The sequence below is a fragment of the Dromiciops gliroides genome, chromosome 1 (assembly GCF_019393635.1).
Source record: "Dromiciops gliroides isolate mDroGli1 chromosome 1, mDroGli1.pri, whole genome shotgun sequence".
Classification (NCBI taxonomy): domain Eukaryota; kingdom Metazoa; phylum Chordata; class Mammalia; order Microbiotheria; family Microbiotheriidae; genus Dromiciops; species Dromiciops gliroides.
The window spans coordinates 545,246,069-545,528,617 of NC_057861.1; the positions used below are offsets into that span (position 1 = coordinate 545,246,069).

Here is a 282,549-nt window from a genome sequence, read left to right on the forward strand (position 1 = left end):
ATTTGTGAATGGACTGTGCCTTTTTGTTTTGTTTTGTTTTTGTTTTAATGAGGCAATTGGGGTTAAGTGACTTGCCCAGGGTCACACAGCTAGTAAGTGTTAAGTGTTTGAGGCCGGATTTGAACTCAGGTCCTCCTGACTCCAGGGCCGGTGCTCTATCCACTGCGCCACCTAGCCACCCCTACTGTGCCTTTTTGAAGAGTCCAAGGGGCAGTTTTGGTTTCTAAAAGGTGGGAGCTGCATGGAACAGGCTATAACATCAAGGCCCTAAGCAAGGGATCTGATCAGTCCCTGTAGTTATGAAATGCTGGATCTCTGTTGCCTAGGATCTTGTAGGTGACAGTGTCTCCTTCCGGGTATGATTACAAGGCTTGTAAAAACCTTCAGGTGATGGAGAGAGCACTGGCCCTGGATTCAGGAGGATCTGAGTTCAAATCCAGCCTTTAGACACGACACTTACTAGCAGTGAGATCTTGGGCAAGTCACTTAACCCTCACCGCCCTACAAAACAAACAAAAGAAACACCTTCAGGTGGCTTCTTGTTTTGTTTTGTCCAAGGTAAAAGCCACTATCTTCTTGCCAGTCCAAAAGCAATCCTTGTCTCAGTAAATAAATTAATAAATTAAGACCACTGCTAATGCTTAAGGGTGCAGAGGGGAGGAGGAAAGTGCCACCATATGAATCCTTTATTGAAAACCCAGAAAATTTTGAGCAAAGAGAGCTATAATATGAAAGTAGGGGGAGGAAACTGATTTAGAAAATCAGGAGACTTGGGTTCTAAATAGTCTTGGTTCTGATACAAACTATGTGGTCTAGGAAATGAGAGGCTCAGAAGTGTTAGAGATGGAAGGGGCCTTTCAGAGATAACTAGCTGGAAGAGTCATTTAATGAGAAGAGGTCAGAAAAGCAGTGATTTGCCCAAGTGCATATACTTATTAAAAGTGGCAAGTGGATGATTTGAACTTAGTTCTTCTGACTCCAAATACATTTTCTTTACCCTGCTTGGGCAAGTCTCTCCATAAGTGATGATAATAAATTGCTGAAATTTCTATAGCATTTTAGGTTTGCAAAGTAAATAAAATAAAAATAAAGTAAATAAAATTAAAAAAATAAAAGTACACTTACTTTTATTTGATCAGTTCCTCACAATCCTGTGAGAGGTAGGTACTATTATTCTCATTTTACAGATGATGAAATAGTCTCAGAGAGACTGAAGGACTTATCCATGGTCATGCAACTGAAGTGAAATTAAACCCAACTCTTCCTGACTATCAAACCCAGTGCTCTGCCCACTATGCCAGGTGGCCTCTTTAATCATCTGTAAAATAACATTGCTGCTTTGCAACTGTTCTGAGAGGGTATAAAAAAAAATCACTGCTGCCTTCTTGCTTTCTTTCTCCTGATGCTTCCTTTTTTTGTCCCAGGACCCAGTGTGCTGCTGTGCTCCAAAATTCTTGCTTCTCTTTTTGAGTCATCTTAACACCCAGGAATTGTGGGTAAGGAAGACAGGTTCCTTCCATTCCCCATTCCTTCTCAGAGTATCTCATCTTCCTCCTCTGGGGATTTTTTGGTTTTGTTTTGTTAGAAGAAATATAAGCATGACAGGAAATTTGTGGGAATGGAGAGGAAATAAAGGTACCATAATGGAAGGACTACAAAGGTTATTAAGGGTTATTCGTAACCTGACATACTAACTATCTCTTCTCCAATCCATCTTTAAAGAGAATCATCTGCTCTTGTTTCTCATTCCAATAGGCAGTCCTTGCTCCTGTCTGGTCCAACCCTTAAGATATGCACATCCCCTCCCATCTCTTATCTGGATTATTGCAATAGCTTCCTACATTCATTTTCCCCTCTTCTGGTCTATCCTATGTTGTAACCAAATATTTTCCACAGATCCGACCCTGACACCCCTAGTCGACCAACTTCCTCGCCCTGCTCTGTCCATTGCAAATGCCTGGAACGCACCCTCTCCATCCCTCCACCTCATAGTCACTCTCTTCTTTTTATACACCACCCAAGTACCCCCCCACACACACACACACCTACCTACATGGTGGTCTCTACCATTTGAATGTATCCCCAATACCTAGCACAGCTGCGTGGCCTGGTGGGTAGAGCGATTGGCCTGGAGTCAAGACCTGACTTCAGATCTGGCTTCAGATGCTTACTTAGCTGTATGGCCCAGGACACAATTTGTTTCCTCAAATCTAAAGTGAGATACCTTCTTTCCTGGGTTGTTGTGAGGATCAAATGAGGTAATAACTGTAAAGCGGCTGTTGCATAGTAAGTGATATACGTTAGCTATTATTATTATTATCATATAGTAGCTTAATAAATGGTCATGGAGTGGATAAACATTTGTGACTACTATGTGCAAGGCACTATAGTAAAAGATCATTTTATTCAATTTCCAATTAAGAGAATTAATAAAGTAGACAGTGATTTTTAAAAAAAATTGATGTAAACCTAAGAAATTTTTAGGATGAAGATTATCAGGTGTTAGATCAGAGCTCTTAACCTTATTTGGTCACTCACCTCTGAAATTTTGGTTAAACCCACAGAGCCCTTGTCAGAATGTTTTAAAATATATAAAATATACAAAGGATTACAAAGGAAACCAAAAGTTAGTGAAAATAAAAATGTATTTTTTTTCCATCCAAGTTCACAGATCCCTTTGAGGTCTGTGAATCCCCAGTTTTATAAAAACATCTATGTTAGATGGAGATACCTGCTAGTGAAGTGGAATAATGAAGCCCAAGTTCTACTGGAGACTGTAAATAGTCAGACAAAAGAAGGGATCTTAGGATTTCCCCCGTGTCTGGAGATTTTTATCACCAGATGGGGCTGAGGTTGGGCCGAGTTAGGAGAGAATTGCAAGAGCATTCACAGAGCACCATATGCCATGGATACCTTGGACCAGGCCACCATTTAATGCCTTCTTCTTCAAAAGGTTTATGTATCAAGTCTTTTGGATTTTTTTCCCCTTGGGATATATATATCCAATTTCATAACAGGATCTGCTATACAGAATCCTGCCTTATAGCCAACCGCCTCCCCCCAAATACATTTCTCTCACAAACTGAGAAATAACTGATATTAAAAGTATTTGCCTGCTTTCTGCCTGTGCTACCCATGTGCACGCAACTTGCAGTTGAATGCTGATAGATGTGCTTTTCTTCTTTTCCAATGTTGCTGAGGTGGCGCTATGGAATGGAACATGGTAGCAAGAAAGTTCTGGCTGATGACCCATTAAGGCACCTCTGGGGTGGCACTTTTCATATCATCATCATTTATTGATATTAGCCCCAGGCCAGGTGATGATCCATGAACACTGCAACAAACAAGAAAAATGGCAAGTCTGAGTCATAAGGAAGCCTGCTCTCCTCTTACAGCCAGACAGCTTACCAGAAAGCACCAGTAGGCTTTCAGTAGTCATGGCACTGATACTGAGGCCTTGTGGTATGAAGAGTGTAAACCTCTCCTGGTGAATGGAGGCAGAGAAGACAAATTGGTTGTTTGGGTTCTGGAAGACTAACAGCTAAAGAACTATTGTTTTGCACACAACAGATGCTCAAGAAATATTTTAAAAATCACATTCACGATGGAAAATATGAGAAAAACCTGCCAGGTGGAAAAAAGGGAGGGTTGAGAAAAGAACTTATTGTTCATCCAGAAGATGCAAAGTTTCTGAAAACCACTGTGCAGGGAGAGTACACAGGATCCCAGGGGATAAAAGGATCAAGGGTACCAGCTGGAACTACAAAGGTCAGTATCCAAAGCTAGTGCTCTCTGCCGGCAGAGTGGGTGGGGGATGATATTCCAGGTAGATCCAATTTCAGTTTTGTCTCTTCTGACCTATGTGTGATACCCACGGTCACTAGGAAAGCTCCCTCTGGGTGAATGCTGAGAATTGGGGCTTCTTAACAGTTTGGTTTGGAGGTTATGCTGGGTGGGGGCAAGGGGACTCTAATTAGCACCCAAGTGGAAAATTGAGACCAAGGGAAAAAGCAGTGTCATACTGAGGATTTTGCTTTCTAAAGCCAAAGGGAAATCTGGGCTATGAATAATCTGTATGCCCTGGGTTGTGGGTGGAAAAAGAGGAGCTGTTGCTGCTGACTAGAAGGGCAAACTCGGCGCTCTGCAAGGGTCATCACTATGCTGCTCAATCACCAGTAATCACTAAATGCTGACTCTGGACCAGCATGGTGGCAGAGACCTTTTAAGGCTTTCTATAGAAAGCAGGAAAATGATTTTAAAATTGTGATTATTGTGATGTGGTGGAATGTTATAAAAGTGTTTCCTCCAAGTCTGAAATGTAAAAAAAGTCAAACCAAACCAGGACACGGATCTACCGAAACTGACAAGCTAGTGGCTTAAGGCTGTCAAATCACTTTCCACTCTGGAAACCATTTATAAAATGGAAATAAGGTCCATCCAGCGCTAAGGTGCATGATTCAAACGTCCCTGGGAAACTAGAAAAGGCAGCTGAAGGCTGAAAATGGGGAGAAGGGGAATGCTTCCTTAGGCAAGTGGCTTCATTTTTATTTAGTCCCATAAGGTCACCTTAGCTGTGAGCTGTGTTTTATGTAATTTTTTGAAATTTTTTCTTAATACCATCTTTTCCTGTCCCTCCTTGATAGTTGTAGCTTATTTAAAGTAGAACATCAGTCGAATTTTTCAAAAAGCATCCTGTGTAACCCTTGGTCTTCCTGTATATGTGCAGCTCTACCAGTACTGTACAGTATATCTGAGCTCTGCCAGTCAAGCAGGGATCAGAGGTGTAGAGATTAATGGAACCTCAGAGGAAATGTAATCCAACCCCAACATTTTACATGAAGTTAAATGATTTCTCCAAGGTCACAGAGGTGGAACTTGAAGCCAAGTCCTTTGACTCTAAATAGTGTCTTTTTTTCTTGCACACAACAAAAATCTGAACCTTTGTGCCAACCAGGCCACAAAGAATGAAGTAATAGGGACTGAAAAGGTAAGGAATGCCTTAATTCTTCCTTTCCAAATCTGGGCTGAGTGACAGCTAGCTGATTCTGTGCACCAATCTAGCTAGAGCCACTCCAGACTGTAGGATATAGCAGTCCCATGCCCCTGCACAAAACGTGGCATACCGGAGAACTTGCAGATCTTTTGGGGATGGCCAATTGAATCCTAAGGCCTGACCCTTGGCAAATTTAGGGCTGGGAAAGAAAAATGTTGAAATGTGAATGAAGAGAAGGTTTGGGGGCTCTCAGGGCCTGAGTCAGGCTGAAAGGTGCTTTTAGAAAAGGGTGGGAAAGGGACCTGGATGCTGACAGACTACCAAGTGTGGTCTAGGGAGGGAGGACAGGAGGAAAACTTCCCTCCCTTTCCCACCTTTCCAGGGGAGAAAAAACACACAAAGACACACTCTGTCTTTCTCCCTCCCTCCTTTTCTCTTTCCTTCCCTCTTTCCTCTCTCATTCACTCACACAAAGCGTTCCTGATTTAGTGAGAAGACAGTGCTCTCTAGTGGCCAGAACAAAAGGACCCGTTCCATCTGCACCCTCACAAGTGCACAGGCTGACAGTTCATGAAGGAACCTCAGAGTCCAACCCTTCTAGAGTAGACTCGATAGGTGGTCATCTAGCCTCTGAAGACCTCCAGTGTGGGGAAGCCCACTACTTCCTGAGGCCTGGGGGGGAAAGAAGGTCTTCCCCCTCATCACCTTGAGGTATGTGAAGAACCTCTGCTTAGAGGTTTGAGATGCAGGGTCTGGACCTTTGTCTTTAAATTGGAAATAAGGGGGGGGGGGGGAGAAGAAAAGCCTCTCAGTGTGGGACTGGCTGTTCATGGTAACATGGCATGAGTTCTCTGTCTTGGGGTGGAGAAAACACCACCCTTAAATCTTCTCACATGAGAAGACTGTTGGAGAATGGCAGTCAGCTGCCCCAAAGAAAAAGGAATTGGCATTCGGCTAGGTTGAGGTTTGCTTATCATTGCAGCCCAGCCCCAGAGCCTGCCTTGCCTGTGCCCTGCCTCTCCCTCTCTCTCTGTGGCAATCCTGATGAAAATCCCCTTTGCTAGATCACCTTCTATAACATACTCCCCAACTGTGGGTATACCCTAAAGCTTTTCCCTGGGCTCTTTTCTCCCTTGGGGACCACATTCCCTCCCATGGATTTAATCACTATCTCTATGCAGATGACTCCCAGCCCATCTGTCTCCTGAGCACCAGTCCCGCGTCTCTACCTGCTTCCTGAATCTTTCACAGTCGATGTCCTGCAGTCATCAGACGTGTGCAAAGTTGACCTCATTCTCTCATGAGCTTCTATGTTTCTGACAAGGACACAACCATCTGCTCACCCGGGCTTGCCGCTTTGGCTTCATCCTCGACAGGCCACTCTCCCTCAGCCCACATACCCAGCCGATGGCTGGATCCTGGATTTATCTCCAAATACTTGTCACATCCTTCTCTTTATTACCATGGCCTTCACCCTAGGTGAGGTCCTCAGCATCTCTCACCTGGAGTTCTCCTACAACAGTCCCCTAATCAGTTTCTCTCCCTTTCTAAAGTCTCTCCTCTCTCCAACACATCCTCCACACACTTAACTGCCAGAGTGATTTTCCTAAAGTAAAAACCTGACTGTTGTCACCTCCCTATTTAATAAACTCCCTACTATCTCTAGGACAAAATACATGTCCCTTCAAAACCAGGGCCCACCCAGCTTTCCTCCACGTGGTCCTGCCTCATCAATGGCTTTCTTGCTATTCCCTCACACACAACACTCCAGGTCCCACCTCCTCAGCTTTGAACTGGCTGTGCCTCCTGCCTGGAACACTCTCCCTCCTACCTCAGCCCCACTTCTTAGAATGCCTCATTTCCTTCCAACTGCTGAAGTGCTTCCTTCCCCATGGAGCCTTTCCCGACTTCCCCATTAGTGCCACGCTATCTCCACCCAGACTGTCAGCTCCATGAACTCAGGGGCTGTTTCATTTCCCTGTCTTCACAGTGCCCAGTCCTGCCTGACTCCGGGAGATACTCAGTACATGAGGGACAGGAGGGGCAGTTGTACCTTGGTGGTTCATGCATTGCACAGGGTTCCCCAGGCCCAGCCTCCGCCCATTTACCTCTCTGTTCCTGGTAGGAGGACGATGCAGAGAGTGCTGGGCGGCAGTCGCCCATGGAGCTTCTTGACCCTCTCATCTAACCGACTCATGGCTATCTTCAGTTCTTCTCCCTGTGGCGACTGGGCAAACCCATAAGAAAGAGAGGTAAGTTCTGGGGCTTTGGGGGCCCTCATCTGGTTATTATGAAGTCTTTCTGCCAAACACTGTGTATGGACAGAAGAATAAGGGTCTCAGGCCTTTCTGAAGCTGAGAAGCTAAAACTAGAGCTAAGATCAAGAAGGTCTCTTCTTCTCCCATCTTGAGCCAGTTTAGGAACACTTCAGCCTGCACATATCACAGACAATGACCTTGGCAGAGAAGGGTGGGAGAGAAACTAGCAGAAATTTATTGTGCAATCTTTTTTTTTTTTTTAAGTGGGGCAATGAGGGTTAAGTGACTTGCCCTAGGGTCACACAGCTAATAAGTGTCAAATGTCTGAGCCCGGATTTGAACTCAGGTCCTCCTGAATCCAGAGTCAGGGCTCCATCCACTGCGCCACCTAGCTGCCCCCTGTGCATTCTTTATTGGTGAAGCCGAAAGCACTAAATAAAGCAAGAAGACTTAGGTCCTGGTCTTAGTTGTGAAACCCCTAGTCCATGAAACCCCTAAATCTCTCTACATCTCAATTTCCTCATCCATAAAATGGGGTGGACTCAGGGTCCTTTGGGCTCTATTACTTTTACTCTGCAAAGAGAAGCTTGTCATCTCTCTTCATTCTCACAAAGGCTGGGAGCAACAACAGAGGCACTGAAGTCATATGGGGGGTGAGAAGAAGACAATGGGGAAATTGGAAGCATTCAGTAGAGGGAGGCATAATGAGTGATGATAGGTGCAAAGATCTGAAAACAATGGAGGGGCCACTCTAGGATACAGAGTGGTTAAGAGTAACTGAGCAGGCTATCTGTAGCACTTGAATTTAGCTGGGTTACTACTGTGGCCTGCCCTGGAGAAGGCTTTCTAAACAACAGAACACTAGGGACATCAGTGACTGTATTTACCGAAGGAGAGTTTTCCTTTGAGGCTAGTGGGGCAATGTCAGGTCCTTGTGGGCTTCCTGGGTCAGGGCAGGAGTGACAGATCCACTCGTGGAGGTGGCTGGGGGTCAGGGCTCTCCTGCACACCAGCTTCCAGCTGAGGCCAGTTGGGCCCTGCAGAATTTTCAGGGCATTCTGGGCACCTTCAGAGCTTCTAAATTCTGGAAGTAAAAACATAATATATTAACAGTAGCCCAGAACACAGTAGCATTCAGGATGTCAAAGTTCATCAGGCCCAAAACACTGGCCCCTGTGGGTCAGGCTTCAGGACTGCTCTCTGCCTTCCATCTACTGTCCCCCTCTCCTCAATGAGATGCACCCCCTTCCTGATATCCCTGGCCCCCTCCAATGTCAAATGAAGTGACAGCGACTCACTCAAGAAGCAATACTTCTTGTGCTTTTTGCTTTGAGGATCCACAGGCAAGAAGACAGCTTCCAGACAGGGCAAGAGACTGAACTTCTGGTACATGTCCTCTTCAGTATAGCTCTCCTTCATGCCATTCACATAAATGGTACCTTCATTCTCTGGGTCTGTCTCCAGGGCGCTCACCAAGGTGTCGCAGTCCAGAGTGAGCTCCTGCACTGGCCTCAGCACCTGGAATGGAAAACAATGAAGACTGACAGATGAGTCTCACCTGTTCACCCATCAGCCTTAAGCAGCTTCCAAAGGCTGCCCATCTGATCCTGCTAGCTTCTGTTAGGTTAGATGGATAAAGGCGCTCATATTTGGTTCTTTCCCCCCAATCAGAAAGAGCCCTCAGAGCAAAGTGCCCAGGGCCCTAACAAGTAACAAGGAAGACAAGATGGGTATATATTCAACCTGGTAATTCGCGATAACAACAGCTGATATTTTCAAAGCATTCTCATTTGAGCCTCACAACCACTGAGGTTGATCTATAGCTAATATCTCCATTTTACAGATGAAGAAACAGGTTCAGGTTAAATGTCTTGCCCACAGTCCCAAAGCTGGTAAGTAACAATAAATAACAGGTACTTAATAAATGTATATGGAATTAAGTTAAACTAGATATTCCTGACTCCAAATCCAAAACACTACCCACCAGGACCATGGTAATGTAGAAATTTATTTTGATTTGGGGACCCTACCTTTAGGCTGAGATTAGAAAACCTTAGGCCCTCAGGGTCTCTTCTGTGTGGGAGGTGCTGGTGCCCCTCCCCCACTGCTTCAGCTGAGCCAAAAAGCCCCGTGGGCTGTACAAGATGCCAGGTCAGACAGCTGGGGGGGAAAAGCCCCCAGCTTCCTCCGCCCTGAGCGGAGGTATCTGAGAGATGCTGGGCTCTGGCGTAGCCTGTGCTGAGGCAAGTGATGCTCGAGCATGCCTGCAGCCCCAGCCACAGCCCTGGCTAGCGGATTAGCTTGGTGTGTGGGTGCAAGAAGCCCCGAGATTTGAGTGGAGAGAAGGAAAGGTATATACAGACCTGGGGGTTAGACTCAGGGGGGTGGAGAAGAGGTCAAGAGGCAGCTGACAAGATTAGAAAGGTTGGAACGTGACAGACTAGAGACGGAACTACAAGGATGCAGGAGAAGAGGGGAAGGACTAGGAGCAGGGACAAGAGAGGCAGAAGGGCAGCCTGATGGAGCAGAAAGACAGACAGAAGGTCGGTGAGAGAGAAACACAGGGGTTCAGCGGTGGCAGTAAGGAGAGGAAAGTTAGAAGCAGAGGGATTTACAAAGTGAAAGGGGCTCGGAGTTAGAATAAAGGACCTGAGTGCCCTAAGGCAAGAGGCGGCCAAGGCCCTTACTGTATTAAAGAAGTTCCAAGCGCAGCAGGTGGGAAAGAGATGCAGTGGAAAGAGACACACTGCAATGCAGTCAGGCTGTACATTTTATTTCCCTATATTCTTAATTTTAAATAGTATCTCATAAATAAACTCTGCTTTGATTATTTAGTTAAGAGGCTTCTTAATATTTTGCTTATCAATTTGGGAGTGGAGCAGTGTGGTGGAACTTGATAAACGGCCCACATTAAATTAATAGATAGCGAAATAGTCAACAGTCCCAGATTAAGTCCTCCAGTCAGATTAGTCCCCCCAAATTAAGCTAGTCATCAAAAATATTTCCACAGTAACTAATCAAGGTCTTCACTTTTGAAGAGCACTGCTAGTTTTCTTACTCTCCCGATACTTTTCTGCAGGAGGAATGGGCAAGCTACCTCACTCCCATGTATGTTCTGTGTCTTCACACTAGGGCTGGCCTCAGATAAATGAGCAGCACACTATGCTAGTAACGATGGCACCTGGGTTAGCAGTGTGCATTCCCCAAAACAGGCTCTTAAGAACTCCCTGAAGAATGCATGCAGCTAGGAGGTCTTGGTCCTGTTTTCATTCAGCAGTTCTCAAGTGCTCTCTACCTTGATCCGGGCACCTTGGACACAAGCACCACTCAAAGTCTCTATGGCCAGCTGGGCAGCTTCTAGTACTCCGTACTGGATGCAAAGATAGGGCTGCAAAGAGAGAAGCCAGACTTAGAATCAATCCTGCTTCTAGCTTTCACTTTTCACTGTAGGAACTAAAGAAAGCTTCTAGGTGAATCATGTCAGTCAAGAACACCAAGAGCAACTAAGTATAAGCCTGGTGATATTATGGGCAGAGCTTGCTGGTTTTTCTGGCCTGTTTTTTATGGGGTCATCATATTCCACATTCTGGGTCCTCAACTCTGGAAATCTGGGACCTGTATATTTCTATTCAGCCATGACTAGAATTGGGGAAACTAAGTCATATTAACTAAACTCGAATGAGACTAATTTATAATACAGAATGCAAGTCTGCTAATCCTCAATGGGAAATAAACCATGGTAGAACTCCCTTCCTGGAGGAAAGCCCGTATCAGAAGATTATCCATGGAGCAGAGAATGAAGGGGAAACAAACAGAAAAATAGCTACTGTCAAAAAGAAGTGATATAGCCCAATGCTGGCCTTTTCCCATCTCCTGTTACTTCTGTCAGCTTCTGGGCTCCCTTTCCCTCTGCACTAAAACACAACAATCCTATATTCTCCAACTGTCGTTTTTCAGTATTCCTTATTTAACTTCTGCCCTTAAAACATTACCTTGTGATGTTGCAATTTCAGATCCTTTTAAAAAAATCTGTTGCACACTGTCTGATGGACTAAATCCCTGTAACCAAGCACCAGCCTAGCTAAGATCAGAGATAGACATCCCCAGTGTGGCATGGCAGCAGGAGTGAAAACTGCTTACTAAGCTGTAGAGGGGCTAGGTTCTATGTTGATATAGGGCAGGTATTCACAGGCATGAAAGCAAATATAGTTTAGCTTGGCAGCTTCCCAAGGTGGTAAAGGAGGTTTTTAGGTTTTTTTCCTCTCTCTCCATGTATATATGTATTTGTGTATGTATATACACACACATACACGCTTGGACATAGTAAGTACTATATAAATGTTAGATATTATTATTATTGCTATTTTATTTATGAATCACTTCTGAGGGTGGATTATTTTTTTCAAGGATTTTCACAGATGGTCTATGATTTCATGGTATACATGAGTTCTTGTTATCCCCAATCCCAGCTTTGGGGTCTCAGTTCTTCTAACCTTTACCCTCTAAAGGGTGTGTGGCACAGGGGAAAGAACATTAGAAGTGGAATTGTAAAATGTAAATTTGAGTCCTGGCTCTGTCCTCTAGCAGATGTGGTTGCAACTTCACAGAAACTGTTTGCTCATCTGTAAAATGGGGATAATAATAGACATGACTTATTTCACGAGATCACTATAAAAACAGAAGAGATACTGTATCTCAAAAGGCCATGCAAATGTAAAAGTAATACAGACTTGCATACTACTCACAAAAATAATCAAAGGTCAGTGGTCCTGGCTAGCTATTGAAATCCCTTAGTCTTAGCTTTTTCTGCAGAACTAGAGTTGCTAAGGCTGCCTCAGAAACATTCCTGGCTTTCTAAATACCTCTTCTTGGCTGTATGGAGCCTTTCTACCTAAATCCCCAAATGTCACTGATTCTTTGTAATTATTCAAGCTGCTGTTTCTTCTTCCCATGACAAAGACAGTGGTAAGGTACAGAGAGAAGAGGCAGCTTAATGTCCTAGATTGTCACGGAGCTGGATATGACTGTCTGGAAGACATAGGTTCAAATCCTACCTCTGACTCATACTGGTTGTGAATATAGCATTAATCTCTCAGTGCCCCAGTCAACTATCTCAGACTATGTAAATTGCAGAATAAGTGACAATCTACATTGGCTGAGGAGTGTTTTTACGTCAATTAAAAAATCCAAGGAGATTAACACTTCTGTGTAGTTACCACCACGCTAAGTGTAATAAGTATACTCTGTTCTCACGGCAGGAAATATCTCACTCTGAAAGATATTTTCAAAACCTTTTTTCTTTTTTCATTTTCTCCATAATGAATTTACAGAACTATAGAAATAGAAGGGAACTCAGAGGTATCTAGTTCAACCTGCAACTAAAAAATCCCTATCTTATAAATGGTGATCCAGCCTGTGTTTAAATATTGCCCAGTGAAGGGGGTAGCACCTACGACCTCTTGAGACAGTCCATTCCATTTTTAGATAGCTCCAGTTGTGAGGAGGCAGTTCTACTCAACATTCCTGATGTGGTCTGACTTAATGTCATAATAAGACCTTTTTTCAAAACATGGAATAATCAGAAAAGTGGCAAAAACTCATCCCTTGTAGTTTTGCTACATTAAACCTGCATCCCTTCATCTTGGACATAAAGAAGAGAGAAGTGAAACCCAAAGTCACTTCCCACCAGGACCACTGCTTCTTATCTGTGAAAGGTACACAGGTCATCTCCATAAGAGGTTTCATTTTGTGGCTGTCATTCTGTCCCAGCAGGGGCTGAAGGGTGCTTCTCTTGGCTCTTTACCTCATCAGTTTCAAGAATGACTTCGAATGAACAGATGGGGCCAAAGCTTGCAAACAACTTCTTCAGGGGCTTGAGGCAGAAGTTCTCCCCAAATGGCCCTGCATAGACAGTTGACATCTCTGCCCATTTGACTTTCAACTATAGGAAAAACAAGACAAAAAAACCAAAGGGTCAAAGAGGGGAAGCATGAGTGCAGAGAGAACTAAAGCCCCCAAATTCACCCTCAGAAGATGCATCAGTTCATTCGATGAGACCTTGGTACCAAGAGAGTCTGGTTCAGTGGATAATACTGTTACCTTTTTATGCATCTCGACAGTGAGGCTGGGTGGAAGGGGATGTGGCCACTGTGAGAACTGGATGATGCTGAAGGATGACAGGGGGACCTCTGCTTGGGCCTGTTCTAGAACCTGTAAGAAGGAAAAGGCACTGAGAAGCAGGGAATGGGGGAGATAGGCCAAAGGACCCTAACCATTTTTTATCTGAGATGAAATGTCTGAGATTTTAAAAAGCAATAATACCGCACAGTACCAGAGTGGATCCTCTGGCTTATTTCCATTTCTCATCCCCCAGTGGAGAGCAATGTCTGCTTTTGTAGGGAGAATGACACGTGTTCTCATATTTTTTTTTTTTTTTGCTGAGGCAATTGGGGTTAAGTGACTTGCCCAGGATCACACAGTTAGTAAGTATCAAGTGTCTGAGGCCAGATTTGAAGTCAGGTCCTCCTGAATCCAGGGCTGGTACTTGATCCACTGCGCCACCTAGCTGCCCCTGGTGTTTTCATATTCAACAAGTTCTCCCCCCCCCTCCTCCCAGGGCAATGAGGGTTAAGTGACTTGCCCAGGGTCACACAGCTAGTAAGTGTCAAGTATCTGAGGCCAGATTTGAACTCGGGTCCTCCTGATTCCAGGACCAGTGCTTTATCCACTGTGCCACCTAGCTGCCCCCTCAACAAGTTCTTTTGACACACTTTCGGGGACAGCAGAGCTAAAAGAAATACACCAAAGACCTGGGTGTTGACATGAAATTTTCCTTCATGTCACCATAACCACCCTTCATAGCAACATCACTGCTGTTGTCACTGGTGGAGTCCAAAGCTGCCTCTCTGACTACATACATATATACATAGAGAGGAAGTGTGGGGGAGTGAATATAGCACTGGGCTTTGAGGCTGGAAGGGCTGTTTGAATCGTGTTGAGCATAAGCTGGGTGACCCTGGGCAAGACACCTATGTCTCTCATCTTCAGTTTCCTCATCTGTCAAACAGCAGCACACACCCTAGAGTGTTGTCATGAGGATCAAGTAACAGAATCTACTTAAGCACTTTGGGTGGTCTATCATCAGCCTCATTATAACATATGGGGTGTTCTGGGGGAGGGTCTCACTCTGGAAAGGCTACGTTTCTTATTTTATTTTATTTTTTTGGTGGGGCAATGAGGGTTAAGTGACTTGCCCAGGGTCACAGTAAGTCAGTAAGTGTCAAGTGTCTGAGGCTGGATTTGAATTCAGGCCCTCCTGAATCCAGGGCTGGTGCTTTATCCACTGCACCACCTAGTTGCCCCAAAGGCTGCGCTTCTAACAAGGAGTCCATGTCCCTTACCTCTTCATCAGAAGTACACAGAATACTTTGGCAGAATCTGGAAGACATAAAGGTGCTGCCACCTGCCTTCTGGGACAGGAAGAGGAGTTTCCGACCAGCTACATCCAAACACTCTAAAACACTAAGAGAGAAAGAGTGACAATGAGTACTGGAGGAGGAATGAAATATCCCTCTGAAGCCTCAATCAGTTCCCAGATATGCACACCTGCTATAGCCTGTGTCAAAATTCCTCCCAAAATATGAACATTTATTTGCAATCTAGCCAATGTGACCAGGGCTAAGGCAGGCCGATTACAAGGCAGTGAGGCTCCTGGGAAAAGAGCATTAAGCAGTCATGCTGCTAGATGGCCAGGTTGGGGTCTCACCAGTTTTTCTTCTGCCTTTATTCCATTTCATTTGAATGTGTAACTTTCTGAGTCAGACATAACTTGGGAACAATGGACAAAGTAGGTTAAAAAATACACTTATTTAACTAACATTTTTTTCTTTTTTTTGACAAAAGAAAAAGTTAAGCAAAAACTGACACAGTGATGGTGTCTGCCATTGTATGCAACATGACATCCCTATAAACCCCTACCTCTCTGATGAGAAGATGACAGAGGTATGTTTCAGGACCTGTTTCTCTGGGGCCAAACTGATGATTATAGTCGCTCAGAGTTTGGCTTTCTTTTAGAATTCTTTTCATTTACATTATTGTAGTCATTATGCCTTTGTTCTACTGTTTCTGCCCAAGTCAGGCTGAATGAATCTGGATGATCTTTTAAGAAACTATTTTCAGGAGGTAATGACATTATACATATGCTGCAATTAACTATGGGCATATGATTTAAAGCTGTGTATCATCTAGATCAAACCCCTTATTTTGCAGGTAAGAAAACTGAGGGCAACAAAGGTGCCCAAGGTCAGGATGTCTACTAATTCCTAATTCTGTGCTCTTTATTTTTTCAATTAATATATATCATCCCAGTTCTTTCCTTCTTCCTCCCACTTCTTCCACGAGGAGAGGAAAAAGAAAAATACTTGTAACAAATATGCATAGTCAGATAAAACAAATCACTGCACTGGCCATGTCCAATATCACCTCCCTTTCAGGAAGTAGACAGAAAGCTTTATTCATGGGTCCTTTGGAATCAGTGCCCTTTCCACTACAAAACCCTGCCTCTCAACACAGTAGGAAACTACATAGAGGAGAAGGCAATCTACCCCTCATTCTCCTCCCCATTTGCCTAAGGATCAAAAAAATTACCCTGCATTCTTCTGCCATGTTGCATCTTTTGAGGGTCTTGCTTCCTTATGAGGTCCACGGGGGCACAAAGGCAATGTGTTTCTCTGTTTTGGATTTGCCAACAATTGTTGGGAGTTAACTGCTGTATCCAGCTTCATCTCTGCAATCTTGAAGAAAGAAAAAGTGGGAAACCCACCAGTTTCTTGGGTGTTTATTACAGAATAGTTTCTAGCTAAACAGGCTTCATTTTTTTTAAGCAAAATAGAAAAAAGAAAAGGTGGTGGGGAAGTGGGGTGGGAGGGAAGGAAGGGTAAAACAAACCAGAAAGGTTCAACGGATGCCTCTCCTTTTTCAGATGCTGGCCTGACAACTCAACAGATGGTTTATAATTTGCCTAGCCAGAGATGCCAATCTGTCACAAGAAGCCCATGCTGTTACATATGTAAAGGAAATGCCAATGTAGGGCTCAGTGAAAAGGGATGCCAGTTTTGACTGGATCATTACTCTATAGTTAGTCACTTAAAATGTATTTTTGCATTGAATGTGCAACTGGGTCTCTGGGAGAGGAAATGGCTTCTTTTGGAAAACATAAAAAGATCCTTAGTAGACTCACTTTTATAGCTTCAGAAAGAAAAACATGTCTGATTTTGTTTAGTACTATAAATGCCAACCTGTCCATTTATAATATTTAAAATTTATCTCTTCTGGGTAGTTACTCTGGATGAAATACAAATTTGTGTGTAGCCTAAAAATCCTCTGGATGCCCAAATTCCCATTCTTAAAACTTTATTGGTGTCTTTCATTTTTATATCATCCTTTGCTTCTGAATATGTCTCCCCTCCATCTTCAGTGAGCCATCCCTTGAAATAAGGAAAAAAGAGGAAAAAAGCAGCTCGGAAGAACCCAATACATCAAGCAAGCCTGCCAGTGTAGGCAACATTCCACCTCTATAAAGAAAGGAAAGGTAAATTTTCTCATCCCTTCCTGGTCACTAAAATCCCATTTCATAGAGTTTGGCAAAAGCCCTATTCTAACTTGTTAGTTCTCCTCATGCTGTTGGTCTAATCATGTACTAAGGTACAGCTTGGTTTGACAAGAAGTGAGATGGGGCAGAAAGAAGGTAAACTCTACACAAAAGATGTTCCCATATGAGGGATGGAAAAAGACATAAGTGCCCAATTATGTGGCTTAGAAGCTCTTTCTCAAAAGTCAGCACTAAAACACATTCTAGCTCTGTGTAGATCCTGTCCAATGTGCTTATTTCTTGCATGGAGGGGAGCATCATTATAACCTGCAATGTTACTTTCCAAGTTGGTCGTCTCATAGGCTGCCCTATGCATCCCACCCTGCCATGGTAAGACTGCGTCATAGGGGAGAGAGGAAGGATCACCTTATTCTCCCTTAGGACCAAGCCTATGCGACACTTCCTCTCCACGCCGCTTCTCCTTCAGTCATTACCCTCAGCTTCCCACCACCACAACGACCCAGAACTTGGGCCCTGTGTCTCCTAGCTCTGATAGCTCAGAACCAGGCTTCTGTGCTACTTTCTGGCAATTCAACTCCATCCCCATCCACCTGCCCAGGCTTCCTTTAAGTCCCAACTAAAATTCAGTTTCTTCCTTTCACTAATTATCTCCTATTTTTCCATATATGGTTTGCTTTGCATATATTTGTTTGTATGTTGTTTCCCCTATTAGACTGTAAACTCCTTGAGGGCAGAGACTGTTTTTCGCTTCTTTTTATGAACACCACTGTTTAAAACAAATGGCTTTGGGGCAGCTAGGTGGCGCAGTGAATAAAGCACCGGCCTTGGATTCAGGAGTTCCTGAGTTCAAATCCGGCCTCAGACACTTGAAACGTACTAGCTGTGTGACCCTGGGCAAGTCACTTAACCCCCATTGCCCCGCAAAAAAAACAAAAAAAACAAATGGCTTTGAAAGACAACACAACAGCAGCCAAGATGATGATGAAGCATGCTCCCCATCTCCTGAGAGAGAGGGAATGGACTCAAGGGAGACAGACAGACTCTTATTTATTCATTCGGGGTGGGGGGGATACATGGCCAATATGGGAATTGATTTCACTTGACTATACTATTTGTTACAAGACTTTTGCTTTTTTTCAATGGGAAGACAGGTAGAGGGGAGAGAAAACATATTTTTGTTAAATAAAAAAAAGTATTTGTGCTAAATCCTGGGGTTTACAGAGACAAAAATGAAATACTCTCTGCCCTCAAGTATGTCCTATTGAGAAATGTAGAAAAGAGTTCAATAATTAAATAGCTCTGACTAGTTGGTCTGTCTTACATTAAATGCTACCCCCTAATATCAAGAGAATAATCCTGAGATTCCTGAGAAGTGCTTAAAGACAAATTTTGTGGTTATCATAAATCACCTTTTCAAAATTCTATCCTAGTTTAAAAAAGAAAGTTGATGAAACAGACATAGAGAACACAAGAGAGAAAACAATTTCAATTACATGAAATTGAAATATTTTAATGTTAAGATCAATGCTGGGGCAGCTAGGTAGCACAGTGGATAGAGCACCAGCCCTGGAGTAAGGAGGACCTGAGTTCAAATGTGGCCTCAGACACTTCACACTTACTAGTTGTGTGACCCTGGCCAAGTCACTTAACCCCAATTGCCTCACACAAAAAAAAAATCAATCCAACCAGGATAAGAGGAGTTGAATGGGAAAAACATTTTCATTAAATATCTGATAAGTCTGACATCCAAGATAGGAAATGACCTCTGCACACATGTATACACATACACTACACTACACATACACACACCCCACATATACAATACACATATGGAACAGAACAGGTGGAGTGATAGAGCTAGCCAGCTAAGAGGTGGGGGAGGTGGGGGTCACTTCCCTTTCCCCCAGGCCCTTAAGTTCTACCTTACTGTCCTTTCCTTTTTTTTCACTCCTTGCCAAACACTGACCTTCCATTCCACCCCATGCCAGAAGGAATCCAGAATCCCAGTTCCACTGTCCCTCAGATCCACTTCCCACTTCTCAATGAGGGCAGTCCCCTCCAAGATAGGACTTCTGGGACTTGTAGCTACATCCTTAGGCCCTCCCTGTCTTTCTTTCTTTTTTTTTTTTTTGAGGCAATTGGGGTTAAGTGACTTGCCCAGGGTCACACAGCTAGTAAGTGTTAAGTGTCTGAGGCCAGATTTGAACTCAGGTCCTCCTGACTTCAGGGCTGGTGCTCTATCCACTGTGGCACCTAGCTATACCCCCCACCCTTTTTTCCCCTCCCTGTCTTTCTAAGTATCTCACATTGAAAATTCCTTATGTGGGAACAGCTAGGTGGCACAATGGATAGAGCACAGGCCCTGGAGTCAGGAGGACCTGAGTTCAAATCCGGCCTCAGACACTTAACACTTACTAGCTGTGTGACCCTGGGCAAGTCACTTAACCCCAAATGCCCTGCCCAAAAAGAAAAGAAAAGAAAATTCCTTATGTGTTGTCTCTCTCAATTAGAATGTAAGCTCCTTGACTATCTTCTTTTGCTATTTGTATCCCCAGTACTTGGCGCATAAGTGCTTATCAAAAGCTTTTTTATTGAGTCCAAAGGACTCATGATAGAAAATGCTCTCCATACATAGAAAAAAGAACTGTGGAATCTGAATGCAGATTGAACCATACTGTTTCTACTTTTGGTTTTTTTTTTGAGGTTTTTCCCATTTGTTCTGATTCTTTCACAACATGACTAATGCAGATATCTGTTTAATGGGATTGTACATATATAACCTCTATCAGACTTTTCTTTCTTGGCGGGGGGTTGGGGGGGGTAAGGGAAGGGAGAAAAAAAATGTGGAGCTCAAAATCTTATAAAAATAAATGTTGAAAACCATCTTTATATGTAACTGGGGAATAATAAAATTTATGATAAAAAAGAAATGGGGGCAGCTAGGTGGCGCAGTGGATAAATCACTGGCTCTGGATTCAGGAATACCTGAGTTCAAATCCAGCTTCAGACACTTGACACTAGCTGCGTGACCCTGGGCAAGTCACTTAACCCCCATTGCCCCGCAAAAAAAAAAAAAAAGGAATGACAAGAGGTGTGGTTTCAGAAAATAAGATGGAAGATTTATATTAACTGATGCAAAATAAAGTGAGAAGAACTGGGAGATCATTGCACACAGTAACAGCAATGTTGTAATGATGATCAACTATGAAAGACTTGGCTACTCTGATCAATACAGTTACAAAGCAAATTCCAAGGGACTCATGGGGAAAAAATGCTATTGATATCGAGAGAAAGAAAGTGCAAGCTGATGAACTCTGATTGCAAGCCGAAGGATAATTTTTGTGCTTTATTATTTTTGCCATTTTTTGGTATTATGCTATTATAGAAATATGTTTTACATGATTTCATTTGTATAATTGGTATTTTTTTTAATAATTAGTATTCTAATAATGACTACCTTCTCAGTGAGTGGGGGAAGGGTAGGAAATAGTGAGAAAATTTGGGATTCAAAATTTAAAAAGAAAATGACATTAAAATATATATAATAAATGATTTTTAAAAAACGAATGATGCTCTGGGAGAGAAGAGAAGGGAGGGTATATATTGGGAAATTAAAATGACATAAAATCAAAACATGTACACACCAATTTTTTTTAAAAAGAGATAATGATTTACAATTTCACTCTAGTTTTAAAAAATCATGTAAAAATTAGTTAGGCTTACAATATTAAGTACTAACCTTCCTTGGGCCATGTTTAATAAAATACTGAGCCAGTTCAAGGGTTGCAACAGCATCTTCTGTGGAATCATGGCCAACCCTGTCAGGGCACTGTATTTCTCTCCTAAAGGAAGTAAAAGAGAGCTGATTAATTCAGAATCACAGGCTAACACTTGATATACAAGGTTTGTGTCTGCGAAGCTCTCTCTGGCTGATGTTTTTCCCTGGGTTTTCTGGCTGCATGTGGAATCTGTAGCTTCGGGGCTAACAATGGTGGGGTTTTGTCAGCTCTGATACTTTTCCCCATCCAACTCAATCACAGTTCAGTTCCTTATTGTCCACCCTACAGAGTTCCCAAGAGATGTGTATGGCGTTAAACACAAGTCACATAAAAGATAATAATACAGAATGAGAGCCATATGTTTCCAGTTCATTACAGGAAGCACACTGTACTGCTTAGGCAGTGTGGTACAATGGACAGAGCAATAGGAGTGGACAGTCAGCAAGACTTTGATTTAAATCCTGCCTCAGACACTTACTTGCTTTGTGATGTGGGTAAGTCACTTCACCTCTATATCCCTCAATTTCCTCTTGTGTAAGATGGAGATAAAATTAGGACAAGGATTAAATGATATGATATATGTAAAGCACTTTACAAACCTTAAAGAGCTCTAAATTTGAGCAACATTTATTATTGGAGATGGTCTGCCCTGTTTGAACATGTCATATAGGGAACTACTTTAGTGTAGAACAACTTAAACTGTAATAAACTTACCCTAAAACAGCTTTGGCTAAGAACTTGAGCTTAAACCGTCGTCCCAAATCTCTGACAAAAAGCAACGAAGTGTCAATAACATTGGGATGTATCATCTGTGGAGGGAAAATAAAGCCCTTTTTTAACCTTCTAAAGTAATGGGTAAATGCAGGGGTCAGAGAGGTGAGAAAGGTAGAGGACAAGGGATATAACAGAAAAATGAAGTCCCCAAACAGATACACACTTGTAAGGCCTGAAGGTCTGAATTTAAGGAATGGCCCACTAACACTGCATCTGGTGGGAGCAGCTTCTTTAACCTGGCCTGGACATCTCTGAGTTTGGTGGTCACAGGTTTAAGAATCTTCCGTGTGATGCCTGAGAACCTTTCCATAAAAGCAAAAAGATGGAGGTCGTGAGAGGAGCTGGATTCCACCCCCCCCCCCAACCCCAACCCTGAAATGTTTCCTGCAGGAAGCATTATTACCATAGATATTGTACTTATCAAGAAAAATGTTAACCCACTGCTGTCTAATTAAAAACAGCTAACAAGGCTGCTTCTGAAGTTTTGACTGTTGTCTACTATTACATATTGGATACTCTTTTTTGAAACACTTGGCTCCCATGTTTTCATGTCACAACGTGGTTTCCACCTTACCTCTCTAACTAATCATGTTTTCTTCACTGCCTCCTGTGTTTTTTCATCCCCTAAATGCAGGGATCTCTCAAGACTCAGTTCTTGGGCCTCTGCTGTTCTTTTTTATAATCTCATCCTTGGTGATCCTGCCCATTCTCACAAAAACATCTTCAATGGACAGAACAACAAAAATGTTTAATTGTCCACTTTCTTTTTGATAATGCTTCAGGAGTTCCAAAATCAAGCCCTTATGAGGCACATGCCTCAGAACATTAATTCAGAACCTTTGAACAGAAAGACACACATGTACTGATCCTGGATATTTGTGGTGAAAATTTGTCTTTTCTACCTGGTAGGCTATGCTTTAAGATCAACTGCTCAGGAATTGCATGCAATCAGATGAACTTCAAATTTCCAGAAAAGGAGTCTTGTTAGACAGTCCTGCCCCATTTAATGTGATCTAGAGCCAGAATGACTATGAGATTCCACAGCAAAGCAGCCAGCAGTTTTCTACTGGTCTAAGTTCACAAGACAATTACATGGAGAAAAGTGTAAGCATGTTACATATCTGAAAATGAGCCAAAGCACTTCTGGCACAGAAATATAATTGACGCGGCACAGTCCAAATTTCTTCCATATAGACCTTTATATACTAGCACATTAAATCATGTAACTCCACAGAAGCTCCAGGCCTTTCTAGAAAAGTTTCCATCAATTTTAGTCTGACCTGGGTTGTGAAAAGCTACAAGTCAGTTTGCAGGTCACCTGGTGAGGTAGTTCAGAATCCTGTTGTCAGGTTTTACAAGCTCGTCCATGACACAACGACCTTCTGCGTCAACCAACGAGACTCGTGTGAGCTCATTCCCATTCGGTGTAAGGCACTGAAAAAACCAAGGACACAGTCAGACTGCTGACCTGGTCAGACTGCTGACCTGGTCTACTTACTTTGTGGGTATCAAGGTGGGAAAAATCAAATCAGGGAGGGGTTTCTGAAAATCACATTCATCAAAACCAGCATGATACAACTTCATTGTAAAGACTGTGCCAGAGGAATAGACAAAAAAAAAAGAGATGATATCTCCCCGAATACCAGAGAAAGCGGCTGTCTGGTCTGCAATGGGAAGTGGGGACACCCAAGGCCATCAACAGAAGGCTCCAGGACTATTTTTGGCTCTTTATTCTGTAGATGTAAATGTGTCTTCTTGCAATAATAATAGGTACTTGAGGTAGGTTATAAAGCTCTTATTAAAAAAAAAAAAGCCTTTGTAGAAATAAATGAACTCTTCACGATTTGAACTCAGTTCTTCCTGACTCCAATGCCAGCACCCTATCCACTATACTGCCTCACTGACAATTGTGTCAAGACACCCTAAAACAGAAAGCGCTATCAACAGTATAAAAATAAATATTGCAGTTATACATAAATAATTCACATCATAGAAATGTTAGACAATGAATGTAACTTGTAGCCTAAAATCTGCTGGAAACCAGCATCAAGGTGGTTTGTTTTTATTTTTTAAGTATTAGCATTAGTAATAGCTTACATTAGTCTCATGAGGTAGGTAGCATAAATATTAATATTCTTATCTAAAAAATGGGGGAAATGAGGCTCTGAGACTTGCCCAGGGTCATATAACTAGTACGTGGTGGTGCCAGGACCTGAGTTCAGGTCCAGTGTTTTTTTTTGTTTTTTTTTAGTGAGGCAGTTGGGGTTAAGTGACTTGCCCAGGGTCATACAGCTAGTAAGTGTCAAATGTCTGAGGCTGGATTTGAACTCAGGTCCTTCTGAATCCAGGGCCGGTGCTTTATCCACTGCACCACCTAGCTGCCCCTTGGGTCCAGTGCTTTTTAACCATGCTGTGACCCTTGTGTTTCTGCTACCCAAACCCCATAAACACAGCTTTTGAAAACCCAATTCTTTGCATTAAACTTGAATGCATCAAAAAAGCTTTGCTTCATTCTACCATGAGTGATTTCCTGTCTTTTAGGATGGCAACATCTATTTCTGAGCACCCATCATAGTAAGGAGATCCATCTCATACCATTTCACAGTCCAGGCCAAAAAGGGGGCTGCTATCGCTTACTGGACCAGCACATTCAGTAGAAATGTAGTTTTTACAGTTAGTCAAACCTGGAGATAAACAAGCAAACAAAAATTATTTTTGTACAAAAAACTACAGAAATGATTACATTCAATTATCTAGAAGAGGCACATAGAATTTGGCCAGAAAAACTGGATCCTGTCTGCTGCAACTGGTGTTACCCTTAGTGCTCTGAAAGGTCAACTTATTCTTGTCCATTATGGTATTCTATCTGATTTCTCTCCAGCAACATTTTGGTCATGAAAGCATCATACAAATCATTTACCTCTGGAATAAAACAAACAGTGGCTTTTGGGGAAAGTCTGCCCATCTTTTAAAAACATCAACACAAGCATAAACATCCCTCCTTTAATATTGGCTAATCTGATCTCTCTGGCCCTTGTCATTTGTTACCACTGTGAATTTTTATGCTAGTATTCACAGAAAAGGAACGATCTATAAAAGCACTTCTCCCTAAAATAAAAAGGGGACTTAACATGGACAGAATCAGATTAAAACCAGGAGAAAAATGCTCAGAGTTTAACTTTGTTCCATGTCCCTATGGACTTAGCCTTCAAGTTCCATTAAAGCATCACTATTATTGATAAAAGAGAGTGAGTGGAGATGGGTTCTATAATCAGTAGTTAAGAATATCAAGCATCAGTGCTCTCTCTAGTTTTTTGTATTTTTTTTTTTGCAGGGCAATGAGGGTTAAGTGACTTGCCCAGGGTCACACAGCTAGTAAGTGTCAAGTGTCTGAGGCCAGATTTGAACCCAGGTCCTCCTGAATCCAGAGCAGGTGCTTTATCCACTGCGCCATCTAGCTGCCCCCAGTGCTCTAGTTTTAAAAGAACTTTCTCATTTTTATGTATTTCTGCTACCACACCAACTGTACTCTTAACCAACCTTGGAGTGGAAAGTCAAATTTTTTCATCTCTTCTTTGGTCAATAGGCATTTGACCAAACCTACTTTTTCATATCCATATTTCCGAATGATTGGATCATTTTGCAGATCTTTGATGGCTTGTGGATTGGCAAGTGAAGATGATGACACTGAAACAAGTAGGTTCAGAGTAGATGTGTTAAAACATGCTTTTAATAGACCCTTCCCAATGGCATATCTCGTTATATAGCCTATTGGAACACTTTGAAAATAATTTCTTTATTACTCATGTATTTAGTGAAGCATGTAAGGTATAGTATATAGGGATAAAGCTAGATCCATGACTTCTCTGGCATGGGAACATCCTAATGAGGAAAATCCCTCTACAGTTGCAAGTTGGCACCTTCTCTGTAACTGATAGTCTTGGAGCTATCCAGAGCACTGAGAAATTAAATTATATGCTCACAGCCTCAGAGCTGGTATGTGTAAGGCATAGGGCTAGGACCCAGCACTTCTTGGATCGGAGGCCAGCTCTCCATCTACTACATCAGTGGTATCTTATTGACATTTTGGGGGGGGGGGCAATTGGGGTTAAGTGACTTGCCCAGGGTCACACAGCTAGTAAGTGTTAAGTGTCTGAGGTCGGATTTGAACTCAGGTACTCCTGACTCCAGGGCTGGTGCTCTATCCACTGCGCCACCTAGCTGCCCCTATCAGTGGTATCAAACTCAAATAGAAATGGGGCCCTGTAGGCCCCATGTTGACTTAGAAAATCACAAATTAATATTATCTACATATAAAACATTATATAATATACACATATAGATGCATATAATAGATATAAATATATAACATTATACATATTAACTTTATGCTGTATCTTATTTGGTTAAAAACTTCCCAGTTTTACGTTTGAATCTGGTTCTGACAGCATTCAAGAGCTGTGTGCCTGCCTGGGCCATGTTACCATACCACACTGTATCCAAATGCTACATATGGATATACAACTAAGGCGAAGGTGTAGCCTTTTCTTTCACGGACCTAATAATCTAGATGTAGAGACATTGGTCTGTTTACTTGTTTATGTCTTAAGTGACAGAGATAAAAAGTGGTGTGATGTCAGAGGAAGGAAAGATCACTTCAGGGGTGTTAGGGAAGGTGTCTTGAGACTTAAGCTGGACCTTGAAGGACTGAGTGGAATTTATATGGGTGGGAAAGGAGGGACAGAGTATTCCAGATAAGGAAAACTGTGCGCCAAAGTGCAGAAGTGGGAATGCATTGGTGAATAGACCGATCTGATTAAAGCAGAACAGACTGGAAAAGAATGTTGGGATTAAATCATGGAGAGCCCTGAATGCCAGACTCGGGAGTCTGATCTTTATCATGGCGATAATGGGGAGCCATCTGAATTTCTGGAACACAGTAGTAACCTGATCAAAAGGGTTTTCTCAGAAGATGAATACAGCACCGGTATACAGGACTGGTTTTGGTTTGGTAAAAACAGAAGTACGGTGAATATTTAGGCCACTATAGTAGTACAAATACAAAATGTTGAGACCTGAACTAAGGCAAAGGCAGGAAAGGAAGAAGTATTGTAGAGACAGAGAGAAAAAATAGGACCAAGTTATTAATTAGGCATAGTGGTAAAGGAGGGGAGTGACTATAAGGTTCTGAAGCTCAGGCAACAGGAAGAAATACCATGGGTAAAAACAAGCAAGTAGAAGGGGAAAGAGGCTTGGACCATTGAGAACTAAAAAATAGATTATATGGGATTTAAAGAAATGAACAGTAAGTGGAGAAATGAACAAACCATTCATTTAAAACTGACAGTAAAATAAAGTAGAGAAATAGGACAGTAACAAGGGACAAACAAAAACAAGCAATTAAAATTACAAGGGAAACATTCAATTGGGAAAAAAAAATTCTGCATAAATGTTCTCTGAAAAAGACCTCAAATCCAAGATATATAAGGAACTTATTCAAACATATAGAAAAAGAACCATTCCTCAAGATATAGCTTGTCAAAAAATATGGACAGGCAATTCTCAAAGAAGAAATATCAACAATTATATGAAAAAATTCCCAATTACCAATAATTAGAGAAATGTAAGGGAAGGGATTAACATTAAAAATGACTGGGAAATTGGCTTCTTGCTGAAAATGGGACTTTAGGCAGAGATTTGAAGGAATCCAAGGAAGAGAAGAGGTGGAGATGAAGAGGGAAACGTGGCAAGGGGAGAGCCAGTGAAAATGAACAGGGTTGGAAGATAGGCCTGTTTTCTACAAGGGATTAGCAAGGATAACAGTTTAAGTGTTGAGAATAAAAAGAGACAAAAGACAGCCCCTGACCTCAAGGAGACAATAAGCAAACAGCTATGTACAAACAAGCTAGATATAGGATAAATAGGAAAGAATTAAGAGAGAGAAGGCACTAGAATTGAAAGATTTGGAAAGGCTTCTTGTAAAAGATGGGATTTTTCCTGGGAATAAAAGGAAGCCAGGGAAGCCTGGAGGGAACAGAAGAGATAAAGTATTCCAGCCATAGGGGGCAGATAGAGAAAATGCCTGGAGACAAGAGATGAAGAGTCTTGTTTGGGGAACAGCCAGGAGGCCACTGTCATTGGACTGAACAGTAGGCCAGGAAGACTGGAAATGTAGGAGGGGGCTGGGTTATGAAGGGTGTGGGTGCTGGAGGGAACAGGGAACCGCAAGAGTTTAGAGTAGGGCAGTGACATGGTTGGACATGGCTTTAGGAAAATCACTTCAAATGGCTGAATGAAGAATGGATTGGAATGGAAAGACGAGACAGGCAGACCAACCGACATGAGGTGACGAGAGTCTTCACTGTAGAGTTTATGGAGGTGAGTAAGGGGTAAGAAGACTGAAAAAGTAGGAGGGGCCAGGTTAGGAAGGGCTTTAAAAGTTGAGTGTTTTATATTTGATCCCTGTCATATCAGAGAGCCACTAAAGTTTATTGAGTAAGGGGGTCACATTTTAGAAAAATCACTTTGGCAGCTGAGTGGAGGGTGGACTAGAGTGGGGAGGCTCAAGACAGGGAAATCAATGAAGAGGCTACTACTGTGTTAGTCCTCATCACAGCACCTCAGGTGATGAGGGCCTGCACCGGAGTGCTGGCAGCCGCAGGAGAGAGAAGGGAGTTCATAGGAGAAATATTGGGAGGTAGAATTGACAGGACTTGGCAATAGATTAGATACTGGAGGCAAGAAAGAGAAGAGTTGAGATTGATACTTATGAGGACTTGTATGAACTGATCCAGAATAAAGAGAACCAAGAGAACAGTTTGAGATAACAACACTGTAAGGACAAACAACTTTGAAAGAAAGCCAATCAATGCAATGAGTGATCATATAATTGATAAGAGAATTGATGTTAAGGCATGCTACCCTTCTCCTGACCGAGAGGGAACCACATTGTAGAATGAGACATACATTTTCAGACACAGTCAATATGGGGATTTATTTTACTTAACTGTATTTGTTATAAAGATTTTGTTACTTTTTTCTCAATTTTTCTTGGGGAGGGGGGTGTGGGAGTGGGGGAGGAGGATGGAGATGGGGAAGCAGAAAGTAGGGAGAGAGAAGGAGCTAGGGAAAGGGCTCCAAAAAGGGAAAGAAAAAGAAAAGTGGATCATTGAAATTTTTTTTTAAATACACAAAAGGGGATAAAAGGAATCACAGACAAGCAGGAAAACTTTGAAAGTGACACTGAATTTATTATATACTTAAGGAAAAAAGCAAGCTATATTTAATAAAGATTCACAGTTTCAAGTACAATCCTCTCCATAGTACCGTGTATATGGAAGAGTTCACTTTAGTTGATATTCAGAATCTTTTTTAAATGGGGGAAAAACAAACTAAGAACAGGTCTCAAAGTTTAACATATAAATAAATAAACCAAAGTTGGATTACTAAAGTCAGTAGATAGAAAGGCCAACTGTATTGAGAAAAAAACACTTTCAAGAGTCACCTGCAAATGACTGTAGGCAGAAGGAAAGATGCCAATGGAGAGGTTATACAACAGAGAAAGGATAATGGAGGGAACCAAGTCCCAGAGACAGTGGGAGGTGATTATTAAGTAAAATGCCATTTAAAAATTGTTTGAGATGTTTTTAGTTCATGGAATTGTTATCTTCCTAATATGTTTCACACAAATATATCCATAACATCATTTTGAATGAGCAAACCATTGACAAGATTTCTCTCTCTACCTTTCACGGTACTGGGCGTAGGCAGGATTCTTTCTTCTTCTTTATTTCCATTAGGCTGTTGCCCAATAACATCTGCTAGAAAATTGGCTGATGGAGCTGGCAGACGGAATCTCTGTACAAATGATGGATGAACAAGAACAGATTTTCACAAACATCCCTGAAAAGGTAATGCATTAATACTACCCAAATAATGTGTTTGTTAAAATTAGGGAGCTTTTAAAAATCTCAATTCCTAGGCTCTCAATATTCATGCATTCTTCCTTTCTTCCTTGGATCTGACTTATTTGGGGGCAGTTCAGGCTAACTGAGCCAGGAGTTCTATGCTTAGCAACCTATGAGGATTTTGATAAGTGTCTATGAACCAGTTTTCTTAGTTTCAATTGAACAAACATTTATTAAGTATATAATCATGTGCCAGGCAGCATGTGAGGCACTGGGGAGACAAAGCCAAAATAAGATGTAGTCCTTGGCCTCAAGGACACTTACAATCAAAAGTGGGGTAAAGGAAGATATCCAAATAGATATGCTACTAGTCAAAGGAAAAGATTTAGAAAAAGTGTTTTTCTAAGAAAATTGGAGGAGAAAAAGATCACTTCCCTCTGGAGGAAAGCAGGGAAGACTGTGAAATAGGTGGCACTTAAACTGGTTCTAGAAAGAGAACATAAGTTGTCAACAAGTTGAAATGAAGGGGGAAATAAATGTCTGCATTCTAGGCCAATGGAGGGGCAGAAAACAAGAAGGGGAGACTGGGAAATAGCTAAAAACAGTGTGACCAGAATACTGAATGTATGAGAGGGTGGGGTAGCATGAAAATCAAAAAGGATTGAAAGAGATTATGGAGGGTCTTAAAAAGCTAGTTCTACATTTTCCATTCTACCCCTTAGGCAGCTGGGAGCCACTCAAGGTTTCTAAGCGGGGTCATGAGGGACATGTCGAGATACCCATGCATTAGGAAAACTATTTCACCATGCACTTGCATGATGGATGGGCAAGGGAAAAGACTACAGGCAGGAAGAACACTAAGAAGGTTATTACACAGTACAAAAGAGAAGTGAGGAGCACCTAAGCTGTGTTTTAATGGATTAACCAGGCTTTTCCATACTACTTTATCTCAAGTGTATCCTGGGTACACATATGAAGATGTGCAAAAATTCCTTCTCCTCAAGGGAATGCTTTGGTTTGGGATAGCAAGCCACAGATTAGTATGAACTAGGAGTGTGAACAATCACCATTTAATTACGTTCAGCCCTTTCACACTGTATTCCTACATAGTAGTCCCAAAGTACATTGACTTTATTTTTAAAAACCCAAACAATTTTGTATATTCTTTTTTTTTTTTGCAGGGCAATGGGGTTAAGTGACTTGCCCAGGGTCACACAGCTAGTAAATGTTAAGTGTCTGAGACCGGATTTGAACTCAGGTACTCCTGACTCCAGGGCCGGTGCTTTAACCACTGCGCCATCTAGCTGCCCCCGTATATTCTTTTTAATGCACTTAGCTGTGTATGTGTTGAAAATGTAAGTTCTTTTAGACCAGAGACTGGGTTTTGTTTTGTCTTTTGGTCCCCAAATCAATTTATATATAATGATGGGGGGGGCGGCTAGGTGGCACAGTGGATAAAGCACCGGCCCTGGATTCAGGAATTCCTGAGTTCAAATCCGGCCTCAGACACTTACTAGCTGTGTGACCTTGGGCAAGTCACTTAACCCCCACTGCCCCGCAAAAAAAAAAAAAAATTATTATATAATGATGGGAAAAGCTCAAGCAGTGTTTTCAAGGCATGCTACATGTGGAGACAGCCCTTTTACAGAGTTTAAACACCTAAAATGTCACATACAGAGTGACCCGTGCAGTCCCTGGAATAGTGGTCTCTAGTAGGATTCTCCACAGCCAGGTGTCTGACATAGAGAGGAAAGGGCAATATATGCATTTGCCTGTGGCTAGGCAAATGGTGCTGTCTTTTCTCTGGTAGTTTCCAAGTTCATCCATTATCATTCATTCATTCATTCATTCATTCACTCACTCAACAAGTTAATCCCCAGTGCCCTGGCCCATTCTAAGCACAAGGTTGTGTGCTATGAGGCACAGAAGGAGGCATGAGGCATTGCCCTCCTGGAGATTACTATGTTAAATAAAATGTCTGTTTCTTGATTGCCTGTTCCACACACCTTTTTTTCTTCTTTCTCACCTTTTAAATATTACTGACTCAAATTCCTTTCTCTTTATCAAGAATCCTTCAGCTTCCATTTGTCTTCAGGTAGTCCAATAAAGGATGAAGAAGCTGGGCCAGAGCACAGCCTCATAGGCTACTTTACATCTTTACAGGGCACTGCACTTTACATTCTATTATTTCATTTGATCCTCACCCTAGGTAAACTGAGCTAGTGGTAAGTATTTACAAGAAAGAAAATGGGGAAGCTAAATGAGAAAACAAGTCAGAGGTACGGTCCAGCCCTCCATCTCACTACCGCATACCAGAGCTATCCAGGCCTGGCTAGAGGAACAGTCTCTAAAGCAGAATGGATTCTAGGAAGAAAGGTACATACAATGTTTCAGAGACAAAGCAGGAAGGCCTGGTTTGGAAGGCTTTCTCAACTTACATATCTGAATGCCTTTCGGAGGTGTTTGAACTGCAAATAGAACTTGTAGAAGTGCAGCTGACTCACTCCCTGAAGAACAATAACCACCACGCCGTTCAGATGCTTTGGGTGAGAAAGATGGCACCAGCTGTTGAGAAATCAAAGTAACACACAGGCAACAGTGAGACCCTCAAGTTAGCTTCAAGTACACAGTGAAGAGGAGGAGGTGTGCAGAAAAGCAATTAGCAAGAGCTAACATATTCATGGGTGTCTTGCATGGGTGATGAGGCCAGCTGTTACCAAATAAACATCCCTCATTGTGCAGAATGGTCACAAGCCAAGCAATCTGGAAAAAGCGAAATTCTATGTATCAAATCCAATGTTCCTCTGGCTTGGCACTTTAAATGGGAACCCAGCCTTCCTTTTTAAATGGCTGTCTTTGGGAGAATGGGGTTTCCTCTTTGTAGGGAGTTGGCCCTCTCACTTCCCCTCTACTGATGTAGTCCTCCCTTAGGTGAGCTTTGAAGGACCACCTTTGCATGTCAATCAAAAAAACTGCTCCACTGTTATTTTGCACAAACCAATAGAAAGGGGTGTGTGTGTGTGTGTGTGTGTGTGTGTGTGTGTGTGTGTGTGTGTGTATACATACATACACATACACACACACAAGCAAGAGCTTTATAAACATAGGCAAAATATATGTTACAAGGCATCCAGTCATTTCTTTGGTCATTGAGTATAGCAGAATTCTCAACACTTGATATAAAGTAGCTTAGAGTTGGTGCCTACAGTGACCACAAACTCATTTTATACCTTGGCTTAGCTCAGGGGTTCTTAATCTTTTTTTCTATCATGGATCCCTCTGGCAATTGAGTGAAGCTTATGGACCCCTTCTCAGAATAACATTTTTAAATGCACGAAATAAAAAAAAAATAGAATAATAAAGGAAACCAATTATATTGCAATACAGTTATATATAATACACATATAAAACTCAAATTCACTCACCCCAGGTTAGGAACCCCTTGTTCAGTAGATTCATGCTGTTTCCCCAACGCCACAGACTTCAGCAGTTCACGTAGCTGGTCATGGCTTATTTCACAGTTTTTAACAAACAATTTGGTGGATAAGCGGGCTTTCTGTAAGGACAAAGGTGGGAAATAGCCACCCATAATCACTGATAAGTTTGCAAATGAAAAGCAAGGTAAACTATGTTTCTTTTTTCTTTTCTTTTTTTCCTGGCAGGGCAATGAGGGTTAAGTGTCTTGCCCAGGGTCACAGAGCTAGTAAATATCAGGTGTCTGAGGCTGGATTTAAACTCAGGTCCTCCCAAATCCAGGGCTTTATCCACTTCACCACCTAGCTGCCCCATAAAGTATGTTTCAAAAACAAAACAATAGTCTATGTTAGATCCTATCAATAGGTGTCCAAATACCTTTGTTTGGCTGAAAAGAGGCATCCAGGTGGCAGAATAGAGTGTTAGGCTTGGAATAAAGACCTGAGTTCAAATCCAGTTTCAGACACTTATTACCTGTGTGACGCTCAACAAGTCACTTTCATCTGACTGCTTCAGTTTCCTCAACCATAAAATGGGGATGATAATAGCACCTACCTCTCAGGATAATTGTGAGGATGAAATGAGATATTTACAAAATGCTTAGAACAATGCCTGGCTCATAGCAGGCACTTAATAAATCCTTTCCTTCCTTCCTATGGTGCCACACTGAAAGCTACATAAATGGCATGGCAGATAAAGTGCTGGATTTGGATTCAGGGCACTTGGGTTTGATTCTTGGCTCTGCAATTTAGTATATGCACGACAATGGGCAAGTCTTTTAAACTCAATTTCTCATATATATAATGAGGAGTTTGGATAAGATGGCCTCTACAGTCCCTTCCAGTTCTAAACCTCTGTATGACTCATGCCCATAAAGAACTTGTTTACTATATAGTAACATTGTAGACATGAACATTAAACCAATGTCTCCAGAGAGAGAGTCTCAAGCTATGCAAGAATATACCCACCAACCAAATGTTTCTTTCACTTGTCTCATGACATTGCAAGGCATGTTTTTCAGCTCATTTAGTAAAAGTATTTCTGGAAGTCAGGAGCAGGTTGAGAAGAGAACAGCGTACACACAGTAAGTGGCGAAGAGAAGAATAACGTACACACAGTGGGGGGAACTGTTTCTACACATAGTAGGTACTTAATATTTCCCATGTTGTCATTATTACTACATGGAGCCATCCCTTCCTACACTATATATAACATGTCTACTTCAATGGATTTATCCATCAAGTCGCCATTGCGAAGTTCATTTCCACACTACCGTGAGGTCGTGCAATAGGATTCTGTGGAACCTACTTATGATATAATCATTCAACTTTCAGCAACAAGCTCATAAATGTGATGGCCTCAAGATCATGGCTAGTAGCACTTACCTTCCACTGAGGCTGACTCTCTTCATCATCTGGATCCCCACTGGCTGTACCTTCCCCAGACCCTCTAACAAGCTCATTTTGTAGCTGCTTCCTCTTTTTGCTTTTCCCAACCAGGACCGCATCCATTCTTCAATGGTGATCTTTTTTCCCCTGGAAATAGATCATAACCCACATATGAACCCTTTGTGACACTTAAGACCCACATAGTATAAACCAATCCAGGTTCCTTCAGCAGTACTGCTAGGGCCCCCCACACCCACCCCAGGTGCAATGGCTGAGGGGGTAAAATGGGTTGGTCTTATTTTGAGGTTATGTGAGAGGCCCCTCAATGCATGAAAATATTGATCTCTTCATTTCTTCTGTATTCTTAAAGTAGGGATCTATATACCATAAAGCTTTCTCTGATCATCACTTGCTGGGTTCAGTTAGAGTGGGGTGCACCAGATGTTGATGAGGCTTCTTTTAACTCTAAAATTCCGTGATTCTGTGCTCTACACAGGCTTCTATACCACCGACAGAGAATGAAAAATTTCCCCACCTAACACTGGGAGAGAACCGGCTCGGCCTATCTCTTTTTCCCAACTTTATGTCCCATCATAATTTTCAACTAAAAACAATGCTAAGAAGATTGCAGTGGGGTTGGGATATGAGAGTGTAAGAGCAACCCTCTTCCTTCAATTTGCTTAGGTTCACAGATGTCAAGATGGATGAGACTGCAGAGGTCATCTAATCCAACTCTCTTATTTTTACAGATGAGAAAATCGAGAATCAGAGAGATTAAATGACTTGGCCCCAGCAGAGCTGGGATCTGGACCCAAGATCTCTAACTGCAAATCTAGCACTCTTCCCATGGTATGGTATCCTTGCCCACATTTCAGCTCAAGTGCCACTTCCTCTATGAAGTCTTCCCCAATTCTTTTCTACATATACACTTTGGCCCTAATGAATTCTTCTTCCCATCAGCTCCCAAAGCACATGTTCTTACTTTTTAATGTATTACGTTCTATTCCATATTCTATTTATCTGTTTCATCCTCTGAATTAGACTGTAAACTATAGGCTTAGAGTATAGCAAACCACTCTCCAGAAAAACACCCAATGTACACTGAAATGAAGAACTAGTCTACCACTAAAGTACTAGTGATATTTCACACAGGTGTGAAGGGTACTTTGTTTCTGAATTAAAAGTCCGTGGTTCTATACTTTACACCTGCTTGAGCAGAGACTTAGAGGAGCACAGCAGAGTGAGTGAAAACTTAAGCCACCTTGAGGACAAGTCCTACCAAGCTAGAAAAACTCTTGAGTAAGAACCTGATATGGGCTATGTGTTTGAGATCTAATTATATGAGTTTTGGGAGACTCCTCTCCAGAATTTTGATGTGGTAGAAACCTATTCCACATGAGTTAGGCTGGTTGGTCCCTAAAAAAAAAAACAAAAAACAACCTAATAAAATTATCCTTGAGACTTAAATGTTCCATGGACTGAGGTTCTAACTATTGACACAGCTACATAGTCACCTAAAACATACATTAAACAAGGACATGAGAAGTAAGAACTCCTCTGGCTCTATAGACTCCCAGTGGCCCTTTCAGTCAACATCTCCTGATGGGTCTTACCTCCCTCAAGAGAGGCACTATAGCCAACTGAATCATCAAGCTGAATATCTTTTTTTTTGGGGGGGGGGGGAGGGGGCGGGGCAATGAGGGTTAAGTGACTTGCCCAGAGTCACACAGCTAGTAAGTGTCAAGTGTCTGAGTCTGGATTTGAACTCAGGTCCTCTTGAATCCAGGGCTGGTGCTTTATCCACTTATGCCAACCAGCTACCCCCAAGCTGAATATCTTTTAAGTAAACTTGTTAACTGTTATGAGGTCTAAAAGTATGTATCTCGTTTTGTTCCAACCTTAAGTTTAAACCATCAGATGTACTCCAGTCTGGCATGGCCTAAAACAGCTGATGCCCATATGAGGAAGGATTTATTCGGTCATGGCAACTCACAAAACCATTTACTAATGTACAGCTGGACTCTGATCTGTTTTGGTGATTTGGAGCATACATATCAATAAAATTACAGATCCAATGAAATATGAATTGAAGGAAAAAACGTTCAGGTTCTCTAGGTGTTTGCTATACAATAGGGGCCACCAATGGCTGCATTTCAGAACTCTGTCAAATAGATTGTGTCTAACTGGGGGAAGGGCAAAAGAAGGTAAAAAGAGTCCTGAAGGGTGTATGGTCAATCACTCAAAAAACATTAAGAGCCTATTAACTGGTTTCCCTGCACCCCCTCTCCCTTATGCAACCCTTATTCTACCAAGCTACAACCATCAAAATAACCTAGCTAAAGCAAAGATCTGGCAATATTCCTTTGTTGTCCAACAAGATTCTGGGGTTCCCTTTGCTTATGGGATAAAAGGCATTCTCCCCGGAGCTGGCATTTAAAGCCATTCCCTGCCTGGTTCTAGCCTACCTTTCCAAGCTCATCTCACATACTGGCATATGTGCCATTTGCCCATTTCATTTCCAGTCTTTATTATTCCCTTGTAACGTGTCTACTATGCCAGAGTCACAAAATGGTGCCAGTGGAAAGAATCAGGATGCCTGGATGCTACCCTTAGGTCCACCATTTATTAGCTGTGTGACTTCAAGTCAGGTAAATCACTTAGCATTGAACCTAAAAGCCTTCCCCTCTAAGATATACCTTACTGTATAGAAGTTTTAGGTACTTAGTGTTATTTCCCTCATTAGAATGTAAGCTTATTTTGAGGTGGGACTGCTTCATTCTTTGTATTTGTATCCCCAGTGCCTATTAATCACATTGAAGCGATCAATAAATGCTTGTTGGGCTGCTCCCTATGCTTAGAATGCTTGCTGCCTTTTAAAATCCAAAGCTCCCTTACCTATTAGCTGGATGCCTTTGTAGGGAGCTGGCCCTCAGTCTCATGAGGAACTCCTTAGCTCTTAGTATTTTCTTCCTCCTTGATTATTCTTGCATTTCCTTATATTTACAAGTTGTAGCCCCATCCTGCCCTGCCCCCCCCCAAGTTTGATGTAATTAATTTCTTTTGAGGGTATTCCCCGGACCTAGTATTCAAAACAAAACAAAAAACACTGTGCTAGGCTACCGGGATACAAGTAGGGAGAATTCTCATTAGTGGATATTGTTAGACCTGAGTTAGAATCCTGCCTTAGTAGCTGTAGAACCCCAGGGGGAAGGGGCACTTAGCTCTTCTCTATCTCAGTTTCCTGATCTGTAAAATGGGGATAATAATAACAGGAAACTCACAGGGTAGTTGTGAGGCTCAAATGCCAGTACATTATCTAAAACTCTTTTCAAGCTTTTAAGTGCTATATAAATGCTCTCTATTACAACAACACTCTCGGCCTGTTTCCTCACATGCATAATGGGGGATAACAGCACCTAATGCACAAGATTGTTGTGAGGACCAAATAAGATGACAGATGTCAAGCCCACTGCAAACCTTAAAGAGCTGTAGGTGTCCCCAAAAGTCCTAGTGCAGTTTTAAGCTCTAACAACTTAAAAAGACCAAATAGTCAGTGGTGTATCTGTGTATTCCTGGACTCCAGTCAGAATGACCTCAGTTGGAATCCTGTCTCAGAAGCTTTCTTAGCTATGTGACTGGAAGCAGGTCTGCTCTCTCTTTCTCTCACTTTCTTTATCTGTAAAAGGTAGATAATCTTACCTACCTGACTGGGTGGATGTGAGGATCAAGTAAGACTAACATATATAAAGTACTGTAAACCTTACAGCTACATATTACTACCAACCTTCCTTCATCCACCTGTTAAATAGCTAGCATTTGTACAGCTGCAAAGTGCTTTATAAAGATGACATTTTGTCTTCACAACCCCCCCACCCCCAGATAGATGGCATTGTTAGCACCATTTTTCAGATGAGGAACTGAGTCAGAAAGCGCTAAAGTGATTGCTAAGGATCACACATCTACTTTGAACTGTAACTTTAAACTGCACTAAGACTTTTGGGACACCCCAAATATATAAATATCAAATAAAGAAATAGCATAGCAATTATTACAAATAGCTAGCATAATGAATAAATAGTAAAGAAACAGAGGCTAGTATAAATACTAGTTGCTGCTGCTGTTCTTATTATTGTTCTTATTAACTGGGTTCTGTAGTGGAGTGGCAGGACATGAGTCAGAAGACCTGAGTTCAAATCCAGCCTCGGATATTTACTAAGTTGTATGACCCTGGATAAGTCATTTAGCCATTCTCTGCTTCAGTTTTCTTATCTATAAAATGGCTATGACAATCACACCCACCTCCAAAGATGGTTGTGAGGGTAAAATAACAAAGCCCTCTGCAAACCTTAAGGCACTATACACGCATAAATGTGTATCTATGTATGTATATATACATATATCTCTCTCATTAAAATGACAACACCTATATTTATATGTGAATGTTATATAACATAAACATAATGATAGCACATATATTTTAGTATGATCATATATACATACCTACATACATGCTATCATTATTCTAATTCTAATAGGGCAAACAAGTCCCCATTTAGGCTGAGAGCTCCTTAGGGGCAAGAGCTGTCTTTTGCCTCTTTTTGCATTCCCAGAAGTTAGCACGATCTCTGGCACACAGTAAGCGACTAATAAATGCTTCCTGACTCCCCTAAAGTTGACAACATAAATATACTATAAACAAATATAACATAAAGTGAATCAATACAAATGGAAACAAAGTGGCGGAATACAAGGCCGTCTGGAGGAGGGGGATGGATGAGGACGAGCCAGGAGGCAGATGCGCGGAAGGGAGGAGGGGTCGGAGCCCCGGAGCCCCAGGGCCCCCACTCCTCCTTTCCCTCTTCACCCATCCTGACCCTCCAGGAGGGTCCCTTCCCCGACGAGGCCTCCCTTGGGTGCTGTCGGGTCCCCTCTGTACCCCTCCCGGCTCCAGGCTGCTCAGTCCCCGCTCCCACTTCCTCGCCCCTTGCCCAGGTTCCCGCCCGCTCACCTTCCGGGTGGGCTACCGGTCCACGAGCCAGGAAACAGCCAGCTACGAGCTCTCAGACTAAAACCTCAAAGGAATTTCCTAAGGTCTGGCCAATGGAGGAGCAGAGAACATCGATTCGTCTTGCTAAGGGGTGAGGGAGGAGAAAGGCCTGGCGGAAATGACGTCATCAGGGCCCGCGGGAAGTTCGAAAAGAGGGGAAGTCACTTTTTGTTGACTTCCGAGGTCGGCCGACTGGGAATGGAGAGCCGAAAAGACTGGGGAGACAATGGCCACCAAGCAGCTGGCCCGGTACATTTGTGTGCGTGTGTGTATGTGTGCGCGCGCCGACCTTGGACTGGAGGAAGGGCCTTGAGTACCCTGTTTCTGCGTTCGAGCGTGGGCGCATGCGCGTACCTGGGGGAGGGCGCCTTAGGGACCTCGGTCGGCCCCTCCTGGGTTCATTCCCTGAATCTCGGCAGGGCTTCGGGGCCTGGTCTCCGAAGGAAGGAGATTGTCGGTGCAACTGAAGGGTTGGGGCGAGGCTAGGCCATGTGTGTATTTCTGGACTCGGGAGTCAAGAAGGCCACGGTTCGAATTCTGTCTCTGAGGAAGGCTTACTAGGAGCGTGACTGACCCAGGACGGGTCATGGAACCTCTAGGCTTCAGTTTCCTCCTCTGTAAAACGGGGATAACCGCACCTACCTCATCATGTTGACGTGAGGATCAAGCAGGATAGAAAACGCTTTGTAAACCTCAAAAGTGATTATGTGATTAGCCCATTACTAGCATTTATATGGCGCTTTAATGTTTGCAAAGTGCTTTACAGGTACTGTCGTTTTATCCTTACAACCACCCTGGAGATAGATACAACTATGTCAAAAGAAGTAATAGACAGGATAAATTGGAGATAGTTAACATTGAAAAGGCACTAGAATTAAGGCTTCCTGTAGATGTAGATTTTAGTTAAGATTTGAAGGAGGCAGAGATGAGGAAGGAGCATTCCAGGCCTCAGGACAGCCAGTGAAAATGCTGGGGCCGTGCATTGTATCCCCTGCCCACCTTGAAATTCCTTTCCAGTTATCTTCAAACACTGCACTTATTCAAGCATTTATTAAATACCAAATCATGTGCCTGGCATAGTACTAAGCACTGGGGAATACAAAGGAAGGTCAAAAAAGAAAATAAAAGCAACCCCAACAGGTCTTGCCTTCAAGGAGCTCACAGTTAATGGGAGAGACAACATGCAAACAGCTTCTTTGTACAAATAAGATACATGCTGGATAATAGACACTGGCGTTAAGGAGGACCAGGAAAGACTTCATGCAGCTATGTCCAGATTCCGGGGAAGAGCCAGTGAAAATGAACATAATTGAATGCATTGTTGGTGGAGCTGTGAACTGATCCAACCATTCTGGAGAGCAATTTGGAATTATGCCCAAAGGGTTATAAAACTGGGCATAGCCTTTTACCCAGCAATACCACTATTGGGTCTTTTTTCCCCAAGAGATCATAAAAAAGGGAAAAGGACCCACCTGTACAAAAATATTTATAGCTGCTCTTTTTGTGGTGGCAAGGAATTGGAAATTGAGGGGCTGCCCATCAATTGGGGAATGGCTGAACAAGTTGTGGTATATGAATGTAATGGAATTCTATTGTGCTGTAAGACATGATGAGCAGGTAGATTTCAGAGAAACCTTGAAGGACTTGCATGAACTGATGATGAGTGACACAAGCAGAACCAGGAGAATGTAGTACACAGTATCAGCAACATTGTGTGTTGATCAACACTGATAGACTTGATTCTTCTCAGCAATACAAGATAGTTCCAAAGGACTCATGATGGAAAAGACTCTCCAAATCTAGGGAAAAAAAAGAACTGTGGAATATAGATGCAGATTGAACCATACTATTTCTTTTGTTTTTGGTGCTGTTGTTTTTCTTTTTTGAGGTTTTTCCCTTTTGCTCTGATTTTTCGCTTATAATATGACTAATGCAGAAATATATTTAATGTTATTGTACATATATAACCTATTTCAGATTTCTTGCTGTCTTGGTGGAGGGAGGGAGGGAGAAAAATTTGAAACTAGAAATCTTAAAAAAACAAATGTTGAAAACTATCTCTACATGTAACTGGAAAATAATAAAATACTTTTATAATTAAAAAACAAACAACAAAAAAGAAAATGAACGTAGTTGGGAAAAGGAGTGTCTTATGTGAAGAACAGCAAGGAGGCCAGTAGCATTGGATCATACAGTATATGGAGTGGAGTAAATTGTAAGAAGACTGGAAAAATAGGAAAGGCCAGGTTTTGAAGGGCTTTAAAAGCTGAAATTTTATATTTGTTCTTGAAGGTATTAGTGGGTCACTGGAGTTAACTGAAGGGGGTGGTGGCAGGAGTCACATATTCAGACCTGCGCATGAGGAAAACCACCTTGGTAGCTAAGTGACGCATGGACCAGAGTGGGAAGAGATTTGAGTAGGGCAGGCTATGGAAGTATTTCAAATATAAGGTGATCTGGGCCAGTATTAGGTTAATATCAAAAGTAGAATTGACAAGATTTGATAATAGATTGGATATGAAGGGGTGAAAGAGAATGAGGAGTTGTGTGTGCATGATGACTAAGTTTTGAACTGATAATGAGTTCAGTTTCAGATATGTTGATTTTAAGATCTCTATAGGATAGCAAGTTCAAGACATCCAATAGGCATCCCTCCCCTGTCATATTGTATCTATAATACCTTGTACTGGAAGGTATCTAACAAGTGTTTGTTAAATTTAATTCACGACAAGACTGAATCTTATACAACTTTTTGATTTCCATTAGAGCTTCGCTTTTTCTGTGGATGTTGGTTTCTAGGAATGTTCTCTGGGGAGAGGAATGAGACCTCTTAGGGAGAGGCATACCTGTGAGAGGAGACACAGGTAGTCAAAGATCAGAGGCAGAACTGAAAGCAAAGAAATGTATTAGCATTTGAAGCAAACTGCAGATAGCAGTTTCAGCTTCCTAGGATACAGATTTAGTTTTGATATTTTTCAGGCCCTCTTAGAGTACACAGACAATCAGCAGCTTTCTGCCAGAACTTAGGATAGATAAGTAACACCTTTTACAGGAGGAATAAGGTTAGAGAAAGGGGGAATCATTCAAAGTTGAGAAAAGGGGAACTTTAGGGAACCATTAGCTATGTAGATGCCAAGATTTGTTATCAGAATGAGAAAACATTCCCTTTTCAAGGACAGGGGACAAGGGGAGGTGACCAAATATTTTTACAGTGGTGAAAGAGGTCCTTGCATAATTTATTATGATTCTTCAATAGCATTTTGAAACTTTGTATTATTAGGCCACCAGATGGTTGGGGTCAGGGATACATATATTTGTTAATCCATCAAAATATTGAAAAGTGATTGTGGTTCATATCTCCTCCACACAACAGTCACCCAATACTTAACTGGATGAAATATTTGCATATAAAGGCAGGGATAATAGTGTACTTCTATACTGCTCATGTCTATGTTAAATTTATAGCACTCATCTATTTGTACTTTTATCTACATTTTCACAAAGATTTGTTTGTCTAATTTCTACTTATATTTTTTCTTTTTAATAGTATATTATTTTATTTTTTTCCAATTACATGTAAAGATAGTTTTCAACATTCATTTTTTTTTAGTTTTCAACATTTGTTTTTATAAGATTTCTAGTTTCAAATTTTTCTCCCTCCCTGCCCCCTGCCCAAGACAGCAAGCATTCTGATTGATATAGGTTATATATGTACAATCACATTAAATATATTTCTGCATTAGTCATGCTGTGAAAGAAGAATCAGAGTAAAAAGAAAAACAGCAACAAAAACAATAGAAACAGTATGCTTCAATCTGTATCTAGATTCCACAATTCTCTTTTTCTGGATTTGGAGAGCATTTTCCATCATGGGTCCTTTGGAACTTATCTTGGACCATTGTATTGCTGAGAAGAGTCAATGTTCATTTTTGAGATTTTGAGTTCCAAATTTTTCTCCTTCCCTCCCCACTCCTGAAGCCAGCAAGCAATCTGATATAGGTTATCCATTACAATCATGTTAAACATATTTCCACGTTAGTCATGTTGTGAGAGAAGAATCAAAACAAAAGGGAAAAACCACAAGAAAGAAGAAACAAAACAAAAAACAACTAAAAAAGTGAAAATAGTATGCTTCAATCTGCATTCAGACTCCATAGTTCTTTTTCTGAATATAGAGAGCATTTTCCATCATGAGTCTATTGGAATTGTCTTGGATCATTGTATTTCTGAGAAGAGCTAAGTATCACAGTTGATCATCATACAATGTTGCTGTTACTGTGCACAGTGTTCTCTTGGTTCTGCTCACTTCACTCTTTTCTGTTCCCTTTTCCATCCTACTTCTGTCCTGCCTTCTATCAGCCCCACCTCCTTTTTCTTTCCCCTTTCACTTTCTTTCTTTCTTGCAGGGCATTGAGGGTTAAGTGACTTGCCCAGGGTCACACAGCTAGTAAGTGTCAATTGTCTGAGGCCAGATTTGAACTCAGGTCCTCCTGAATCCAAGGCTGTGCTTTATCCACTGTGTCACCTAGCTGCCCCCCTCCCCCTTTCACTTTCTATACCCAACTGAATGTTTATGTTATTCCCTCTGAGGCAAATCAGTTGAGAGTAAGTTAAAACAATGGTTACCCCTCCATTCTTTCCCTCTATTGTAACAGGTCTTTTGTGGCTCTTTATATGATGCAGTTTTCCCCATTCTGCCTCTTCTTTCCTCCTCTCCAAGTACAATCCTTTTTTATTACCCCTTAAGTTTTTTTTAATATCATCACAACAAAATTAACTTATGCCCTTGTGCTATTAACTTATTATTATTATTAAAATTAATTTATGCCCTCCTTCTATTTGCTCTAATAGAGATATAGTTCTCAAGACTTACAAGTATCTTCTTCCTGTGTAGGGATGTAAACATTTTAACCTTATTGAATAACGTGTTGTTTTTTTCCCCTGTTGTACATTTTTATGCTTCCCTTGAGTCTTGTATTTGAAGACTGAATTTTCTGTTCAGTTCTGGACTTTTTATCAGGAAAATTTTAAAGCTCCCTATTTCATTGAATTTTCATCTTTTCCCTTGAAATATTATGCTAAATTTCCACTGGGTAAGTAGATTACTGATTGCAATCCAAGCTCTTTTGCCTTTTGGAATATCATATTCCAAGCCCTCCAATCCTTTAATGTTAAAGGTGCCAAGTCCTGTGTAATCCTGATTGTGGCTCTTTGACATTTAAATTGTTTCTTTGTAGCTGCTTGCAACATTTTCTCCTTCACCTGATAATTCTGGAATTTGGTTACAATATTCCTTGGAGTTTTCATTTTGGGGTCTCTTTCAGGAAGGAATTGGTGGATTCTTTCAGTGACTAATTTTTTCCTCTGGTTCTAAGACATTGGGACAGTTCTCCTTGATAATTTTGTTTTCTTCTATTTTTACATTTTTTTGATTCTGCCTTACTGCTTTCTAGTGTCTCATTGAGTCATTAGCTTCCATCTGCTCAGTTCTGATTCTTAAGGAATTATTTTCCCCAGTCAGCTTTTGTACCTCCTTTTCCATTTGGCCAATTGTATTTTTTAAGGAGTTGTTTTCCTTAGTCAATTTTTGTCCTTCTTTTCCCAAGCTATTGACTCTCTATTGCATAACTCTAATTTCCCAATTTTTCTTCTACCTCTCTTATTTGATTTATAAAATCCTTTTTTAGTTCTTCCATAGATCTTCCCCCTTGAGGCTTCACATGTAGGCATTTTGTGCCTTTTAAAGTTGAGCTTCTGCTTCTGGGGCTCAGGGGGCATGTCTCAAACTTCTTTTGCTGGGGGTCAGGGGCCTGATCACTGACTTTCTTCTCTGAAGCCTAAGCGGGTTGTGGCTTGCTCACCACACTGGGGTAGCCCAGCCTAGTTGTGGCTGTTGTGTACAGATACCCCACCTGGCAGATTGCCTTCTGCATTGAAGCTGGTGGCCTCACAACTGGCCTGCTGTGCCACTAGCCTGCTGAGCCAGGACCAAGGGGCCTCAGCTGCTGATTTGTGTTGTGGCTAAGAGCCTTCCCCTGGCTTACCCGGATACCCTCTACACTGTGCTGTGCTCCCCTTTTACCCAAGTGAGATAGACTGTTCCTGAAGTCCTTCTAGGTTATCTTAAGCCAGAAGATTATTTCACTCCATCTTTTCGTAGGTTGTATAGCTCCAAAATATGTTTAATTTAACATTGTTTCCAAGGGAAATTTGGGAGAGCTGAGGCAACTTTCTGGTGTTTCTCTGCCATCTTGATTCCACCTTCCTATTCTATACTTTTCAATATGCAAGATTATTGATATTAACAATAATAAGAGTTTACATTTATATAGTATTTTGCCTTAAGTGTTATAATGCACTTGATAAGAAATGATGAGCATGATGATTTCAGGAAGACCTGGAAAACTTACAGCAGAACCAGAACGTTGTACACAGTAACAGCAATATTGTAACTAGGAATGACTTAGCTATTGTCATCAATGCAGTGATCCAAGGCAGTCACAAAGGATTCATGATGAAAAATGCTATCCACCTCCAGAGAAAGAACTGGTGGCATCCAAATACAGACTGAAGCCTACTATTTTTCATTTTCTTCCTTTTTTAAAAAAGGTTTTTCCCCTTACAAAATGACTAATATGGAAATGTTTTAGATGATTGCACATGTATAACCTATATCAGATTGCTTATCATCTCAGGGAGGGAGAGAGAGAATTTGAAATTAAAAAAAATTTTTTTAAAGAAAAGAATGTTAAAAATTGTTTTTACATATAATTGGGGAAAAAATATTCTTGGGGGGAGGGGTTGATGAGGGTTAAGTGACTTTGCCAGGGTCACACAGCTAGTAAGTGTCAACTGTCTGAGACTAGATTTGAACTCAGGTCCTCCTGACTCCAGGGCTGGTGCTCTATCCACTGTGCCACCTAGCTGCCCCCAATATTATTAAAAAAAAAAAAAAAGATGTACAAAGCACTTCTGTATAATCTCATTTAAGTCCAATAACAACCCTGTAGTGTCAAGTCTTATGAAGTAGGTGAGGAAACTGAATCTCACAGAGTTTGACATCCTGTGGTAGGTACTAGGGATACAACAAGAAAAATGACAGTCTGATTTCAAAGTGTTTACATTCTGTTTGACATAACTGGGGAATATGTCATGTATATGGATACTTAAGTCACTTAACCCCAATTGCCTCACTTAAAAAAAAAAAAAGATAGGGTTAAAGAAGGGAAACAGAGAAAGTGCTCTATATCTGAGCAGGGTAGGGGGAGCAAGGAGAAGTTGGCTCCTGATCTGAGCCTTGAAGAAAATTAAGGATTCTTAAAGGCAGAGATGATGAGAAATTCCAAGCATGGGCCTAGCCTAGGTGGGTATATAGAGGTGGAAGATGGCATATCAAGTTTGAAGAAGAGCTTAATTGTCCAGTTTATATAGTCTGTGTTAAAGAAAATAATGTGAAATGATACTCTAGGTAAGTGAGGACCTGATTGTTGAGGACCTTACATACCAGGGTAAGAAATTTTGTGCAGGACTTCAGACTTTATGCCTTAGATAGATGATTTTGGCAATTTTCTGAAGCATGTATGATTCCAAGTCCAGTGCTCTCTCTGATACCATTTAAACGCTATTCACATTACTACAGCATTAGCCTCATTTTGTAGTTGAAGAAAATGAGACTTATAGAGAAGTCAAAAGAAGAATCTAGTCTCTTTTTTTTTTTTTTGCGGGGCAATGAGGGTTAAGTGACTTGCCCAGGGTCACACAGTTAGTAAGTGTCAAGTGTCTGAAGCTGTATTTGAACTCAGGTCCTCCTGATTTTCTTCTTCTTTCTTCTTTCTTCTTCTTCAAAAGTGAGGCAATTGGGGTTAAGTGACTTGCCCAGGGTCACACAGCTAGTAACTGTCAAATGTCTGAGGCTGGATTTGAACTCAGGTCTTCCTGAATCCAGGGCTGTTGCTCTATCCATTGTGTCACCTAGCTGCCCCCCTTCTCCTTACTTCTTAATCTTAATACCAGACCATATGAGATTTAATTTTGTCTTCTGTTCAATCCTGTTTTGATAAGGGTCACACAGCAATTTTGTGATAAAGGAGCCCCATAAATAGCTTTGGGGCACATGCTTATAGTTTTAGCCTGAACCTCTCCAAATGGGGCAATGCCCCGAATATCTATTGGCCTTTGTTTCATAGCTCCTCAATTTCAATAGCTATTTTCTTCTTTTTTAAAAAAGATTTAATTTCTTTTTTTTTGGTGACATTTTAAGTTTAAAACTGTTGCCTTCCCTCACCACCCTGCACTGGAGAAGGCCACCATTTGACATCGATGTAGACGGGTGGGTAGATAGATAGACAGACAGACAGACAGACAGACAGAGACAGACATTCATCTATAGCTGGATAGCTATCTATATGTAAAGCCATACTTTGCATACTTCCATTTATCACTTCTTTCTCTGGAGGTGGATAGGATAGCATCTTCCTTCATAGGTCCTTTGTAATTGATTTGAACATTTATAATACTCAGAATAACTTAATTTGGGCAGCTAGGTGGTGCAGTAGATAAAGCAACAGCCCTGGATTCAGGAGGACCTGAGTTCAGATCTGGCCTCAGACACTTTTACTAGCTGTGTAACCCTAGGCAAGTCACTTAACCCTCTTTGCCCCACGCCACCTCCCTAAAAAAAAGAAAATCAAAAAAACAGAACAACAACAAAAAAATAAAAAACCACCAGAATAACTTAATTGTTCACAGTTATTCTTTGAACAGAATTGCTGTTACTATATGCTCTATTCTCTTGGTTCTGCTCATTTCACTTTTCATTATTTCATGCAAGTCTTTCCATGTTTTTCTAAAATCAACCTGCTCATCATTTCTTATAGCACAGTAGTATTTCCTCTGCTGTTCATTTTCACAATGTGTAGCCAAAGAAAGATCCAGTATACTCCTTTAATGATTATCCTTGATCTACATTTTTAGGCAACTTGGATTAATTAGGAGGAAGTCTATCAGTCCAGCTAATAAGGATGATCTGGGTAGAATCAGGTCAAGTAAGTAGCATGCTTAATTTCATCTTATTTTATAGTGCATTGCATTTTAAGTACTGCTAACATAACCATAATTTGGTCTGTTGCAGAGCAATTATTCGACTACTTAATTATCATTGATTTTGAGTCAACATGCTGGAATGATGGGAAACACCATTATAGCCAGGAGATAAGTAAGTCTGAATGAAACAATATGTGAAAAGCTGGGTTTAATTAAGGTTGAAAACTAGATTAATTTGAATCTATATTTTGTAGAAGAAATAAAGGTTAATAAACATATACTAATTCCTAAATGTATTAACAAAGAAAAGTCTACACTTAAATGCCAATAACTTATATAAAATTCTGATATTCTGAAGGAGGAATCAGTTTCCTCCTCTGAAAATGAGGTGATTGGATTAGATGGCTTCCCAGGTCTGTTTTCACTCCAAATCTGTGAGCCTGTAAGCCTGTGGATGAATAAACATTCTCACCACATTTTCTGTCTTCATGCTTAGCTGTAGATGATTAGTATTGTCAAAATTTATTTTGATACAGATGATGTGTTTTTTTGTTTTGTTTTTGGTGGGGCAATGAGGGTTAAGTGACTTGCCCAGGGTCACGTAGCTAGTAAGTGTCTGAGGTCAGATTTGAACTCAGGTCCTCCCTGAATTCAGAGCCAGTGCTTTATCCACCATGCCACCTAGCTGCCCCCCCCCACCCCCCGACTTTATTTTGAAGAGAACAAATTATATGATCTTAGGACTTTTACCTGTGATAGAGCCAGTTATAGCTACTATATCATTGTGTACCATTCTTTCAATACTATCTTGCTTTAAGGGAAATACAATAATAGTATTGTGTTTTTAATTTTTAATTTGTGGTAGTTATAGTGCTAATTTATTAATTCTATTTTAACATGTGTATTGATCATTATTTTTTTTTAGTTGAGTTTCCAGCAGTCCTTCTAAATACATTAACTGGAGAGATTGAGTCTGAATTCCAGACCTATGTCCAGCCTGAAGAACATCCAATTCTTTCCAAATTTTGTGTTGAACTAACAGGCATAAAACAGGTATGGCATAAATATGAAAATTTAGAAACAGATTATAGTAAAGAAACAAACTAGAAAGTGAAGGCCTTTTAGTGTTAAATGTATTAAAGGCTAAGAAAAATTTTCTTTTTCCTAAATGTCTATTAGTGCATTCTATCTATTAGTGCAAAAATCTATTAGTATGCACACACACATTATCTGTGTATACATGTATGGATATATGTAGTTATTTATTCATATATGTGTATTAGAAAAGGAATAGGCTTGGAGAAATTAATATCAAATACTCTTATGGAAATTAAGCAACACATTTGTTTTCCATCTGAAAAATCTGGCGGAATTATTTTTGTTGTCATAGTCTTACAATATGATTTTAGTTTTATTCTTCCAAATTTATAATTTGTAATAATAAGGTCCAGTATGCTGGAAGGGACTGATTTTTTTACTTCCAAGGAGATGGTAGAAATCAGGACTGACTGCCTTCAAAATTAATTTTTTCATTTAAAAAATTAATGTGCCCATTTCTAAATGTATTAATATCTGAATTTTTTTGTATTGTATTATATTTAGGCTCAAGTTGATGAAGGAGTTCCTCTGAAGATTTGCTTATCACAGTTCTGCAAATGGATTCAAGTGATTCAGCAGCAGAAGAAGATAACTTTTGCTCCCGGTGTTACAAATAAATCTGCTTCAGAAGTAAAATTATGTGCATTTGTTACTTGGTCAGGTACAGAGAACTTTGGTTTGGAATCAGTGTTGAATTATTGTGAGGCCTGTTCTTGTTAAGGAAAATAGACTGGATTAAACTGCATAATAGGGGCTTATCAATCATAATGAAAAACACTATTTCTAGTTGCTTTTTTGTGCAGGAAGCTTGTGGTTACTCAGTAACCTTTGGATCAACTCCATCCTCCAAATAGAGTGCCTGGCATGTGTTAGTTCAGATAATTAAATTCATGTATGTCTAAATTTCGTCCTACTGAGACCTTTTTAGACCATTTGTCTTCATTCTGATAATTTGATAAAAAGTGGAAAACTTCTATATCCACAGACCTGAATGAGGAGAGGCCATGCTGCATGTTTGTGTTCTGAGACTCCCAAGGTAAAGCAGGCTCCTTTTACTGTGTAGCAGTGGTATGGCATAATCAGGTGTCTTCATTTGGCAATAATATTTGGATACTTTTCCTATATCATTCATCTTTTCAGTGTGCTTATTAAGCAGCTTCACTGTGCAAGGCATTATTCTGGGTTTAGTAGAGTTAATAATGACCCCAGCTCCCAAGGAATTTATAATCTAGCCCACACTGTTCCTGATTTCTGAAATTTACATCCCTGTTCTACCCTTTAAGGGACATCTTTCTGGTGTGGTTTATTTTGGTGGGGCAATGAGGGTTAAGTGACTTGCCCAGGGTCGCACAGATAGCAAGTGTCAAGTGTCTGAGGCCAGATTTAAACTCAGGTCTTCCGGTGCTTTATCCACTGTTCCACCTAGCTGCCCCCTTTCCTATCTTTTAAGGGCCACCTCATGTCCTACTTCCTTTATGAAGCCATCCTTGCTCTTTTTAGTTCTATAATGATTCTTTCCCTGGCCTCTAGTGTATCTAATGGATGTGGTTGTTTGCTAATCCTCATTTTGACCCAGCTGAACTCTTTGGGCCACGGATTCCTATTGTTGAGCTTTGCCTTGAAGAATGGCTAAGAATTTGAAAGGCAGCAGTGGGAGAAAGGGCACTTTAGAGTGAAGGAAAGGCACAGCGGCCAGAAAGAGTGGAATGTGTTAGGAGTGGTGTGTAGCTAGAGCACTGGGTACATGAAAGGGAACAGTGAAGTAGGACATTGCTAGATGTTGGAGCAAAATTATAGATGACCTTGACTACCCATCTATGGGATTTAGATTTCATTTGGTAGACAATGTAACTAGAGTGGAGATGCTTAGGTATGGGGGAGGGTATGATCAGAGCTGGGCTTTAGGAAGATCGGTCTCATTATCTTATTAGAAGATAAGTTTACAGAAAGGAGAGGAGAAACCAGGTAAGAGGGACTGCTGGCCAAAACCAAATGATTCATCTTTCACATTAAACTGGCCTCTCCTCCAGACTTTCCTGTTTCTGCAAACTGCACTGCCAATATCCCATTCATCCAGATTGAAAACCTTAGAGTTCTATTTGTTTCCTCTATCTCCTTTACTTCCTATACTCTCCATCTCTATATCTAATAATTTGTTTCATATTCCTCTCCAAGATCTGTCATAGCTATCACCTTTCCGTTTTCCCTGCTCCCTGCATTTTTCTGTCTTTATGTAATTCCCTGAGGTACACTTCCCTTCCTGGTAAGAGTAGGATGAAATACTGCTTATCCTTAAAAGTTTGGCTCTAATCTACTACTTCCACTCAGATTGCTCTGGTATGCCCAGGACAAAATTATCATTTCTCTTGATCTCCCATTACACTTCACATTTCTCCTACACAATTATCATAGAGTCATGGACTTTAAGAGTTGGGAGAGACCTGAGTGGTCATATTCCAAACTGTACCTGAACAGATATCCCCTCTTCATCAGTGGTTAGTCTAGTATGATCTGTTGCTAATGAAACCATGCTGACTCTTTGTGAGCTCTGCTTCCTTTTCTAAAAACTCACAAATCCAATGGCCAATCTTAATATTGGTCCTGGAGAAACTGATGATGAAACATACTTTCCTTTCATTTGATTCTATAGGGAACTGAATATGTGGAATGTGGAACTCACCATCAGACTGCCACTGGTAAAATGGTTTTCTTTGTTACAAGAGAAAGTTGAAGTGGGAGTTAGAGGAAAGGAACATTTATAGGGAAATGATATGACTGATATGGAAAAAAAATCTTATCAATTAAACTTGAAAATTTTCACAAATCAAATTCTACAACAAATGATTAAAGTCAAGATCACTGCCTTATAGTTTGCAGATTCAACTCACTTTTCTTTTTCAAAATTCAGGACATTTAGCCCTTTTGACTTCTTCCATTCTCCATAAGCTTTCAGCAATTGCATATTGACCAGTTCTTTCAGTACCCTGGGCATGGTGAATGAAATTCTTCCAGGGCAACTAGGGTGCTATCTTACTACCTCCTTCATTTATATTTGGTTTCAACTCCATGTTAAGCATTTTTGTTCTATTCTTCTCAGTTCAAAGATCCTTCTTGGCAGAGAAGATAGAAGTAGAATAAGATTGAGGAGTTTTGCATTCTTTCCCATTTTCATCTTGGGGTCATCTTTAGGAGCAATCATATCCTTTCTTCCATCTTTTTCTTGACTCCAGTATTGTTTAAAAATACTCAACCAAACAACAATCCTTGTTGTGAGTGTTCGGTAGACCAGCCTTGGCTCATTGTGAACTTAAGCAACTCCTGCTCTTTTTTTTAAGCAACTTCTCTTTCAATTGAGGTTTACTGGTGCATTCTTATACATTCACATCAGTCTCTTTTCTTTCTCATCGGAGTCAACTATATTCTATATCATGCTATAAGTACTTATACACATGCCATTTCCCATTGTGAGCTTGAGGGCAAGAGCCACATCTTCTTCATCTTTGTACTCCCCTAGCTTCATGCACTACAGCCCTTTGTTTCCTGCAGATACTTAACAGATATTTGTTGTGCTGAATTGATTTGGAGTCAGTCTGCTCAGTTTTGTGACTTTCTTTAATAACCTTGGTCAGTCTGTGAGCAGTAGAGCTGAAAATGAGACCAGCTCACTCAAGCTTTGACACTGGCAAAATGGCAGATATAGCCAAGGGAGAGAGATTCCAGAGTGTGAGTGAGAACATAACTGTAATGCCTGAGGATGAAGGTTAACAGGGATAGATTGAGGAATGCAGGAGCCAGAAGTCACAGTGAGGGCACAGAACAGAAATGGTGTAAAGAAGAAAGTGGGACAGGTAGTTGTGGTTAGAGAAGAGAACTTTTACAGTTTGTGGTTTGAGGGGGAAAGCAGTTTGAAGTCTATGATGTGTCTGTGCATGTGAATCGCTGAAACTGAATGGAGGTCAAGGTTTACAGTTTAAGAGACCAACAAATTGTGAGAAAAGAGTGTTGGAATACCACATTAACATTTGCCTCAGTGAGAGTTTATAATCTTTTTATATGTAGGGTTTTAGAATTTAAAACTTTTTCTCCCCTTCTGAAGCATTCAGTTAGTCTTGTTTGGTGCTTGAGAAATTCTATTACAACGGGCAAATTTCTTAATTAACTGTGAAATACAACAATTGTATTGTAAGGTGTTAAAAGAGCAGTAAATTCTTCGATCTTCTTGTAAAAAATAGGATCTTATTCACTAGCACTGACCAGGGAATTAAAATTTTATTATTATGCTTTATACTCCATCTTCCAATATTTATTTATGGAACGATAAATATAGCTGGTGAGAGTGAAAAAAACTGGTAACATTTTTGTTTTATTTTATGTATTTCTCATAGACTGGGACTTGGGAGTTTGCTTGGAGTATGAATGTAGACGGAAACAATTGCGAAAGCCTGTATTCTTGAATTCTTGGGTAGACCTCAGAGCAACTTATAAGGTGAGAAAATTATCAATAAGAATCAAAATATGGGCATATGTTCATATTCCTTAAAGATATTTATCTGAAATAATAATAGCTTACATCTATACAACTATTTAAGGTTTTCAAAGCACTTTGCATATTTTATATTATCTGATCCTTAATAATTCTGTGAGGCCAGAGATATTATTATCCATTTTTAAAGATGAGGAAACCTAGGCTCAAAAAGCTTTAAGTGACTTGCCCAGGATCACACAGCCAATAAGTGTCTGCAGTCAGATTTGAACCCAGATTTTCCTGACTCCTAGTCTACTACTCTATCTACTATACCATGCTACCTTTCTTGAAAAGTTCATATAATATTTCTAATCAATTTAGCAATATGTTAGATACAAATAAATAATAGAATTTTCAAAATATATAAAATTTCTAAAAACAATAAAAGATGATACATCTGTCAGATCAGAGCTAAAAATCAGAAAGAAACTGATCCATGGTCAAGTAAATAAGCATTTATTGGAGGTGGATCCAAGAAGATGGAATAGTGGGAAGAAGTAAATGGAATTCCCACAAACACTCCTCCAAACAGATCTAGAAAATGCACCAGACTGAATACTTATGAGGAAATCCAAGAAAAAGTCTAGCCCAGGATAGCATTGGGAGAGAAACACAGAGGGCTTTGGACACTGGGGACAGGGTCTGACCAGGAACATTCTGCATACAGTCCTCCAGCATAGGGAGTGGCTGGACACGAGGGCAAGAGGAGATTCCAGACCCATATCTTGGCACTCGGTCTCCTTCAGAATAGAAGGATGGGAACTGATACCAGGTGAAAGCTATTTGCTCACTGTCCAGAGCCTAGGGAGGCGGGGCCCTGGGACTAGGGGTGACATTATAGATTTGAGTTGTGCAACTGAGATTGGAGCAAGTTTAGAAGAAGCAGCAGCAATGCAGCTCAGAGGTTATGGAGGGTTTTAAAAACCAAAGCAGGTTTTCTGTTTGATCCTGGAGGTGATCTAGAGAGCCACTGGAGTTTATTGAATAGGGAGATGACACGGTCAGCCTGCACTTTGATCACTTTGACAGCTGAGTGAAGAATGGACTAAAGTGGAGACTTGAGCCAGGGAGGCCAACCAGAAAACTATTTCAGTACAGATTTGAGGTAATCAAGGCCTGTACCGGGATGATGGCAGTATCAGAAGGAAGCATATGTGAGAGATGTGACGAAGGAGAGTTGAAAGGGGAAAAATGAAGATTGGTTATGGGAGAAGGAGTGAGGGGCTGAAGACATCTAGGTTTTGACTGGGGGTGGGGAATTAATTGGGAGGATTGCATACCCTTGATAATAATAGGGTAATTAGGAAGGAGGGAGAGTATTAGGTGAAAGAATTATTCAGTTTTGAACATGCTGAATTTAAGAAGGCTATAGGCATCCATCTTAAGATGTCTTTTTGATCTTCATGGTATAAAGATTAGTAATTTGTATCATTGCAAATAACTATCCTGTATATTTAAATACATATCTTTTTATTTGATTAGCTTTTCTATAGGAGAAAGCCAAAAGGGCTAAGTGGTGCGTTGCAGGAACTGGGAATAGAATTCTCAGGACGAGAGCATTCTGGTGAGAACAATCTAAAAGCTGATTTATTTTTAGCTAAAATATAGTGTGTATTGTATTTGAGGGTTCTAATATGTATTTATTTACAATTTGGTTCTTTCCAATGCTGAAAAAGATTTTCATATGGGTAAGGAAAATGATAATGATGTCAATTACTTTAATGGTTCCATGTCCGTAAGTCATAGGAAGTAAATTGCTGCCATCTAGTGGCTATTTTTGTTTCCTACTGTGGGAATATTGCATTGGGAGTCTAATGTGAAGTAAAACATGTTCAGAGCATAATGTTTGAATGAAGAATTGGGCAAGGAAATTGGATTGGGTTACAAATAAATATCACTTCCAAAATTTTGATGAGTTTTTCTGGCCTGTTGACTAAATTACTTTTGACCCTTAATAAACATGGAAAAATCTCAGTTCTCAATAATACTTTAGTAATGTTGCACAAATACCAGTAAGTTTTTATGTTTAAAAAAATCAAGCCATTATACTATTAATATGCCTTTTTGCTTTCATTTTTGTATTTCTCTTGCATTTCTTTATAGTATCACAAAGCATAATATTTGGCTGTTTCCATAGGATTGGATGATTCTCGGAATACTGCCCATCTGGCTTGGCGCATGATCAGGGATGGTTGCATAATGAAAATTACTAAATCTTTGAATAAAGTAAGTGGTATCTTGCTTTCTTTCTTCTAGCAATTCAGATTATCTGGGCGGGGGGGGGGGATATAGATTCATTAAGTAAACAAACAATTCAAATATAGTTTTTTTAAGGCAATCAGTAATGTTTTTCTTATTTATCATGCAGTATAACATACTGTAGGAACTGTGATCACCTAGTTTCCAAAGCTCTTGGATTTGTCTGTGAAACTCATAGGTACCACATTCAGAGAAGAGTCCCAATTGTGTTGTCAGAGCTTTAAATCTGAATCAGACTGAAGATACTCCTGGACATAAAAATGGAATCCAGACTTCAACCATGGATGATCTTTGTGACGGTGAAATTAACATTGGTAAAAATAACACAAATTCTAATGGAAAAAGTCATCTAAAGTCAACTTCTATGAGTTCTTCTGTAAAGATACATCAAGATTACCTACCATTAGAGAGCACAAGAAATCTCAGTGAGGTTAAAAGTTGTATCTCAGTTAATGAATCTTCTCTTCCTCTTGGGAAATTGCAGCCTCCCAATTCTAATTCACCAAGGTACAACCAAAACAAAATAAAAGGTGAATGCCTTACCCATAATCCTAAATATAATTTTTCAGCACAGGGTTCAGGGTTAGTGCTTGTCTCTACCACCATTTCATCCATTAACAATGTCTCTGATACAGATACGAGTACTAGCCTTGACTGTTTGCCAATGCTGGCTGACTGGGAGGATGTAGCTTTACTGCCAGCTTCATGGCCCAAACAAAACACAGATTCTGCTCCTCCCACTAATGACTCAGACTCAGGCACTTCATTGGACCCTGAAGAAAAGTTAATGGTTTTGAAGGAACAAACAATGATAAATTGCACAGACTTGGGCAGTTTAGGAAAAGCACCACAAACCCCTAAGATGTCAGGGTCTGTTGTGTACAGAAGCCCTCATACTACTATTTATAATGTAAAGGAATCCCCAAACCAGTCTTCAAGTATCGATACTTTTAAGTTGCCTAACCTAAAAGCAAATTTATTGAGCAGATCTAAGACTGTCTTGTCTCCTCCCTCAACAGTAGGGGAACCACAGATTCCTTACTCCTTGGTCATTAAAAGAAAGTCTTCTAGTCCCCAGGTTTTCCCCCCATCAAGCTTGAACCTTGAACCCCCAGCAAAAAAGCTGTCTTTCACAATACATGAAGAAAAGCCTACATTATCTCATTGCTCCCTAGTGAAAAATTCATTTCAGAGGGTGACACCTTCTGTCTTAAAATCCACCATCAACCTGCAAGAACCCTGGAAGAGTGGAAAAATGACACCTCCTTTATGTAACTGTGGCCGAAGGTCTAAAAGACTCATTGTTTCTAACAATGGACCGAATCATGGCAAAGCCTTCTATAGTTGTCCTGTTGGGAAATACCAGAAGAATAGAAAGAGCTGTGGTTATTTTAAGTGGGAGCAAACACTTCAAAAAGAGAGAACCAATGGCATGGATTGCTCTCTTTCCACAGTAAAATCCAGATTTAGATCTCCTGGAACTTGTAGTTCCTCTAGAAATTTAACCTTTTCTCCTGAAACATGTCTGAAACTCAGGCCATCTATGAGAAGTTGAATATCAACTCTTTTTGTTTGCAGACCTTGCTTTAATTTAAATGGGTTTTTAATGCAAAATATAAAAGGCATTTAGTACTACAGATTATGAGGAAACTCATTAGGCATTCCTGAACCCCACAGACTAGAATGTATCTGCTTAAGTCCAAAGCATTAAAGGCGTAAATTTGTAGAGAAATTTGCTTGGAAAGTGCTTAGAAGGACCTAATAAGGTCTATAAATGTTTGGCATTGTAAATATTATTTTTTAAAAGAAAATTGAGTTTATAGTATATTATTCCAGATGGTCTAGACTTTAATCACCAATACTAACTGAACTTTAATTACCACCTTGCCCTGTGGTCATTAGTTCTTCAATAGTGTTCTATTTCTTCATCTACAAAATAAGATTTCTCAAATTTTAAAGCAGTATGATGTCTAAATACATGCTATTTTATTGCCTTTTTTTGAACCAACTCTTTGGGTAGGCATTATGTAATTGTCATGGGAAATCATAAATGAAATATTTTGTAAAATATCTTTGTAGGGTAAATATTTTTTTACAAATGCTGTGTTGAATTAGAGTTTGAAACAGTAATTTTTAAATTATTGAATAAAAATGGTCATTTTTACTTTGTTTTCATTCAATGATATTTTTACTTGTAAATCTGTTTATCTTATTTGAATTAAAGTTGCGTGCGTGCGTGTGTGTGTGTGTGTGTGTGTGTGTATGTGTTGAATTCTGACCTCAGAGCAACTTAAAAGGTGAGATTATTATCAGTAAGAATATTTTTCTTACCATTACCTAAACATTTGTGATGAGTGAAATCTGAAATAACTGAGGAAATAAAGCTTCAAGCTTCCAAGCATATTGATTTAGGACTCCTCAGCTTGGTACTGGACTCCAAATATAGGAGGAGACAGATTTTTATGCATCAAAAGAAAAGAAGTAACATGATATAAATCAGGATATAAGATTAAGTAATCTGGTTTCTAATGGGAAGAAAGATGATGTATTTTCCAAGTTGGGAAGAATGAGTTTTGGTTGAGTTGGGAAGGGGTGAATAAGTTTTGAGGTGTTTCCTTTCCCAGAATTAAGAGATGCTGATGAATTGCATCCACCTGCATTTTATACCATCTAAAGTATAGTATCTTATTATGGCTTATGCCATCTATTTTCCCATGAGTGATCTGCAGAAAAACAAGATGGAGGATAATACATGTGGCAGCACAAGATGGAGTCATTGTGAGATGGAATCCAATTGATTCTCTTAATTCTCACATCAAATCAAGTGCATTTCATAACGAACCTTTGCTCTATTTCTTCACATCACTATTTTCATGACTATTTATCTTCACTTTATTATAAGATCCTTAAGGATAGGAATCATGTCTCATATTTCTTTGCTTAAGCTGAAGCTGCACTTAGTGTGGTTCCTTACACATACTCAATACCGAATAGTTATTTTTAATACTTGAAGTTCCAAAATGGCTAACTACCAAGATACTAATGTGATAAAATAATGGGATTTGGCAGACACCAAGGGGCCCCACCTGAAGATTGATTTGGAATTGATTGAATTGGTGAGACTGAGAAACTGATTGAGAACCTACTTAAGACTGATAAAATCGAGACCATGCCTGGCCAACCCTGAGTGGGGTGTTGTTCTCAGAGGCTGTGGAGACCACCCTCAACCAATCAGCTTGAAGGACCTCCCCTTTGGGGGAGGGGGACAGGAAGTAGGAAGCTGAGGCTCCCTGGCTGGATTTCACTTTTTGTTCAGGAACTGGCCTTATGGCGGCAGGAGCAGAACAGAATAGAAAGATCTACTCCACATGTTGGCTATAGAAGCGTGGACAGCTAAATAAAGGTAGCTTTCTCAACTTCTCTATCTTCACTAACTTTTAATACACTCTAATAAACACTTAAAAGCCTAAACTCTTGCTGAATTTATCAGTAAATTTTAGCCAGTTTCCCCCAAAAAACTGGGGCGGGGGGATAGGTAAGGACCCACATTAGATTTCAGACATCACACTAATTTGCACTCCAAAAATAATGCTTTGCTTTACAAAAGGATTTATTATAGGCCTCCTTTTATGAAAATAGTGACATTAATATTATTTATCAGAATTAAATTTACACATTTTTAAGAGCATTTTTTGTTCCTTAAAATTGAACAAATTTTAAAATTAAAAAGTTTTTTAAAATTTAAATTTAAACAAAATTTTTATACAACTATAATCTTTCCAATAATATGACAACTGGGGCAGCTAGGTGGTGCAGTGGATAGAGCACCGTCCCTGGATTCAGGAGTCCTGAGTTCAAATCCGGCCTCAGACACTTGACACTTACTAGCTGTGTGACCCTGGGCAAGTCACTTAACCCCCCATTGCCCCGCAAAAAAAAACCCCAAAACAAAAAACCCAATAATATAGCAACTAGTGGAACTAGCCAGTTGTCCCATGGAAGTAGAGAATAACAATGGCACTTGCCAGGCCCCAGGTAACACACCTGTGGAGGCCACTGCCCTGACCCACCTCTACAACTTCCATAACTTTTTCAGGCTTGTTTTGGGGAAGGGATTGCCCACGGCATCACTACTTCCAACCTGTGGAACATGAGTCAGCTTTGGTCACAGGATTCTCAGCACAGTGTTTAGCACATAACTTTTTACAGATGCTTGTTGACACACCGACAAATCACCGAGCAATTAAAGAATATGTTATTTTACTTGAGAATTCTACTATATAACATTGCTACCACAAGATGTTTATAAAACCATGAATCTATGAGCATCTTATTTCATTATTTCATCTTCAGGGTTTAAGTTTCAGAAAATATCTGGGTTTTACAGGTGTTATGGTATTATGTAATCAAATAAAACTAGACTTTCCCCCATTCTTTCTTCCGCAATTCATTTCTTTTTATCTTCCCACTGATGGTCTTTGGCAACTCGTGGACAAACTCCACCTATTGGCATCAAAGCAGGAAAGTGTTATTTTAGTGTTTTACACCTATAACTAAAATTGTACTAAGTGACTTTTTTACAACTATCAAACACTAAGTAGATTTTCATACTTGGTTTGAAAGAAGGAATTTGAAGTACTTTTATTTGAATTTGGTCTTGTAGCCTGCTACAAGGCCAGTGGGCTAAGTAGTATGGCAAATTTAGGGTTGGGGAGTGGAGAAGGGTTAAACTATAAAATCATAAATGCTAATTCCAACTCCAAATTGTTGAAAATCAGTTGAGGACACTGCAAAACATCTGGGCCTTTGTTGCTCAGTAATGTAAAACTCTTTGTGACCCCATTTTGGATTTTCTTGGCAAAAATACTAGAGGGGTTTGGCATTTCCTTCTCCAGCTCATTTTACAGATGAGGAAACTGAAGCAAACAAGGTGAAATTACTTTCTCAAAGTCACACAGCTAGTGTTTTCAGTTGAATTTGAACTCAGGTCTTCCTGACTCCAGGTCCAGTGCTGTATCCACTGTGCCAATATTTGAGCATACAGAAACAAACTAAAAACAAGTCCTCTCTCCCCAAACCATGGGACAGGTCAAGTAGCCCTTCAATCTAATTCAAATACTTGCCTTTCTGGGATATTTGTAGGGTGCTGTAGTTCTTTTGACATGTTCCTGAAGCTCCTTTTTCATTTTTTCTGGATCACATGACTTATAATCAGGCTTGAGAACCACAAAGGCCTTTACTACCTTTAAAAAAAAAAAAAAGCAATTCTAAGAAACAGCAGATCTGTTAGGTACTTGTGAGTTTGCCCTGGGTTTGTCTTGTTTTCATTGTCTCTAACCAGAAAATGTATAGATTTTAAGTAGTTTGCAGTTTATGCAGATAAGTTGCATGTATACCAAGTGGTATACATGAGTACAGTGGTCTCTCTTGGGAGTAATCCTGCAAATCATTTACTATTCTGTGGGAATGAAAGAAAATGGACACTTAATAGATTCCAAAATCTGGCCCCCACCCCACTATATGATGCTTCATTGGGGGTAAGGGTGAAGAGAGGGCTGCAGGTCTGCCCTTGTTGTGAGTCCTATTTCTTTTTAAATGGAGAAAATTTGAAAAACTAGATCTTAAAACCCAATCTGCTTTCCAGCTGAATTGAATTTTTAGCAAATGAATCCCTTTAGTAAATTCTGCTTAAGGGCAGTTTTGAAAAGTGTGCTGTTTGCCAATTAGTCAAAGTTCCAAGGCTAAGGCGATGGTAATCTTTTACCTCTCCTCTGATCTGGTCTGGACTGCTGACCACTGCTGACTCCAGGACTGCTGGGTGCTCAACCAGAGCACTTTCTACTTCAAAAGGACCAATTCGATATCTGAGAAGTAAAGCATTTGGTAACACTTGATATACTATCTGGGGGAGTTGTAGATTTATTTCTGGATAATAATGTTCAGTCTAAATGGGATCTATACAGAGCAGAAAGGAAAGTTACCCAGAGGATAAGATAATATCATCTGCTCTTCCAATAAACCAGATATATCCATCTTCATCCATATACCCTCTGTCACCAGTAACGTAGAAATCCCCACGGAACGCAGATGCTGTTCTGAGAGGCTCATCCTGGCAAACGTTAAATAGTATTGTATTAACGTTACCGTGAATGTTACTGTTGGGTTTGGGTGGGTTTGAAAATACTCAAAAAGGTGTCAGGAAGACCTATCCCATTCGAGAAGTTTCTGGCAAGAAGATGCAAATGATTAGCAAGAGTTAGCTTTGTAAAACAGAAATGAACCACTGAATGTTGACTCCAACCCCACATTATTGAGAATGAAATGGAAAAGGGAGAAATAATGCAAAAAAATATAATGCAAGGATTTTTGATGTACATCTTCATTTTGAAGGATTTTTGTGGGGTAAACCATTGGGTTAATTAATGAGAGTCTGAGTTTTTGGGACAAGAGGTCAAATAAAGCCTTTGTTGGGAGAAATTTTAAAGGTTTTCACCCTGGTAGGGAAAGTCAAAATAGAGAAGTTTCTACCTTAAGAAGGAGGTGTTAAGGAAACAATAAGCAGCCAGAAATAGGATCAAATGGTAAGTGTTAATCGAGAAGCAATCCCACTCAAGGCAGGCCTATAGGAAGAATTTTACTTAAGCACAATTTGTTAGAGGAAAGTTGTAGCAAGGATGCTTGATTAGTAGTAGTTAGGTGTGTTTTGAATCTTATTCTATTCTGTCATGTAATAAACTAAGTAGAGATTAATCAAAATGTGCTTTAATGTAATGAACTTGGCTTTATTAGTTGAATGAATCATCTGCTATATTCCTACTTTTACCTACACATAAAAACCCAAGATCTGCCTAGTGCAATATTAACCAATTAATAGGAATCAGTTTAGAATTTATCTTGCAATTGTCCCACTTAAATGACACTGGATATCACATTTGCTATCCTTTGTAATAAGCAAAATGAAGTTCTTGGCCTAATATGCAATCAATCAGCCAACAATAATTTGTTAAATGTCTATTATGTGCCAGGCATTGTACTAGTTGCTGGATAGCAAAGAAGGAAGTTCTCTGTTATTTAGGCATATAAAAGTTTTCCAGGTTGGCAGCCTAGGTATTATCCATGACTCCTCAGTATCTCTCACCCTCTATATCCAGTTTGTCACCAAGGCTTGCCAACATCTCTCCAGTATGCCTCTTTCTCCAATACACCACTCTGTTGCAGGCTCTCATCAACTCATGACTGGCCTACTGCATTAGCCTTCTGGTGGGTTAGTTAGCCTGCCTCAAGTCTCTTCCCTACTCTAATCCATCCTCCAGCCAATCACTAAAGTGATTTTCCTTAAGTGTAAGTACAATTATGTAAACCTACACACACACACACACACACACACACACACACACACACACACACCTCACACCCACTCCTACTGCATAAAATCCTTTGCCTTCCTACCACTTCCACAATCAAATACAAAATCCTCTGTTTGGCATTCAAAACCCTTCATAACCTAAACCCTGCCCTCCCCCTTCCCAGATTCTTATACCTTTCTTGATGCCACAAACTCTGATTCGGTGACACTGGCCTCCTGGCTACTCCACAAACAAGACACTCCAGGCTCTCATCTCCCGCCATTTTCTCTGGCTGTCCCCTGTGCCTGGAATGCTCTCTCTTATCTCTATCTCCTCGCTTCCTTCAAGTCCCAACTAAAATCTGCTCTTCTAGGGAGCCTTTCCTAACCTTTCTTTCTTTTTTTTTTTTTAGTGAGGCAATTGGGGTTAAGTGACTTGCCCAGGGTCACACAGCTAGGAAGTGTTAAGTGTCTGAGGCTGGATTTGAACTCAGGTACTCCTGACTCCAAGGCCAGTGCTCTATCCACTGCACCATCTAGCTGCCCCTTTCCTAACCTTTCTTAATTCTAGTGCCACCTAATTATTTCCTAATTATCTTCCATATAGCTTATTTGTCCATATTTGTTTTCTTGTCTCATGTATTAGATTATGACCTTCTTGAGGGCAGAGACTATCTTTTGCCTTTTCATGTTATCTCCAGCATTTAGCACAGTGCCTGGTGCTTAATAATGCTTATTGACTGACTTATTGACCTAGAAGAGAATTATCAGTGATATTTATTCCAGAACCAATGTGAAATGTATCCTCTAAGGGCCTTTCTGTTTAAATTACTTTCAGACTGTGACAGCAGTGTGAAGGTTTTTAGCCACCTGCAATGTGATATATTGGAAAAGGCATGGGATTTGAGTCAGAAGACTTGAGTTCAAATAGTGGCACTGCCACTTACTACCCCAGTGGACATAGGCAAGTCACAATGCCTCTGTGCCTTAGTTTATTCAGACTGTGAAATGAGGTTGGACATGATGACTTTACATCTTATGTTCTGATGAGTCATGGCTGCTAAAATATACCCAATAACTCTCACCTATGGCATTAAGGGGCAGGAGTATCACAGCAAATTCTACCCATCCATCCTGTTATTAATCATAGCATTAGCCAATAAGAAAACAACTAATTTGTGTTTCCTCTAACATCTTCTTAAAAAGATGCTAGTAACCAGTGAAGTAGCCAAAAAACTTAGAGAAGAATGGGCTCAGATAATCATAGCAAGTTGAAGCTAAATTCCTTCATTTTATAGCTTGAGAAACTTTTTCCACTCAAAAAGGTGAAAAAACTTGCTCTAGTTAGTGGCAGAACCAGGGTCAGAACCCAGGACTATCAGATCCTAGGCCTGTGTTCTTCTCAACACCACAGCCTCCTTCATCCACAAAGCAGATCAGATACTCAGAATACTTGACTTGACCATGTGCTATTATCACGTTAGTTAAATCCAATTAATCGACAATATTCTCGACCCTCCAAATAACCTCTTAATTTTTAAACTTTTCCTACCTCGTATTCTTACTGCTTGTATCTAACCCCATAAAGATACTTGTGAGTTTAAATGAAAATGAAGTGCATCAATTACCCTCGGATTTAGCTAATTTCTAAATACTGCTAATTTCCACTGGAGGCAGAGAATGTTGTGAATAGCCGGGATGGAGAAATTGAGGGCAATTAAATGAAGATACAACTCCTTTAAGTACCATCGATATCAAAGCACATGCCAACATAATGTCACTACTTGAAGAGGATGTTAGAGATTGTCTATTCTAATCTTTTGAGTTTATAAAAGAGAAAGGCTCTAAGAGAAGCAATTTGCCCAAGGTCACAAAGCTAGTTAGTGGCACAGAACAGACTAGAACCCAGGTGTCCTGAATTCCAGGCGAGAATTCTTTCTGGCACACCAAGCTGCATATTACAAATAGTTGAGAATAATATATTTTACAAATGTCTCATTATTTTAGGCTCAAGTGTGAAATATATAAATATATCAATGCAAATAAAACATATCACTGTAGTTTGATATTTACATTGTTTTAAATAATTAGACTGAAAAATATTAAAATCATTGAATAAAGTATTCCTTACAACATAACCAGCAAATAAACCAAGTGGTCGGTTAGGTAGGACTCGGATGCCAATAGTTCCTTCTTGTTTAGGGGGTAGGATGCTGCCATTTTCATCTATAATCTTGAACAAAATAGAATTGTTTGTTAGCTGAATGCTTACATAAATTATCACATTTTAAGCCCCCTTTGCTTTGGAAATACTTAAACATTATGAATATTATGTGTTGGGGGACAGAATCCTTCAGAAGCCCAGAGTGTTCAACTGTGCTACAGGAAGGCTGGGATGGATGTGGTTCCCCCAAACCCTTTTTTCAGGTCCTGGCATTGTGAGAAAGGGAGTGTGCAGGGAACAGAAGGGAGAGGGATGTGTCTGCAGGAAGCATAAGGAAAAGCTGCAGTGGAAAGTGATCAGTAATCACAGTTGACCTGATGATGCTTTATCCCACATTCCTCCAAATTTCCCCAGGAGTTGGAGAGGGCTGATTCCTTTCCCTATGTTGAACACTACCTCCAATGGCATTTTTATCCCCTAGTTAAACTGACTGAGCTGAGAATCCATCCCATTCTTCATCATTTAATTCAGATGAGACAAGATTAGAATTATAAAATTAGAGGAAAAAATGGAAAAGTGGAGGGCATGTTCTGAGAAAACTCAGTAGTTAGGTTTGATCAGTAGGAATTAGAAACATAGGGCATGTACAGTAGAGTAACATACAACAGAACCTCAGATTTGGAAAGAAATTAAGTGACCGTCTTATACCTGAACAAGAATCCCCTCGAAAACATACCTGATACAGTGGTCAGCCAGCCTTTGTTTGAAAGCCTCCAATGAGGGGGAACCCAACATCTCCCAAGACATCTCATGCATTGACCTACTTAGGTGGGGTTGTAAAGGCAGGCTAGGCCCAAATGGTGAAGAAGCTTAAATGCCAGGCAAATGAGTTTGGACACTGTCTTTGTTCCTTCTGATCATACTGTTTGCTCCAAACTGTCACAATCTAAATCATACTATAAGACTTACATCCTCTTAACTAGGTGGTCAGACAACATTGACTGATTCAAGCCCCAAACATACATTCCACATTCTCACCCCCATGCCTTTGTATTCTTCCTCCTCCCCTCCACCAATCTGCTGATTCTTCAGAACTTCTTTGTAAGCCTCACAGAGGCAGTTATTGCTATTTGTTATACCTCCTCTTTTGGCCAAAACCAAAACAATCTGTTTTGATGACCCACCTTAATCACCATATTAGATAGACTGTGATACTTAGTAATGAGAATAATTACAAAAGAAGGGTTTGATTTGATTTCTACACTGCTTATTATACATTTTTCAATAAAGGATGTGCCCACCTTCACATCAAAAGCTGGAGAAGGCTTTCCCATGCAACCACTTTTAATCTTCATTCCTTTGAAAGTTCCACAGATTAGCACCTATATTTTAAAGAAAGGAAAAAAACAGGACAAACCCATATGTTGATTTAAAAATGATCTTTGCAGTGTTACTTGGTGCTCAATTTTTTGTGTCATGATACTTCCTCTCCACCTCCCTTTAAAAAATACATCCTTCTACCATTATGTGGGGTTTCTAGAAGGATGAACTCTTTATTTTTGTCTGGCTTATATTTGGGGAGTTATTTTGTTCATTTATTTATTTAGATTTTTTCCCACCTTACATGTAAAAACAAATTGTAACATCAATTTTTAAAACTTTGTGTTCCAAATCCTCATCCTTCTTTCCTATCCCCCACTTAAGAACTCAAGCAATTCTGTATAAGTTATACATGTGCAGTCATGCAAAACATAGCAGACAAAAAGAAAAACTTTAGAAAAAGGAACTAACAACAAAATGTACTTCCATCTGTATTCAGGTACCATCAGTTCTCTCTGTAGGTGGAATGCATAAGTCCTTCAGAGTTGTCTTGGATCCTTGCATTGCTGAAAATAACTGTCATTTGCAGCAGATCATCTTACAATATTGCTGTTATTTTGTATATAGTATATTTCACCTTGCATCAGCTCATGTAAATCTTTCCAGGTTTTTCTGATAGCATCCTGTTCATCTTTTTTCTTTTTTATAGTAAACTACATTTATATAGTACTTTAAAGGGAGATTTCCTTACAAAACACCCATGAGGTTGATTATTGCAACAATAATAGCTAACATTTATATAGTACCTTATACATGACAAAGAATTTTCTTCACAATAGCCCAGCAAAGTCCCATCATCAGCATCATCCTCATCTTACATTGCTCTTGCCTCTGCTTCAATTTTTCCCCAGTTACTATTGCTGTTTCCCTCCATCCTATTCACTCCCCATGATATTTACTCTATTTTCTATCTTCTTTTACCCTATCCCTCCTCAAAAGTGTTTTGCTTCTGACTGCCCCTCCCTAAATCTGCCCTCCCTTCCTTCACCCCTCCCCCTTTATCTACTACTCCTCCCACTTCCCTGAAGAGCAAGATATATTATACTATACCCACTTGAGTGTGTATGTTATTCCTTCTCTGAGCCAATTCTGATAAGAGTAAGGCTTATTCACTCCCCCACTCCTCCCCCAGCTTCTCCTCCACTCCATAAGCTTTTTCTTGTTTCTTTTACGTGCCATACTTTGCCCCATTCCACCTCTCTCTTTCCCTTTCTCCCAGTGCAATGCTCTCATTTCTTAATTTTATTTTAAAGATGTCATCATGGAGCAGCGGACAAAGCACTTGCCCTGTACCCAGAAGGACCTGAACCCAAATATGGCCTCAGACATAAGACAATGGGGAGATATTTCTAAAGCAAACTAGAAAAAAACAAGTAAGTTTCTCACATTTTAAATATACTTTTTTTCATTCAAAAAGTTTCTGCTGGGGCAGCTAGGTGGCGCAGTGGATGGAGCACCGGCCCTGGAGTCAGGAGTGCCTGGATTCAAATCTGGCCTCAGACACTTAACACTTACTAGCTGTGTGACCCTGGGCAAGTCACTTAACCCCAGTTGCCTCACCTAAAAAAAAAAAAAGTTTCTGCTTTTCCTTAGGCTTTTTTTTGGTGGGGGGGAGATATTTGTAGTACTTTATTAAAACTAGGTTTCCTTAGTTTGGGGAGCAATTTTTCTTCCCATCCTTTAAAAGATTTCATTGATAATTTAGATCTTATTTTTCCCTTGTGAGCTTACAATCTGGTAGAGTCTAAGTTCCATAAGGTAAAGACCTTGTGTTAGGGGGCTCAGTGGAGAAAGCAATTGGCCTCAAATCAGGAAGACCTAAATTTAAATCCAATCTCACTTACCAGCTGTGTAACCCTGGGCAAGCCACTTAACCTCAGTTTCCTTATCTGTAAAATGAAGATAATAATAGCACCTACCTCCCAGAGTTGTTGTGAGGATTATAAAAGCTCTTAGTACAGTGCCTGGCATATATTAAATGTTGGCACTTATTATATTTATTAAACTCCGTGTCTTCTCCAGAACTTGTACTGTATAACAAAAAAAGTTAAACTGTTGTGCAACCACCCCATATGTAAATCTATATACCGTTTCTGTCTGTCCATATCCTTCATAGATGTCCAGCCCTGTCTTGTTTTTCCACTGTTCAGACACTTCAGGGTTGATTGGCTCTCCTGCAGTCACACAATGCTTTAGATTTTTGAACTTATAACTTCAATTAAAAAAAAAAAAACACAGATGAGAAGTAGAGAGAAAAAAAGGGGAAAAATGGAATTAGGATTGTTTCTTTAGTATTTTCAAAACAAGGTATATCATCTCCCTCCCTCAAATAATAGTTTAAAAATATACCCACATGCCAAGTTGAATGTTTTTAGGGTTTTGACGTAAATAATAAATCATAATTAGTAGCAAAGAAATGGCATGATGTAAAAGAAAAAAAAATGGTGTTGTAAGTTCAGTACAAAACATTTACCAAACCACTCTGTCCAATGAAAGCTATAATAAAATAAATCCAAGCATTCAACATTTATTAGGTACCTACTATATTATACCAGCATTCTTGTCTATGTGATTGGGATCATTAGTTACTTTACCAAGTCAGCTAAAGTCAGTGCTAAGCCCCTTCTTATATATTTTGTGCCAGGGGCTATGGCATGAGTTGTATAAAATGCAGCATGCCCTCCCCTCCCCTATCTTGCTTTTAGGGGAAAAAGGGACCATTATTTCGGAAGCTTATTTATCAACCCATTTGATGGTGTAAGCCTTGTTAGGTATTTGGTCACCACTTACCTGGACTCCCATTTTAGCACAAGCATCCGATAGGCAGTTGGAGCTGAACAGAAGACTGTAATGGGAAAACTGGACAGGGTCTAAAATATAGAATTAAAAGAACCATTAACTTCAACTTTTATAAATTTTACTTAGTTGTTTTATGCTTGGTATGGGGCAGTTCAAAGGCATGTTTAATGGCAGATCCTAGTCTAATGTAATAATGGAAAGAAGAATCCAGGGAATTAGAAAGGAAATAAGCATTAATTAAGTGCCTACTATGTGCTCGGTACTGTGCTAAGCATTATACAAGTATTGTTTCTTTGATTCTTACAAACAGCCCTGTAGAATAGGTGCCATTATTATTTCCATTTTACAGCTGAGGAAACTGAGGCAGAAGGAAGTTAAGTGACTTTCCTGTGGTCACATAAATATTAAATAACTGAAGCCAGATATTAATTCAAGTCTTTCAGAAAATTTAAGTTTCAGTGCCAACTACTTCAAAAAAACCAACCAAACAAAAAAACCCCAACCACCACCAAAACCACCCAACCAAATTAAATAACCTTAGACAAGGCAAGTGGGCTTTTGCTTCTTCATCTGTAAAATGAGTGGTTTGGGTCTGATGATCCCTAAGGTTCCTTTTCAGGTTGGGAGCTTACTTAAGAGATAAGATGTGTTATATAAATACCAGCAGTAAGAGGGAAAACCCCCCAGAACTCTGAATATCCCTGGGGGCATTTCACTTCCTAGCTCTGAAATACCCTGCTCTGATAGAACAAGGTCAGGCATGTTGATCAGTCCTAGTGTTCTTTGAGTCTTTCTTTTTGTTAGCCTTACTTTTAAGATGGAGGCTGGATCAAAACGTGGCATGTAGCGTACAAACACACAAGCTCCTAAACTCCACGGAGAAAAAATACTACTCCAAGCCGATTTTGCCCAGCCTGTGTCTGATGTATTCCATATTATGTCGGAAGGTGTCAAATCTAGCCAGTACCTGAGAAAATAAAAAGAGCAGTTGTACTTTTAGTGGCAAGGAGGAAGGTGAGCTAAATGTTTCTACCACTTTTGTTGTTTTGACAATGCTCCAATTCAAAGAATGAGGTACCTTCCATTTATTGATAATCCTAAACCATAACTGCTGTGTGTATGCGCTGTCATTTTAGGAGAGCCAGTGGTGCCACTAGTAAAGTAGATGGTCATTGTTTCATCATGTCTGGTCTTCTCACAGATGTGGTCAGCACTTGCATGTCTGAAAAGAATAGTCAAAGTAAGTCTGTAGCTTCTGCTTGGGAAATCTTTTAGTTTAATCAAACTGAAACCCTTTCCCATCCTATTATTTTTAAGGTATCTTTTCTCATCTAACTGAATTGGGCTAGTATCTCAAGGGTTGAACTCCATAGCTTTGCATCATTCAAAGGGAATGTTTTTGCATGTGCTTGAAGCCTTAAATAGTAATTAAATAAAAATAAATAAAAATCAAATTAATTAATTACATTAATTAAATGAGATTAAACAAAGCCTTAAAAATTCTGTCCTTTTTTTTTTTTTTACTTCTTGAGTCTACTGCCATTTTTGACATCTTCTAACCACTATTTGACCCTGTAATAAATTGCTTATTTTGGGGGCAACTAATTGGCACACTGGATAAAGCACCAGCCCTGGATTCAGAAGGACCTGAGTTCAAATCCAACCTGTGTGACCCTGGGCAAGTCATTTAACCCTCATTGCCCCACCAAAAAAACCCAACAACAACAACAAAAATAATGAATTTCTTGTCTCTACCCCCATTGAGGAACTAGAATATGATGCTTTGTAGTGTAGACCTCCACAAAATCACACTTTAATATGCCATCATAACATGGAGGTGTCCCTGGATTCTTGAAGGCTACATCAGTAGAATGTAAATTCCTCTAAGTCCTAGGATGCTAAAAGGTTTTGAAAGGATATAGTGATAGAGAAGTTCTTATTACCGTGTTGTTTATTATTGTTCTTATTATTATTTTGAGACTTGGTCTCTCTATCTTACCCAGGCTGGAAGTTCAGGGGCCACTCATAGGCCTGATCTCACTAATGACGAGTGCAGTTTTGACCTGGTCTGGTCCTTCTCTTTTTAGGCAGCTGGTGACCCCAGCTCTTTGGGGCTCAATCATATTAATGCTGAATTTAGTGAAGACACCCAATCAGCTTATTCTACTGTAGCTCAGAACTCCTAAGATCAACAGACCCATAAGCTCTCTCCGGGAGCAGGGATTATAGGCATGTACTACCACACCTGTTTGCAGGTAGAAAAATTCTATGTTTTATCTTATCTTATTTTATTTTATTTTTTGTGGGGCAATGAGGGTTAAATGACTTGCCCAGGGTCACACAGCTAGTAAGTGTCAAGTGTCTGAGGTCGGATTTGAACTCAGGTCCTCCTGAATCCAAGGCCAGTGCTTTACCTAAGCACCACCTATCTGCCCCTAAAACTATATAATCTTATGCATTAAAAACATTCTGAAAAGAGGTCATAGGCTTCTCTGGAGTGCCAAAGGGCTCTAGGACACACCACAAAGTTAAAAACTCCTGGATTAGGCACAGGCAGCACATGCACATATTTCAGGGTTCAAATGTGGGAATGTCTTAACAGATCCTCCAGGGTTAGGGTCTTAACCTGAACTCTCTCACCTGACAAGAGTTATCAGACATCAACTCCACCCAACCATATAAAGGGAAGAAGAACAAAGAGGATGTAAGCAAGGCTGCACAAGGCCCAGCGCAAAGTAGGCCAAAACCTGAAAGAACTTCTGTACCTGAGAAAAGGGGTAAAGCCCGCTGGGACAGGTACTCCCATCCTCTCAAGAGTTTACTTTGGCAAAGAACGAGGCTGGGCCCTCAAGTTCCCTGACAAAGAGGCTAAGGGTGCCTAGCAGAGAAGGAAGAGCAGGGTGTCTCTGCATCAGTGGAGGGGAGAAGAGAGAAAACCAGAGAAAAGCGACTGGGAATAAAGAGTCTAAAGGGCAAAATCTTCCATGAATAAGTAAAGCCTGAATAAAAACCTAGCTCACAAGTAGAAAATATAGCTCTTTAAAAATGAAAGGAAGAACAAGTAAAAACTAAAAGACATCAAAGTACCAAAAACAAATATACTATAGAGGAAAATGAACCAAAATTCTCCAATGCAAAAATAAAAGTCCTATGGATTCTCCTTGAATCATAGAACAGCAGCAAGAAATTCCAGAATAGTTTAAAAGCACTTTAAATAGTTAAATAGCACTTTAAAAGATATTAAGTGGTAGATAAAGCACCAGCCATGGATTCAGGAGGACCTGAGTTCAAATCTGGCCTCAGACCCTTGACACTTACTAGCTGTATGACCCTGGGCAAGTCACTTAACCCTCATTGCCCTGCCCCCCCCAAAAAAAACCCCAGATAATTAAGAATGAAATCAGGTCAGAAATCAGTTCTTTCAACACAGAATTCAAAAACACAACCAGCAGGGAAGAAAAACAAAATTAAACCATTATGGATAATCTTTCCAAAGAAGCTGAAGAACTGAAAAAGAGAATGGCAATTTTGAAACAAATACAGAAGTAGAACATAATTTGTCAAAAGAAAAGCAAAAGACAATGACTTTAAAAGAACAAATGAATCTTATGTGGTAAAAATTATTTGTGGTAAAGATTAATAGCGGAAGTTTTAGCTGAATCATTTGAGAGATTGCGCATGCTACTGAAGTAGCTTTTGAAGGACCCCCCCCCCCTTTTGGGAGGAAAACGTGAGAACACGAGTTCTGGGACGCCAACTTAAAAGTGAGGGCGGGAATGGAAGTTCAAGCTCTCTGGCTGTTAAACTTAGCTGTGGCAGCGCTCTGGTGAGAGAAGTTCGGAAACACATGGTTGGTGTTCGGCCTTGGGTGTGCTGGTTCACGGCCTGTTGGGTAGTTTGGGATTCGGTGAGTTTTATAAAGGAAAATCCTAAATTCCTTTAAACCAGCTTAATCTCTGGGATCGAATAGACTAAGCTGAGATCTAAGACCATTCATCTGTATTTCTACTTCCCTATTTCCCTAATTGGTTTCACCTTTTGTTTTCTAATTAATTCCCAAGCAATAAAAACTAATCCCTCACAGATTAAAGCTCAGAGGCTCCTTTTTCTTATTGGTCTGGGAGAGATATATATAAAAGGGAAAAGTTAAAGGGGGAGATTAATGCTCCGTATATCCAATTTTGAATCTCACACTTATAAATGACAAATTTATTGTCTTTGAAAAAAGAATGTGTTTCGAGGGTCAGATGGATTTACAAGTGAATTCTACCAAACACTTAAAGAACACAATTCAAATACTATATGAACTATTTGGAAAAATAGGCAGTCCTACCAAATTCCTTTTATGACACAAATATGGTGCTGATACCTAAACCAGTAAGAGCAAAAACAAAAAGAAAATTACAGGCCAATTTCCCTAATGAATATTGATGCAAAATTTACAATAAAATATTAGCAAAAATATTGCAGCAATTTATCACAAAGATTATACTGTGACCAGTTGGGATTTATACCAGGAATGCAGGGCTAGTTCAATATTAGGAAAACTATCAACATAATTGACCACATCAATAACAAAACTAATAAAAATTATATGATTATCACAATACATGCAGAAAAAGCTTTTGACAAATTACAGCACTCATTCCTATTAAAAACACTAGAAAGCATATGAATAAATGGAGCTTTTCTTAAAATGATGATAAGCAATATCTTTCTAAAACCATCAGCAGGCATTATATGTAATGGGGATAAGTTAGAAGGGTTCCCAGTGTAACAATTGAAATGACGCCACCTGCTGGAGACTTACTGTAGAAATGAGGTGAACATCTCTGAGGGCAAGACCATGTGTCTTTTCTTTGCCGTCAGGAAGTGACGTTTGCTGGTGGGAGGAAAAAGGGGGAGCCGGGTGCTCTGACTGGGTCTCTTTCCTTTGGACTCTGGTGGAGAGCAGAGCTAGAAATGTGCTCTCCCTTTAATAGATAGATGAATGTAGGCCTTTCTCTCTCTCTTTACCAAATTCTTATTCTCCTTAATAAATGCTTAAAAGCCTAACTCTTGCTAAAACTTATAATTTATTGGTGACCACTCATTAGATATTTTAGATAGTTTTAGCTTTATCAGCAGTAAAATCAGGGGTGAAACAAGGATGTCCATTATCACCACTATAATTCAATATTGTACTAGAAATGTTAGTTTTAGCAATAAGAGAAGAAAAAGAAATTGAAGGAATTAGAATAGGCAAAGAGGAAACAAAAATATCACTCTTTGCAGATGATGATCCTAGAGAATCAACTAAAAATTTACCTGAAACAATTAACAACTTTAGCAAAGTTGCAGGATATAAAATAAAGCCACATAAATCATCAGCATTTCTGTATATCAACAACAAAGTCTAGCAGGAACAGAAAGAGAAATCCCATTTAAAATAACTGTAGTCAATATAAAGTTTTTGGGAGTCTACCTGCCAAGACAAACCTAGGAACTCTATTAACACAATTACAAAACGCTTTTCACACAAACTAAACAACTGGAAAAATATCATGGGTAGGCTGAGATAATATAATAAGAATGACAATTCTACCTAAATTAATTTACTTATTCAGTGCCATACCAAACTACCAAAAGTTATTTTACAGAGATAGAAAAATAACAGAATTCATCTGGAAGAACAAAAGGTCAGAATATCAAGAGAATTAATAGTGTGAGATTTAAAATTGGATATTAGATCATAAATCTCCCCTCTTTAACCTTTCTCTTAATTTATCTCCCAGACTAGTAAATGGAAGAAGCTTCTGGTTTTCCAGTTAGAGCTTTTATTGTATGGTAGTCACAAGGTGATGTTGATTAGAAGGATAGGAAAGTAGAAATACAATACAAATCGTCTTAAGTCTAAGCTTAGTCTATATTCCATATAAAACTCACCAAAAGCCCAAGGCCACCTTTGGGGAGAGAGAAAGACCGTGTCAAGTGCGTGCTGCTGCTAACCTCGAGCTGGGCCGAGTGGAACTCCCGTCAGCATCAGTCTGTGCAGCGCAGTCAGGAGACCAGCAGAGCAGGAAAAAGCCCCACTTCCGTTCTCTCCTTGCCTTTTAAGCTCGCACCCCAGAAGTCGAGTGCGTAGCAGGGAGTCTGACATGCGCAGCAGGCGGACTGGCGTGCGTAGCTCATGCCGTTGGTCTCCTCCCCGAAAGGGTAGACCTTAAAAAACTGGCGTCTTTCAGTTATCCTAACTGACTGTTAAAAAACTTTCATTTTTTTTTTTACCACAATAGAAAAAATGCAAATGAAGGCGGCCTAGCCATAACAGATCTAGAACTATATTATAAAGCAACACTCATCAAAACAATTTGGTACTGGCTAAAAAAATAGAGTGGTGGATCAGTGGAACAGGTTAGGCACACAAGACACAGTAGTAAATGACTATAGTAATCTACTGTTTGATAAGCCCAAAGATTCCAGATGAAGAAATTAAAGCTATCTGTAAGTCACATAAAAAACTGTTCTCAATCACTATTGATTAGAGAAATGTAAATTAAAACTACTACATCTCACACATATCAGCTTGGCTAATATGACAGAAAAGGAATATGATAAATGTTGGAGAAGATGTAGGAAAACTGGAACACTATACATTGTTGGTGGAGTTGTGAACTGATATTCTGGAAAGCAATTTGGAAATATGCCAAAAGGGCTATAAAACTGCGTATCCTTTGACCCAGCAATATCACTAGTAGGTTTGTATCCCAAAGAGACCATAAAAAAGGGAAAAGGACCCACAGGTACAAAAGTATCTATAGCAGCCCCCTTTGTGGTGGCAAATGATTAGAAATTGAGGGCATGCCCATCAATTGGGGAATGGCTGAACAAATTGTTGTATATTGTTGTATATTGTTGTCATGGAATACTATTATGCTATAAGAAATGATGAGCAGATGGATTTCAAAAAAACCAGTAAAGACTTACATGAACTTATGCTAAGTGAAGTGAGAAGAACCAGAAGAACATTGTACACAGTAACAGCAACATTATATGATGATCAACTGTGATAGACTTAGCTCTTCTCAGGAATACGATGATCCGATACAATTCCAAAGGACTCAGAATGGAAAATGCTATCCACACCCAGAGAATGAACTATGGAGTCTGAATGCAGACTGAAGCATGTTATTTTTATTTTATTTGTTATTTTTTGTTGTTTTTCCCTTTTATTCTGATTCTTCTTTCACAATATAACTACTGTGGAAATATGTCAACATGATTGTACATATATAACCTATATCAGATTATGTGCTATCTTGGTGGGGAAGGGAAGGGAGGAAGGGAGAGAAATTTGGAACTCAAAATCTTAGAAAAATGAATGTTGAAAACTATCTTTACACATAATTGGAAAAAAATAAAATACTACAAGTCATCTCTCCAGAACTTTTGAATAGAGTTAATAAAGTACTGATAGACTGATAGACACAGATTACCATCAAAGAAAAAACCCACACTTAAAATTCTAAGGCATGAAGTGGTTAAATTTCACAATTTAACAATAAAGAAACCAGGAGAAAGACCTTCAGCTATGAAGGATCACTAATTTTAAAAAAATACAACATGATCAACCTCATCATTTAAAAAGTTGGACTTTCAATAAAAAATAGCATTTCTGAAAACAAAAAACATAGTTGAACAGAATATTTAAATAATGATGATACTAAACAAGGGAAATGGAGTAAAGGTAAAAAAATTATCTAGAGAAGACTAAGTAGTGTAATTAATTATCTCTTATTTATAGGTTACTGTTAAAAGAAAAGCAGAAAAAAATTAACTGATGAATAAAGATGGGGTCAAGAAGGTTCTAAAGAACTAAAGATTAGAGGAGGGCTTAAAGCATCAGGAGAAAAGGAAGAGCTGAATTAATATTCTGTGGATGAAATCCCATCATCCCCATGTGAATTCATATCTTTATGGAGGTATGATGGGGCAAACTACAAAACGAGGTGAAGGGAGGTGAAACACAGCAGAGAGTTACTGATGCATTTTTAACCAGTCCAAAGAGAAGGGATAGGAAAGGAGGGGCTAGGATAAAGAGAGTATTGATACATAAGGGGAAAGGAAACATTCTTAAGAGGAGAGATATATGTCTATAGTAAAACATGCAAGTCTTAGAAAAGGTTTCATCTGGAGGCAATTTACACACTGGGAGGTCACCTGCTTCAATAAAAGATTATCTGCTGTAGGACTGTACCCTACCCCTGGAGAGGGAGGTGATCTGTATGTCACCTCTGGCAGCCAATCCACAGGGTACAGGTAAGAGGGGACGGTGGTGGTGATAGAATCAGAGATAGGTAACCTGGCCTTAGCAATAGTGAATGATAATGAGTACAGGGATAGGAGCAGGCCTCATGCCTCAGAACACAGGGTGACTCCCACTACATAACACTAATCCACTTGGCACTGCTATCTTCATGGAGTGATACTTCTAAGAGTATCACAGTAGGAAAAAAGGAGGAGGGATTAAATTCTACAAATGCAAAAACAAAGAAATAGGATAAAGGTGTTTAGATATGATACCCCGAAAAACTATATCCTCAAAAAGGACACCGAATTAAAAAGGAACAAGTGAGGGTGTAGCCTGTGATATGGATAATAAAGTTCAGAATATATAAGAAAGCAATAGAAATAAGAAGGAAAAATAAAAGGGACACTGAATAAAAAACCAACTGAACCAAACTAAAAGATTAGGGTAGAAAAGATTTTGAAAGCCATGCCTAGCTGAGAGGGAAAAGAGAAGAATCAAAAGAGGTAAAGAACATAAGCAAATAAAAGAGAAATTAATAATTAAAGTAATTTCAAGGAACTTGGGATAAAAAGTTACATAGGAGTCTGGGGATAATGAACCTGTGGGAATAGACTAGCATCGAAATAATGTGGGCAAAACTAATCACAGGGGCAAGGCATTGATTTAAAAGAGAAGGGGGATACAATAAATTCATTTCACTTTTTTTTAATTTCTAGGTTGTTTTTTTTTTTGAGGCAATTGGGGTTAAGTGACTTGCCCAGGGTCATACAGCTAGTAAGTGTTAAGTGTCTGAGGCCGGATTTGAACTCAGGTCCTTCTGAATCCAGGGCCATTACTCTATCCACTGCACCACCTAGCTGCCCCGGGATACAATAAATTCAAAAGAAATAAATGGAGGAAAACACAAGTCTATTATAACCTTAAATGTGAATAGCTTAATCCAAATAAACAAAAGGGACTGGTAGGATGGATAAGAAAGAAAATAAGCCCTCCAAATTTGGTATGTACAAGAAATACATATGAAAAATAAATATACATGCACAATGAAAATAAGACTGAAATAAAATTTACTATGTAGCAGGTGATTCCAAAAAAGAAGCTGCCTTCATGCTATTAGGAGAAGCAAAAATAAAAATCTACTTCAAGAGAGGTAAATAAGAAATTGCATTGTGCTCAAAGGTATCATAATTAATGAAGTGATATCAATACTAAACATACTGCTGGGTCCAGATTAGAGTGAATCATGTGAAGTGGTTGCATGTATTAAAATTTCTGTTTTTTTAATCAGAATTATGTAAAATATGGTCATTAATTCCAACCCAATGGAAACATGCAGTACAATCTTGAATAATGTGACTACTACACAGGATTCATTATTTACACTAGTCAAGACCTAGCTGTATGCACTAAGGAGCATAGCATCTAAATGCATAAAAGAAAATTAGAGTAAGCTCTCAGAACTCACGACAAGAGACATATAAGACAATAACTGTAGGAGACTTTAATATTTCTAAGAACTAGATAATTTTATAGACAAAAAGGAAAATATAGAATTAAAGAAACTGTTGGAGAAGTTAGATCTAAAAGACTTGTGGCTTCTTTTGTATAGAATATTAAGGAAAATACATATTTCTCAGCACCATTTTACAGGAGCAAACCACGTACAAGGGCAGAGAGAAATTACACATAAGTAAAACAAGTCATATAGAGTATACAAACAAAACAGATCTAAATGGATACAATTATGAGTTGGTCAAAGAAAAAAATCATAGAAAATGTATAAACACGTAAAAGAAAAATGAGACAACGTACCAAAACTTAAAGAGCAACTAATTCCTATGCTATGCAAATTATTCTCAAAAATACATTCTATTAAACTTTTGAAAGACAAGTATTATGTCCTAAAACTTGAACCAGGGAGCAACAAATAAGAAAAAGAGAATTACTGGCCAGTATCACTAATGAATACTAATATAAATTTTTTAAAAGAGTAGCAGGAATGCTACAAAAGTATACACAAAAGAATTATTCCTTACTAGTTGAATTTATATCAGGGATGTAAGGATGCATCACAATTAAGTCACAACACAAGGATGAGTCACAATTAGGAAAACCATTAACATAATTAATCATATTAATAAATAAAAGACCCTCAAAAGTAAATGTCAATAGATTCAGAAATAGCTTTTGACAAAGTACAATATTTATGTATATTAAAAATTCCAAAAAGTACAAGAATAACAGGGGCATTTTTAATAAAAATTTTAAAGTATTTTTGAGCCAAAAAAGCATTATTTGCAACAAGAAAACACTAGAAATTTTCCCATTACATAAAGAAGTAAAACAAGTAATCTCCTTTTCTTCACTTTTATTCATTCATTCATCTATCTATCTATCTATCTATCTATCTATCTATCTATCTATCTATCTATTGTAATGATTGGAATGATGCCACCTACTGGAGACTTGCTGTGGGAAAGCTCCACCATAAGGAAATGCCTCGGAGACATTGTGGCTTTTCCTTGGCGTCAGGAAATGACATTTGCTCATGGGTGCTGTCTATCAAGGCTACCAGCCAATCAACTTGAGGAGCCTCCTATTTTCTGGGAGGAGACAGGAAGGAGGAGAGGGAGCCTGCACAGAGAGCTCTTGCACTTTTGGGTTCCTGACTTGGTGGTGGTGGCGGCAGAGGACTTCACAGGAAATTTGAGGAAAGATAGGAATGCCAGGCTGTTGGAATTCTGTTCTCAATCTTTTTCTTTCTATTTTCCAATAAACCCTTAAAAACCTAAACTCGTTTTATCAGTGATTTTAGTCATTTTCCCCAAAAACTGGGGGAACAGATTAGGATTCACATTTAGAATCTTAAATTACACTCTATCTATCTATCTATCTATCTATCTATCTATCTATCTATCTATCTATCTATCTATTTATTTTTGCAGGGCAGTGGGGGTTGTGACTTGCCCAGGGTCGGACAGCTAATAAGTGTCAAGTGTCTGAGGCCGGATTTGAACCCAGGTACTCCTGACTCCAGGGCCGGTGCTTTATCCACTGTGCCACCTAGCCGCTCCTCTTCACTTTTATTTGACATAATTCTAGAAGAGTTAGCAATAGCAATGATAAGAAAAGGAATTTAAAGGCACAAATGCTGGCAAAAAGAGAGAGAATGAGAATATATGTAGTGCTTATGATATGATGGCTTATTTAGAAAACTCCAGAGAATCAGCACAGAAACTAACTGGAACAATTAAAAGGATCATAATATATCTTAGATCTAGAGCTACAAGGGATCTTATATTCAGGTACAGGGGTGGAGACAGAATTAGGGTTAAGGTTAGAGACGGGTAAAATTAGAGTTAGTGTATTGGGTATTTTATGTGTTTAAAAACATTCTTCTGAGAAAAAGTCCATACATTTCACCAAACTGCCAAAGGGGCCCATGCTACAAAAGAATATCAAGAACCTCTGCTCTAACAACTGGGTCAACCAATAAAGTACCTGGCCTTTGAATAGTGTCCTCCATCCTAAATTAAAAGAATGATTTGGCATTTCCATGCTCTTGCCACCAGATGGCAGTGTGGCTCCCTGCTGTGAAAGGTAGAGAGCTGTTTTCCCTTTGGATCTTGATACATTCTTTTGGGGGTTTTACTTAAATTGTGCAATAGTCTTGTAAAAGGCTTGGATACTCACTTCATCATTTCTCTGAGGTTTCCCCATCCCTCCTTAGGCTTCTCAGAAACAATTAACTTGTACTTCAGAACTGGACACTTATGGGCGATGGAATCCACAGTCCTAGCAAAAGTGTCATTGGTAATAATACACTTTGCCTTGGAAGTTTGCAGCCTATACAACAGGTCATTTTCAGTCATCTGGATGGTTCCAGGAATTAAGACTGTGCCTAAAGAAAAGGGAAATGTTTAACTTTTAACTTTTCATATATGTAAGGATAATATAGATTATATACCCCCTTTCTCAACTGGGATGGGTTGTTTTTATCAACTCTTGGGAACAAGATCCTCTTACTTGAATCATTCTTGTGAGGGAAAAATCCATCCTCTTCCCAATAATTCTCAGGAACTCAGCAGGGAAGTGACAAAGGCTTTATTTTCTTCTCATGAGAAGGAGGCACCCTAGTGTGCAACTAGTGGGTGCCCAGAAAGGGGGCTTGCAGGCCCTGTTTTATACCCTAGTCCCTAACACAAATGGACCCTCCCCCTTTTCATCACTGGTGGGGTTACAATCTACGAGTAAAAACTAGCTAATTGGAACACAGTATTCCCACCCTTCTTCCTTGTATGGGCATAACTCAGGAGTGGACCTTATACTTCCTTATATGGACACAACTCTGGAGCGGACCTTATTGAGACCAGGGCTCCTTGAATCATGTGACCTTGCTAACTCGAGGGGAAGGAGGGGATCTGAAACCTTTGTCCTACAAACAGGTCAGGGGGAGTATGACTGACCATTATATCCACATTGAGAGGAGACAACTACCCATTTCTCACATTCTGTTGTCAGTTCACATGGGATTCCAAAGACTTAGACCCTTTTGTCATCATATGATCACAGGATTTAGAGCTAAAAGGGACCTATTGATTATCTAGACTCTCATTTTATACTGAGGTCCAGAGAAGAGTATGTGGTGAGAAAGGAATCTCCATTTGAATGAACTTGAAATGAAAAACATTTTGAAAATGGTCAATATTACTTAAGGGACCAATTGAGTTATGATTTGAGGATTTTCTTTTATTCAAGTTTTCTTGTACAAATACGGTAATGTTTTACATAATTGGAAAAAAAAAGATGATTTTGGCCAATACCTATGAACAGGGAATAACTACCAAGAAATTAATTAATGAATCATAGAACATTAACACTGATTAAAAATTAAATTGGGGCAGCTAGGTGGTGCAGTGGATAGAGCACTGGCCCTGGATTCGGGAGGACATGAGTTCAAATCTGACTTCAGACAAGTACTAGCTGTGTGACCCTAGGCAAGTCACTTAACCCCAATTGCCTCACCAAAAAAAAAAAAATTAAAAATAGTTTAGCCTAATTCTTTCATTAAACACATAGAGAAACTAAGGCCCACAGTCACAAAGCAATCTTCTTTGTTCATCAGTCTTAGTTGTGTTTCTATTGTGAAAGACAACTCTGTTAGTTTAAGATGACCCTGGGCCTTGATGAGACTTGCTGTTCAAATATGATACTATGCGTGCACATGCATATGTATGTGTATGTAAAATTTGAACACATTACATGTTATTGAAAGGTAGCAATTATTATAATAAATCATAAGCAAAAGGTTACAACTGACACCAGAAATGTAAACATTAATTTGCTAGTAGTTATTCCGTATTTATAGGCAGTAGGCCAAGTTTGCAATAAGTTTAAAATGTTAAACTTCACATACTTCTTTAGTAGTATCTTCACAATAAGTTTATAACCTCCTGGGGGTAGGGGCAGAGATTGTATTTTTGTGCTGCTGCTTCTAGAACAGCTAGATGGTACAGTGTATAGCGTGCCAGGTACAGAGTCAGGAAGAGTAATCTTCCTGAGCTCGAATCTGGCCTCAGTCACTTACTAGCTGTGTGACCCTATGCAAGTCACTTCATCCTGTCTGTCCCAGTTCTCATTTGTAGAATGAGCTGAAGAGGGAAATGGCAAATGATTCCAATATTTTTGCCAAGAAAACCCCAAATAAGGTCACAAAGAGTCAAACACAACTGAAAAAAACAACTGAACATGAATTGTTGCCCTTAATATAGTATGTACCATATACATATCTTTTGACTGATAGTTAGTTTATTAAAAAAACAAAAATACATTAATTTAGAATTTATGCATCATAAATGTTAGGGACTAAATGAATGCATTACCAACCTGTCCGTAGACATGCCACATTTGTTAGCCACCATTCTGGAATTGTAGGCAAAATTACAATTACTCTGTCTCCCTTTTTCAGACCACAGAATTCATTAAGGACATTGGCCAGTTTTTTAGACAACAATCCCAGCTCCTGAAAGTTCCATTTCACTTCCTCTCCATTATCATTTATCCACCAGAAGGCTGGGCTTGATGGTCTCTTTCCAATCTAGTAGATATAAAAGATTTCATAGAGAGAGAGAGAGAGAGAGAGAGAGAGAGAGAGAGAGAGAGAGATGTGTATATATATATTATATATATATATAAATTAAATATTCTGTTAAAAATTTAACACTAAACACTGTGGTAAAAAGTACGCCAGTTTTTGAAGGACCACCCTTTCGGGGAAGAGACCATGACTAATGGCCGTGCACTCCACCTCCGTCTGTTAGGTACTCCACTTCGGGGGTGGGAGCTTAAAAGGCAAGGAGAGAATGGAAGTGAGGTCTTTGGTCTGCTCTCCTCATCCACTGACTGGCGCTGCACACACAGACGCTGACTGAGGTTCTACTCAGCCCGGTTCGCTGTAACAGCACGTGCTTGACGTGGCTCTCAGCTTCAGAGGTGACCTTGGGTTTTTGGTGAGCCCTAAAAGGGTTTTGGTGAGTTTTATACAGAATATAGACTAAACCTAGATTTAAGACTATTTGTTTGTATTTCTACTTTCCTATCTCTCTAATCAATACCACCTTGTAATTCTCAAACAATGAAAGCTCTAACTAAAGATCAGAGGTTTCTTCCACTTACTGGTCTGGGAGATAAATAAGGAAAAGATTAAAGGGGAGTTTAATGCTCTTGTATCCAATTTTAAATCTCACAATACCAATTGAAAAATTAAATTTGTTTGATGATTTCTTTCACTAAAATTCATTTCAATGCATAAAAGTATCAAGGTGTATAGTGAAGTGAGCAGAACCAAGAGAACATTGTGCAGACAGCAATATTGTTTGAAGAAATGTGAATGATTTAACTATTTTCAACAATACAATGATCCAAGACAATCCCAAAGGACTGTTGATGAAGCATACTCTACACCTCCAAAGAGAACTGATATTGATGGAACACAAACTAAAGTATACTATTTTCACTTTCTTTCATTTTTTCTTTTATTCAAGTTTCCTTGTACAAAATAATTAATATGGTAATGTTTTACATAATTGTACATGTATAACTCAAATCTGCTTACCGCCTCAGGGAAGGGGGAGGGGAGGAAGGGAAGGAGGGATAAAATTTGGAACTCAAAACTAGAAATAAAAATGTTTATTACTCAAAAAACCAATAAACAAATAAAAATAATTTTTAAAATAAAATAAAAGTATCATGAGACTTTTTCTACCCCTTCAAGTCCCTTTCAGGATTTTGTCCATTCGATTTCATTCACTTATGTTCATATGACTCATAGTTAATGTGTATTCAGGTTTAGTTCTGCTTTTTTGACTTTGCATTATTTCAAAAAGGTCTTTTTAGATTTATTTTTATTCTTCATACTTGTTCATCTTAATCACAATATAGTAATTAAATATATAAATCTATCGCAATGTATTTAACTCTTCTCCTATTATTATCTCTAGGATGAGGGAGGTGGGTTATGATCTTTGAACAGATGGCCATATGTGGGGGGATGTCATATTTAATAATACTTCTGTAGTATATTCCCAATGATGGAATCATTTGGTCAAAAGGAATGACCATTTTCATTAACTTTTATTGTGCACTGACAGATTGTCCTTCAAAAAAATTCTACCAAAAACAAATGAATGTACTTGTTCTTCCACAACCTCACGAACACTAGGTTTCTTTTCTTTACTTTGTTGTTGTTGTTGTTTGTCTTTTTTTTTTTTTTTTGGTGAGGCAATTGGGGTTAAGTGACTTTCCCAGGGTCACACAGCTAGTAAGTGTCAAGTGTCTGAGGCTGTATTTGAACTCAGGTCCTCCTGAATCCAGGGTCAGTGCTCTATCCACTGCGCCACCTAGCTGCCCCCTTTTTTTTTACTTTTTGAGGCAACTGGAGTTAAATGACTTGTCCAGAGTCACACTTGCCCAGTGTCTAAGTGACAGACACAGTGTTTGGGTCAGGTGTTCCTAACTTCAGGGCTGGTGCTCTATCTATTGCACCACCTACCTGCCCCTCCAATGCTGGTTTCATTGCTCTTGATGATTTGCCAATTTGATGGGTAGAAGCAATACCTTAAGGTTGTTTTAATTTTTGTCTCTTTTTTTTATTAGTGAGGTCAAACATTTTTTTCAAGTAATTATTTAAAATTTTTGTCTCCTCTTTTGAAAGTGATGTAATCAAATTTTGAAAGATTAATCATTGTGACATGATTACAAAAGACCAGTGATGAATCATTCTACTGACCTCTGGATGGAGTTGATGAACTTAAGGTACAGAATAAGACATATTTTTTAACATGGTCAACATGAGAATCTGTTTTGATTGACTGTATTTCTGAAATAAGGATCTTATTTATAGTTCCTTCAATTGGGGGGAGGCAGGGAGAATTGGGAGAGAAAGGAGTGCTAGTTATGGGGTTACCAAAATGAACAAGAAAAACTTAAAAAGATGTCCATTTAGGCCTTTTAAAAAATGCATAGAAGAGAACATAATGAAGATCAATAGAAAATTCATACAAGCAGTGTAGCTTTGAAACTATCATGTTAAGTTGATTATATGATTAACAAGAAAGACTAGCTGTTCATAGTCCAGATTTGTGGTTATATGTAAAAAACGGGAACAAAAAGAAAATGATCTCTTCATGTGCTTAGACTATTTATTATAGACTGGGAGTTTATATTTTAGATGGCAAGTTTTTATTTGTCATATTTGCCATAAACATTTTCTTCATCTATTTTTCTTTTGATTTCAATTATATTGTTTTTGTCATAAGGACAGTTTTTATTTTACTGCCTCCAAAATTCTTTCTGTTAATTGGATAAAAAATTAATCTTCTGTCAATAACTGTGATAAATATTTCATTTCATTTTCTTTCATCCAAAAGATTATGCTTTTGAAGGCTATTCTATTTTAACTTACTTAAAAGAAAGTCCAAACGGGAAACTGCATGTTTGGAATATTCTCTGAATTATAAGAAAATCTTCATCTTTGAGTTCCAGTACCCAAGACAATCATCTCTCCTGGCCTGCTAAGTCTTCTGTTCCTTACTGTTTCTTGCCTGGTCTCTTCTTTCTCATAAAGCCCAAACTTCATTTTTCCTACTTCTGATTCTATCCCTTGATTTCTGCCATTTTTGATGGTTAGGGAAAGTTCCTATTTTGTAATCACCAAGCTTCCTTCTTCCTACAAATACCAAGAACAAAATCTACCTCCAATTCCACTTCTTCCTGATCAAGAAGTAGAATGTGGAAGCACAATAATAGGCTTTACTCACACCCTCAAAAACAAAAATGAGCACAAGCAGGTTACATAATTACATAATTTGTCATTTTTGTCCCCTCTGGGCTCCTATTTGAATAAAACTCAAGGAACACAAAAATAATATTCAAATTTTGAAAAATGGAAACCTATTACTAGGGTTGACAGAAATACTTGTAGTGCCCCTGCTAGATTACTCTCTTCCTCAAACTCTCACTCACAGGTTGGGTCCCCTGAGAGACAACTTGCCAGATTCAAGTTACTCTTTGGGTCTGTTATCCTAAAAGTATAGCTGGTGAGCCCCCAACAATGTGTTTAACTTTTGATTCATCCAAAAGACAATTAGTTCAAAGCAAAGGCATTTACTGTAACAGCAAAACATCTCCCCATAAAACCAGGGCATACTATACCCAAAGTTAGTAGAAAGAGAAACAAACATAGAGATACAGAATTTCTATTGAACTCAATTGATCAGGGATCCTTGATGTACTTCTTTCCCTCCATATCCTTACCACATACCACACTAAACATGTTTAATGTAAAGCTAATTATATAAAGCTGGGTATATACTGAATTTGAAGATAATTGGGCACAGGGGTGTATGTGTTTAAAAGAGAATGTCTCTAATCCAATGGAACCTAAAAGGAAAAAGACTCATTATAACTCTTCTCTCCCTTTTCATAAAACCAGATTTTTCAAAGCCTTTTCTGATCGAATGGTCAGATTATTCTAGTAATGTTTCTATGGGCCATGAAAATAGTATAGTTAAATAGTATTCCTCTTTGTTAGCATTCATTTCCCCCCAAAATTTATAATTTTATATTTGAAACAGTAATTGTTTACAGTCATAGGTATTAGTACAGTTCATGTAGCAGATCTTAAATATCATGGAGACTAACATTTCTTTAAGAGCTTTGTCAGGACTTTTAAAAAACTTTTGTTCCTTTGAGGGAAAAATTACCAAAGGGTAGAGGGAATCCTTTATTTGTGTACCTGCAATATAAGCTGCAAAAGCCAGTTGCTATTGTTACTTGCCCTGCTAATTAGTTGTTAAAGTATTTAAACATCCATTTGAATTTTCTTCTGATTAAAATGTGCATTGTTTTCAATTCCATATTTAACTCTTTAAGTTATAATTTCTAACTTGTTTTTAATATGCTAGGCACCTTCTGTAACAATAAATGAAAAAATGAAATGAATTTAAATAGTAACTTGTATTACAAATTTATATATAACTCATATATGTACAATGGAAGGAATATGAATTTTATATAATTGTTTATTTTTTTTAGAAAAATAGTATTTGTTATAATGGTATTGTGATAATACCACTGTCTTCCAGGATTCCTTCCTCCTTACTCCTACCCCTCCTGGAAACATGGTTTAGATTGATTTTTCCCTAAAAGGCAACAAAGCTGACTTTGGGATTTGACTGATGTAGGGTCCAAGATATTTTCAAGCCCTTGTTTCAGGTCCTGCTAGACTCTGGTTGAAATGATGTTGCTTCCAGCTCACCATAGGGCATCAAAGACCCATCCATATGAGTGGGTCTGACCTGGCAGGTGTCCCAGGACTACAAGAATCTCCATACTCTGCCCTGCTGACTGGATGAGTTTCCATATGAAGACTAGGAGGGGGTTGCTAAATAATGGAGTATCCACATTGAATATCCTTTCAATTCTTTGACTAAATAAACCTGCTTTGATTAACTAATGGATGATCTCATTTCATCCCAGCAAGGAACCCGAATTTAGAGGGTACTTGCCTGAGTCAGGCCTGACCCTCACAGGTATTTTCCTCATATTGAATAGTGAGCTAGTGGCCATAAAGAACTCTGTAGTTGTTCTCTGGGGGCCTGGACCTATGATTTCATTCTTCTTGGAAACTCCTGTATCAACACAGGTCAACACCTTGTCTGAAACTTGGAATGTAAGAGAGTTGCCTAGAGCACTGAGACAACAAGCAATGACTAGGGTCATGCATCCAGTGTGCGTCAGAATCAGGACTTGAATCCACATCTTCTTGGCTTTGAGGCTCATTGTGCCAGGCTGCTTCTTCATGAGAGAACCAAATTGTTTTGGTGAAAAGGAATTAAATGAATTGGATACATCATTGGAAGTCCCCTTCCCAACTCAGAGATGAAACAGAACCCACCCTCCATGAATTAACTTTCTCCTCCACCTTTTCCTTTTTTTCTTTCCCCTGAATCTTTGGAGGACTTCTTTTCTTAGAGCTGGCTTTCCCTGAATTTGCATTTTACAGGTGGTTTGGATGTTTAAAGTGGGAATAGGGGCAGCTAGGTGGCACAGTGGATAGAGCACCGGCCCTGGAGTAAGGAGTACCTGAGTTTAAATCCGGCCTCAGACACTTAACACTTACTAGCTGTGTGACCCTGGGCAAGTCACTTAACCCCAATTGCCTCACTAAAAAAAAAAAAGTGGGAATAGCTGAGGGAATACAAGAGTAATTGTGGAGCAAAACTCACAGAAGAATGTGCTGAAATCATCTTCCAACCAAGGATGGCTTTGAAGGTTGGAAGGAGGGAGCTGCTGTGCTGAGACAGGAGTGGAGCCAACCCCACAAGTCACCCTGACACAGATCCAGTCCCAGGAAGGCCTCACCTGAGAAAGAGACCCCCAGAGCCTCTGAATCAGCTGCAGCGCCAGTGTTGTCTGGAACTAAGTTCACAGTCTGATGAGAGGGCTGAGCCCTGGGCAGGGGGGAGACTTCAGGGGTCTATCCTGGTGCTGAGGCACCTGGTGCTTGGGTTTTTCACCCCAGCTGGGAACCAGGAGGTAGGCTTGAGTAGCAGTGACCCAGGTGGGGGAGGGGCACAGGCTCATCAGAGCTGACAACCACAACACACAAAGCTGGTTGATTAGCAAGTTTGTCTGGAGTCATCTATGGATCAGGGAATAGGACAGGCAAATGAAGAACCTGATCCTCCTTAGATCATACCACCTGGGACCTTCTGAAGCTTGGGATAGTGCAGCCTGGAAACAGTGCCCCACTTTAAGGAGCTAAAAGTTAAGTAAAATAAAGGCAAGATGAGCAGACACAGAAAGGTGAGGACCATAGAAAGTTTCTTTAGTGACAAAGAAGATTGAGGTGCACCTTCAGAGGAAGATGTCAATGTTAGGGCCCCTGTATCTAAAGTTTCCAAGAAAAATATGAATTGGTCTCAGGACACAGAGGTGCTCAAAAAGGACTTTGAAGATAAAGTTAGAGAGGTAGAGGAAAAAATGGAAAGAGAAATGAGGGTGATGCAGGAAAGACATCAGAAAAAAGTCAACAGCTTGAAAAGCCAAATTGGCCAAATGGAAAAGGAGGTACAAAAGCTCTCTGACAAAAATAATTTTCTAAGAATTAGGATTGAACAAATGGAAGCTAGTGACTTTATGAGAAACCAAGACACAATAAAGCAAATCCAAATGAATAAAAAAATAGAAGACAATGTGAAATATCTTCTGGGAAAAACTGCTGACCTGGAAAATAGGTCCAGGAGAGATAATTTGAAAATTATTGTTCTACCTGAAAACCATGATCAAAGAAAGAGCTTAGACATCATCTTCCAAGAAATTGTCAGGGAAAATTGCCCTGACATTCTAGAAGAAGAAGGTAAAATAGAAATTGAAAGAATCCACAGATCACCTCCTAAAAAGATCCCAAAAGGAAAACTCCTAGGCATATTATAGCCAAATTCCAGAGTTCTCAGGTCAAGGAGAAAATATTACAAGCTGTCAAAAAGAAAGAATTCAAGTACTGTGGAGCCCCAGTCAGGATAGCATAAGATCTAGCAGCTTCTACATTAAAGGACTGGAGGGCATGGAATATGATATTCCAGAGGGCAAAGGAATTGGGATTACAACCAAGAATCACCTACCCAGCAAAACTGAGCATAATCTTTCAGAGGAAAAATGGGAGTTTGATAAAAAGAAGACTTTCAGGCATTCATGATGAAAAGACCTGAACTGAATGTCAAATTTGACTTTCAAATACAAGACCCTAGAGAACCATAAAAAATTGGAGTTGGGGGACATACCTGGGGTTGTGCAGTGGGTGACTGTCTTGTGTCTGAGGCCAGGTTTTGGCTGGGATCCCCTGGGGTCCAAGGTGGATGCTTTGTCTACTGTGTTACCTAGCTGCCCCATGATGACATCTTTAGGGTTAAATTGAGGGGTGAAGGGAATGCACTGGGGGAGGGGGAAGGACAGAGGTAACATGGGGTGAAATCCCACAAGAAAGAAACAGGAAAGGGCTCATGGAGTGGGGGAAGAAATGGGGGAGGAACAGGGCAGTAAATGAATTTTACATTCATCAGAACAGGTTCAAAGAACTTAATCTCATCAGAGTTGGCTCAAGGAGGGATTAACACACACACACACACACACACACACACACACACATGCACACACACTTGGGTGGAGTAATCTATTTAATCTGGGCAGTAAATGAGCCTAACATTTATGAGAATTGGCTCAAGGACAGAATAACATACACACTCAATTGGTGGAGTAATCTATCTAACCTGCAGGAAAATAGGAGGGGAAGGGGATAAAGAGAGAGGGGCAAAAGAAGGGAGGATAGATTGGGGAGGGGAAGGACAGAAGCAAATCCCTTTTGAAGAGGGATAGGGTGAAAGAAGATAGATAATAGAGTAAATATCATGGGGAAGGGAATAGGATGGAAGGAAACAGTTAACAATCATGTTAACTAATTAACAATCATGTCAAGTAATCATGAAAAAGAGAAAAAGGGAAAAATTGTAAAAAAAAAATTTATATCAACTCTTTGTGGTAGCTAAGAATTGGGAATCAAGGGAATGTCCATTAATTGAGGAATGACTGAAAAAGCTGTGGTATATGATTGTAGTGGAATGGTATTGCGCTATAGGAAATGACAAAGAGGATGATACCAGAAAAACCTGGAAATACTCATATGAACTGATGTATAGTGAAGTGAGCAAAACTGGGAGGACATTGTGCATAGTGACAGCAGTATTGTTCAATGAACAATTGTGAATCATTTAACTATTCTCAGCAATACAATGATCCAAGACAATCTCAAGGGACTAATGATGAAAAATAACTATCCACCTCCATAGAAAGAACTGATGAAAAGAGCACATGTGGACTGTACATATATAACCTATATCAGATTGGTTGATATCATGTGATGGGGGGAGGAAAATGAGGGAAGGAGAAAAATTTGGAACTCTAAATCTTATGAAAATGAATGTTGAAAACTACCCTTACATGTAACTGGAAAAAAGAAAATAAATGTTTGTTGCACTGAAAATTTTTTTAAAAAGAGTAATTGTGGCTTGATAGCAACTAGTTTGTACAGTGGATAAAGCGCTGGGCCTGGAGTCAGGAAGACTCATCTTCCTGACTTCAAATATGGCCCCGGGCACTTACCAGCTGTGTGACCTTGGACAAGTCACTTAACCCTGCTTGCCTCAGTTCCTCATCTGTCAAATGAGCTGAAGAAGGAGATGGCAAACCATTCCAGTATCTTTGCCAAGAAAACCCCAAATGGGGTCACAGAGTCAGACATGACTGAAAAATAACTGAACAACAAAAGCAGTACAAAATGAGTAGAAATAGCTCTGTTCAGTTCTTTGCTTGAAAGATGAAGAACATAAAATAAAATTCAGCTTTGCCATTTGTTATACAGGATTATTTCCTACATACAGTTGATTATAACTTTTGGGGGGAGGGGTAGTTCAGACCTATGATTTAATTATTTCACAAGCCACTGTTCTATACATTAAGATGTTAAATGACTCATCTAGAGACACATTGCCAGTATGTTTCAGAAGGGGGATTTGAACCCAGGTCATCCTAACTCTTAGGCAAGCTTTCTAAACATTATGCAATACAGTTTTTCTAATGACTATACTTGATATTTATGTTGCTTTTTAAGGTTTGCAAAGCACTTTATATACAAGATCTCATTTGATCAAACTAACCCTGGGAGGCAGCAACTATGTTATTATTATCCTTATTTTACAAATAAAGAAACCAAGGCTTAGAGAGGTTGGGTGATTTGCACACAGTCATACAATTAGTAAGTTTCCAAGGTCGGATACAAACCCAGGTATTTCCTAACTACAAGATAAAGCTTTCGTCTCACCTCTGCTGCAAAGCCTTCCTGGACTACTCTGAACTCTTGATTTTGTCCTTCTCTGAGATCCTATTGCACCATACCACTTAATATTTGGTTAAGTCTTTTTTTCTCATATTGTTTCATGCACCTTAGTCTTTCTTGTCTTCTCAACTGGATCTATTGAAAGCATGAAGCATGCCTTATACTTCCATTATATTTCCCAATAACACAGCCCAGTTGTGTGCAAAAGCCACTCAATACATATTCGTTTGAATTGATAGTACTTAGTATCCAAATTGCTTAGCCTATCAGTATTGATATTTTTTACCTGAAACAGTATCAGGACTGGAGATTTATCAAATTCACACAAGAACCATTTCACCATAATTATTCACATCCTTCCCTCCATCCCAGCAATCCCATACCTTCTCCATCTTGGCCCAATGATCCAGAACATCTTTGGCAAAGTTGAAATACTGCGGTACCTCTATTTTGAAATTTTGTTTAACAGATTCATAGTCTGAAAAGTTCTGAGGTGCTGGTACTCTGTAATCTTTGTGGAATGCTCTCACAGACACCTTAGGGATCCTCAGCAACTTGGAGCACTGTATTCTAAGAAAAATATTCATGGCTACAAGAGATGGTATCAGTCCAGTTGGCGATTTCGTATTCAGGCTGTCTCTGGTGAATGATCTGAAAAGACAGACAACGCACTTCACATTCACTGCTGTCTTGAGGACAGACACCCAGAGCAACTGCTACTGATTTGATGAATGGTTGTATTTTATGACTACATTCTACCCTGATGAACAAGGAAATGGCAAACCATTCCAGCATCGTTGCCAAGAAAACATCAAATGGGGTCATAAAGACTTGGACACAACTGAAATGATTCAACAACAAAAACATTCTACCATAGCTTTTACTTTCAATATCAGGAAAAACCTGAGACTAGCCATCACACAATCATGGTAGTTTTCCCATGTGGATTCCAAAAATAGTTTACCAATGTTAATGAAAACTTTCAACAGATAACCTACAAATAAAGAAACTGAGAATAGCCCAACATATAATTATAATTGTTATTAATTAAGTATTTATAAGCAGCCTGCAAATGATGATAAAGATTTTATAGTTTCATAGTCAACATAGTAAGAATATATCTCAAGGTTTTCACACTCAGATTAGTAACCCACACTACTTTCCAGGCCAGGCTTGGACATGTTCATCTTTGACTGAATTTATCTGAGAGTTAATAATGATAGAGCTGTGGGACTATATTTAAACTCTTAAGAACTTTATAAGAAAATGCCCATAGGAGGATTGGTTCCTTAATGGTTCAAGGGGAGAGTAGAAACTTTGTCACTACCCTTTGTCTCAGCAATAGCCACTACTACATCTGTATCCTAAAGAGATCATCAAAAAGGGGAAAGGGACCTACATGTACACAAATATGTATAGCTGCCAAGAACTGGAAACTGAGAAGCCCATCAATTGGATCTGCTTGTGAGACAACTGTTCAGTGTCACCATTTTATACCGTGTAATACAAATCAGGAGGTAAAGAGGGAGAGTACTCCAGGCAAGTCCAATCAAGCCAAATTTAATCAGTTGCTTGATTTATCTTTTCAGTTGTCTAGGATTAAAAACACATTAAGAGGGCAGCTAGGTGGCACAGTGGATAAAGCACTGGCCCTGGATTCAGGAGTTCCTGAGTTCAAATCCAGCCTCAGACACTTGACACTTACTAGCTGTGTGACCCTGGGCAAGTCACTTAATCCTCATTGCCCCGCCAAAACCAAAATAAATTTAAAAACACATTAAGAATGAAGATTAAACTTCTTCTTTCCCTCCTGAGAGCTGGTTTGTTAAAAGCAGTACACCACTGCTCAACCCACAATCTCCATGATAGTTAATTGAAGTGCTTGCTTCCAACACAACCATCTTATCCCCTTCACCCATCATGGCCTGACACTTGCCCACTTGAGTCCCTCCTGCTGCTGGCCTCCCATGGCTAGGCAAGCACCCAGCATCTCTCCTGCTCCATTAGGCCCTCTAGGATGTTGATAACCTCAACTTGGGCATCTGCAGACATACCCAAGCATACCCACTTCCTGCCTGAGAAATTACTTCCTGGCTAAGGTATGTGCCCTTCACCAGAGCAGGCTCTGCACTTGTGGCAGTGGTCAGTGAGTAACAGTACCACCCCTTCCTTTTAATTTTAGGTGGTACAAGAGTAAGTTGCATAGGGTAAGGAGGAGTGGATAGGTTTCAATCTATATTGCAGAACTCATATTATCTTTTCCCCAAAATCTATCCCTCTCATGAACTCCTCCATTTTCATATAGGCCACTACCATCCCTCTTGTCACCCAGGGTCAAAAACTTGGCTTCAGCCAGAACTCCTCAATCTTATCACACATCCAGTCAGCTGCCCAATCTTGTCATTGATACTTCCATAATACTCACATCTGTCCTCTCCTCTCTGCTCACATGGCCACTGCTACTTCAGACTCTCATAATCTTTTACCTGGTCTATTGCAATGGCCTCCTAACAGATCTTGCCTAAAGCCTCTTCTCACTCCAAACTGCTGACAAAGTGATTTTTCTAAAGCACAAGTCTGTCTCTATCACCACTACCCCACCAAAAGTCTCTTGAAGTCATTAGAAATTTTTTTTCCCATCATGGACCATTTATAACAAAGGATCACAAAGGAAACCAATTATTCTGAAATAGTTATTAAAATGTAAAAAAAAAATTCACAGACCCGAAGTTAAGAACACCTAGAATCAAATACTATTTTTAGAACTTCATCCTTTTAAAATTTCTATTTTTATGCAAGACATAATAATAGTGGCACATATATATATATAATTTACATATTAAACAATCTAGTTAACTGGACTGCTTTCTTCTATAACTATTCCTTATACTCTTCCCATGTCTTTGCTCATATTTTTTTCCTTTCAAATGCCTCTGCTCCTATGTCCCCAAATACAAGCCTACTGAAACACTACCCACCTTTCAGGACTCAGTTCAAGTGTTACCTCCTTCCTCCAGCCTCCTAGTTGGAAATGACTTTCCCCTTATCTTAACTCTAGAAGATTTAAATGGCTTGTGTAATCTTATGCAACACCCTTATAAAGGTGTTGTGAAAGGAGAACCTTGCACTCTGAACAAGTGGGATTTATATCAAGAATGCAGGGTTGTTTCAGTATTAGGAAAACTATTGGCATAATTGACCATATCAATAACAAAACCAACAGAAATCATATGATTATCTCAACAGATGCAGAAAAACCTTTTGACAAAATACAGTACCCATTCCTATTAATAACACAGGAATAAATGGAGCTTACCTTAAAATGATAGGTAATATTTAACTATCAGCAAGCATTATCCGTAATGGGGATAAGTTAGCAGTCTTCCCAATATAATCAGGGGTAAAACAAGGATGCCTATTATCACCTCTATTATTTGATATTGTACTAGAAATGTTAGCTATAGCAATAAGAGAAGAAAAAGAAATTAAAGGAATTAGAATAGGCAATGAGAAAAAAAACCTATTACTCTTTGCAGATGATGATGTTATACTTAGAAAATCCTAGAGAATCAACTAAAAAAATGACTTGAAAGTATAACAACTTTAGTAAAGTTGCAGGATACAAAATAAACCCACATAAATCATCAGTATTTCTATATGCTACAAAGTCCAGCAGCAACAGATAGAATGAAAAATACCATTTAAAATAACTGTAGACAAGCAGCTAGGTGGTGCAATGGATAAAGCACCAGCCCTGGATTCAGGAGGACCTGAGTTCAAATCTGACCTCAGACACTTGACACTAGCTATGTGACCCTGGGCAAGTTACTTAACCCTCATTGCCCTGCAAAAAATAAATAAAATAAAATAAAATAACTGTAGACAATATAAAATACCTGGGAGTCTACCTGCCAAAAGAAACACAGGAACTATATGAACACAACCATAAAACATGGCTCACACAAATATAGTACGATCTAAACAATTGGGAAAATAATAATTGCTCATGGGCAGGTCAAGTCAATATAATGTAAATGGCAATCCTACCTAAATTAATCTATTTTTAGTGCCATACCAAACTATCAAAAATTATTTTATAGTTCTAGAAAAAATAATAAAATTCAACTGGAAGAAAGAACAAAAGCTCAAGGATATCAAGAGAATCAATGAAAGAAAATGCAAAAGAAGGTAGACTAACCATATGAGATCTCAAATATATTATAAAGTGGTAATTATCAAAACAATCTGGTACTGGCTAAGAAATAGATTGGTGGATCAGTGGAATAGAATAGTTATGCCAAACACTATCATAAATGACTACTGTAATCTAGTATATAATAAACCTAAAGATCCAGTAATTATCAAAACAATCTGGTACTGGCTAAGAAATAGATTGGTGGATCAGTGGAATAGAATAGTTATGCCAAACACTATCATAAATGACTACTGTAATCTAGTATATAATAAACCTAAAGATCCAAGGTTTTGGAACAAAAACTCATTATCTGACAAAAACTGCTGGGAAAACTGGAAAACCATATGGCAAAAACTAGGTATAGACCAACATCTCACATTGTATACTAAAATAAGGTCAGAATGCGTACATGATTTATACATAAAGGGTGATAAAATAAGCAAATTATGAGAGCATGGAATAGTTTATCTGTCAGATTTATGGACAGGGGTAGAATTTAGGACCAACGAAGATCCAGAGAACATTATAAAATGTAAAATAGATAATTTTGGTTGTATATAATTAGACAGCTCTTTCACACACAAAAAAGCAACCAAAATTACAAGGAAAGCAGAAAGCTGAGAAACAATTTTTTTAGCCAGTGTTTCTGATAAAGGCCTCATTTCTCAAATATATAGAGAACTGAGCAAGATTATAAAAATACAAGTCATTCCCCAATTGAGAAATGGTCAAAGGATATGAACAGGCAATTTTCAGACAAAAATCAAAGCTATCTATAGCCATATGAAAAAATGCTCTAAATCACTACTGATCAGAGAGATACAAATGAAGACAACACTGCAGTACCACCTTACACTTATCAGAGTGGATAATGACAAAAAAAGAAAATGTTGGCTGTTGGAGGGGATGTGGGAAAACCAGGATGTCAATCCACTGTTGGAAGAGTTGTGAACTGATCCAACTATTCTGGAGAGCAATTTGGAACTATGCCCAAAGGGCTATAAAACTGTGCATACCCTTTGATACAGCTAGGTTTATATCCTGAAGACATCCAAAAAAAAAAAAAAAGGAAAAAGGACCTATTTATACAAAAATATTTATAGCAGCTCTTTTTTGGTAGCAAAGAATTGGAAATCAAAGGGATGTCCATCAATTGGGGAATGGCTAGACAAACTGTGGTATATGATTGTAATGGAATATTATTGTCCTATAAGAAATGACAAGCAGGATGATTTCAGAAAGGCCTGGAAAGACTTATGTGAACTGGTATATAGTGAAGTGAACAGAACCAGGAGAATATTGTACATGGTAACAGCAATATTGTTTGATGAAAAACTGCGAATGATTTGGCTATTCTTAGCAATACAATGATCAAAGACAAGCCCAAGGGACTAATGATGAAGCATATTATCCACCTCCAGAGAAAGAACCGATATTGATTGAACACAAACTGAAGAACACTATTTTTCACTTTCTTTCATTATTTTCTTTTGAGTCTTCTTGTACAGAATGACTAATATGGAAATGTTTTACATAATTGCACATGTATTACCTCTATCTCAGGGAGGGATAAAGGGAGGGAGGGAGGGAGAGAGAGAATTTGGAACTCAAAACTTTAAATAAAAATATTTATTAAAAATTTTTTTAAAAGAAAGAACTTTATTAAAACTGTAAAGGGATGTTTAAATCAACAACAAGCACATCTATTGAGCACCTGCTTTGTTCCAGGCACTACACTACAAATTACAGCAATTTGAGGACATGTTTTAACCCAAACTAAACTAACTTCTTTCAAGTGGGTGGATGGGTGAGCTACTTTATTTAGTCTTTGTATCTCCCTTCGAAATAATAAAGACATCATCTGCCCTGAAGTCAGGAAGACCTTTGGCTCAAGTCTTGACTCTTAAACAGGTAGGCTGTCTAGCCCTGGGTAAGTCATTTAACTTTTGGGTGCCCTCCAAGCAACCCTCTAAAACTTAAGCACTGCATTGGTTGGTAGAGGGAGTCTCTTCAATGGGAATTCCCTATATCAATGAAGTCACAGTTCCATCAGATCCTTTGATCCCAATCTACTGCAATGGCTAGAATGCTGGTTTGAACATAGTAGAACCTTAATAAATGTTTGTTGAATGTTGAGTGTTTTAGGGGCACATGAGAAGGTAATAGGAAATACAGATATTTGGTGGAAAGATGGTTGAAATGAAAACACCTCAACATATTTTTAGCCTTCATCTCAATGCTTTGATTCTACATTGCAAAAACTATATAAACGATCTGAGATTTTGTCATAGGGAATTACTCCTATCCAGGAAGATGAAGACATCCAGGGTGCCTTTCAGCTCTAAGTCTCTGACCCCAATTTCATACGATTTAGTATCAGTCAATCCAAAAGCATTTATTAAAGGCATACTAAATGTCAGGCACTGTACTAGGCACAAGGAATACTAATACAAAAGCAAGATGCTGGGGTCAAGGTACAATTTGTCTGACTGTAGCTGATCAATATAAGTTCAGAAGGCTCTACCACAGGTTGAGCACAAATAGTCTGAATATTTGGAGTGGAGATGTCTCTAAATTTGTGCATCCCATGTTTCTTTTGAGCTACTGCAATTCTGCTTTGCTTTTAGAGCATAGAGATTTCTTTGATCCAGGCAAGCTGTGTTCGATGGTCCCATGCCAGCGTCTGGCAAGATGCCCAATCAATTTCAGAGTTCTTCAGAGAGATCTTGAAAATGTCTTTGTATAGCTTCTTCTGACCTCCCTGTGAGGGCTTGTCTCGCACGAGTCCTCCATAAAATAGTCTCTTACACAAATGTACATTTGGCATTCAAACAACATGGCCAGCCTATTGGAGCTTCCCTCTCTGCAGTAGAGTTTGAATGCGTGGCAATTCAGTTAAAAAAAGGACCTCCAAGTTCGGTACCTTATCTCTAGACTCTTCCTAAAACAATTCAAATGAAAGCAGTTCAGTTTCCTGGCATGGTGCTAGCACACTGTCCAGGTTTCACAGGATTGTGCAATGTCTCCACAGACCTTCAGTTTGGTAGGCAGTCTGATACCTCTTCTCTCTCACACACACTTTGGAGACTCCCAAATACTGAGCAAGCTCTGGTAATTGTGTGTCAACCTCATTATTGTGAGTGAGATTTTCCCCACCCCTTAGTTATAAGAGATTCAAAGATATTTATGATAATAATCAGTATATCAACTAAAAACTGTGATTTACTATATCTAGATATTTTATTCTATTTCATTTGTAGATTAAGTGAATAATAGAGCTAATCTCCATATTGGATAGCCAGTGTTGGACGGATAGCCAATGCTGTATGATCATTAAGTCTTGCTAGAAATTATCCCTAGCCATCATCTGTTGCTTCTAGACATCATCCTATCCATCTCAGCATTTGCTGTCCAGTAATTCTAGTTGGTACATTGTGATTCTGATTAGCAATCCTAAGTAGCTTCTAGCTAACATCTATTACATCACAGTTTGCAGATCATGGTATTCCCCACTAATGGCAAAGCTAGTGGCTGGAAAGCAAATTTTGGCTGATCAACCAATTTGAGAAGAAATTTGTCTAGAATCCATAAGCCCTGTGAGGGTATAAAACCCTGGTGAGCCCCAAGCTTGGGGTCTCTCAGGACCTACCCCTGTTTGAGACCGGCTTTATTGTGACACTGGCCCTCTCTCAATAAACCTATTTTCTTCAGCTTGGAGACTTTGTTGTTTCTTTCCTTCATCAGACTTTTCACAACATTATGAATGTGTACATCCCTGGAAAGTATACTGCCAAAGTAAGTGAACTTATCCTCAGTATTCAAATTTTCTCCATTTGCTGTAAATGAGAATTCCACATATGGAAGATGTGTTACTGGCTGGCGGAGAATCTTTTCTCGGCATTAATTGTTAAGATAAAATTAGGGGGCGCAGTGGATAGAGCACCGGCCCTGGAGTCAGGAGGACCTGAGTTCAAATCCAGCCTCAGACACTTAACACTTACTAGCTGTGTGACCCTGGGCAAGTCACTTAACCCCAATTGCCTCACTTAAAAAAAAAAAAGATAAAATTAGTACAGAGAGGCAGCTAGGTGGTGCAGTGGATAGAGCACGGGCCCTGGATTCAGGAGGACCTGAGTTCAAATCCAGCCTCAGACACTCAACACTTACTACTTAACCCCAATTGCCTCAGCAAAAAAAAAAAAAGAGAGAGAGATGTAAAATTAGCATAAGCAGCATAGAATTGATCCATACTTTGTTGAATCTCAGCTTTAGATGCTGCATTGAGTGCACAATCATCTGAGAATAAAAAGTCATGCACCAACTCTCCTTCCTCTTTAGTCTTGGCTTGTAGCTTTTCAAGTTAAATAATTTACTGTCAGTGTGGGCAATTGACCTTAATGCCATTTTCATTCTTATTGAGGGTGTATGACAACATGGCTGAAACATCATGCTAAAAAGCATGGGAACAAGCACACAGGTCTGCTTCACTCCACTGGTGACTGGGAAAGCACATGAGCATCGTCCACTGTCCAGAACCTATGCTAGCATGCTATCATGAAACTGGGGTACAATACCTGTCTGTGAATACTCTAAAATTCATGTAATCTGTAATCTGGTTTAGTTTACCTATAGAGTTTAACAAAGTTTGTTTTTTTAGGGGATGTATGAGATTATAACTGTTTAAGTTTGTTAAACTTTTAAGACATTAAAGCAATATATGGAATTATGGATCTATCTTCGCTTTAACTTTTATGGCCTAAGAAGGCTGTACACAAAAGGACATGTGCAAAATATAAATGAATTATTTCTGACATAATTTTTCCTAGGAAAGCGATTGTGCGACTCCTAATAGGGGTTCAGGTTTTCTCTGATACCTGAAAGTATGCTGCCAATTATATATGATATATCAACTACAATGCAGAAATTATAGCAGTAAAACCTAGGTTTTATTTTTATGCTCATGCACAGGTTAAGGCCTCAGAGAAAACCTGAACCCCTATTAGGAGTCTCACGATCTCTTTCATAGGAAAAATTATGCCTGAGAAATAATTCATTTACATACTGCACATGTCCATGAACAAATTTAGGTCATAACCCCATAGCTTGGTTTTGTTTTGCTGGGCAGTGAGGGTTAAGTGACTTGCCCAGGGTCACACAGCTAGTTAGTGTCAAGTGTCTGAGGCCGGGTTTGAACTCAGGTCCTCCTGAATCCAGGGCTGGTGCTTATCCACTGCACCACCTAGCTGCCTGCCCCCCCCCCAATATATTGTTGTTGTTGTTGTTGTTTTTTAGTGAGGCAATTGGAGTTAAGTGACTTGCCCAGGGTCACACAGCTAGTTAGTGTCAAGTGTCTGAAGCCGCGTTTGAACTCAGGTCCCCCTGACTCCAGGGCCGGTGCTCTATCTACTGCACCACCTAGCCGCCCCCCATATATTGTTTTAATGTCATAAAAGATGAACAAATTTAAAGTCATAATCTCTTATGTCCCCTAAGGAAACAAACTGTGTTAAACTCTATTAGGTAAACTAAACCAAATTACAGATTTAATTAATTTTAGACGATTGGCAAAAAGACTGATTAAGGAGGATTTGCATGTCACTAAGAAGTTAAGGACAGTTGAGATTCTTTCTCTGACTTTTTTTTTGAGGCAATTGGGGTTAAGTGACTTGTTCAAGGTCACACAGCTAGTAAGTGTCAAGGGTCTGAGGTCGAATTTGAACTCAGGTCCTCCTGAATCCAGGGCCAGTGCTCTATCTACTGTGCCACCTAGCTGACCCCTTTCCTCTGACTTCTTATTTAAGCGATGCTTAAGGATCTGAGTAACTTTTTCACATCGCACGGGACAGGTTTTGGTCAGGTGAGGTTAATATAGTTTTATTTTCAGCCTCAGCAAGACTGATACCTAAATAAATAATTAACCTAACTTGCTGAGCTGTTAAGATACCACTAAGGTCCTAGGGGGTTAAGGGACTACTTTGTCTGGTCCAGTAAATGAGAGGGGGTCGGACCAAAGGACCTTGCAGATCCCTTCCTTCCAGCTCCAGAGCTATCAAGATCACAAAACCAGCCAAGTGGCAGTCAGGATTCGAATCCAAGCTTTCTGTTTCTCAGTGTAGTCTCTCCCTCCGAGCTGAAAGGAATGAGAAATGGGATGGTTTGTGCAACATTTCAGTGAAGTAAGAAATGGGCAGGTTTAACCATAGGTAGTAAACTAAAGCCCTCTTTCCTGGGAAGCGAAACTAAACCCACAATCCCCAGCACTAGCCCTGAGTCATTCATGGGAAAGGATAGGGCAAAGGGCAAATCACAAGGGGGACAGGGGAGGGTTAAGGAACCTCCCTATCCAATCAAGCAGCGAACTCTGCCTTGTCGTCAGCCCCGCCCCCAACTTCCTCCTTGGCCAACCAGCGGCTTCCTGCAGGCTGAGTTCTTTCGCCTGCAACTCCACGGGGGCGGGGTAAAACTGGCAGTAAGCGTTCGCGCAGGACTGGCGTCATAATCTCGCGTCCCCGCCCCACGGAGGGAGCACGTGGTTTGGGACTGTTGCAGGGTACCTTCTTCCTTTCCCGCCCCGCATAGTTTCCCCTCCCCTCCAACGTCCCCCCTTTCTTCACGATGGCCGCACCCGCAGAGCAACCCCCACACTCGGGAGGGGTGAAACGAAGAGGGAAGGCCCAGTACGTGCAGGCTAAAAGGGCCCGGCGCGGGGGTGGCGGCGGCGGCCCGAGGCAGCTCGAGCCGGGACTTCAGGGCATCCTCATTACCTGCAACATGAACGAGCGCAAATGCGTGGAGGAGGCCTACAGCCTTCTCAACGAGTACGGGGACGACCTGTACGGGCCTGAGAAGGTAAAGGGCGGGGGAGGTTAAGTGAGGGACGGGGTTAAGCCTGGGGCTTCCACCCCCCCCCCCACCGCGTGTTCAGACCTGCCTGAGCTCGTTCGCCCTGCGGCCACCCAGTCCCGGCGTCTAAGGGGACGCTGGTGAGGCTTCTGAGTCAGCCTGCGGCGTCCTGACCTTATCCTTCCCCGGGACCCGGATGTCCACTCCCACCCCCACCTCAGGATGCCAGAATTGGAATGGAGCGTGACCGCCGCCGGACCGGGACGCCCCGCCCCCTCTGCCCTGCCTCCTTGTTACCTGGGCATCACCTCACGGTGCTCATTGAGAGAGCTTCTTAAAGCAATAAAAATTGCTAACATATATGGTGTTTTAAAGTTTGCAGTGCTCTGGGGTGTCCCAAAAGTCTTAGTGTACCTGTATATGTGTATGTGTACACACCCGTAAGGGGTGCTCTAAAAGGCTTAGTGAACACATATGTTACGAGTATTCCAAAAGTTATTTACTTTCGTATGTATATATGTATGTACAGGTGTTCTGAAAATTCATTTACTTGGATAGGTGTATATGTATATATATGTATGTGTTGGTATGCTAAAAGTTATACTCTACTGCATTGTGTATATGTACACATGTTAGGGTTTTTGAAAAATCAGTGTGTATAGGTACATGCACATGTATACACATACAGGGTGTTTAAAAGTCTTAGTGTACTTTTATATATGTACACATGCGAGGATTGTTAAAAAACCCTGGTGTATGTGTGTGTGTATATGTACACACATGTAGGGGCTATTCTAAAAGTGTAATTGCATGTATGTGTGTATTGCATATGTAGGTGTGCACATATGTACGTGCATGCATATATGCTTGTATTTGCATATATACACATCTACAGGGTGTTAAAATCTTAGTGTACATGTATATCATACATATGTATGTACAGTGTGTTCTTAGTGTACTTGTATATAGGTCTGTGTGTCTCTATGCATATGGAAGTATGTACACAAATGTGCAGAGTGCTCCAAAAGTCTTAGTGTACACACGTGTATATATACAGTGTTTGAAAGTTCTAGCATACATGTATCTGTGTATACACAGATGTACACACAGGTACACACATGTACAGGGTGTTCTAGAAGTGTGTGTGTGTGTGTGTGTGTGTGTGTGTGTGTGTGTGTGTGTAATGTTGTATTGTGGGGAAGTAAGGTGGTGCAAAACACCAGGCCTGGAGTTAGAAAGATCTGAGTTCAAATTCAGCCTTGGACACTTAATCCCTGTGTCACCCTGAGAGTCCTTTAGCCTCTATTTGGTTCTGTTTTTCCAGCTGTATAGTGGAAATAATAGAAGAAGCCACCTCTCACAGTTGCTGTGAGGATCAAACAAGATAATATTTGTAAAAAGTACTTAGCACCGGCATTTCCTCACATCAGTAATAAAAGAAAAATTTTGCCGTGGGCAGTTTAGTATATGCCACCTAGGATTTTCTGTGTTTATTTATAATTGCTGCTTTTAAATCTGGTCTGGTTCCTTTATTTAAGTTTTTCAACTTAATGCAAACAGTTTGTAGACAAGGATAAGCAACCATCTGGAAGTGAGGAGGAAGAGGAAGATGATGCAGAAGCTGCCTTGAAGAAAGAAGTCAGTGAGATTCAGGCCTCTACAGAATTGAGGTTAAGACGATTCCAGTCATTGGAAAGTGGAGCAAATAATGTGGTCTTCATTAGAACACTTGGCATAGGTGAGTCCTAGATTTCCTATTATAACAAATTTGCATTAGTTCACCATATTGACCTGCCTCAGAGTAACATCTGGGGAAAAAAAATGACTCCAGGATTTGAATATGATGACATCATCTTTTTAAATTTTTGTTTTTCTGAAGAAAAGTTTGTGCTACAAATGGGTTTACCAGATTTACCAGGTGGCAGAGGAATGATGTGATAATACTGGTAAATGATACAAATCTCCATCTTGACCAGCATATAAGCATTTTTCTGGCTTTCCCATTTGTCCATGTTTTCACCAAAATAGTTTCAGTGATCTAGGGAAGTAGCATGTTTCTTAGGATTGTGTCTAAAATCCTCTTAAACATTAAGGTCTCTGATAAATTACCAAAGGAAAAATGAAGATGGCTTAGGGGAAAATCCTACTATATAGAAAAATTAATTGTTTTTTTCATAATAATTTTTTTCTTTTCTCTGTGAAGAACCTGAGAAACTTGTCCATCATATCCTGAAGGATATGTACACAACCAAGAAGAAGAAAACACGGGTTATTCTGCGCATGTTGCCTATATCTGGCACATGCAAAGCTTTCTTAGAAGATATGAAAAAATATGCTGAAACCTTTTTGGAACCTTGGTTTAAAGCACCAAATAAAGGGACATTCCAGATTATTTACAAAGCGCGAAATAATAGCCACATGAGCAGAGAAGAAGTTATTAAAGAACTAGCAGGTATGTTTCAGGTAAATGGTTATACATAGAGGCATGATATAGCAGTGCTTTGGAAAGAGCTCTGGAGTTGAGGACTTAGGTTTCATTTTTAGTCCTGCTAGTTCTTTTTATCACTGGACAAGACATTTAACCTCTTTGGGTAGATGTTCTATTCTTATGAATTACAATTCTATTATATGAGTCTATGATAAATGGTCACATTATTTTCAGGATCTGAATTATTTTTCCCCCTAGAATTAAAGCTTTCACATATTGAATTAGGTGCTCATTGAATCATAGATTTAGAGCTAGAAGGAACCTTCGAGTTCTTGGAGACCAGCTCCCTTATTTTATAGATGGTTTGGGGAAACAAAACCCCAAACTCAGGAACCTGAGGTTCAGTGACTTGTCCAGGGATAGCCATATAAATAGTAAGCTTTTGTAAGGTGGGATTCCACCCAGGTCTTCTCATTGCAAGTCCAGCACTTGTGGCCCCCATACGAGGCTGATTGTCTAATGCATCTATTAAGATGTTTTTAAAATACATTGTAATAAACCTGACATTTCTGGTTTTAAAAATGTTGCATTCACTATAGCATGTGTGCTTTTTCTACCTTGCTAAGTTGAACTTTTTCAGAGTTAAAGTTACATCAGCAGGTATTTCCAGCACCTCATCTGCATTGCTTTGCAGATCTGCAGTGATTTTAAGTTTTGTTTAAATGTGCTACTCCAACACACCAGAAATATAAAAGGTGTGGGGTAGGAGGGAAGTAGAGCTTAAGCCTGTGATGTTCACAGAGCTAAGGATGATCCTTCTCAGCCTAAGTGTTTTGTTCATTTTCTTTATCTTGCAGGCATAGTGGGCTGCCTCAATCCTGAAAATAAGGTTGATCTTAGTAATCCCCAGTATACCATCGTGGTGGAAATCATTAAGGCTGTCTGCTGCCTGAGTGTTGTCAAAGATTACACGTTGTTCAGAAAATACAACCTTCAGGAAGTGGTCAAGAGTAACAGAGAGGGGTCTCAGCCAAACCCTGGCCAGGATGCACAAGTAAGAAATGGAAACAAGACAAAACTGGAGTTCAGAAACACTGAGAAGGAGAATCTCAAATCAAATGAAAGTGACTCTGCAGAAGACAAAAATAATCCCCAGGTGGTAGTAGAGGGTAGCAAAGAGGTGGGGCCGCTTTCTGAGACCCAGATAGAAGGTGAGAAAGGGGCCAAATCTGAAAATGGAAGCCAAGTTATAGAAGGTTCTAAATCGACTGAAAGCGACCTGGCCTTGGAGAAAAATTAGTCAGTTGAGGCAGGAAGTAGTAAGAGAAGAGGCTTATTCCAAAGATGGGCACAAAATAAGCAACCAAGTTGAGAATGTTAATGCATAATGAAACTTGCCCGGGAGGCAAGTTTAATCTAAAGTTTTTCAAAGTTATGGAAGTATGAGAAATATGTACAACACCATATTTCACCAGCAGCTCCATTGGTTGATTCATTAGTGGACAGAATAGTGTGGTTATCCCCCCCACAGGGAGTGATTAATTGGTTAAATTGCTTATTTACTCCCAAAAGAATTTTTTCATCATCTAGACTGGAAATAGCTTGGGGACAACATCCAAAAATTCCTAAAAGAGAATAGGATTTTAGTTTTTGGACCACTGTTTAAAGACTGGAAGGTTAAACATGTTAGAACTTTTCATACATGAGCAAGGTTTAACTTAGAAGTTGTTAGATTGTTAGAATGTCCACTTTTTTCAGGATTTGTGTGGAATAACTTGAAGGAAAGATTTATGCACATTATTAGCAGCATCACCTAGGGAAATAGGGGGGAAAATGCTTTTTATATAGAGTTCCGGCTGATGCCCAGTGTCAAGGAACAAGGTACTTTAATGGCATAGAAGCACGAGACTCAGGATCCCATGGAATTGAAAGACATCTAAATGTTTAAAGACAGCCCCATTCATCTAGAATGTACTTTGTCTCTTATATGTTGCCATAAAGTTGGGTCCCCTTGACATCTGACATGTTAATTTTGAGAGCTCTTCTAGAAAGAGAATTTTTTTTTTTCATTTTGAAGAGTCTTAGATCTTCTTTCATATTTGTTTCTGTGGTTTTGGTACTATCTGAATGCGACGTATTTTTCATAAACAACTCTTCCCCAAGTTGGTTGTTGGTACTGCATCAAGCTTTGTGATAAACTTAACTAGTTCATTTAAAGGTTTATTTTCAGTTTTATAAACTGTTTTCTCACACTGACATTTCACTTTTAAATGTCAAAATTCCATGGTGCAAATTAATTCATTCTTTCAGCTCATTGATAAGTTCAGATTATTTTACCATGTAGAGAAGAAGTTAAATTCTTTTTGTGTCTTCAGGTAATGTTTAATTAATGCTAATGTTGACTATAATTTTTAAATATCCTCAAGGCACAATTCTTTTCTTTTCCTTATTGTTTTGGTTAAATACTTTCTGTAACCCATAAAAAGATACTGTTTGTTTTTCATTGGTACTTTTTCAGAAATGCAAAAGTAAATTTTCCTTACAGAAACCAATGTTTCATCTGATTTTTTTTTTTTTCCAACGACACGGGTTGGGGAGGAGGTGAATGGAAAGGGGTAGAACATGGGGTAGGGGCATCTAGGTGGTTCAGTGTGTAGATATCTTGGAGTCAGGAAGGTCTAAATTCAAATCCAGCCTCAGACACTTACTAGCTGTGTGACCTTGGGCAAGTCACAACCCCTATTTGCCTCAGTTCCTCATCTGTAAAATGGACATACTGGAGAAGGAAATGGCAAACCATTCCTTATCTTTGCCAAGAAATCTGAAGAATCAGATAAAACTGAATGACTCAACAACAAAGAGCATGGGCTCTTAGATTAAATATAAATATATACAAAACTGGGGCCTTCCTCGTCTTAGTGTGATGGTGATCTTTGGTTCTTAAAGGCTATACTCACAGAGCATAAGCAAAGGTAGACCTTATCAAGCTACATAGGCTGTGAGTAGGGACCCAGCAGTGGCCCCAGGTCTGCAGACCATCCTATCCAGGTGTGGAGATGTGGCTGTAAGGATAATTCATTTTTTTTTTAGCTGATCTAGTAAATCATGGAAAAGTTGTAATCTGTGGCAGCTGATAAGGAACTCAAATTCTTTAGAGAGGTAAGAATTGTGTGGAAAATTAACTACCACATTAAAAAGGATTAAGCACAGGGTTCATTTTAAAAAGCCAAAGAAAGCATCTTTAAAAAAACAAAGTTAGTCACCCCCTATCCTGTTTTGTAAATAGGGATATTTTAATAGTGAATTTTCTTTAAAATAAAACATATCTGTACTTGAAGTTCTATTATAAAGCATAATATAGCCAATAACTACAATAATTTAGGTGAAAATAGTACTTAAAAGGTAGCTGAACTCAGATTAGGTGCAGTGATCTGGATTGGTTATGGAGGACAGATGATGAAATAGAGTTTTCTCCTAAGGAGTTTGGGGAGAGGAACAGTGCTTATATGGTTGCTGTGTCTGTTGGTTTTGATTATTTGGTATAAAATATAAAAAGCATCAGGAAGTAATTTTTTGTTGGCTAAATCCATTCTTTGGAACTAATGAGCTTCTAAAACTTGGATTAGATGCTTTGCCAATTTAAAAAATAACCCCAGCCAAATATAACATATAAAGAATGGAAGAACATGGTTTTTCTCCCTGAAATACTAGCTTCTGAAGTTCTTAGTAACTTTATTTTAGCTAATTAGACACAGGACAGTTGAAGTACAGTTTCATTTTTTTGGCTCCACAAACTAAAAGATCATTTCTCAAATATTTCTGGACTATCTTGGAGCTTAAAAAAAAAAGATAAGAGAAAGTAGGAATTTAACATTTGAGTCTTTCAGCTGAAAAAAAATCCCCACAAATATTCTACAGTACTGTGATTTGATAGTAACTAGAACATGATTAAGATTAGCAAGAAGCAAAGGTTAAAGCAGATCAAAGAATGCTATGTAAGTACACCCGGAGCATCTTGGAGTTCTGGTCAGGCTAAGCTCGTCCCCACTCTTGGTCCCTTAGTACATTTCGTTTTATTTTCCCAGTGATGGTCTTTGGTAGTTCTTGAACAAATTCCACCTAGTAGAGAGAAGCATACCACAAAACCATTAATAACATCTTTTCCTCGACTCTGCTTGATTCATGATGTCTATTGTTCCAAAATATACTAGTTTCTATATTAGATTCTTAGGTTTTAAGACTTTGAGAGACCATCAACACTAAGTGTTTCCATTGTAATTCAGTATATTTTATATATTTAAAAACATTGTACTGAGAAGAGGCCCATGATAGGCTTCAGCAGACGTCCCAAGGGTTCTAAGACACAAAAAAGATGAAGAACCTTGGATCTAGGTTGGCCAACTCCCTCATTTAACAATAGAGGAAACAGTCCAAGAGAGAAGTGACTTCTTGCTTCCCACTGGTGCCTGGTAGCATGAAGCAAAATTAGTGGGCAGTAGAATATATTGAGTATTGGGTGGTAAGATGGGAAAGCCATTCAGAGAGAAGGAACAGTTAAGCACCCTGCATTTCTTGGAGACTAGGAACTCCGTTCTGCTAGTGAATTTAGAGTTCTGCTTTTTCCTAGACGTGGAGGGATATCTTTATAAGCAATATCCATATGACACCAGAGTAGTGTTTAATTGGTCAGTTGTATTTGGAAGAAAAAAAGGCCAAACTGCTGGATAGATTGAATTGACCAATTGTATCAGTCTATTCAGCCAAGAACTTGTGTTAGTGGGAGATAGTGAATATTAATCATAGGATATAGGAACCCACAAGAGGTCATTTAATGTTTCTAAGCAGAACTATGCTTCTTAAGGCATTCTTTGAAGGTAGCTTTCTATTTCATAAGAGTCTTCACAAAAGATTCCAGCCTTTGTTTTCTGTGCTTCAGTTTTGTCATTTGTGAAAATGGAAGAGTCTGTATTTGAAAAAAATTGCAAAATGATTCACTATTATATACTTGAGAACTATAGCAAACTTACATTTTACCAGTCAACAAATAAACACTTAGAATGCAAGGTAGTTTCTGCAAGACGTATTTCAAAAGGGACTTGTACTTATAATACTGCATACACAATATAATGAGGAATCTCCTATTAGAAATAATATATGAGGCATGATAAGCATAATAACTAGCAATAATAAGAATAGATACCATTTATATAGCACCTTAAGTGCTATTTGCAAAGTACTTTGCAAAAATCTCATTTTACACTTACAACAGCCCTAGGAGATAGTTGCTCTTATATACTATTCCTGTTTTATAGATACTGAAACTGAGGCAAAAAGTTAAGTGACTTGCTGAGGGTCACACAGTTAATAAGGACCCGAGGCTAAATTTGAACTCAGATCTTCCAGGCTACAGGTCCAGTACTCTAGCCACCATACCACCTAGCTGCCTTTTCAGATATATTTCTTCAAGAGGTGTCTCTCCTAATAATTTAAGTAAGGCCAGGAGGGGCAGCTAAGTGGCACTAGCCCTGAAGTTGGGAGAACCCGAGTTCAAATTTCACCTCACTTACTAGCTGTGTGACCCTGGGCAAATCATTTAATCCCAATTGCCTTAAACTTCTGGGGCCATCTCCAGTCATCCTGATGTATATCTTGCCACTGGACCCAGGATGGGTTTGGAGGAGAGAGTGAGGCTGGTGACTTTGAACAGCCCTCCCTCACTTAAATCCAGTTCATTTGCATGTCATGATATTGCCTTGATGTTATGGTCCTCTTCAAAAACAAAGGACAAACAACAAGAAGTAATGCCAGGATATGTGTGAGCTAGTGACTTTGTCAACTAAGACCTCTTTAAAGTCTCATCGTCACCCTTTTAAAGAATATCAATCAGTCTGCTGTGTTTTATTGGTCTAGGGCATCACCTTATTAAATATATACCATGACAATAATAATGAAAAAGAACAAGAACAAAACCTGAATGCTATTCAGTTGTGGGTTTTTTTTTGGGGGGGGGGGTTGCAGGGCAATGGGGGTTAAGTGACTTGCCCAGGGTCACACAGCTAGTAAGTGTCAAGTGTCTGAGGCCGGATTTGAACTCAGGTACTCCTGCATCCAGAGCCAGTGCTTTATCCACTGCGCCACCTAGCTGCCCCGTTATTCAGTTTTAATGACCCATCTTGGCCCTAGAGAAGAGCTAAGAAAATACACCTTCCTCCCTTCTTCGCAGAGGTAGGGGACTATGAATGTGGAATATGACATATTCTGTCAGACTTGGTAGATGTTGGTTAGTTTTACTGAATTCTTTTTCTTTTTTTTTTGGTGAGGCAATTGGGCTTAAGTGACTTGCCCAGGATCACACAGCTAGTAAGTGTCAAGTATCTGAGGCCACATTTGAACTCAGGTCCTCTGACTCCAGGGCCAGTGCTCTATCCACTGTGCCACCTAGCTGCCCCAAATTACTTCTTTTTCTCTTTCATTCTTTGTTACCAAGATTGGCTCTCTTTATTAGGAGAAGGGGAATAAGCATTTATATAGCGCCTACTATAGGCCAGGTGCTTCCAAAACCAACCATACTGGGAGCTGTTATTATCCCCATCTTACAGTTGACAGACAGAGAGATGTCAAGTAATTTGCCTAGGCCCAGGATCACACAGCTAGGAAATATCTGAGACTGCTCCTGAACTCAGATGTCCCAGACTTCAGGCCCTGTATTCTATTCAATGCTATACCTAGCTGCTTCTTAAATAGAGAAGGGTTAGGAGGGATTTATTCAGAAATAAAATTTTTTAAAAGATCAGCAAGGTAGAACAACTAGAGCAGCACCTAATTAGGTGAAGGTGCTCTTTTCCTTTAAAAAAAAATTATGAAAATGACAAACATCAACATTAACTTGCCATTTACAAAGAACTGTATCGAATTTCTTTTTTCAAAGTAAAAACAAACTTTAACACAGTAGTTAGTCCTTTTATTTTTAGGTACTTGCCTTTCTGGGGTATTTGTAGGGTGCAGTTACTTTTTTCACGTGATCCTGAAGCTCAAGAGCCAGTGTCTCTGTATTGGCTGATTTAAAGGGTGCGGATAGGACAACAAAAGCTTTCACCACCTGCAGGCAGAAAAATCCACGTCTCTCTCTTACAGTGGTTTTCAAACTACATCAAAGGCTAGCCCCTCTCTAGAAAAAGGACTTTTTTCATTTAGAAAGGAGAATTTTAAGGTTAAGGACCCAGCCAAGCATCTTTGACTTCTTCAGCTACTGCCACTAGGAGCTTCGTGATAGAAACTTTGCAAGAATCTGGTTTCTGAAATCAGACCCCAGAGCAATTGGGAAGCAAACTTCAGGACTAGATTCCCAGGCAGCGCTGGCCTCTTTGTACACTGGGCTCCTCTCCCCAGTACTAAGTCTCCGTATATCTTGTACTTTCAGCTTACAAACAGCCCTGTGGAGGTAGGCAGTGTAGGTAACAACTCCCTTGTTACCTCTGCCTCTAGGATTTACCTCTCCCTTCAAGAAGCAGCTTGAGCATGAAGTGTTTCCCAATCACCCCACCCATCTCCAACTGCTAGTGCCTTCCCTTCTAAACTACCTTGAACTGTAACTACTTTGTATATATTCTCTTTATTCTGTAGTTGAGGAAGCTAGGTGGCACAGTGAATAAGAGTGCTGGGCCTGGAGTCAGGAAGACCTGAGTTCAAATGTGGCCTCAGATACTTCTTGGCTGTGTGACCCTGGGTAAGTGATTTAATCCTGTCTGCCTCAGTTTCCTCATCGGTAAAATGAACTGGAGAAGGAAATGGCAAACCACTCCGGTATCTCTGCCAAGAAAACCCCAAATGGGGTCACAGAGAGTCAGACACGACTGAAACGACTGAATAACAACAAACCACATTACTGTCTGTTGGGCATGAGTGAAACAACAATAAAATAGATACGAACTACAAAAAATAAAGTTACTTGTTCAAAGTAACATACAACTAATATTGATCTATGGTTCAGACTGAAATCTCCTGACTCCAAGGCCACTCACTATTCTATCTGTTCCAGCACCCACCAATTAGACATTGATTTGAATCAATAATCATCCTTTAAAAAAAAATGTACATCCCTATAGGAAGGTTAAGGACTCTCTATTGCTATAAACTAATTAATCAGATTTTTTTTTTTTTACTACCTAACAGTTCATATTAACTAAACTATTTAGGAATTTTAGTAGAGTCTAGGAAGCAGGTAATTTTGGGGACAGTTGACACTTTGGAACAGTTGCTCAAAACAGGCATGCAGAAATAGGGGAATTTAGGTCAGTATGTGGATCCCTGAAGGCTAAAGGAGAGCACCAGGACATTTGGCCAAAGACGATTTTACCCATCTTACTACTTCCTCTATGGCCAGCCATGGACCACGCAAGGAGAAATTCTTATTATTGTACCTCTATCTTTCTCTACCACGACTGATTCGATCTGAAGAACTAAAGCTAGAATAGTAGTTTAGTTATGTTATAGAGTAGATAGGCTTTTGTGGGATTGCTTGGGGACCTCACCACCTTTTATTGTGGATGTGTTTATATGTATATACGCATATACATATAACATGTATACTCACATAATAAACGTGCAATATAACAATATACTTGAGAACAAACATAAATGTACATAATAGACAAAATGTGCAGAATAAACCAAAAATAATTTCTAGTGAATATTAAACTCTTATTTACACCACACCGGATTCTGTTCCATTCTTGTTAATATGTATTATTAATGTGTGTGTGTGTGTATATATCTATATATAAATTTAGTGTTCAGTCATTTTCAGTTATTTCCAACTCTTCATGACCCCATTTGGGGTCTTCTTGGCATATAAGATACTGGGATGGTTTGCCATGTCCTTTTTCAGTTCATTTTATAGATAAAGAAACTGAAGCAAACAGGGTTAAGTGACTTACCCAGGGTCACATAGCAAGTAAGTGTCTAAGGCCACATTTGAATTCAGGAAGACTCATCTTCCTGACCCAGACCAGGCACTCTATTATCCACTGCCCTACCTAGCTGCTATGTATACATTAATATATATGTATTATTCTATTCTGGATATACACATTAATGATATGCATTCTTATCTGGAAAGAGCTTTTATGTTATTTAAAATGTTATATAGATATGAGCTATGAAAAGTAAAGTTACTCATCCAAAGTCTCACAACTAGTATTGATCCATTGACAGCTTTATCTATATATATATCTAGCATTTTTAGGTAGCTATAATTGGTAAATCACAATTCACAATACTATTTTTATTCTGAGTTCTAAACCACCAGCTTACAAAACTGGAGGGTACCCTGTTTGTAAATTAGTATCTAATATTCATTCACACACATTGCTTCTTGACAAGAAGAGATTGCTCCCTCAATTCCATCTTTTAAAAGGTAATTGTGATGAGGCATTTTTCATGAAGTTGCTATTTGAATTATATCCATTTTACCTCTCCTCTGATAGGATCTGGACTGCTGACAACAGCAGATTCTACAACAGCTGGATGCTCAATTAGGGCGCTTTCAACCTCAAACGGTCCAATTCGGTACCTACAAAACAAAACAAAACAATGAGCCTTTAGACATAACATCATGTAATCCCATTTTACAGATGAAGAAACTGAGGCCTAGAGAGGTTAAGTGACTCACTTAAAGCTATATAGACAGTACATAGCAGAGTCAGGAGTGGATTCCAATGCCTCTGACTAAATCCAAATCCTAACTGCCATCCATAATCTCTAAATTAATTTTTGGGAACTTCATTTTTATTTTGCAAACTGTTTATTTTCTATTTTTTTTTCCTTCTAGCTATTTTGACTGCTCCTTCTTAGTTTATGGAGCTAGATCAACATCTGTGTCCTATTCCCTGATGTGTGGGTCTCCCAAGCTTCTATCCTGGGCTCTTGATTTTTCTTTGCACCAAGGGTTCTTAGCAGAGGATCTGTAAACTTGATAATTATATTGCAATATATGGTGTTTCCTTTGTAATATTGTTGTTGTTCTTAAGTCGTTTCAGTCAGATTTGACTCTTCATGACACCTTCGGGATTTCCTTGGCAGAGATACTAGAGTGGTTTGCCATTTCCTTCTCCAGCTTATTTTACAGATGAGGAAACTGAGGCAAAGTGGGTTAAATGACTTGCCCAGGTTCACAATTAGGAAGTGTCTGAGGCCAGATTTGAACTCAGAAAGATGAGTCTTCCTGATTGCAAGTTCAGTGCTCTCTCCACTTTGCCACCTGGCTGCCTTTGTAATCATACATTATATTTTATTCATTTAAAAACATTCTGAGAAGGGGTTATAGGCATCACCAGACAACCAGAAGCATCCACGACATAGAAAATGCTAAGAAGCACTGCCATCCTTCTCTTGATGATCTCATCGGTTTCCATGGATTCCATAATGTACATCTAATGTCCAAATTCTCTCTCCATGCACTTCCAAATCTACCTTTCTGGCTTTTTGTATCTCTTGAACTCCAGGCCCATGTCATTAGCTAATGCCTTTTGAATATATTCTCCCAGCTGTCCCTAAGGCATTTCAAAATCAATACGTCCAAAATGTATCTTTCATCTTTCTAGTCATCTGGCCTCACACTCTCATAGCCATTCCTGTCTCCCACCAACATCCAATCAGTTATCAAGTTTTGTGAATTCTGCCATGGCTAGATCTCTCCTGCCCTTCCTTCCCTTTCTTGTGACTCATAACAGTACCATCCTAGGTCATCATTTCTCACTTGGACTATTTTGAAATTAGCCTTCCTCCTCCTAATCTCTCTCCCCTCCAATACCTTCTTCAAACAGTTGCCAAAATAATCTTCCTAAAGCATGAGTCTGATCATGTCACTCCCTTGCTTAATATTCTTTTTAAAAAAAAAAATAAACATTTTTATTTATAGTTTTGAGTTCTAAATTTTATCCCTCCTTTCCTCCCTCCCCCCTCCTTGAGGAGGTAAGCAATCAGATATGGGTTATACATATGCCTTGCTTAATATTCTTGAGTGGCTTCCTGTTGCCTTGAATATAAAATATAAACTATTCTGCTCGGCATTTAAAACTCTTCACAATTTGACACATCTACTTTTCCAGCTTGACAGCATTGTGCCCCTTCATACACCCTTATGTTCTGGCCAAAGTGATCTACTTAACTATTCTCCAAAGTTGGTATTCCATCTTCCACTCTTGTATCTTTGTACGAGCCATCCCCCATGCCTGGAATGTGTTCCTTCTCCTTTCATCTCTTAGCATCCCTAGCTCATATGCCACCTCCTATTCTTCCCTGTGTTGGTGCTTTCTCCTCAAAATAAGCTTGTATTTATGTATCTAGTAGAATGTAAATTCCTTGAGAGCTAGGACCATTTTTGTTTCTTTTTTTTTTCCTCCTTTGTCCTGCTGCTTACATATCCTGGCTTTGTGTGACTCTGAACAAGTCACCTAAGTGCTCACTGCTCAGGAAATTCTCTAAGAGTATAGTTTCAGAAAAAGTGTAGACCTGCATTCCTAGAGGGAGTTTTCTCTTCCAGAAATTCCCTGCAGTAATGAAATCCCAGATCCAGTCCTTGTTCTTATCTTTAGGGCCAATGCTTTATTTATATTAGCAACTTAATGGATATCTTTTGAATCAAAGTATAGGAAAGGTGCTAACCCAGATGATATAATGACATCATCAGCTCTCCCAACAAACCAGAAATAGCCATCACTATCCATTATCCCTCGGTCTCCAGTGACATAAAAATTTCCCCTGATGGTGGCTGCTGTTTTCGATGGATTGTCCTAGGAGGAGAGAAGGGAACAATTCTAAGATTAATTTGATCTGAATAGGAATAAATTCCAAATTTTGAAGCACTTTTAGAAATCTTTTAAAAAGCAGCATATCGGATTCCAAATTTCCATACCACATATTCTGAGAAGAAACAAAAAGGTCTTGTAGACTTCAATCTAAGGGCAATTTCCCCTTCTTGACCAGGTGGCAGAATATTACAGTTTTCATCTATGATCTAGAATAAAAAAAAAACATTTTTTGCTTGGCTGTTCAGATTGGATTCTCATCAGAATGAAGATAAAAATCTCCCTTGATACAAAAGGCCATCATTTGGGGGGGGGGTGAGGCAATTGGGGTTAAGTGACTTGCCCAAGGTCACACAGCTAGTAAGTGTCAAGTGTCTGAGGCCGGATTTGAACTCAGGTCCTCCTGAATCCAAGGCTGGTGCTTTATCTACTGTGCCACCTACCTGCCCCCAAAAGGCCATCATTTTAATACCTTTATTCTCCTAGAGATATTACATCGTTTCAAGTCCTGGAACATCACAATTTCTGAAGAATCAAAGATGTGGATGACCCAACAGCAAGAGAGAGAAATAGAAAGAAGCTTGCTCAACATTAGTTGACTACAAAGCATTTCTAGTTCAAACTAATGTGTAAGATGCTGTTTGAGGGATATTATTCAGGAAATGTAGGATAAGAAAAGGATGTGGGCTTGTCATGCAAAATCAAAGGATCTACAGTCTGAGTATTGCCCAAGCATCCCCAATGGGGAGGATTTCTGGAGGGAAATGTACAAAAATCACACAGATGGGTGGCAATCTAGAAGAGATCCCAAATCCACTGAGGCATTAGAATTAAGAGGTGTTAAAAATGGAAGGAATCTAAATGGAAGGAAATTTTCTCTTTGTCAAACCAATTATATTTCCTTGACCTACCTGGACATCATAAGGTGCCACTCCTTTTCCCATTGATCCAGGTTTAATTTCATTTCCTTTCTGATTGGCACAGATTATTCCCTGTCAAGAGGAAATGCTTTTTTAGTGGCATGCTAAGGTATGTGTTCTCTTCTTCCAGCCCTCTCCAAGGGAAGAGATGCATAGTAGAGTTGGTTGACCTCAAAGTCAGGAAGACCTGAATTAAAATCCCACCTCTAACACATACTAGCTGTGTGACCCTGGGCAAGTCACCTATTCCTTTAGTACTCCAGGCAACTAAGACTGTAGGTTGCAGAAAGGGTGTTAGTTTCCTGAACTGGGAGTTCCCTATGGTAATGAAATTGTAGACCCAGGATATCCCTACCCCCAGGATAAGGCCCACTTTCTGTATCCTCTTATATAGTGAAACAGATAAGGAAACTTCAGATTCTGTCTTGACAGACTTTCCCAGTGATCTCTCCCAGTTCATTTTATGAGGCCCCACATTATGATTAGATGATTTGCCCAGAGTGAGAGGTGGGACTAGAACCTAGAACCCAGGTCTTCAAGGATAGTGCTTGCGGCTCTCTCTGTCTCTGTCTCTCTCTCTGTGTCTGTCTCTCTGTCTCTGTCTCTATCTCTCTGTCTCTGTCTGTCTCTGTCTCTCCTCTACAACACATTGCCTGATTTTCCAGAGAATTAAAGAAGGGGAGAAGGAAGAGTGCCCCTTACTTTCCATACCATGTGAAAACAATAGAGCAACATTTTCTCCCCCTGCATACAGAGAAGCTCTTAAAAGTGACCTCAAGTCATTTGCACATTTGCACGTACCACTTCGGTCTGTCCATAGCCCTCATACAGCTCCAGTCCTGTCTGACTCTTCCATTGCTCCATCACTTCTGGGTTGAGCGGCTCCCCTCCAGTCAAGCAGTGCCTCAAGGTTTTGAAGTTATAGCTTAAAAAGCAGAGAAATTGTGTGGGTTCATCTGGAAAGTGATTTTAATTTGTTGACTATTTCAGTTAAGAAGAGCAGTGAGAGAGACAGAGATGGGGGGAAGCAGAGAGAGGAAGGGAAAGAGAGAATGATGAAGAGAGGGAGGAAGGGAGGGAGAAAAAGGGAGAGAAAAAGAAGGGAGAAAAGATGGAGGGAGAGTAAGAGAAGTGGGAGGAAGGGAAGGAGAGGGGCTGAAGAAGAGAGAGAAGGGGAGAGAAAAAGGGAGAGAGAGGGGGAGAGAGGGGGGAAGAGAGAAGGATGAAGAGGGAGGGAGAAAAAGGAAGAAAAAGAAGAGACTGAGGGAGAGTAAGAGAAGGAGAAGGAAGGGGAGGGGCTGAAAAGGAGAAAGAGAAAGAAAGGGGGGAGAGCAAAAGGGAGAGGGAGGAGAGAAAAGTCAGGAAAATTTAATAAAACAATTTGAAATTATATGAGATAAATGGCTAAAAATTTATACATGCGATACAACATCAAGGGGGACAAATAAAGAGGGAACATATATCAAAATACTAATAGCAGTGTCTGTTGTGATATCAACAATCTTGTTAAAGTGGGGGCCTAATGACTAAAGAATGGCTGAACAAATCATGGTAAACAAATTTAATGAATTGTTATCACACGGTGAGAAAGTGTGAATGTGAAGAGTTCAGAGAAACCCATTAAGACTTATATGAACTGATGTAGGACAAAAAAACAAAACCAGGAGAATGTCAATAATGACCTTAGTAATGCAAAGGGAAGGATGGGGATAAAGACTAGCCCTGAGATTTCACTGGTATAGAGAACTCCCAGACAAGGATACTCCCTCCACCAATGCAGGTTAACACTTTCTTTGCATCTTATGGTCTTAGAGTATTACCTTGGGCACAGAGGTTAAGTTACTTGCCTAACTTCACAAAGCCAATATGTGCCAGGTCTTCCTGGCTAGCTCTCTATCCACTATGCTATGATGCCTCTCAAAGGGAAAGCAAAACAGCACCAAGAGACATCAGAATTCAGATTAATGTAATCACCAATCAACTCCAGAGGCCCAAAGTTGAACCATGCCTCCTTCTTCTCATTAGAGGTGGTGGCCTATGGGTGTGAAATTTGGTATACCCTATCAGACATGGTCAGTGCGTTGCTTTCTTTTGTTTAACTGTCTTTCTTATGCAGGGGAGTGGGATTCTGTGGCTGGGGTAGGATAATACTTGGGGATTTTTTTTGGGGGGGAGGCAGGGCTATGAGGGTTAAGTGACTTGCCCAGGGTCACACAGCTAGTAAGTATCAAGTGTCTGAGGCCGGATTTGAAATCAGGAACTCCTGAATCCAGGACCAGTGCTTTATCCACTGTGCCACCTAGCTGCCCCCAGGGGTAGGACAATATTAGGAAGTGACATTGATGTAAAAAAAAGCATCATTGGGGCAGCTAGGTGGCGCAGTGGATAAAGCACTGGCCCTGGATTCAGGAGTTCCTGATTTCAAATCCGGCCTCAGACACTTGATACTTACTAGCTGTGTGACCCTGGGCAAGTCACTTAACCCCCATTGCCCCACCAAAAAAAAAAAAAGCATCATTAAAACATTTTTTTTTAATTTTTAAAAAAGAAAAATACAAATTTCCTACATGAGATAAAAATGTCTGGGGGGTGGCCAGGGGTATCTATCCTAGAGATTGTTTTAGAGCATCGGTTTAGAAAATAGTATAACTATACAGGTTCAAGATAAGTGATTTTGCCAAACTAGAAGTTATAAGTTCTCTATCCCTCAGGGAATGTTCATAGAAAATATAAAGATGATTTTTTTTTTCTGAGATACCTCTTAAGGTCTTTCTGTACAAGCATCCGGTATACAGTTGGGGCACTGCAGAGAGTAGTTATGGGGTAGTTGCTGAGAGTCTAAAGAAATTATAAAAGAGACATCAGAAGTTAAAGGTCAAGAAATCAGTGAGATGTTTTATACTTCTAAATACAATCATAGATTTAGAAATAGAAGATACCTCAAAGGTGATCCTAGTCCAAACTCCTCCTTCATCTGATAGATAAAGAAACCTAGGCCCAGAGGAGGAAAGTGACTTATCGAGCTAGAGGTAACTAGGTGATATAGTGGATAGCATACTGGGCCTGTGGTAAGGAAGACCGGAGTTCAAATCCTGCCTCAAGACATTAGCTGTGTGACCCTGGGCAAGTCACTATATTTCTGTTTGCCTCAGTTTCCTTATCTGCAAAATGCTAATAACAGCACCTACCTCCCAGGATTGTTGTAAGGAGCAGATGAGATGTTCATAAAGTACTTTGCACAGTTACTGACACATAGTAGGTGCTTTATTCCTTCCTTAAATCATTCAAACCCAAGTCCTCTGACAACTTTAAATTCATTGTTCTTTCCAGTGAAAAGTACTACCTCCTCATCTTTTCTAATTCCTTTAAAAAGATCTATCCATTGAACATCACAAGACCAAGGAAGCTTATTCATTGACAGTACATTGATTATATACTTTAGTATCATCCAATGTTGCAAACAAAATATATTTTATATTATAGATATCTCACATATAAAGTTCCAACTATTTATATTTCACTGCAGAAATAACTAATCACCCAGGATATTTTGCTTGAAATCTAGCTTCCTCAGCAAGACCTCATTAGTCCCTCTTCTACATATTTACATAAAGTATAATTTCTATGAAAATATACAGAACAACATTTGTATATGTGAACTGATACAGTAGGAACTGCCCTCTTTCTCTAGGAAAATATGATTCTTTTAAATGAATTTATAAATTGTAAGAATAATGCAGCCTTCAAGTTTCTCTGGCCTGCTTCTACTGGAGCTAAATCTATAATCAGTTAATATCACTGTAATTAAAATAATTCTGATACCAATTCTGATATACCTATTAAATTGGCAAAATTAATTAAAAATTTAATGTTGGCAGATCATGGTAGGCTAGGAGACGAGTTAAGCTATGACTCAGAGAGAAATCCAGAAATTTCTAGCTCACTTAAAAACAAACATTTAAGTTGTCCTGAATCTTTTAAAAATGTAGTTAAATTTTTTATCATAAGCTTAAGAACCATAAACATAATATTCAAGTGCACAAAGATAACAGCTGCACAGGAAAGCATACAGTATTATTGTAAACTCACATGTTAACTTTAATAAGACAGTAACTAGATGACCTTATTTATTTCTGTATCTTTTTCCTACTGTGTATTTTTCCGGGGAAGCTAGGTGGTGCAGTGGATAAAGCACTGGCCCTGGATTAAGGAGTACCTGAGTTCAAATCCGGCCTCAGACACTTGACACTTACTAGCTGTGTGATCCTGGGCAAGTCACTTAACCCCCAAGCCACTTAACACACAAAAAAATAAAAATAAAAAAAATAGCAGTAACACCCACTGTGTATTTTTCTAGATTCTGTTGCTGTTGTTATATTATGATATGTTATTATATTATTATCATAATCATATCATATCCAACTGAAATGTACATGGTTGTCATAATATTCAAATACTGCCATTTTGGTCTTGCTTTCTTCATCTTGAATCACTTTATTTAAGACTTTGTTGCATTCATGTTTGTCATTTCTGATGGCACAGCAATCATCTATTGCATTCATATTTCACACTTTGTTCAAGCCATTTCCCCATCATTGAAAATCAGGTTAGATTCTGGTTTTACATTATTACAAACAATGCTGCTAGGAATTTCTTTGTACAGGGAGATCATTTTGTCCTTAGTGGGATCACTGGGTCAAAGGGTATTGCATAATGCCACATTGTTTTCCCTCCAAATTGCACCAATTCATGCTTGTTCCAGAAATGAAATAATGTCCCTGTTTTTTCATAGTTCTATGGTTCAGGTAAGAATCAATTCTGATACAATTGAGCACTCAGAATGGGTATGTATATATAAGCAGTAGCTTTACTAAGATACAAAGGATTTTATTTTTAAATTGCAGGGAAGGCTGAATGGTGAGTGAAGATTCCCTTGGTGTTTCTATTCCCCCTTTGAAGAAGTGGTTGGTTACCCTTAGTAGAGGGAGCCTAAAGGGATCTGGGGGTGTTCTGTTAAGTCTGAAAACCTGTAGTAGGGTAGTCCTTTTATACTCCTTGAGAGTCCCCTAACTAATGAATAATCACTTACCTAAGGGCCCACACCTCTATTTTAGGTCACCTCCCTAGAGAAATTTACTTATCAATTTGATTTAGCTGTAACTCTCTTGCTTCCTTTTTTCTGAATTTCTAACTGAATAGTTGAACTCAACTCCTAGCCTACTACACTCTGCCAACATTAAAATTTTATTTGATTTTGCCATTTTAATGGGTGTAAGTTGGTATCAGAATTGTTTTAATTTAGATCTTTTTATTAGTTTGTTCATTTGTGTTACTTCTTTCAAAGTACTTGTTCACATCCTTTTACTACTTGTTTACGGGGTTATGTTACTCTTAAAATTTGTTTCAATTTCTTATGGATTTTGGATATCAGACTTTTTTTTTTAGTAATTTTTATAGGAAAATTTCCCCTCTCCCCAATCTATTTCTTTTTTTATTATTATTCTGGATGCATTTGCTTTTTGTTTTGCAAAAGCTCTCTGTCCCCCACATATATAGATGTGGTGCTATACATGGATATACATATATGTACATATATAATCAAATCCATTTATTTTTCCCTTTTGGAAATCTATCTGTTGAAAAGCAAAAAAAATTTTTATCTCATCTTTTTTTGTTTGTTTGTTTTCTTTTTTTGGCAGGGCACTGAGGATTAAGTGACTTGCCCAGGGTCATACAGCTAGTAAGTGTCAAGTGTCTGAGGTCGAATTTGAACTCAGGTCCTCCTGAATCCAGGGCCGGCGCTTTATCTACTGTGCCACCTAGCTGCCCCTCTCATCTTTTTTAAAATAAGGGAATTCAATCTATATTCATGGTTTTATTTATTACATTTATGTCCTCTGTTGTACTTCATTAAATTCCTCATTTAAAAAAAGGAATACTGTCTTCCTTATCCATTGGCAATATAGGTGACGTAGTGGATAGAATACTGGTCCTAAAGTTGGAAGGACCTGAGTTCAAACTTCACCTCAGACACTTAGTAGCCGTGTGACCCTCACCAAGTCACATAACCCCAATTGCCTTAAACATCTGGAGCCATCTCCAGTCATCCTGATATATACCTTGCCATTGGACTCAGATGGCTCTGGAAGAGAGAGTGAGGTTGTGATTTCGCACAACCCTACTTCACTTAAATCAATTCAATGAAATTCATGACATCACTCTGATGTCACGGTCCTCTTTGAGATCGAAGGACAAACAACAACAACGTAATAATCCTATCTCAACTTGAACTTACTCATATGTACTAAACATAGCCACTGTATCATATATTATTCATTCTATACATTTTTTGGAAATTTGATTTCCCTGACCTTTTCCCTGTTTGGAATTACCCACCTCCCTCAACTCCATCCTCTGCTTTATTCATTCTTTGTCATTTTTTTAAAAATCTGGGGCATCCTAAATCGACCTATTCCTCTCCTTCCTTCACCTTTCCTCTGTATATATTTATGTTTGAAACGTGACACCTTCCTCTTTGATTACTTGGAAAATAATTTCTTTGTTCTTGTGTCCAGAAGTTTGACAATATATTTGGATGAGTGGAATTGGAGGTTCATTATTGTTGATATTCTCTGAAATCTTTTAGCTTGGAGTCTGTTCTTCATTTTCGATATTTCTGGCAAAATTTCCCATATGACTTCTTGAAATATTGATACATAGTGAGGTTCTTTTCTTCACAATTTGGGAAGCCTAAACATTCTTGAATTTTCTATTTTTGGTCTACCTTCTGGGTCTGTTATTTTTATCTGCTTAGATTCCAAATCTTTTGACAGTTGTTTAATTTCTTACACATTTTTTCTTCTATTGAAAATAGAAGGGGCACCTAGGTGGCGCAGTGGATAGAGCACCGGCCCTGGAGTCAGGAGTACCTGAGTTCAAATCCAGCCTCAGACACTTAACACTTACTAGCTGTGTGACCCTGGGCAAGTCACTTAACCCCAACTGCCTCACTAAAAAAAAAGAAAAAAAAGAAAAGAAAATAGAAGGGGCAGCTAGGTGGCACAGCGAATAGAACACTGGCCCTGGAATCAGGAGGACCTGAGTTCAAATCCGGCCTCAGACACTTAACACTAACTGTGTGACCCTGGGCAAGTCATTTAACCCCAATTGCCTCACTAAAAAAAAGAAAAAAAAGAAAAAAAGAAAAGAAAATAGAAGGGGCAGCTAGGTGGCACAGTGAATAGAACACTGGCCCTGGAATCAGGAGGACCTGAGTTCAAATCCGGCCTCAGATACTTAACACTAGCTGTGTGACCCTGTGCAAGTCACTTAACCCCAATTACCTCACCCCCCCCCAAAAAAAAGGAATTTGAATAGAAAATTGAAAATAGACAAAATTGAATTTTTTTCCTTCTATTTTCCCTCCAGTGAAATAATGTTTTTTTGTTTTATTTATATTTTTGTGATTGTAATCTTTATATTGTTTGATATACTTATAATGATAGAACTCCAGTATGGAATCACTTAGGCTAAGTGGTCCCAAGGCCTATAAAACAGATGGCAAAAACAGACAAGGTTGTACTTTTTCACTGTTCTAACCTGTATTAACCCTGTTTTAAGCTGTTAATGCTTAAAACTTCTGATTGGATAAAACTCAGACCCTTTCCCAGTTTTTGGTCCCAATAAAGAAACTCTCCCTAGCTGAATCTTATCCAAGCTTGAGTCTTCTCCAAGTGACCCTGAGAACTTCACCACATCTGGATCTGATTAGGAATATCCCCTCTCACATCTGGCAACAATGACCTATTCTCCACCAAGCCCATTTTTAGAGAATATAACTTTGCTACCTGAGCCCCAACTTTGTATCTTTCTTCCAACACATCTTTTACTTTCTCTGACTGGGTGAATTTCTTGCATTTGGGGGGAAGAATCTCAGTTGGCATGTATTTGTCTGCTTGCTGTGCACATAAAGATAAAGATCTTGTTTGTACCAGCTTCTCTAGGACCAATGTCCATAAACTATTAAATTCAGATCTTTGCTTTAACTTGAGCTGTTAGGCCAAATAAAAGTAATTTTCCATAAGTATTTTAAAATTGCTTAATTAAAAAAAATTATTCCTGACATTTTCCAGTTGTACTCAGTTTCTTCTTTACTTCACTTCGTGATTTTTGTTGTGTTGTTTCAGTTGTATCTGACTCTTTGTGGCTCCATTTGGGGTTTTCTTGGCAAAGATACTGGAGGGGCTTGCCATTTCCTTCTCTAGCCCATTTTATAGATAAGGAAACTGAGATAAACAGGGTTTAGTGGCTTGTCCAGGGTCACACAGCTAGTAAATGTCTGAGGCCAGATTTGAACTCAGGAAGATGAGTCCTCCTGGACTTTAGGTCCAGCACTCTATCCTCTGTGCTACCTAGCTGCTCTCCAACAAATAATAGACATTTAAGAAATATTAATTGACTGACTTACCAAGGTCATATAGGGACTAAGTAACAGGACTAGGATTTGAATCAGTCATCTGACACCAGTGCCAGAAGCCTTTCCATCAGTTCATCTTCTGTTACTGATAAACCACAGCAAATACAATTTGAAGCCCTGAGTCGTGCACCCAGGCCACATAATAAGGTAGGTTTAGAAGCAAGGTCCCAGATTTTCCAGAATTTAGGTTTCTATTGAGATTCCCAAACCACACCACACCAATTACAGAGCAAAGCTACCCCTGCATCAAATTGAGTTCTCATGCATTTAATGACATGTGGTGGATTCTACTTTATAAATGTTCCACAAGAGAAAATAACTGCCCTTCCTCACGTTTTTCTAAAGATTAGTAGAATCTCAGCCATCTGATACCTCAGTCTAGCCCTACTTGGCTGAGAAGAAGGAATAAGCCTGGTGTTTGCAAAGTGGTATCAGATTCATGGATTAACTCAGTGAGAAGGACAGAGAGTGGGTGGAGAGGTGGCTACATTCTGGCAAAGCATGTAGGATCTTGCTGGATCTAGGTTTCTACTCTGCCACCCATTGTCTTTGAAGCATAATCAAAATACTTGTTTAACCTTTAAGACTTCTTAGTTGATTACTTAGAACCAGGCCCTTAAGCTACCATAGATTAAAGTGATACTAATAAATCTTAAGCAATTAAATGAGGCCAGATTTTATGCTTGAGAGAGCTGTGGGTGTTCCCACATTAGGATATTAAATAAATGCATTCAACAGTGAAATCCCTAGAGACTTCACACTATAAACAAGAGTCAATTTCATAAACCTAAGAAAGTCTGTTTGCTGACCATTTGTGGTTATGTGGGTGACATGGGAGAGAGCTCAAAGTGTTTGGGCCAGGAGGCTGGTGGGGAAGCTGTAACATACATCTAAGAAAATATCCGCGTCAAACTGGGCCATGCGGTGCACAAAGACGCAAGCTCCTTGAAGCCAGGTTGAAAAGACACTGCCAATGGCAGCCTTCACCCAGCCGGTGTCAGACATGTTCCACATGATATCTGAAGGTTTCAAGTCCAGCCAGTACCTGAACAAGACCAGAGAAGAAAACAAACAAAACAAACATAAAAAACATCCCTGTTAACACATTGTTTATCTAAATCCATGTAGACACCCATGACATAGTTCTAAACTCTACCTTCCACAAAGAGTGTACCCAATACCGAGGCTGCTCTGGGAGTGCTGGGCCATCTTGGGGGAGCCTGTTGTCCCGCTGGTAAAATAGATAGCCATTGGTTCCTGGCTTGCCGTCTTCACACAGTTATGTTCTTCAGAGGCTGACCTGTAAAATGTAGGCAAGGACAATGGCTTAAGTTGAAGGATCAGTTTAATGCTTGACACTCTGGCTTTGACATTGAGTGATAAGTTGGGATAGCTTGTACGGTATGTACAGTTTATGATGCACTTCCCCATATAGGATGCTATTTGATTTTCACAATTTGACATATACTTACCATTGTGGGGGGCCCTGAGGCAGAGCTGACCTGGCTGATTATTGGTGGGTCAGTAACTCAGTGATGCTTCATCCCTATGTAAACAGTCATCTACTACCTCCTGACTTTGACCCTCAGTCAGGACCAGGCTCCTGCTGCTGCTGCTGCTCATGCACCTCCCTCCCATATCTTGCTCAGGAAATAACAATCATATTAACATTACCATTGATAGTGTGAAATGCATGTCAATTTAGGTGGGTGGTTTGGTGAATGGAATGCTAGATTGGGACTCAGGAGAAGACCTGAAGTTGAATCTTGCCTCAGAAACGTACTAACTGGTCTTGGGACCAGGTGGTGGAAGGCTTCAGAGGTTAAACAAAGGGAGATCTTTTCTTTTTCTCCTCAAAAGTAATTTTTATTATAAACTTCTAAATAATTTTATATTTTTATAATTTATAAGCTTTTTATTATAAACTTAATAACAATCACAACACACAATAACCAAATAAAACAACCCCAAAAGAGCCCCAAACTTCTTCCATTTGATAAATAGTGCCAAAGGTAAAAATTGCAACAAAATAATAACCTTGTTCAATGTCTTCTTCTGCTTTCTTTTCAATGTGTGTACTTTTTTTTTTGTGGGGCAGTGAAGGTTAAGTGACTTGCCCAGGGTCACGTAGCTAGTAAGTGTCAAGTATCTGAGGCCAGATTTGAACTCAGGTCCTCCTGAATCCAGGGCCAGTGCTTTATCTAGAAATTTTTCTTTTAAACAAATGAAATTTGTATAAGACTTTCTCTTTTTGCAGACAAGACAACTCTGGCTTGAGTGACTTGTCCAAGGTCACAGAAGTGAAGTAGAGCATTAGATTGTAAGCTTCTTGAGGGCAAGGGCTATCTTTTGCTTCTTTTTGTATCCCCAATGTTTAACATAGTCCCTGGCACATAGTAGGCACTTAATAGCTATTGATTGATTGAAATAGCACACAAACCTAGGTTTTCTGCTTCGTGGTGTAGTGTTGTTGTGATAGCCTTTTGAGGACAAGAGACAAACAAAAAAAAAAATATCCTTGCCCCCATGGACTTAACATTCTACTGGGGGATACAATATATTAAAAATAATTAAATGAAAGATAATTTGAAGGAGAGATCTCTAATAATTAGGGAGATTGAGAAAACTCTCCTGAAGGGGGTAGTACCAGAACTGAATCTGGTCAGAAGCTAGGGGTTCTAAGAAGCAGAGGTGAAAGAGTGCACTCCAGGAATGGAGACCAACCTGTGCCAAGCACAGAATTCCTAATTTGGGGAACTGCAGGCGTGTCAGTTTGGACTGGAACAAAGAATGCATAAACAAGAGCAGTAGCTGCCAGACTATGAAAGTCTACTTATGATGCTACAGTGCCTCCCTAGAAATTATTATCCCCATCTTACAGATGAGGAAACTGAGGCAAACAGAGGTTAAGTGACTTGCCCAGGGTCACACGGCTAGTAAGTTGGAGGTTGGTTTTGAACCCAGGGCTTCCTGCCTCCACACCTGGCAATCTCTCCACTGCAATACCAAGCTGCTGCATAATTTCTCCTATCTGCGTAAAAGCACTTTAAATACAAATAATTATAAGTATACCTTATAATTTTACTTTGAAATACAACTTTTCATCCTACTTTCTTTTCCTTATGGACTTGGTCATTGGAGTTTTTCTTAAATTCTGTGCCTTCTTAAGGTTCTGCTCCCGTGGCACTTCATACAAGAATCTTTTCTGATGTCAATGAATTTGTACTAATTTCCTCCTCAAATTATCAGGTATATACATATAAATAGTAGACTATAATCTTTCTTTCAAAACTTAGCTCAGGCTCTACCTTCTACATGAAGTCTTTCATGATTTTCTCTGCTGCTAGTGACTTCCCCCACCCTCAATTACCTTGTATTTATATATGCATATGTATAATTATAATGCAATTATGTAACTATAATGTCATCACACCTATATGCACACATTCACGCATATGTATAACACATAGGTATATACATGCATGCATACATACATACATATAATTTCTTTCAATATAAATTCTTTAGGGTCAGAGGCTTTTTCATTTCATCTTTATATCTCTAGCTTCTGGAACAGTGTCTGGTGCTCAGTAAGATTTTGATAAACATCTGTTTATTGATTGATTGATCAGTTATAAGTCCTTAAAAATACTTTGTGCATTAGATTGGATTAGAAGGGAAGGGATGGAATCACCAACCCAAGAGTTCAAAGAATTATGGAATTTCAGAGTTGAAGGAACAGTTAACTAGTCCAATCCATATACCATGAAGAAACCTCAGCACAAAACATTCAATTGGTCAGATGTTCTTTACTTGAAAATGTACAATTAAGGGAAAGCCATTCTCTCCCAAAGTAGTCTATTCGATATGCAAATAGGTCTAATAGGACATTTCCCTTAATGTAAATTAAACCTGAATTTGCCTTTTTCTAAGTTCTCCTCATTGGTTCTGGTCCTGTCCCATGAAGCCGAACAGAACAAGTCTAATTGGTCTTCCTTCAAATACTTGAAAGAGTCAGGGGCAGCTAGGTGGTGCAGTGGATAGAACACCGGCCCTGGAGTCAGGAGTACCTGAGTTCAAATCTGGCCTCAGACACTTAACACTTACTAGCTGTGTGACCCTGGGCAAGTCACTTAACCCCAATAGCCTCACTAAAAAAAAAAACAACAAAAAAACCCCAAATACTTGAAAGAGTCCCTCCAAGAAAAGGCACACAGACCTGATCCTAGCTGCAGTTCTTCTGTATGCCACTTCATTCCTTTTCAATTCAATAAAATTAAATGCCTACTGTGTGGAAGTCACCGTGTTAAGAAAACAAACAAAGCTATCCATCATGGACAATTTCTACATTCACCTAGTTTGTTCGATTTCTTGAGCTTCCTCATTTCTCTGTGCTTCAACGGATTCTATTTTATGGCTCTGCTAAGGATCCCAAAGCAACTTAGAAAGTCTACAAATCAGTTTACACAAGAGGAAATCCTTTAAATTCATTCCTTGCTCAGATAGGTTTGTTATAGGCCAAAGCTTGAAAGCACCTCACCTAAATAATTCATTGAAGTTTAGCCATCCACTGCGGCTATTTTCTGACACTAGGATCTTGGTTTTCAAAGCAGGACAGTTGGATACAATAGAATCGACAGCTGGGGCTACCTCATCACTAGCCACGATGCACTTGGCCTTGGATGCCTTTAGCCTGTAGAGAATGTCTTTGGCTGTCAGCTGGATTGTCCCAGGCATGAAGACAAGTCCTAGAAAAACCAGAAAATTCACATGCAAGCACATACTTGGAATCATCTTAACTTTCTCCTAAGCATTTGGCTGATTTGGACTATTTCAGAGGGCAGTTCTAGAAAGGGTAGTCTGTAAATTTTTTTTCCTGGATGGGGAGAAGCAGTACCCTATATTCCCACTCTCCGGCCCAAAATAGAACAGATTTTGTGACCCTTAAGTTGGGAGCCAGATTATGAGACCAGATGGAAAATGTTAGAAGAAGTCAATTGTTGAGCTTTAGGGTAGGGAAGTAGCCCCTAAAGCGGACCAAGTAACAGAAACTGAGTGGCAAAACACAAGTAGTTAGGATCCTTGAAATCAACTGGATTGCAGAATTTGAGTTTAATTGCTCAGAAGATTCCTATTTTTCTCTTGGACCTCATTTAAAACTAATTATAATACCAAATAGTTATTGTAGAATCAATTTATTCTTTGGGGGGGGGCAGGGCAATTGGGGTTAAGTGACTTGCCCAGGGTCACACAGCTAGTAAGTGTCAAGTGTCTGAGGCCAAATTTGAACTCAGGTCCTCCCGAATCCAGGGCCAGTGCTTTATCCACTGCGCCACCTAGCTGCCCCCAGAATCAATTTATTCTTGATGAACATGAAGATAGAGTAAGAAAACACCTCAGAGAAGATATATCTCCCTTCTTTTGTAGAAGTTGGGGTCTACAGGTGTGGAACATTGCATATCTCAGATTTTCTTGATGTGTTGATTGATTTTCCTGAAATTTCTCTTTTTTATTTCTTTAAAAAATTCTTTGTTATATGGGAAGGCTCTTTTGGAAGTGGGGGAGGGAGTAGTAGGGGGGAAATATAGACAATGTAAAAACAAAAATAACCCCAAAATATATTAAAAATACCTCAGATGATAGGCATATCTAGAAAAATGTAAAATTATTTATTGTTCAAACTAATTTGTATTTAACCTAGGGAATTAGCTTTACTAGCCAAAGAGATGACAATAATTACAATTTATTATAATTATTGTTATAGAAACGGTTGTTATTTGGGACCATAGGATTATAGAATCATAGATTTAGAGCTAGGAGGGATGAGCCCCTTCATTTTGCAGATGTAGGAAATGAGGCCCAAAGAGGTTAAAGACGTCCAATGTCACAGAGGTAGTAACTGCAAGAGCCAAGATGAGAACTGAAGGCCAGTGATACTGGAGACAGCATGCATCCCACTACATATGCTGGTTTTCACTGACATTGGCTAATGTGTGAATAGGGTAGTGCAACCATAACTGAAGCCAGTGTGGTGGAGTGGTAAGAGTGTAAAGTTTGAAATCTGAAGACCTATTTTTCTTGTATATAGATTGTTTGTAGATATTTGTTTCCATGTTGTCTCCCCCATTGGATTGGAAACTCTTTGAGGACAGGCTTTTGACTCTTTTTGTATCCCCAGTGCTTAGTACAAAACCTAGCGCATAGTAGGTGCTTAATAAATGCTTAATGATTGATTGAGGACCTCTGTGACATTGGACAAGTCACTTAAACTTCACTTTCCTCATTGTAAAATATGAGGGTTAGACTAGAAGATCATATATTTAGAGCTAGAAGACAGCTTTAAGGTCATTTAGTCCAACTCCCTCACTTTACAGATGAGAGTCTAAGTCATTTGCCCAAGGTAGTAAGTAATCAAGCTAGGATCCAAACCCTGGGCTCATCCTGGTTCCTTCCAACTCTTGTTCAGTATTTCAGTTCTGTCTGAGTCTTCATGACCCCATTTGGGTTTTTCTTGGCAAGGATTCTGGAGTAGTTTGCCATTTCCTTTTCCAGCTCATCTTACAGATGAGGAAACTGAGGCAATCAGGGTTAAGTGACTTGCCTAAGGTCACATAGCTAGTAAGTGTCTGAGATGAAATTTGAATTCAGGTCTTCCTGACTTCAGGCCTGGCACTCTATCCACTGTACCACCTAGACTTCCAACTCTAAAACCTTCAATTGAAAATATTATCAGATTTTTAACATTTTAGCTTGAAATTCTATTTACTAATAATAACCAATATTTACATGACATTTTAATGTTTACCAAACACATTTATCACAACAGTCTTGTGAGATGAGCAGTGCAAGTGCTATTTCCACATTTTATTGAAAGAGAAACTAAAGTTCATAGAGGTTGAGTGACTCACCCAGGGTCACACACCTAATAGATAACAGAACTGGGACTTAAATCCATGTCTTTGGACTCTGTCCTTCACTCTTTCCATCATACCATACCTGCACCACCCCCCTTTAGCAAATAAATTATTTGACTATGTAATACACAGCAAGTTTATTATAGCATAGGTTTTATAAAGGGGCATCCATGGATTAATTTAGAGTTATATAACATGAATATCATTACCTAATTCATTGATGCCTTTTTATTTCACTGACTGAAGGCTGTTTAAAAAAATAATAAGCTATTTGGCAATTTGAAATATCACCTTTCATTGACTTCTATCTCTCTAAGTTGGCCCCTTGACTTAGGAATGGTAACATCACTGACCTGTTCTCATACAAGCCACATTGACCAGCCACCACTCTGGAACTCTGGGCAGAATCACAGCGACTCTCTCTCCTCTCTGGAGACCACATGACTTGGAAAGGGCATTGGCCACTTTGCGGGATAAGAGGCCCAGCTCCCCAAAGTTCCATTTAACCTCAGCTCCTTTGCCATTAATCCACCACAGTGCTGGGTTGGGGGGGCGCTCTCCTTTCTGGTCAATGAAACAAAAGAAAGGAATGTGAAGGCTATGGGCTTGGGCTCTGTCATAGGACCTTTAATGTAGCAAATCAGGGCTTGGCTTGTTATTTTGATGATTGTCTAGACTTAAGAAAATGGTAATAGTGAAGACTAAATTTCAAATGTGTTGCACGTGCTTTTTTCCCCCCTTCTGGAGATCTAATTGTTAAACATTTGTCAGCACATCCCTAAATGGAGAGGACAGCTACCGATGCTGAGATATCTTAGTCCTGTACAGAAGGAGGGAGGGGGAATTAATGAACCCCAGACAGCAGAGGTGTCCCTGGAACTCTGTGATTCCAAGAAATGACTCATCTAATACTCTGTTATCTCAAAGAGGACCTTTGAATCTCTGAGATGAAAGGGATCTCAGAGGCTGTCTGGTCCTACATCCCACACAAAATGCAATAAAACCTTTTGTAACATCTTTGATAGGTCGTCACTCAATTCTTCCCTGAAGTCAATGCTAATCCACATAATTTGAAAGCAGAGGCTTGGTTTAACCTGACAACTTTGTATTTATCTTCAATCAACCTCTGAGATAATTTTTAAAAATCATATTTACCTTTATTGAGAATTATGAAGACGCTAAGACACCAAGGAACACTTCTGAATTGTGGTTCAATGCTCAGATATATTACCTATCACCCTCTTCCCTTCACCACAGACTTCCCAAACCATCTCTAGAACTGGAAGGAATAAGATGAACTTGACCTAATTATATTAATAAAAGAATAGTAATAATTGTTCATTGGCTTTATTTTTATTATTTTAAAGCATTGTTAACAATAATATCTTTTGGGATAGCCAGTAACCAAGAGGCCTTCAAAAATTATAATTAGTATAAATAACTCCTTTGATACTGTGGGGACCAATTTTTAATTGGGGAGTGCTAGCTAAGTGGCTCACTGCAATATTGGGGCAAGGAAGGAGACCAGCAGCCTCCCTCAAAACAGAACAAGATTTATTTTAACAAGAACGAACTTTAAACACACACACACACACACACACACACAAACAGGATCAGTAGGATCAAGGGAAAGGAAATAAAATGGGGAAAGGGAAATTATAATACCTGAAAAAATACCACCGCCCAGGAATCAGCTGAAAATACAAAGCAGAATGCCTGTCGCTTTCCAGCTTCCACCTAAAATGCCCAATTCTCCTCCCCCCAAACCTAGAAACACCCCACACAGCCCCAGCCAATGGGGTAGCCGCTCTCACAGTCACATGACTGCCCTCAGTAGGCTTCCAATCATTATAATTTTGCCAGGCCCATGTCTGCGAGTGGTGACGGCTACAACCAGTGGGTGGAGCACCCTGCACTTTGTGGAGCCCCAGGCCAGTGCACACCAAGGCATAAAAACCTCAAATAACAATTAATTCTTTACAATACCCAAAACAAATGAAGTCATAATGTGAGAAAAGAGAAGGCAAGGCTAGGGGGAGTGTAGGTGGAACGAAGCTACTTTTATTTGAGAAGCAAATTTCTTTCCAAATGGGGAAAAAACTGGAGTATGAGAGGCTTGGAAAGAGGGGGGATTGAAGAACAGAGCTATAACTAGTATGGGACAACGGGGCTTTGCCCCATGGGATTGACGACTAGGAGCTTTGCTTCTTCCTTGTGGTGACTGCTATCACCATGTCATACCTCATTTTGCAGTCCTTGGCCACCCTGTGGCACAATCACCCTGGTCACCACCCCATCTCCTGGAATAGATTGCACCTGTGGTCAAATTGTGCTCCATACCACTGTCCTCCCTTTCCCCTCTACTTTCCAATGTTTTTACACCCAAGCGAAAATATTCCTACTTGTGGCCCTGTCAAAGAATGACTCATAGGATGATAGTACTTCAGCTGGAAGGGACCTCGGAAGCCATCTACTCCAACATCCTCATTTGATAGTTGGGGACAATGAGGCCAAAGGCAGTTAAATGACTTCCCCACCAGGATAACAGGGAGTAAGTTTTGGAGGTGGGATTTGAACCTAGATCCTCTGGACCCTTAGTCTGGGCTCTTTCCATTGGAGTCAACACTGAAGTGGACAAAGGGTTATGTTATTACAAAGTACAACACCCCTTACCTTTTCCAGTTGAGCCCATCTATCCAGTACATCCCCAGCAAAGTTAAAATTCTCTGGCAAGGCCTGTTCACAGCGGTTTATAGCTTCAAAGTCAGAAAGACTCAGAGGAGCCAAAACCTGGTAGCCTTGATGAAAATGTCGCCCAGGAAACTTAGGACTCCAGATGAACCTGAACATTTGTAACCGGAATAAAATCTTCATGATGGCAGGGTGGATGGGGTTTTTTTTGGACAATTGAGCTTCACCAGTAGAATATTCTGCAAGAAAAAGAATGGGGAGAATTTGTGTCCTCTGTTTATGTCATGCAATATATTCAGAAGTGTCATCTGGTTCCTAAAGGTGTTGGACACCACACACCCCATTTTTTTCTTGCCTGAGTTTGAATAAGCTGGAACATATCCAAACAAAGGCAACCAAGTTGATGATGGATCTTTTTTTTCCTTTTTTTTAGGGCAGTGAGGGTTAAGTGACTTGCCCAGGGTCACACAGCTAGTAAGTGTCAAGTGTCTGAGGCCGGATTTGAACTCAGGTCCTCCTGAATCCAGGGTTAGTGCTTTATCCATTGTGCCACCTAGCCGCCCCCATGATGGATCTTGAGACCATGCCATAAATCAATAGACATTTATTAAGTACCTACTACGTGCTGGGCACTGCACTAAACTCTGGGGATACAAACAGATGCAAAAACCAGTCCCTGCCCTTAAGGAGCTTATAATCTCATGGGGGTGACAACATGCAAACAAATATATACAAAGCAAGCTACATACAAGACAAATAGCCAATGAGTAACAGAGAGAAGGCACTAGAATCAAGAAAGGTTGGGGAAGGCTTTCTGTAAAAACTGGGGGTTTAGTTGGGACTTAGACGAAGCCAATGAAGTTTGTAGGGAGAACTGAGGAGGGAGAGCATTCTGGGCATGAGGAACAGCTAAAGAAGATGCCTGGAGCTGAGAGATGGATTGTCTTGTTTCTGGAGCAGCTTGGAGGCCAGTGTTACTGGACTGAAGACATGTCAGGAAGTAAGAAGACTGGAAAGGTAGGAGGGGAATAGTTAGGAAAGGTTTAGAATGTCAAACAGGAATTTGTATTTGATCCAGGAGACAATAGAGAGCCACAAGGTTCGTTTCAAAGAACTAGAGGTGTTAAGCATAGAGGGAAAAAAAAATTGGCAGATTTATGACAATTGTCTTTAGTTCTTTGAAGGGCTGTTATATGAAAGAGGGATTGGACATTTTTTGTGTGACTTCAGAGGGAGAATGACAACCGTGGAGTGGAAGTCACAAAGAGGTAGATTTTGCTTTGATGGAAAGTTAAACTTGCAATACCAAAGTAGCAAGAACTACTTTGAAAAGCAAAGAGCTGCCTCTCCCTTGTAGGCTTCAAGTGAAGGCTGAATGATTCCAGTACTTGTTGGGGATGAGGATCTTCTCAGGAATATATGCATTGAGCCAGATGAGATCAGTATGTTCCAGCATACTGTTTCTGTGACTTTTGTGATATGTTTCCATCTCATTCCTCTGTTTCTTTTTTTTTTTTTTTAGTGAGGCAATTGGGGTTAAGTGACTTGCCCAGGGTCACACAGCTAGTAAGTGTTAAGTGTCTGAGGCTGGATTTGAACTCAGGTACTCCTGACTCCAGGGCCGGTGCTCTATCCACTGCGTCACCTAGCTGCCCCTCATTCCTCTGTTTCTAGTGTGTCTTGTCTCCAATTTATCCTCCATTCCACATTAAGACTAATCTTCCGGGGCAGCTAGGTGGCACAGTGGATAGAGCACTGGCCCTGGATTCAGGAGGACCTGAGTTCAAATCCAGCCTCAGACACTTGACACTAGCTGTGTGACCCTGGGCAAGTCACTTAACCCCAATTGCCTCACACACAAAAAAAGACCAATCTTCCTAAAACAGTGACATGTCACCCTTCTTCAGCCTCACAACCTTCCCCCTACCCATCCTTCCCACTAAAAGAAATTTTCTTTTTTTAAATATTCTGAACTTAAGAAATAAAACAAGCATTTCCATAACACATGAAATTGTAAATCTATTATGTACAACTTGATATTCCTTTAAAATTTATAATAAAGTTATCATGTAACTTTTTTTCCTTTTTTTCTTTCCTCCCCCTTAACCCTCCCCCTTCCCCCTTTGAGATGGCTACCATTAGACACAAATATGTGTTTTTTTTTTCAGTTTCCCAAGTTTTATTGCAATACTGTGGGTGACCACAGAGAGAGAACCAGAATAGTAGAAAGGTATCTCTCCCACAAATATGTTTATATATATATACACGTGTGTGTATACACACACACACACACATACATGTATAAATATATAAATCATTCTATATATACTTCTGTTTATTGGTTCTTTCTCTAAATGCAGATAGTATATTCCTTCATATATCCTTTGTAGTTAATTTGGGTATTTATAATTGTCAAATGACTTAGTCACTCAAAGTTGTTCTTAAAACAATATTTCTGTTAGTGTATACAGTGTTTGTTCTTGGTGTTTTTCTAAGATCACTGAGCTCACATTAAAATAAACTTTCAATGGATCTCTATTACTTAGCTTGGCATTCAAGGTCCTCTATCTACTTCTCCAACTTTATCCCACCTTTCCTCCCCTACAGAAATTATGCCTTCATTCAGAGCAAATGTATCAACCTTAAGGATGTTGTATGCTTCCTGCTTGGTTCCTTCACCCTCTTCAGAAGGCTTTTTTCTTCCTTCTACTTGTCTAAACTCTAATCTCCCATCTAGAATTAAAACAGCTCAATTCTTTATTTGAAGATCCCCTGTAAGGGGAAGCCCACTTTGTCTTTAGGCAGCCCAGTTAGATAGCTTTAATTGTTAGGAATCTTTTCCCCCTCTTATCAGGTCTAAATTTGCACAAGCTGAGGGGGCGAAGGAGTGGGTTAGCAGTGGCAAAGAGAATAAAATCTAATCCTTCTTTACAGATGACAATCCTTCAAATCCTTGGCCATGGCTACCAGGCCCTCATCGAGTCTTCTCTTCACAAGGATAAAAGGGCCAAGGTTCTTCAATTCATTTCTACAAGGTCTGCATTTAAGGACCTTTGCCTTTTAGGTTGCCTTCCTCTGCTTGCTCTTCCATTTACCAATATCCTTAATAATATCTGGTACCTGAAGAACTACACACAATACACCAAATGTGCTCTGACTACGGCAGAGCATGTACAGTAGTAGCATATCACACTCCTGACTTCTGCTGAACTTGCAGTCCACTAAGAACCCCCAATTTTTTTCAGGTAAGCCATTGCTAACTGTGCTTCTCCCACGACTTTCTCAGAACTTTTATAGCATTTCTTACTTGTACAGCTTTTTTTGGTATTTAGTTTATGCTAATTGTTTTTGGTTAGCTCTTTATAGCAGTATCCTCTCCCTTACTGGACTTTGATTTCTGGAAGGGCAGGGCAAGGACACGCTTTAAATCCGTATGGTACTCATCCAGCCGTTTGTATTCAGTGTTTATTGATAACAATGGATAATGAAAGGGCTTCCATTAAACACACATTGTAGCTCTATCATCTTGAGTGGAATGGAAAATCTCTTCTAGGAGCAGATGTGCTTGGGTTGTCAACAAAATCATGTGTGAAAACAACTTAACAAAGGGTATAGTCTGATGCAGCCATATGCTCTCACTGCCCAGAGCTGCTTATCCCAGAGTGGTGAGAATTGAGAGCTACATTTGGCTCTACTAATAGTCACAAAAGCCAAATGATGATAACTGACAGTAGTTTTCTTTATGACTAAACTATCAATAATGCTGGCATAGAAAGAAGGCACTCTGAATCTAAGAAATGCACAGACCTCTCTCCACTTAGAGAGAAGGGGAAGAGAAGAAGAATCAGAACAGAGAAGAGGTAGAGGAAAAAAAGGCTAAAGGGCACCATATTTATGATTTAACTGTCTGCTCAACCCTTCATTGGACACAATGAATCAAAATTGGAGCACTGGTTGGGAGCAGACTCTCTGGTGTCTTGAAGGACCCCCTTCACTCATGGCAAATAATGACCAGAAATAAACAGAGGGATGATCTGGACAAATGTTGGCACTTCCAATGTCGTAAGACTGAGTGGAGTGTAGTAACTCTTTCTATGATCTTCATTAGCCTCTGTCTATTTGCATTAGGTAGCACACAGTGTTGGCGCTAAGTCAGGAGGAGTTGAGTTCAAATCCAGTCTCACACAATTACTAGCTGTGTGACCCTGAGCAAGTCACTTAACCCTATTTGCCTCAGTTTCTCATCTGTAAAATGAGCTAGAAAAGAAAATAGCAAACCATTCCAGTATCTTTACCAATAAAGCCCCAGATGGGGTTGCAAAGAGCAGGACATGACTGAAACGATTCAACAGCAACAACAAATTTCAACAAAATGCTGAAATGAAACTGCTTTCAGAACCTTTGAATCATTGGAGAATTCTCATGTCCTAAGGAAATTGGTGTCTTATTCATTCTAAATAGAAAAAGAAATTAAATTCATGTGCAAATTTATTTCTTGGTTTTATTCCTCCAATGTAGAGATTGTTAGGTGAAACAAACAAACAAACCCTCTTGTTTTCATTTTCTCCATAAGCAAATGTCACTGTATGTTTGTTTTCTGTTTCTTAATAAATTACTGGATTAATATATCCACATTTCTGGAACTAAATATTCTAGGCAGATCCAAACTGAATTCCCACTTCCCACACACAACTTAATATTTTCTCATAAATGCTATGCAAAACAATTTTAAAAGTGGCATTGAGTGATTGCCTACATACACTTTCCAATAACCCAATATGGATTTTGACATTTATATTGTATTTCAGCTGAACTTTAATTCTAACCCAAAATATTACTCTTTCTACACTGAAGTGTCCGGTTTTCTATTACCTTAGTCTCAGTTCCCTTTTTATTGGTGATTCAACCAAAGTATTAAACTTCTGTCTTCAATTTGCTTGAAATATCTGATTCATAACAGATTAGCCTCAAAATATATATCATACAGACATGGAAAAACTCATTTTGAAAGCAGCAATGGTTGATCTTTGGCTTGTGAAACCTTGAAATTTTGTGTCAATTGACAAAGATTTCATGATAAACTTGGTAGAGCAAGTAGTTTACTGTTTTATATCAACCTTTTTTTTTTTGGTAGAAGTTTTCACACAAAGAATCAATGAAATAATTTCTAAAACCAATAAAATTAGGGAAGATAATTATTTAGGCTTTTTAAGTGAGTACCTTCTAAAAAGTAAGTACATTTGAAGATAAGGGTCTACAGGAATTTCACTGAGTCTAAAAATCTTTGGAAAGTGCCCCAGAGTCCTAATGAGTCTGAAAATCCCTCTTCTGGAAAATCACATATAATTTTCATGTTGTCCTTTGCAAAATAGCAAAGCAACCTGCTTCTATATCAAAGAGACAAGGTAACCAGGGTTGTGTCTGTGCTAGAAAGAAGCGATAGCTTTCTTTTATCAGGGATACCTTAGATTTAAAACCTTCTTCTATGCATTACCCCACAGAGTTTTGCTTACCAGGAGTTGCTACTGTTGGTTCAAAAAAACCTTTTGTTCCTTTACAAGGATCCTTCTCCGTACAAGTTGGAAACCAGTTTCTTCCTTTCTCTTTGTGTGTCTAAAACGTTGTAGTCCTGAGCCTCTGGTGCTCAGTTGGGAGGACTGTCCTCTCCTGGGGGTATGGTTTTTGTTTCTCTGGACAACATGTGGTTAAAATGGCTTATAAGACAAAAAGGTGAGAGCAGAAAGGGAAAATATAGGACTGGCCTCCCCTTTTGGTTCAGTGCCAAAACACGAATAATCCATTATATATTAGATTATTATTTTCTCCCATGTAATAGATGATATCAAAATCCATGGAATTCCAGTGACCTCACAGAGGCTTAAAATAATTATTGTGGTAAAAATTATTGTTGATTTGTGATTTTTGGCTGTTCCATATTTATTACAGATTTGCTCAATGAGGCCCAGTTAAGTCATAATAATCTATCTATTCATTGACACCATTAAAATATATGACAGCTTGAAAAGATAAATAATTCAACTGCTTAGAGTAATCTAGGTCTTAGAGATTTAAAAAACCCCAACCAAATCTGATATATTCCTTATCTCTTGATTTCAAATATCAGTTGCTAAAATACAGGAAATGGATCTTTTCTCTATTTTGTAAAACATATGCTCCCCCCACCCCAATCTAACCTCTGAGACAACTCACTAAATACTTATTGGTGATGATAGTAATGTTGTTTTATGGGTTGCCATAGGTCAGGAATTCATCAGCAGATGGACAACCCAAATGATGAACCAGGTAGGTCAAGTTCTGCCTATCCTTTCAGTTCAAAGTCATTCTCATCTTTCCCTTCTATTCCTACTGCTATTATTCTATTTCGGCCCATCATTGTCTCATATATGAATTAGGTTCCTAACTAATCTCCCTGAGTTCAATCTTCCTCCCTAGAGTCAGCTAGATGGCACAGTGAATAGAGTACTGGGCCTGGAGTCAGAAAGACTTGAATTCAAATCTAGCTTCAAACACTTACTAGTTGTGTGACCTTAGGCAAGCCACTTAATCTCTGTCTGCCTCAGTTTCCTCAACTGTAAAAAGGGGGATAATAATAGCACTTACATCATAAGTTTGTTGTGGGGATTAAATGAGATGAAGTGCTCAGCATAGTGCCTGTCTCATACTAAGGACTTAACAAATGCTTCTTCCCTTCCCTATACTTGGTTATACTCATCTGTGCAAAGAAAATAAACTGTTGCCAAGACTGTATTCAAAGCCTTTCCAGATCCTGCTTGGGCTGCTGCCATGATGAGATATTGACTTAGGATTTCGTGGACACTCTCATCCCCCATTAAAAAAAAAAAATTGAGGGGCAGCTAGGTGGTTCAGTGGATAGAGCACCGGCCCTGAATTCAGGAGTACCTGAGTTCAAATCTGACCTCAGAAACTTAACACTTACTAGCTGTGTGACCCTGGGCAAGTCACTTAACCCCAATTGCCTCACTAAAAAAACAAACAAAAAAACAAACAAAAAAATTGAACAGTGCTATTGATGACTCCAAGTTTTCTCCTTTTTAAAAAACTTCTAGTTATGCTGCATAAATGCAAGTCATAGAATACTACAATCTACCAAAAATTGAAGTTGAGGATCATCTGAATCCTCTGCTTCTTAGTGTTCCAGGCTTCCTTCAAGACTCAGTTCCAATCCCACCTTCTGCAGAAGGCTTTTCCTGGTCCCCCTAGTGGATAATGCCTGCTCTTTTCAGAGCACCTACCATCTACTCTGTGTATACCTTGTGTGTATATAGATTTGGGGGGGGGCAGGGCAATGAGGGTTAAGTGACTTGCCCAGGGTCACACAGCTAATGTTAAGTGTCTGAGGCTAGATTTGAACTCAGGTCCTCCTGACTCTAGGGCTGGTGCTTTATCCACTGCACCACCTAGCTGCCCCTTGTATATAGATATTTACATGTTCTTTTAGCTATTGGAATGTGTGCTCCTTGAGAGTAGGGATTTTGTAGGTTGAGTTCCTATCACCCTCTCCTTTTTTGTATCCTCAGAACTTGGTACAATATGTCTAGCATATAATAAACACCTAATGAATGCTAATTGACAGACAGAATATCAGTGAAGAGAGGCACATGGTGCCTGTGAGTAAGTGACACCACTTTATCAACTAAGAATTGGGCAGGAAAAGTGTCAGAAAAAGAAAAGATGTGAGAGATATGTATATCTGGAAAAGAAGGTGGGGGTGATCATGCCTGTTCTTTCATCTATTTCCCATGTTCAATAGCTTTTTAAATAGATCATGTTGTCTTTGTCTGGAAAATTATTTCACCCTGTCCTTTTGTGGGTTCTGCTGCTCCAAGAATTGTCTTATGGCATTATTTAAAGGTATTTGGAGGGGTTTTAGGGAGAGCACAGGTGAGTTGCTGCCTTTCCTCCGCCATCTTGGCTCCATCCTATATTTGATAACCTATTAGCTTGAGTGTGTACAGGTAAGCTGAGTGTCCTTTGAGGAAGATACAGATGTTTACAGGGTTTCCCTTGGTAGAGATACAAGTCAGACAGATTTTGTGGGAATCACCAGCCAGAAAAATTTTGAGGGAGACATGAGCCAGATACTGATGTTCCCAGGGTTTCCTCAAATGAGGAAAGTCAGAGAGTACAAGTCAGAGAGATTGTGTGAGAGAAAAACCCTCCTAAATTGAATATGGATGCCTTTGTCATGGAAACATGTTTCGATACCAGTGCGCTATATGGGAAATTATCTGTCTGTGGAAGCCCTACCTTCAGGAGTCTCCCTTCTCAGAATCTCTTTCCACTAAATCTGTTACCTGGAGAATTTTGGACAGAAACCATTGAACCTTGCTTACCTAAGGCCCATGTGGTAGCTTGAGAATTTCTAGGATGTTTCTAATCCTCATTTAAGACTCAAGAGATAGCTGGTCCCCACCACTAAGGATAGACATGGTCCTTGATTTCTTGCAGTGCTGATCTGACACCCTGTGGGAAAATCTTGTCTGCGTTGAAAGCTGAGATAACAAGTCACCACAGTATTGCTCTAGCCATCTAATAACCATTTTAAGGGGATCATGTACTTCCAGGGACTAGGCTAGTGCATCTGGGGCCTTGTTATAAAGGAAACCCTAGGGAGAGTGTGGACATGTAGCCTGGATCATTATTCAGTCCTTTAGGGACAATACCTCCTTCCTAGCAAAATAGGAGCCAGGTTTATTATTATTATTATAATTCTAGAAGGGGAAGTCAAGAATTGTGATACAGAAGAGAGTTTGTACTTAATCCCTTAGTTCAGTTCCTTAGACTCAATCAATAGATGAGAGGTTGTGAATTCTTGGATGATTAGGCACTCCTTGATCACACCTACCTCTAAACCAAACATTGGAAGAGGCTCAGCTTTCTGTTTCTTTGTTTTACTGTCTGTGAGGATGGTATGTATTGAGGGATGAGGTTTTGTTTTGTTCATTTTAGCTGTTTTGACTTTTATTCTTGGAAAAGAAAGTCTCTGATTGTAGTTTGTGGGCCTGAAGTACAGAAAGAGACAACTATAGAGGTTGAGGGGTGATGTTTCTGATAATTGTCAAAATGGGATTAGGTATACCTAGAATGGTGTTGATTGGTTAAAAGGAAGTCCACTGGGCCAGTACTGAGCTAGTAGGAGCTAGCAGGATGATTCAGTTATTGCAGACCTCATCTTTAAAACCACACCACTAACTGAGACATGGAGAGAGAAAAAAGATTATCTGTATCTACTGTTTATAGACTTTTAATAAAAAGTATTTGACTTGATAGAATAAAAGTACTCTCAAATTAGAAATTCCTTATTTATATGTAAATTATATGAGCCAATGATAGCTACTACTCTAGAGATAATTTTTCTCTGTGATTTGCTGAGTTGAACTCATCAAGGAAAGTGCTATAAAAGGAGATGGTTTGTCAGTGTCATGGAAATATCCTGTACATATCTAATAGATACTCCTAGTCACAGATGAGATACTGCTAATGGCAGCCTCCTCAGTGAAATCCACATCAATGGAAAGAGAGCAGTTTGCCTATCTATATTAGAAATGCAAAGTATATGGGAAATGTATATTATTTATTGGTATATAACTGAATTAGATGTACATGTGCACTATTACATTATATTATAATATATTACATTATGCTATAATATATTATATTATCTCATCTCATATTTATAAGTGTATATGTATGTGTATGTGCATATGTATGTGTATATCAATCCCTAAACATTTACTAAATACCTACTATGTGTCAGTCACCATGCATAGTATGAGGTTACAAAAGGAAGCAAAAGACAGTCCCTGCCTTCAAGGAGTTTACAATCTAATGGGGGAGACAACATGTAAGCAACTATATATAGGGTGAATAGGAAATAATTAACAGAGGGAAGGCACTGGAATTAAGAGGGGTCAGGAGAGGCTTCTTCTTCTTCTTTTTTTTTTTAAGTGAGGCAATTGGGGTTAAGTGACTTGCCCAGGGTCACACAGCTAGTAAGTGTTATGTGTCTGAGGCTGGATTTGAACTCAGGTACTCCTGACTCCAGGGGCGGTGCTCTATCCACTGCACCACCTAGCTGCCCCAGGAGAGGCTTCTTATAGGAGGTGGGATTTTAGTTGTATATGTATATTTAACTGTATATACGTACACATGAATGTATGTATATGTGTATATATATGTATGTACATATGTACATATGAATATGCTTCTGTGTCCAGTGACTGTCCTCCTGGCTGTTCCTTGAACAAGATACTCCATCTCCTGTTTCTCTGCATTTTTACTAACTATTCCACAGCTGATCTCGGTCCCCTTATCTCTGCCTCCAGGCTTCCCTGGCTCCCTTCCAGCCTCATTTAAAATCCTATCTTTTTCAAGAAGCCTTTTCTGTTTCCCCTTAATGCTAATGTCTTCTTGAGAGTCCCTTCAATTCACCTTGTATGTATCTTGTATGTAAATAGTTGCTTACATATTGTCTCCTCCATTAGAACGTGAGCTTCTTGAGGTCTGGGACTGTTTTTACCTTTCTTTGTATCCCTAGTGTTTAGCACAGTGCCTGGCACATAGTAAGTCGGTCAATCAATAAAGATTTATTAAACATCTACTATTTAAGTACTTATGGGCAGCTAGGTTGTTCAGTGGATAGAGTATTGGGCCTGGAGGCAGGAAGACTCATCTTCCTAAGTTCAAATCTGGCTTCAGACACTTCCTAGCTGTGTGACCCTGGGCGAGTCACTTGACCCCATTTGCCCCAATTTCCTTATCTGTAAAATGAGCTACAGAAGAAAATGGCAAACCATTTTAGTATTTTTGTCAAGAAAACCCTAAATGAGGGCGACAAAGTCATACACAACTGAAAAGTGACTGAACAATATGTAAATGCTTAATAAATGCTTGTTGACCCACTGACTGGCTATATGTGTGTATATGTATTCATAGGATAGGAAATAGGAAATCTGTGATTTCATTGATATAAAGAACTCCTGAGTGAGAAAATTCCCTCAACTAAAGCAGGTTAGTATAATCTTTGAAATTTAAAGAGTTGCCTAGATCGCTGAGGGGTTGTGATTTACTCAGTGTCACATACATGGTACATATCACAACTAGGACTTGAACCTAGATCTTCCTGGCTCCAAGGTCATATCTCTAACCACTATAATATGCTGTTTCTTATTTATATATGTGTATATATATGTATGCATATGTATATCTTTGTATGTTTATGTGCATGTACATATTGGATAGGCAATGCAATCAAACAATGGACTTGGTTCAGAATTGAAGACAAGAAAGAGAATGAAATTAGGTTGTATTACATTTGGAAAACTACACCGAATTTTCAGTGATCTGAAGCTACTCAGTGATCTGAAGTTTATCTCTTTAACACATTATTTTCTCAGTGATGATATGTAACTTAAGACTGTAGAATACTATGATCTCAGTAGAATCAAAATTGCAAGTAATCCAAGGGATAATGGAATAAAATACGGTAGTTATAAGGAGATTGTAGCATGTTACCAACAGTATCTAACATATGAGAAAAGGTATCAAAGACAATATTGAGGTCATGTCTGACAGAAAAAGGAGATTGACTTACCACAGTATGAGAATAAATGCAAACAATGGACAGTCCAAATGGTAGCTTATGTGAAGTACAGGTATGGGTCCCCCTAATACATAAAGGTGGTTCAGTTCACATGTGACATGGATGGTTTATATAGTTTGGGATCTAGCCCAATCTGCTCTGCCTTTGTGAGAAGCAGGAATAGGGTCATTGCTGAGTCATTTGCTACTTCACTCACCTCTCTCCAAGAGAAGGGTAACCAGGTTGAGAGTAACTAACAGACTTCAAACCCATCACTGAATTAGGGGGATATCTGCCCTAAGCATGCGAAGACTTTGCCTGGTAGAATAGGCAGATGAGAACAATTTATTCCAATGGCCATAAAGGAGGCTGAAGTAGGTTCTGTGGAGTACTTAGAGCTTGGTCAGACATCAAAGATGCCAAGGTCATCCACTGAATCCCAGGCCACACCAGTCATCTTGACTTTTGTCTCACCCCTGGACTCTGGAAGAGATAGTGAGGCTGATGACTTTGTGCAACTTTGCCTTACTTAAATCCAATTCATGTGCAAATCAAGATATCACCCATTAATGTCGTTGGTCCTCTTCAGAAACAAAGGATGAACAATAACGTATCTATATACCAGATATTGGTAGTCCAAGGGTATAATACTTTATGGCCCAGAATAAATACATTTTCCTGATTGCTTGTAGGGAGAGGGTAATACTTAGCTTACTATCACCAATTTATCTCCTTTTCACCAATAGTCATACATAAAACTATCTTGAATAACTAGTAAACTTTAAGTAAAATAGTAAACAGAAATTAGTGAAGTTATACAGATTAGAACAGACCAGAGAATGCACAATAATAAATGAACTCTTTGGCTGGGAGAGAGATAATACTTACTCCAGCAAGTAGAGAGACAACATTTTCACAAGGAAGAAGTCTACTCTTAGTCATCTCTAGAGTTGCAAGCTCTGGGCATTAGGGGACATACTGGGGGTTCAAGTTTCCTAACATGTCTATGACACTAAGGGGTTCTATTATCTCTTTAAAGTTCTCCAACAATCTGAAGACAGCTTTTCTTATTTCATGATGGTACAGAACACTGTGGCTTAGTATCATCTCTCCCAATCAGGGGTCACATATCCCCAAAATTGCCCTACTTGTATGGAATCACCATGATATTAAAGCATGAGAAAAAGGCCACCAATATGTAGACTGGACTCTACATGGAGAATTTATGGAAAGATGTGGAAAAGAATTGCACAGAATAAGAAAGCAAAGGGACTAGGATCTGCATCAGTGGAAAGATTGGTGGAATTGCAATTTATTCTCCTAAAAGAATAATCACTAGAGTATACCCAACAAGTACAGCTTTTGCCTAAAGGCCTCTGATAAGAAGCAATCTTTTTTTGGTGGGGGGGGGGGAGACAATGAGGGTTAAGTGACTTGCCCAAGGTCACACAGCTAATAAGTGTCATGTGTCTGAGGCCAGATTTGAACTCAGGTCCTCTTGAATCCAGGGCCAGGGTGCTTTATCCACTGCGCCACCTAGCTACCCCCTATCCATTACTTCTTAAGGCAGGCCACCCCAGTCTTAGATAGCTCTAATTGTTACAAAGATTTTCCTTAGATCGAGCCTAAATTTGCTTCTTTTTGCCATCCACCTATTTTGTCCAATTCTTCCTTCTGAGGCCAAATGGACCAATCTGAATTCCTTCTCCACATGACATCATACCATCACCCTTCCATTTTGTCTTTCTACGCTAAATATTCCCAGTTCGTTCAACCAATTCTTATATGGCACAGATTCAAGGCTTTTTTCTATTATGGTTGTCTTCCTCTGAATACTTTCTAGCTGATCCATGACCTTAAATTGCAGCACACAGAGCTGGATGTAATATTCCAGATATTGTCTAACTAGGGCAGAAGATAGTGGGACTAAAAACTTGCTATTCCTGGAGGCTATGCCTCTATTAATGCTTCCCCCCAAAAGTACTGGCTGTTCTTGACTGTCATATCACACTCCTTTGGTCCAGTCAATTAATCAGCAAGCTTTTATTATATGTTATTAAATTTCACATACTGTGCTAAGTTATGGGGATACAAAGAAAAGCAAAGTAAGTCTACTTTGCTTACCATAGGTTTTCTCCCCTCAGAAGAAACTACTTTCTAGTTATACCTCCCCCATCCTGTACTTGTGAAGTTGATTTTTTTTAATATAAGTATAAGCCTTTTCACTCGTTCTTTATTAGACTCAGCCCTATGCTCAAGCTTGTCAAGATCTTCTGGAATCCCTGCCCAGTCATCCCGTGTGATGCCTATTCCTCTCAACTTGGTATAATCTTCATATCTGACAGGCATATCATCTCTGCAAATGTCAAATAAAACCGGGTCAAGCACAGATCCCTGGGACCCACCACTGGGGACTTCCTATCAAGTTGACATTAAATCAGTAATGACAATTCTTTGAGTCTGATTATTCAACCAGTTCTGATTTTTTCAGGAATCAAGGTAAAACTCCCTTGCTTATTACTTGCCAACTCTGTTCTCTTACTTTTTTTTTTTTGGAGGGGGGATGGTCAGAATATTTGCCCTTCTTTAGACCCTGTGATACATTAAATCATTAATGACAATTCTTTGAGTCTGATTATCCAAGCAGTTCTGATTTTTTTTCAGGAATCAAGGTAAAACTCCCTTGCTTATTACTTGCCAACTCTGTTCTCTTACTTTTTTTTTTTTGGAGGGGGGATGGTCAGAATATTTGCCCTTCTTTAGACCCTGTGATACATTAAATCATTAGTGACAATTCTTTGAGTCTGATTATTCAAGCAGTTCTGATTTTTTTTCAGGAATCAAGGTAAAGCTCCCTGGCTTATTATTTGCCAACTCTGTTCTCTTACTTTTTTTTTTTTGGAGGGGGGATGGTCAGAATATTTGCCCTTCTTTAGACCCTGTGATACATTAAATCATTAATGACAATTCTTTGAGTCTGATTATTCAAGCAGTTCTGATTTTTTTTCAGGAATCAAGGTAAAGCTCCCTGGCTTATTATTTGCCAACTCTGTTCTCTTACTTTTTTTTTTGGAGGGGGGATGGTCAGAATATTTGCCCTTCTTTAGACCCTGTGATACATTAAATCATTAATGACAATTCTTTGAGTCTGATTATCCAAGCAGTTCTGATTTTTTTTCAGGAATCAAGGTAAAACTCCCTTGCTTATTACTTGCCAACTCTGTTCTCTTGCTTTTTCTTTCTTTCTTTTTTTTTTTTTTTGTATAGTCAGAATATTTGCCCTTCTTTGGTCTTGTGATACCTCACCCATTTTCCATTTTGCTTCAGATATTACTAACAATGTCTCAGCAATAATATGTACTAATCTTTTCAGTATCTCAAAATGTATTTCAAATGACAAGGTGACTTGAATTCATCAAATTCAAAGTTATTTTATTTTCATTTACAAATTCCCTCCTTCCCACTTTCCCTTGTAAACAGAGAGAAGAGGGGGGAAAGAGACAGAGAGAGAAAGACTGCGAGAGAGACAGAGACAGAGAGAGACACAGACAGAAACACAGACAGAAACACAGAGAGACAGACCGAGAGAGACAGAGACAGAGAGACAGAGAGAGACACAGACAGAAACAGAGAGAGACAGAGATAGAGAGAGGATATTTCAGAAGATCACTGAAGTCCTATTTCTATTATAAAGTCATCATGGTGGATTGGATACAGAAGTAACCTCAGAGCCTGTAAGAACTGGGATGATGTCCTGCCTCTGAAATATATACCGGCTTTGTGACACTGGGCAAATCATTTTTAAAAGATATTTATTTATTTATTTATTTTTCCATTACATGTAAAGATAGTTCTCAACTTTTGTTTATACAAGCTTTCCAATTTCAGATTTTTCTCCCTCCCTCCCCTCCCCCCCCCTCCCCTAGACAGCAGGTAATCTGATATAGGTTATATACATATACATAATAACATTAATCCTATTTCTGCATTAGTCATGTTATAAGAGAAAAATCAGAGCAATGATGAAAAACCTCAAAATAGAAAAAACAACAGCACCAAAACCAAAAGAAATAGTATGGTTCATTCAGCATCTATACTCCACGGTTCTTTTTTTTTTTTTCCTTGGATTTGGAGATCCTCTTCTATCATGAGTTCCCTGGAACTCTTCTGTACCATTGCACTGGTGAGAAGAATATAGTCCATCACAGTAGATCAACACTCAATGTTGATGATACTGTGTACAATGTTCTTCTGGTTCTGCTCATCTCACTCATCATCAGCCCACGCAAGACCCTCCAGGTTTCTCTGAACTCCTCCTGCTCATCGTTTCTTATATAGGCAAATCATTTAATATCTCAGTGCTATGAACACATATAAGTCACAAGAAGTTGCTGACCAGCATTCTGCATTGGAAGGGGGGTGTTTCCCTATCTGGGAGTTCTGTATTAAAGAATTCACAGGTCCAACTCCTATCCCCATCATTACTGTTTATCACACTTTCTTTCCTCACCTCCTCCTCTTAGAATGCCAGGTTTCGGGCAGCTAGGTGGTACAGTGGATAAACACCGACCCTGGATTCAGGAGGACCTGAGTTCAAATCCAGCCTCAGACACTTGACACTAACTAGCTGTATGACCCTGGGCAAGTCACTTAACCCTCATTGCCCAGCAAAAAAAAAAAAAAAAAGAATGCCAGGTTTCCTTCATGACTGAATTCAAGTGCTGTCTCATACACACAGCTTTTTCTGTTTCCCTGAGTTGTTCACGTCTTCCCAATACAAAATTATTTTGTATTTATCGTTTATATGTCCCATATATACTTATATAGGTACGACATCTCTCCCATTGGAAAGGAAGCTCTTTGAGAGCAGGGATGGTTTCGCTTTTATCTTAGTATCTCTGGTGAATAGAATAATGCCCAGGACATAATAGGTACTTATTAACTCCTTGTTGATTGACTCGATCTCCTCTGAGTGCCTCAGTGGTTATTCTCTCAACGGCAATATGAACTATAATGAATCAAGTTAGTTCATTGCCATCTAGACAATAACAGTGGAAACACCATGAAGTTTAGGGATACTGGGTGGATACATAGAAAGGTTGTATGAGACCTGGTGACTGATTTAATATAGGGTAAAGGACAGAGGAAAAAAAGTCAAAGATGACTCCACAGTTGGGAACACGGGTGACTAGAAGAAGAGTGATGACCTCAATAGAAATAGGGATCTTTGGAGGAGGGGAAGGTGCAAGGAGAGAAGATAATGAGTTCTATTTTAAACATGGTGAACTTGTAATGATGACAACATATCCCAATGGAAATGTGTAGCAGGTAGTTGTTAATGCAGGACTGAAATTCAGGAGAGAGAAATTCAGGATGGAAAATCATGTCCATCATTGTACAGAGATGCTAATTGAACTCTTGGGAGCAGATGAGATCACCTAGAGGCATTTTAAAGGCAGCTGGGTATGATTCTTGGTACTGTTGTCCAGTGTAAAATTAACTGGTTTGTAGAAATCAGAACCCACAACTTTGTGACTTACCATCCAAAGTAACCCAGGATAGGAAGCACATACTTTAGCTGTGAGTTGGCAAGGTACTTGTTCAAAGGATTATAAAAGATAGAGCTAGAATAGACCTCGGAGATCATCCAGTCTAACTGCTTGATTTCACAGGTAAAGAAAATTGCCCAAAGAGATGAAATGAGAACACAGAGGCTTTGGGTGATAACTGCTGTTGTTCAGCTGTTTTTTCAGTTGTGACCAATTCTTTGTGATGCCATTTGGGGTTTTCTTGGCAAAGATACTGGAGTGAGTTGTCATTTCCTTCTCCAGCTCATTTTACAGGTGAGGGAACTGAGGCAAACAGGGTTAAGTGATTTATGCAAGGTCACACAGCTAGTAAGTATCTGAGGTCAGATTTGAACTCAGGAAGATGAATCTTCCTGACTTCAGACCCAACACTCTATCCTCTGTACCACCTAGCTGCCCTATGAGTGATAGTACCAGGTTTCAAAATCAGACCCCTTGAGTACAAAGCCATTGTTTTCCCCACTGTACCACAGAAACATCTTTTTGCATCACTGGTCACTAACTGGGTGGAGGTAGGAGGGGGGAGGGAAATGCATATTCCAGATGCAAAGGTGAAAACAAACCCACTCACTTTCTCCATTCTGTAGATAAGTGGACAGGATCATTGTGGTTGTTATCAAAAGCCCCACAGGTGCAGAGAAGGGAGAATGAACCTTTGTTTCACATCAATGGAAACTGAACACTAGTATTTAAGAGTTTAAAGCAATAGAGCAGTCTACATTTCTGGGGCCCCCAGAATGTAGGTTGGGTTACAATATTGACTGAACTTTATCAGTGCTCCATGCACTAATTTGAACACTGAGATGCGGATTCTTGGCCCAGTATACCAACCCTCCTCATTTACTTGGCAAAAATCCCATTTAAAATCTGGAGCATCTCCCTTTGGGCTTGGGAAGAAAGGTCTCACAGCTGATCTCACCATACGCAAAGCCTTCTTTTGGTGTCCCCCAATTTTGCTCTTTGTCATTACTTATTCCTAAACTTATTCCCTCTTCCCATGAATGGCAAAGAGTACCTGAATTGGCGTCATCATGGTAGAGAGGAAATAATGCTAGGCTTGGACTAGAAGATACCTCCATTCAAAGCCTGCCTTGGGACACTTGTTAGATAAGTGATAATGCTCTGGGGCAGATTACTTAACCACTCTAAGCCTGTTTCCCCTTCTGTAAAAAGGGGATAAAACCTAAAATACTTCCTTGTTGGGTTATTGTGAGAATCTGATGAGAATATATTTTAAATGCTTTACAAACTCCAAAGCTAATTCTATCTCCATCTCCATCTCCATCTCCATCTCCATCTCCATCTCCATCTCCATCTCCATCTCCATCTCCATCTCCATCTCCATCTCTATCTCCATCTCTATCTCCATATCTATATCTATATCTATCTATATCCATATCCATATCTATATGTGTGTATGTATATATGTGTATATGTATATATGGTATGTGTGTATAACTGCATATGCATGTATGTATTTATGTATGTATATATGAGCCATCATCTCTACCTTATCCCCAAGGGAAACTTGGACTCCATCCCTAGAATCACACTGAGATAAGTGGTCTTTTACCTTTTCATGTCCCAAACCAGGCATCCACTTCACTTTTTGGCCCTCAGGTCCAAAGTATCCTGCTGTGTAGCTCCTTTTCTCTCTTCCACTTCCAGTTCCTTTTTTATGTGTTGTCTTCTCCCTTTAGAATATAAGCTCCTTGAGGACAGGAACTGTCTTACTTTTATCTATGTCCTAAATGCTTAGCACAGTGTCTGGTACACATAGTAAGCACCTAATAAATGTTCTCTGTTTCTGTTTCTGTCTGTCCCTCTGTCTCTCCCTGTCTTTGTGTCTCTCTGTCTCTGTCTATCTCTGTCTCTCTCTCTTGTTCCTGATATAAAGAAAGGGAGAGAAGGATAAAAATCATAGTTCTTTCCCATATTCTGTGAGGATTGCTGTACTTCCAAAATGACTAACACAGAAATGTTTTACATGATTGCACATGTATAATCTATATCAGATTGCTTACTGTCTCAGGGAGGGGAGAGGGGAGAGAGAGGGATAGATTTTAGAACTCAAAACTAAAAAAAAAACCACCTGACCAATGTTGAATATTCTTTTTACATGCAATTGGGGGAAATATTATTTTTTTAAAATCACACTAAAAATATTGTTGTGCTTTGGGAACCTTGGAGACAGTTCTGGTGAGCCCTTTGTTTGGTTCCCATTCCTTACCCATGGAGCCATAGTGAGTTCCTTCAGACTATCAGGTTAAAGTAGAACTTGAAAAGGGCAAGGAAATGAAAAACATACTCATAAACAACCATACACGGTACTAGAATCCACCAGATATTTGGATAATTCAGGGAAACAAAGGGTTATTTGGGCCTGACCTTTTTTCTCATTGACTATTTTTGCTCTATATACTCCATTTACCCCTGCTATCCTCCTCCCCCTTCTAATGATCTAGGGGGTCTACTATATGCCCAGATCATTGGAGATAGCCTCTTTCCACATGGAGAACTGGAGAGCCTAGTTCTGGGAGAATTGTGATGATATGTCAAATCAACAAATCTTTTGATCCTAAAAGGAAATTAGGGGCTGCTGCATGATGCAGTGGATCGAGTACCAGGCCTGGAGTCAGGAAGACTCATCTTCCTGAATTCAAATATAGCCTTAGACACTTACTAGCTGAGTGACCCTGGACAAGTAATTTAATTTTTTTTTTGTCTCAGTTTCCTCATCGATAAAATGAGCTGGAGAAGGAGATGGCAAACCACTCCAGTATCTTTGCCAAGAAAACCCCAAATGGGGTCATGAAGAGCTGGACAAAACTGAAACTATCGAACAACTCATTGTATAAATTATTTTCTTGATTGTATTGTATAAATTGTTAACCTGATTTGCTCATTTCTTTCTTCAGTCAGTCGGTGGTTCAGTTAATAAACGCTTAGTAAGTGCCTACTTTGAGCTAGGCAGTGTGTTAAGCCCTGGGGATACAAAGGAAGGTAAAAGACAACCCCTGTTCTCAAGGATTTCACAATCTAATGAGGAAGAAAACAGCATCGGTTTATACACGTCTTCCCAGGTTTTCATGAAACTGTCCCTTTCATTATTTTTTATGGTATAATAATATTCTGTCATATTCATATACCATCATTTGTTCTATCATTCCCGAATGGAGGGGCACCCTCTTGGTTTCCAGGGCTTTGTTTGACACTACAAAAAATGTTTTTACCAATATCATTTCAATGTAATTTTGCAATTGTGTTGTTATTATGCATTATAACCAAGTCCCACCCTCAAGTCAGGCTCCTTTCTATAAAGCCTTTCAGCCATTTAATCCCCAAAGACCAGCCCACTTCAGCTTTGGTGCTCAGTTTGAACCTTTATTTGTCACTTGAATTCTTAAATATCATAGCTGAGGTCATAGGATCTCTTAAACCTTTTATGTAAACAGTTTGCTTAAAGGGATCAGCCTCACAAAGAGATATATCATCGGGGCAGCTAGGTGGTGCAGTGGATAGAGCACTGGCCCTGGATTCAGGAGTGCCTGAGTTCAAATGTGGCCTCAGATACTTAACACTTACTAGCTGTGTGACCCTGGGCAAGTCACTTAACCCCAATTGCCTCTCTGAAAAAATCCAAAAAAACCCAAAACAAAACAAAGAGATATATCATCAAGATAATTGTTTCTTTCACTCTTCTGGAACACAAAGGAAAAGAGAACAGACTAAAATATATCTGAATCTTTCATTATACTTTTAGCTCAGCTTCTGCAAGTTAAGTGGTTATGATTCCACTGATTGCACTGCTCTTAAAAAAGATTTGGGAGGGTTTGGAGGGAATTGTTGTTATTGCTGTTCAGTCATATCAGTCATATCTGACTCTTTGTGACCCCATTTGGGGATTTTTTGGCAGAGATACTAGAGTGGTTTGCCCTTTCCTTTTCTAGCTCATTTTTTTTTTTTAGTGAGGCAATTGGGGTTAAGTGACTTGTCCAGGGTCACACAGCTAGTAAGTGTTAAGTGTCTGAGGCCGGATTTGAACTCAGGTACTCTTGACTCCAGGGCCGGTGCTCTATCTACTGTGCCATCTAGCTGCCCCTTTTAGCTCATTTTAAAGATGAGGAAACTGAGACAAATGGGATTAGGTCACTTGCCCAGGTCACACAGCTAGTAAGTGTCTGAGGCCATATTTGAACTCAGGAAGTCTCATCTTCCTGTCTTCAGGCCCAGGGGTCTATTCATTTTGCCACCTTACTGTCCTATAACACAGATAAACAAATACAAATAATTTAGGGAATGTGAAGGAGACATTAGCAATTTCGACCTCTTGTAGGAGGTGGCACCTTAGATAAGTCTTGAAGAAAGCTAGTGATTCCCAAAGACGGAAGTGAGGAAGGGGAGTATTCCACATACGGGGACAGCCCCTGCAAATGGGGTGGGAATGTTATATATGAAGAATATTAGGTAAGCCAATTTAGCTATGTGCAGAGAACATCAAGCAAGGTTGGTTTGGCTAGAAGGAATGTGTTCAGGAAGGAGTAATGTGAGTCTTGGAAACAGATTGTGAGGGTTTTAAATGCCAGAGGAGTCAAATGTTCCAGTTTACCCATGCAATTCTTTGTTGGTAACATGTTATAGCCTGCTCTGCTCACCATTGTCTTCTGAATGACTATAACTTTAACCTTTGGAAGCTGTAGAATTTCATGACTCAAAACTGAATATAGTCACTGGGAAAATAGTCCTTGTTTCAAGGAGAAGCTTGAGATCATTAAAAAATACCATGTGATATTACCAAAGGTAATTCAACCACTTGGGTACTACTCTTCAATTCTGGGCCCAAGTTTTTGTTCATCAACAATGTCTATCCAAAATATATACACACACACACACACACACACACACACACACACACACACACACACATATATACATATACTTGAAGGGTTTTCTACCCAACTTCAGAGCATAGTCTGGGCAATAGACTTTTTTCATCCACTTGTTTTTTCATGTATAGATAGGTTGAATTTTTTGAGTGACAATTGAGCTTTATTTAGGAGAATCTACATTGTTCCTGAGTGTCATACAAACTGTAATGTTATCTAGAAACAAGACCATCTGGAAGACCTTACCATTTAGAGGGAATCCTTCTTGCCATTGAACTGTGTGCTGAATATCATCCATACCTTAGGAGAGTATGTATTACCATTTTATGTCTAATTTGATATGAATAATCAGAGGTCAAAGTAAAGTTATGTCTGTTTTTGCATTTTTCAAGAAATCTTTTATTATTTTGACAAACATAATAGAAATAACTTGGATAACCTTTGTGTTTTACTCTAACAAAACAAGCACTTTGGGTAATAATAGCTACCATTTATATAGTGCCTTGAGGTCTGTTAAGTGCTTTACATATATTGTTTCATTTAATCCCCACAACAACCTAGGTAGGTGCCTTTATTACACCTATTTTACAGATGAGGAAACTGAAGCAGATATCAGTTAAATGATTTGTTTTTGTTTTTGTTTTTACAGGGCAATGAGGATTAAGTGATTTGCCCAGAGGCACACAGCTAATAAGTGTCAGGGGTCTGAAGCCAAATTTGAACTCAGGTCCTCCTGAATCCAGGGCCAGTGCTTTATCCACTGCACCACCTAGCTGCCCTTGAAAACAATTTGTTTTGTTTTGTTTTATTTTGTTTTCAGTTAAATGATTTGTTCAAAGTCCCATAGCTAGTAAGTGTTCAAGGCAGGACTCAAACTCCGGTCTTCCTGACTCCAGATTCAGCACTCAATCCACTTCAGTTTAAACCATTGTAGTAAAATAATGATGGTGATGATGGTGATTGTGATGGTGATAATGGTGAGTCTAGTGGCAGCATGGTACAATTAGAAATAACACTTGATTTGGGGGGGGCGGGGACTCAAATTCAAATTCTGCCTCTGCTAGTTACTTCCATGTGGTTTGGGACAGGTCCCTTAATTCTTCCGGGTCTCAGATTCCTCATCTGTAAAAAACAAGGGGGTTGCACTAAAGACCTTTAAGGTGCCCTCCTGCTCTCAATATTTGATCCTAGGGTGGTGTATTCTCTGTATTTTGCTGTCAATTGAATGTCCATAAAGTTCTTTGCTGCAGAAATTTGTCTACAAAAGCCTTCCTGTACCTTTTCCCCATTTGGGTGTCAATAGCTAATTTATATGGGTTAAGTTGGAGTTGCCTCGATTATTTGACATTTCTTTTTTACATTATTATGTCTTCTAATCTGGTATTGATTTTTATTTTTACTCTAAGAAGTCAGCAGTTTGTACACAGATGACTGGTTCAGAAATGACTTCCACATCATTAAGAAGGCATTTCTGCACCTTTAAAATAGAATCAATTCTCTTTTTTGGGGGGGTAATGTTATTTAAGGTTCACCCTATCCAGTGCCTCTCATTCTTTTCTTAAAGAAAGCATTAATGAAGTATAGGTGTGATGTTTCTGTGTAATCTGCAAGATTTTGGCTTCTCTCATTCCTTCTTCCTGATCCATTTCTCCATATATCTTTTGTTGTTTTTACCTGTTCCCACCTTTGTATTGAATTCACTGAGTATCAAAGTATTTATGACTTTAATTTGGATGGTTTTATTGAGTTCTTCATAAAACTACATTATCGGGGCAGCTAGGTGGCACAGTGGATAGAGCACCGGCCCTGGAGTCAGGAGTACCTGAGTTCAAATCCAGCCTCAGACACTTAACACTTACTAGCTGTGTGACCCTGGGCAAGTCACTTAACCCCAATTGCCTCACTAAAAAAAAAGTACTGTTAAGTAATTTTCAAATATTATCAAATATTTCAAATATTATCTCATTTGATCCTCACAAAAATTCCATGAGGTAGATGCAATTATTATTTCCATTTTACAGTTCAGAAAACTGAGGAAGACAGATGTTAGGTTAATTGCCCAGGGTCAAAATGTCAGTAAGTGTCTGAGGCAGGTTTGAACTTAGGTCTTTCTGATCCAGGCCCAATGTTCTATCAACTGCACCTACTAGCCATCTTAGTGTAGTTATTTTACTCTATGGTTGCTTAATTCCTTATTATTTTTTTTTTTAGGATCGAAGAATTAAAGCGTTCAAAGAAATTGGCCAATTCACCACCTTACTCTATGATACAGAGTTTTACAGAATAGATTATTTTGGTTGGAATATTTTTTTTCTTTTGCCTTTGGCAATATTGGATTCCAAGATTTCTTTATTAGTTGCTGCATAGGTTTTTGTGATTCTGACTGTAATTCCTTGAAACTTAGTTTCTCTCTGGCTTCTTGCAGCATTTTGTCTTTAATCAGGAAGATCTTGGCTATGGCATTCCTGGGAGTTCTCATCTTGGGGTGTCTTTCAGTAGGCAACCAATGGCTTCTATTTTAACTTTGCCTCTAGTTCTAAAAGAGCTGGGCAAGACTCTTAAGATTTCTCAAAATATAGTTTTTTAGTTGAGTTATTGTCCTCATGTAGTCTGATAAATTTTAAGTGATCTCTTTTCAATCTGTTTCACCATCAGGTTGTTTTTTTTTAAAATGAAATATACATTACGTATACATCTAAATTTTCAGTCTTCTGACTTTTGTAATGGGGGAAATGGGATACGGGTTGAGGTAGGGTTGGGGTTGGGGTTCTTAGGAATTCCTCTTTAAAGAATTACACCCTCTTGCACACAAAAGTAGTTAGAATAAGGTGGTAGTTTATTTAGGGGCAAGGGAAGGGAAAGGTGGGGGGAGGGAAACCATGACAGAAATCCTTGGACTTCTCATGGGGAGATAGGCACAAAGCACATGGCTCAGAGGTACCAATTTCCTCGAGTAGGAGACTGGCAGGTACTTTTATAGAACTGATGCAGGGAGGGGTGACCATTCGACTGTGGAAAGTTCCTTTAGTGAGGGAGGACCATCCCCCACTGGTGGTAGCTGGGGGAATTGGGTGAGGAGTGGAGGACCATCTCCCACTGGTAGTGACTAGAGGAATTGGGTGAGGAGTGGCTACGGATCCCTCTTCAGGACACAAAGGCCGTGGCCACACCCAAATTTATCTCCCCAGGGATAAGGGAGACCAGAATGGAGGGTGGGAGGTCACAGAGCTAGCTCAGTCCAAACTGGTTCTGCTTATCTCTCTAGGGTATCGGTCCTCTGATTTAGTTTCTCAAGGAGAAGATTCCTTGATGTACCCCAGAGAAATTCTGGGGTGCTCTGCACCCCATGACACTTCGTTCTAATATTATTTGTTCTCTTGTGGAATTATTAAATTCTGTGTGTTTTATTCTATTTTTCAGGGAGTGCTCTACTTGGGCATGATTTTCTATGTTTTGTTCAAAGCTATTTCTTCTCCTTCCATTTTTTTTCCTCTCAAGAACTTTAATTTAATTTTAAAGCATTTGTTCCAACCATTCTGTTAATTCTTATAGCCAAGCCACTCTTTTTATTTTGAGCTCTATTTGTGCTTTATGTGTAGTTACTCTGACCTTCTCTGATGTCTTTAGGACTTTTCTTAACCCCTAGTATTTCATCATTTTATTCAAAACCCCCTATTGATGAATTCTTAACTGTAATTCTTTGTTAAAAGGATGGGTTCAGGGGGCAGCTAGATGGCACAGTGGTAAAGCACTGGCCCTGGATTCAGGAGTACCTGAGTTCAAATCCGGACTCAGACACTTGACACTTACTAGCTGTGTGACCCTGGGCAGGTCACTTAACCCTCATTGCCCTGAAAAAAATTAAAAATTTAAAAAAAAAAAAGAAGGATGGGTTCTTAATGGATTACCATACTATAAGAATGGTATTGTAGTAGAGGTGGTCGTGCAGTTTCTGTGTATTTGGTGAATTCTCAACTTCTCTCTGGTATTTACCACCTATGTAGGCCAAGTCTTTAACCTCTTTGGGCCTCAGTTTTCTCCTCTATAAATGACTGTGTTGGATTAGATACCTTCTTAGGTACCTTGCAGTCCAACATGTATGATTGTAAGTGACATAAATATATTAAAATGCATCAATAAAGCATTAACTTAATATTATTTGTCAAAACCCTTGGCCTTAATCGGCTGAGTCAAGGCAATGATCCAAATCTAGCAAAGTTGATGGAGTTAAGGGGGCAAAAGGAGTAAAGTGTCTTTCCTGGGCTGATTTTTTTTTTTAAAACAAACTGTGCATTATCAGAAATAAGGAGTGGAATGGAGGTTCTTGAGTACTACAGAAAAAAGGGTCAGATCAGGAGGAAATCAGGAATTAGTCACTAAGGCAAGATAGTGAGTAACTTTCACTTTATGTAGAAAAACAGATGCTACTCAATAGATATTTATACTGAGAAATTTAGGAGAGCTGTGGCCTGATGATTCAGCAACTGAGAGGCAGTGTGGCATAGTAGAAAGCTCTCTGACTCTGGAATCAGATGATCTGAATTCAAATTCTGCCCCTAATACCACTTTTGCGACCTCGGGCAAACTGCTTAACTTCTCTGGGCCTCAGTTTCCTCATCTGTAAAAATAGGGGGTTGGGCCAGATGGCATTTGGGGTCTCTTCCAGCTCTGTACCCATAATCCTCTGAACTCCACACACCCTCACTTTCAACATTATACTGAGTACCCCTACTAGGTGCCCAAAGCCTAATTCATTTCAACACACATTTATTAAGTGCTGGGCCACTGGGTCTACAAAAAACAAAGGATCCTTGCCCTCAAGAATCTTACAGGGATCTAGGGGATACAGCATGAAAACACTTTAGCAAATACAAGATTATTTGGGGAGGGATAGTGAACTCAGGAATCAAGAACGGCTTTAAGTAGGAGGTGGTACCTGAACTGGTCTCTGAAGGAAACTAAAAATTCTAAGGCAAAGAGGGAAGGACAAACATCCAAGGCATGGGGACAGTAGGCTCTACAAAAACATGGATCATGGAGGCAGGAGATGGACTTCTGAGTTTGAGGAATGGCTAATTGGTCAGTTTGGCAGGAATAGAGAGTTAGGTTCTGTTGATGTGGTTAAGTTGTGACCTAATAATGAACTCCCTTTCATGGAGCCAAAGAACCTTTATTATTAACTAGTTTTGTTGTTGTTGTTCGGTTGTGTCTGACTCTTCATGATGCCATTTGGGGTTTTCTTGGCAAAGATATTGGAATGGTTTGCCATTCCAGTTTATTTTATAGGTGAGGAAATCGAGGCAAAGAGGGTTAATTGCCCGGGGTCGCACAGCTAGGAAGTGTCAGAGGCTCTAGATTTGAATTCAGGACGTTTAGTCTTTCTGACTCCACAACTGGCACTTTATCCCCTGTGTTACCTACCTGCTATTATGGTCAACCATCACTAAAGATAAAATCCTACAACTTCAGAGGTTTCATTCTGTGGCACACTCACAATCACAACTGGAAATGAATTTTTATGGTCATCGGTAAAGCTGGGAAGAGAACAATTGCCCTGGTCTCTTTTATTTCAGCCCAATATCACTTAAATGTTTGTATGTAGCTGACAAAGACTCCACTTAAGAGAGACACAGGTTCCAATGGAATCTGAGCTGGAACCCAGAAGTAGATCACTTTTCATATTTCCGGAGTTCGTTCCTCTTGATCTTCCCTGCGGTGGTTTTGGGCAGTTCTAGGACAAACTCCACCTAATCAGGAAGAGACAAAATCCTTCAGATTCAGTACCTGAATTTCCCATCAAGTTTCCTTCAGTGAGCTGAAGAGGTGATCGATAAAGTTGATAAAGAATGTGCATAACAGCAAATATCCCCTCACAATGACATAGCACTTTGAGGTTTATGAAACAGTTTCTTTCAGAGCAGCCTTATGAGTTGCTAGTGTCCTCATCTATCAAATATCAGGGTTGGACTAGATGTCCAACCAAGCCTCTAAGGTCCCTTCCAGTTCTGTGGACAAAACTAACTGTATGTAAAACTATTTTACAGATGACACTTACAGAGTGATGTGAGTTGCCCAGGGTTACAGAACTAGGGTCAGAGAAAGGATTTGAATGTTAGTTTCTAAGTAGAGTATTCCAGAACAACATTCCTAGGTCTGCTCTTCTTCTCCCTAGTTCTCCCTTCCCTTCCTCCTTCCTTCTTCTCTGCCAACAAGATAGGGGAAGATGAGGAAGATAGCATTTTTGCAACTTTTCTTTCTCTCCAAACCCTTCTCCAGCCCCCACACCTCAAGCTCTCTATCATCCCTCAAGCTTTTGAGTGTGACTTTAGTCCTAGATCTGTCCTTCTGTTAAGTGGGTCATGGGGTGGGGAAGGTGATAATGGAATGTCATTGATTGTTTGAAGGCAACCTTTTTAAAGCATTTAAACCGTATTGACTGAACTGCCATGTTGTTCAGTTCTGTTTGACTCTTTGTTGACCCCATTTGGGGTTTTCTTGGCAAAGACACTGGAGTGTTTTGCCATTTCCTTCTCCAGCTCATTTTATGGATAAGGAACTGAGACAAACAGGGTTAAATGACTTGCCCAGGGTCACACAATTAGTGTCTAAGACCAGATTTGAACTTGGAAAGATGACGCACATCCAACACTTTATTCATTGTGCCACCTAGCTGCCCTGAACTGCCAAGACAGAAATAAAGCTTCATGAGGATGATTTTTGTGACATCCCTGTGGGAACTCAGCTTTGTTCCATAGCCCCAGAAGATCTTTCTAACCCAGCCAGGCAAGACCAAATCATCAGCCACAGAGCTGGCCTGGCTCAGAGCATTAATGAAATCCAGAAATCCAGCATATTGATGGAACCCACAAGCACAAGTTCATTCATCCTTCAATGTTGGTCTGCCAATTCATTTGAATTGAACAGGCATTTATTAAACACCTTTTATGGTTGAGACATGAGGCAGTGTGGTATAATGGAAAGAGAACCGACCTGAGAGTCAAGATGACTTCCAACCCAGCGGTCTTTACCATATTGCCTAACTTGAGTTATACTGACCAATAGTACTTTAAGCTTGATCCTCCTTCCCTAGTACTAAGAAAGTTGGTTGTCTAAGACATTTGTTGGTGTTGCAAGGATGGAGATAAGTACTTTTAAAGGGAAGAACTCTGACTTTGAGAGGTGGCCAACATCCACCATGATAAAATGTTGGATTGGGCTGGGGTAGGGTATCAAGTGGTTGCATATGCTGGGTAAAGCTTAGGTGGATGGACACTGGGAGTTGGAGTAAGTTATCTCCAAGGTTTCCTATAGTTCTAACTGTTACGATTCTATGTTCCTACTCCAGGCTCCACTGTGAACTTTCTGTGTGATCTTGGACAAATCATATACCTGTTCTTGTCCTCAGTTTCTTCTTATCTAAAATGAGGGGTTTGGATTAAATACTCTCTACAGTCCCTTTTGACTCTCATATTCTGAGATTCTAAGCCTGGTTCTGCTAGATCTAAGTATATACGTAGAATTGCCTTGTATGGGATTCTGATATGCTGAAGAATTGCACTAATGAAAACTCCACTCCAGTGAAGGAACTCCCCCATGCTCCCTCCTTTGGCCACATGTTTTTTTTGTGTTGTTTTTTTTTTGCGGGGCAGTGGGGGTTAAGTGACTTGGCCAAGGTCACACAGCTAGTAAGTGTCAAGTGTCTGAGCCCGGATTTGAACTCAGGTACTCCTGAATCCAGGGCTGGTGCTTTATCCACTGTGCTATCTAGCCGCCCCCTGGCCACATGGTTTTGATGAATACAGAAGGCCAGTGCAGGTGGTGGTCCTTACTTCATCAGAGGATCACTAGGTTGGATTTCAGATAGATTGGATGGTGATAGAGGGTTATGCTCTCCCCCCTCCTCTATCCCCTAACTCAGAAAAAATACTGGTGTGAGCGACCTTACCTTCCTGGGGTACTTGTAGGGGGCAGTAACATTCTTCACATGCTGCTGCAGCTCCAGAGACAGTTGGTTATGGTCATGGGACCTAAACTCCGGGGTCAGGACCACAAATGCCTTTACCACCTACAGGATTGGAGCAGGTCAGGGATGACTTGTGGATAAATGGGAAAAGTATAACATAGGATGCTCATCTCACTTGGGGACCAGAATAAGGAAGATCTGTGTGTATAGAACTATAGAGTTGCTAAAGAGGTCAGTTGTTCAGTCAACAAACATTAAGTGCTTACTATGTGCCAGGCGCTATGCTAACAGCTGAGGATATAAAAAGAGGTAAAAAGACAATATTTGTCCTCAAACAGCTCAAAATCTAATGAAGGGACACCAGGAATCAGAGGATCAGGGTCCTAATCTCAGCTAACTATTTTTGTGACCTTAGCAAATCATGCCATTTCTCTGAGCCTTGGTTTCCTTATCTGTAAAATAGAAATAATAATAATTGTACCACCCATTTCTTTTTGTTGTTGTTGTTGTTCATTTTTGCTGGGCAATGAGGGCTAAGTGATTTGCCCAAGGTCACACAGCTAGTAAGTGTCAAGTGTCTGAGGCCAGATTTGAACTCAGTTCCTCCTGAATCCAGGGCCAGTGCTTTATCCACTTAGCCACCTTACTGCCCACTGTACCACCCATTTCATAGGGAATAAAGTGACTTTTAAATTGAACCCTGATATGTCATAGGATCATGGATTTAGAGCTGGAAAAACCCTCAGAGACCGTCTAGCCTAACCACTTTATTTTATAAATAAAAAAGTCAAGTGATTTGCCCAGGGACACACAGGTAGTAAATAATAGAGGTAGGATTTGAACTCTTGTCCTCTGACTCCATATTACCTAAAAAATAGAGGTGATCTGTGCTTTGTTTAGTTCACAGGGCTTTTGTGAGGCTCAACTGAATTCCATAATAGATGTGAAAACATTTTTTTTTTCAGGAAAGAGGGAAGGGAGGTCTCAATCCCTGCAGGGGAACTTCTGATGTGGAAATTCCCTTTACCAAAGAAGATTGGAATGTTATCTGAAATAATCTTTTTTTTTTTTTTCTGGTGGGACAATGAGGGTTAAGTGACTTGCCCAGGGTCACACAGCTAGTAAGTGTCAAGTGTCTGAGGCTAGATTTGAACTCAGGTCTTCCTGAATCCAGGGCTGGTGCTTTATCCACTACGCCACCTAGCTGCCCCCATCTGAAATAATCTTATAGAAATTCCTGAGGTACTGATACTTGCCCATGAATTATACACCTATACAAATGTAAGGAATTAGGGGAAGTTAGGTGGTGTAGTGAATAGACCACTGGTCTTGACATCAGGATGGACCTGAGTCTGTATCAAAGGGACAAGGGGAAGGGAGAAAAGCAAGCAAAACAGACCAATGAGCCCTGTGTCTATGCCTCAATATCTCCTAAAAGAGTTTCAGGACTGGCACTTATTTTCTCTTATAGGTTTCTAGAAACATCCTATATTCCCATATCTGACCTTAGACACTTAATAGCTGCATGACTCTGGGCAAGTCACTTAACCCTGATTACCTCGAATAAAAAATGTAAAGGATTATTATTATACAACTCATGGGGGCAGCTAGGTGGCCCAGTGGATAAAGCACCAGTCTTGAATTCAGGAGTTCCTCAGTTCAAATCTGGCCTCAGACACTTGAAACTTACTGGCTGTGTGACCCTGGGCAAGTCACTTAACCCCCATTGCCCTGCAAAAAACAAAAAAAAAACCAAACGACTCATCACTGTGACTCTAAACCTTTTTGTGTTTCTTTAAAGTAGAGAGACAATAAATATGATTCTAGGCAGAAATAGGAATTGAGATGGATAGCCCCTGGGAATTGTATAGTCAAGTTTGGTTAATATAGTCCATTTTTAGCTCTTAGCTACAGTCAAATCACTAATTCATTTGCTGAAAACGAGCCAACAGTATAATTCAGTTGTCAAAAATATTAATAAAATCTTAGGCCAAATGAATAGAAACACAGTGTGCAGATCAAGGGAGATGATGGTCCCATTATGCTCTGTTCTGGGACCACATCTGGAGTTTATCTTGAGTCCCCTTTTGGACACCACATTTTAAGAAGGGCATTACTCTAATGGAATGTGTTCAGGAGAGGATGACTGGGATGTTGCAGGGCCTGGAAACTAGGTCATAAGAAAATAGTTGAGAGAACTTGGGATGCATAGCCTGTAGGAGAGAAGACTTGGAAGGACATGCACACTCTTCAAATATTTAGAGAGCTGTCATATAGAAGAAGCATTGGATTTATTCGATGTGACTTCAGAGAGCAGAAGTAGAACTAATGGGAGGATGGTATAAGGAGGCAGAGAGTGGTTCAACATAAGAAATAACTTCTCAATAATGAAAGCTCTTTAACAACAGAATGATGGTGTTAGAGTCAGGAGGACTAGGGGTTAAATTCTACCTCTGACACAACCTAGCTGTGGTACTATGGATAAGTCACTTAATCTCTCTGTAACCAAAGGAACTCTCAGAAACTTTATTTTGCATACTTGTTGTCAATTTACATTCTTGAACAAAATTTTCAAAAAAGGGATTCCCTAGATTAGTGGTATCAAACTCACATAGAAGTTGGGCCACTAAACCGTACATAAGAATCTCTGCGTCTGAGCATTGACTCAGAAAACCACATATTAACTTATCTATGTTCTATTGTATTTTTTATTTTTGTTGTGAAATATTTCCCGATTATATTTTAATTTGGTTTGGGGGGCAGATAGGTGGAGCAGTGGATAGAGCACCGGCCCTGCATTCAGGAGGACCTGAGTTCAAATCCGGCCTCAGACCCTTGACACTTAAGTAGCTGTGTGACCCTGGGCAAGTCACTTAACCCCAATTGCCTCACCCCCCTCCCCCCCAAAAAAATTTTGGTTCGGGCTTTATTTAGGAGCATTGAGTCTATGATGGTCCTTAGGTTCCTAGCTTGACACAGTGGGTCAGTACCCAAAAACTGAATTTTGTGAGAGTTTATAGGATCATATATTAAGAGCTGGAAGGGACCTCATAGATCATTTAATCAAGTCCCCTTATTTCTAAATGTGAGGACACTGAGTAACAGAGAGATGAAATAATTCACTCACAAGGGCAGAAGGGGCTAGGATTTCAATATAAGTCCCACTGCCTCCCTTATTTGAGGGAGGTTATAGAGAGTGTTATATATGTTTCTACTGGATTGGGGAGTTAGATGAGGTGTCTGTTAAAGTCTATCCAACTTAAAGATTTTTTAAGTGCCTACTTGGGACAAGCATTGTGCACTGGATGCACATCTGATATCCACACTAACAGATAGGAATGCTGTGGTGTGGGCAGACCTGCAATGCATTTCCTTTTAGCTTTAGAATAAATTGCATTTATCTTCATTATATTTCACTTAGGTAGATCTTAAAGTCAATTAATTAATCAATTAATTCATTCATTCTTGGAACACATTCAATCTACTAATGATCTCTCTCTCTTTTTTTTTTTTTTGAGGCAAATGGGGTTAAGTGACTTGCCCAGGGTCACAAAGTTAGTGTCAAGTTGGATTTGAACTCAGGTCCTCCTGAATCCAGGGCCAGTGCTCTATCCACTGAGCCACCTAGCTGCCCCGAACACATTCAATCTATAAATAGCAAGGGACTGGGTTTCAGGAGGTTTTGATTTGAGTTCTAGCTCAACCAGTTACAAGTAATTTGACATTTGGTAATTCATTTCATTTTTCTGTGTTTCAGTTTTCTTTCTGGTAAAATGGGGATAATAATGCTTGTACTGTCTACCTCATAGTAGAGTATCAAATGAATAATATATGTACTCTGTAATCATAGAAAAAATTAAAATACATGCTATTATCTAAACCAAAGTTGTTTTGAGGATCAGATGAGATAACACATGTAAAAGAGCTTTGCAAATGTAAATGTTACTATTGTTAAATTATCCACACCCTCAAGTTACTGCAAAAGTCCTTGAGTCCTTCCTTCACTGTTTCAGCTCACAATTCCCTGGGAGGTCCTTTTCAGCTTTGAAATTCTCTCTTGGCTCTAAGCTCTTACTGGCTGAATAGTTTGAGGAAGTGTTAAGGGAATTTCCAATGATCACTCATGTGATCGTGACCAGAGTTGTTTTGAGGAAGGAAAAGTTAATAAACCTTAAAGTGTTATATAGATGTGACTTATTGTAATCATTAATCTAATTATTCTCTAAACTCCCTTTCCTTCTATACTCATATAGTTTAGTTCTGTTCTCATGGATAGGTTAAATCTAAGTTGCAAGTTCTGTGAAGGAAGAAAATGTGTCTTGTACATATTGTGTCTCCTTTATAACTCCTAGTCTGGTTTTAGTTACATAACAGGTATCCGATAGATACACTGGAGGAAAAAAAAAATCATTGAACATGCAGTATTGCCTTCTGGCCACATGGGGGAGCTGCACTCGCGGCCAATTTTTCTCCATAGCTCTTGAACTTTGCCTGAGACGATTTGACTTGGAAATCCTAACCTCCAAGTTGAGGAATTTGGCCTTCTGTGGACTCACTATGTCTCGGCTCTTTCCTCACCTCTCCTCGGACTGGGTCTGGGCTGCCGATGACTGCTGATTCTGCCACGGCTGGGTGTTCGGCCAGGGCGTTTTCAATTTCAGAGGGACCAATGCGATACCTAAAGGAGAAAACGGGCTTTCAGAGACTCCAAGGCTATTGTCCTTATCTGCAACTATGTCGGAAAAGGGAATATCCCCACAACTGTCCCACCGGACAATATTGTGTGGACCTACATAGCGGGATCATGCATCATCTCTAGTTTGATAACCTTCCCGTGGCTACCCTTCAAATTCCTCTCCTCCTTTAAACCTCCCTTCTAAGTGACTTCTGAGTAGCACTTCTACCCTAAGGCAATGACGTCTCCCTCCATTCTACTCCCCGGGATAAATTCTGATGGGATAGATTGTCTTGAGCTCTGCACTTTGCAAAGTCCACTGCTTTAGTGGTTGTACAGTGTCTCAGGGATGTACTTGTTGGGGGGGGGGGAGGGGGCGGGGCGGGCGGGAAGGAATGGCTTGGATCAGTTGTGGCTAAAAAAAATCAAAACCCTGAGATTCATACAAATGAAATCAACTTCGCAAGCCCTTAATACTATTTTTCCTTATGCGTTCATTATGTGATTTTTTTTCCTCTTTAAAAGGACAAGTGATGTCCATTTTCATCTGCTTTTACTGTGATTAAAAAAAAAAAAGTTTGCAGGGGGATCCCATACCGTATATGTACCAAGCTTTGTAGTTCTCTAGAAAGAGCCCTGCATCCCCACAATCTTCCTGAAACATTGGGTCGTGCCCCTTAACACTGAAAGGGAAATAGATATGGCCTTGACTCTAGCACATGCCCTTAGGAACCCGTAAGCCTGGAGCTGTGAAATCTCAAAGCCCCCAGCAAACAGCCTACCCAGAAGCATTAATGATGTCATCAGATCGACCCAGGAACCAGAAATAGCCGTCTTCATCCACATGGCCTCTGTCACCTGTGAGGTAAAAGTCACCACGTTCTGGTAAGGAAGTCTTCTCTGAATTATCCTGAGTGGAAGAGAACATTTTTTTTTTTAAGAAAGTGATTTAACAGTGGAAAAGGATCTATTTGTTGTAAAGGTAGCCAGACCATTCTCCATCCAGTCTGCCTTATACTCTGAGTCACTCCTGTCTTCTGTAAGTACCTCGGACACTTAAAAAAAATAGACCTATGACTTTTATTTTGGTAGGGAACTCCTGGCAAGGAAATATCCTTCTCTGATTTAGATCGTCAATTTTTATAATTTTAAGGAGTTGTCTGGGGGGGGCACTAGAAGGTTAAATGATTTACCTGGGGTCACACAGGCAGGAGACATCTGAGGCAAGATTTGAACCCAGGGCTTCTTGACTCCAAGGCCAGCTCTTTGTATACATTGCCTTTCTTTGGGCAGTCTACAAGATGTCCCAAAAGTCTTAGTGCAGTTGTGAACCCTAAAACATTTGTCTGTGTCTAGCTCCTCAGTGATCCTGTTCTCCTTGTAGTGTTGGAGTGTAAAATCCTTTAATACAAGGACTGGGTCTCTTAAGTATACTTCCCATTCCTTTATATGTTTTTGCCATCTGGAATCACTCATTAGAAATCACTAATTAAATCACAAAGGATTCTGACCTTTGCATAGAAAGAAGATGCTACCACTTTGTTAGTAGTCTGTTGCAGGCTCACAGGCTTTTTTTCAGGATGGGAGGAATGGAGCCAGTTCTCTGAATGATCAATGGGATACATTTTCAGGAAGGCTGACTCACATTTGAGATGCAGTCTGGCTGCGGATCAACATTTTCCTAGGGTTAGCCTGAGTAGCTGTTCGGAGTTAGAGCCCATCACTTTTGAGAAACAGCATGGCATAAGGGATGGGGCACCGGATTTGGAGTCAGTAAGACCTGAGTTCATATCCTGATTTAGACACTTACTACTACTTGTGTGCTCTTGAGAAAGTTATGTAACCTCTCCTAAGTTTCTTCATTTGTAAAATGAGTGGGTTGGACTCAGTGGCCTTCAAAATACTTTCCAGCTCTAAACTCTGGCTCTCTTTGGCACCATGTTCTAGCCAATCGACTTTTCAGTCCATTGATCTTCTCTTGTCATTAATTTGTGATTGGAAAAGAAGTACCCACATCATATGAACAGGTTGGACAGCTTTTTCTACACCAGGGTTCTGCAATACTTTTGGTGAAGGATTGAAAACAGAAGAGGATGTTAATATTCTTGATGTTCAGGCCACAAGCAGCAGGGAGTTTTGCTTCCTGAGCCAGATTAAAATGGAATTGTGAAATGTTTAACAAAATAAATAAAAATACAATACAAAATAGATAATGTAATTTTTTTGTTTTCTAAGTCAATATGTGACCTGTAGGGACTCATATCTTTTTGATTTTGACACCACAGTTCTAGAACAATGGATTAACTCTTACCCTGGGTTAGTGAATAAAATTAGGGCTTCTTTTAATCCTTGCCTATTATACCTTGGTGTTTCATCATCAATAACAAATATTTTTTCTGGCATCTATTACTCTGTAAATACTATACTGAATGCTTAGGGTACAAAGATGATTAGATTAGGTCTTGCTGCCCTGTTCTCTGTCTCAAGACTGAGGCTTAAACAATCATACTCTCCTTTGTCTAGCCACTAAAATGACCTTTGGACCAGGCCCTGTCATTAGAGAGGGAGTCTGGACCTGGAGAATCAAAAGTCCTATGTTTACTTTTTGCCTTGGATGCTTAATAGCTGTGCTACCTTGGACAATTTTCTCATCTATACGATGGGGATAATAAGGATAATAAGTCATAACTTGCTTATCTGAAAGGGCTTATTGTGAGGATTTCATCTGATGTTTAGGAAAATCATTGACCATATTAGTATTTAAAAAGATGCGTGTAGACAGAAGGAATAGGGGCAGGTAAATGAGGATTATTATGACAATCATGTCAGAATCACCAAAATCCTAAATAGATGGGAGACTTGTACTGCAGTGAGGTAGAGTGGAAACAAGCATGATCCCTAGTGACCAAGGTTCTAGGCTCCAATCTTGTCTCTGGTACTTACTACCTCTGAGATCTTGGTCAAGTCACTAAATCACTTTGGGCCTCAGTTTCCCCATTTGTAAAATAATGGAGTTGGGTTGCATGGCCTCTAAGAACACTTCTCTCTCCAACTATAGTTCAGAATGAGAATGCAAAGGTGGGGGTGGAGGGGGGGGCGGGGGTGGGGGGGGGCGGGGGATCCATCCTCAGAACACGTTGCCAGTCTGATGGGAAGAAACTCGGAGCCTGCTTCCTGAAAGTCATGATAAAGGAAGGACACTGCACCAGGTTTTGGAGCACGTATATACATTTTACAACTGGTTCCAATTATCTATCCAGGGGTGAAGGACTGAATTTCTGATTGGCTGTTGATCCAGAACTGGGGGTGCATTCAAAAGACACTAACTGACCAAAGCATTTTTCTTGCCTGGCTGCATTTGAAGGAGGTGCAATGCTGTATGGAAGCCTCTGGATGGGAGGAGGCCTTGGGCTTCCTTGTCCCCCACCTGAAGCCTACCTGTGATCTGTAAATGTGAGCCTCTCTTCTTGGTCACTGTTTGTATAAGAGATGACTCTTGAACTTTGGAAAGAAAGAAAAGCAAACACTCGAGGGTGGGGAGATGGAATCCTTGGTAGAATTTGCCAGAAGCCAGAGAGGAAGGGGTGAAGCAATTTATTTAAACCAGCATAGATTGAAAGCCTAGAGGGATCTATAGTAGTTCACCCATTGGCTGTGACAAATTAGAAAAGGAACTTGGAGAAAAATGCTATAAGGAAGCTACCTTGAGTTTGAGTACACATTCCCCAGAGGCAGCAGTGGTATCAGGGCGAGTGTGTCTCAAGGTGTCAGGGAGAAATGCTTTGTAATTTTTATTCTTGCTGTATTTTTGCAGTAAATATCCCTTTGTAAAAGCTAATTGATATTCATTGGTTAAATAGTACTGGGGCACTAATCACTAGTGGTTAACACTGAGTAGAATATATCAGTTGGTGTAGGCTCTCAAGCTAATAGCATTAAAGAAGAATCTTCCTGACCTCTATGAGAGAAATGTTGCCTTCCTCAGGCACCAGATTTGTCTGCAAGTATGGGAGATAGGATAATGAGCGTTAGAGCTTATATAGTTCATTAAAGATTTTCCATATATATTTATATTCATATTCTTTTTACATAAAAATAAATTATAAAAATCTTTGTTGGAGGCAATAGGGTTATAAAATAAAAGAGAGGAATGCTGTTATGCTCAGAGTGGATAGGACAATGATAAGGGATGATAAAGAGAAGGCAGAATTAACTTGACTCATTTACTTACTTCTGATTTGTCTACTAAGTAGTTCAAACTTGAGACTGGGAATTCAGAATCAAAAAGGTTAACAGAAAATTGAATGAGGAAGGCAGCTAGGTGGCACAGTGGATAAAGCACCAGTCCTGGATTCAGGAGGACCTGAGTTCAAATCTGGCCTCAGACACTTGACACTTAGTAGCTGTGTGACCCTGGCCAAGTCACTTAACCCTCATTGCCCTGCCCACCCCCCCACCCCCCAAGAGGAAAAGAAATTGAATGAAGAGACACTTAAGGAGAGGCAATATTACAGTGGATTGGACCCAGGATTTGGAGTCAGAAAGACCTGTGTTCAAATTTGGCTCACTAGCTGGGTGATTCTGGGTGAGTCACTGTACTTCTCTCTAAGACTCATCTCCCTTTTTTGTAAAAATGGAGGGGTTTGAGTTGATGGCCTCTAAGATTCCTTCCAGCTCTAAATCTTTGACCTGCCATGTCTTAATGATTATAAAAGCACTAGGCCTAGATTAAGGGCATTCCAGGGTCATTAAAAAATTGGAAGATGTGAGTCACTGATACCAATACTGAGAATATGAATACTGAGATACCTGAATATGAGACTTGTTATAGGATTAGAGAAGAGAAAATGATTTTACTTATAAAAAAGGGAAAGAAGGTAAATTTTTATTTTATTTTATTTTTTTTTGCAGGGCAATGAAGGTTATGTGAGTTGCCCAGGGTCACACAGCTAGTAAGTGTCAAGTGTCTGAGGATGGATTTGAACTCAGGTCTTCCTGAATTCAGGGCTGGTGCTTTATTCACTGGACCACCTAGCTGTCCAGAAGGTAAATTCTTTAAAGTCTGTTGAGCTTGACTTGCATTCTTGTAAAATCCTAAAATCTCATTAAAGGAATTACTTCAGACTTGCAGAAGACTGCTGTGTGGGAGGTTAGGGTTAGAAGGGAGTGAGGCTCTTCACATTCCACTCATAAATGGCTCACTGGGTAGAAGTAAAATTGCTAAAAATCCATGCAAGAAAATGAAACCATACTTCAAAAGAAAATGAGCAAACAATGCAATCACCACAACACTGAATTTTGAAGTCTCCTTCTCTATTTAAAATCTCTTGTCCCCTCTTACATCACCACTGTAAGTCAAAACCTTAACTCTTTCTTGGTTGACTATTCTACTCCCTTCAGTGGTTGTTTAAATCTTCTTCTCAAGCCTCTGAGACCCACCCCTGATCCTGTTCTCTTAGCATATACCTTCACCTCCTACTTTGCTGACAAAATTAAGGCAAACCATCATGAGTTTCCTCATCACCCTACATTCAGCATATCAAACCCTGTTTTCTCTACATCTTCACTAGCCCTCTCCTCCTTTATTTCTATCTCTGAATAGGCGGTATTACTTCTCTTGGTCAAGACCAAGGCTGCTACTTAAGCCTTTGATTCCATCTCCTTCCATCTGTGTCCACTATCAATAATTTTCTAGCTTTCATCTTTAATTATTTAATCTATTAACTTTTTTCCAATGGCCTTTAAACATTATTAGATCTAGAAAGGAAAAAAAAAGGGTGGAAGGGGAAGGGATGAGGTGATCTCCAAGCTAAGTTCCTTTCTTTGATAAAGGGGGAATCCAGAGGTCAAGGGATTTGCATAACTAATAATATAAGATATTAGGATCTTATTTAGCATTGAATTGTCAATTTTTGTTCAATAATAAAAGTAGTGAAATAAGAAAGTTTATGTTCCTTTATGAGAAATATCAAAGAATAAAAGATAAATTTAGCAATGTTAAATGCAAATGGACTAAATCCAACAATAAATAGAAAAAAAGGGTTATAAGGAAAGGGAATAAGTATATTTACAGTGCCTACTTCCAGGCATTATGCCAAGTGTTTTACAAATGTTACCTAATTTGATCCTCACAACAACCCTGCGAGGTAGAAGCTGCTATTATTTCCATTTTAAGGTTGAAGAAACTGAGGCAAATAGAGGTTAAATAATTTGCCCAAGGTTATATAGATAGTAAGTGTCTGAGACTGGACTTGAACTCAGGTCTTACTGATTCTAGACCAAGCTCTCTATCCACTGCACTATTTTGTTGGCTTATGTTATAAAATAGACAAAAACAAGAATTGAACAATATATTATTTATAGGAAACACATTTAATGCAGAAAGAATGAGAAAGTTTAATGAAAAGTTATACTAATATTTATCATATGTGAGCTTTAGAGCACTACCAATCTGTTGAGAAAGATATTGCAGGGAAGCTCTGCCATAAGGAGAAAGCATGTGACTTGGAAACCACGTGACTTTAGTGTCCGGAAGTTACCGCCTGTTAGTTGTGTCAATCAAAGTTACCAGCCAATTAGCTTGGAGGTGTGTGTGTGTGTGTGTGTGTGTGTGTGTGTGTGTGTGTGTGTGTGTGTGTGTGTACACGGCCCTGTTTCTGGTTTCACAGAGGACTTCGAGGAGAAGCTGAGGAGGTCAAGGTCTTTTCAGTTCCTTACTTGGGCTTGGTGGGTGAGATGGGGGGATGGGGTTAGATAGTTAGATGAAGTTTGACTTTTACCTCTCTCTCCTCACCAACTTCTGATGAACTTTAATAGATACTTAAAAGTCTAAACTCTTGCTAAAGCTTCTAATTTAAGAATTTTAGGCCCTTATACATACTACAGTTAACTCAAGTAAAACAGTAACATCACTGATAATATCAAAGTCAAGTTCAGACCAGAAACTATTAAGAAAGCAAGATTACATTCTTTTCCAAGGTACTATTTGAAGAGGCAACATGTCAGTTTCAAATATCTATACACTTAGTAATCTTGCAAGGATGTTTATGAACAAAAAGTAGCATTTGAGAACTACAAAATTTACTGAGAACTGATTCCCCCACCCAGTCCCCTCTTTCCCAGGCAGGTGAATTGCCTGGGGCTGACTGTCTTTGTCATTTCCAGACTCTTGATGGACTTATGGATCTTCCCCCAAGCAACTCATCCCCTCCCAATGTTCCCCACCTTACTCCCTGGACTTTATGTTATTATGTAAAAAGGGTCCACCTACATTAAGTAGTTTCTATTCAGAGTCAGTAGCTCCTATACTTAAATTAGGAGCTGTTCTATTATTTCTTCTGTCTAAGGTTCATTTACATTAATTAGCTATAGGTCACTCTGGAGCAATCTTTTGGTTCCCTTTTTGTTCTGTTACCCCATTAAAAACCCTGTCCTGGGGGCAGCTAGGTGGCTCAGTGGATAGAGCACTACATCTGGAGCACTGGCCCTGGGGTCAGGAGTACCTGAGTTCAAATCTGGCCTCAGACACTTAACACTTACTAGCTGTGTGACCCTGGGCAAGTCACTTAACCCCAATTGCCTCTCTAAAAACAAAACAAAACAAAACAAAAAAACCCTGTCCTCTGTTCCCTTCTTTGGGTATTCCTAGCTTCCAATTAAAGATCTTATTTCTCCTGTTTCTTAATTTCCAGGTTAACGCATTTCAAAGAGAAACACATAAAAAAATGAATGATCATAGAAACTTTTCCTAGTCAGCTCCACTATTGGAATATGATAAAGGAATGAGCCAGAATGGGTTCTTGTTGGACTAATCTCATTTCCTTTTTTTTTTCCAGTAGATCTAACTTTTTAGCAAAGATATTTAACAATGTGCATCACTATCTTCTTGTATACAAAATAAAAAGACGTGGGCTGGATAATCTTATAGTTAGGTAGATTCTGCCTTGGTTGCTTGGATGAACCCAAAGAGTGAGAGTAGTGATAAATGAATTGATTTGAACATGGAAAAAGGTCTCTGTCTTAAGCTCTATTCTTTTAGCATTTTTTTTTTTGGTGGGGCAATGAGGTCCTTCATTATTTTCTGAACCCCAACATTATGGCAAGCCACCCAATTAACTCTCCCCATATTAAATTTGGCCCCTATACCACCTAGCTGCCCCCTAGCATTTTTACTAAAGACAGCTTTAGATGAAAGCAGAAAGCAGATTTATCTATTTCAGATGTCATGATACCAGATGTATATTTTGTTTGTTTGTTTGTTTTTTGGTGGGGCAATGAGGGTTAAGTGACTTGCCCAAGGTCACACAGCTAGTAAGTGTCAAGTGTCTGAGGCCGGATTTGAACTCAGGTCCTCCTGAATCCAGGGCCCGTGCTTTATCCATTGTACCACCTAGCTGCCCCAGATGTATATTTGAGTAATAGTCTCCCAATAATATCCTCCACAAGTGGTTGAACCACTTCTGCTTGGAAATCTCCAGTGAGGGATTAACTCACTTCCTCTTGAGGGAGCCTAGTCTACTTTCTGGACAAAACTAATTATTAAGTTCTTTATATTGTCCTGAATTCTTCCTTTCTACAGTTTCTACCCATTGCCCCCAGTTGTGACTTGGAAACCACTTGGAAACTACTCTTTGGGACCAAATGCAATAAATGTAATTCTTATTCCATATAATAGCCTTTAAACTACCTGTAGGCAATTCTCCCACTGGATGGGGATGGTCTTACCAAGTAGCCAGAGAATAGGCCGATAGGTCTAGTAGGTTTGATCCTGATGGCAATTTCCCCTTCTATCCCTGGTGGCAGGATATTTCCTTTCTCATCTATGATCTGGAAGAAGAAGAAAGTGGCAAGAGATGATTATTTTATAAATAAAATTACTTTGACTTCTCAATGGGTGGGAGAGGGGTGGAGGGAAGAGAGGAGAGAATTTGGAACTAAAAATGAAATAAAATTGAATTTAAAATACTTTGGAGAGTTCAGAGGAAAAAAATAGATACTTTCAAGTCATCTTTGGGGTACTTCCTTCTCACAAAGTCAGATGCTGAAGTGACCCCCACCTCCACATTCAGAATCTAGACCATCTAGAATTCAACAATATTCTGTTTCTAGGAAACATTTAATTCAGAAAGACTTAGAGAGTTTAAATTGAAAGGCTGTACAACAGTTAACTCAAGTAAAACAGGATTGTCACTGATAATATCAGACAAAGTTAAAATAAAACTAGAAACTATTAAGAGAGATATTCTATGAGATTGTATCAGTAACAGGGTGATCCAGTTGCTGTCTCTGAACTGGAGTCCCTCCATGGCACCTGTCTTCTTATATTGGTTGCTCAAATAGGGTAATCATTTCAAAACCTGGGGAAGGAGCTAGGGAAATGCTGGAGGGAGTGCCAACTTAGAAAAGTGCTATGTTTTTTGCTCCCTGCTCTTCACATCTTTGCCATACTGGGGTTGACCCCCTCTGAGTGTTTGCCTATGATGGCACCCTGAATGATTATTACATTGCTCTAGTCCCACTTGATATTATTAGAGAGGCAATGAGAAAATAACAACAACAACTAGCATAATCCATACGACAACCCTTTGAGGTAGGTCCTATTATTCCCACTTTATAATTGAGAAAACTGAGGGAGAGAGAAGTTAGGTAATTTTGCCAGGGTCACAAATCTAGTCAGTGCCCAAGGGCTAAATTTGAACTTGGGTCTTCCTGACTCCAAGTCATGTGCTATGTCACCAAGCTGCTTGAATTATAGAAATAACACTGGACTTGGCATCAGAAAATCATATTTCAATTCCTGGCATTGTCATTTGTCAATTATACTTCCTTGTCTGAGGCTTAGTTTTCTCATCTACAAAATGGAGATAATAACGTCTGCAAAATCTACTCCATAGGGCGGTTGTGATGATTAAAGGAGGTAATCACTTTTATTTATTTATTTATTTATTTAATTTAAATTTTTTTTTTTTGTGGGGCAATGGGGTTAAGTGACTTGCCCAGGGTCACACAGCTGGTAAGTGTCAAGTGTCTGAGGCCAGATTTGAACTCAGGTACTCCTGAATCCAGGGCCGGTGCTTTATCCACTGCACCACCTAGCCGCCCCTAAAGGAGCTAATTACAACCCTGACTTCCCCTACCCCTACTCCCCAAATTAAATTTGGACAGGTTAGTGTCTGACTGGATCAGAAAATGTGGTTGGTAATTTTCCTATTCAGACCTTTTAAAGCCTATTTCCTTAGTTTTAATAAGAAGTGAGTAACAGATACATTTTTGATTTGGTTTCATGTCATAGTGCTTAGGGCACTGGATATGGAATAAGGAAGTCTTAGGTTAAGATTCCACCTCACTTACTAGCTGTTTGACCCTGGGCAAATTCACTTAACCTCTTTGTGTCTCAGTTTCCTTGTTAATAAAATGAAGAGGCTAGACTTTATAGCCTCTAAATTCCTTTTCAGATCAAAATCTATGATCCTGTGATCCTTTCCTTGCCAGACTTCTGTAATTTATCTCAAAATTAGGCAGACTAGATTCACAGACAGGTTCACTGCTGGTCTTAAAGATGTTAAGAAATTATAGGATTTAGAACAAAAAAGAAATATTAGGGGTCTTGTAATTAGTTCAACCCCATAACTTCCACCATAATTTTGCAAATGAGGAAGTGGAGACCTAGAGAGGAAAAGTAACTTTCCTAAAGTCACAAGGGAGGTGAGTATCAGAGGAAGAATTTGAACTCAGGTTCTTTGAATCCAAAGCTAGTTTTCTTTACACATTATAATATGTCCTCTCTGCTAACAATCTTCTCTTTCATATCTCACTTAAAATACGCTAGCATTGTCCAGGAACTAAAGTAGGTTTGAGTCATCTGTTTCAATTCCATTCAACCCAGAAAGTATTTCTTGATCTTCTACTACCATATACTTAGACACTTTGGGAATACTAATAAGGAAGATAAGACATGGATTTTGCTTCCAGGAATCTTCTAATTTTACCAGGGAGACAAAACAAAAGTATAACACAAGGAAAATACAATAAAAGTATTTTCTTTTAGAGCAATGATACCATAGTCATAATATATGGATAATATATAGCCAAATATATGGATAATATATAGCCAAAATATATGAAAGTCAGAGAAAGGAGGGATCAATGAATTCAGAATAATCTGGAAGAAGTAAGACTGGAGCTGGGTCTTGAAAAATGGCTTAGGATTTAAATTAGCAAATGGAAGGATGGAAGAGCATTCCACATTGGGATAAATAACACAACAAAAATAGAGGCAGGAATAACCAAAGGAAAACATTTGCTATGAGTAGACCAACCTGACTAGAGAAGGAGAGAAAGTGGTCATATTGGGGAATATCAGAAAGATGATTGAAAATGCAGGGTATGATAGGTTATTGAGGTAACGCTATAGATTGAATACAAGCTTGGGCTAGAATCTGGTTTGGTACATTATGTTACAGCTTCTTGAACAAGGGAGTAATATGATGAAATTGTCTATCTAAGTGATGGGTAGGACAGATAAGAGCCTGGAGAGAAGGGGCTATTAACAATAGTTCCAATGTAAATTAGTGAATGTATACTGCAGTGGTGGTACTGGGGACATTTTGTGAAGAATCTGTAATTTTGTCAGTCTGGAATTCCCAGTGTAGAAACTCCAGCAATGATCCATGCGAGATAGAAGTACTAGGGAGTTACCTAGGAAACATGAAGTCAAGTCAGAATTTGACTCTTGAATTCCTTGTGATCACTCTTTTCACATTGCCACCTCTTGCTTGGTGACTGCTGCTCATCTGCTTTCCAAACTGGACCTCCAGAGACCTATCCTGGAGGAGCCGAGCCACTCAGCTTGTCATACTTTGGAACCATATTTCTTCAACCTGGCCATCTTACACCCCATACATACCCCATTCCCTCTTTTTCCTCTTGGTCTGAGAATTGAAATAAAAGCAACACTACTATTGCTTCTGGGAAGAGCATGCTAATTTTTGATTTCCATTTGCTGGCACTAAGCTTTCCCAGATAAAAACACTCTTTCTTGGCAACCACTCCTCTATATGTGTTGTTTGCCCTAATTTGAATGTGAGTAGAATATTATTTTTTATGGGTTATACATGTATGATTATATAAAATATTACCACATTTGTAATTTTGTACAAGAAAACTTGATTAAAAGAAAAAAATTAAAGAAAGTGAAAAATAGCCTGCTTCAGTCTGTTCCATCAGTATCAGTTCTTTCTTTGGAGGTGGATAGTATGTTTCATCAATTGGATCATTGTATTATTGAGAATAGTTAAGTCATTTACAATTTTTCATCAAACAATATTGCTGCTGTCTCTGTGCGCAATGTTTTCTTGGTTCTGCTCACTTCACTATACATCAGTTCATACAAGTCTTTTCAGGCCTTTCTGAAGTCATCTTGCTTGTCATTTCTTATAGCAAAATAATATTCCATCACCATCATATTACCACAGTTTGTTTAGCCATTCCCCAATTGATGGAAATTCCTTTGATTTCCAATTCTTAGCCACCGCAAAAAGAGCTACTATTCTTAAAGAATAAGGACTGACTTGCTTTAATATTTGTGTCTCCAAATCTTAAACTAGTGTCTAATTAAAAAAATACATCCTTTTACTTGCATTCATTTAGGTGGCTTGCCTAGGGGTCAAAGAGTTAGTGGCTGAGATAGGATTGAGAAATGACTAAGAACTGATATAACTTGGTGACTTGATGGGATTTAGGGGTGACTATTTCCAAGATAACTCCAGGTTTCTAAGACTGGGTGACTGGAAGAATAGTTGTGGATAGAAATGGGGAACTTGGGAGATATAAGTGATTTGGGGAGGAAGATGATAAACTCACTTTTGTATGTGGAAGCTCTTCATTCAGAATTTGATGTTTAAAAAGCATTTATTATGCTCATATTGTTTTATGTTCACATATGAATAAATATGATATATACATATACATATATATATATATATATATATATATATATATATATATATATATATATATATATATATATATATATATATATATATATAAAGTTAATAGAAGTAATTTCAGGGGGTGGGAGAAGAGCTATGTTCTATAAAATGTGAGGGTTCTTTAAAACTTATCCAACATCACCCAGATAGTTGGTGGCAGATGTGGGATTTGAACCCAGGTCCTCTGATTTCAAATCCAACACTCTTTTCTCTGAACCATATTCATGGAATGTAGTCTCCCCTCATTTCCAACTCAGAATCTTTCAAAACTTATTTGTTTTCCCCTTCTCTAACTCCCTTCAATCTTATGAAACCTTCTCAGAAGAATGGTTTTAATTGAATAGGTTTTTTTTTTTAGAAGAATGGTTTTAAATGTATAAAATAAAATACATAGGATTACAAAGGAAACCAATTATACTGAAATGTAGCTATAAACAAAGTTCACATGTCCCAGGGTTAGGGATAAAGAAGAAGAAGAATGTAGACCCTTTAGAGGAGGGATTTATCTTCTTATGACCAGGGCCTGATGCAGTGCTTCACACACAGTAGTCACTTAATAAATGTTAATTGAATGAAACGGAGAGACAGACCTGCATGTCATAGGGTGGAATAACTTTCCCCATGGAGCCTTTCTTGATCTTCATTCCTCTGGACACTGCACAAGTTATACCCTGTTGACCGTAAGAAAACAAAATAAACACATTTAATGGAAAGAGTCCAGATATACCTACTGAAGGCCTAAATAGTTCCCTCCATTACAAAATCAGGGCACCAGAAAAGATATTTTTAAAAGATCCTGCCCAGCACTAAATCCTATGACATATATCATTCCAAAATGTCTTAACATCTCTCACAGATTTTTATTTTTGGTGTCCTTATAAAAATGTTGAAAACTATCTTTACATGTAATTGGAAAAAAATACTATTTACCAAAAAAATGACGAGACTTTCTGACTCTAGGCCCAGTGCCCTATCCACTGTGTCATCTAGCTGCCCTCCCTTCCCACTAGCCTTGGCTTTTAGCTAGTTGTTGGTTCTCCTTAGGATCAGATAAGCTAAATAACCCTCAGGTATTAATAACAGAACTCTTCCCAGGTGTGTCTGCATTCTCTTATGAGATCAACTAAACCCAAAGGAATGAATCTCTAATGTCAGAATCTTCCTCTACTTCTTAATCTACAAGTCTGGGGGTAGTGTATGTAATAATCTTATGTTTAAGGTTCCCTCTGGCTCTAATAACTGGCATAGGAGCAGGTCAGGTGGTGCACTGGCCCTGGAATCAGGAGGACCTGAGTTCAAATTCAGCCTCAGACACTTGACACTTACTAGTTGTGTGACCCTGGGCAAGTCACTTAACCTTACTTAACCATGATTGCCTCAAACATCTGGGGTCATCTTTAGTCATCCTGATGTATGTCTTGTCCCTGGGACCCAGATAGCTCTGGAGGATAGAGTGAGGCTTATGACTGCACAGTATATCCTCACTTAAATCCAATTTATTGCAAGTCATGACATCTGTCATGGTCCTCTTCGAGAATGAAGGGCAAACATCAATCACAATAACTGGCATTGAGATAGTGCTTTAAGATTAGCAAAGCACTTTCCATACTGTTCTCTCACTTCCTCCTCACAACAACCCTGGGAGGTAGGTGCTATTAACATCTTCATTTGAAAGATGAAGAAACTGAGGCTGAGAGAAGTTAAATAACTTGCTGAGGGTCACAAAGCTAGTGAGTGTCTAAGGCAGGATTTGAACTCAGGATTTCCTGGTTCCAAGTGCAACACTCTGTTGTATTCCCTGGCTGCTTGAAATCCTATAAAACACATCATTACAAGTTGGTGATGAAATTTTTTGGGAGAGTGGAGGAGTGGACTTCCTAGTATTTTTCAATCAGATTATATCATACAGGTTAAACATTTATTACACATCACTGTGTCAGACATTGTGCCAGGCTGGAGAAAAATGCAATAATCCCTGCATTAAAGGAGCTCACATGGGGCATCTCAAACTGTATGTCCCATAGATATTGGATATGGGGTGGGGGATGTGAGACAGAGAGTGAGCAATTAAGCATGATATCTAGGTTGTGAACTTGAGTGACTAGGAGGATGGTGGGACCCTTAACAGTCATAGTGAATTTAGACAGAAGGGAGAGTTTTAGGGGAAAGGTAATACATTTCATTTTGGACATTTGAATTTAAGATGTTCATGAGACAACCAGTTAGAAATGTCCAATATGCAGTTGGAGATGTGAGACAGCAGGTCAGGAGAGAAAATAGGACTAGGCAAAGAGATAATAATAGAATCCATGGGAGATAATGAGATCATCAAGTGAAATAATGTAGAGGGAGGGAAGGACCCAGGACAGAGACTTAGGGGACACTCATGGTTAGCATATATGGCATGGAAGAAGAGCCAGCAAAGGAGACTGAAAAGGAACAATCAGACAAGTATAGGGAAAACTAGGAGACAGCAATGTCACAAAAACTTAGAGAGAAGAGTGTGACAAGAAGAGGGTGGTTGACAGTGTCAAAGGCTGCAGAAAAGTAAAAAAGGATGAAGATTGGGAAAAGACCATTAAATTTGACATTTAAGAGATCATTGGTACCTCTGAATAGAGCAGTTTCAGAAGAATGATGCAATTGTAAGCCAGACTGCAGAAAGTAAGAAGAGAATTAAGAAGAAAGGAAATAGAGGCACTGAATGTAGAAGGCCTTCTGAATGAGTTAACAATGAAAGGGAAAAGAGATGTGAGATGATAGCTAGCGAAGATAGATGGATCAAGTGAAGGATTTTGAGGATAGAAGAGACATGGGCATGTTTGTGGGCATTAGGGAAACATCAAGTAGACAGGGAGAGATTGAAGCTAAGTGAGAGAGTGGAGATGATAGAGAAGTGAATCTATTGGAGAGGAGATGGAATGAAATCCCTTAGACATGTAGAGAGGTTTGCCTCAGACTGGAGAAGGGGAGTTGGTGATAAAGGATTGGTGCTCAGGAGAGATGTACATCAAATACATAGATACAAGAGTCATGTAACGATTGGAATGACGCCACCTGCTGGATACTTACTGTAGAAGAGTTCTGCCCATGAAGGGAAGGTCTTTGAGGGCAAGACCAGGAGTCAGGAAGTGACGCGGGCTAGTGGGAGGAGGAAGGAAGAGACTGGCGCTCAGTCTCGCGCTCTTTCCTCTGGACTCTGGCGGAGAAGGGAGCTAGAAATGTGCTCTCCCTTTAATAGATAGGAATCTAGGCCTTTTTCTCTCTCTTTACCAAATTCTTATTCTCCTTAATAAATGCTTAAAAGTCTAACTCTTGCTAAAGCTTATAATTTATTGGCGACCACTCATTAGATATTTTAGACAGTTTAGCTAGAATTTTAGCCCTTAACAGTCATCTGCATAGGTATAGTAAATGAACCAATGGGGACTGATGAGATTACAAAGCATAGAGAAGAGAGCCCTATTAGTCATAAAGTTATCTCTGCATGCTGCACACATTAATTCATGCTTGTTCCTAATATTCTAATTATTTTATTAGTATGACAATAATAATGACAGAAAGAGGGCAATTTTGTTTTAAAATCCCTACTAGATGAGGCCTGCACAGTTTTAATTGTCGTGATCTAATCCTATCACTTATTATTTGTGTGAAATTGGGCAATATTTTGTATCTCTTGGTGTTTCATTCATTCATTTATTCAACAAGTATTTCCTGAGCATCCTTTGTATGCTGAACTTTGAAACTATTACTAAGTATTGTTATGTCTACTGGTTGTTGAGACTCAAATGAGCTAACAGATGTGAAAACTCTTGTAAAAGTATGAAGTTCTTTATAAGTGCATATAAATAATGGGATTTAACCCACACCTCAGCTTTCCAGAGCTATCTTGTTTATAAAACCTGGATTGTAACCTCCCCATGGTCAGGGGTGGTATCTTAGATTTCTTTGTTAACATGTAACAGGCACTCAGTAAATATCTAAATGAATATATAAATAGAAGGATGATAGGATGAATGTGTAAATGGACTGATGGATGGATGGATAGAAGGATGAATGCTGGTGATTCCTTCAATTGGCTTCTTGTGTGTGTGTGTGTGCCTTCATTGGCTTTTAATACCTAAGGAGGGATCTTTCTACCTACCGTTTCTGACTGTCCAAATATTTCATGGATAGCCACACCTGTTGCTCTTTTCCACTTCTCAAAATCTTCAGGCAGCAGTACCTCACCACCACAAACACTGTGCTTCAGGGTTGGGAATTTGTAACTTATACAGAGGGAAAAAGTAAACATAAAACAATATGAGCATAATAAACATACCTCTGAAATCTCATTTTGAAGCATCTGGAACTAGCCCTATAAATAAGCTTTCTTCTCTCTTTCTCTTCCACCTTTCTCTCTCTTTCTCTCTCTCTCTCTCTCTCTCTCTCTCTCTCAATGTCTCTGTCTCTTCTCTGTCTTTATATCTCTGTTGTTCTCACCTCCTTTCTCTCCCTCCTCTCTCTTTCTCACTTTCTCTTTCTTCACTCCATCCCTCCCTTACCTTTCTTTTTATTTAGCAAAGAAAAACTGTTAAGGCAGAGTAACTGATATAGCAACTGTATTCTACAATATGTACAACATTCGATACTCACAGTCCCCCATCTCTTTTTGTAATAGGAAGAAAGTGTGTTTCATCATTTGTTCTTTGGGGTCAAAATTGGCGATTGGAACTGTTCAAAGTTTGGCTTTGTTAGTTGAACTTAGTTTATTTAATGTTGAATTTTGATTGGTAAGGGCCATTAAACAGGTTATTTATCAACTTTATCCCCTAAAACTCTCCCTTCTGATCCATTGGATAGGATCTTAGAAAAAGAATTCATAGATCATTCAGTCCAAATTTCTCATTTTGTAAATGAGGAAGCCCAGAGAGGCTGTGACTTGCCCAGTGTCACATGGATAACAGAGCTGGGATTCAAATATAGGTTATCTGATTCCAATGTCCTTTTTACTACACTATGTGACTTGCTTATCATCTGGGCCCACAGCCAGGGAACAAAAGTGAAAGGCCCATTAACTCCTGTCCTATATTGGGACAAAAGCCCAGGGACAAGAAAGCCTCTGCCTGGGCTCTAGAATGTTCACCTTACTGTAGACCTTGATAAGTCATTTACTTTCTCTAATCCTCACCTGTAAGAACAAGGAGGTTGGACTAGATGTTTATTATGCATCTTGTGAGCCGCTCTGAACAAAGACTTATTGGAGAAGGAGCAATTGGTTATTGTGAGATTGGGTAGGGAGCAGTGTTCCTGTGGATTTTGATTAATCATGTTCCCATCGTCTGTGACCACAGAGAACCAATATTTTGGGAAAGGCCTGAATTTTGTTGCTTTAAAATGGCAAAGATCATTGCAAGATTTGTGTAGCAAAGAGAGAGTATGATCTTTAAAAGAAGTTATAAGGATCAAATCATAACAAAAGTTGATTGAAATTAGGCAGCAGTTCAGAGTGCTTTTGTAAAGAGGGATGATCAGATGCAGATTTTACCATGTGTCACTTTAGTTCTGATTTTTGAAACAGCTGTTAAATAATCTTAAATTTACTGAACATCCACATCAGACAGTAGGTAACTTGCCCTTTTTTAGATGTTACTCTAGAGTTAAAACTATTCCAAGCACCAAGGAAAAAAAGAAGAAAGGCAACAAGATGAGTGTGGCTACTGGATCCTTCAGTTATACCTGGAAACATTGAATTGTAGGAGTATTCGATATAAGGATGAGGCAGCTATCGTGCAAGTGATAGGGAATCTGGAAAGAGTCTGGCAAATAAAAAAGAAAAGAGTTTTTTTTCCCTCAAAGGCAGAGACACTGTTTGATGACCAGAATCCCAATTTCTCATGAGATTTGTTATTCATTAATCAATCAATCAATTCATGTATTTTTCTTAACACGAATACTTATTAATAATCTAAAAAGTTAATCACTAATAAGAAAAAATAAAATCAAACCAACACTTAGGTTTCACTTCACACCCTGCAAAGATGACAAAAGATGGGAATAGTCAATATTCGAGGGATAACAGGAACATAGGCATGTGTATTGTTGGTGGGCCTGTGAATTGTATAATTTTATTAGAAACCAATTTGAAATTAAGCAAATAAAATAACTAAGATGTCTTTAATCTTTGATGCAGACACATCCCAAGAAGGCAATCAATAAGAAAAAAAAGCTTCCTTATATACCAAAATATATATAGCAGATTTTTGTGTGTGTGTGTTAGAAAAGAATTAAAAAGTAGATGCCCACTGATTGGGGAATAGCTTAGCAAATTGTGGTGTGTGAGTGTGATTGAAAGTTATTGTGCTGTAAGAAATGATAACTACAGATAAGCATGAGAAGATCGACATGAACTGATGCAGAGTGAAGTAAGTAGCCAATAAAACAATATACACAATGACTATGAGAATGTAAATGACAAAATCCACACAGAGAAATCAAAAGTGAATATTACGAAATTATAAAAAAAACATTTATTATATTTGTATAAATATGACATAGGATCCTAACTCTAGTTCAGGGCTTCTTAAACTTTTTCCACTTGTGACCTTGTTTCACATGAGAAATTTTTATGTGATCCCATGGTATATAAATAGGTATATAAAATAGGTATATATAATCTTTTATTATTGCCAAATTTTTCACACCCCACAGTTTAAGAAGCTTTGCTCTAGAATATGGCATAAGATAGGCTTCTTGAAATTGAAAATAGAAAACTCAATAAAACTTACTGTTTTTGTTGCCGTGAAGGAAAAAAAACAACACACCAAACAATTTGCCACGAGCAAGACAATACAAAAACTAGAGTAGTAAATACTGGGAAAAGGTAATTTTTACTGACAAAACTTACTTTTCTAATTCAAGGTTATACCAGAACTGTTGACAGAAGTCCAAATGAACCTGTAATATCTCTGCATCTTCTTTAAACTGTAAAACATCCACCCCCAAAAGTGTTTGGGGACCTTTTTTGTTTGTTTGTTTTTTGCAGGGCAATGGGGGTTAAGTGACTTGCCCACACACAGCTGGTGTCAAGTGTCTGAGGCTGGATTTGAACTCAGGTCCTCCTGAATCCAGGGCCAGTACTCTATCTACTGTACCATTAAGCTGACTCAAAGTATAAACATATTTCATGATCAAGAATTAAGGAATATGTGCAAAAATCTTGTGAATACCATATGAAGTCATGTAAGAGAAGTGACTGCAGAAGAAAAGGGAACCATACTGCATATTAAAAATCTTTAAAGATGTGAAAAAAGAAAAAAAAACTGGGCCAAAGTTTGTACTTTAGACAGTAAGGAGCTATTGAAATAATGTTTTCAGTCAGGGAAACAATATCGCAACTGTGTTTTAGAAAGGGTAATCTGGTAGTTGAATATGTAGAATAGGTTGAAGAAGTTGGAGGTGGGGAAATCAGTTAGGAGGTTATTTCATTAGTCTGGGTTGAGAGATATCCAGGATGGTGGCAGTGGAAATGTAGGGGAAGAGATGAGGTCTAAAGATATTACAGATAAGTGATACAATCTTGGGATTTGGGAGTTAGAAAGGACCTCAGTAGCCATCTTGGTCAACCCATATACAAAAGGAATCCCCATTACAATGAATCTGAAAAGTGGTTATCCCGCCTTTACTTGAAGACCTCTAAGGAAAGGGAAACCATCACCTCTTGAGGTAACCTATTATACTTTGGGACAGCTTTAATTGGGAGAAATTTTTTTTTCTGAAATCAAGTCTATTTTTGTTGCATTGCAACTTTCACCTACTGTTCCTGTTTCTGCCTTCAGGGGCCAAAATGAAACAAGTCTGATTCTCTTTCCACTTGACAATTCTTCAAACACTTGACCACAGGTATTATATGCCTCCTCAGTATTTTCTTCTTTTTTCCCCTAAAAAGCCTTAGTTTCTTTAACTGATTCTCATATGACCTGGACTCAGGCCTGTTATCATCTAGGTTGCTTCCTCTAAACACACTCCAGTTTAAAAAATGTCCTTCTTAAACCCCGGTGTCCAGAAATGCACACAATACTCCAAAAGAAGTCGGATAAGGACAAAAAAAAACCCAGAGGGACTATCATTTCCAAATTCCTGGAATTTATGGCTCTCAATGAAGTACAGAATTGCATGAGCATTTTGGTTGCCTCATCATATTTTTTAATTGCAGTCTCCTTAAAACTCCCAGATCTTTTTCAAACAAATCTCTGTTTAACATAACTAGTCTATCTTGTACTTGTGAGGTTGATTTTTTGAACCTAAAGTAAATGAATTTATATTCATCACTTTTGAATTCCATTCTATTAGATTCTATCCGGTGCTATATATGGTAGTGAGATGGTACAGTGATGGGCTTGGAGGCAGGAAGACCTGAGTTCAAATGTGGCTTCAGACATTTACTAGTTTTCTGACCCTGAGCAAGTCACAAACCTTTGTTTGCTTCAGTTTCCTTATCTGTAAAATGGGAATAATGATAACACCTACTTGTCAGGACTGTTATGAGGATAAAATGAGATAATAATTCTATAGCACTTAGCATGGTGCTTGGCACATAGTAGGTACTATGTAAATGTTAGTTATTATTAATTATTAATTATTATTATTGTTAGAGTTTTTGTCTCCAATGGTACTCAGTTTTGTAACCCAGTCACAAAAGGAAATGGGGTTAACGTCTTAAGACCTGTTCTTGATGAAGTAATGCTGGCTTTTGGTATTCATCTCTTCCCTTTTCTAAATATCTATCAACTATCTCTTTAATGATTTGCTCTGGAAATTTTCTAGGAATTGAAATCAAACTCACTGGCTTATGGACTGTAGCTTCTATTCTCTTTCCTTTTTTGAAAATCAGGACCATATTTACCTTTCTCTATTTTTTGTAAAAACATTTTCCATTTCTATGATCTTTTACAGATCTTGCTTGTTCTGCAAGTCACATTTGCCAATTCTTTCAGTGCCTAAGGACATAGTTCATCTGGACCAACGGACTTGATTGTATCCAGGGCAACTGGATTTTTTTTTTTATTATTTCCTTGATTATCTTTAGCATTAACTTTCTGTTATTCAATGTTTGTTCTGTCATTTCCAATGCAAAGGTCATTCTCCTTGGCAGGGAAAAAGACACACAAAGAATTGAACTACAAGATATGGGGGGAATAAGGTCAAGGGAAGAGTCAAAGGTGAGATGAAGATGATGAGCCTCATTGCTTAAGAGAAGGGTGAGTGTTATTGAATAAGTAGGGGGAGTCAGATTGTTTTGGGGGAAAGTGATAAGTTTGGTTTTAGACATTCAGTGCTGGCAGGACCTCCAGTTGGAGATAGTTAGCAGGCAGATGGAAATGTAGGTCTGGAGCTCAGCAAAGGGATCAGATTAGAATCATTTGGATAGGAGTGATCTTTGGACCTGGGGGATAATGTGAAAAAGGAAAAGGATCTGGAATATCATGTTGAAGCATGACAATGTTTAGGGGGCAGAAAAAGAAATAAGAGCCATTGAAGAAGACTGAGAAGGAATGATCAGGAAAGTAAGAAGCATGATAGAAAAGGCTTCTATGGAAGCCAAAGTAGGAGAAATTTTCAATAAGAAGATAGTTAACTGTCCAGTGAAGCAGAGAAGTCAAGAGACTAGGGAAAGCATGATTGATTTTGTTATTAGGAGGTCATTAGTGGTTTTTGAGGGACTAGTTTCAGTGCACTTTGGGAAGGAAGCCATATTACAAGGGGCAAATGGCTGAGAGAAGGAAGAAGATGAGACTTTAGCTCAGAGGGTGTTAGAATTTGTTTTTAGGATAGGGAAACCTGGACACATTCATAGGAGGGAGCAAAGCATCAGGAAGAGAGCCTGAAGGTGGAGGTGGGGAGAATGGTTAATTTCAAATTGGGGGTTTTATTAGTAGGGCAGGATTTATAAAAGATTGGGGGAAATACATTGATAAGACTTACCATGGGGCTCTGGCTGGGTAGGGTGACAAGGAAAGTCTTGATGAACTGGTAGTTTTATTATATACCACTCTTCTTCCACACTCTTCAGTCTAACCAAACTGGCTTCATTTCTTTATCTCCACCCAGATATTCTCACTTCCATAGGCCATGCATTTCTAGGGGAAGCTGTAAGACTGTGCTCACCTGGTTTACCCACTGCTGCTTAGCAATCTTTCTATTCATCTCTTCTTGTTTTCTTACCTCATTCCTCCCAGCAGTGGGTCCAGCTTCTAGTCTCTTCATGTTTCTAACCCCATTCCTCCTTCCCACCCATCCATTGACTTTTTTTTTTTTGGTGGGGCAGTGAGGGTTAAGTGACTTGCCCAGGGTCACACAGCTAGTGTCAAGTGTCTGAGGCTGGATTTGAACTCAGGTCCTCCTGAATCCAAGGCCAGTGCTTTATCCACTCTGCTACCTAGCTGCCCTATCCATTGACTTTTAACTTCATGAAACTGACATACAATACTGATGAACTTCACTAGGCAACCAGATTTTGTCATGATTTTCTACAAGCCCTCATGACTCACAGTATCAAATTAAAACATATCAATGAATGTTGTGCACAGACCTCTGTTCTGCTCCTGGCATTTCTCCTGGAGTTGTTGGGAAGCAAATACCATTTCAACTATTCTTTGTCCCTTTCTGAAACTATACTTATTCTCAGGTAGGTGATCATCTTCCAGGTGAAGGATCAGACTATTAATGAGGACTCTGGCAAGCAATGTCTAAGAGAGAGATCTTCTTGTGATGGTCACAAGACATCCTATTTCCTTTACCTTTATACAAATGGACAATGGAGGCATACTTGAACTCCTGGGGGATAACCTCTTCTTGCCATATAACCTGGAAAATTTCAGTCAGATTTTGTATGAGTGGCACACCCCCTGCCTTGTAACTCTTGGCTGGAATAGAATCAGCACCAGGTACTTTGCCATGTGAAAGGAGCCCAGTGGCATTCAAAACCTTTTCTTTAGTTGGGAGTTTGGCTAGAGATGGATTGACTTCAACCTGAAGTCAATGGCTTCATCCATTGATTGATGAAGGTCAGTTCATAACACTATGGAAGTGTTCAGTCCATCTCTCCAGGATCATGCCCTTATCATTAATCAGTATGGCTCCTCCATCAGCACTGAGTATATACCATTGATCTTTGGTCCATAAATAAGCTTCAGGGCATCATAAAAGAGCCTTGAATTGTTACTATCAGTGTAAAACTGAATTTCATTTGCCTTCTTACCCAGTCAAGAACCCTACATCTCTTTAAGCTTTGTTTGCATTTTACTTTTGATGGCTTTAAACACTTCCTTCTTAGAGATGAATGAACAATCCTGCTGGTAAACCCTGTGGAGTGCCTGTTTTTCACTTAGCACCTTTTGAATTTCCCTGTCATTTTTATCAAACCAATCTTGATTTTTTGTGAGTGTTCTGGCCCAGATGAGTAAATGTGATTCTGTATACTAACTCTCTGAAGGCTGCCCATTCTTTTTCTTCATTATGATTGCCAACTGTGTATTGGCTCAGTTTTTTCTCCAAGTTAAGAACGAACTGTTCAGAGCAGCTAGGTGGCATAGTGGATAGAGCACCGGCCCGGTAGTTGTCTTACTTTGGGGCCCCTGCTTTTGTTGAATGAGAATGTTTAGCTTGGAGAGGATAAGTATGTGATCAGTCCAGCCCTATGTACCATACACTGTCTTCATCACTCTCACATCCTGTCTGTCTCTTCTTATAATGACACAGTCATTATAAGTGCCAGTCACATGCCAGTGCTTTCTGTAAGGGTGCATCCACAACATTTTGTTGAGTTTAGGTAAACAGAAGACAATTTTGGTGATGAGAAGGTCATAAGACACACAAGTCTTCAGTAGTAAGTGAATGTTGCTGTTGCTCTTTCCAACTTCATTCCTCTCAAGGACTCCCTGCTATGTCTGATAGGCTGTGCCTGTCTCTGTTGTTAAAGTCACCCAGAGTTACTAGCTTGTTCTCTTTTGGCACATTGATGATAAGGGCCTCCAAGTCTTCATAAAACATTTCTTTGACCTCATCAGGGTTCGTCATGGTGAGAGCATACACACTGATGAAGCACACATGGTGCTTTCTTGCAAGTGGTAATCACATTGTCATGAGCCTGTTATTCACTCCTTTTAGGAGGCATACAAACTTGTTGATTAGTTTTGATTTCAAAACTTATACCAGCTTCATGGTGTTCCCTGTCACTGCAGCCATTCCAGAAAAATGTGCATTCAGCTCTGACTTCATTAAGCTGGCCTTCATTTGCCAGCCTTGTTTCACTCAGGTCTGCTATTTAGATGCAATACCTTCTGAGTTCTCATAAGAGGTATTTGTCTTCAGGTTTACTGGATTGGGTGTTGTCTGTAAGTGTTTGCACATTCCTTGTACTGATGGTGAATGCAATCATCTTCACAAAAGTTTTTGTACATATTTTTGTTTTGACTGCAGGGTGGGATCCCTGCCTACTGTGGCAAACAGGCTAGGGTTAAGTGAAACAGACAATTTAAAGGTATCTTTTCTAACTCCTTCCTCATGCTAGAAGGTAAGCTGCTCAGACACCCAGGGGGCTGTTGACTTCCACTGCTGCTTCAGTCTAGTGAGAAGACAACCCTATGGCTTGAGCTGCCGGTGTGTAGGGTTGTGACTACAGCTCCCAGTATATCTGCACCTGCACCTTCATCACTTGCCTGTCACCACAGGACTTTGAGGTAGGTGAAAATGGTAAAATGGTATGATGTCTTTTGACTTGTGCATAAATTGGATTTAAGTGAGGCAGAGTTATGTGAAATCACTGGCCTCACACTCTCTTCCAGAGTCATTGGAGTCCAGTGGCAAGACAATCGTCAAGATGACTGGTGGTGGCTTGGGATGCAATGGATGACATTGGTATCTTTGATGTCTAACCAAGCTCTATGTGCTCCATAGCACCTGCTTCAGTCGCCTTCAGAGCCATTGGAACAAATTGTTCTCATCTCCCTACTCCACCAGGAGAAGTCTTTACATGCTTGGAATAGACAGCCTTCCAATCCAGCAGTGGGATTGAGAACCCTTGATGACCCTCAACCCAGTTAAGCCAATCTGCTGAAATGCTTTACTCGGGGTGGTGGCTGCTGCATGTGCTACAGCTTCTTAGAGTCTCGTGTGGAAGTTGAGTAAATCAAGTGCCTTGAAAAGGGCTTGGCAACCCTCACACTAGAGGTGCTAGTCTTCCCTAAATACCCATATACCCTGATTACTGAGTTACACATAGGTGAAATGACTTGCTTAATGTCACAAGGGCAGCAAGGATTCAAACTCAGGTCCCTATACACCAATTGGGAGATAATAGGGTGATAGATAATAAACTAGAAAGGACCTGAGAGGCTAATTAGTCTATTGCCTTCATTTTCTAGATGAGGAAGTGAGATCCAGCGGCAGAGCTGGGATTTGAACCCATGTCCTCTGGCTGCCAGGGTAGCTAGGTGGCATTTGGAGAGTCAGGAAGATTCTTCTTCCTGAGTTCAAATCTGGCCTCAGACACTTACTAGTCATGTAACCCTGGGTAAATCACTTCACCCTGTTTGCCTCAGTTTTCTCATCTGTAAAATGAGCTGGAGAAGGAAATGGCAAACCGCTCCAGCATCTCTGCCAAGAAAACCCCAAAAGAGGTCATGGAGAGTCAGACACAACTGAAAAAAAGACTGAACAACTACCTCTGGCTCCAAGGGTAGTGTTAGTTTACCAAACTACATGGTTGTAGCTATTCCAGTGGGTGGTAGTGAGTCACTTGGGGTGAAGCTTTATTCTTCTTACCTGCAGAATGATCTCAGGGTTGAACTGGGGCATGCCATGGATGAAGCTGCAGGTTCCTGCGTTCCAAGGTTCTAGTATCGACCCCACAAGTGATAAAATCCAGCCAGAGTCTGACATACACCATGAGATATCAGAACTCGTAAGTCTTATGACTTGCCTGCTAACTCCAAAATACAAATATTAATATTTGGGGAATGAAGTGGGAGAGAAAGCACAATGCAGTGGGTAAGAAGCTGGCCATTGAGTCTGGAGGACCTGGGTTCAAATCCTGTCTCTGATTCTTAGTACCACAGGCAATTCTTTGACCAATCAGGTATGTATTAAATGCCTTCTTTTTATTTGCTAGGCACTTTGGTAGGCCGAGGATATAAAAACAAAAGTCTCTGCCTTGATTTACATTCTCGTGAGAGAGAAAAAAAAATGTGTGTTTGTATATACACACATATATGTGTATATATATACATACATATGTATGTGTTTATATGCATGTATGAAATTGCAGGTCTAGTCCCTAAACATATGTGTACATATATACATATATGTATACACACATATATGAATGATTTCACTGATATAGGGAACTCCCAGGTGAGGAAATGACATCGCCAATGAAGGTTGGCACCTTTTCTGAAACTTACAAGACATATATTAAGCACATAACAAGGTAACTCTGGAGGGGAAGTCACTTGAAGCTGGGGCGGGGGACAGGACCAAGAGATGACTCATGCAGAAGTTAGTGCTTGAATTGAATCTTGAAGGAAACTAGGAATTCCAACAGGCAGAGGTAAAACTCTAAGACTTTAGGCTGTAGATCAATTGCTAATTTGATCTGGTAATAATAGGGAATACTACAACTACTACTACTAACTAACATATAGTGCTTATTGTATGCCAATCACTTTATAATTGTTATTTCATTTAATCCTCACAATAAACCTGGAAAGTAAGCTCTCTACACTAATAAATCACAGGCATGGTTTAAAAAAATAAATGGGAATAATAAAATAATAAAAATAAGTGGGAAATTTGTAGAACTGAGGAAGCAAAGATTACTGGATTCAGACTTCTCCTAGAGGGGCATTGCATAGGGGTCCTGTTGGGGAGAACTGGGTTTATAATGATGAAAGTATTTTTGATGGACAGAAGTCAGCTTGAGAATGGGAATACACATTCAATATATGTTTTTTTCATTTAGCAGACATTTACTGTGTGGGGATAGAAAGATGAGTAAGATAGAGCCCCTGCCTTCAAAGAGTTTACAAGCCAGTTAACATGTACAGAAATAGAGGAAGGGGGCTATAGTGGAAAGAGGTCTAGATTTGGGGTAAACAAAGGCCTGTGTTTGAATCCTGCCTCTGACACTTGCTAACAGTGAGATCACAGGTAAGTCAATTCACTTTTCTAAGCCTCAATTTATTCGTCTGTTTCCCTCCCCCCTCCCCCGGGCCAGGACAATGAGGGTTAAGTGACTTGCCCGGGGCCACACAGCTAGTAAGTGTCAAGTGTCTGAGGCTGGATTTGAACTCAGGTTCTCCTGAATCCAGGGCTGGTGCTTTATCCACCATCTAGCTGGATGCTTATTCATATGTTAAACAGGGATAACAATAGTTAGTACCAACCCCTAGGGCTGTTGTGAGAATCAAATGTGTTAACTTATGTAGAAGTACTTGGTAAACCTCAAAGCATCACAAATATATTTGCTATTATGGTTAATTATAATGCAAGGTGAAAATAAGAGAAACACTAAGTGCTGTGATAAAAGAAAGGGGAGAGAAGTTAGTTCCAGCTGGAGAGGAGGCAGGGAAGGCTTTATAGAGAAGGTAACATTTGGACTAAGCAATCTTCTTTCAGCAAAAGGTAAGGGAAGGGGCAGCTTGGTGGCGCAGTGGATAGAGCACCAGCCCTGGAGTCAGGAGGACCCGAGTTCAAATGCGACCTCAGACACTTAACACTTACCAGCTGTGTGACCCTGGGCAAGTCACTTAACCCCAATTGCCTCACTAAAAAAAAAAAAAAAGGTAAGGGAAGAAGGAATAAGGAATTCGTTTATGAATTTACTAAGAAATTAGGATGGGAAACTAAATTGGAGTTAGGTTGTGAGGGGCCTTGAATGTCAACTAACAAGCTTGAATATGAGTCACTAGGCAAAAAGGGAGCTATTGAATATTTCTGAATGGGAGATTGGCATGATCAAGATCGGTACTTTAAGAAGATTAATTTGGCAGCAGTGTAGCTTAGATTGGAATGGGAAGAGATTAGAGTAAGGAAGGTCATGTAGGAGGCTATTTCAGTAGTCAAGGGAAGAGGTAATTAGTACCATGCTGTATTAGTGACAGTGGGAATGCAGAGTAGATGATGGATGTGAAAGACACTGTGGTGGCTAACTCAACAAGGATACAAGGACTGCTTGGACATGGGAATGGTAGGTAGAGGCAGGAGTCAAAGATAACATAGAACTTTTGATCCTGAGTGATGGTGGGGATGGTGCTATATGTTGTTTATCCAAAGTAGTGACAAAGATCACAGAGAGATCGCTGGGGAGTCAGGGGTGGGGTGGGGTGAAGGACCAGAATGAGAGTTTTACTTTCGCCCTACCTTGTTGGTACCATCATCAAACCCTCTCTGACGGTCTTGGTCTGTACTATTGGTTGGTCTCTGACTTATGAAGATGAGGCTTTTGCCCCAATAATAGGGAATGAGGGAAGAGTTGTGAGGTATAGTCAAATGTCTTTCTTTGGCTCCTCTTTTGAAACAATGGTGGAATGGTGGAATCCCTGTGGAAGGTGGGGCAGGGACTGGAAATCAGATCTGTCACTTTTTTGAGGCTTGGGTTCAATCATTAGAAACTATAAAGAATTTTATAGTCATAGAAACTAACAGGTACTGGACCCATGATTTTCAATGATATAGGGAATTCTCAGATGAGGAAAATCCTTCTTCAAATGAAAGTCTCCACCCTCTCTTGTCAATCATAGTCTTAGAAAATTTCCTGAAACACAGAAAGGTTAAATATCTCACCCAGGGTCTTGATACCTGTATGGGATACAGGCAGGACTTGAATTCAGGTCTTTGTGACTGAAACTAACTTTCTATCCATTACATCACTGTTCCTTTCAGAGTCATAGAGAATATTATAGAATAATAGAGCTTTAAAGGATTTCATGAGTTATCTTACTTTGCTGTTGTTCAGTCATTTCAGTCATGTTCAACTCTTTGTGACCCCATTTGGGGTTTTCTTGGCAAAGATACTAGAAAGGTTTGCCATTTCCTTCTCCAGCTTACAGATGGGGAAACTGAAGCAAACAGGGTTAAGTGACTTGCCCAGGGTCACACAGCTAGTAAGTATCTTAGGTAGGATTTGAACTTGGATAGATCAGTCTTCCTGACTGCAGGACCAGTACTCTAACCACTGTACCATCTAGCTTCCCTATCTACTCTAAATCCCTCCTTTAAAAGATGAAGTTGGGGGTGGGGAGGGAGTCATTTTCTTAAGGCCAGATCATTAGTAGTAGAACTGAGACTTGAACCTAGTTCCATCTGATTTCAGGACTCATCCTTTTTTTCCTCTGTGCTACCATGTCTGGCTCTGTTTTCATTAGGTCCTTTATATGTTTCTTAAGATCAAAATTATCTAGTTCATAGTTCAGCCAAAAAAAAAGAAGAATATTTGGGTTCAGACTTCAGCAGTTCTGTACTGTTTGTTTGGGAGGAGGCTAGATTAGTTAAAATCCTTGGTTGAGAGGCAGCCTATAGTTGTGAGTCAGAGTCTAACTTGACTTAAAAATTAACTTAACTTGAAATTGAAATTATAACCTCCTGTTTTGTTAATGCTGTAGGCAGTGCAGTGGATAGAGTGCCTGACTTGGAGTCAAGAAGACCTGAGTTCAAATCCTGTCTCAGACACTTTCTTTGCTGTGTGACTCTGGGCAAGTCACTTTATCTCTCTCAGTTTCCGTTTCTTCATCCATGAAATGGCCATAATAGTACTCATCTCAAATGAGCTACCATATAAGATACCTGGTAAACCTTACAGTGCTTTAAAAATGCTGGTCATGATTATTTTTCCAAGCCAGACATTGGAGCTTCTCATATAATACATCTAGATAGCAGGGAATGGACTTTATTCAGGGAACATATGAAGTTTTACAGACTGATTTAATCAATATTATCCAGTCTGAAGACACTGGACCTGACTTGCAAAATTCATTCTAACCTCATCCATGTTGCTACATCTCTACTTTCTCCTCCCAGCCTTTCCCCATACCCTTGGGCTCCAAATGGCCTCAGTCTTACAGGTTCTAGCTTCAGCAAACATTAAACATTTACTTCTAGGTACAAAAACATGAGTAAAAATGCAGCCAAAGGGAACTAGAGGAGAAACATAATTGATTCATGTTCTTTTTAGGCCTGATTTTCATTAGGCCTGCCTTAATTTAAGCCTAGGGTCTGTGGCCTGGGCTCTAAGGGTATCTCCTCACCCCCCCTCCCCTTCCTTCATGGCCCCTTAACATCCCCTTACGTGGATGGGAGACATGATCTCATTGCGAGCCCAGTGGTATGCAAGACCATCTTGGGTAGGCCTGTGGTTCCACTGGTGAAGAAGATGGTCATAGGCTCTTGGATCTTTGTCCTTACACAAGTGTAGTTCACAGATGCAGCTCTGCAAGGCATTTGAGATGAAATGACAGTCATTAGCTTCAATGGTTTTGCATTATCTCAAGAGGAATAAAATGAATGTTAGGGCATGGCTGTGGGCAGCTAGATGGCTCAGTGGATAGAATGCCGTGCCTGGAATCAGGAAAACTCACCTTCCTGAGTTCAAATCTAGCCTCAGGTACTTATTAGCTGTGTGACCCTAGGCAAATCACTTAACCCTGTTTGCCTCAGTCTCCTTATCTGTAAAATAAGCTGAAGAAGGAAATGGCAAACCACTCCAGTACCTTTGCCAAGAAATTCCCAAATGGGGTCCCAAATAGTTGGACATGACTGAAAATGACTGAATAACAATAAAATCCCCAGTGTGCTTAATATAGTTCCTGGAATATAGTAGGTGCTTAATAGATGTTTATTGAATAGAAATCTCAAAAATAATGTTTTTAAATACATAGAATAAAATACATTGAATTATAAAGGGGCCTAATTATAATTTTTTTTTTTGGCGCGGGGCAATGGGGGTTAAGTGACTTGCCCAGGGTCACACAGCTAGTAAGTATTAAGTGTCTAAGGCTGGATTTGAACTCAGGTACTCCTGAATCCAGGGCCAGCGCTTTAACCACTGCGCCATCTAGCTGCCCCTCTAATTATAATTAAATAGCTATCAAAATATTTTTTTAAAATGTCCACAGGCCCCTAAGCTAGGAAATCCTGTATTTGACCAAGTGGGTGCATGGAAAAATCCCAAAAGATTGAAGGGAACTGTGGCGCTGTGAAAAGAAGGCTGTATTGGCAGTCAGAGAACCTTGTTTCAAATCTTGGCTTTGCTCTCTACTTTTCAGTTCTGACTCTATCTATGATCCTATAATTTAAAGGAGAGATACCCATATTTTTCCATGGCGAAACACATGAATAGAAATTCATAGGCTTGCAGGCCCAGTGATTTTAATCATATTGGGGTTATTCATTATATTTGTTGTTGTTCAGTTGTTCTAATCATGGATGACTTTGTGACCCCATTTAGGATTTTCTGGGCACAGATACTGGAGTGGTTTGCCATTTCCTACCTCAGTTCATTTTACAGATGAGGAAACTGACACAAACAAGGTTAAGTGACTTGCCCAGGGTCACACAGATGGTAAATGTCTGAGACCAGATTACAATTCATAGAGAAGAGTCTTCCTGACTCCAAGTTTAGCAAGCTATCCACTGTGTTACCTAGTTGCCGCTCATTCCATTTAACTTCAATTATAATGACTAATTAATGAAACCTGCTAGGATGATGCCTAGTAACAATCACTCAAACAACGTGCAAGTACTAGAAGGTTAGGGGTCATCCCCTGGTAGCTTACAAGTTGATGTGTGCTAGTGAATTAAGTTAAACATTTTTTTCTTCTTTTCCTAAGAATCTCCAAATGTTCAATGAGACAAGTAATAGTTCTAGGGCACCCTGGGCAAGCAGTAAAAAAGGATCCCCAAATAGTTTTTAAGACAAATTCAGTTGGTGGGGGAAGGCCCTCTAAAGAGAATAACATCAAATCTTTGGAAAGGACCCTGGAGGGAGAAACCCTGGCACATTGCCTTAGGGGAAGGAGACAGAAACTTTGGGACATAGGCTGCTGTTGGGGGGCTTTCTGCAGGGAGAGAGGGAAGAGTGGGGTCAATCCAAGGAAGAACTCACTTTTCCATGTGAACCTGTTGGAGGAGTGGTAGAAAACAGGCCATCTGGTCTTTGCATGCTAAATAAGTATTCTTGTTAACTAGGTGCTAAGCTCAGTTGTTTCAACCAACTGAAGAATTCTAAGTGTGGTCAGCACCTTTTAAATTTCCATGCCCGGAGGCAAAGCTCCTGTTGCCCCACTCTAGATACAACTGCACTTTTTATACACTGGGGTTTAGAGGGTTAGAAAATTTAGAATTTGAAGGGATGTTGGAGTAGAATATAGACCCCCTTATTTTACAAATGAAGAAACTGAGTCTCAGAGAGAGAAGTGATGTGCCTAGTGTCATACAGCTAGTCATAGAAAATCTGGTACTTTAATTCAGGCCTTTTGACATTCAGTCCAGGATTCTTTCAATGACACCATCCTGCATCTTACTACTTAGGAAGAGACGTTCAAGTTTCCCAGAGCTCCAACAGTCATGGTCGAAAGGTCACAGACTCACTTAAGCAGTGTCTTAAAATCCAGCCACCCATCTCGACTATTCTCAGATACCAGAAGCTTGGTTTTCAGCAGGGGGCAGTCAGACATTATGGAGTCCACAACTGGGGCCAAGGTTTCATTGACCACAATGGCCTTGGACTTTGATGACTGCAATCGGTAGAGGATGTCTTTGGCTGTCAACTGGGTTGTTCCAGGTATGAAGACAAGTCCTGAACAAAATAAATGTCATAGTGTTTTAGATTTGGAAGAGATCTTAGTCAACTCTCTCATTTTCTAGTAGACCTAGAGGAGGAAAATGATCAAGAGGAGAGATTAGAATATAGTGGATAAAATACTAGAGGGTTTCTAGAAGATGGGGGTTTGGATCATCTGACGTGCAAAAACATATAACCTCTCTAAGCTTTAATTTACTCATCTACAAAATGGGGATCATAATGCCTGTAGCACCTACCTCCCAAGTTCTTTGTGAGTTTCCAATTAGATAATGCATGTAAAGTACCATAAACATATCAGGTATTATTAATCCAGGACTATTCAACCTAGCCTAGTACACTTTCCCCTAAGTTTTTTATTTCCTAGTTTCCCTCAGGCATGATTCCCAGTTGAAAGCTCATAGACAGTGAAACACATTGGACATAGCCAATATGAAATTTGTTTTGTTTGACTAACAAAAATTCTTTGTAACAAGGCTTCTGCTTTTCTTTCATTCTGAAGGGGAAAGCGAGCGAGCGAGCGAGCGAGCGAGAGAGAGAGAGAGAGAGAGAGAGAGAGAGAGAGAGAAGGTGGATTTTTGCCGATAGAAAAAAAAATTTAAAAACTTACTCTCCTTTGGTATAGAGTATTGGTTTACTGATTGGATTCATGTTGTTAAACTCTAAAAGAGGCTGCTTTTTTTCTTCATTGTTCTGGGGTTACCATGCCCATTTAAAAAAATAATTTGAGACTTGAGTGCATTTTTGATGATCTCTTCCTTTATTAGATATAATCTCTAGAGTATGTATTAAGTCAAGACTTTTAATGATGTGAGGTTCTTTTTTCTCTCATCATATTTTAGGAACTACTCAATTTCACATCTTATTTCCCCTCACTTAGGTTAAGGTTTATATTTTTAAAAAAGATTTTCCTACAGTGATTGGCAATACATTGTTGGATAAACTGGGGCTGAGGGTGCTTGTGACAAAGAACATCATGAAACCCTTTCCTATAACTGGTGATTTGTTTCCTGGGGACTAAGCTTGATTACTGACCTGCCCGCATACAGCCCACTGTCAGCAGCCACAACTCAGGGATCCGGGGCAGGATCAAAAGGACTCGGTCTCCCCGCTGCAGGCCACAGGTGTCTGTTAAAACATTGGCTGTTTGATTGGTTAAGTCACTCAGTTCCCGAAAGTTCCATTTCACTTCATCCCCTTTGTCATTCACCCACCACAGGGCAGGGAGTGGATCTCTTTTGCCCTCCTGTGGTAAAAAATCACATGGTTAAAACAGGTATTTACAGACCCAAATGCCCATTGCTTTTCACCTGATCTATTGTGCCACCCTTCTAATTGGATGCCTCATCTCCACTCCAGCCTCCACTCAGTTGCCAAAGTGATGCTCCTAAAGCATGCATAGGTCTGATTATATTACTCCCTTGTTAAAAAATACCAGTGTCTGGGGCAGCTAGGTGGCACGGTGGATAGAGCACTGGCCCTGGATTCAGGAGGACCTGAGTTCAAATTCAGATTCAGACACTTGATACTTACTAGCTGTGTGACCCTGGGCAAGTCACTTAACCCCAATTGCCTCACCAAAAAAAAAAAAAACAAAAAGAAAAAAAGAAAAAAAAACAGTGCCTGCCTATTACTTGCAGGATAAAATAAATTCAAATAATTCAATAGATAATTCAAAGCACTTCATAACCTGACTCCTTCTCACCTTTCCAGTTTTCTTCTACATTATTCCTCTCTATTCGCCCTATGATCCAGCTTTGCTATTCTTAATACATGATACCCCATTTCCCATCTGTGCATTTCTCTTGGCAGTACCCTATGCCTAGAATACCCTCTCTTTCTCCTCACCTCTACCTCTTACTTTTCTTGGCTTCCTTCAAGTCCCTGTTCCAATTTTACCTTCTGCTGGAGACATTTCCCCTGCAGCTGTTTGTGCATTTCCTTCTGCGATAACTTCCCATCTACTCTGCCAGAATTATATTTAGAATTTTATTTATTATTATTAGAATTTTATTTATTTTTGAATCAATAATCATTCATTATATTAGTCTTTAGCTCTATTTATTTGGTTTAGCTATCCCTGGTTTGGAGATTAGGATTATATTTCTCTCACAAACAGATTTTACTAGAGGGATATTTGAGTACTATCGTTATTGATTGTTCTTTAAAAATTTTACAGAATGTTCCTGTATATCCAACTAGGCAGCATAATGGATAGGACCCTGGACCTGGAGTCAGGAAGACTTGAGTTAAAATTTAACCTCAGACACATACTAGCTGTGTGATGCTGGGCAGGTCACAACCTCTGTCTGCCTCAGTTTCCTTATCTGTCAAATGGGAATCATAATAGCATGTACCTCCAAGTGTTGTTGTGAGAATCAAATGAAATAATAATTGGAAAGTGCTTAGCATAGTACCTGGCATATAGTAGACACTATATAAATGCTAGTTGTTATTATTATCATTGTTATCTGCTCTTTATATTTCTTAAATATTACTTGAGAATATGAGTTCCTTGAAGGCAGAGACTGTTTTTACCTTTTTCTGTGTGTTTCTAGTCCTGAGCACAATGCTTTCTTGTTGTTCAGTTGTTTCAATAGTGTCTGACTCTTCATTGACCCCACATGGGGTTTTCTTGGCAGAGACATTAGAACGGTTTGTCATTTCCTTCTCCGGCTCACTTTACAGATGAGGAAACTGAGGCAAATGAGGTCACACAGCTAAGACCGATCCTGAACTCAGAGAGATCAGTCTTCCTGACTTCAGGCCTGGTGCTCTAGTCACTGCATACCAATGCTTAGCACATAGTAAATGCTTAACAAATGATTTTTTTGATTGATTGAAAGGACAATCAATTTATTAAGTTTATTGGCTTTAAAAAGTCAGGACCTTTAGTAATAAGATATCTTGTAGGCCAGGAAAAAATTTTTAGAACATTGGTCTGTGAAAAATTGTCTACTTCTGTCCTCTATGTTTTTGGGTTTTTTTTACATTAGATTGGCAGTCCCTGATGGTCTGGTACCATGTCTGGGCTACTTGTTCAATAAAATTGGCACTTGTTCAGTTGTTCAGTTGCATCCAACTCTACAGTCAGTACCTAGTAGATGCTTAATGGAATGGATTGAAAAAGTCACACAATGAAAGCCAATGGGACTTGCCATTCCAGAACACAGTGAACATGTGAAAACTTTGGTCCCACCTGCATCTCTAGAGACCGGTGTTGGTTCAACCCACCTATCTGTGGACAGGCCTAGGAGACCTAGGGCTGTGGGCAGAGCATTTCCAGGCACATAGCCATTTCTTAGGCATACAGACTCCCATTTAACACCAAACTGGACACAGTCTTCCTAGGCCAGAAGCTAGGGTACACCCTTCTACAGGTGGATGGTAAGGATTAAGCTCAGTCTAATTTCCCTTTATCTCTAATTCCTTCCTCTCCCCTTCTTCCCCCCACCCCCCGAAGTTCCCCATCACCTTCTCCATTCGTGCCCAGTGATCAATCACATCACTGGCAAAATTGAATTCTTTGGGGATTTCATAGTTTGCCCATTGTAGTGTCTTCGTCCTTGAGAAAGGTCGGGCAAGACAGTGCTTGGGATGATGGTGAAGGGATCTGTAGGTTGGCCAGGCAAGCTGAAGGCCTCGCAGAACCTGGAATCTCATTAGCACATACATGACCAGGAGAGCTCCAGAGATGAGTTAGGGGAAATGCTCACTCCTTGAGAGCAGGACCACTTTATCTGCCACAGAAGGAAACACCCATCAGGTTAATTATTTCTTAGAAATACAGAAAAACTGGTTTAAGCATCACAGAATCCGAATTACTTGACTTATGAAACCTGTCAAGAAAGTTGAATGTATTTATCCCAATTGCAGAGCCTCTACACAGGCATTATTGTATATCACTGTCATTTAATTTTAAGTCCTTAGCCCTGGAATAAGTTGTTTAGATCAGTGGTCCCCAAACTTGTGTGATTACATACCTTTCAATCAATCAAAAAAATCATTTGTTAAGCATTTACTATGTGCTAAGCATTGCTATGCATAAAAAAGTTTTTTAAGTATGTGCCTTCAATATGTGTACATTACTTATTTATAAATTATAATGAAGTGCCATGGAATAGTGGATGGAGAGCTTACCATGGAATGAGCAAGACCTGGGTTCAAATCTCATCTCTGACACAAATTGGTCATGTGACTCAGAAACTCTCTGACTAGAAGTTGCAGAGAACTATGATGACCTGTGTTGGTAGAGGGAATTTCCTCATATCACTGTAATCACAGGTTCAGTTTCCCATTTATAAACTATTTATATGTACTATCATGCTAATAATTATCAACATTATAATACCCCAAAAAGAAATTTAAAAGGATCAGATAAAAATGAGAAATAATATTTGATCCTAGAATCAATTTGGAGCTACCAGAGTTCATGGAATAGGGGAGTGACGGACTTACCTGTACTTTTGGAAAATCCCTTTGCCAGTTGTTTGGACTAGGGGTGGGGTTGAGGCAATGTGAGTAGCCAATTAGGAATTCACTCCAGGAGAAGGAATTCACAGAATTTGAGTTGTATGTGAAAGGAGAGAAGGGTACAGTTGTGAAGTGTGTTGCTGAGGCAAGACAAGACTAAACAATTCATTGGATATGTGGATTGAGACCGAGTGAGGAATGGAGGATGACACTGAGATTGCAAATATTAGTGACTAGAAGAAGGAGGATGGTGCCCATGACAGAAAAAAGGGAAATTCAGAAGAGGGGTGGGTCTGAGTGGAAAGACAATGTAATGAAATGTAATAGTCTCTCTTTTTTATGTGCCAAGTTTCTTTTTTCTTTTTCTTTTTTTGGATTTTATTTTTTCCAAATTACATGTAAAAACAAATTTTAATATAAATTTCAAAAACTTTGTGTTCCAAATTCTCTTCCTCCCTCCCTTTCCCCCCTCAAGAACTCAAGCAATTCAGTATACATTATACATGTGTAGTCATGCAAAACATTTCCACATGAGTCAGGCTTTGAAAGAAAACAGACAAAAAAAACTTTAGAAAAAGGAACTAAAAAATTATGCTTCAATCTGTATTCAGACACCATCAGTTCTTTCTTTGGAGATCGATTACATTTTTCATAAGTCCTTCAGTGTTGTCTCAGATCATTGTATTGATGAAAATAGCTAAGTCATTCACAGCTGATCATTTTACAATATTGCTGTTATTTTTGTATACAGTACATTACACTTTGCATCAGCTCATGTAAATCTTTCCAGGTTTCTCTGATAGCACCCTGCTCATCATTTCTTATAGCACAACAGTGCTCCATCATAATCTCATCCCACAATTTGTTCAGCTATTCCCCAATTGATGGGCATCTCCTCAATTTCAAATTTAACTTTTTTTTTTAATCCCTTTTTGGATACCAACCTAGTACTGGTATTACTAAGTCCAAGAGTATGCATGGTTTTATAGCCTTTTGGCCATAGTTCCAAATTGCTCTACAGAATGTTTGATTCAGTTTACAACTTTACCAAGAGTGTATTCATGTCTCATTTTCCCCATATCCACTACAACATTTGTCATTTTCCTCTGCTGTCTTATTATCCAATCCAATAGGTATAAGGTAGTACCCCAGAATTGTTTTGACCTGCATCTCTCCAGTCAATAGTGAGTGAGAGCATTTTTTCCCCTATGGCTATAGGTAGCTTTGCTTATTTCATCTGAAAACTTCATATCTTTTGATTATCTATCAATTGGGGAAAGGGTCTTATTTTAACAAATTTGACTCAGTTCTCTATGTGTTTGAGAACTGAGGCCTGTCAGACAAACTTGCTTCAAATTTTTTTCCACAGTTACTATTGCTAACTGTATTTCCCTCTATCCCATTCCCTCTCCTTGATATTTACTCTATTTTCTATATTTTTTCACCCCATCCCTCCTCAAAAGTGTTTTGCTTCTGACTGTCCCCTCCCTCAATGTGCCCTTCCTTCTCCCCCCCCCCATCCCTTCCCCCTCCTACTTTCCTGTAGGGAAAGCTAGATTACTATACCCAATTGAGGGTGTATATTATTCCCTCTTTGAGTCAATTCTGATGAGAGTAAGGTTCACTGACTCCCCAGAACCTCCCCCATCTTTCCTTCCACTGTATAAGCTTTTTTTGTTTCTTTTATGTGAGATATTTTACCCCATTTCATCTCTCCCTTTCCTTTCCTCCCAGTGCACTCCTCTCACCCTTAATTTTAGTTTTTTAAAGATATCATCCCTTCATATTCAACTCACACCTGTACCCTCTGTCTAAATATACTCTACTCAGCTGCCCTAATAATGAAAAAGTTTTTATGAATTACAAGTATCATCTTTCCATGTAGAAATGTAAACAGTTTAATCTTTTAATATCCCTTATGATTTCTTTTTCTTGTTTACCTTTTTATGCTTCTCTAAGGTCTTGTATTTGAAAGCCAAATTTTCTATTCAACTCAGGTCTTTTCATCAGGAATGCCTGAAAGTCCTCTCTTTCATTGAATTCCCATTTTTCTCCCTGAAGGATTATACACAGTTTTGCTGGGTAGGTGATTCTTGGTTGTAATCCCAGTTCCTTTGCCGTCTGGTATATCATATTCCAAGCCTTCCAATCCTTTAATGTAGAAGCTGCTAGATCTTGTGTTATCCTTACTTTCGCTCCACAATACTTGAATTGTTTCTTTCTGGCTGCTTGCATTATTTTCTCCTTGACCTGGGAGCTCTGAAATTTGGCTATAATATTCCTGGAAGTTTTCATTTTGGGATAATTTTCAGGAGGTGATTGGTGGATTCTTTCAATTTCTCTTTTACCTTCTGCTTCTAGAATATCAGGGAAATTTTCCCTAACAATTTCTTGGAAGATGATGTATAGGCTCTTTGATCATGGCTTTCAGGGAGTCCAATGATTTTCAGATTATTTCTCCTGGATCTATTTTCTAGGTCAATTGTTTTTCTAATGAGATATTTTACATTGTTTTCTATTTTTTCATTCTTTTGGTTTTGCTTTATTGTTTCTTGATTTCTCATAAAGTCATTAGCTTCCATCTGCTCAATCCTAATTTTTAGGTAATTATTTTCTTCAGAGAGTTTTTTGTTTTGTTTATTTTTGGTGAAGGAATGAGGGTTAAGTGACTTGCCCAAGGTCACACAGCTAGTAATTGTAAAGTGTCTGAGGCTGGATTTGAACTCAGGTTCTCCTGAATCCAGGGCCAGTGCTTTATCTACTGTGCCACCTAGCTGCCCCCATTCAGAGAGCTTTTGTACCTCCTTTTCAATGTGGCCAATTTGGCTTTGCAAACTGTTGACTTTTTTTTCATGATTTTCTTGCATCACTCTCATTTCTCTTTCCATTTTTTCTTCTACATCTCTTTATTTTCAAAGTCCTTTTTGAGCACTTCTATGGCCTGAGACCAATTCATATTTTTTTCTTGGAAGCTTTGGACATAGGAGCTTTGACTTTGTTATCTTCTTCTAAGGGTGTATTTCAATCTTCCTTGCCACCATAGAAACTTTGTGTTGTTAGCATTTTTTCTATCTGCTCATTTTCACCACTCTCCTGGCCTGTGCTCTGGTCTGCAAGCAACCACGGGCCTGCTTCTCTGCCCTGGAACCCAGAACAGAGCCCTGATCCACTGTGGCTGCAAGCTCTGGTATGCTTGTGCTCCTCCCCAATCTGGGACTGCTACCCAAGACTATGACCTGGATACAAGCATGGGCAAAACAACAGAGTCTTGCCTCAGTGCCAGCAAAGAGACCCCTGTAATCTCCCCCTGGCCAACTGCTTGACCCCTTCATCATCTGTGGGCTGAGTTCCAGAAGCAGCTGCTGCTGCAGCTGATTCAGAGGCTCTTAAGGCTGTTGTGGCTGGGTCTGTGCTGGGGTTGGGTCCATGCTGGTGCGACCTGTGCTGGGCTGGACTCCACTATCACCCCAGTACAACAGACCTGTCCTGCTGACCTTCTAAGTTGTCTTTGAATGGAAAATGATTTCACCCTGTCCTTTTGTGGGTTCTGCTGCTCCAGGAATTGTCTTATGGCATTGTTTGAAGGTATTTAGAGGGGTCTTGGGGAGAGCTCAGGGAAGTCACTGCCTTTCCTCCACCATCTTTGTAATAGTCTTTTTTTGTTTGTTTGTTTTTGATGGGGCAATAAGGGTTAAGTGACTTGCCCAGGGTCACACAGCTAGTAACAGTCAAGTGTCTGAGGCTGCATTTGAACTCAGGTCCTCCTGAATCCAGGGCCAGTGCTTTACCTACTGCGCCACCTAGCTGGCCCTCTTTGTAATAGTCTCTTAAAGCCCACTTATTGCCTGCTCATCCTATGTCTTTCATTGTTCCACTTGAAACCAAAGGGAGTAAGGTGGGGCTCTTACTCACTGTTCATTGTCCAAAGTCAGATCCAACTCTACAAGAGGCCAGGGCCAGGACCAGAGCCATGGCATGATCTGGTATTCTCATTGCCTATTACTTATAAGAAGTTGGAAGGAAGGGGGATTTTCTCAATGGCACCTACACAGTTGCTGAGGATGAGAGGCTGACCCTGGACTCAGAAAGGGCCTGGGGGACCCTAGAATTTTATATCCAGGAATGAGGGAGTGTTGGGAGATAAGAGTAAGCACGGTTATATTGAAAACAAGCTCTACAACTGGCTATTGAGAAGGTGTGGGATGTGACTAATTTTACCATCTTCTAATTGGTTGATCACACATCCCTTCAGATTAGGTGTAACATCCATTTCCCTCATCCTTCAAATCCAAAGCCTGGGACCCATTTTGGAGATATCATTGATGCTATCTCTTAACTTATTGATACTCTATTCTTCATCCATCTTAGACAAATAATGGCTGTCCATCTTTTCGAGGCCTTCAGTGGAAGTCCAATAAATTCCTTTAGAAACCTGTCCTAGTGTCAAGATGCTCTTTCCTTCTGGCTGACCTTAACCTTTATGTGACAGTTCAAGGGGATGTCACCAAAAAAGTCACTAACTTCCCAATTTTTCCAAAGGTAAATTATGGGAGATTGAGTCTAGAAAGCAGCATGGGACAGTATTAACAGTGCTTTGGACTTTTGGGATGACAGATGGAATCTCAGATTGCCTCAAAGGCTATATGTATCCCTTGTAGACCATGCCCTCCCTACATTTCATTGATCTTGGTCTAAATACTGCTCCTGCATTAATGAGCATTTTATTTATGGTTTCTGTTGTGAATTATAATCATTTGTTAGTGTAGGCCACACAGAATAACTGTTTAAGAAATATAATTTTATTTTTTAATTCTTTTTTTAATGTTAGTCCATTCATTCGTTTGTTTTTTCAGTCTTGATGGCATTTTATTTTTACGTGTAAAGATAGTTTTCAATATCTGTTTTTATAAGATTTTGAATTAGAAATCTTTCTCCTCAACCCTTTCCTGCCCCCTCCCCAAGACAGCAAGCAATCCGATATAGATTATATATGTACAATCACAGTAAACATATTTCTACATTAGTCATGTTGTGAAAGAAGAATCAAGAACTATTGTTTTAACTGGGATGCTAATCCATTGTTGGTGGAGTTGTGAACTGATCCAACCATTCTACAGAGTAATTTGGAACTATGCCCAAAGGGCTATCAAACTGTGCATACCCTTTGATCCAGCAACATTACTGCTCAATTTATATCCCAAAAACATCCCATAAAAAGAGAAAAAGACCTATTTGTACAAAAATATTTATAGCAGTTTTTTTTGTGGTGGCTAAAAATTGGGAATGAAAGCAATGCCCATGAATTGGGAAATGGCTAAACAAGCTGTGGTATATGATGGTGATGGAATATTATTGTGCTATAAGAAATGATAAGCTGGATGATTTCAGAAAGGCCTGGAAAGACTTGTATAAACTGATATATAGTGAAGTGAGCAGAACCAAGGGAACATTGTGCACAGTGATAGCAATATTATTTGATAAAGGACTGTGAATTGCAACTATTCTCAGCAGTACAATGATCCAAGACAATGGCAGAGGACTAATGATGAAGCATACTATCCATCTCCAAAGAAAGAACTGATATTGATTGAACACAGACTGAAGCATGCTATTTTTAACTTTCTTTCATTTTTTCTTTTATTCAAGTTTTCTTATACAAAATGACTGATATGGTAATGTTTTACATGATTGCAAAAAAAGAACTATCATTTTATAAAAATAATGGTTGGGGGCAGCTAGGTGGCGCAGTGGATAGAGCACCGGCCCTGGAGTCAGGAGTACCTGAGTTCAAATCCAGCCTCAGACACTTAACACTTACTAGCTGTGTGACCCTGGGCAAGTCACTTAACCCCAATTGCCTCACTTAAAAAAAAAATGGTTGGACTATCCTGTGTCTGAACCCTCTTTTCTGAGTATTGAGGCCAGCTTCTTCTCTGGTACACCCCACTGCTTCTTACATGTAATTATGAGTACTTTATTTATCCTGATGTCCAACTTAGGAGACTTCAAAAGGAAATCTGTTTATATGAAACTACAATCATACTAATAGTTAATCAATATTCTGCTAGCTTCCTACACATAGAGATAGTATCATCTTCTGCCGAAAATTTCAACAGTGTAATGTATACACCTGTTGTCAACTTCAATCATTTGCATGAAATGAGTTTTTCTTCCTTCATTTCAGCCACCTGTGCCTCTCATAACGAGAAAATATGTTTGGGTTTTCTCAGGTAAGTCTTAATTTGCCAGACAGAATTCCAGATTCAGTTAATACTTTCACCTACAGATGTTTATAATAGATACACATGACCCTCATCGATGATAGGATGAAATATAAATTAATCAGCTTTGCATTTAAGGCTTACCCCCATCTAATTACCACCTACTTTCTCAATATTTTTTTATACTCTTTTATTCTGCATTCCAGCCAACCTGGACATTAGCTATTTCCTGCATTCAAGTCTCCCTTTCACTCTTTTAGGAATTTATAGAAGGTGGGGCCCCACTCTCATGCTCCCTTGTCTCCTTTCCCTCTACTGTTGGTGCATTCTCCCCTTTTTCTATACTTGTTTGTACATGCTGTGTCCTTCCTGTAGGTCAGGGACTGCTCAATTTTTGCCTTGTACCTGCAGAGCTATATATTGTGCTATATCTAATAGGTAATAAATATTTGTTGAGTTGAATTGGATTCAGCCTTACTCAAGGTAACAGAAGTATGGCCCAAATCTCTGCTACATATACACATGAATGGAATGCCTTAGAAGTTAGTGATCTATGTTTCTTATTTCCTACTACTCCCAACCCATCTGATTTCCACATGAGATTTCTACACAAGGAAAAACTAGAGAAGGCTATAGCAAAGAGGAAATGATTTAGAGGAGGAGCTCGGGGGACTAGAGAGGTAGTTTGGCATAGTGGTTTGACTCTTGAACCTGGATTCCAGAAGACCTGGTTCAAATCCTGCTGCTGACACTTATTGACTGTGTGATGCTGGGCCTCAGTTTCTTCAGATGTAACATCTGGGGAGGGGGATTGGTCTAGATCCCTCTAAATCTATTAGCAGACCCGCAAACAAGAACAAATCTGTTTCAGCCTAGCCTTCATAAACTTGGGTTGACTCACTTCTTGTAGCAATCTCGTCTATTCCCAATTCACCCCGTGTAAGACCTAGTCCTGCTTAATAGTCTTTCTTGATACTAGGACAAGAAGTGGAGATATTGTTGTTAGGTTGCTCTTCTGCTCCCACTTTGCTGATATTGCCCACCTGACTCTCCCAGTTGCAAAGACCCTAAAAAAAAAAAATACCTTTGGCCAGTAGTTGAGGATATCTCAGAAGATTCGAGGAGGTTCCTAACAATCCCAGGAAAGCAAGGAAGCCCTAATGATAGATGGGACTTCGAGGGGTTATCAGCTGGAAGGATTCTGTAGCAATACCTGACAAATAGAGCTTTTATTTAGGGAAGAAAAGGTGGGAGAAGGGATAAGAGAATTGGCTAATCTATTGTTAGTTAACTATTAAATATAAAAGAGGGCCAAAGTACAAAAAGTCAAAGGCAACATAGGTAAAGAAATAATCCATTACAAGGATAGGATGCAAAAGAAGCAGAATGGTATAATTTAGTCTGACAATTCAGTCAGATTTCCCTGCACATTTTTCCTTTTCTTTTCCTCTGGTGCATTTTTGTTTGTTTTTTAGTGAGGCAATTGGGGTTAAGTGACTTGCCCAGGGTCACACAGCTAGTAAGTGTTAAGTGTCTGAGGTCGGATTTGAACTCAGGTCCTCCTGACTCCAGGGCTGGTGCTCTATCCACTGTGCCACCTTGCTGCCCCCTCTGGTGCATTTTTAGGCCAAAGAAGTCATCAGATCATAGACCTAACACTGGAAAGGCCCTCAGGGGCCATCAGCTCCAACCCCCTCCTTTTAAATTTGAAGCGATTAGGGTCCTGAGATGTATGAGATAGGATCTGAACCCACATCATCTGGATCCAAAGCCATCATTACTCTTTCCCAATTGCCCCCCACCGACTTACCACATGACATGTCACTACAGTTCTCTGAAATCACTCTACAGCCATTCATAAGTCCATCTCCAGAAAGAATAAGTTGACTCTTTACCATATGAAGGAAGAGGCATTCGCATGTGAGCTTATAAAGCATTCTTCTTAGCCAGGCATTGTGCAATCTGGGGCTGGATTGGGCAGAGTCACATTAGTCACAGGAAGCTTTTCAGAGGAGCAAGAGAGACTGAACCTAGAGAGTAGAGCTTTAGTAAGAGAAAAGCTATGGGTAAGGCTGCCTGCAGCAGGGATCCTCTGTTTAAGAAGAAAAAGGAAACCCTGGCTGCCTGATAGTGGAAAGTGACCATACTGCATGGAGAATTGATATCATATTGCTTGCCTACTTGATCGGTAGAGGAAAAGCTGGAAGGAGGGAGAGAATTTGGAACTTAAAATTAAAAAAAAAATCTTAATAATAAATAAATAATAAAAATTTTAAATGGTGAAAAAGAGAGACCATGGTTTTCTAAAAACTATGAGAAAGCTCTGGAAAGGTTTTTCTGTCTCCTCCAGGTTCCCCATGTTTGTTATCAGGCATGCACTTGTGATTTGTCAGAAATACTCTGATATTTACTAGATTATCATTTAAGTCTCTTCCAGCTCTAAATTTTGCTTCTGCTTTTGACTAGCTCTGTGGCCATGGGCATATGTCCTCTTTGAGTCTCAGTTTCTTCATCTGTAAAATATAGTAACAGGGTTATGTAGTCAAAGGGTTATGTCAGGAAATGTAATTAGTTAATTAATTTAAAAAAAACCATCAGATCTGTGATTTTATTTGTATAATAAGTTCCAGGTGAGGAACTTCCTTTACCAAAGTAGATTCACACATGTGCTGCAATTTATAATCCTGGAGAATAACTTGATACACTGAGAAATTAAAGGACTTGCCCATTATATGTCAGAGATTGGATTAGAACCTAGGTTTTTCTCATTCCAGCCATTTCTCTATCCCTAATACATTTTAATTGTTGTTGTTGTTTTAATCATGTCCAACTCTTCATGACCCCATTCTTGAGGTTTTCTTAGAAAAGATTTGGGAGTGCTTTAACCTTTCCTTCTCTAGCTAATTTTATAGATGAGGAGACTGAGGCAAACAGGGTTAATGACTTACCCAGGGTCATACAGCTAGTAAGTATCTGAAGCCAGATTTGAACCCATGAAGATGAGTCTTTTGGCACTCTATCCACCATGCTACCCAGCTGCCCCAATCCGTTTTTATAGTTAATATCTGCCTCACTTTCCCTGTCTACAAAAGGGGGATCATAATGACACCTACCTCCTAGGGTTATTGTGTAGACCAAATGAGATGATCATTGTAAAGCTCTTAGCACACTGCCTGGCACAAAACATGTGCTATGTAAATGTTTGCCACTGTTATCATTGATCCTCCTCCATTGCCCAGTTCAGGCCAGATATGCTCTATTGAGTGAATGCTCCCTAAATGTGGCATACATGAATGAATGAAAAATCATTGATGAAGTGCTTTTTATGTGCCATGTAACATGGTATTAAGTGTTGGGGATACAGATAATAGATGAGTGTGACAGTCCTTGCTCTCAAGAACCTCACATTCTGCCTGGGGGCAGAAAGCACACAAGAAGCATGGAGGGAACCAAGGTTTGCTCTTGGGAAAAGGAATCCCACTCCCCTTTGAGGCAGTCCATCCCACTTTTAGATAGCTTTGGAAGTGTTTTGTTATACTGAGCTAAGGTTACCTAATGTAAAAAGGCAGCTCTTGTTTTCTGTGCAAAAGATCATGGTTTTCTGGGTCATTGATGTTTACATATATACCTCTGTTTACTGTGCTTGGTGCTTCATTATGTGTTTAGTTGGTATGAGCTTACTTGTACTTTTTTTTTTTTTTGCAGGGCAATGAGGGTTAAGTGACTTGCCCAGGGTCACACAGCTAGTAAGTGTCAAGTGTCTGAGGCTGGCTTTGAACTCAGGTCCTCCTGAATCCAGGGCCAGTGCTTTATCCACTTCACCACCTAGCTGCCCCCACTTTTTTTTTAAATAAAAGTATTTTATTATTTTCCAGTTATATGTACATTTGTTTATATAAGATTTACAATTTCAAATTTTTCTCCCTCCCTCCCCTCCTTTCCCCCCTCCCCTATATAGCAGGCAATCTGATATAGGTTATATATACATAATAACATTAAACATATTTCTTTTTTTTTCTTTTTTTGACCAGGATGGGCACTTTATTTCCTAGGCTTTCCCATTAGACAAAAGGAGGCTCCATACCTGGGTCCAGTAAACTCAAATGTGGGGGGGTGAGGAAGAGCACTCGCTGCAGGCAGAGGGCAGCACGTACTGGGCAAAGGGAGTGGGCACATGAGGATGCTTCTGCCAAGGCAAGGGGCACACTCTCCTCCCACTTAACAGAAGTCAATTCCCTGTTCACAGATGTGCCCCAGCCCCATGCCAGGCAACCCGGAGGTTAGGTCTAGGGAAGGAGGATGGAGCAGAAAGTACTTTGGGGCTGTCCTGGGCCTCTGGACTCCGGCCAGCTCAAGGGCTCCAGGCCTGGCCAATGTGCCAGGGCCTGAGCACACTAGCAGTTCCCCTTCCCTGTGGGCAGTGTGAAAATGCCCACTTCCAAGGCCCACCCAGCCCACCATCTCCATCACGACATTCTCGGCAGAGTTGGGCTGGTGCCGGAGTGCCCGTGACATACTTCCATCGGTCTACCATCCCCTCACCCGTTGGGGCTGTGTGAGATCTTCCGGCCGGCCCTGGCCAGACAGATCAGGCCCCCAGCTATCAGCCCAGCTCTGGTGGGGAGGACTGAAGAGGGAGGGAGACAGCCCCCCCCCCCCCCCCCCGCTCTGGGTGCTCTGTGTTCTTCATTTGTTCATAGGGACTGACCCAATCCTAGGTTACCGCAAGGTGGTAGATGAGCTGGGGCAGGTCAGGCTTTGGAACAAGAAAGGGACAGGGAAGATGCGGGCCGGGGGCTGGAAGGTACAGGGGAGCCCAGGCAGGCAGGAGGCGGCATCCATCTGTCTGGGCTTTCAATTTCTGGCAGCGATGACCACAGACAGAGCCACACCCCCAAGGGCTACAGCAGTTGCCCCAAAGAGCCATTTCCACGGAATGAACAGGGGGGGGGCCCTTGGCAGGGCCCTTGGTGGGCAGTCCACTGGCACCAACAGTGCCAAGCATCTTCTTGTACATGGCAGTCTCTGTGTGCCTCTGGGCAGCATGCTTTTTCACCAGCTTTGAGAGCTCTGAATGAATAGTCTTGTTGGAAGTCTCCAGTTTGAGGGCCGCTCTCAGGATGGGGATGGCCTCGGCATACTCACCTTGCTGTGCCAGCACCTTGCCCTTCTGGAACAGGGCCTTGATGTTATCTGGCTGGTGGCTGAGCGCCAGGCTGCAGGAGTTCAGGGCTGTGCTATAATGGTCCAGCTTGAGCTGTGAGGCAGCCAGGTTGTTTAGACATTTCACCTTCAGCTCCAACAGTCCTGCCTCTTCCTCTGGGCTCACATCAACTTTGGAGCTGGTACCGATGGCCTTGAGAGCCAGGTCGTAGGAGTTGGCAGCCAGGACAAAGTTGGCCCGCCGGTAGTGGGCATTCCCACACTCCCGCTTGTGGTCAGCCAGATCGATATACTCTCGCCCACTAAGCAGCTCCAGGTCAGGCCCTTCCACTGCTGTCCACAGAGCCACCTCCAGCTGAAGGGTTGAGTTGGGAGGGATGGCAGGACTCCTGCCATGAGCTCCAAAGCAGTATTTGGCATCTGTGATGATCAGGGCTGTCTCACCCACATTCATGAGCTGTACACTCAGATCCAAAGCCTGGAGAAAGTCACAATCTCCCAGGGTGAAGGTGAGGCGAGGCTGTTCCTCCACCTGTGTTCCATCATCCTCAAGAGAGACCTTCAACTGCACTGTCACATCTTGGCCCTTGCTGGGCCGCTCAGCCCCAGGCGGGGCAGCCACAAGAATCTTCTTTCTAAACAGTCCGTTACCCAATATATCCATCCACTCCTGGAGGGGGCTTTCATTCTCTGTCCCTTCAGATGTTTCAGGCTGAGGTTCAGTGGGTCCCTCATTTTGGGGTGCTCCCAGATCCTCCAAGGGGGGCAGCTCACTCTGGTCATTATCATCTTCTGCCTCTTCATCTTCAGTTCCATCTAGGACCTCAAAATGCTCACCTGCATCCAGCTGGGCAGCTCTGGAAGGTAGGGGAGAAACAGGGCCTGGTTCTGCAGTGGGGGGGGTGCAGCTTTGGAGGCCATGGTTCTTGAGGGATGCGAGGTCCCATCCCGGCTCCTCTGGGGACACATGGTACCAGCTTGGGACCCCCGGGGTCCTGCAGGCCCCCCCCTCCACCCACTCAGCAGCAGCTGCTGCTGCCAGGCCTGGGGAATCAGCTGCTCTGCAAACATTTCTGCATTAGTCGTGTTACACGAGAAGAATCACGAGCACAAAGGAAAAACCTCAAATCAGAAAACCAACAGCACCAAAACCAAAAGAAATAGTATGATCCAATCAGCATCCATATTCCACAGTTCCTTTTTTTTCTGGATTTGGAGAGCCTTTTCCATCATGAGTCCTTTTGGAACTTTCTTGTTCCGTTGGATTGATGAGAAGAATCTATCTAGTCTATCACAGTTGATCAACACATAATGTTGATGATACTGTGTATAATGTTCTTCTGGTTCTGCTCATCTTACTCATCATCAGTTCATGCAAGTCCTTCCAGGTTTCTCTGAACTCCACCTACTCATCGTTTCTTACAGCACAATAGAATTCCATTACATTCATATGCCACAACTTGTTCAGCCATTCCCCAATTGATGGACATCCCCTCATTTTCCAATTCCTTGTCACCACAAAAAGAGCAGCTATAAATATTTTTGTACATGTGGGTCCTTTTCCCTTTTTTATGATCTCTTTGGGAAAAAGACCCAGTAGTGGGATTGCTGGGTCAAAGGGTATGCCCAGCTTTATAGCCCTTTGGGCATAATTCCAAATTGCTCTCCAGAATGGTTGGATCAGTTCACAGCTCCACCAACAATGCATTAGTGTTCCAATTTTTCCACAGCTTCTCCAACATTTATTATTTTCCTTTTTTGTCATTTTAGCCAATCTGATAGGTGTCAGGTGGTACCTCAGAGTTGTTTTTATTTGCATCTCTCTAATCAATAGTGATTTTTTTATATGGCAATAGATTGCTTTGATTTCTTCATCAGAAAACTGCCTGTTCATATCCTTTGACCATTTCTCAATTGGAGAATGACTTGGATTCATATAAATTTGATTTAGTTCCCTATATATTTTAGAAATGAGACCTTTATCAAAAGTACTGGCCATAAAAATTGTTTCCCAGCTTTCTGCCTCCCTTCTAATTTTGGATGCATTGCCTCTGTTTGTACAAAACCTTTTTAATTTAATGTAATCAAAATCACCCATTTTGCATTTCATAATATTCTCTATCTCTTGTTTGGTCATAAACTGCTCTCCTTTCCAAAGATCTGAAAGGTAGATTATTCCTTCTTCTCCTAATTTACCTATGGTATCACCTCTTATGTCTAAATCATGTTTTGACCTTATTTTAGTATAAGGTGTCAGACGTTGGTCTATGCCTAATTTCTGCCATACTATCTTCCAGTTTTCCCAGCAGCTTTTGTCAAATACTGAATGCCTATCCCAGAAGCTGGGGTCTTTGGGTTTATCAAACAGTACATTACTAATGTCATTTACTACAGCTAGGTGGCACAGTGGATAAAGCACTGGGCTTGGATTCAGGAGGACCTGAGTTCAAATCTGGTCTCAGACACTTGACACTTACTAGCTGTGTGACCCTGGGCAAGTCACTTAACCCCCATGGCCCTGCCCAAAAAATAAAAAAAAAATAACATTAAACTCAAATTTGCTTCCCCTTTTAACTTCCATTTCCTAGTCATAGTTCGATTCTGTAGGGCCAAAGTGGATAATTTCTTATCCATCTGCCATGAAAATCCCTCTGATATTTGAAGACAGTGTCCATATCCTTCATCTCCCTTGCCCCCAAGTTTTCTTGTTGTTAGTCTCAACATTCTTGAATCTGGAGACAGAAGATCTGGGTTCTCACCCTTCGTATTATTACTTGTATAACCTCGGGGAAATCATTTAATTTCCAAGGGTCTCAGTTTCCTTAACTATAAATGACAGGGTTGGGTTTGATGGCCTCCCTATAATGTGATGAAATAATGGGATTTAGCAGATATTCAAAGACCCACCTGGAGATTAATCTAGATTGATTGAATCAAGTGAGAGTGATTGACTGCTGCTTTGGCAGAGGACTTGAGGAAGAACCTGACCAGGCTGGAACTCAAGACTAGATAGGCTTTCTTTTTCCTAACTTTCTGAACTCCATGTGAATACCTGTATGCTTTAATAAATGTTTAATGCCCAAAGACTGGTGCTAAAGCTTCTAATTTAAGGCAATCACACAACATAGATTTTAAACATCACAGTTAGTAGATGAATTCTAAGCTCCCTCCTGACTTTAAATTTATAAATGGATCCTTATATGAGGTTTTCAAGTTCCTCCATCATCCCTTCACCCTCCTCTTGACATGTTCCATTTTGTTAATGTTTTGAATAAAATATTTCAATCTGTTTATTTCAATTAATGTAGGCTGAAGCACTTTATGTACTTTGGCAGTCATGTTACACTACTGATATAGTAAATCCATCTTCCACTGAAGCTCTCATGGTTTTTCAGCTGCTATCAAGATATTCCTTTATCCTATACTTGTTTAGCTGAATTTTGAGCCCAAGGGCAGGATTTTATATTTCCCTCTATTAAATTTCATCTTACTGGACTTGGCCCTTTTTTTCAGACAGTTGAGATTTTTTCCATTTGTAATGTATTAGGGTTCCCAGCTTCATGTCATCCACAAATATGATGATCATTCCATTCCTTATTTAAGTAATTGATAAGATATTTGAATAGAATTAGACCCAGGGCAAAGCCCTTGCTGGAACATTTCACTAGAAATTTGCTTTCACATTAACATTGATTGATCTCCTAGTCAAAATTCTTTATATCTTGTTGGCCAATCAGTTATGAACTCATTTAATTGTTGGGTCTCTATCTCTTCATCTTATTGACCAGCTTCTCATGACTTTATCAGATGCCTTGCTGATATCCAGATAGACTAAGTTCATTGAAAACCCTGATCTTCTAGTCTGGCAACCCTGTCAAGAAAGGAAATGAAATTAGTCTGCCATGTCATCCTTACTGAACTTTTGCTTGCTTGTAGTGATCATTTCTTGCTTTACTATATGCAACATAGTGGATGGAGAGTAGGTTTAGGATTTTAAAAAACACCTAGATTTTGTTCCTTCTTCTGACATGTACTCGTTGCATGACTCTGGGAAAGTCACTTAACCATCCAGGCAATGATCTAGTATTATATGTTCTAGAGAAGATGCTGGCCTATATTGTTAAAGGAAGGTTCCTCCTCTGGAAGATCCCTATAATAGTGAAAGTATAGTTATAGTCCCTGTCCCTACATAATATAATTAAATATACAATTATCCACATCACAATTAAAAATCCATCCTAGAATTTTATGAGGAACATGTGTCAACAAGCTAACTGACTTATAAGATGCAGAATATATCTTTTCCTTCATTAAATATTGGGACAGCTTGCTAAATAGAGAGAAACTGGGGCTTAGAATTGAAAATGAGTTCACATTCACTAAGTTCAATCTTTGGCAGTCTCTCATCTATAACTTGAATAATGCTTAGCCCCTCCTAGAGTTTAAGTCCTGAGAACATCTGCATTTTACTTATTTCTAGCTCTCCTTTTGGGTATTTGTTTCCCCTTTATCTAGCTAGCAACCTGCAGAGTCCCAAGTGCTTTCACTATAATGCATGTAAAAGTATAGAGAAGGGCCTAATAATAATAGTTAAGAATGTTGTAGCACAAGCCCAGATAGCAGATTAAAGGCAACCCAGCTTACTTCTTTCAACATTAGCCACCAAAAGAACTTTAAAATAACTCCTCAAATAAAATTTTGGAGTGGAACAGCTAACAAAAGGTAGTGGTGGGACATTTTTCTGTCCTAAGAAAATTTAGGAGATTGGCAGAAGTTTATGCCACTGGAGTGGAGGTGTGTGTCTAGAGCCCACAAATGAAGGAGCAGGAACAGCAGGCACAGCAATAGCAGCAGCTACAGGAGCTCTCAGCAAAGAGACATTCTGGATCACAGTTCCAGAATAGAAAGGAGCACTGGTTGTCAGCCACAAGTTCCTTGTCTTAGTTCCAAAACAAGTGTTATTGCTTATGGCTGCAGGGGGTTAGAGGCCCTTCCTGGGTAAAGACTGGCTTGCAGACTGGGAGAGCAGTGAGCACACCTCTCCACATATCACAACACACTGAAAGCACAAAAACTCCAGACTCTCAGAACTAGCTTTGAAAACAGCAGCATGAAAAAGCCTGAAGCTTGGGACAGTGGCTCCCCACCCACAGGTGGGCAGAATCCAATTTTAACATTAAGTTCAAAGTCAAGAAATAAGTTAGAAAAATGAGCAAGCAAAACAAAAAAAAAGAATTTGATCATAAAAAGCTACTTGAGTGAAAAGGAATATCAAAACATGAACTTAGAAGAATACAACAATGTGAAAACAGATATAAAAAAAACCAGATACAATTCTTAGTCACCACAAAAAGAGCTGCTATAAATATTTTTGTTCAATTTATTTTTCTAAGACTGGGTTATTTAAGTATTTTATTTCTTTTTCTGTTAATCTGTTAATTTAAATTTTTGTAGATATTCATCCATTTCATTTAGATTGTCAAATTTATTGGCATATAATGAAGCAAAACAGCTCCTAACAATTGTCTTAATTTCAATTGGTGGTGAATTCACCCCTTTCATATTTGATAGTAGTAATTTGGTTTTCTTCTTTCCTTTTTTAATCAAATTAACCAATGGTTTATTTGTTTTGTTGGTCCCCCCCCCCATAAAACAAGCTTCTAGTTTTATCTAATAGTTCAAAGGTTTTCTTTCAATTTTATTAATCTCTACTTTGATTTTCAGGATTTCCAATTTGGCATATAAGTGGGGATTTTTAATTTGTTATTTTTCTAGTTTTTTTTAGTAGTATGCCTAATTCATTGATCTACTTTTTCTCTATTTTATTGATACAATCAATTAGAGATATAAAATTTCCCAGAAGTACTGCTCTGACTGAATCCCATAAATTTTGATATGTTGCTTCATTGTTGTAAATTTTCTTTAATGAAATTATCAATTGTTTCTATAATTTGTTCTTTACCCACTTTTAAAAATGATTAGATTTTTCAATTTTTAGTTACTTTTTGATTTCATTACCATGTCCAGTATTGAATGTAATTTTTAGTGCATTATGATCTGAAAAGAATGCAGTTGCTATTTCTGGTTTTCTGCATTTGGTTGTGAGGTTTTTATGCCCTAGGTGCCATGTACTGCTTATAAAAAGATATATTCCTTTCTATTCCCATTTAGTTTTCTGTAGAGATCTATCATATCTAAATTTTCTAGAATTTTATTCACCCCCTGAACTTCTTTCTTGTTTATTTTTTGGTTAGATTTATTTAATTATGAGAGGAGAAAGTTGAGGTCCTCCACTAGTATAGTTTTGTTATTTATTTCCTCTTGTAACTCATTCAACTTCTCCTTCAAAAATTTATATGCTATACCATTTGGTGCATATATGTTTAGTATTGATATGACCTCATTGTCTATGCTACCTTTCACCAAAATATAGTTTTATTCTTTATCTCCTTTAATTAGATATATTTTTGCTTTTGCTTTGTTTTAAATCATGATCACTACCCTTGCTTGTTTTGCTTCAGCTGAAGCATAATAGAATCTGTTCCAACCCCTTACCTTTGTATCTCTCTGTTCAGATGTGATTCTCATAAAACTATATATTATAGGATTTTGGTTTTTAATCCATTCTGTTATCTGCTTCTGTTTTATGGGTGAATTCATCCCATTCACATTTATAGTTATGATAGCTAACTGTATTTCCCTCCATGCTGTTTTTCACTTGTTTATTCCCCTCATTCTCTTACCCCAACCCTTTCCCTCCTCATAAATGTTTTACTTCTAATCACCACCTTCCCCAATATTCCCTCTCTTTTATCAGTTTCCCCCTCCCCTTTGTATTATCTCCATCCCTTTTTTACTTCCTTATAGGGTAAGATAAATTTTTATATCCAACTGAATGTGAATGTTATTTCTTCTTTGAGACAATTTTGATGAAAGATTGTTTTTGTTTTTTGTTGTTGTTGTTTGTTTGTTTTTATGGGTCAAGGAGGCTTAAGTGACTTGCGCAGGGTCACACAGCTAGTAAGTGTCAGGTGTCTGAGGCCAGATTTGAACTCAGGTCCTCCTGAATCCAGGGCCAGTGCTTTATCTACTGTGCCACCTAGCTGTCCTGAGAGTAAGGTTTAAATTTTGCCCACCATCCACCCTCGGCATTTCTGCCTTCATCATAATAACTTTCATACCTCTTTTATGTGGGATAATTTACCCTGTTCAATTTCCTTCCTTTTTCCAGTCCAATTTCTTTCTCACCACTTTATTTATTTTTTGGGTGGGGGGGGTGCCATCCCATCAGAGTCATCTTATTTCCATACCTTCTGTCTATATGTTTCTTCTAGTTGCTCTTATGAGTAATAAAATAGTTAAGTGTTACAAATATGATTTTGCCATGTAGAAATATAAACAGTTTAACCTTATTGAATTTCTTATGTTTTTTTCTTGTTCCTTTTTTTTACCTTATTATATTTCTCTTGAGTCTTGTATTTGGAGGTAATTTTTTTCTTATTCAGCTCTGATCTTCCAATTAGAAATGCTTAAAAGTTCTCTATTTCATTAAATATCCATTTGCCCGCTGAAAGATTATATTTAATTTTGCTGCATAGGTGATTCTTGGTTGTAAACCTAACTCCTTTGCCTTCTAGTATATCATATTCCAAGCCTTCCAGTTCTTTAATGTGGTAGCTTCCAAATTCTGTGTAATTCTGATTGTAGTTCCATGATATTTTCATTGTTTCTTTTTGGCTGCTTGAAATATTTTCTCCTTGATCCATGAATTTCACAATGTTGTTCTTGGGAGTTTAGCTTTTGGGATCTCTGTCAGGCAGTGACCAGTGGATTCTTTAAATTTCTATTTTGCCCTTTGGTTCTAATATGTCAGGGCAGTTTTACTTGATAATTTCTTGAAAGATACTTTTCAGGATTTTTTTTTTTGATCCTGGCTTTCAGGTAGTCTGATAGTTCTTATATTATTTCTCTTGGATCTATTTTCTAGGTCAGTTATTTTTACAATGAGAAATTTTCCATTTTCTTCAATTTAAAAAAAACTTTTTTGGTTTAGTTTTTATTGTATCTTAATGTTTCATAGTCATTAGTTTCCACTTGTTCAGTTCTAATTTTTAAGAAATTATTTTCTTCAGTGAGCTTTTCCACTTTTCCTTTTCCACTTGACCAATTCTGTTCTTATGGAGTTCTTTTCCTTGGTAAATTTTTGTATATCCTTTCCCATGTTGCTAACTCTTTTTTTATGACTCTATTGTATTACTCTCATTTTTTTCCCCATTTTTTTACTCTAATTCTCTAATTTGCTTTTAAAAATCCTTTAAAAACTCTCCCAGGAATTCTTTTTTTGGCCTGAGACCAAGCTTTACTATACTTTGAGGCTTGACATGTAGCCATTTTGGCACTATTGTCCTCTTCTAAGTTTATGCCTTGGTCCTCCCTATCACCACAGTAACTCATCTCCCCCCCCCCCCCCCTTCCTTTTTTAGGTGATGTGGTGTTTTTATGTGAGAGTTTGGCTCTAGTCCTGGTACTGTCCCAAGTTTTTGTGCTGGTGTTCTGGGTTTCACTGCTGACTTTCACTGGGCTTCAGGGCTTAGCTGCTTGTTTTCTCTGTCAGGTAGACTTCCCATCTGGCTTGTGCTTGGTGGGGGGTGGAGCCTCCCTGTTGTCCTCCACTGGGCATGGGGTTTAGCTGCTGGCCTGCTCCAGGGGTGGGGCTTTGTTCTTGGTTGCTATAGTAGCAGCATCTTTGTTACTAGAGGCTAGCCTTGGAAGAGGGACTTTATTGCTGCTCTGCCCCAGGGGTGGTGCCCTGATGCCGGATTGTTAAGGAAACAGGGCTTCTCTGCTAGCAGTCCATGGAGGAGTAATTTTGTTGCAGATTTGCTCAAGGGTTGAGGCCCCCGATGCTGAGTTACTATGGAAACAGAATCTCTCTGCTGATAGTCCCTATGGATGGGATCTCACTGTTGGCCAGCCTCGGGGTAGGGCTTCACTACTGGTCAGTAGTGGGGTAAAGGCTTCCCTGGTAGCTTGTACTGACAGTGGGGTAGTGGGGTGGGGCCTTACTGTGCAGCTCAGCCCACTCTCTTGCCTAGCAGGCTTCTGGCTTGCAGAAGGATGGGCCCTTGCTGGTGGATTGCCTCAAGCTTAGAGCCTTACTGTAGGCATCCTGCTGTAAGGCTGGCTGCTGCTCTTGGACCTCACTCCCCTCCCATACCAGTAAAACAGACCTTTCCTGCTGCACTGGTAAGCTGCTTCCCTGCTTCTGCACCAATTCTTAGGCAGCTTTCTAGTTGTTTGAAGGGGAAATTTGGGAGAGCATCAGAGGATTCCTTCATTGATCCACTATCTTGGCACTGGAAGTCCCAAAATAGCATCTTTTTTTGGGGGGGGGGGTGAGGCAATTGGGGTTAAGTGACTTGCCCAGGGTCACATAGCTAGTAAGTGTCAAGTGTCTGAGGCTGGATTTGAACTCAGGTCCTCCTGAACCCAAGGCCAGTGCTTTATCCACTGTGCCACCTAGCTGCCCCTCCAAAGCAGCATCTTAAAAACAGAATTGGCCTAATGGTGAAAGAGACACAAAAATTCACTGAAGAAAAGAACTACTTAAAAAGCAGAATAGGCTGAAAGTAAAAAAGGGTAAAAAAATTCACTGAAGAAAATAATTCTTCAAAAATTAGAATCGAGCAAGTGGAAGGTAATGACTCTTAGAGACATCAAAAAAAAATCCACAGTAATACAAAGTCGAAAATGAAAAAAATAGAATAAAATATGAAATATCTCATTGGGAAAACAACTGGTCTGGAAAATAGGCCAAGGAGAGATAATTTAAGAATTATTGGAATACCTGAAAGCCATGATCAAAGAAAGAGCCTAGATACCATATTTCAAGAAATTAACAAGGAAAACTGCCCTTAGATCCAGAGGGTAAACATAGAAATGGAAAGAATCCATTGATCATCTCCTGAAAAAGATCCGAAAATGAAAACTCCCAGGAATATTATAGCCAAATCCCAGAGCTCCTAGGTCAAAGAGAAAATGCTTCAAATAGCCAGAAATAAACAATTCAAATATTGTGAGGCCACAGTCAGGATAACACAAGATTTAGCAGCTTCCATGTTAAAGAAGTAGAGGGCTTGGAATATTTTGAAGGCAAGGGAGCTAGGGCACAAGCAAGAACAACCTACTTAGCAAAATTGAGTGTAATTGTTTAGGGGGAAAATAGATATTTAATAAAAAGAGAGGGATTTCAAACATTTTTGATGAAAAGATCAGAGCTGAATAGAAAATTCAAATACAAAACTCAAGAGAAACATAAAAAGATAAAGAGGAAAGGGAAATTGTAAGGGATTCAATAAGGTTAAACTGTTTCCATTCTTACATGGGAGGAGTGATACTTGTCACTCCTAAGAACTTTATCATTACTTAGGGCAGTTAAAAGGAATTTACATAGACAGAGCATGAGTGTGAGTTGATTATGTTGTAATGATATCAAAAAATGAAGAGATGAAAAAGAGGAGGAGGAAGGCAGAGGTAGAATGGGGAAATTTTTTATACATAAAAGAGGCATACAAGGAAGAGCTTTTACACTGGGTGGGGAAATGGGGGACAATGTTTGAATTTCACTTTCATTAAAATCTTTTCAAAGAGGGAAGAACACACACACATTTATGGGTATGTATACACACACACTTAGTTGTATATAGAAATATAACTTACCCAAGAGGAAATAGGAGGGGAAAGATATAAGAGAAAGTTGGGGGTGGGGATGATAATAGGAGGGCAGATTAAGGAAGGCAGTGGTTAGAAGCAAAAGAGACTTTTGAAGAGGAACAGGATAAAAGAGAGAGAGAAGAAGAAACAGAAGAAAATGGGATGGAGGGAAAAACACAGTAATCATCTCTGCTTCCTGGCCTCCTTCAAATCCTAAGGAAAATCCTATTTTCTACAGGAAACCTTATTCTCTCCCTCTTAATTCTGCTGTCTTCTTTCTGTTGATTCTCTCCAATTTCTCCTGTCTAAAGCTTGTTTTTATGTAGCTGTTTGCACGCCATCTCCCTCATTAGACTGTGAGCTCCTTGAACGTGGGGGCTGTTTTTTTTTTCTTTGCATCCCAGCACCTAACACATAGTAGGCATTTAATAAATGCTAGTTGACTGACTGGTTAACTCTTTTTAAATGCATAAAATAGTATTACAAAGGGAAACAACTATATTGTGTAACACTGACTACCCTTGCCCCCATTGACTGAAGGTCAGGTATGTGACATGTCACCCTTCCCCCAGGGTTTTCCAGTATCCTTAAGGGAATTTTTGAGGTGTCTAGGCTCTGTGCCAATGGCTTTACCCCCCAGCAATGATATTCCCTCAGTTCTAGGAGAGAGCTTATCCAGAATTGGATTTGGCATTTTTTGGGGGGAAGGGGTCCAGAATACACTAATTTTTAGGGGATAGGGATTGGAGTCTAGGCTACATTGTTGTTGTCATTGTTTTTTAGTTCTTCTTCTTCTTCTTCTTCTTCTTCTCCTTCTCCTTCTCCTCCTTCTCCTTCTCCTTCTTCTTCTTCTTCTTCTTCTTCTTCTTCTTCTTCTTCTTCTTCTTCTTCTTCTTCTTCTTCTTCATTCTGGGGAGCAGACTGCACATAAGCACTAGTACATGGTATCATCCTAGTCAGTCACAGCCTTCTCTGGAACTATGGTTCATTACTCTTTCTGCATTGGCACCCCCGACTTACCACATAAGGCATCAGTACAATACTCTGAAATCACTCTACAGCCATTCATAAGTCTATCTCCAGAAAGAGTAGGTTGACTCTTTACCATGTGAAGGAAGAGGCATTTGCATGTGAGTTTATAAAGCATTTTTCTTAGCCAGGCATTGTGCAATTTGGGGCTAGATTGGGCAGAGTCACATTAGTCACAGGAAGCTTTTCAGTGGAGCAAGAGAGACTGAACCTAGAGAGTAGAGCTTTGGTAAGAGAAAAGCTATGGGTAAGGCTGCTTGTAGCAGTGATCCTCTGTTTTAGAAGAAAAAGGAAACCCTGACTGCCTGATACTGGAAAGTGACCATCCTGCATGGAGAATTGATATCATATTGCTTGCCTACTTGATCTGATGAATGATTACATTCAGCTGGTTATGTTTTGCAAAGGCTACAATCATATAGTTGTCTCCAAATGTACCAGTTTTTTTTAAGTCAGCAATGTATTTTTCAAAGGGAATATCGTCCTCTCTAAAAGGCTCAAAGTCTTTTTTTTTTTTTTTTAGTGAGGCAATTGGGGTTAAGTGACTTGTCCAGGGTCACAGATCTAGTAAGTGTTAAGTGTCTGAGGCCGGATTTGAACTCATGTACTCCTAACTCCAGGACCAGTGTTCTATCCAACTGCGGCACCTAGCTGCCCCAAATTCTTTTTTATGATTGAGCATATAATCAGTAGTTTCTTGTCTGTGTTTGAAATGGTTTCTAGAATGACCTTCTAACTGGTCTCCAAGGGTTCTAAAAAAACCAATTTCCATCCCCTGATACCTTACAGAATTTGAGTCCCAGGGCTTGCAATTGAGTGGTAGGGTGTTCAAAATGGAACTGCCTATTGCCTCTGGGCTTTGTTAGGGTTCTTTGCTCTTTAGCAGCTGCTATTGTTAGGGTTTTATTTGAAATTTCTTTACCTATAAATGATGCAGGCTTTACATGGGAACAATGAATCCAAGATTCTTTTTCTCCAATTTTAATAGCAGTAGGAGTTGTCAATAATACCTGAAAAGGTCCCTCCCAAGCGGGCTGGGTCCCACTGGTTCGCTGAAAATTCTTAATATATACATTGTCTTCAGGACTTAAATCATGCAGGGAAAAATCTAAAGGACCAGCTTGTACAGCAACTCCTGAGTCCAGTTGGGTTGAATAGTAAGCTATGGGGCATTGGGTGGGCCCAATGATTAAGTCAGAACTCCAGAAGCCTCCCCTCTTTGCTCATGCACAGAGAGAGTGAAGGGCTTACTGTAATCTGGGAGGCCTAGGACGGGTGTTGATAATAGGGCCTGTTTCAATTCTTTTAAAGCTCAGAGATGTTGGGTTTCCATCTGCAAAGGCTATGGAACATTATTTTTTGTTAAGGATATCAGGGGTATAGTAAGCTCCCCGAAAGAAGGGATCTACTGTCTATAGAACCCTGTAGCTCCCCAAATGGCTCTTAACTGCTTCTTAGTAGTTGGGGAAGAAAGTTATTGAATGGCCTGGACTCACTTAGAAGAGACAAAGTGAGTTCCAGCAGCCAGAATGAAACCTAAATATTCTACCTGGGGCAAGCACCATTGTACCTTTGACTTAGAAACCTTGTAGCCTCTCTTGTGTACCTCTAATAATAAGTGACAGCTATCTTCCTGATAGATTTCAGCATTAGGGGAAGCTAAAAGTAAGTCATCAACATATTATACTAAAGTGGAGCCTTTAAAGGTAATGGAGGCCAGATCCTGTTGTTAAATATGGGAAAATAATGTAGGACTGTCTACAAATCCCTGTGGGAGTCTAGTCCAGGTCCACTATGTATTTTTTTCAGGTGAAAGAAAATAAATATTGGAAGTCCTCATGCACTGGTATGGAGAAAAAGGCAGAGCAGAGGTCTACTACCGTGAAGCATGTAGCATCACATGGGATGGAAGAAACTATTGTGGCAGGGTTAGGGACTATGGCATGTCTCGGTATAACATAAGAGTTTATCGCTCTAAGATCTTGTACGAAATGATAAACAGGTTTACCATCTGGCCCAGGCTTGGGTTTTTTAACTGGCAAAATGGGAGTATTGCATGGAGAATGTTGGCATGGAACAATAATACTCTGGCTTTTCAAAGCCTCAATTATAGGAGTGATTCCTTCTATAGCTTCTTTAGACAATGGATACTGTGGAATGGATGGGGGTGGTCCCCCTTTAACTTTAAAGGTAACAGGCATGGCAGATTTAAGGAGCCCCACTTCAGTAGAGGATGGGGCCCATAGGGACTCAGGAATTTCAGAGGGGATTTTGGGATGTATCCCCTACTGTTCCTTGAGCATCTGTAATCAAAATTGGTAATAAATGAACAGTATCCTCTGGCAATTGTAGGGAGACAGCCTCATCTGGAGCACAAGATATGGTTGCTCTAAGTTTACAAAGGAGATCACGACCTAATAGATTTACAGGGGCATCAGGCATAAGTAAGAATGAATGTTCTACTGTTAAAAGCCCCATAGATACTATGCAAAGGGTTAATTCTGCCACTCTTTGGGCTTTTCCCGGGACTCCTACCACATTTAAAGATCCTACAGCTTTACATCCAGGGTCTGGTTTACTCACTAATACTGATTTAGAGGCTCCTGTGTCTAATAGACAATCATAATACTTGTCCCCAACTTTGAGGGTCACATGGGGTTCGTTACTCTGGGGAGGTGAATGGATTGGTATAAGGGGGTTAATATATTCAGGGTCTGGAAAAGTAAAGCTTTTTGTATTTATTTTCCATCCCTCCCCTTTGTCTCATTAATGCTGTGCCCCACCCTGAGGGAGTCCATGATTACCCTGATCCTGGTTCTGTCCTTCTGTACCTCTGATAGGGTCTACAGTTATTATGATTCTGTCTCTCTGTATCCCCCCTTGCTCAGGGTCACACAGCTAGTAAGTTTCAAGTGTCTGAGGCCGGATTTGAACTCAGGTATTCCTGAATCCAGGGCCGGTGCTTTATCCACTGCGCCACCTAGCCACCCCTCCAGTGCTATTTAAATGTTAACTACTAGTTGATTCTTAGAGAAGTGTGCCTTAGTGTATACACTTTGAGTATCTAGTACACTGGTATGAACCTCTTGCTGTCTCAACTAGATTTCTGTGGATTCTGTTGTAACAAGCAGATGGGTCTGTGAGGAGCAAAGTTGTTTCACTAGTTCTGATTTCTTTCTACTCCTTGCTTCCTCTTGGACAGAAGTCTATTTGTGGACCTAAGGGGGAGAATGTGAGAAATAATTCACTTGGACCCCTACTCTATTCCAATTAGTATTAATCAATTTGCTATGGTTCCATAGGGTTCTATATATTAAGCCCCAGAGCTGTAAGCTGAAGGTGGTAAGTTCACTTGCTTAATCATAGAAAGCTAACTAGAGGCCCTCCTCTCTTGTTTTTCCTTATCATGGGGACCAAGCTCATTGTGGTGGAAGTGACTCAGGGGCATGGAAAGTCCTCCAATTTATCTTTATACCTCTAGACCACTCTCTTGTCCAACATGAGCAAGTGACCATCTCATGACCATCCAGTCAGTGGAGATGCCTCCTGCTTTGCCTAACCCATGATCCTGCTGACATATCATTTTTGCTTATTTTAGTTTATGTACCATATATATGTCAACCAATGGAATTCTGTATTTTGCATAGATGCTTTAGAAAATCCAGGTAATAGATCTGGTATCAAACCTTATAAAAACAAGGTCCTGGAAGGAGGCATCTTAGATCATGAGGAAGATCTGAGGTCCACTACATTAGAGGGGAGTATGAACCCTTTAATAAAGTGCCATTGGCTCAGAGCTCTGCCTCAGTCTCTCTTTTTTAAAAAAAATTGTGTTTTTTGGTGAGGCAATTGGGGTAAGTGACTTGCCCAGGGTCACACAGCTAGTAAGAATCTGAGGCTGGATTTGAACTCAGGTCCTCCCGACTACAGGGCTGGTGTTCTATTCACGAAATCACCTATCTGCCCCTATAATATACTTTTAAGTTTAGTTACTTTCTTAAATGTAGGCAATGAACAAAACAAGAATTAGTTTGTTGCTTTGATGTGTATCATTTGTTGATTTTTGTGGCATAAATGCTCAGACTGAAAATTTGACAACAAGAGCTGATGTTGAACATACACCTGGCTGATGAGAAATTTCTAGTGGTCACCAAATTTATTGACACAACTTTTGTTGACATAAGCAATTTTTACACCTTGGGTAAGAGGTAGATATATGATTTGACCAAGGTGTCACTGATACTAAATGGCATAATTGGGGTATGAATTCAGGTTCTGTGATTCTAAGTTCAGCAATCCTTCTATGCATACTGCCCTATTATCTCCCTGGTCTTCTTTAGGCCACACATTCCCTTTTCTTCAATCAAAAGTCATCAGCCATTGAATCTTTTCCCTTTAACATCCTGGTCACTGTCCTCTGGAAACAATGAAGCTAGGTGACACTGGATAGAGCTCCAGGCCTGGAGTCAGAAATCTGATCATTTAAGTTTTTTCTGTCTCTAAATTTTGGTTCTGCCTTTGACTTGCTCTGTAGCCATGGGCATATGTCCTCTTTGAGTCTCAGTTTCTTCATTTGTAAAATATAGTAACAGGACCTCAAAGGGTTATGTCAGGAAATGTAATTAGTTAATTCATTAACAAAAACATCAGATCTGTGATTTTATTTGGATAATAAGTTCCAGGTGAGGAACTTCCTTTACCAAAGTAGATTCACACATGTGCTGCAATTTATAGTCCTGGAGAATTACTTGATACAATGAAAAATTAAGGGACTTGCCCCTTTTATGTTAGAGGTTGGATTAGAACCCAGGTTTTCCTCATTCTAGCTATTTTTCTATCCCTAATACATTTTAATTGTTGTTGTCACGTTGTTTTGATCATGTCCAACTCTTCATGACCCCATTTTTGGGGTTTTCTTAGAAAAGATTTGGGAGTGCTTTAACATTTCCTTCTCTAGCTAATTTTACAGATGAGGAGACTGAGGCAAACAGGGTTAAATAGCTAGTAAGTATCTGGAGCCAGATTTGAACCCATGAAGATGAGTCTTTTGGCACTCTATCCACCATGCCACCCAGTTGCCCCAATCCATTTTTTTGGTAATATCTGCCTCACTTTCCCTGTCTACAAAAGGGGAATCATAATGACACCTACCTCCCAGGGTTATTGTGTAGATCAAATGAGATGATCATTGTAAAGCTCTTAGCACACTGCCTGGCACAAAACATGTGCTATGTAAATGTTTGCCACTGTTATCATTGATCCTCCTCCATTGCCCAGTTCAGGCCAGATATGCTCTATTGAGTGAATGCTCCCTAAATGTGGCATACATGAATGAATGAAAAATCATTGATGAAGTGCTTATTATGTGCCATGTAACATGGTATTAAGTGTTGGGGATACAGATAATAGATGAGTGTGACAGTCCTTGCTCTCAAGAACCTCACATTCTGCCTGGGGGCAGAAAGCACACAAGAAGCATGGAGGGAACCAAGGTTTGCTCTTGGGAAAAGGAATCCATTCCTCTTTGAGGCAGTCCATCCCACTTTTAGATAACTTTGGAAGTGTTTTGTTATACTGAGCTAAGGTTACCTAATGTAAAAAGGCAGCTCTTGTTTTCTGTGCAAAAGATCATGGTTTTCTGGGTCATTGATGTTTACATATATACCTCCTGTTTACTGTGCTTGGTGCTTCATTATGTGTTTAGTTGGTATGAGCTTCCTTGTACTTTAAACAGACTGCCCTGCACCTCCTGTACTCTGTCTGACTTCCATGGTCTTAACCTGCCCCTGTTCAAGTTGGGACAGGGGCACACAGCCAGAATCAGAGAAATGGTGAAAAAAGAAAGGGAGAAAACAAGTGGACACTGGCTGGGAGGGTATAAATGATATTGTGTAACACTGACTACCCTTGCCCCCATTGACTGAAGGTCAGGTATGTCACATGTCACCCCTCCCGCAGGGTTTTCCAGTATCCTTAAGGGAATTTTTGAAGTGACTAGGCTCTGTGCCAGTGGCTTTACCCCCCAGCAATGAATGATGTTCCCTCAATTCTAGGAGAGAGTTTATCCAGAATTGGATTTGGAATTTTTTTTTGGGGGGGGTCCAGAAAACACTAATTTTTAGGGGATAGGGATTGGAGTCTAGGCTACAGTGTTGTCATTGTTTTTTAGTTCTTCTTTGTTCTGGGGAGCAGACTGCCCATAAGCACTAGTACATAGTAGCGTCCTAGTGAATCACAGCCTTCTCTGGAACTACGGTTCCTATTTTGCTTCTGACATATGCCTTTTGAAGGAGTCAGCATGTTATGTATAGTGGATTAAGTGCTAGATTTGAAGTTAGGAAGACCTGAATTCAAATCCTATCTCTGATACTCGATATGTAGCAGTCAGCATCACATAGTTTCTCTAAGCCTTAATTTTCTCATATATAAAATCAGAATATCGGAGTAGGTGGCCTCTAAACTCCCTTCTAGCTCTTAATCTAGAATTCTGTCTCTACCTTTTTAAACCAGACAGGCTTGAGAATAGAGAGAACTATAAAACCAGATGTTGAAGTAAATGGTTCCCATGGCTTCCTGATTATTAAGGGTCTAATGCAGTGATGGGTATAGAGACTCACCAAGGACTGTTGATTTTAGAAGTTCCTATTGACTGTGATGAAGGCATTATTGAAAGAATTTCACAATGCTGGGAATTCTTTTAGGAATGCAAAGCCCTAGAGAATGTTTTTGGAAAGAAGAATGAAGCTGGTGCTTTCTGTGTTCTGCTTGAAATCCTAGAGCCTTTCTAAATCAGCCTAGAGATACCTGGAAAGGGAAGGAGAGGGGGTATTTGGAATTAGTTAGGAAAACTTTACTGTTGACCGGAAATCAGAGGTACACAAAGTCTGTAGGCAGGATGGACTGCGGGATATGCAAGCTGACTGCTGAAGAATGAGACACCATCCTTTTCAGTGAGCAGCTGGCATGGTCTTGGCTGTCATCACTCAAGCAATACATCCAGAGAACACCTACTCTGGACAATTCCTGCTTATTTTCAGGGGGCTGTATCCATATGGCTTACTTAGGAGGCTTGTTGTGAGGATCCAATGAGATACTATGTAAAATTCTTCAAATGCTTATGTAAATGTGAACTAACTGGAGAAGACTACCTTAGATAGTCTATACACTTTGAACATTCAGTACACTGATATCATAATACTTGCATGTTCAGGGGTTCTCTGAAGAGATAACTCTGCGGCACTAATAGCTATATAAAGTTTTAACTGTCTTTCAAGAGCAGGGAGAGAAGCTCTTCAGCTTTTTTCTAAGGTTGGAGAGACTATTATAGTGAACAACCATCAGTGACTGTAGAATGTATGAAATGCATAGGATAGACTCAAGTACTCCAGGGTTGGGGTAGGGGATGAGACTTTCATGCTGAATCACTCCTCCTGGAGCAGGTCTTCTTTACTGTTTTTGTGTCATGAACCCCTAGGGCAGCCTGGTGAAGACTATGGATGCTTCTCAGTAAAATGTTCTTTTTTTTTTTTTTTTTGGTAAGGCAATTGGGGTTAAGTGACTTGCCCAGGGTCACACAGCTATTTAACTGTCAAGTGTCCGAGGCTGGATTTGAACTCAGGTCCTCCCGAATCCAGGGCCAGAGCTCTATCCACTGTGCCACCTAGCTGCCCCAGTAAAATGTTCTTAAAGGCATAAAATAAATTTGCAGGGCAAAAGAGAAGGGAGTTGTTCCCAAAGAGCAGCATTGCCAGTGGGGATGACAGTTATGGGAGGAGAACAGATGTCAATGGGGAATATCATGGGTGCATACCCCCCATTGTCCCTAGTCCTATGGGCAGGCTCAGACTGCAGCAGGAACGCTCCCAGGTCCAAACCTACTGAAGGTTTAATCTTTTTTTTTTTAATAATCTTGTGTGTGTGTGGGGGGGGCAATTGGGGTTAAGTGACTTGCCCAGGGTCACACAGCTAGTAAGTGTCAAATGTCTGAGGTCGGATTTGAACTCAGGTCTTCCTGAATTCAGGGCCAGTGCTTTATCCACTGCACCACCTAGCTGCCCCTAGTTCTCTTAGTTTTTAAGAAAAGGGGTTGAACTATATTTCCTCTGAAGTTCCTTGTATTGCTACATCTATGATTCTATAAACCCAATTTATATGTTGAGAGAGACACAGAGAGACTTTGGGTAGGGCCAAATAGGTGCCAAGAGGGGATTGTTAGAGAGCACTCCTCCAGAGACTGAAGCTGGTCCAAATGACAGGATCCCAGAAATCTAGGAACCCTATTGACACTTGGTTTACCTTTGTAAACAAACTGCATTGTGACATAGGGGGGTGATCAATTAAGAAAAGGAGTTTGATATCCCCAGGAGAACAAATTGTTGAATCATGTTAAAAGTATTATTAATTTCTATTTACTTAGCAAACTATTTTATTTTGCTTTAAATTTATTGAGATGATTTATTTTGTTACCAGATACAATTTTGATATTGGCTATAAGGGTATCACATTTTGTTATCAGATGTCAGAGTAGCTAGATAGTACAGTGGTGGTAACAGGCATGGAGTCAGGAAGACTCATCTTCCTGACTTCAAATCTGGCCTCAGACACTTACTAGGGCAAGACACTTAACCCTGTTTGCCTCAGTTTCCTTATCTGTAAAACGAGCTGGAGAAGGAAATGGCAAACTACTCCAGTATTTTTGCCAAGAAAGCCCTAAATGGGGTCACAAAGAGTGGGATATGACTGAAAATGATTAAACAGCAACAATGATTAAAAAAAAATACATACCTAAAAGCAATCCCCTTTATAAAATACAGTTTCTATAAATACTTATTTTATTAATCATTAACAGAAAGTAAGGCAGTTTCCTTCAATTTTGCTAGTGTTTTATATTGACCATTATATTTGAGTTTGTGTTTTTTTCCTTTTTAAAATTAAAAAAAAATTATTTATTTTTTTTCCTTTTTTAAATTGATGTCTTTTGATATGATTTCTAAATATAGCTCTTCCCTCACTGGCAGGGGACCTTTGTATTTGCTTAACATCTTTTTACCTTTGCATGGTTGACTTTAAATTATTATAGTCATTATATATTCTACTTTGGATTCTGATTTATTCTCCATGCATAACTTCTTAACAGATATTGTAATCAATGAATCAACAAGAATTTCTAAAGCCCTTGATATATTCTAGGCATTGTGCTGGGCATCAAGAATACTAAGTGAAATGGTTCCTGTCACTGAGGAGCTTTTGCTGGTTTTGGAGTTATTCAGTTGTTTCAATCGTGTTGGACTCTTTGTGACCCCTTTGAGATTCTCTTGCAAAAGATACTGGAGTGGCTTGCTGTGGCCTTCTTCAGTTTATTTTACAGATGAGGAAACTGAGGGAAATAGGGTGACATGTCTGGTAAGTATCTTCCTGACTCTAGGCCCAGCACTTTAGCTACTAAGGCATCTATCTAGCTGCCCCACTGAGGAGCTTACAATCTGCCAAAAAGGCATCAAGGTAGGTGTAAGAAAATAATGGGCTTTGCCAGCGCCCAAAGGTCCCAGCTATAGGGGATTGATTTGGATTGACTGAGATTGGCTGACTTCACTGATTAACTCACTTAAAGTTAATTCAATTGAAGTCAAATCTGCCTGGCCCTCAGGAGGGTGTGTTCTCAGAGACTGTGCACTCTGACCTCAACACGGGACCACCCTCAAGTCCAGCGAACCAATGATTTGGGTGATACTAGCCAATTAGCTTGAAGCAATGTGGAAGAATCGTCTCTCCTTGGGATGCAGAGGAAGCTTCTATGCTCAGTTGGTCTCTCAAACAGGCTGGTGGTGGAGAAATTGAGGAAGAACCAGGTGAGGCTGGATCACTAGGCTAGATAGGCCTTTTCTTAACTTTTCTTAACTTTCTGACCCAGGTGTTCTCTTTTTTCTAATAGTGCCCCCAAACTGGTGCTAAAGCTTCTAATTTATAAGTAAATCCTAGCTAGCTTTCCCTACACTTGGGACAGGAATAAGGCAACCACACATTTAATTTTAAATGTCACATAGGTATATACAAAATATTGGGGGAAAGGGACCTGGAGGGATCAGGAAAGATGTCACATAGAAGTTGACTCGAGCTGAACCTTGAAGGAAATTAGACATTCTTTGTTATTTTGATCTGACCTCTGTTTCCCTCTACCATCTATTCACTGGTTCAAGCTCTCTGAGACCAAGCATCATAATTCCTAATTCATTTTCTATATGACAGTCCTTCAGATATTTTTTTTTGCGGGGGCAATGAGGGTTAAGTGACTTGCCCAAAGTCACACAGCTAGTAAGTGTCAAGTGTTCGAGGGCGAATTTGAACTCAGGACCTCCTGAATCCAGGGCCGGTGCTTCAGCCACTTTGCCACCTAGCTGCCCCCAAGTACTTCAGATATTTGAAGACAATTTATCATGTTCCCCTTCCAAGTTTTAGCTCAGTGAATAAGCATTTTAAGCACCCAGTGTGTGTGTCAAACACGATGTCATTAAATACCTACTATGTGCCAGGCACTGTGCTAAGTGCCCAGGATACAAAGAAAGGACAAAAATCAGTTCCTGCTCTCAAGGAGCTGACAATCTAATAGGAGAGAAATTAGCATTATATACAAATCTCAGAGCTGCCATTTACTTCCTGTGTGAGTTCAAGCAAATCAATTAACTTCCTTTTAGTCAGATATTTTAGGGATAGCTTTTATATAATTAGCCCAGTCAGTTCCCTCCAAACCTGAACTCCTTTTTATTCTTTGTAATTATGGCTGTTTCTATTTTTCCTGCTGTACTCATTTCAAACCTCATACTTTCAGTCATCTAATTGGTCAGTCTGTCTCTGTCTTTCTCTAATTTATGATGAAGAAATTGAAACTCAGAGACAGAAAATTACTTGCCCAAGTCCTCAGAAGGTTATACATTAGCAAAGATTAGAGTAATCAATCAGTCCACCAACAAGCATTTATTAAATGACTATTATGTGCTAAGCACTGTGCTAGGTGGCTTTCCTATCTCCTCTTAAGTCTTCTCTACTCCACACCAAATATCTCCATTTCCTTCAATCACCTTCAAGATTGACTTTAGTTTGAACCAGGCTTCACTGATTGTAAAAGAGTTCCCTTGGTGAATATTGTATTAATTTTATCCCCTTTGTGATACATATTCTTTGGATAAAACCAGCAACTTTGGGCCAGAGGCATTCTGATGAATCATAGAATGCTAAAGATAAAAAGGACCTTAGAGTTTGTCTAGTCTAAACATTCCATAAAAAATTAATAGCTTTTGTTTTTATATTGCCTTCTTTTCTGAACGTATCCATCTCTCCTTCTCACCCAGTGAACCACCCTTGTAACAACAACAACAACAAAATAAATAAAAGAAAAAGCGGGAATAAAAACAGGTTAATAAAAGTAACCAATACATTAAGTGAGTTTGACAGAGGGAGGTTCTAAGAAAGGCACATGCTTAAGAGTTTCTAATTGTTTGCAAAGAAGAGAGGGAAATGTATTTTCTCTTCCTTTCTCTGGGCCCAAAGATGGTCATTATAATTAAATAGGGTTCAGTTTTGTTTTTGTTGTTGCTTTTTTTTTTTTTTTTAGTGAGGCAATTGGGGTTAAGTGACTTGCCCAGGGTCACACAGCTAGTAAGTCTTATGTGTCTGAGGCTGGATTTGAACTCAGGTACTGCTGACTCCAGGGACAGTGCTTATCCACTGTCCCACCTAGCTGCCCCTTTGTTGTTGCTTTTTATATTTACAATATTTTGATCACGTATGTTGTTTTCATGGTCCTCCATACTTCAATTGACATTGGTTCATCCATCTTCCCATTCTTCTCTGAATTCTTCATATTCATTATATTCTATTACATCCACATACCACAATTTTCTTTTTTTTCTTTTTTTTGCAGGGCAATGAGGGACTTGCCCAGGGTCACACAGCCAGTAAGTGTCAAGTGTCTGAGACCAGATTTGAACTCAGGTCCTCCTGAATTCAGGGCTGGTGCTCTATCCACTGCACCACCTAGCTGCCCCAATTTTCTTAAACCAATCTCAAATAGATGAAGTTTTCTATCACCACAGAAAGGGCTGAATATTTTGGCATATATAGATAGGACCTTTGCTCAAATATCTCCAGTGGCTCTCTACTGCCTCCTGATCATTTTGACATTTAAGGCTCTCCACAATCTGACAAATAACTTGATTTCCAGGAAGATCTTGTATTAGTCACTTTTATGTTCTCTATGATCTTGCACAATTGAACAATTCTTTGATCCCTGAATCCCTCTGTGACATTTTTAGACTATTTTTTATGCCTGGAATTTCCTTCTTTTTTTTCATCTAATTAGTTCCAAGCCATCCTTTAAAGCCCAACTCAAATGCCACTTCCTCTGAGAAATCTTCCTTTATTTTACTGGTCTATAATATCTTTCTCCCTCAGAACCCAGATAAGACTTTGTTTTGCAACTTCAAACTCATTTAAAATGTACTATTGTGTACTGTAGCTATCTTGCTTGGGAAGGAATCACATCTAATCCAAATGCTATGTCTTCTCTGGCAACTACCAATGTGCTCTTCATAGAATTATCACTTAATAAATGTTAGCTGCATTAGAATAATTTCTTTTCTCTTGGAACATTATCTCATGGTCTTATTCAGCCTTGTTTTCAACTGGTTGTCACAGAGGAAAACTGTTGATAAATCACTTAATGTTTCAGAGTATATCCCAAGAGTATTTGCATTTTGTGATACCCAAAGACAGTCAATCAAGAAACATTTATTAAGTGCCAGACAGAGAAAGAATCTGACATAGTGGATAAAATGCTGGACCTAGAATCTGAAAGACTTCATGATCAGGGCTTTGATTCGATCCAGTCCCCTTGCAGTTTAATTTGATATTGGAACAAAATGAGATACCTCTAGATCATTCAACATTTAACAAAAGCATAATTACTTAGCCGTAACAAAAGAAGGATATTCAAAAAGGACAGAAATTGGGCTGGCCTTGAATTGATTCAGCTGATTGCAGCTCCTGTCATGAGGGAGAGGTTCTCTGAATTATAAAAGAACATCTCGTTCTAGATGAGTTCAGTCCCTCAGGTCTAGCCATACTATAAGGTATGTGAAGAATTGGTTAATGTGATTGCGGATCCCCTGTCAGTGAACTCTAAAAAATTATAGAGAATGGAGAGAAGACTGCTGAACTAAAAAAGGGGCAAATATTGTTATGATTTTCCACAAAGAGAGAGGTCTCTGAAAACTGTGGTCCAGAGCACTTCCCTTTGATTCTGGTACAGAGTATATTATTAAAAGGGTGGTTTGCAAACATTTTAAGAAAGGCAGTTTTTAGGGGGCAGCTAGGTGGTGCAGTGGATAAAGCACTGGCCTTGGATTCAGAAGGACCTGAGTTCAAATCTAGCCTCAGACACTTGACAGTGAAATAGCTGTGTGACCCTGGGCAAGTCACTTAACCCTCATTGCCCTGCAAAAAAGCAAAAAAAAAAAAAAAAGGCAGTTTTTATAATAAAGATCCAGCATGGTTCATTAAGAACAGACAGTATGGGGTATTCAAGGAAGACCAGCCCCTCTGGTGTGAGGGCCTGCTGAGACCTTTTTAGGGCTGCCTATTGACCTTCGGTGTCTACCTGGCACTCAACTTTCACCTGTGGTTCCAAGAAACTATAGCATGTGCAGCAGTCACACCCTGGTAAAACCATCTTGGCAGGTTGAAGATAACAACAGGCCTCAAACCTGTCAATGAGTTAGGGAAATGTCTATCCCAAGCATGTGAAGATTTCCCTCAGTGGAATGGGTGGATGAGAATAATTTGTTGCAATGGCCATGAAGGCAGCTGAAACAGGTGCTATGGAGTGCTTAGAGCTTGGTTAGACATCAAAGACACAAAGGTCATCCAGTGAATCCCGGACCATCGCCAGTAGCCCCGACTTTTGTCTGGACACTGGACTTGGATGATTCTGGAAGAGAGAGTAAGACTGATGAGTTTGTGCAACTCTTCCCCACTTCAATCCAATTCATTGACATGTCAAGACATCACCCCATGATGCCACTGGTCCTCTTAGAAAATGAAGGATCACCACCAACAACGAGACTACAGGAAGCCATTTCTGATCCCTCTTAATTCCAATGACTTCACTCTTGATTTTTCTTCTTTTTTTTTTTTCAAGTTAAACACTTTAATTTATATTTTTCTGTTTCAATCTCTATCCCTCCTTCCCTTCCTCTCCTTCCTCCTTCCTGAGGCGGCAAACAATACAATATGGGTTATACATATATGATCATTCAAAACATCATCATATTTGTCACTTAATGAAAGAATGTGAAAAGTAGCATGTTTCATCAATATCAGTTCTTTTTTTTTTGGAGGTGCATAGTATGCTTCATCAATATTCTTTTGGGATTGTCTTGGATTATTGTATTAATGAGAATAGTCAAGTCATTAATAGTTCTTCATCGAACAATATTGCTGTCCCTGTGTACAGTGTTCTTTTGGTTCTGCTCACTTTCCAATACATCATTTCCTAGATGTCTTTCCAAACTTTTTCAAACTCATCCTGTTTGTCATTTCTTACTGCACAGTAATATTCCATCACCATCATATACCACAGTTTGTTTAGCCATCCCCCAATTGACGGGCATTCCTTTGATTTCCAATTTTTAGCCACCACAAAAAGAGCTGCTATAAATATTTTTGTACAAACAGGTCTTTTTCTCTTTTTGGGGATGTCTTTGGGATATAAACCTAGCAGTGGTATTGCTGGATCAAAGGGTATGCAGAATTCTATAGCCCTTTGGACATAGTTCTCCAGAATGGTTGGATATTTTCACTATTCCACCAACATTGGATTAGCATCCCAGTTTTATTCTGAATATAACTTGCTTGTACATAGTTGTTGTTGCTGCTGCTTTTGTACATAGTTTTAAAAATGTTGTTTCCCCAATTAGAGTTTGAGCTCTTGGAGGGCAGGCACTGTTTTTTTGTTTTTATTTTTTGCCTTTCATGGCATCACCAGCACTTAGCACAGTGCTTGGCACATAGTAAGTGCTTAACACATGCTTATCGACTGATTGAAAATTACATTAAACAGAAGCAGGATGTGAAAACAATGACTTTTTATTTCTTTTATATAAATATTGTGCAAATATTTATGCAAAGAAGGAGCCAGGGCAGCTTTCTCCTGCCTTGTATGTATCACTAGAGGCTGAGAACATGTATGGTACTTCAATCCAAGCTGGAGAAAAGATCTCTTGGTAGACATCACCTGGACTAGTTTGAGCTCAGGCCAATTTGTCTTTGAATATAATTCTTGGTCTAGAGTACCTATTTATTCCTAAACCCAAATGAATGGGATGGAGGATTCCTCCTATTTAATAGGAGTCCAAAATGTATAGAGAAAACTCCTCCTTCTGGTTTTATATATTTCTATTAGTTTTCTATGTATCTTGGATAGTAAACCCTTATCACAGCTACATGATTCAAAGATTTTTCCCAATTGATCATTTCACATCTTATCTTATATACTATAATTTTTTTTGTGCAAAAGATTGTCTAATTTCATGTAATGAAAATGATCTGTTTTGTCCTCTGTAATCACCTTCTTAACTAAAGTCTTTTTTGGTTAAGACTTTAAGCCATATTCATATTTGTAAGAGGTATATGGTTTGCATCTCTTCCAATTTATCTGTGGTATGATCTTTAATATTGAATCTTTAAATTCATTGTGTAATATAAAATAAGATATTGATGTAATCCAATTTCTGGCAGATTTATTTCCTGTTTTGCCATCAAATGCTGGGTTATTGACTTCAAATATTTCTGATTCTTCTTTGTCTAATTCAAAGTTCAGCAATCCATTCGTCTATCTCTTTCTGTATAGTCCAGTGAGCTAAGAATTGTTTTTACATTTTAAAATAAAGTTTTGTTATATATTTTTGGCTCTTTTTTTGGGGGTGGGGCAGTGAGGGTTAAGTGACTTGCCCAGGGTCACACAGCTAGTAAGAGTCAAGTGTCTGAGGCTGGATTTGAACTCACGTCCTCCTGAATCCAGGGCCGGTGCTTTATCCACTGTGCCATATAGCTGTCCCCAAGTTTTATTATGTTTAAAAATGTAAAAATTGTTCTTAGTTTGAGGGCTGGACAAAAATATGCTCCAGTGGAGTAGGCCCTTAGGCCATAGTCTTCTGACTCCTGGTCTAGTCTGTTACATTGATTTACTTAAAATTATTTTTATCCAATATCTAATGATTTTGATCATTAAGGTCTAGAAGTAATATTTCCCCTTAATTCTTACACTTTCCCATTATTTCTCCTAACATTTTAGATCTTTTGTTCCTCCAAATGAATTTTGTTATTATTTTGTCCAGTTCAGAAAAGTATCCCTTTGGAGAAAACAATTAACTGAGAATAAATGTCTTTGCAGCAAATTTCTTTGATAAAGAAGTAATTGTTTCAAATTTTTAAGAAATAGAACAATTCTCCAACTAACAAATTGTCAAAATATAGGGACAAGCAGTTTTCAAAGTAAGAAATTACTTTGAATTGATTGAATCATTTGGGGAAAGCAATTTTGATCTATGCCCAAAAAATTATTTTAAAAAATATGTGCCTTTTGACCCAGAAATACCGCTACTAGACCTACATCCCAAAGAGATAAAATAAAGAAGAAAAGGACCCATATATACAATAGTATTTATATTTTTGTAGTGGTAAAGAGCTAGAAACTAAAGGGTTCCCATTTACCAGGTAATGGCTGAACTGTTATGGTATATGATAATAATAGCTTACCTTTACATTACCAGGCACTGTGCTAAGTACTTTACAAATATTATCTCATTTGAACTTCACAAAAACCTTTTGAAGTAGGTGATAGTATTATACCCATTTTACAACTGAGGAAACTGAGGTTAAGTGACTTGCCCAAAGTCACATAGCTAATAAGTCTCTGAGGTGTTTTGAACTCAGGTTTTCTTGATTCCAGACCTGGTGCTTTACTACACTATTCACCATGCCACTTAACCTGCCATATAAATATAATGGAATATTAGTATGCCATAAAAATTGTGAAAGAGATAGTTTCAGAGAAATCTTGGAAGACTTATTTGAACCGACAGAGTGAATTGAGCAGAACAACTTGGAGGACAATTTATGTACAATAACAACATTATAAGGACAAATAGATTTGTAGGACATAATAATTATTTTGTTTTGTTTTGTTTTTTGGCAGGGCAATGAAGGTTAAGTGACTTGCCCAAGGTCACACAGCTAGTATGTGTCAAATATCTGAGGCTGGATTTGAACTCAGGCCCTCCTGAATCCAGGGCCAGTGCTTTATCCACTGCTCCACCTAGCTGCCCCCAGGACATAAGAATTTTAATGAATTCAATGACCAACCATGATTCCAAAGGATCAATGATGAACCCACTGCCTGACAAAGAGATGATAGACTCAAGATGCTGAATGAGGCACAGATTTTTGGCTATAGGCAATGTGGGGATTTTTCTTGCTTGACTACACATATTTATTATAAAGGTTTTAGTTTTTTCTTTTCTCTTCAATGAATGGGGAGATTGGAGGGAGAAAAAACAAATGCTTTTAATTGAAAAAGAAAAAAAATCAAGTACCTCTTTGGTAGTTTGATTGGCATAACATTATGTTTGTTAATTAGCTTTGGTAGTATTATCATTTTTATTACATTTATACCACCCAGCCACAAGCCCTGCATATCCTTCAACTATTTAAATAGTTCTTTATTTCTTTAAGGATCATTTTGTAATTGAATCTATAGAAGCATTTAGTGTACTTTGGTAGGTTTATTCCTAAATATTTAATGAGCTTTGTACATGTTTTGAATGGAACTTAGCTTTTTTATTGTTACCTCACGAATTTTGTTCTTATATAGAAAGGCTATTGATTTTTGTGTGTTTACTTTGTAACTTGCAACATTTCTGAGGCAATTGTCTCAATTGGTTTCTTTGCTGATTCCCCAGGACTTTCTAAGTTAATTATAATTTAATTAGAAAATAGGTATTGTTTTGTCTTCTCTTTGCCTGTCTTTATGCCTTTAATGTCTTTCTCTCATTGCTATCACTAGCATTTATAGGACTTTTCAAATAACAACAGGGAAAGATTTCATCCTTGCTTTACTCCTGAATTGATTAGGAAAGATTCTATTATTTCTTCATTGCATATAATGCTTGCTTTGGGTTTTAAACAGGCACTTTTTTATTATGTTAAAAAATTATTCAAAGACTCAAAAGTTTGATCTGAGCTCCTGCCTCCCTCCAGGTAATAAGATTCCTGACTACCATGAATAATTGCCATAGGGATTGTGAAGTTTGAAGGGAGTATAATTTTGAGTTAGTATCCTTTAATGAATTTTACCCCTGAGCGTGAATCAGTAGTCTAGCTTGATTATACCTGTCCTAGAATAGGGACTGAGGTAGGAAAGGGACCCTGTTCTTTTTGGGGATAGAAAACGGTGTGTAATATCATTGGGATCTGAGGACACCATTGGTACTAGTTGTTTGCTTCCATTCATCCTTTCGCAGCTTTGCCCGTTGGATTTTTCCAGTGACAGTCTTGGGCAGTGCTGAAACAAACTCCACCTGTTTGGGAAAAATGACACATGTTTCTCTCTGTCTTTCTGTCTGTCTGTCTCTCCTCTCATGACTAGCTTTGTGGGAAAAGTAGTTATACATAGGTCTACAGACATTTCTGAAATTTTAACTGCCATCATACACTAGAGATTTGTAGAAGCCAGGGTCTCAGTCTAGACAGCTCCCTTGGAAAGAGCTCAGCACAAAGTTATGTATTACTAGGAGATTATGAAAATTATTTTTGATAAAATGGATGAAGAGAGAACCTAGGATCCAATATGAGGGCTCAAAGTGGGGTTGAAGATATTCATGAATAGATTGGTACATACAATACAGTAAATTCTTATCATACAGGACTTTGTTATTACATAGAGTCATACATTAAGCAATATTGGGAAATCATGCCATGTTTCATAAATAAATAGATAAACAAATCAACAAATAAATAGATGAGAGAGAGAGAGAAACAGAGAGTGTGTATTATATGTCCCTAAACAGAAGAGCGATTGGTTGGAATTCAAGGACAGTCATCAGCTATCAGTCTTACTGTTCTATAGATCTAGGACAATGTAATCATTCATTAGTCCCTCTTTCTGAGTGGTTCAGGAGAGTTTGTGGGTCAAAGATGCTGACCCCTGAAAAGGAGAGGACAGTGATTCGATGTCAGGGGCTACAAACTCAGAGAAGCCTCACCTTTCTGGGGTATTTGTAGGGGGCAGTTGAAGTCTTTACATGCTGCTGTAGCTCTCGAATGAGCTCATCTCGGTCATAAGACTCAAACTTAGGTTTCAGTACCACAAATGCCTTCACTACCTATAGGAAGAGCACAGGATAAGAAGAGTTTATTGCTGTTAAGCACAAAATAAAAACATACTCTTGGAAGTATTCATCACCATAATTACTATTAATATCCCTCCATCATCATCCCCATCAGTGCCATTATCATGATGACTTGCCATTATGATGGCCACCATCATTACCATCGCTACCACAATCGTGATCATCTCTACCCACTGTCATTACCATGGCTATCATCATCATGACCATCACAAGTACCATGACCACCACGGCTGTCATCACCACTAATTCCATATTAACCACCAATATTACCACCAACATTACCATCCTGATCATCAGAAGTGCCACCATTACCACGACTGTGATCACTATTATTCTTCATTGCCACCATGATTGTCCTCACCATGACTCTCTGTCAGGACCACCACCACCATCCCCCACCACAGTCTCTATCATCATAACCATCATGACTTATCATTACCCCCTCCATTAGCACCATCACTACCACCAGTAAAACTGAAACTGGAGAGTCAGGAGTAGAGGTAAACAGGATCAAATGTTCTCTCAGAGATAAACATCCCCAAGGGCAGCTTATAACTAGGACCAGTAAGGACAACACCACTACAATATATTTGTTAGGTGGTTGCCCAGTTTTTTCTTGGAGGCATCCAGTGAGAAAGAATGCAATGTGCCTGAGGCAGTCTAAACCACTTTTTTAGATAGCTAGCTCTAATTGTTAAGGAGAATGTTCTGTAATGAAAGATAAATTTGACTCTTTTAACTCCCACATACTACCCTTAGTGCTGAAGAGCAGCAAATTTAGCTCTTTTTATAAGGTATAGCTCTTCAAATATATGAAGACTATTATATAAGGGGTACTATGGGTGAGAAATATTGAATATACTGTCAGATAATGTTGATGTCTGGGTTAGTTTTGCTGCACTGTTTTTTCCTCTTTATTTTTAATCTTTGTTACAGGAGATATTTCCCTGGTAGGAGAAAGATGAGGGATAAATTTAATTTTTCAATTTCTTTTTCTGAGATTGGTTTATGTAAATTCACTATTTCTTGTTCTGTTAATCTGGGCATTTTATGTTTTGTAAATATTCATCTATTTTGTTTAAGCTGTCAGTTTTATTAGCACATAGTTGAGCAAAGTAGTTTTATCATCATTTGCTTTATGTCTTCTTCGTGAATTCTTTTTCTTTTTTTCTAATAATTTGGTTTTTCTATTTCTTTTAAAAATCAAATTAGCTAATGGTTTATTTAATTTTAAAAGTCAGCCCCTAATATTGTCATTTTTTTCTTTAATTTTATTAACCTCTTCTTTAATACATTTGGAAAGGTAGCCAGATCCCAATCAGTGCAAACAATAAATTCTCCTGAATTGTTCGCATTATTTGAATTCACACTACATATTTCCATTGGGTTGGAGGCAATCACTGTTTTATGAAACTTTACCTTTGAATGAATAGTGAAAATACAAATATATGTGATCATATTAGTGGAGTCATTATTCAAATTTATGGTACCTAACTAAACGATGTAAAAAACTAAAGACATCAACAAAAATAAGATGAAAAGGAAATACTTGAAGACTGTTCTTATGCCCTTCTCGCCTTTTCTGATTAGTGCTCTGTTCTATGGTCTGTCTTCCTTCATTCTGACCCTATCTACCTTTTTTGTTCTAGATCTCTGAGACCTAATACCCTTCACTAGGGCGTGGGAACATTCATGATGACTCATCATTGCAAAAGATTGCTGCAGATGGGCATTTTCTGAAATCTGACCTACTTGATTCCATGCATATACATTGTCATCCTGGGCTCAAGCTGCCCCTTGGGATTATGCCCCCTCATGTTGGCCCTGCCCATTATGGAGTTCCCATGGGAAGGAAGTGTGTCCTTTAATTCTTTGATCCCTTCCTCTCTGGTGCTCCTACAGGACACATTGTGAAATGGGTGCTTAATAATCAGTAAACTGCTCATGCTATAAATGAGGTGACAGCCCCAGACCAACAAAGGCATTGCTGTGGTCCACCCCTCAGGTCCTACTGTAACCTGCCTCTCACCTCTCCTTGACTGGCATCTGGGCTGCTGATCACTGCTGACTCTACCACAGCTGGGTGTTCATTCAAGACATTCTCCACCTCTGAAGGACCAATTCGATACCTGAAGGAGGAATTGGATTTTCAGTCTACCTTCATTGAAGAAGAAGGGGGGTCATGTCTTCCACAGTTGCAGACACCCTTTCTCTACCCATTTTCAACTTGCCCTCTGCCTTAGAATAACCTTTTCACTGCTTAGAGTTTCCAGAAGATATGAGGGAGAAAGTTGTCTATATTGATGTGCCCCAGAGAAATGTTAGTGAGACTCTACCTGATGCTAGGTTACTGGTTGCTGTATCTTAACTTGACAGACCCTGATGACAAAAGGAGACCTTGAGAAGTCATGTAGTCCAGTCAATTGCATATGAGGTTTCACTCTATTTTGAAGACTTTCAGAAAAAAAACAAAACCCAAAACACCAACTTTCTAAAACTTCTGTCATTCATTCTTGTTTGTTTGTTTGTGTGTGTGTGTTTGCAGGGCAATGAGGGTTAAGTAACTTTCCCAGGGCCACACAGCTAGTAAGTGTCAAGTGCCTGAGGTTGGATTTGAACTTAGGTCCTCCTGAATCCAGGGCCGGTGCTCTATCCATTGTGTCACCTAGCTGCCCTTCTGTCATTCATTCAAGTAGTGTTTCAATAATCCTTGGTCCTTGAAACTCTGTGTGTGTGTGTGTGTGTGTGTGTGTGTGTGAGAGAGAGAGAGAGAGAGAGAGAGAGAGAGAGAGAGAGAGAGAGAGAGATCTATCAAACTACTGAAGGTTAAACTTATTTCTGTCTTCTGTGGGGACAGTGAAAGTTCATGTCCTTTACATAACGACTCTTCAAAGAACAGTTTTGGGTTTAGGTTACCATTTGGGGCCATATTCATTCAATGATCCATAATTTACCAATCTTTCTCTTGGATTTAGTACAATTATATAGTGTTAGAGAACTTCTGAGACAGAAGGGACGTTAAGGATCTCATAATCCAACCTCTTCTGTCACAGGTAAAGAAATTAAGGTCCCCAAAAGGGAATTGGTTGTTTTCAAGGCTACAGGTAGTTAATGACAATGTGCAATTCACCCAGTACTTTCTATTGCCTCACTTTTTCTCGGGTCTAAATCTATCCTTTGGAAAGCTTCTCACATCTTAAAACAGTTCGAATCTAATGAATTTAATGGTTTGTCCCTTATGTTGATAACTCTTGCTCCTCTCTTTGTGGGGAGGGGTGTGAATTTGTGATTGTGTTAGTGTTCAAAGTTCTCCAGTCATGAAACTGCTTCTCCTAATGCAGATCAACAACTGTTATACAATTTGTAATTAGAAGACAAAAAGCAGCCTGAAATCTGTGATGGGGGCACTTTTGCCTTCAGCTCTCTTTGTCCCCAACCAAACTCATGTTCTTTGCTCTAAACCACTTGGTTCAATGACATTCCAAAACCCCAAATCTCCCTCCCCCCATTTGCCAGAACCAAACCTCACCCCCTTGAGTTGATGACATCATCAGCTCTCCCAATATACTGGAAATTCCCATCTTTGTCCATGATTCCAAGGTCCCCCATGCGCCAGAAGTTCCCTATGATATTGGCAGCTGTTTTCTCAGCATTGTCCTGGTGATCATATTTTGTGGAAAGGTTAGTGTCCCAGGAGAGGCTGTACCCAAGCTTGAATGGCATAGTTTGAATGGAACTTTCCCTCCCCTCAGATCAATGGATTGGGGAAAGCCTCAGGGATTCCAACTATACTATAACACACACATGGCTATTATGGATCATTCATTCAGTTAATCCCATAGCATTTATTAAGTACCTACTATGTGCCAGGCACTAACACTGTTAAGCAATGGGATAAAAAACTAGAAAAGAAACATTATCTGTCCTCAACTAATTAATCAACTAATCAACAAGCATTTATTAAGTGTTATGTCAGGTACTACGGATACAAAGACAAAAATGAAACAGTGCTCACTCTCAACCAATTAAGCAATCAGGAAGTATTAATTAAGCATTTACTAAGGACGAGGAACTGTGCTAAGCAATGGAAATACAATGACAAAAATCGAACAGTTTCTACCCTCAAGGAACTTATAAATACTCTGGTCATGAGTTTGTAGTGTTAATTCTCATCTCAGAGATCATGTTCTCCAAAATAAGTTTTCATTAATTATTTCCATCCATTCTCCAATTTTCAACATTCTCCTTGACCTGATACTATTTAATACTTGCTTGGTACAATCTCATTTATTTGAAAGGGCAGTGCATTATAATAAGAGGTATGCCGGAGTCAGCTCTGGCTTGAAGGAGCCAGTTGTTAAATTTTCAGTGTGAGCATTGACGTCTTGGAAGTATTGACAACTTGGAAATTGGCAAATGCTACAGATTGGTTTGGGAGATGAGAAGACTCTAAGGATCGTTGAGTTTTGATTCCATAGAAAGGATTCTTATAGGTGCCGTGGGCAGCAGAAGCAAGTGCTAATCTTTGAGAATTTCTATTTTGTCCTAACTAAATAGTCTGCATTTCTTTCCTGAAATTTCCTGAAGGTCAGAGAAGGAGGGGTAGATTAATTACCTACTTAGGTCACCTAAGCACTAACTCTGTGGTCCAAGGGAAGCCCATTTTTCCTACCTGAGTCTGTTGGGCTCAGGAGAGCATGACATCTTCATACACTTCCCTATCCTTGTGTGAGCCCCAAAGAGACGGGGAGGGTAGAGAAAGGAAGTCTTACCACATAGCCAGAAAAGAAACCAATAGGCTTGATGGGTTTGATTCTGATGCCTATTTCTCCTAATGTGCCAGGAGGTAGGACATTACCATTCTCATCAATAATCTGGAAAAAGAAGTCCATAAAATGAATGTGAGTGCCCCACAAAGCAAGGATACGTCCCATGCTTGCTTCACTTGCAAATGAGAGATAACATTTTAGAAAGTGACCTTAAATTGCTTTCCCATCTACATGATCAGACTGGATCAAACCTTCCAAACACTTTTCCTATTGGATTAAAAAAAAAAAAAGCTCGAGTGATCTATAGCTATACAGATAGAGCAAAATTCACCAGATTATCCATTGTTCTATATGAGCTGCTATAGCTACTATATACTCCAGTGGTATGTAAGAAGCCATGCAAAAAAAAAAAAAGCCATTCACTGGTCCTGGATTTTCCCCTAATTTCTTTCCTTTATGCTTCTGGCATAGCTGAGATGGTTGGAAGAACTTCTTATTAAAGTTTTTGAGTACGGTTAAGAAAGAATGGAAGCTTTAAAAACAGGTCCCCTAAATCATCTGCCTTGTAGAAAACTGACCACAAGAAGGGTGTTGGACCAGTTAATCTCTTAATGCTCTATTCTAGCTTTGGGAATCTATGAAAAGAAGGGCCCCGGTGTCCAAACTGGATGCAAGGACAAAAGGGCCAACGAACCTGGACGTCATAACTCAGTACTGCCTTTCCCATGAAGCCAGGCTTGCTTTCCTTTGAGCTGGACCTGCAAGTGACACCCTGTGAAAAGCACAGTGACATGAGACAGTGAAATACAGGAGCCATATGGGAGTCTGTTGCTACAACAGACAGCCCAGCAAAAGACTCTTTTGTAGTCCAGATTCACCTGTGAAGTGGACGAAGTGTGTCTCTTTTACCTCATTTCCAATTCCCTCCTCTTGCTTTTGGTATCCTAGCCCACTCCCCACCCTTCTTCCCTCAACTGTCCCGTGTTGTCCCATTCATTTAAAGTCTGGCTTTCATGTAGAGATCATAGCTGGAAATCAACACAAACAATTATCCCTGCTTAAGAATTCAAGACTGATTCAGATCAATTCAATAATCGCTGAAAGACTCAACTTAGTGAGGTAGAATGAACACTGGACTTGAAGTCAGAAAAGTCAGGTTTCAGTCCTGACTCTGCCAGTTACTAGTTGTGTGACTTAGTACAAATCATGTTATTTCTCTGAATTTCAGGTTTCCCATGTGTAAAATGGAGGCCATAGGATAGTAGAACAAGGTGACGGAGGACAGAGCCCTGAATGTGGAGCAAGGAAGACATGAGTTCAAATCCACATCCAGACAGTTACCAGCTGTATGATCCTGGGTAAGTCATTTAACCTCTGTCTGCCTCATTTTCCTAAACTGTAAAGTGGGGATCATAATAGCACCTGCCCCCCAAGTTATTGTGAGGATTAAATGAGATATTTATAAAGTTATTTGGAAACCTTAAATGAAGCATCATCATCATCACTAGATGAGACCCCAGAAGCTATTGAGTCCAACCCCTTCATTTGACAGATAAGGTTAATCGGTTTGCTCATGTTCATACAGGTGGTAAGTGTCAGAGGCAGAATTTGGACCCAAGTCCTCTGATTCTGAAGCCAGTGCTCTTTCTTTAATACATACTGCCCTCTCTATGTTTCTGTTGAGGGTGAAAGAAAATGAATTTTCTACCTCATAGATAGCACCAAATGAGAGCACCTTGCATGTGTAAAGTGACTTGTAACCATAACATTCTATAAAATGTGAATTATTACTTACTCAGGGTCTATTTTGGACAAAACACTGTGCTCAAGACAGTGGTGGGGGAAGGATTAAAAAATAACAACAACCCAGGACTGGCTCTGACCACCTGGCTCTGACCACCATGTCATGAGGTTCTCAGGCTATGTTCCATTAACCCTTGGTTCTTTTCCTTACTCTCCAGACTTCTCTATCTCCTGGCTATCAGCCTCATCCCCTTTGCTGCTTGCTGGCTCTCCTTTAAGTGTTATTTCTCTCATTAGAAGGTAAGTTCCTTAAGTATGGGCCTTGCCTTCTTGTTTGTATTTGCATCCCCATTATTTAGCATGGTTCCTGACAGATAGGCCTTGCTCCCTCCCTCCCTCATTTTCTTCCCTCCCTCCCTCCTTTTTCTCTCTTCTTTCCTTCCTTATTTCTTTCCTTCTGTCTCTCCTTCCATTACTTTTCCCCCTCTCTCCTCTCATTCTTCCTTTCTCTCCCTTCCTCCCTCTCTCTCTTCTTTCTTTCCTTCCCTTCCTCCTTCCTTCCTTCCCTCCCTCCCCTCCCTCCCTCCCTCCTTCCTTCCTTCCTTCCCTCCCTTACTTCCCTCCTTCCTTCCTTCCTCCTTCCCTCCTTCTTCCTTCCTTCATCTTCCTTCCTTCCTTCCTTCCTTCCTTCCTTCCTTCCTTCCTTCCTTCCTTCCTTCCTTCCTTCCTTCCTTCCTTCCTTCCTTCCTTTTTTCTTTGTCTGTCTCTTTGTCTCTGTCTCTGTGTCTCTTTCTTTTTTTCTCTCTGTCTCTGTCTCTCACACACACACACTCACATGCGCACACACAGTTCAAAGTTTAGTAGTCTTGTAAGGAAAATAAGATGGGAGCAGAAGTAATCAGAAGAAGGTAGAGTGTGAAAATGCATGAGAAATACAAAGCACCATAGGAGTTCAGAGGGAGAAGAGTAATCTTTGGTTGAGAGAAATCGACCAGGATAGATCAGGGCAAACTTTATTGAGGAGGTGTGGGGATGGAGTGCTTGCTAATGCTGCTACGTTAACTTTGTCACATGGTCATGGGCCCTACTCATGTTTCCCACAGTCCTTTCTGCCCTTGCCAGTCTATAGGTCAACCTGTAGCTCCTCTTTAGAGGTCTTTAGACAACCAGTCAAATGGGAGGTTATTAGCCAGTGCAGTCCAGAGACAGAAAGGGGGGAAAATAATTACATGGAAGATAAGAAAATCAAGGCGGTAACTAACTGATCTATGAGAGTAAGAAGGTGTCACCTGCCAACCAACTTAACAAGAGCCTCATTCTCTCCTATTCTGAGGCTGACTGTTGGCAGTAGATTAAAATAGAGTGAGCCCTTGGGGGCAGCTAGGTGGCGCAGTGGATAAAGCACCGGCCCTGGATTCAGGAGGACCTGAGTTCAAATCCGCCCTCAGACACTTGACACTAGCTGTGTGACCCTGGGCAAGTCACTTAACCCTCATTGCCCAACAAAAACAAAACAAAACAAAACAAAACAAAATAGAGTGAGCCCAGGCTAGTGTTCCTTTATTGGCCTTTGACTGTAAAGTCAGTTTTGTTAGGAGGGATAGCAATGGAGCCAGGTTAAAGGTCGGGGGAATCCAGTTACCTGAGTGGCTTTCTCTACACATCTGTTTGTATCTTTCTGCTGTGTCCATCCCTAGAAAAGGTCTTGTGCATTGGGCTAGACTCTGAGTTGCTTGAAACCTTAGGCATACCTCAAAGGGTTGCACATTGATGACACTATGCCACAAAGCCATTGACAGCTAAGTACTTCCCTCTTTTCTTCTCTCTTGTCAGTCTTTAGGATCTAGCAGTGGATAGAGAGAAGCAGAAAAGGTGGCAGGCAGGGGAGGAAGAAGCTAGGCTAAGGTGTCATTAGGGCAGGGAAAAAAGAAAAAAATGGTGGAAAATGTCTCTATCTCAATCCCACCCTGACAGGCACCTGGCCTTTAAGCGAACTGCCTGCTTCAGTTCAAAGATGTTCTTTGGGCAGGAATATCTGATGATTTAGGACTTCAGAAAATGCAAGTACATGCATGTTTGTTTTCCCTTCTAGAAGTTCTGGAAACAAATTTTAAAAACTACTCTTGATTCATGCTGCCTACAGATAAAGGTGAGAGCACATACAGTTTCTGTCTGGCCGTAGATTTCCTTGATATTTAGCCCAGTTTGCATCTTCCACTTGTGCAAGGTTTCAGGGAGGAGGGTCTCTCCAGAGCTGATGCAGGAGCGAAGGCTTGGGAACTTGTAACTGGACAGAAAAGGAAAACAAACAATTGTCTTGAGTCCTGTGGGAAACACTTTTAGGGTATGAAATTGTCCTGAACCCCCAAACATCCATAAGGAACAAGTTTCTGTCCCAGGAGGTATGCTGGGAGTGGACAGGGTATAGGGCTTATAAGATTCCTTAGTCAAGATTGTGTTGGTGGCAGTGGGGACCAGAGATAGTAGACCAGTGAGAAATCTGGTCATTGCAGTTGCTTGTGGTTTTTACTACATTGTGCCTGAGGTCTTTTTGGGCCCATATGGGTAGCATTTGAGAATGACAGTTCTATTCTCTGTCTTTGATGCTCAGCATTCTACTGGATTATAAAAGGAACCCTGGACAAGGAGTTAGAGTACTTGAACTTCATTTCTAGTGCTATCTACTCACTGTGGGGCTCTGGGAAAACCATTAAAACCTCTTCAACCTTCAGTTCCTTTATCTCTCATAAGGAGTAAGGAAGCTGAGGCAAGGGGCACCAGGAGTCTGGAGAACCTTGCATAGGTGGTGCAGACATTATTTGTATGCCAGGGGTAGTCGTGAGGAAGCTTGGGGAGGGGAAACATCTAAAAAAATAGCTTGTATTGGACAACTCCTCGTTGTTTCTGTACCTTTTCTTCCTATCTGTCCCTTATCCCGAGGCTTCTTATGCCTTCATACTCCCCCCCCCCTTACCCCCGCCAGAATCCCAGGGTGGTACAATGGAGACAGTCGAGGGTCTGGTTAAAATTCCACCTTTTATGTTTACTACCTGTGTGACCTTGGAAGTATCATATGACCTCCTTGGACCTCAGTTTCCCCACTTATAAAATGAGAGGGTTGGATTAGATGACTATTGAGGTCCATTCTACCTCTTTAACTTTCCTGCCTTCCTAAGGTAGGATTCCTATGTTTCTGCCCTTCCATCAAAACTTTCTTGTAACATGCCTCATTCTCACAGGGCTGTGTTCTTTCTAATTCACCTCGAGGTGTTAATAACCAGAAATAACTTGAGCTGTAACTCTGACCTGGTGGCATTTGCAATTTAATAATAATAGTTAGCATTTACATAGCACTTGTGGTTTGCAAAGCCCTTTACAAATATTATCTCCTTTGGTCCTTCCAGTAACCCTGGGAGATAGGTGCTATTATTAACTACCCCCCCAATTTATTAAATTGGGGAAACTGAGGCTGAGAGAATAAGTGACTTATTCAGGGTCACATAAGTTGTAAGTATCTGAGGTCTTCCTGCCTTCAAGTCCAGTACTCTATCCATTGTACCAAATAACCATAGCCTTCCTTGCTTAAAGGAAAAGTAGCTGACCAGTGGCAGCGTTTTAGGTTGCTGGGTGGGCTAGTGAAGGAAATTCTTAGTAGTGGGAGAGTGATTGGGAGCCCTTCACATCCGAGTAGCTAACCAGTGAGAAGCCAAGGGCTTCAGTTCAAACCCCAGTTCTTCTGCTTAAGTATAACAGCGATTTAAAGTCATTTCATCTCTTTTAGCTTCATTTTACTTACCTATAAAATGTGGGGATTGGATGAGATAAGACTTCCAAAGTCCCTTCTAACTCTAAATCTATGATCCACTGAAAATGATGATGATGATAAACATTTGTATAGGACTTTAAGGTTGGCAAAGTACTTCGCAAATATTATCTCATTCGATACCCAGAACAACTCTGTGAATTAGTTGCTGTTTTTGTCTCCATTTTACAGATGAAGAAACTGAGACTGAGAGAGTTTAAATGATCTGTGCAAGGTCACACAGATAGTAAGGATTCAGGCCTTCCTGACTTCAGGTCTAGTGCTCTATTTCCTGTTGCCTCCTGATAGATACTAGGGTGTGTATGTACACACACACACACACACACACACACACACACACACACAGTCCTACTCCTCCCACTAGCAGCCACTTTAACCCAGGATAAAGTCCCATTTTGGAAACAGTTGCTGCATTTGCTTCATCTGCATACCAACTACAGTGCTGGGTCTTAGCAACAAACCTCATTCCAGGAAAGATGCTCTTGTCTGAGGATGGGCAAGGCTAATGACCTAGGAGGAACTTTGCCAACCTGGAGACAATGAATGATGCTACCTACCTGGTGAGATCTTGTTTTAGCAGGATCCGGTATAACATAGGAGGCGCCAGCATGACATTGATGGGATATTTGGACAGAGTCTGGTGAATTAGAATAGGGAGATGGCTTAGATGTTCACCCTTGAGTCAATTACCAAACTAACATCAGATCTTTGAACTGATGCATTTTGATATCACAGGCACAGATAGCAAGTCCCTCAACAATACCCATCTTCTAATATGGAGCTCGAGAGGTGGCGTGACATTTCTTTTAATTGCCGTTGCAGCTCCAATGCCAAGTCCTTGGTTCATAACTAAAAGGGACCTTAGAGGCCATTTATCTGATCCCCTTATTTTACAGAAGAAGAAAGTAAGGCACAGAGAAGTTAAGTGATTTCCCTAAAGTCCTATACTAAGTGGCAGTCATGTGACTCCAAATTCCAAGCTCTTTGCATTGAAGCTTTTTTGGCTCATTATGCACTTTAATTTTATTTGGAGCTTTCTCCTCCATTATAGGATTAGGGACTAGAACAAGGAAAATCAGGGGAAAGTCACTGACAAACATGGGAAGTCACAATTTGTCTTTGGTGGCTTCCTATTTTTCATTTGTGATCCTCTTTCCCTTCTTCTGGTGTTCCCTACTGAGTCACCCCATCAGGTTCCTGAATAGAACTTAGGAAATGGATGATAATAATTTAGGGGGATATTCATCTCAGGGATATATGCCTTTCAGTAGAGGACTCTGTACCAAAGAGCCTTCAAGGGACAAAAGGTGAGTTTCTTATGGTAGGGTTCCAGTCCCAGGGACTGAGGGTAGAAGAGAGGAAAATATTGCTCATACAGTTAGAACTAGCAGGGACCTCAGAAGTCATTGAAATTAACCTCCTACTTTTTACAGATAAAAACAACTGAGGCCCAGAAAAGTTAAATGATTTGTTCAATATCTCATAGGAATTAATGGCAGATTTTGAATCCAGTTCTTATGACACCAAATAAGATATTTTTCTTGCTACACTCATTCTACCTCCTTCGGGTCAGAGGAATTTTCCTGGAAGCCTCCATGCAACACAAGTGAGGTCATTTCCTCCTCCTCTGAGTCAGATTGGCTATAAGTACATAGTTGTGATTGAAAAAGTGATTTCTTCCTTCCTCAGAAAAAAATGTTTTCTGTGTGACCCTGGGCAAGTCATTGTCTCACCCCCTGCCCCCAGATGTTTTCTAGTCAGTTCCAACTTATGTAAGACCAGAGGAGGGTGGTCATGCAGGAGTTTGAAGGGCATCAGTATCATAGTAATGAATTAAGAACCTTATATACCCAATTGGGTATAACTATGTACTCAAAATATAGAAAAAGACTAGAGAAGTTCATTAGGCTAATCTCAAGGAGAAAGTTGTGTGAACTGTGGCATTCATTTCCCTTCTTTACCCTTACCTCTACCAAAGAAACATTTCAGAAAAGGAAAAAAAATAATTGCACTCTCAGAGGAGAGGGGGCTCTTCATTCATTGGCCCTCTGGAATGCAAGGACCGCTGGGAGACAGTGTTTATGTCTGCAAATAAATCTCATAGGAAAAAATCAAGAGCCACCAACCAACTCAACATATTATCTGCTCTTCTTTCCATTAGGCTATTGTCTGTTTCCAGTCAAATGAGATTCCAAGCATTTATAGACTTAGCCCCAAAATGACTAGGTGAGTTGGTACTTCTCTTTGTCAAAAGATAACACAATCTATTGGAATGGACATTGGTAGAGGGGTACAGTAGAAAGACTGCTGACCCTGAAGGATCAGTTACTATGCCTGCGATGCCATAACTGTGAACCAGTTCACCTGGGTCCCACTCCTATCACTCCTTGGAAGTGGAGAATGTTGTATCCTCAGCACCTAAAACAGTTTTGTTGTTCAGTGGTTTTTCAGTCATGTCTGACTCTCTGTGATCCCATTTAGGGTTTTCTTTGCAAGGATACCGGAGTGGTTTGTCATTTCCTTCTCCAGCTCATTTTGTAGATGAAGAACTAAGGCAAACAGGATTAAGTGACTTGCCCAAGGTCACACAGCTAGTATCTGAGACTGTATTTGAGTTAATGTCTTCCAGATTCCAGGCCTGGCACTCTAGCCTCTGTACCACTTAGCTGTCCGATCTAGTACAATACCTGGCACTTAATAAGTGTTTGATGATTGAATAAGTCCCTTTAACTCTGGGTCTTAGCTTCTATCTCTTGGAAGGTGATATGATGTAGCAGGCAAGGAGTCAGAAAGATATAGATGGAAACCTCATCTCTGACACTGACTGACTGTGTTATTGTAGATGAGTCACTTAGCCTCAGTTTCCCCTTTTATAAAATAAGGATAATAACACTTGCAGTACCTAACAACCACAAAAATAAATAGTAGTAGCAGGAGCCTCAACCTGGTACAGTGAAAAGTGTGCAGGCCTCTGGAGTCAAAAGATCTGGGTTCAAATCTCAACTTTTATTCTCTGTATGATCTTGGGCATGACATTCAGCCTCACTTCCCTCACTCATAAAATAAATGGGTGAGCCTAGGTGTCTTCTGAGGTTCTTTTTAGATCTATTACCTAAGGTATCATTTTAAGGTTTTACATACAACCTACCAAAGGTTGTATATAAATGTCACCCAGCCTTTCCAACAGGGTTTATTATGGAGAACAAATGAAATAATGTATGAAAGTGCTTTAAAACAGTCAAAGTTTTAGGCCACACAAGGCTCTAAAGGGCATGGCCCTACTTGGCATAGCATTTGTGAATTTCAGAGAAACTTCTGAGGTGGTACAGGTTGGGGAGTACTAAAGGATTAAGAAAAGAGAGCTGGGGTAGATCTTAGCAAGGAAGAGCATCTGGGATATGCTGGACCTTTACAATTAAAGCTGAGAACAACAGGTCATGCCACAAAGTGTCCTTTATGGCTTCAACAGAACCTGAGGCTAGCGGGAGCAGGAGTCTAAGCCCTCTAGGGCTAGTCATGGGCTCCTAGATGAAAACAGGGTTTAGGATGCAAATGCATCTTTGCAAGCTGACAGAAATGATTTTTCTATATCATAATTACAAGATGAGATATCAATGGGTGTTTCTGGGCCAGGACTTGATGATTCTATATACTGTCTCCCCATGATTATCAGGGGATTTTGGATTCATCCATGCCAACCTCCATACATTAGATCCAGACTTACATTGATGACAACTATTGGGTCCGTCCTTGGCAAATGGTGGATAAAAGAGCATGCTCCAGATGTCCAGGGATCCAGAAATGCCTCCAATATGTTCAGGATCCAACCTGTATCTGATATACACCACATCATTTCTGAGGCTTGCAAATCAATCCAATTTCTCTCCCTGCAAAAAAGCAAAAAGTGTTTGCATGCTTCTGTATGAGGTGTCAGCATGTAATTGAATGTACATGTGTCTGTCGAGAAGTGTCCTTACAATTTGATCGGTGGTGGTGGGGATCAATGGAGGCACACATGGGTTCTAGATCCTTATCTGCTCTAACACAAATGAGTGAGTCACATCCTCCCCCATGACTCTATTGTCCTATCTGTAAGATTAAGGACACCTTCTCCCCCCTCCTGGCTTTATAGAGACTTTGTGATAAGGGATGCAAAGCACCCAGAGCATAATCAGCAGCTATAAGCTAGGACATGTCCGGATGTCTTTGGAAAGGATGGCCTGCGCTGTCAACCTCCCAGTGGAACTCATAGGTTGGATCCTTTACCATCAGCAGACTTTTCATGTGGTTGATAGAACTTAGGTAAGTGAGAAGAGAATATAGACAAGATCACCTTTATATAAGACACCAGAATCATTGATATTCGTTAAGTTTCATCTTTGCATAGTTCATGGTACCCAGGTTCCGCCATTAACTGACTGGGTGATCTTGGGCTAATTTCCCTATCTGTACCTCAGTTTCCTTACATGTAAAATGAAAATCATGTCCCCTATCCTACCTACCTCATAGGGGTATCAAGAGACTCAAATGAGACAAATCAATTTGAAACATTAAAATCACTAAGATGTTCTTAATTCAAGAAGTTCTGTTATGAATGCCCCTTAATTAAATGGGTGAAATGGGATTTTTTTCCCATACTGGGCTGAAGGGATGCAGATTCAGAGAATATATAAGCTGGAAGGAAACTTTGAGGTTCTCCCATTATCCCATAGTTGGAAGGGAAGGATCATCTTTTAAAAGCTGAAAGGGAACTCAGAGGTCACAGAATCTTATTTCATAGTAACAAATATTTAGAGCTGGAAAGAAATTTAGAAGTCATCCAATTCAACCTCTTCATTTTATAGATAAGGAAACTGAGGCCTGGAGGTAAAATGACTTATACCAGGTCACAAAGATAGTACCTTAAAGAGCCAGGATCCAAACCCTGACCTACTATCTCTAAAGCTAATTAAATTTTTTTTTCAGTTGAGTCATTTTTGAGTTGTGTCTGACTCTAGGGTTGTCTTGGCAAAGATACTAGAATGGTTTGTCATTTCCTTCTCCAGCTTATTTTTACAGATGAGGAAACTGAGGCAAACAATCACACAGTGTCTGAGCGCCATACATTTGAACTCAGGAAGATGAATCTTTCTTTCTCCAGGGCCTGGTGCTCTATCCACTGTGCACCTAGCTGCCCCCCAAAGTTAATTAACACACTTTCCACTGTGTTAATCTCCAACCTATTTTTGCACTCTCTTGCAATCCTATAGAAGTAGGAACAGGGGCTACTTCTGACTGAGTCCTCATAGGAATAATAGGATAATATGACTTACCTCTCTTTCTGTCTCTCTGTCACTGGTCTCTCTCTCTCTCTCTCTGTCACTGATGTCTCTCTCTCTCTCATGGTTGTCTTGCTTAAACCAACTATTGGGGGGAGGGTGTGATGTAATAGTGGTGGGGAATTTCTGATCCCTCACTAAGGATGAAACAAAGTGAGTGGGGAGGATTTAGATCAAGTAACAGAAGAATTTCTTAATCTGATAGGTAAGTGGCACAGTGGACAGGGTGACAGGCCTGGAGTCAGGAAGACCCAAATTCAAATTTACCCTCAGACATTTCCTAGCTGTGTGACCCTGGGCAAGTCAATTAACTTCAGTTTCCTTGATGTAAAATGAGGATAGTAATAGCACCTACCTCCTAGGGTTGTTGTAAGATTAAATGAGATAGTAATTGTAAAGCACTTAGCATGGTGCCTGCCACATAGTAAGTATTATATAAATGTTACTATTATTGTTATCTCTAGGAGATATGGAATAGGTCTCCTCCAAAGGGACTTAAGCAATCAACCAACCAATATTTATTAAATGCCTACTATGAGCCAGGCACTGTCCTAGGAGGGGTTTCAATTCCTGCCCAAAATATAGGGGGATGTGTCCAGTGACATTTCATGCTCCATGAGGTTCTCTTTTTGGTAAAGGAAGTCCTCCTACTACCTAGTCATGCTTAAAATCCCTGGATTTGAAGCGCCAATGGCTCCCAGGGGAGTGTTCAGCCATTTGGGGGCTCCAGTGGTCCCACTGGTGAAATAGATAGCTATCGGATCTGTGACTCATCCGTCTCCTACAACAGCTGTGGGTGGTGGGGGCCTCGCTGAAAGAACAAATCCATATATGCTCAGCTCCCAGGCAAAATGCCTAGAAATCAATCTGTCACAATCCACATTTTCTTCTGAAATGAGGCTCCTGGCACAGACCCAGGGACATTGGGTGACCTCTAGGTTGTCAGACTTTGAAGGTGCTCTGGTTTCTAACCCTGAGTAACAGGAATGCTTCAATTAAGCTAATAAAATGTTCATTTAGAGACTGAAACAGGTTGGCTTGTAGACAAGTATCAACTCAGCAGATATTTTTTACCTTCGTTTGGCAGGGGCCTACACCTCGTTCTCTGATTTCCTAAGTTGGGTATCAACAACTCTGTTGTCTGATTTTGGCTGTTTGCCCATCCCAAATTGGAAATGCCAAGAGTTGCAAGGCAAAAGTCCCCATGAAAATGGGTGCTCAAAGCAGTCACACAGGCAGCTCAAGTGGAGAGAACAAGCCCAAGTTGTGAATTTCATATAGTAGAGAAGGAAAGAGAAACAGCCCTCATCTCTCCCCTGTCGCCCCCCCCACCCCTTCCTAAAACTTATAGCCTTGGATACTCCCTGGTAAACAAAGCTGTAAAACATGTCACTTTTCAGTGACTTCCTCTCCTTATGAACATTCTCCCTTTCTCCTCTAAGGCAAATAACATATTTACATGACTCTGAAGCTTTTGTCCAGGTCTGCCATCTTTGGATACACCCCTAACTCTGAGATCCTCTTCTCTAAATAGTTAGTTGTATGCCACATTCTGGATGGGGCTATTTCTTAGCTAACCTTCATTTTGGAAAGAATGTGATCAGTTCATTCCTTTAATGGGCTGCCCTTCTCAAAAAGGTTTGTATTCAAAAACAAAGGAATCAGTTACCAATCCATTTCCGGGGCAGAACAGGGTAGTTGGAGCCCTTTCCAGTGGTTCTTCAGTTACACAAAGGGGACTGCCAACTCCATCTACTTCTAAAAGCAAGACTCGTTGTAGTCTATGAGAGAAGAAACTTAAAATTAAGCCTAAGACAAACTGTTAGTGTAGAGAGGGTTCCCTCCTCCGTGAATCACAGAGTGAAGAAGTTCCAGACATTCACCGTAATAGTGATCTGAAGTCCATCCATCCATTACGTCTATTTTCTGACACTAGGAGTTTGACTTTCAGAGCAGGGCAGTCAGGTGCCACTTCATCCACAGTAGGAGCCAAAACCTCACTGGTTATGATGCATTTGGCCTTTGAGATCTGCAGTCGGTAGAGAATGTCTTTGGCTACCAGCATAGTGGTGCCTGGAATGAACACAAGTCCTGGAAGAAGCAAGTGATTGTTGGTTTGTTCATTGAATAATTCCTTCAATAAATAGTGATTGAATGTCTAATGTGTATAAGGTGGGTGCTAAGAACCACTAGTAATACACAGAACATTAAGATGTAGTCCCTATTCCCAGTGAGCTTACAGTTTATTAGATGAGATGAGCTAACCATAACATCCAAAAGACTATGATGAGTATAAAGAGTTAGTACATCTATTACAATTACAGTATTAAGTGTGCAGACATGCTAAGCACAAGGTACTTTATACAAGGTACAAAGTGATAATACATTTTTAACACTTTTTTTTTTTGGTGAGGCAATTGGGGTTACTAGCTGTGTGCCCAGGGTCACACAGCTAGTAAGTGTCAAGTATCTGAGACCAGATTTGAACTCAGGTCCTCCTGACTCCAGGGCCTGTGCTCTATCCACTGTACTACCTAGCTGCCCCGTGATAATACATTTTTAAAAATAAGGAATTAAAATGAATTTAGAATAGAGGATTCCCATTTAAGTTATGGATTAGACTAGATGACCCTCTGAGGTTCCTTCCAACTCTGAAATTTAATGATTCTTTGATTTTTATGAGGTCAGTTTTGACTCGTCAGGATGAGTGGTAGTAGTGGAAACTGTCTTTCCCCAGTACAGTCAGATGTTATCATCTTTAAACTGTGGTTACTGACCAGGAGATGTTGTTTAACTACAAGAAGCAGACAGCCAGAATCTATAGAAAAAGGTGAGAAAATCCTATGGATGCCAGACAGAATTAGTATAGGATCAGGCCACTGTGATTCCCTCTCCTGGGTCACATGCTCTCCCCAAAAGCAGCAAAAAGGGAAGGCACTCAGGTCACTGTGCAAATGTCCAGTTGTTTCTCTGAGTCTAGTGTCTATAGCCAACAGTTTGCCCACTTTAGTAGGCTACTTTCCTGGCATTTCAGTGAGGGCTGCCTAAAGATGACGTTGTGATCAAAGGGATTGGATTTGTCTTTGGTGCTCTCCCATTCCTTATTTCAGCCCTAGGATTTCAGAAAGTACCTTGTAGTCTGGATATCTATCCTGGTTTTTCACAAATGCTTTTAGTCACTGGACCTGTATATATCATTTGGAAGCTAATTCCCATGAAAAGTGTAAGCTGATATCATTTTAAAGTGTAGCCTCTCAGAAAGCCAGTGGAATTTAAATGAAGAGCTCTGGAGGACTAAAAAGATTTAAAAACTCTAAAAGAATGAATCTTTAATGGTAGAATTTTAGACAGACAATGAAAGATAGTTTTTGCTTTGTTTTTGGTGGGAGCCTTCTTGGCTGTGAGGTTGAGAAGCATCTGATAAATTGATTCACTTAAAATGTTACCTTCGGATATTTGTCATCTTCAAAAAATAATTGATAAATTTTATCTTGATATATTACCAAATCTCCTGGCATAATTCCAAATGAATTCCCCCAAATGTACAGTCCTTGGAAACAGTAAAGTAAATAAAGAGTGATTGTGTCTCACAATATTTGCAACCTTGCATTTGAATAATTTTCCCTTTCTCAAAAGAAAGGGCAGATGTTTGTTTTTTTTAGTTTTTTTTTTTTTTTAGTGAGGCAATTGGGGTTAAGTGACTTGCCCAGGGTCACACAGCTAGTAAGTGTTAAGTGTCTGAGGTCAGATTTGAACTCAGATACTCCTGAATCCAAGGCCAGTGCTCTATCCACTGCGCCATCTAGCTGCCCCCAGATGTTTGTTTTTATAAGTTAGTATCAGTGTTGTGTAATATTTGTGATCTGGGATTTATTACCATTTCAAATTTTCTTCATTTATTTTGTTTAGTAATCTTGTAAATTGTGCATTTGGTTATGTTTTGTTCATTCTACATCCTTTCATACAAGACTTCACATATTTGAATTCTTATTCATCATGCTTCATGGTACAGTAATATCCTGTCACATTGACATGCTGCAATTTGTACAGCCACTCTCCAAATGTTGGATTCATTTTGTTCCCAATGTTTTGCTGTTTCAAAACAATGCTGCTATGAATGTATTCATATAGAAAGGCCTTTTCCTTTTTTTCCTCCCCAATATAGACTCTTTTGGCATATAAACCTAATAATGAGATCATTAGGTCAAAGAGTATGAGTGATTTATGCACTTCCATGATTTTAAAATTAATTTTCAGTGATTGGGCAGCCCCACCAGCCCCAAGTCAATGTGTTTGTCTTCCTAAATCTCATGAACACTAAATTTTTCCATGTTTTGTCGACTTTACCAGTTTGATGGATGATAATTCAGAAGCGTTTTTATTTTTATTTCTTTGGTAATTGGATGGGCAGTGTGGATAGTGAGCTGGCTTGGAAACAAGGAAAACTTTGGTTTATGTCTTGGCTTTTTATATATGCTACCAGTTTGACACTGGACAAGTCGCTTAAACTCTAAGTTCTCTAGGCAACTTTCTAAGATGATAAGTTGCAAAGAAGTTACCAATCTGCATTGGTGGAGGAAATTTCCTCACTGGGAAGCTCCCTCTACCAATGAAATCACAGGTCAAGTCCTTTTCCCTTCTTTGATGATCAGTGTTTTTAAAAGCACCTGAGTTCATCATTTGTGTTTTCTCTTTTGAGAATTTTTTGGGGTATCTTTCAATTATTTGGGTATTGCTGAATAACCCAGTTCTATCTATTTATTTGTATCAGTTCCCTGTAGATTTTGGATATAAGACCTTCATCAGAGAAAAAAAATTTTTTTGAAAATATTGTTCCCAGTCCATATTTTTTCTTCTTATGCTAGTGTTTGAATTTGTTTTGCAATTAGATAAGTGGTCTATTATTTTCATAACATTGTGCATGTTGCGATTCATTACACAAACATGTCTTATTTACGGTTCTGAGAGGTAGAAAACCCTGTATTTTCCTTTAACTTTTGAAAAAAAATTATGTTTGTTAATTTTTCCCACTTGAAAATTTATTATAGCATATTATTTAAGATGTTGAACTAAACCTAGATTTTGGTAAACTGCTATCCAGTTTTCCCAGTTGAATAAACAGGTTTTTCCTTATTGCTTTTTTAGTCTTTTTAAATTTATCAGAGGCTAGTCACCTATAACCATTTCCTTCTAAATCTTGTTTATCTAATCTATTCTACTTTTCTATTGTTCTACAGCATTTTGATAATTATTTGTTTATAATATAATTTAATATAATAATATATGTAATCTGCTTATGACAAAGCTCTTTGTTCCTACTTTTTTATTTCCTTAGATAATGTAGACCTTTTGTTCCTTTATATGAATTTAAAAATTATTTTATTTCATTCTACAAAGTATCTATCCTTTTGGTAATGTCATTGATATGATGTAAATTTAGACTAACATAGGTATTAATATAATTTTTATTACATAGATGTAGCTTAGTCATGGACATGGAGTATTTCAATTTATCTGACCCATGTTAATTTCTGCAAAAGTCATTTTATAATTTTATTTGTATAAGTCCCATTTGTATCTTGGTAGTAGTAATAACAATAATAACTAACATTTATATAGTTCTTTAAAGTTTACAAAGTGCTTCATAAATATCCCAGGAAGTAATTGTTATTATTACCCCCATTTTATAGTTGAAGAAACTGAGGAAGACAGAAGTTAAATGACTTGTCCAGGATCATACAGACAGTAAGTATTTGAAGGTGGATTTGAACTCAGATCTTCCCGATTCCAGATCTAGCAATGCGCCACCTCTTTACCTCTTGGTAGATTAACTCTAAGATATTTAGTTTATCTAATTGTTATTTTAAATGATATTTCTCTATTTCTTCATCCTAGTATACAGAAATGCTGATGATTTGTTGATTTATCTTGTGTTTGTTACTTTGCTAAAGCAATCAATTGTCTCAACAAAAGAGAAAATAAGGGTTAATTAATTAATTTTACAATGAAAAAACTATAAATCAATAAACAATCTTAAAATATGCATGAGGATATCTTTAAAATTTAAGGTGATATAGACACTTAATTTTTAAAAGCAATTTAATTAATATTAAGAAAAATGTTCAGGTATATACATTTTATTCTAAGGACTACTTTAGCTGCATTCCATGAAATCTAGTAAGTAATCTAATTGTTATCATCCTTTTGAATATGTTTTATTAATGCTTCTATGACCTGGTCCTTGACCTAATCATTATTTAGGATGGTTTTTTGTTTTGTTTTGTTTTGTTTTTGTTTTTTTGCAGGGCCATGGGGGTTAAGTGACTTGCCCACGGTCACACAGCTAGTAAGGGTCAAGTGTCTGAGGCCAGATTTGAACTTAGATTCTCTTGAATCCAGGGCCAGTGCTTTATCCTCTGCGCCACCTAGATGCCCCTATTTAAGATGTTTTAAAAAACATTTTCTCTTTAAGTGTGTTTACAATTTATTGTGTCATGGTCTGTAAAGGATATGTAACGTTTTTATCATGTAGTTGCTTGAATTCCTGATATCCTAGTGTTTTAAAACTTAGTCCCATGGAAGATTTACATATATATATATATATATATATATATACATATATATATATATTCACTAAGGTTCTCATTTGTATCTTCATATATCCATCAAATCCAGTTTCTCCCAACATTTGGTCTATAATTTCCTTTGTGTTTATTTTCCCATTTGATTTATCAAGCTCTGATAAAGGAATGCTAAAGTCGACTAGAGTTAGTGGCTTACCACCCGAGTCTTTTTTTGTTTTTTGGTTATTTTTTTTCTTTAAGAACTTAATAGCTATCAGTACATATATATTTAGTGCTGTATCACAGAATAATAGTATCAAGAATGTAGAGCTGGAAGGGATTTTTCCTCACTTAAAAAAATCCATAATGCTTATTCTGTGCACTGGGGACTCTTTATTATTTACTCATTTCTTTGGTTTTTGAAGTCTCCTGTGAAGGTTTCTTTCCTTTATTCCCAATCTTTTTCTTTTTGGTCTTTCATTTTATTTGATACCTTTGTCTTTTTGTTGTTTTGTTTTTTTTAGTGAGGCAGTTGGGGTTAAATGACTTGCTCAGGGTCACACAGCTAGTAAGTGTTAAGTGTCTGAGGTTGGATTTGAACTCAGGCCCTCCTGACTCCAGGGCTGGTACTCTATCTACTGCGCCACCTAGCTGCCCTGATAACTTTGTCTTTTGAAGGTGGCACAAGGAAGTTTGGACTAGTAATGAACAGTCTCCCCAGTGGAACTTTGGGGTTGGTTATATGTATTTCAAAAGGAAATAGTTCTATAGCCCAAAGGACCATTATCTCCTTTGGGGAATTTCAGTCATGTGGGAGAGAAATAGCCTGCCTCTTGGTAGACTGGTATCCTGTCTGTTCAAGTCTGCATGATTGTAGGCAGACCTCTGTGATAATTCTACAAAGAGTTATCCACATTTTGGGTCAAGCATAGGGGTTATGCTCAGATCATTCTAGTACCTTCCTTCTAAAGAAATCTAAGCATTTTTTCTGATTCACATTCACAGCTCTATGGCAGGGCACAAAGTAGAAAGAAATTTTCTTTCTACAGATAGTGAAAGCCAGAGGACCCAGAGAAATACAATGATTTGTCTAAATTACTAGCTAGTCCTTGGTTGAACTGGGATTAGAGTCTGATTCTTGATGCCTTCTAGATTATATTAAGAGAGTATGCTAGGGGCATCTGGGTGGCACAGTGGATGGAGCGCTGGCCCTGGAGTCGGGAGTACCTAGGTTCAGGTCCGGCCTCAGACACTTAACACTTAGGAGCTGTGTGACCCTGGGCAAGTCACTTGGCCCCAATTGCTTCACTAAAAAAAAAAAAAAGAAGAAGAAGACAGTATGCTAGCATACAGGCTTGAAATCATTGGCTAAATTCTCCAACCTTTTGTTGGAGATCAACAACAAAAGAAGGCAAGTTAGAAGGTTGTTTTCGTTTTGCTGTAGATGTGCCAGTGATCAGGACAAAGAGACAAGAAATAGGAGAGAAGGAAGAGAGGCAGAAGACCTGGTTAGCCATAGCCAGGATAGTCAATCCCAAGAGGAGCTAGTTGTCCCCAATGTCATAGACCCAGAAAGAGCAGGAAATATAGCGGCAAGTTTTAAGACAAAAATGTACTTTCTCAGTTCCTGGCAATATTGAGTGTGCAAAGTAAGGGGGGTAAGGTGTAGCTTCCTTTTTAAAAAGAAAAAAATAATTGATACCTTTGTTTACTTAAGTTTAAGTATCTGAGATCTGAGCCTTACCACTGACCTGCTCGAATGCAACCCACAGTTGTCAGCCACCACTCAGGAATCCGGGGTAGAATCACAATCACACGATCTCCTCGATGCAGGCCACAGGCATCTGAGAGGACATTGGCCGCCTGGCGGGTGAAATCGCCTAACTCTTGGTAATTCCACTTCACCTCATTGCCTTCGTCACTAACCCACCACAGAGCTGGGGTCAGGGCTTTCTTGCCTTCCTGATGAAATAGAAAACCTAGTGATACAATATACATAGAGAATGGCCATCCATATGGGTTAGGGCATACTATGTCTTTAAGACTGTAACGATTGCCAGGCACTTGAGAGGTAGCATGGGATATTAATCCTTGGCACAGTGTATACATATGTGTGCACATCTAGACATGAATAGATATGTAAACATACATATACACATATAAATATATAAATACATATACATATGTGTGTATATTCATATGTACACATATGTATGAATGTATATCTATATGAATATATATGTGTGTATCTATCTATCCATCCATCCATCTATCTTTCTATCTATCTATCTATCTATCTATCTATCTATCTATCTATCTATCTATCTATCTATCTATCCCCTGTACTATTTGGAAGAGAAGGCTCCTGTTCAGCTTCTGTGGGAGAGTAGGGTTAGTGATGTCCAAGGGTGACTGGGTCAAAGGTTCTGAATACAGAATGAGTTCATGTGACTCAGAAGCTCATGTCAACATGGACCTTATTATAATACTGTGACATCATTTTAATTTTGCCTTCAAGGTATTGTTTTACCTTGGATGTGGATGCTACCTGGTTCCCTCTAAACCTCTTGGGTCTATTTCTATTTTTACAGGTTCTATTTGTCTACTATGCAATATCATTTTATCACTATGTGAAAAGCAATGGCCAGGGCCAGGATCAAGTGTATGTGTGTGAGGGGGCTGGGGAATAAAGAATACTAGAGTGCCAGAGCTAGAAGAAACCTTATAGATGATCTGGTCTAACCCCTTAATTTAGAGGAAACTAGAACCCAAACAGAGGAACAGACTTAACCAAGGTCACGACAGTATCTGAGATCAGTTTTGAACTCTGGTGTTTCCAACTTCAGGCCAGTGCTCTATCTACTTTACCACCTCACTGCACCTTCTTTAGAGTATGTAGGGTAGTGAGGGGGTAGAAGGAGGGAGAATGGATTCTGATCTGCTTGACCTTCCAATATGGGCTTTCAGATCCATTAGCAACGTGTTATATTTGAGTCCTCTAACAACCTTTCTCCTCTTTGCCCTACTGTTGGAGCCTCCTTTAGCTGAACTTGCCCGTTTAATCCCCTTTTCTTCCCAAGATGGGCCTGAGGGAAACTGACCTATCACCCCTACTTCTATGTCTACCCTGTAGAGACAAACTGGAGCCCAGAGAAAGGAATGGTTTTAATCAAGGTCACACAGCAGTCAAGCCAAGACTATAACCTAGGTTTCTTAACTCCCTGGTAGTCACTCTTCACTTCCATTGTACATTATTATAAGTAGACTATATTCCTCCATGTTTTACCCTCTAGAGACAAAAAAATCAGGAGATGAGGGAATAAGGTGAGACATCTGAGTGGGTCCAAATAGAATGGAAAGGAGGATGCAATCTGATTTCAAGTCCAGTATGTTGGTCATAGGAAAGCCTCCCATTGTTTCTCGTAGTGCAGGAAACAGATGGGATCAATTGGCCTTTGGGGAAATTCTGACTTAAGAAAGACTTCATGGAGAAAACAAGTGGGAGAACTAGAGAGAGGACCAGAAAGATGGGATAGGGGTGCTTTAAGCTAAAACTACCCAAACTGCTGGGAAGAGGTGTTGTGTTCTGTGTTGGGGTGGGAATGGAGCAAGGGTCCCCACACTTGCCATGGTTTTTGATATTCTACTTCTCACAAACTAAACAGTACAAACACCAAGAGTCTAGTTCCTGCTTCCCAATTTCCCCCACTTCTGACACCCTTTCCCTGGAAATCTCTATCACCATTTCCATATGAGCCCGCTATGTGATCTAGCACATCCTTGGCAAAGTTAACTTTGCAGGCATTTCTGGATCTTCTTGCTCACTAAGAAAGCCTGTTGGACCATGTGCCTGGGATGGAGGTGCAGCGGACAGCAGGACAGCCAGGAGGTCCAAAGGGCTCGGTACCGTTGGAGTCTGAGCAGAGGCTGCATGATCACCACAGCAAACCTTTGAACCTAATTTCACTGCTAGAACTCTGTTGGGGGGAGAAATGGAAGAAAGGGTATTAATTCCTTCTTGGCAACACAGTCCAACTAAACCTTGGGCCTCCAGAGCCATGTGAGAGAAAACAACCTCATTTGTTGCTCACATGATAGCTCAGTTGCATGCCCAGACACCAAAGAAGAGGGGGGGTGGGGTAGGGGCTGGGGGTGAGCACTCCTCTGTTTCTCAGGTCTGCATCTGGCAGCAAACATAGGACTAAGTCCAATGGTGTTGGCATTGTTTATCTCTCAGCACTGAGGTCTTTCCCTGAACAGAACAGACAAATCCCTATGATGTTTGATAACCACACAGAATTTTCAGGGACCCCCAAAATCATTACTCCTTGCTCTCCCCTAACATTTAAAAGTACAAGAAATAATGTTTTCCCTATAGGATACTACTCTGCTGTCTCCACTGACCATCTGTACATGTGGTAGCAGAGCACTGTACTTGGAGCAATAAAAATGTATCTCTAAATCCCACTTAACTGTATGACCCTGGTCAAGTCATTTAATTCCCCTTAGCCTCAGATTCCTCATCTGTAAAAATGGGGATATTAACAGCAACTACTTTGCAAGGTTGTTGTCAGGATCAAATAAGATACCATATGTAGGGTCCTCTGCAAAATTTAATGCAAAATGTGGTTTGTTTTATAATATTTGTTGTTGAGTAGTTTCAGTTGTGTCTGACTCTTTATGACCCCATTTGAGGTTTTCTTGGTAAAAATATTAGAGTGTTTTGCCATTTCCTTCTCCAACTCATTTTACAGATAAAGAACTGAGGCAAAAGAGGGTTAAGTGACATGGCCAGGGTCACACAGCCAGTAAGTGTCTGAGGCTGGATTTGAACTCAAGTCCTCCTGACTCTAGGCCCCACACTCTATCCACTCTGCCACCTAGCTGCATTTCACAGTATAGACAATTCTATTATCAACAATGTTTATATTAGCCAGTGCTCCAGTCAGAGAGGGTCAAATTCAAGGCACAGCTCAAACTGTTAGTATAGAATTAGCTTGAGATTTGAAAGAAAGAATCCGTTTTAGAGCTGGAAGAGGCTGTAAAAGTCATGTAATCCAACCTGACAACCCTTTCTTTCATTCAGTGATAGAGGCTCCATTCTCACCATACTAGCTAATCAGAAGTGCCTCAGCTCTCACCATGACACATATACATGACACTAGGACTATGTCATGGGGTCTTCTTATATGGGGTCCAGCACTGGAATCAGAGAATTTCAGGTTTGGAAGGTTCTCCAGTAATTTCACCTGAATGAGAATCTCTTCTCTCATCCCCTCAATAAGTAGTCATCCAGCTTCTCTTTAATGATCTCTAGAGGAAAAATGTGCTATCTACAGAGACCAGCCCTTTCCGCTTTTGGATAGTTCTAGGAGTTAGAATTTTTTTCCCTTTCATCAGCCCTAATTTAATTTCTTTGCAGTTTTTACCCATATTTCTAATTTGTTCCCTCTGGGCCCATGCTGAACAAACATCCACCCTTTAAGTGTTGAAGATAGTCATGAAGAATCAGCAAGAAGAAATTCCCACATTGACCATGGCTGAAAATATACATCTCTTTTGACCTTGTAGTACTCTCAGCTCTCAGACATCTCAAACTACTTGTAAAGTTTATTCTTTGTTTGCACCCCCATATATTCATACTTTCCCACAGCCTTTCTTTTTCTTTTTTTATTTTTTTAGTGAGGCAATTGGGGTTAAGTGACTTGCCCAGGGTCACACAGCTAGTAAGTGTTAAGTGTCTGAGGCTGGATTTGAACTCAGGTACTCCTGACTCCAGGGCCGGTGCTCTATCCACTGCGCCACCTAGCTGCCCTCTTACAGCCTTTCTTCTCCAAACCTTTCCCCCTTCCAGCTCCAGGCTTGGCGCCTCCCTCTGGGTATGTGAGTGATGAGAGGATAAGGATCTCCTAACATCTCTTGAAACTTAAGTGCTTGACACCAGTGGGATTTTGGGAAGAGAGCTGTAGCAGTGAGGACTCACTCAAGGAGGCTTAGAGCAAAAGGAAAATGAGCTCTCTTATGGGGTCTGAGAATCGAATCTGACTTTATCTCCTTCTTCTTAATGCTCACCTTCTGCCTAAACCCAAGTTACTCATAAGCCACCACATTGGGCCTGGAAACATTCCATCATTTAAAAACCAAGGCAAGGGAGAGGTTAGTAATTTTTTTTAAAAAAGGACAATTAAATGTGATTAATTCAATTCAACTCAGTTCAATTTAGTTCATTTCAAAAAGCATGTATTAAGCACCTACTATGTACAAGGCTTTATGCTGTTAGGAAAAATGCCTGGGATGAATCTCTAGAGCTTGCAGCAATTATGAGGAAAACCAAATTCTTCCTGTCTTATGTGATCCATACTCTCACTTATTGTGCAGTGATGTGTATACATGGTGTCATTTGTCCAGTTTGTGGCCTCCTTCCTCCTTTATTATTATTTTAGTGCTTCTTGTCATATAGGTTTGGAATAGATTGCCTCTGACATTCCTTTGCCCTCTAAATCTATGATCTTTGGGATGAGTTCTGAGAAGATGTGCCTAGCATAGCACCTCTCATTCTGCTGACATTCTGTAAATATTTGTTGAATGAACGGTTATAGCAGGGAAGGACGTGTTAAAGCAGGTCAATGAATCTCTCAGACTAATGTTAGTTTATTATTACACTCCAAGCTTGAAAGGCCAGGTCAAAGATCCAACTGTTTGAATATTTTTTTGGCTAGAGGAGCCTGACACAGCAATTTATAGAAGGGGAGGATTGTCTTCTTGATTAGATTAACACCATGCCCCATGTATCCAGTGTAGTGTGATGGAAGGAACACTGAGTTCCAAAGTCAGAGGGCCTAGGTTCAAATACTACCTCT

General features: G+C 39.6%; 8 protein-coding genes across 14 annotated transcripts; 2 read left to right on the forward strand and 6 right to left on the reverse strand.

Annotated features, from left to right (window-relative positions):
* Positions 1-2,627: 2,627 nt before the first annotated feature.
* REXO5 (RNA exonuclease 5) lies at positions 2,628-39,325 on the reverse strand. 2 transcript variants are annotated; one of them, XM_043977438.1, is made up of 20 exons: positions 39,192-39,325; positions 34,181-34,330; positions 32,747-32,877; positions 31,760-31,886; positions 29,160-29,271; positions 24,955-25,101; positions 24,010-24,098; positions 22,733-22,848; positions 21,578-21,716; positions 21,355-21,449; positions 20,601-20,703; positions 15,898-16,043; positions 14,652-14,772; positions 13,351-13,461; positions 13,055-13,192; positions 10,547-10,639; positions 8,550-8,769; positions 8,139-8,335; positions 7,102-7,220; positions 2,628-3,334 (listed from the first exon to the last, which is right to left on the reverse strand). In XM_043977438.1, the coding sequence occupies exons 2-20, from the start codon at positions 34,304-34,306 to the stop codon at positions 3,253-3,255; spliced, it is 2,412 nt and encodes an 803-aa protein (XP_043833373.1). In that variant the 5' UTR covers positions 34,307-34,330; positions 39,192-39,325; the 3' UTR covers positions 2,628-3,252. The 2 variants fall into 2 exon arrangements, with proteins under 2 accessions (XP_043833373.1, XP_043833374.1); XM_043977439.1 differs by lacking the exon at positions 10,547-10,639.
* A 42-nt stretch (positions 39,326-39,367) lies between these two features.
* On the forward strand, positions 39,368-58,300 carry ERI2 (ERI1 exoribonuclease family member 2). The gene is made up of 9 exons (XM_043977441.1): positions 39,368-39,479; positions 48,204-48,274; positions 48,361-48,444; positions 49,198-49,325; positions 49,875-50,031; positions 53,756-53,856; positions 55,378-55,459; positions 56,033-56,121; positions 56,333-58,300. Exons 1-9 carry the CDS (start codon positions 39,457-39,459, stop codon positions 57,707-57,709), a joined length of 2,112 nt encoding a protein of 703 aa, XP_043833376.1. The 5' UTR covers positions 39,368-39,456; the 3' UTR covers positions 57,710-58,300.
* A 1,579-nt stretch (positions 58,301-59,879) lies between these two features.
* Positions 59,880-105,767, reverse strand: ACSM3 (acyl-CoA synthetase medium chain family member 3). Of its 4 annotated transcripts, none has more exons than XM_043973787.1 (14): positions 104,710-105,767; positions 93,967-94,234; positions 84,019-84,229; positions 81,826-82,033; positions 70,921-71,064; positions 70,653-70,809; positions 69,834-69,913; positions 69,132-69,255; positions 66,965-67,045; positions 65,631-65,732; positions 62,136-62,263; positions 61,919-62,018; positions 61,278-61,397; positions 59,880-60,657 (listed from the first exon to the last, which is right to left on the reverse strand). In XM_043973787.1, exons 2-14 carry the CDS (start codon positions 94,168-94,170, stop codon positions 60,571-60,573), a joined length of 1,746 nt encoding a protein of 581 aa, XP_043829722.1. In that variant the 5' UTR covers positions 94,171-94,234; positions 104,710-105,767; the 3' UTR covers positions 59,880-60,570. The 4 variants fall into 4 exon arrangements, with proteins under 4 accessions (XP_043829722.1, XP_043829713.1, XP_043829724.1 ...); XM_043973778.1 differs by having other exon boundaries at positions 104,706-105,767; XM_043973789.1 differs by lacking the exon at positions 104,710-105,767 and adding an exon at positions 96,562-96,623.
* THUMPD1 (THUMP domain containing 1) lies at positions 104,274-109,094 on the forward strand. Its single transcript, XM_043973809.1, has 4 exons — positions 104,274-104,627; positions 106,182-106,359; positions 106,825-107,073; positions 107,907-109,094. The coding sequence occupies exons 1-4, from the start codon at positions 104,394-104,396 to the stop codon at positions 108,347-108,349; spliced, it is 1,104 nt and encodes a 367-aa protein (XP_043829744.1). The 5' UTR covers positions 104,274-104,393; the 3' UTR covers positions 108,350-109,094.
* Positions 109,095-111,081: 1,987 nt separating this feature from the next.
* On the reverse strand, positions 111,082-138,040 carry LOC122734617 (acyl-coenzyme A synthetase ACSM4, mitochondrial-like). The gene is made up of 13 exons (XM_043975567.1): positions 137,840-138,040; positions 135,520-135,730; positions 132,793-133,000; positions 129,409-129,552; positions 129,141-129,297; positions 122,535-122,614; positions 120,578-120,701; positions 119,768-119,848; positions 118,964-119,065; positions 118,714-118,841; positions 116,521-116,620; positions 114,029-114,148; positions 111,082-111,168 (listed from the first exon to the last, which is right to left on the reverse strand). Exons 1-13 carry the CDS (start codon positions 138,038-138,040, stop codon positions 111,082-111,084), a joined length of 1,743 nt encoding a protein of 580 aa, XP_043831502.1.
* Positions 138,041-165,483: 27,443 nt separating this feature from the next.
* On the reverse strand, positions 165,484-219,023 carry LOC122729996 (acyl-coenzyme A synthetase ACSM1, mitochondrial-like). 3 transcript variants are annotated; one of them, XM_043969189.1, is made up of 14 exons: positions 218,919-219,023; positions 209,889-210,154; positions 207,450-207,660; positions 206,204-206,411; positions 203,904-204,044; positions 199,385-199,544; positions 191,300-191,379; positions 189,726-189,849; positions 186,172-186,252; positions 181,317-181,418; positions 173,375-173,502; positions 172,496-172,595; positions 167,900-168,019; positions 165,484-165,701 (listed from the first exon to the last, which is right to left on the reverse strand). In XM_043969189.1, exons 2-14 carry the CDS (start codon positions 210,087-210,089, stop codon positions 165,624-165,626), a joined length of 1,734 nt encoding a protein of 577 aa, XP_043825124.1. In that variant the 5' UTR covers positions 210,090-210,154; positions 218,919-219,023; the 3' UTR covers positions 165,484-165,623. The 3 variants fall into 3 exon arrangements, with proteins under 3 accessions (XP_043825124.1, XP_043825116.1, XP_043825133.1); XM_043969181.1 differs by lacking the exon at positions 218,919-219,023 and adding an exon at positions 218,193-218,313; XM_043969198.1 differs by lacking the exons at positions 191,300-191,379; positions 199,385-199,544; positions 218,919-219,023 and adding an exon at positions 218,193-218,313.
* A 2,939-nt stretch (positions 219,024-221,962) lies between these two features.
* LOC122751492 (peptidyl-prolyl cis-trans isomerase FKBP8-like) lies at positions 221,963-241,009 on the reverse strand. Its single transcript, XM_043998563.1, is given in 3 exon segments — positions 221,963-222,046; positions 222,048-223,344; positions 240,891-241,009. Coding segments are annotated over 3 exon segments (1,500 nt in total).
* Positions 241,010-251,578: 10,569 nt separating this feature from the next.
* LOC122734948 (acyl-coenzyme A synthetase ACSM2A, mitochondrial-like) lies at positions 251,579-279,622 on the reverse strand. The gene is given in 16 exon segments (XM_043976143.1): positions 251,579-252,642; positions 253,327-253,446; positions 255,503-255,602; positions 257,003-257,130; positions 258,246-258,347; positions 258,937-259,014; positions 262,149-262,272; positions 264,366-264,445; positions 267,533-267,689; positions 269,781-269,890; positions 269,892-269,937; positions 271,010-271,217; positions 277,441-277,647; positions 279,432-279,488; positions 279,491-279,503; positions 279,506-279,622. Coding segments are annotated over 16 exon segments (1,764 nt in total). The 3' UTR covers positions 251,579-252,525.
* Positions 279,623-282,549: the final 2,927 nt, after the last annotated feature.

Excerpts from the sequence above, each read along its gene's own strand:
- ERI2 (XM_043977441.1), top strand. The coding sequence starts at position 39,457 with ATGGCCACCAAGCAGCTGGCCCG. Across the intron at positions 48,275-48,360 it reads TCTGGGTAGAATCAGGTCAA|AGCAATTATTCGACTACTTA; the intron begins GTAAGTAGCATG and ends GGTCTGTTGCAG. Across the intron at positions 55,460-56,032 it reads CTCAGGACGAGAGCATTCTG|GATTGGATGATTCTCGGAAT; the intron begins GTGAGAACAATC and ends CTGTTTCCATAG.
- REXO5 (XM_043977438.1), bottom strand. The coding sequence starts at position 34,306 with ATGGATGCGGTCCTGGTTGGGAAAAGCAAAAAGAGGAAGCAGCTACAA. Across the intron at positions 16,044-20,600 it reads TTAAACATGGCCCAAGGAAG|ATTGCAGAGATGAAGCTGGA; the intron begins GTTAGTACTTAA and ends TCTTTCTTCAAG. Across the intron at positions 3,335-7,101 it reads CTCCTACCAGGAACAGAGAG|TGTTCATGGATCATCACCTG; the intron begins GTAAATGGGCGG and ends TGTTTGTTGCAG.
- THUMPD1 (XM_043973809.1), top strand. The coding sequence starts at position 104,394 with ATGGCCGCACCCGCAGAGCAACCCCCACACTCGGGAGGGGTGAAACGA. Across the intron at positions 104,628-106,181 it reads ACCTGTACGGGCCTGAGAAG|TTTGTAGACAAGGATAAGCA; the intron begins GTAAAGGGCGGG and ends TAATGCAAACAG. Across the intron at positions 107,074-107,906 it reads AGTTATTAAAGAACTAGCAG|GCATAGTGGGCTGCCTCAAT; the intron begins GTATGTTTCAGG and ends TTTATCTTGCAG.
- LOC122729996 (XM_043969189.1), bottom strand. The coding sequence starts at position 210,089 with ATGTATGTGCTAATGAGATTCCAGGTTCTGCGAGGCCTTCAGCTTGCC. Across the intron at positions 207,661-209,888 it reads ACTGGGCACGAATGGAGAAG|GAGGGCAAAAGAGATCCACT; the intron begins GTGATGGGGAAC and ends TTTTTACCACAG. Across the intron at positions 189,850-191,299 it reads CTACAATTCAATGTTTCCAG|TTACAAATTCCCAACCCTGA; the intron begins GTATAACTGAAG and ends CCTCTGTATAAG.
- ACSM3 (XM_043973787.1), bottom strand. The coding sequence starts at position 94,170 with ATGAATATTTTTCTTAGAATACAGTGCTCCAAGTTGCTGAGGATCCCT. Across the intron at positions 69,256-69,833 it reads GTGCTAAAATGGGAGTCCAG|TTATAAGTTCAAAAATCTAA; the intron begins GTAAGTGGTGAC and ends TTTTAATTGAAG. Across the intron at positions 62,264-65,630 it reads GTTTATTTGCTGGTTATGTT|GATGAGCCTCTCAGAACAGC; the intron begins GTAAGGAATACT and ends AACGTTTGCCAG.
- LOC122734617 (XM_043975567.1), bottom strand. The coding sequence starts at position 138,040 with ATGAAGATTTTATTCCGGTTACAAATGTTCAGGTTCATCTGGAGTCCT. Across the intron at positions 135,731-137,839 it reads GATGGGCTCAACTGGAAAAG|AAAGGAGAGCGCCCCCCCAA; the intron begins GTAAGGGGTGTT and ends TTCATTGACCAG. Across the intron at positions 129,298-129,408 it reads GGGTACACTCTTTGTGGAAG|GTACTGGCTGGACTTGAAAC; the intron begins GTAGAGTTTAGA and ends GGTCTTGTTCAG.